Source organism: Leuciscus leuciscus (assembly GCF_965113295.1).
Source record: "Leuciscus leuciscus genome assembly, chromosome: 1".
NCBI lineage: Eukaryota > Metazoa > Chordata > Actinopteri > Cypriniformes > Leuciscidae > Leuciscus > Leuciscus leuciscus.
In genome coordinates, this window is record NC_138725.1 from 35,852,265 (window position 1) to 36,122,457 (window position 270,193).

General features: G+C 38.8%; 9 protein-coding genes and 2 long non-coding RNA genes across 15 annotated transcripts in view; 5 read left to right on the top strand and 6 right to left on the bottom strand.

Moving 5' to 3' along the window:
• The first annotated feature begins 39,692 nt into the window (after window positions 1-39,692).
• Window positions 39,693-45,584, top strand: trir (telomerase RNA component interacting RNase). The gene is made up of 3 exons (XM_082164986.1): window positions 39,693-40,410; window positions 40,563-40,640; window positions 45,167-45,584. The coding sequence occupies exons 1-3, from the start codon at window positions 40,114-40,116 to the stop codon at window positions 45,272-45,274; spliced, it is 483 nt and encodes a 160-aa protein (XP_082021112.1). The 5' UTR covers window positions 39,693-40,113; the 3' UTR covers window positions 45,275-45,584.
• On the top strand, window positions 40,647-44,306 carry LOC309495390. Its single transcript, XR_014204651.1, has 2 exons — window positions 40,647-41,081; window positions 41,138-44,306. It is a non-coding gene; the product is annotated as an uncharacterized lncRNA (long non-coding RNA).
• A 1,034-nt stretch (window positions 45,585-46,618) lies between the features above and the next one.
• Window positions 46,619-65,458, bottom strand: ubn2b (ubinuclein 2b). Of its 3 annotated transcripts, none has more exons than XM_082164547.1 (15): window positions 64,899-65,458; window positions 63,683-63,794; window positions 63,448-63,552; window positions 63,088-63,219; window positions 61,176-61,273; window positions 60,211-60,664; window positions 58,374-58,444; window positions 58,030-58,266; window positions 56,103-56,213; window positions 55,635-55,778; window positions 55,476-55,526; window positions 52,457-53,576; window positions 51,718-51,913; window positions 47,281-47,349; window positions 46,619-47,174 (listed from the first exon to the last, which is right to left on the bottom strand). In XM_082164547.1, the coding sequence occupies exons 1-15, from the start codon at window positions 65,171-65,173 to the stop codon at window positions 47,128-47,130; spliced, it is 3,222 nt and encodes a 1,073-aa protein (XP_082020673.1). In that variant the 5' UTR covers window positions 65,174-65,458; the 3' UTR covers window positions 46,619-47,127. The 3 variants fall into 3 exon arrangements, with proteins under 3 accessions (XP_082020673.1, XP_082020672.1, XP_082020674.1); XM_082164546.1 differs by having other exon boundaries at window positions 51,700-51,913; XM_082164548.1 differs by lacking the exon at window positions 47,281-47,349.
• Window positions 65,459-67,791: 2,333 nt separating this feature from the next.
• Window positions 67,792-77,335, bottom strand: LOC309495153 (nuclear factor 7, ovary-like). Its single transcript, XM_082164761.1, has 6 exons — window positions 76,915-77,335; window positions 76,695-76,790; window positions 69,576-69,806; window positions 69,440-69,462; window positions 69,240-69,358; window positions 67,792-68,412 (listed from the first exon to the last, which is right to left on the bottom strand). Exons 1-6 carry the CDS (start codon window positions 77,311-77,313, stop codon window positions 67,850-67,852), a joined length of 1,431 nt encoding a protein of 476 aa, XP_082020887.1. The 5' UTR covers window positions 77,314-77,335; the 3' UTR covers window positions 67,792-67,849.
• Window positions 77,336-81,147: 3,812 nt separating this feature from the next.
• Window positions 81,148-89,378, bottom strand: LOC309495163 (E3 ubiquitin-protein ligase TRIM39-like). Of its 3 annotated transcripts, none has more exons than XM_082164772.1 (6): window positions 88,833-89,378; window positions 88,592-88,687; window positions 83,389-83,619; window positions 83,300-83,322; window positions 83,100-83,218; window positions 81,148-81,981 (listed from the first exon to the last, which is right to left on the bottom strand). In XM_082164772.1, exons 1-6 carry the CDS (start codon window positions 89,247-89,249, stop codon window positions 81,479-81,481), a joined length of 1,389 nt encoding a protein of 462 aa, XP_082020898.1. In that variant the 5' UTR covers window positions 89,250-89,378; the 3' UTR covers window positions 81,148-81,478. The 3 variants fall into 3 exon arrangements, with proteins under 3 accessions (XP_082020898.1, XP_082020896.1, XP_082020897.1); XM_082164770.1 differs by lacking the exons at window positions 88,592-88,687; window positions 88,833-89,378 and adding exons at window positions 85,265-85,360; window positions 85,506-86,637 and having other exon boundaries at window positions 83,300-83,325; XM_082164771.1 differs by lacking the exons at window positions 88,592-88,687; window positions 88,833-89,378 and adding exons at window positions 85,265-85,360; window positions 85,506-86,636.
• A 2,900-nt stretch (window positions 89,379-92,278) lies between these two features.
• LOC309495354 (interferon-induced very large GTPase 1-like) lies at window positions 92,279-110,288 on the top strand. Its single transcript, XM_082165033.1, is given in 8 exon segments — window positions 92,279-92,682; window positions 93,123-93,182; window positions 98,030-98,605; window positions 98,696-99,295; window positions 100,521-101,458; window positions 101,462-101,464; window positions 101,467-102,663; window positions 104,914-110,288. Coding segments are annotated over 8 exon segments (8,223 nt in total). The 5' UTR covers window positions 92,279-92,594; the 3' UTR covers window positions 109,675-110,288.
• A 6,332-nt stretch (window positions 110,289-116,620) lies between these two features.
• On the bottom strand, window positions 116,621-121,175 carry LOC309495409. The gene is made up of 2 exons (XR_014204659.1): window positions 121,004-121,175; window positions 116,621-118,036 (listed from the first exon to the last, which is right to left on the bottom strand). It is a non-coding gene; the product is annotated as an uncharacterized lncRNA (long non-coding RNA).
• A 4,115-nt stretch (window positions 121,176-125,290) lies between these two features.
• On the top strand, window positions 125,291-166,140 carry LOC309495979 (uncharacterized protein). Its single transcript, XM_082165901.1, is given in 13 exon segments — window positions 125,291-125,717; window positions 126,229-126,288; window positions 129,771-130,346; window positions 130,437-131,036; window positions 133,001-136,641; window positions 149,446-154,224; window positions 158,308-158,457; window positions 160,092-160,269; window positions 160,272-161,109; window positions 161,964-162,266; window positions 162,268-162,331; window positions 162,333-164,646; window positions 164,649-166,140. Coding segments are annotated over 13 exon segments (14,541 nt in total). The 5' UTR covers window positions 125,291-125,653; the 3' UTR covers window positions 165,623-166,140.
• A 9,950-nt stretch (window positions 166,141-176,090) lies between these two features.
• Window positions 176,091-227,414, top strand: LOC309494981 (interferon-induced very large GTPase 1-like). The gene is made up of 3 exons (XM_082164488.1): window positions 176,091-176,382; window positions 177,104-177,188; window positions 218,718-227,414. The coding sequence occupies exons 2-3, from the start codon at window positions 177,132-177,134 to the stop codon at window positions 223,446-223,448; spliced, it is 4,788 nt and encodes a 1,595-aa protein (XP_082020614.1). The 5' UTR covers window positions 176,091-176,382; window positions 177,104-177,131; the 3' UTR covers window positions 223,449-227,414.
• LOC309495202 (nuclear factor 7, ovary-like) lies at window positions 224,969-243,111 on the bottom strand. The gene is made up of 6 exons (XM_082164842.1): window positions 242,643-243,111; window positions 242,383-242,478; window positions 241,720-241,950; window positions 241,614-241,636; window positions 230,150-230,268; window positions 224,969-229,974 (listed from the first exon to the last, which is right to left on the bottom strand). Exons 1-6 carry the CDS (start codon window positions 242,805-242,807, stop codon window positions 229,487-229,489), a joined length of 1,122 nt encoding a protein of 373 aa, XP_082020968.1. The 5' UTR covers window positions 242,808-243,111; the 3' UTR covers window positions 224,969-229,486.
• Window positions 243,112-256,612: 13,501 nt separating this feature from the next.
• rbfox3b (RNA binding fox-1 homolog 3b) overlaps window positions 256,613-270,193 on the bottom strand; it is a 207,159-nt gene continuing 193,578 nt past the window's right edge. Inside the window, exons 11-13 of the mRNA XM_082164859.1 lie at window positions 266,748-266,806; window positions 262,581-262,659; window positions 256,613-258,278 (exon numbers count right to left, since the gene is read on the bottom strand). Of these exons, the coding sequence (XP_082020985.1) occupies window positions 258,234-258,278; window positions 262,581-262,659; window positions 266,748-266,806 (183 nt within the window). The 3' untranslated portion in view covers window positions 256,613-258,233. The remainder of the gene's footprint in view (window positions 258,279-262,580; window positions 262,660-266,747; window positions 266,807-270,193) is intronic.

A 270,193-nucleotide genomic window follows, 5' to 3' on the forward strand; every position in this document is an offset into this window, starting at 1 on the left:
TGTACTCACCACTGAAGAGGATTTATGAGAGATCTATGCATCGCTGTTCTATGGAAAGAAGGCCAGCTGTGGATCGTTGAAACCTGTACTCCCCACTGTTGTTCTGTGAACATAGAGAAACTGCCTCCTGCCATTGAATACTGTCACCGCCGCCCCCTGTGGTAAGAAGATTCAGTGTTACGTCTTCTATTCACCAATGATTGTTCTGTGAACATAGAGAAACTGTCCTCTGCCATTGAATGCTGTTGCTGCTGGGGAGAAGGCTCAGCTGAGGACTGTTGAAACCTGCACTTACCATTTCTGTTCTGTGAACATAGAGAAACCGCCCCTTGCCATTGAATACGGTCACCGCCGCCCCCTGTGGTAAGAAAATTCAGTGTTACGTCTTCTAGTTACCAAAGATTGTTCTGTGAACATAGAGAAACTGTCCTCTGCCATTGAGTGCTGTTGCTGTTGGGGAGAAGGCTCAGCTGAGGACTGTTGAAACCTGTACCCACCTCTGTGGTTCTGTGAATATAGGGAAACCGTCCTCTGCCATTAAATACTGCCATCGCTGCTTCGTGGTAAGAAGATTCAGTTGCTGATTGTCAAGTCTTCTATTCACCGTGATTGTTCTGTGCACATAGAGAAATCGTCCCCTGTCATCGAACACTGTTGCTACTGGCCTGTGGAAGGAATGAGAGAGTTCCCTGCTGGCCCTCCGTGACGGAATATTGGAGTACTACTGATGATTCCCTGCCCGACCCTTCCCCCTATCCCAAGAGAGGTGACACTCAAATAATTGATGCTGTCCTGTGCGAAGAGTAACCCCTTCCTTTGTTGTCAATTCCCTACCAGCGCTTGCTCCAGTACTCACGTTCCGGCTGAAGAGGAGCTGCCGTGCGAAACTCTTTCCAGCGCCTGTGTCATTACTTGCCTCCAGCCGAAGAGGAACTGCTGTGCGAAACCCCTGCCAGTGTCCGTGCCACTACTTACCTCCAGCCGAAGAGGAACTGTTGTGCGAAACTCCTGCCAGCGCCTGTGTCATTACTTATCTCCAGCCGAAGAGGAGCTGCTGTGCGAACTCCCGCCAGTGCCTGTGCGTTACTTACCTCCCACCGAAGAGGAGTTGCTGTGTGAAACCCCTGCCAGTGCCTGTGCCATCACTTACCTCCAACCGAAGAGGAGTCATCGTGTGAATCCTTATCAGCGTCCGCCCCATTACTTATGTCTGGCTGAAGAGGGACCGTGGGGCGAAACCTTACCAGTGCCTGCTTCATTACTTACCTCTGGTCGAGAGGAACCGTCGGGTGAACCTCCCCCGCAACCTGGTGGAAGAGAGAGAGGTGGATCAGTCGGTGGATTTTAAGTTGAGATTGGACTTGTTTTAACTAAATAAATACAAGTTTTTGATAATTATCTTGTTTGGTCTGTCGTGTCTCTGGGTAACTCCTCGAGGTGGTACGCTCAGCAGGGGAGGGAGGGCCACCCCGGCCTGTGACATGTGTTTGGACGAACGACTGAAAACTCTGAAATCATCGTACATTATGGGATTTTTTTCATTATTGATCGTCTTTTCCGAGACCTGGACAATGACGGCGGCCGACCGGCTAAAGCTGGCCGTGACTGAACGCGCAATCGAGCGCCGCATGATCGGGGTCCAACAGACCGACCACGTCCGCAACGAGCAGTTGCGGGCCATGACCAGGGTGGACGACGCGGTGGACCTGGCCAACAAGGCCAAGAAGCGCTGGGCCGGGCACCTGATGCGGTGGACGGACGAAAGATGGACGCGCGAAGTCACCGTCTGGTTGCCGATCGATATCAAGTGGCCACGCGGACGCCCTGCAACACGATGGCGCGACTCGCTACGACAAGATCTGGGACACAATTGGATGAGGCTCGCCCAGGACCGACAGACCTGGGCAGATCGTTGTGGTCTGCGCTGACCACCTTTGGCCGGCGAAGACAGACCGATTCTGGATTCTGGGATTGATCGTACAGAGGTCAAAATTATCGTACAAATACGATAATTATCGTACATCTGGCAACACTGATGTGAAACATGATCATGTTAAGACTAAGAATATAATTTTAAGATTAAGCCATACACATATTATCAAAACTATAACATATTAATAACGAATTTACGCTTTTATGTTTGGGTATATAGGTAAGTGCAGAGTGAAGATTTTTCTCTATGGCTGTGGGTTAGTGTACAGAGTAGGCTAAGAGTAAGGGTAGCAAGTAACTTAAGCAATTAACTAACAAAACACTTGTAACTTCTGTTACAGCTATTGAGACATCAATTAAGCATGGCTGATACAAATGAAGGTTTTCAAATAAAATATTTTTTATTAAACAATGACAGACAACAAAAATGTGTGCTTGTGTGAGTGTGTGTGAACTAGAAAAACAAAAACCAGGGGCAGGTGATCCATGAAACAGACAGGACTGGTGATGGCCATAACAATCCTAGAGGTCCAGCATTGTTCTCACAAGCCGCTTCACTCAAGACAACAAAACATAATGAAAAGTTAGTATATCCCAAAAAATTAAATTAAATAAAAGTTGCTATAAAGGTGGTAGCGATTCATTACCGAACTCTTACTGTCACAGCTGACGAAGTCGCGCTAGCTAGCAGGCAGTGCTTGAAAATTGGTTGAAACAACCAACATAAAATATAAATAATTACGCTGTGCATGTACAAATGAAGACCAGTATAAGCATCGCAAAGGGCCTCTGATACAATATAGACAGTTGACAATTCAAAAGATTTCGATATTTCAGCAACTTAGCTCTGGAACAACTCGACGCGCAGCAATGTAAGTGAATGGTGTCCAATGCACAAATGACAGTGTTTGGAACTAATCCGATCTTCAAATCCCGGAAGTAGGCGGTTAAAAGCGCCGCCATTTTTTACAATGGAGGTCTATGGGAGTGTCGCAACTCTTTCTCTCTATGGCTCTGGCTGCCACCAATCACAACTCATTAATGGCTCCCATCATGCATTGCGGTATGAATAAATTATGATCTGAATTGTCTATGTCAGTGGTTCCCAAACCTGTCCTGAAGGACCCCCAACACTGCACGTTTTCTTTGTCTCACTAATCAAACACACCTGATTCAACTCATCAGCTCATTAACCCATGTGATAATGAGCTGATGAGTTGAATCAGGTGTGTTTGATTAGGGAGACAAAGAAAACGTGCAGTGTTGGGGGTCCTTCAGGACAGGTTTGGGAACCACTGGTCTATGTAATTTACTTTTCCTAATTGAATATTCTGCTCGTCACCATTGTTGAGATGCATTGACTGAATCTTGACGTCTGTGTGTGCCTAAAAGATTTTTTTTTAAAACAACTTTTAAGAAATCCTTTATAATATATCTAAAATTCTGGATATTTATGCAGAATCACAGTTATGCTGTAATCAACAACATAAATCAAAAACGTAAAGTTCAAATGATGATTATCATAATATAACCAACACCATCAGATCACTTTTTTTCTTTGTTCATCTGGCATTTATAACTCAGATACAGCAGCCAAACAAAATCTAAAGTTAAATATAGCTGCGAGCAGCGATTGCGGGCCCAAGCCGGTGGCACCGCCACCCTGGTGCCTTTAGTTACACAAAAGGCACCGGGGTGGCGGTGTCACCGGCTTGGGCCCGCAATCGCTGCTCGCAGCTATATATATATATATATATATATATATTCATTCCTACTTCCATAGGAATTCATTGAAAACGCTCGCTCTGCTCCGCACCATTATCAATGTCTGTGCCCACGAACATATTTTACTTTCGTTTTTAAGTTAGCGATTCAAAAGCCCCCAGCGGTGTCACACGTTGATTAACCAGTGGGGAAATATTCTCACCGTCACATACCTAGTATATTTTCATATAGATACAATAGGCCTACCTGATTTTGAACACAAGAGGGCAGTATAGAATTACATAATTTATTTTTGGGACTAAAAAAACATTCTGGATGTTTTTAAACTTAAACAATTATTAAATTGAAAAAAAAGAATAAAATGGGCTTAGTTCTGATATTTGTATAATTTTATATAGAAATAAATGGTGTATAATTACATTTTTAGAAGATAGGAGGTTTTTAGTGTTTCCTTTTTTGACATTCCTTTAATCCCTCGCCATTGCAAAACCGTTTGAGATATTTAATATCCGTTCACAATTTAGCATCTTTAATGTATTTTCATCATGTTGAAAAAGTTTGGTGTGAATAAAATGAACCACTTAGGAGGAGTAGCTAAAATAACAATATCCAGTCTGAAATATCCAAAAAATCTACATTCAAACCAAAATATCTGACTACCTGTTGGTCTGAGCTAATGACTGTAAATTAGAAAGTTGTCCGGCTTGATGAGACCAATATACGTACTGATTTTTATAACTGTGGGTAAAACTAACCCCCCCCACTGTTGTCAAAAGCATTTTGAAAGTGACACACTTCCTGCTACCAGTTGGTGGCGCTATAACTTTGACTCACAATAGTTACATCCATCTGATCGGCCTCTTACCACGAACACACTGCTGAAGTTTCATCAAGATCAGTTAATGGGTGCAGAAGTTATAACACTTCGTGTTTCTCTTTTCTCGCCATGAATCTGTTTCCTCGCCACGGCCAAACCGTTCGAGATATCAAAAATCCGTCCGCAATTTAGCATCCTCAATGTCTTGACTTTATGCTGGCCGAGTTTGGAGGCGATTGGCATGCGTTTCCAAACAACCCATAATAGCCGACTTCCTGTTGGGCTGGCGTAAAAAGTAAAAGTACGAAAGTTGTTCGGCCCGATGAGATCTATTTATGTACCGGGTTTCATATTATTACATGCAAGCGTGTCTGATTTATGGACCAAGTTTTCGGACCCCGTTCAAGGGGGCGCTGTTGAGCCCCCCTGCCACGCCCGGGTACCAGCTTCAGCCCGGCCCTGATGGCCGCGGGTTCTGACCTGTGTGCAAAGTTTCAAGAGTTTTCGAGTACGTTAAGGGTCTCAAAAGTGGCCGAAAGGTTGACAGAAAAATAAGCATAAATATAGCTGCGAGCAGCGATTGCGGGCCCAAGCCGGTGGCACTGCAACCCCGGTGCCTTTAGTTACCTAAAGGCACCGGGGTGGCGGTGCCGCCGGCTTTGGCCCTCCATCGCTGCTCGCAGCTATATTTATATATATATATATATATCACACACACACACACATATATATATATATATATATATACACACACACACACACACATATATATATATATATATATAAGACAGAAAATATTACTTGTCTCTGATTTTATGATACACTCAAAATATTCCACAACAAATCCTTTAAATTTAATGTAAAAATAAAAACGAAAGTAAGCCGTGTTGGTCTCACGTAACCCTCTCAGTAGAATCAAAATGTTTCAATATTTGCGATGTATTTGGATGCTAAACTATTCTTTATTATAGGCTTTGTACTTCACTCGTGTTCCAATATCGATGGAAAAAATCATCCTCTTCACACGCGCAAAAATGTGCTTGGAAACACCACAGCGGAGCTCTGCTTACTGTGAATGGTACAAATTGTACTACTGACTATTTAAACAGAGCAGTGTAATTCGTATATCTTATGTTGACTATTTTTATTATTATATTGTATTAGGGCTATAATGAAAAGGCTGCGATGTCAAGATTGCAATTCTGAATGTGTGTGTGTGTGTGTGTGACGCTGTTGCGGTTGAACAGTGGACACATAAAAACATAAATAAAATGTATTAGTTTATTCCTACTTCCATAGGAATACATTGAAAATGCTCGCTCTACTCCGCACCATTATCAATGTCTGTGCGGACGTCTGTATTTTACTTTCGCTTTTAAGTTAGCAATTTAAAAGCCCTCAGCGGTGTCACACGTCGATTAACCGGTGGGAAAATTGTATCACAGTCACATCCCTAATATATTTATATATAAATACAATAGGCCTACCTGAAAGAGAATTTTACTTGCCCGACCAGAGTATAGCCTGATTAGAACGTCAATAAAAAATAAAAAAAAACTTGGGAATCACTAAAACGAGAGATTATTCTAATTTCATTACATTCATTTTTAAGTTGCAATCAGCAGTTAATAATAAATGTATTACTGATCAATGGTAACAAGGTTGCCCTGCTGAGGCTCATGCAGCTTCTCCAGGAGAATTGTAAACAAATGAGCGCAGCACACAAAAAAGCAACCCAGTTAACAACATACTGACTATAAAAATTACAAATATGGAGTTTTTATATATTTTATAACATAGAGTTAAGCAACCTCACTTGACGAGTAGGCTACTATTTCCTGAATACAATCACGATTGAAACTGTGACATTGATTTCATACAACAGGTTAATAAACAGTTACAATTAAGTCACTTACATTTTAGATGCAATATTGACTGTTTTTGTTCTGTTTCAGCAGCAAAAATAGTTAAAGATCACAGCAGAACCGTCGCGCATCTCACAGCAACTTGTTTTCTCATTACTGAATGATTCAGCATTTAGAACGAATCGGTTGACTCAAAGATTCAATGATCAATCCATAAACATCTGTCTCAATCATGAATGACTCAGTCATTCGAACGAATCGTTTGAACGAATGAATCAATGACTCGCTCATTAAGATGGTCGCCTGGCGACACCTAATGGCGGTTTAGTGTTATGTTTAAAAGTATCATTCTTTCCAACGTGCACCATTATCAATGTCCGTGCGGACGTCCGTTTTTTACTTTCACTTTTATATTAGCGATTTAAAAGCACCCGCTCGTGTCACACGTCGATTAACCGATGGGAAAATATCCTCACAGTCATATACCTAATACATTTATATTTAAATACAATAGGCCTACCTAGTAAAAGGTTTTATATACTATTTTGATATCCTTTTGGACACAAGAGGGCAGTATAGCCCTATGTTTGCTTTTTTTGTTGAACCAAATAGCACTAAATAGCCTGTTTTTAACTTTTTCATACTCCTTGAATTGCAAAAACAGAATAAAATGGGTTTAGTTCTAATATTTGTATAATTGTATATAAAAATAAATGGTGTATAATTACATTTTTAGAAGTTATGAGATGTTTCCTGCTTCCTTTTTGACATTAATTGAATCCCTCGCCATAGCAAAACTGTTTGAGATATTCAATATCCGTTTACAATTTAGCATCATTAATATATTTTTATCATGTTGAAAAAGTTTGGTAGGAATAAAATAAACCTTTTAGGAGGAGTAACTAAAAACTCAGAGGCTGATTTAGCAAAAAAATCCATATTCAGACCAAAATATCTGACTTTCTGTTGGTTGCGGCTAATGAATGTAAATTAGAAAGTTGTCCGGCTTGATGAGTACAATATACAAACTATTTTTTTTTTACTGTAGTTAAAACTAACCCGCCCACTTTTGTCAAAAGCATGTTGAAAGTGACACACTTCCTGCTGCCAGTTGGTGGCGCTATAACTTTGACTCACAATAGTTACATCCATCTGATCGGCCTCTTACCACGAACACACTGCTGAAGTTTCATCAAGATCAGTTAATGTATGCAGAAGTTATTCCACTTCGTGTTTCTCTTTTCTCGCCATAAATTCGTTTCCTCGCCACGGCCAAACCGTTCGAGATATCAAAAATCCGTCCGCAATTTAGAATCCTCAATGTCTTGACTTCATGCACACCGAGTTTGGTGGGGATTGGATGAATTCTCTAGGAGGAGTACTTCGCATTCCACAGCAAGCGTTTTCCAAACAACCCATAATAGCCGACTTCCTGTTGGGCTGGCGTAAAACTTGACCGGGGGAAAGTTGTTCGGCCCGATGATATCTATATGTGTACCGAGTTTCAAATTAATTCATGCAAGCGTGTTTGATCTATGGACCAAGTTTTGGGACCCCGTTCAAGGGGGCGCTGTTGAGCCCCCCTGCCACGCCCGGGTACCAGCTTCAACCCGTCCCTGATAGCAGGGGGTTCCGACTTGTATGTAAAGTTTCAAGAGTTTTTGAGCACGTTAAGGACCCCAAAAGCCCCTGAAACCTTGATTAACAATATAAAAGCAATAGTCAAATCCCCCCTCCCCTCACACACACAGAGACACAGAGAGAGGGAGAGAAAATTCTTCAGAAAATCCACATTCAAACCAAAATATCTCTCTTCCTGTTGGTCTGAGATTATGACTTTAAATTAGAAAGTTGTCCGGCTTGATGAGAACAATATACATAACGATTTTTGTTAATGTAGGTAAAACTAATACCCCATTTTTGACTAAAGGTGGCGCTACTGAGCCCCTCACCACGCCCGTTTCTGAAACTTTGCACATGTCTACTGGCTAATAAATGTGATGTGTCTGTCGAGTTTCATGCAATTTCAAGTATGCTAAGAGTCTCAAAAGCATCAAAAAAGAATATTAAAGTTTGATGCGTTGCCACGGCAACAGTATCTAAGATATCAATAATCCTTTCACAGGTCTACATCATCCGTGTGTTTACATTATACACATAAAGTTTGAAGCAAATCTGGTAAAAATAAGAGGGTTATTTCAAAGCATTTTGAAAGTGACACACGTCCTGCTGCCAGTTGGTGGCGCTATAACTTTGACTCACAATAGTCACATCCATGTGATCGGCCTCTTACAACGAACACACTGCTGAAGTTTAATCAAGATCAGTTAATGTATGCAGAAGTTATAACACACTTCCTGTGTCCCTTATTCGCCATAAATTCGTTTCCTCGCCACGGCCAAACCGTTTGAGATATCAAAAATCCGTCCGCAATTTAGCATCCTCAATGTCTTGACTTCATGCACACCGAGTTTGGAGGCGAATGGATCAATTCCCTAGGAGGAGTAGATCAAATTCCACAGATTGCGGGCCCAAGCCGGTGGCACCGCCACCCTGGTGCCTTTAGTTACACTAAAGCCACCGGGGTGGCGGTGTCACCGGCTTGGGCCCTCCATCGCTGCTCGCAGCTATATTTATATATATATATATATATATATATAAATAAATGTAACAAAAAATATATACATTATATATATGTAACAATAAATAAATAAATAAATAAATATATATATATATATATATATATATATATATATATATATATATATATACTGTATATATGGTGTGCATCCACGGCGAGGAACGGGCAGAGAAGAGCGAACGTTTTTTAGTTCATTCCTACTTCCATAGGAATTAATTGAAAACGCTCGCTCTGCACCATTATCCATGTCAGTGCGGACAAACATATTTTACTTTCATTTTTAAGTTAGCAATTCAAAAGCCCCCAGCAGTGTCACACGTTGATTAACCGATGGTAAAATATTCCTCACCGTCACATACCGGTACCTAGTATATTTTATATAGATACAATAGGCCTACCTGACTTTGAACACAAGAGGGCAGTATAGCACTATGAATGACATATTTTAAAAAGAAAATTTGGACAAAAAAAACATTCTGGATGTTTTTAAACTTAAACAATTATTAAATAGAAAAAAAAAAGAATAAAATGGGTTTAGTTCTGATATTTGTATAATTTTATATAGAAATACATGGTGTATAATTACATTTTTAGAAGATAGGAGGTTTTTAGTGTTTCCTTTTTTGACATTACTTTAATCCCTCGCCATAGCAAAACCGTTTGAGATATTTATTATGCGTTTACAATTTAGCATCTTTAATGTATTTTCATCATGTTGAAAAAGTGTTGTGGGAATAAAATAAACCACTTAAGAGGACTGGGTAAAAATTCAGAGGCTGATTTTGCAAAGAAATCCACATTCAAACCAAAATATCTGACTTCCTGTTGGTCTGAGCTAATGACTGTAAATTAGAAAGTTGTCCGGCTTGATGAGACCAATATACGTACTGATTTTTATAACTGTGGGTAAAACTAACCCCCCCACTTTTGTCAAAAGCATTTTGAAAGTGACACACTTCCTGCTACCAATTGGTGGCGCTATAACTTTGACTCACAATAGTTACATCCATCTGATCGGCCTCTTACCACGAACACACTGCTGAAGTTTCATCAAGATCAGTTAATGTGTGCAGAAGTTATAACACTTCGTGTTTCTCTTTTCTCGCCATAAATTCGTTTCCTCGCCACGGCCAAACCGTTCGAGATATCAAAAATCCGTCCGCAATTTAGCATCCTCAATGTCTTGACTTCATGCTGACCGAGTTTTGTGGGGATTGGACGAATTCTCTAGGAGGAGTATTTCACATTCCACAGCAAGCGTTTTCCAAACAACCCATAATAGCCGACTTCCTGTTGGGCTGGCGCAAAACTTAGAGCACGAAAGTTGTTCGGCCCGATGAGATCTATATGTGTGCTGAGTTTCATATTAATTCATGCAAGCTAGTTTGATCTATGGACCAAGTTTTCGGACCCCATTCCAGGGGGCGCTGTTGAGCCCCCCTGCCACGCCCGGGTACCAGCTTCAACCCGTCCCTGATGGCAGGGGGTTCCGACTTGTATGTAAAGTTTCAAGAGTTTTTGAGCACGTTAAGGACCCCAAAAGCCCCTGAAACCTTGATTTAACAATATAAAAGCAATAGTCAAATCCCCCCTCCCCTCACACACACAGAGACACAGAGAGAGGTAGAGAAAATTCTTCAGAAAATCCACATTCAAACCAAAATATCTCTCTTCCTGTTGGTCGGAGATCGTTAATGTAAATTAGAAAGTTGTCCGTCTTGATGAGAACAATACACATACCAAGTTTTGTTGCTGTTGATAAAACTAACCCCCCCACTTATGACTAAAGGTGGCGCTACTGAGCCCCTCACCACGCCCGTTTCTGAAACTTTGCACATGTCTACGGGCTAATAAATGTGATGTGTCTGTCGAGTTTCATCCAATTTCAAGTATGTTAAGAGTCTCAAAAGCATCAAAAAAGAATATTAAAGTTTGAAGCGTTGCCATGGCAACAGTATTAAAGATATCAAAAATCCTTTCACAGGTCTACATCTGCCGTGTGTTTACATTATACACATAAACGTTGAAGCAAATCGGGTAAAAATAAGAGGGTGATTTCAAAGCATTTTGAAAGGGACACACTTCCTGCTGCCAGTTGGTGGCGCTATAACTTTGACTCACAATAGTCACATCCATGTGATCGGCCTCTTACAATGAACACACTGCTGAAGTTTAATCAAGATCAGTTAATGTATGCAGAAGTTATAACACACTTCCTGTTTCCATTATTCGCCATCAATTCGTGTCCTCGCCACGGCCAAACCGTTCGAGATATCAAAAATCTGTCCGCAATTTAGCATCCTCAATGTCTTGACTTCATGCTGACTGAGTTTGGAGGCGAATGGATGAATTCCCTAGGAGGAGTACATTAAATTCCACAGCATGCGTTTCCAAACAACCCATAATAGCCGACTTCCTGTTGGGCTGGCGTAAAAAGTAAAAGTACGAAAGTTGTTTGGCCCGATGAGATCTATATGTGTATTGAGTTTCATATTATTACAAGCAAGCATGTCTGATTTATGGACCAAACTTTCGGACCCCGTTCAAGGGGGCGCTGTTGAGCCCCCCTGCCACGCCCGGGTACCAGCTTCAGCCCGGCCCTGATGGCCGCGGGTTCTGACCTGTGTGCAAAATTTCAAGAGTTTTCGAGCATGTTAAAGGCCCCAAAAATGCCCGAAAGGTTGACAGAAAAATAAGAATAATAATAATAAATATAGCTGCGAGCAGCGATTGCGGGCCCAAGCCGGTGGCACCGCAACCCCGGTGCCTTTAGTTACCTAAAGGCACCGGGGTGGCGGTGCCACCGGCTTTGGCCCTCCATCGCTGCTCGCAGCTATATTTATATATATATATATATATATATATACACACACACACACACACACACACACATATATATATATATATATATATAAGACAGAAAATATTACTTGTCTTACCTTATTCTGATTTTATGATACACTCAAAATATTCCACAACAAATCCTTTAAATTTAATGTAAAAATAAAAACGAAAGTAAGCCGTGTTGGTCTCACGTAACCCTCTCAGTAGAATCAAAATGTTTCAATATTTGCGATGTATTTGGATGCTAAACTATTCGTTATTATAGGCTTTGTACTTCACTCGTGTTCCAATATCGATGGAAAAAATCATCCTCTTCACACGCGCAAAAATGTGCTTGGAAACATCACAGCGGAGCTCTGCTTACTGTGAATGGTACAAATTGTACTACTGACTATTTAAACAGAGCAGTGTAATTCGTATATCTTATGTTGACTATTTTTATTATTATATTGTATTAGGGCTATAATGAACAGGCTGCGATGTCAAGATTGCAATTCTGGAATGTGTGTGTGTGTGTGTGACACTGTTGCGGTTGAACAGTGGACACATAAAAACATAAATAAAATGTATTAGTTTATTCCTACTTCCATAGGAATACATTGAAAATGCTCGCTCTACTCCGCACCATTATCAATGTCTGTGCGGACGTCTGTATTTTACTTTCGCTTTTAAGTTAGCGATTTAAAAGCCCTCAGCGGTGTCACACGTCGATTAACTGGTGGGAAAATTGTATCACAGTCACATCCCTAATATATTTATATATAAATACAATAGGCCTACCTGAAAGAGAATTTTACTTGCCCGACCAGAGTATAGCCTGATTAGAACGTCAATAACAAAAAAAAGAATAACTTGGGAATCACTAAAACGAGAGATTATTCTAATTTCATTACATTCATTTTTAAGTTGCAATCAGCAGTTAATAATAAATGTATTACTGATCAATGGTAACAAGGTTGCCCTGCTGAGGCTCATGCAGCTTCTCCAGGAGAATTGTAAACAAATGAGCGCAGCACACAAAAAAGCAACCCAGTTAACAACATACTGACTATAAAAATTACAAATATGGAGTTTTTATATATTTTATAACATAGAGTTAAGCAACCTCACTTGACGAGTAGGCTACTATTTCCTGAATACAATCACGATTGAAACTGTGACATTGATTTCATACAACAGGTTAATAAACAGTTACAATTAAGTCACTTACATTTTAGATGCAATATTGACTGTTTTTGTTCTGTTTCAGCAGCAAAAATAGTTAAACAAAGATCACAGCAGAACCATCGCGCATCTCACAGCAACTTGTTTTCTCATTACTGAATGATTCAGCATTTTGAAACGAATCGGTTGACTCAAAGATTCAATGGTCAATCCATAAACATCTGTCTCAATCATGAATGACTCAGTCATTCAGAACGAATCGTTTGAACGAATGAATCAATGACTCGCTCATTAAGATGGTCGCCTGGCGACACCTAATGGCGGTTTAGTGTTATGTTTAAAAGTATCATTCTTTCCAACGTGCACCATTATCAATGTCCGTGCGGACGTCCGTTTTTTACTTTCACTTTTATATTAGCGATTTAAAAGCACCCGCTCGTGTCACACGTCGATTAACCGATGGGAAAATATCCTCACAGTCATATACCTAATACATTTATATTTAAATACAATAGGCCTACCTAGTAAAAGGTTTTATATACTATTTTGATATCCTTTTGGACACAAGAGGGCAGTATAGCCCTATGTTTGCTTTTTTTGTTGAACCAAATAGCACTAAATAGCCTGTTTTTAACTTTTTCATACTCCTTGAATTGCAAAAACAGAATAAAATGGGTTTATTTCTAATATTTGTATAATTGTATATAAAAATAAATGGTGTATAATTACATTTTTAGAAGTTATGAGATGTTTCCTGCTTCCTTTTTGACATTAATTGAATCCCTCGCCATAGCAAAACCGTTTGAGATATTCAATATCCGTTTACAATTTAGCATCATTAATATATTTTTATCATGTTGAAAAAGTTTGGTAGAAATAAAATAAACCTTTTAGGAGGAGTAACTAAAAACTCAGAGGCTGATTTAGCAAAAAAATCCATATTCAGACCAAAATATCTGACTTTCTGTTGGTTGCGGCTAATGAATGTAAATTAGAAAGTTGTCCGGCTTGATGAGTACAATATACAAACTATTTTTTTTTTACTGTAGTTAAAACTAACCCGCCCACTTTTGTCAAAAGCATGTTGAAAGTGACACACTTCCTGCTGCCAGTTGGTGGCGCTATAACTTTGACTCACAATAGTTACATCCATCTGATCGGCCTCTTACCACGAACACACTGCTGAAGTTTCATCAAGATCAGTTAATGTATGCAGAAGTTATTCCACTTCGTGTTTCTCTTTTCTCGCCATAAATTCGTTTCCTCGCCACGGCCAAACCGTTCGAGATATCAAAAATCCGTCCGCAATTTAGAATCCTCAATGTCTTGACTTCATGCACACCGAGTTTGGTGGGGATTGGATGAATTCTCTAGGAGGAGTACTTCGCATTCCACAGCAAGCGTTTTCCAAACAACCCATAATAGCCGACTTCCTGTTGGGCTGGCGCAAAACTTAGAGCACGAAAGTTGTTCGGCCCGATGATATCTATATGTGTACCGAGTTTCAAATTAATTCATGCAAGCGTGTTTGATCTGTGGACCAAGTTTTGGGACCCCGTTCAAGGGGGCGCTGTTGAGCCCCCCTGCCACGCCCGGGTACCAGCTTCAACCCGTCCCTGATGGCAGGGGGTTCCGACTTGTATGTAAAGTTTCAAGAGTTTTTGAGCACGTTAAGGACCCCAAAAGCCCCCTGAAACCTTGATTAACAATATAAAAGCAATAGTCAAATCCCCCCTCCCCTCACACACACAGAGACACAGAGAGAGGGAGAGAAAATTCTTCAGAAAATCCACATTCAAACCAAAATATCTCTCTTCCTGTTGGTCGGAGATCGTTAATGTAAATTAGAAAGTTGTCCGTCTTGATGAGAACAATACACATACCAAGTTTTGTTGCTGTTGATAAAACTAACCCCCCCACTTATGACTAAAGGTGGCGCTACTGAGCCCCTCACCACGCCCGTTTCTGAAACTTTGCACATGTCTACGGGCTAATAAATGTGATGTGTCTGTCGAGTTTCATCCAATTTCAAGTATGTTAAGAGTCTCAAAAGCATCAAAAAAGAATATTAAAGTTTGAAGCGTTGCCATGGCAACAGTATTAAAGATATCAAAAATCCTTTCACAGGTCTACATCTGCCGTGTGTTTACATTATACACATAAACGTTGAAGCAAATCGGGTAAAAATAAGAGGGTGATTTCAAAGCATTTTGAAAGGGACACACTTCCTGCTGCCAGTTGGTGGCGCTATAACTTTGACTCACAATAGTCACATCCATGTGATCGGCCTCTTACAATGAACACACTGCTGAAGTTTAATCAAGATCAGTTAATGTATGCAGAAGTTATAACACACTTCCTGTTTCCATTATTCGCCATCAATTCGTGTCCTCGCCACGGCCAAACCGTTCGAGATATCAAAAATCTGTCCGCAATTTAGCATCCTCAATGTCTTGACTTCATGCTGACTGAGTTTGGAGGCGAATGGATGAATTCCCTAGGAGGAGTACATTAAATTCCACAGCATGCGTTTCCAAACAACCCATAATAGCCGACTTCCTGTTGGGCTGGCGTAAAAAGTAAAAGTACGAAAGTTGTTTGGCCCGATGAGATCTATATGTGTATTGAGTTTCATATTATTACAAGCAAGCATGTCTGATTTATGGACCAAACTTTCGGACCCCGTTCAAGGGGGCGCTGTTGAGCCCCCCTGCCACGCCCGGGTACCAGCTTCAGCCCGGCCCTGATGGCCGCGGGTTCTGACCTGTGTGCAAAATTTCAAGAGTTTTCGAGCATGTTAAAGGCCCCAAAAATGCCCGAAAGGTTGACAGAAAAATAAGAATAATAATAATAAATATAGCTGCGAGCAGCGATTGCGGGCCCAAGCCGGTGGCACCGCAACCCCGGTGCCTTTAGTTACCTAAAGGCACCGGGGTGGCGGTGCCACCGGCTTTGGCCCTCCATCGCTGCTCGCAGCTATATTTATATATATATATATATATATATATATACACACACACACACACACACACACACATATATATATATATATATATATAAGACAGAAAATATTACTTGTCTTACCTTATTCTGATTTTATGATACACTCAAAATATTCCACAACAAATCCTTTAAATTTAATGTAAAAATAAAAACGAAAGTAAGCCGTGTTGGTCTCACGTAACCCTCTCAGTAGAATCAAAATGTTTCAATATTTGCGATGTATTTGGATGCTAAACTATTCGTTATTATAGGCTTTGTACTTCACTCGTGTTCCAATATCGATGGAAAAAATCATCCTCTTCACACGCGCAAAAATGTGCTTGGAAACATCACAGCGGAGCTCTGCTTACTGTGAATGGTACAAATTGTACTACTGACTATTTAACCCTTTCGCACGTACGATCACACCGGTGTGATCAGTCTAGGCTGGTCCCTGGAGCGTACGATCACACCGGTGTGATTAGAACGGTCAGTGCATGACGTGATCAACTGCTAAATTCAAATGTGCTTTCGCGCGTTGGCTGGCGCTGAGCCAGAGACAGGCGCGCTCAGAGCTGTCATATATCACAACTTTTCAGTGTTTTCAACCACATAATGTTTATTTTAGGTTCCAGACATATAAGTACTAAAAAAACAATACATTAGAGTTCGTAAAATACACACTGATGTCAAAGGAAGAGGCAATAATAATCCTTTCCATTATAATTAGTTTTATTCATATCAGATACACATTGTGTAAGTAACTTTAAAGTTTACTCTATTCTTCTCCCAGTTGACCTGCCACTTACTTGTATGTATTTCGGGAGAAGTGGATGAATTAACGTGTTGTAAATCCAACAGATCCGATTCTCTGAACTGCGCGTCTGCGGCACAAACTAAGATGGCGGCGCCCATCGCGAATACAGCTGAACTAACGCGATCGTTATAAATGTGTTTAAACAACAAAACACTTCCACTTGCATATATTTGACAACCGGAATATCAGATATTTCATGCCATATCTAAAAAATTTGTGAACATTTTGAATAAAAAAGGAAAAATGACATATAAGCAGATCATCATTCATTCAGCTCTGTTGTTGCTGCGGTGTGTCACGTGACAAGCAATGACGCGTCACCACGGAAACCATAAAGTGACACATTCTAAATAACGGTCGCCTTGAAAAACTCACGCTGGGGGGTCAGCCAGAATATTTTAAACTTACGTGTGAAAGGGTTAAACAGAGCAGTGTAATTCGTATATCTTATGTTGACTATTTTTATTATTATATTGTATTAGGGCTATAATGAACAGGCTGCGATGTCAAGATTGCAATTCTGGAATGTGTGTGTGTGTGTGTGACACTGTTGCGGTTGAACAGTGGACACATAAAAACATAAATAAAATGTATTAGTTTATTCCTACTTCCATAGGAATACATTGAAAATGCTCGCTCTACTCCGCACCATTATCAATGTCTGTGCGGACGTCTGTATTTTACTTTCGCTTTTAAGTTAGCGATTTAAAAGCCCTCAGCGGTGTCACACGTCGATTAACTGGTGGGAAAATTGTATCACAGTCACATCCCTAATATATTTATATATAAATACAATAGGCCTACCTGAAAGAGAATTTTACTTGCCCGACCAGAGTATAGCCTGATTAGAACGTCAATAACAAAAAAAATAATAACTTGGGAATCACTAAAACGAGAGATTATTCTAATTTCATTACATTCATTTTTAAGTTGCAATCAGCAGTTAATAATAAATGTATTACTGATCAATGGTAACAAGGTTGCCCTGCTGAGGCTCATGCAGCTTCTCCAGGAGAATTGTAAACAAATGAGCGCAGCACACAAAAAAGCAACCCAGTTAACAACATACTGACTATAAAAATTACAAATATGGAGTTTTTATATATTTTATAACATAGAGTTAAGCAACCTCACTTGACGAGTAGGCTACTATTTCCTGAATACAATCACGATTGAAACTGTGACATTGATTTCATACAACAGGTTAATAAACAGTTACAATTAAGTCACTTACATTTTAGATGCAATATTGACTGTTTTTGTTCTGTTTCAGCAGCAAAAATAGTTAAACAAAGATCACAGCAGAACCATCGCGCATCTCACAGCAACTTGTTTTCTCATTACTGAATGATTCAGCATTTTGAAACGAATCGGTTGACTCAAAGATTCAATGGTCAATCCATAAACATCTGTCTCAATCATGAATGACTCAGTCATTCAGAACGAATCGTTTGAACGAATGAATCAATGACTCGCTCATTAAGATGGTCGCCTGGCGACACCTAATGGCGGTTTAGTGTTATGTTTAAAAGTATCATTCTTTCCAACGTGCACCATTATCAATGTCCGTGCGGACGTCCGTTTTTTACTTTCACTTTTATATTAGCGATTTAAAAGCACCCGCTCGTGTCACACGTCGATTAACCGATGGGAAAATATCCTCACAGTCATATACCTAATACATTTATATTTAAATACAATAGGCCTACCTAGTAAAAGGTTTTATATACTATTTTGATATCCTTTTGGACACAAGAGGGCAGTATAGCCCTATGTTTGCTTTTTTTGTTGAACCAAATAGCACTAAATAGCCTGTTTTTAACTTTTTCATACTCCTTGAATTGCAAAAACAGAATAAAATGGGTTTATTTCTAATATTTGTATAATTGTATATAAAAATAAATGGTGTATAATTACATTTTTAGAAGTTATGAGATGTTTCCTGCTTCCTTTTTGACATTAATTGAATCCCTCGCCATAGCAAAACCGTTTGAGATATTCAATATCCGTTTACAATTTAGCATCATTAATATATTTTTATCATGTTGAAAAAGTTTGGTAGAAATAAAATAAACCTTTTAGGAGGAGTAACTAAAAACTCAGAGGCTGATTTAGCAAAAAAATCCATATTCAGACCAAAATATCTGACTTTCTGTTGGTTGCGGCTAATGAATGTAAATTAGAAAGTTGTCCGGCTTGATGAGTACAATATACAAACTATTTTTTTTTTACTGTAGTTAAAACTAACCCGCCCACTTTTGTCAAAAGCATGTTGAAAGTGACACACTTCCTGCTGCCAGTTGGTGGCGCTATAACTTTGACTCACAATAGTTACATCCATCTGATCGGCCTCTTACCACGAACACACTGCTGAAGTTTCATCAAGATCAGTTAATGTATGCAGAAGTTATTCCACTTCGTGTTTCTCTTTTCTCGCCATAAATTCGTTTCCTCGCCACGGCCAAACCGTTCGAGATATCAAAAATCCGTCCGCAATTTAGAATCCTCAATGTCTTGACTTCATGCACACCGAGTTTGGTGGGGATTGGATGAATTCTCTAGGAGGAGTACTTCGCATTCCACAGCAAGCGTTTTCCAAACAACCCATAATAGCCGACTTCCTGTTGGGCTGGCGCAAAACTTAGAGCACGAAAGTTGTTCGGCCCGATGATATCTATATGTGTACCGAGTTTCAAATTAATTCATGCAAGCGTGTTTGATCTGTGGACCAAGTTTTGGGACCCCGTTCAAGGGGGCGCTGTTGAGCCCCCCTGCCACGCCCGGGTACCAGCTTCAACCCGTCCCTGATGGCAGGGGGTTCCGACTTGTATGTAAAGTTTCAAGAGTTTTTGAGCACGTTAAGGACCCCAAAAGCCCCTGAAACCTTGATTAACAATATAAAAGCAATAGTCAAATCCCCCCTCCCCTCACACACACAGAGACACAGAGAGAGGGAGAGAAAATTCTTCAGAAAATCCACATTCAAACCAAAATATCTCTCTTCCTGTTGGTCGGAGATCGTTAATGTAAATTAGAAAGTTGTCCGTCTTGATGAGAACAATACACATACCAAGTTTTGTTGCTGTTGATAAAACTAACCCCCCCACTTATGACTAAAGGTGGCGCTACTGAGCCCCTCACCACGCCCGTTTCTGAAACTTTGCACATGTCTACGGGCTAATAAATGTGATGTGTCTGTCGAGTTTCATCCAATTTCAAGTATGTTAAGCATCAAAAAAGAATATTAAAGTTTGAAGCGTTGCCATGGCAACAGTATTAAAGATATCAAAAATCCTTTCACAGGTCTACATCTGCCGTGTGTTTACATTATACACATAAACTTTGAAGCAAATCGGGTAAAAATAAGAGGGTGATTTCAAAGCATTTTGAAAGGGACACACTTCCTGCTGCCAGTTGGTGGCGCTATAACTTTGACTCACAATAGTCACATCCATGTGATCGGCCTCTTACAACGAACACACTGCTGAAGTTTAATCAAGATCAGTTAATGTATGCTGAAGTTATAATACACTTCCTGTGTCCCTTATTCGCCATCAATTCGTGTCCTCGCCACGGCCAAACCGTTCAAGATATCAAAAATCCGTCCGCAATTTAGCATCTTCAATGTCTTGTCTTCATGCACACCAAGTTTGGAGGCGATTGGATGAATTCTCTAGAAGGAGTACATTAAATTCCACAGCATGCGTTTCCAATCAACCCATAATAGCCGACTTCCTGTTGGGCTGGCGTAAAAAGTAAAAGTAGGAAAGTTGTTCGGCCCGATGAGATCTATATATGTACCGAGTTTCATATTATTACATGCAAGCGTGTCTGATTTATGGACCAAGTTTTCGGACCCCGTTCAAGGGGGCGCTGTTGAGCCCCCCTGCCACGCCCGGGTACCAGCTTCAGCCCGGCCCTGATGGCCGCGGGTTCTGACCCGTGTGCAAAGTTTCAAGAGTTTTAGAGCACGTTAAGGGTCTCAAAAGTGCCCGAAAGGTTGACAGAAAAATAAGAATAAATATATATTGCGGGCCCAAGCCGGTGGCACCGCCACCCTGGTGCCTTTAGTTACACTAAAGGCACCGGGGTGGCGGTTCCACCGGCTTGGGCCCTCCATCGCTGCTCGCAGCTATATTTATATATATATATATATATATATATATATATATATATATATATATATATATACATACATATACATATATATATATATATATATATATATATATATATATATATATATAATAAAGACGGGAAATTTTACTTGTCTTACCTTATTCTGATTTTATGATACACTCAAAATATTCCACAACAAATCCTTTAAATTTAATGTAAAAATAAAAACGAAAGTAAGTGTTGGGCTCACGTAACCCTTTCATTAGAATCAAAACGTTTCAACAGTTGTGATGTATTTGGATGCTAAACTATTCTTTATTATAAGCTTTGTACTTCACTCGTGTTCCAATATCGACGGAAAAAATCATCCTCTTCACACGCGCAAAAATGTGCTTGGAAAAATCACAGTGGAGCAGTGCTTACTGTGAATGTACGAACTGTACTGATGACTATTTAAACAGAGCAGTGTGTACATGTTAGGTTTACTATTTTATTATTTTTTATTAAGGCTATAATGAACAGGCTGCGATGTCAAGTTTGCAATGCTTGAATGTGTGTGTGATTTAACAGTAGACACATAAAAACATAATTGGCACATAATTTTGTTCATACAGGACATCATTCAAACTGCAAAGTGTTTACTTATATTTATATATACTCGCAATAAAACACAACATTGTGCTTTTGTAAAATAAATTCAAGCAATCCACCCCCCGAAATGGCGTTCATTTTAAAATTAAACTAAAAGCTCTTGGCTAAACAGGCATTCATAACTGTGAGCGCCCACGGCGAGGAACGAGCAGAACAGAGCGAACGTTTTTTAGTTAATTCCTACTTCCATAGGAATTCATTGAAAATGCTCGCTCTACTCAGCACCATTATTAAAGTCTGTGCAGACATCTGTATTTTACTTTAAGTTAGCGATTTAAAAGCCCCCAGCGGTGTCACACGTCGATTAACCGACATCCCTAATATATTTATATATATACAATAGGCCTACCTGAAAGAGAATTTAGCCCGACCAGAGTAGCCTGAGTAGAACGTCAATGACAAAAAATAACTTGGGAATCACAAAAAACGAGAGATTATTCTAATTTTATTACATTCATTTTAAGTTGCAATCAACAGTTGATAATAAATGTATTACTGATCAATGGTAACAAGGTTGCGCTGCTGAGACTCGTGCAGCTTCTCCAGGAGAAACGTAAACAAATGAGCGCAGCACACAAAAAAGAAACCCAGTTAACAACATACTGACTATAAAAATTACAAATATGGAGTTTTTATATATTTTATAACCTATGATAGAGTTAAGCAACCTCACTTGACGAGTAGGCTACCGTTTCCTGAATACAATCACGATTGAAACTGTGACATTGATTTCATACAACAGGTTAATAAACAGTTATAATTAAGTCACTTACATTTTAGATGCAATATTGACTGTTTTTGTTCTGTTTCAGTAGCAAAAATAGTTAAACAAAGATCACAGCAGAACCGTCGCGCATCTCACGGCAACTTGTTTTCTCATTACTGAATGATTCAGCATTTTGAAGGAATCGGTTGACTCAAAGATTCAATGATCAATCCATGAACATCTGCCGAACGAATCGTTTGAACGAATGAATCAATGACTCGCTCATTAAGACGGTCGCCTGGCGACACCTAATGGCGGTTTAGTGTTATGTTTAAAAGTATCATTCTTTCCAACGTGTGTGCACCGTTATCAATGTCCGTGCGGACGTCCGAATTTTACTTTCACTTTTATATTAGCGATTTAAAAGCACCCGCTCGTGTCACACGTCGATTAATCGATGGGAAAATATCCTCACAGTCATATTCCTAATACATTTATATTTAAATACAATATAGGCCTACCTAGTAAAAAGTTTAATATACTATTTTTATATCCTTTTGGACACAAGAGGGCAGTATAGCCCTATGTTTGCTTTTTTGTTGAACCAAATAGCACTAAATAGCCTGTTTTTAACTTTTTTTATACTTCTTGAATTGCAAAAACAGAATAAAATGGGTTTAGTTCTAATATTTGTATAATTTTCTATAAAAATAAACGGTGTATAATTACATTTGTAGAAGATATGAGATGTTTTCTGATTCCTTTTTTGACATTACTTTAATCCCTCGCCATATCAAAACCGTTTGAGATATTTATTATCCGTTCACAATTTAGCATATTTAATGTATTTTCATCATGTTGAAAAAGTTTGGTGGGAATAAAATAAATAGTTTAAGAGGAGTGGCTAAACATTCAGAGGCTGATTTTGCAAAAAAATCCACATTCAGACCAAAATATCTGACTTCCTGATGGCCGGAGCTAATGAATGTAAATTAGAAAGTTGTCCGGCTAGATGAGTACAATATACAAACTATTTTTTTTTTACTCTAGTTAAAACTAACCCGCCCACTTTTGTCAAAAGCATGTTGAAAGTGACACACTTCCTGCTGCCAGTTGGTGGCGCTATAACTTTGACTCACAATAGTTACATCCATCTGATCGGCCTCTTACCACGAACACACTGCTGAAGTTTCATCAAGATCAGTTAATGTATGCAGAAGTTATTCCACTTCGTGTTTCTCTTTTCTCGCCATAAATTCGTTTCCTCGCCACGGCCAAACCGTTCGAGATATCAAAAATCCGTCCGCAATTTAGAATCCTCAATGTCTTGACTTCATGCACACCGAGTTTGGTGGGGATTGGATGAATTCTCTAGGAGGAGTACTTCGCATTCCACAGCAAGCGTTTTCCAAACAACCCATAATAGCCGACTTCCTGTTGGGCTGGCGTAAAACTTGACCCGGGGAAAGTTGTTCGGCCCGATGATATCTATATGTGTACCGAGTTTCAAATTAATTCATGCAAGCGTGTTTGATCTATGGACCAAGTTTTGGGACCCCGTTCAAGGGGGCGCTGTTGAGCCCCCCTGCCACGCCCGGGTACCAGCTTCAACCCGTCCCTGATAGCAGGGGGTTCCGACTTGTATGTAAAGTTTCAAGAGTTTTTGAGCACGTTAAGGACCCCAAAAGCCCCTGAAACCTTGATTAACAATATAAAAGCAATAGTCAAATCCCCCCTCCCCTCACACACACAGAGACACAGAGAGAGGGAGAGAAAATTCTTCAGAAAATCCACATTCAAACCAAAATATCTCTCTTCCTGTTGGTCTGAGATTATGACTTTAAATTAGAAAGTTGTCCGGCTTGATGAGAACAATATACATAACGATTTTTGTTAATGTAGGTAAAACTAATACCCCATTTTTGACTAAAGGTGGCGCTACTGAGCCCCTCACCACGCCCGTTTCTGAAACTTTGCACATGTCTACTGGCTAATAAATGTGATGTGTCTGTCGAGTTTCATGCAATTTCAAGTATGCTAAGAGTCTCAAAAGCATCAAAAAAGAATATTAAAGTTTGATGCGTTGCCACGGCAACAGTATCTAAGATATCAATAATCCTTTCACAGGTCTACATCATCCGTGTGTTTACATTATACACATAAAGTTTGAAGCAAATCTGGTAAAAATAAGAGGGTTATTTCAAAGCATTTTGAAAGTGACACACGTCCTGCTGCCAGTTGGTGGCGCTATAACTTTGACTCACAATAGTCACATCCATGTGATCGGCCTCTTACAACGAACACACTGCTGAAGTTTAATCAAGATCAGTTAATGTATGCAGAAGTTATAACACACTTCCTGTGTCCCTTATTCGCCATAAATTCGTTTCCTCGCCACGGCCAAACCGTTTGAGATATCAAAAATCCGTCCGCAATTTAGCATCCTCAATGTCTTGACTTCATGCACACCGAGTTTGGAGGCGAATGGATCAATTCCCTAGGAGGAGTAGATCAAATTCCACAGCATGCGTTTCCAAACAACCCATAATAGCCGACTTCCTGTTGGGCTGGCGTAAAACTTAGAGCACGAAAGTTGTTCGGCCCGATGAGATCTATATGTGTACCGAGTTTCATATTATTACATGCAAGTGTGTTTGATTTATGGACAAGTGTTCGGATCTCGTTCCAGGGGGCGCTGTCGAGCCCCCCTGCCACGCCCGGGTACCAGCTTCAGCCCGGCCCTGATGGCCGCAGGTTCGGACCCGTGTGCAAAGTTTCAAGAGTTTTCGAGCATGTTAAGGGCCCCAAAAGTGCCCGAAAGGTTGACAAAATAATAATAATAATAATAATAAATATATATATAAATATAGCTGCGAGCAGCGATTGCGGGCCCAAGCCGGTGGCACCGCCACCCTGGTGCCTTTAGTTACACTAAAGCCACCGGGGTGGCGGTGTCACCGGCTTGGGCCCTCCATCGCTGCTCGCAGCTATATTTATATATATATATATATATATATAAATAAATGTAACAAAAAATATATACATTATATATATGTAACAATAAATAAATAAATAAATAAATATATATATATATATATATATATATATATATACTGTATATATGGTGTGCATCCACGGCGAGGAACGGGCAGAGAAGAGCGAACGTTTTTTAGTTCATTCCTACTTCCATAGGAATTAATTGAAAACGCTCGCTCTGCACCATTATCCATGTCAGTGCGGACAAACATATTTTACTTTCATTTTTAAGTTAGCAATTCAAAAGCCCCCAGCAGTGTCACACGTTGATTAACCGATGGTAAAATATTCCTCACCGTCACATACCGGTACCTAGTATATTTTATATAGATACAATAGGCCTACCTGACTTTGAACACAAGAGGGCAGTATAGCACTATGAATGACATATTTTAAAAAGAAAATTTGGACAAAAAAAACATTCTGGATGTTTTTAAACTTAAACAATTATTAAATAGAAAAAAAAAAGAATAAAATGGGTTTAGTTCTGATATTTGTATAATTTTATATAGAAATACATGGTGTATAATTACATTTTTAGAAGATAGGAGGTTTTTAGTGTTTCCTTTTTTGACATTACTTTAATCCCTCGCCATAGCAAAACCGTTTGAGATATTTATTATGCGTTTACAATTTAGCATCTTTAATGTATTTTCATCATGTTGAAAAAGTGTTGTGGGAATAAAATAAACCACTTAAGAGGACTGGGTAAAAATTCAGAGGCTGATTTTGCAAAGAAATCCACATTCAAACCAAAATATCTGACTTCCTGTTGGTCTGAGCTAATGACTGTAAATTAGAAAGTTGTCCGGCTTGATGAGACCAATATACGTACTGATTTTTATAACTGTGGGTAAAACTAACCCCCCCACTTTTGTCAAAAGCATTTTGAAAGTGACACACTTCCTGCTACCAATTGGTGGCGCTATAACTTTGACTCACAATAGTTACATCCATCTGATCGGCCTCTTACCACGAACACACTGCTGAAGTTTCATCAAGATCAGTTAATGTGTGCAGAAGTTATAACACTTTGTGTTTCTCTTTTCTCGCCATAAATTCGTTTCCTCGCCACGGCCAAACCGTTCGAGATATCAAAAATCCGTCCGCAATTTAGCATCCTCAATGTCTTGACTTCATGCTGACCGAGTTTTGTGGGGATTGGACGAATTCTCTAGGAGGAGTATTTCACATTCCACAGCAAGCGTTTTCCAAACAACCCATAATAGCCGACTTCCTGTTGGGCTGGCGCAAAACTTAGAGCACGAAAGTTGTTCGGCCCGATGAGATCTATATGTGTGCTGAGTTTCATATTAATTCATGCAAGCTAGTTTGATCTATGGACCAAGTTTTCGGACCCCATTCCAGGGGGCGCTGTTGAGCCCCCCTGCCACGCCCGGGTACCAGCTTCAACCCGTCCCTGATGGCAGGGGGTTCCGACTTGTATGTAAAGTTTCAAGAGTTTTTGAGCACGTTAAGGACCCCAAAAGCCCCTGAAACCTTGATTTAACAATATAAAAGCAATAGTCAAATCCCCCCTCCCCTCACACACACAGAGACACAGAGAGAGGTAGAGAAAATTCTTCAGAAAATCCACATTCAAACCAAAATATCTCTCTTCCTGTTGGTCTGAGATTATGACTTTAAATTAGAAAGTTGTCCGGCTTGATGAGAACAATATACATAACGATTTTTGTTAATGTAGGTAAAACTAATACCTTGGGCCCTAATAATAAATAATCCTACCGAAAACAATAGGGCCTTCGCCCTTTCAGGGCTTGGGCCCTAATAAATAATCCTACCGAAAACAATAGGGCCTTCGCCCTTTCAGGGCTTGGGCCCTAATAATAAATAATCCTACCGAAAACAATAGGGCCTTCGCCCTTTCAGGGCTTGGGCCCTAATAATAAATAATTCTACCGAAAACAATAGGGCCTTCGCCCTTTCAGGGCTTGGGCCCTAATAATAATAATCCTACCGAAAACAATAGGGCCTTCGCCCTTTCAGGGCTTGGGCCCTAATAATCCTACCGAAAACAATAGGGCCTTCGCCCTTTCAGGGCTTGGGCCCTAATAATAATAAATAATCCTACTGAAAACAATAGGGCCTTCGCCCTTTCAGGGCTTGGGCCCTAATAATCCTACCGAAAACAATAGGGCCTTCGCCCTTTCAGGGCTTGGGCCCTAATAATCCTACCGGAAACAATAGGGCCTTCGCCCTTTCAGGGCTTGGGCCCTAATAATAATAATAATAATCCTAACGAAAACAATAGGGCCTTCGCCCCTTCAGGGCTTGGGCCCTAATAATAAATAATTCTACCGAAAACAATAGGGCCTTCGCCCTTTCAGGGCTTGGGCCCTAATAATCCTACCGAAAACAATAGGGCCTTCGCCCTTTCAGAGCTTGGGCCCTAATAATAATAATAAACAGAGCAATTCCAAGAGGGTCCTCACACCATCGGTGCTCGGGCCCTAATGACTAATGCTCTGACTAATGCTCCACATAAGTACTCGGCAGCTGGAGTTTTCTGTAATGATGTCAGTGATCACTGTACACTGTTAGACCTTACCAGTTTTTTTTTTTTTTTACAGTAAAATACTGGCAACACTGTTGCCAGTAATTTACTGTTAATTGTACAGTTCTTTACTGTAATCTACAGTATGTTACTGTAAAAATGCACAACATTAAAACGAGTTAGAGGCAGAAACTGACTGCCTTAAATTGATCAACACATCAAAATGTGTAATGCATTAATAATGTGAGCAAAGTACTACTGTGAACTTATTTCATTTGATACAACTAAAAAACTATTGTACATAAAAAGATTTCCACTGTCCATAACTACACAGTCACCGCCTGTTAAATAAAGCAACATGCAGCAAATCATCAATGTTTCTAGATCTTCTCCTGGACTGAAGCACAAGCTCTACTCTGCAGCACAACGGTGACCCAAAAAAAAATAAAAAATTTACCGTAAACTACAATAAAATTAATTTTGAAAATCTTCAACATCCATATAATTTTTTCTTACGTTAGTGTTTTGGTTCAATACTTTGTCCGCTCTTGTCTACGATTTAAAGTGGTTGTGTTCACCTGAGTTGGATTTTTTATTAAAGAGTTTCCTTGGACTTTTCCTGTTGTGCGCTTCATCCAGCACAGCCAGCCATGACACATAAATTCAGCCTGAGGCTTAGGCATTTAGCTTTTGCTTGTGAAAGGACCTTGATATTTGCCAAATAACTCCATTAGTTTCTTTTTTAGAGAGTTATATTGTAATGCTGCATTACTTTTAAAAGTGACTTTCCCCAACAAAAACATAACTTAGGGTTATAACATTTTTCACTGCACAATCCTAAATTATATATTTTTTTATCAGATCAGATCAGATCAGATCAGATCAGATCAGATCAGATCAGAAATGCTCAGAAATGCTCACAACAGCAAACCAAGACTTCACACTGGTTGTAATGTGAGCGTGGTTTTTATGTGTGTATGGAAACGAGATGCAGGTGCGTGAGTGATCAGTGATGGCAGGTGGATGCGGGATTAATCCCTATGGGAGATACAGTTCGTAAGGGAAAGTAAGTATTCGGGTGACGGCGCCCTCTGGCGGCCAGAGCGGGAGGTCATGTAGTCGGTGATCGTGACACATAGACCCTGGTTTTAATTTATGGCATGCTCTCGGTAAACTCGGTAAACAAAACGATACAGAAAATATGTTCTCAGAACTGTACACTGATTGTTTATGGACAGGTTATGGAGCCAGTTGCCGCATATTTCGGCTATGGGCAGCGGTCTGAAGTTAGAAGTTCCCCGCTGAACACGACACAAGTTCCCGGCACGAGATCCAGCGCCGTTACGGTGGAAACGGGACAACAGAGACTGGTCAATTACATTTCAATTACTTAATTTTTTTTCATTTTTATTTCTAATATTTGTTAAACGAGCTTAAATGTTGGCAATATGTATTAAAATGATATAAAATATACTATAGCCTACTGTAAAATATGATTACAAATAAAGGAATTATCATGCAAGCCAGTGGCTGTGGAGTATTTTAAAAAAGTTTTGAGGATTTAAGTTAGACATGTATGAAGTGAAGTAAAAAAAAGTAAAATAAAAAAGTAAAAAAAAAATAGTATTGTAGTAAAACTGAAACAACTATGCTGGGTTAATCAACCCAATTTAATGGGTAAAATTAACCCAAATGTGTTCTGGTCTATATTTACCCAGCTCTTGGGTTGAAAACAACCCAAAATTGTGTTGTTTTTAACCCATTGTTTTTTTAGAGTGTGGTCCAGAGTTGTGGTTCAATTAAACAATATCTTGAGAGTGGCTTTAGAATTGGATCCGTTGTTACTTCTGGGTTTTCTCTGTAAGCTCATTTCTAGCAATCATAAAAGACGTCTTTTTAGTCAGTTAACTTTTGCTGCCAGAAAGAATTTACTGATGTCCTGGATCAGTGATAAGCCTCCCTCCATTAAAGGTTGGCATTCAATAATTAGAGAGACAATTCCCCTGGAACCTTTGACACATATTATCCACTCCACAACTGACACTTTTAACCGCAAATGGACACCATACCTCGATGGCATCAATGCCTCCATCAGTGATATTATGTGGTATGGTATGACATAACATCCCAGAAGTGTCTAGACAGTATGTGTATTCTCCTCAGTTTTGTTAGTCTAATTGTACAGATTTGTAGAGAAATGTTCTGTTGCTGTTTCAAAATTTCTGTTTGAATATCCCGTTTGTTGTGTGTCAGGTAATTTGATTTGTTATTATTTTATAATTAGTTAAGTAAATTAAATAAAAAAACCACATTTACAAAATCAAAACTTCATCAAATGGGTTATAACATTAATACTAAAACTTACTATTCTATATATCTATCTAAAAAAGCAACAACAACAAAACACTTGCTAGGTGTACTGTGCTAGACCAATGGGACTGATCACAGCACTTCTGCATTTTGTTGACCTATTGTTTGTTTGATTGCGTCTATTGCTCTCCTCAGTCAGTCATGTAAGTCAGTTTGGATAAAGGCGTCTGCTAATGATTAAATGTAATAACATTCTTAATTCACATTAAAAATAGAAATTAACTTTGGGTTAACTGTTTGATCATTCTGACATGGCTTTTTGTTTTGGACGTAACTTTGTGTAATTATAGCCTAAAAAAATATGGGGGGAAATATTTGAACTAATCTTAAGATACAAGATTAGATTTTTTTTTTTTTTTTTAAACAAATAATACACCTGTCCACCGTAGCCTATTTCAGAGTAGTCTGCAGATGGTTAGCTCTGGTGATGAAGCTTTTGTTTTTACTCCAGATGGAAGTTTAAGTTTTGTTTTCTCCATTTCCTTTGTTCCACCCCTCAGCACAGAGGTTCAAGTTTAAAAAAAAATGTGTTATAGGGTGGGTCAAATACAAGGCCAGTATTGCAAAAACAGATACCAATCATTTTTACTCTAAGAAGCATGCACTTGAACTCACATGCCTCTAAACAAAACTGTTATCAATTATTTGTAAGAATAAATGGATAATTATTCCCACTTACCAGTATCATGAAAACCCCCTGTTTTAGCCTCACAGGAAAAATGGGAGTGTAGAGGAGGAGGAGAGAAAACAACCAGGGGGATTTTTCTGCCTATTTAATCATTTCTTATAAACCCTGTTTAGTCACATGTTTGTAAGACATAATATGCTAGTTATTATCCACAAGGAGCAATGTTGCATGTCTCTCTATCCCAGGTGAAAAGGAAATATATTTAAATTGCGCTTTTTTGGACATACTTAACTTAATATATTTAAATTGTACTATACAAAGTGCGTATTAAATTTATTATTTTGAAACAACTTCAAGTATATTAAGTGTATTTCAAGATATGCTTACAATAAATTTTAAGCTATTTGCAATATATTTTAATATATAAAATTGTGCTAAAATGGAACCACTTCAAGTACATTTAGTGCATTTTAGTGTATTTCTTTACAGTTCATTTAAAATATACTTTCATATTTCTTAAACTACAGTTAGAATATATTTAAAGCTTAATTTTAATTATGTGCTCATTAAAAATGTATTAGCATTACACAAGTTTATTATTAAGCTGTTTTATTCAAAATGGTGATAAATGTTAAGACATACACAGACTTTGAAATTAAGAACACTTTAATATACCATCTTGTTGTGTACATTGCAAAATAAATAAGAGTAAATTAAAAAGTACAGCATATATAATCTCTTGAACAAAATATATTATAACAAAGATCAGTGAACTGCTATGGCAGAGCTACGTTTATCATTTTTTTGTAGAACATTTCAGTTATACCTGTATTACTGAAAAGTACAGTATAAATAAGCATCACAATGCAATTTTCTGAATAATGTGAATAATGCATTATTTACAAACTTAGGCCAACAAATGGCTGAACCAAAGAAACAGAAGAGTTTGAATGTCACATCTTCATCTTCAAGAGGACGGTCACTTCTTTGAGTTCTTTGATTAACATTTTTGTATCCATGTTTGAATATAATAATTTGCATTGAAATGCATTAGAATTCTGTTGACTTCTCGGTTTACCTTTAAAAGCTTTGGCTCTATCCTCATCAAGCTGGACATGAGTGTCCATTTGTATCCTCTTGTCTGTCGTCACTATACAGCACTCTATGAGTAACATTGAACATTAGATTAGAAGAAGACATCAAAGAGTCACTGATATAGTTATTTGCAGCAATAAAGCAACCTGGGAGTATTAGAGGATATGTTGTATATTGATAATTGTGGTTTATTTAAACCTAGGGTATTTCCCATGAACGTGTCTATTGTGGTCATGCTAACATGCACTCTCTTCACCTCTGTTGCAAAGATTTAGGGAAATTAGAAGTTGTGCAAAATATTGTATGCTGGGACAACTAGGACAAGTGACTAGCAACTTTACTAAAAAAATATTAAATAACCAGATTTTTACATGGATGACTCAAAGGCAATACAAATTAGACACCTGAAGTGGACACGTTGCTAACATTTTCCTAACTGTCAATCATCTTTTAATAGGCCTGATTCAAAAATCTCTATAACAGAGGTGATATGAGATTAAACCATACTACTCTCTTCTCCGCTTGTCTCTGCACTCAGATTTCAGTTTTTCTTCTGTAACAGCTGGTCTGAAAATCAACAAATATTAATATATATAAAAAAGAGAGATTATATATACATATATATATACACACATATAAAGCAGGCAAATTATGATGAATCATTTGTTTTCTTTTTAAGAATGACAGTACGCTGAGTAAAATGTACTTGGTGGGTAATATAATAAAAACCCTTCACAGACTCAGCAGTTCCAAATGCATGCTCTCTTATAAGTAGCATTTTTAACAATGTATCTTTTTACTTATTTGTAATTAGAAATATATATTAAAAAGTAATCAAATGGCGCTTTTCCACTGCATGGTATGGTACGGCTCGGTTCGGTACGGCACGCTTTGGCGCTTTTCCACTGCATGGTACGGTACGGCTCGGTTCAGTACGGCTCACTTATGACGCATTTCCACTGCATGGTACGGAACGGTACGGCTCGCTTCGGCTCGCTTTCAATGGTACCACCTCTGTTGAGGTTCCAAGCGTACCGTACCGATACTAAAATGTGACGTGGAAACACTGCAGATCACTGATTGGTCAGACAGAATCATCACTACCAGCGTCATTGTATTTACAACAAACCCGGAATGAAAAATTCGCATTTAATATGATGATGTCATGGCAGACGGCAACTATAACGATCAGTCCCACCCACTTTGAAGCGGTACTAACTGCAGTGGAAAAGCAACCGAGCTAAAGCGAACCGAACCGTGCCGTACCGAGCCGAGTCGTACCACGCAGTGGAAAAGCGAAGCGAGCCGAACCGTTCCGTGCCGAGTCGAACCGTACCGAGCCGAACCGAGCCGTACCATGCAGTGGAAAAGCGCCAAAAAAGGCAATAAGGTTGTCAAGCTTGAACAAATATAACACTTCCCAGCATCCTTCATGTTTCCCACCTGCACACTATCGGCCATAACCTGATCACCTATCCTGCACGTCATCAATCACCATGGACACTTATGATCATCACAGATATTTGTCATTGTTTTGTTATCATCTGTGTGTTTAGTTCCTGCTTGTCTTCAGTTCAGTGTCTGGTATTGTTTGTGCATAGCACATTGTTGCGTGTTGTTTGCTCTTTTTTTGTAAGTTCTTGTTTAATAAACCTTGAGATTATCTTCATCTTTGTCTTCAGTGAATTTCGAGTGTTACAGAATACTGGACCTAAAACATAATATGGGCATTTCCCGCACCAATCTGAACTTAACCGATCGTCTACTAACCTATTTTCAGAACAGCCGCTCTATTGAGGAATATGTTAGGGAGTCTCTAGAGATCTCACACCAGCTCACCTGGACAGAAGACGTTCTAAAAAACGTGTTCGGGCTTGGACTGGACGATCCTCTTTACCAGCCAAATTCAGCTGCTAAACCTTGTTAATTCGCACAATACCTAGATCATGCGCTGTTGAACAGTTCTACCTTCACTGTGGGTGAGGCGGATAATGACGCAGCCACTCAACCACCATCACCAGCCATCTTCCTCGCCACACCGCGAGTCTGAGAATCTTCATGTCATGCCAGCCATCAGACCTGCCACCATATCGGGTTCTTCATGTCATACCCACCACGCCTGAGCCCTCGTCTCCGGCCAAGATGGCCGCCTTACCACCCAAGCATTTGGCGAAGATGGCCGCCGCCTGACCGCTTGAGCCCTCAGTCAAGATTGTCGCCACCAAGCCTGAAACAGTTCACGTCATGCCCGCCGAGCCAGAGACTGTTCACGTCATTCCTGCCTAGCCTGAGTCTGTCTCCGAGCCAGAATCGGTGTCTGAATTCCCACTAAGCCTCCCTCTCCGACCTCCTCCCATCTGCCATCTCTCAACCCTTCTTCCACCACTGCCTGTCAGCCTCTCAGCTGCTCTTACCACCTTCGGGGAGGTGGAGTCGCCATGGGTCTGCCAGCCTACAGCTCTAGCCTGGTCGGTGGCTCCTCCCTCTGTCGTTTCCACCCTGGCCGCCTGCACAGTCTGCTCCGCCCTGGACCCTCCTGTCTTCTGTCTGCCCTTCACCTGCTCTTCGTCCTCCTCCTGAGCCCCCTCCCTCCCTCCCTCCCTCCCTCCCTAGTTGGTCTATCTTCGGCGCTAGGTTGCGCCTTCCGGGAGGGGGAGGTACTGTCACACACCTCAACGGCACTACACTTCCCAGCATCCCTCATGTTTCCCTAGTTGGTCTATCTTCGGCGCTAGGTTGCGCCCTCCGGGAGGGGGAGGTACTGTCACACACCAATCACCATGGACACTTGTGATCATCACAGCTATCTGTCATTGTCTTATCTCTCTGTAACTTTAATTTTATGTTCATAACATGTTTTTTTTTTTTTTTTTTTTTTTTAGATCATTTACATCGTAATAATGAAGCCAAATTGTTCAGGAAATCAGAAATAAATACACAGCTTCATTTTGCAAAAATAATAATGTTAATGTAATGTTGTACATGTTTCCATGTCTCCAAATGTAATCATTTTGGGTGATTTTAACATTCATATAGATAATGTCAGTAATGCATTTACATGTGAATTTTTATCATGTTTGGATTGCTTTGGTTTGCAACAATTTAACACACTGCCCACTCATACTAAGGGGCATACTCTTGATCTTGTTTGTTGTTCTGGTATAACACCTTATAATTGTACTGTTTCTGATCTGTCAATATCAGATCACCTGCTGGTGTCTTTTTGTGCCAAGCTGCCAGTTTTTAAAGTAAACCCGTGTCGTCCGATCACATTTCGGAATATTAAGAACATTGATGTGCCTACTCTTGCTGATGAACTTGCCATCTTCTCCAGTAAATCAGATTTCTCTACTGTTGATGAACTGGTTGCATATTACAATGATGGACTAAACATGATTTTAGATGAATTTGCACCTGTGAAAACTCGAACTGTTTCATTTGTACATTCAGCTCCTTGGTTTACACCTGAACTGCGTGAACTTAAAACTAAAGGCCGTAGGTTAGAGCGGTTGTACGTCAGGTCTGGCCTTACTGTTCATAAAGAAATGTATGCTGAACATATTCAAAATTATAAGAATGCACTGTCCAAGGCTAAATCTGATTACTACTCCAACATAATTGGAGTTAGCAATGGGAATTCCAGGTCCCTTTTCTTGGTGGTAAAAAATATTCTGCAACCACCTGATTCTTTGCCATCTGATATGTATTCCACTGACTTATGTGATCACTTTTGGACTTTTTTTGCTTCTAAGGTTGAAAATGTACATCAGCAATTACGTACTGGTACTCTTCACAATGACTCCTGTCAGTCTATCACTCACACACCTCCCCACTCTGTTTTCTCTAACTTTACACTACCTACTACTTCAGAGATAGTGGGTCTGATAGGTAAATCTAAATCTTCGACTTGTCAGTTAGACCCTCTACCAACTCCTTTAGTGAAAGCTTGTTTACCAGCCCTGTCGCCATTGATTACTAAAATTGTTCATGCTTCACTTGTTTCTGGTTCTGTACCTCCATATCTCAAATCTGCTATTATTACTCCCATACTTAAGAAACCAGGGGGTGATCCATCTAATTTTGATAATTTTCGTCCAATTTCAAATTTACCATTTATCTCTAAGGTAGTGGAAAAGTGTATAGCAATTCAAATTCATGAACATCTTTCCAATAATAACTTGTATGAACAATTTCAATCTGGCTTTCGTCCCCACCATAGCACTGAGACTGCTCTTGTCAGAATAACCAATGATCTACTGTTAGCAGCTGACTCTGGGCTTCTAACCATACTTGTCCTTCTAGACTTGAGCGCTGCCTTTGATACTGTCTCACATAAGATACTTCTTGATAGGTTACCTTCCATTGGTATTACTGGCACTGCTCTGTCTTGGTTTAGGTCATATCTATCTGGACGCAGTCAGCGTATTCAATTAAAGGGTTTTCGATCAAGAACATCTACAGTCACCACTGGTGTTCCCCAGGGTTCTGTCTTGGGCCCGCTTCTTTTCATTATTTATATGCTCCCTCTTGGTTGTATTTTGAGGAAATATGGTGTTAATTTCCACTGTTATGCGGATGACACCCAACTTTACCTGTCTGCCAAACCCACTGGTTCTTTTCCACCACCATCTTTGTCCAGCTGTTTAGCTGAAATTAAAGATTGGCTTTCAGCTAACTTCTTGAAGGTAAATGGCAACAAAACTGAGGCTTTGCTTGTTGGCACTAGATCTGTTTTGTCTAAATCTAATTGTCTTTCCTTGTACATTGACAATACTGCAATCTGTCCTTCTTCACAGGTTAAAAGTTTGGGTGTCATCATGGATAGCACACTATCCTTTGGAGCTCAAATTAATAATATCACACGGATTGCATACTTCCACTTGCGTAATATTAACCGCCTCCGCCCCTTTCTTTCAAATAATAATACTGCCGTTCTCATTCACGCACTAGTCACTTCACGTATAGACTACTGTAATGCTCTTCTCACAGGTGTTCCCGCCAAATTGCTACATAAGCTTCAATTGGTTCAGAATTCTGCAGCTCGTATTCTATCTAGAACACCTTCTACTGAGCACATTTCTCCAGTTCTTCAGCAATTGCACTGGCTTCCAGTAAAGTATAGAGTTGAATTCAAGATCTTGCTACTCACTTATAAGGCACTTCATAATCTTGCACCCCAATACCTTACACAACTTCTCCATGTTTACACTCCTTCACGTACTCTCAGATCTTCATCTTCAAATTCTCTTGTGGTACCTCGGATTCGACTAACTACCATGGGTGCCAGATCTTTCAGTTATGCTGCCGCCCACCTATGGAACTCTCTTCCCCTTGATGTTCGTAATAGCGATTGCTTGTTGACTTTTAAAACGCGTCTTAAGACATATCTTTTTATACAAGCTTTTTTATAACATGTTGTATTGAGTCTTTTTAATGCACTTTATCTGTATGCGGCTTGTTTGTTGTGTGTATTGTCTTATGCAGTGACCTGTATATTGCTTGTGAGGTGACCTTGGGTGTTATGATAAGGCGCCATTAAATAAAATGCATTATTATTATTATTATTACATGTTATAATGACTAATTCAGTTTTTTTTGCAGATGCATTGGATGATGTATTATAGTTGTTTTAAGACAGACAAATGTCTCCACATAGATTTTAAACAGATTTATCAAAGACTTTAGACTTTGACTATATACCCAGTGCTGAAGTTTCTAGAAATCAGTGTTAGCAGTTAACGTCAGTATTCCACATGTAAGTCATATATTAGCAAATGCATAGCAGACCTATCCACCTAGGAAAACAACTAAACAGTGAGCTATTTATTTATGCAAACAGGTACTAAAACGTATACCACTTCTGATGGCAGAATTTTCATCTCTTCGAGTCTGCTTCGACTTTCGACTTGAAAAGCTTGGCTCTGATTGGTCAAATTGAATGTAGCTGCAATGAAAAAGACGTGCTGTTACACTTTGTGACAAAAATATGAAATATCAACATGATCATCTTCATGTACAAGTATTTAATGTAACGTATATGTATAGTCAGATTACTCTTTCAATAGGTTTGCTGTAGGTTTATATAGGTTATATAATAATAATTTGTTACATTTATTTAGCGCTTTTTCAGGGCACTCAAAGCGCTTTACATTGAAGGGGGATTTTCCTCAACCACCACCAATGTGCAGCATCCACTTAGATGATGCGACAGCAGCCATACTGCACCAGGACACCCACCACACACCAGCTGGTGGAGTGGAGACAGTGATGAAGCCAATCAGTATATGAGGATGATTGGGAGACCATGATGGACAGGGGCCAATGGGCAAATTTGGCCAGGATACCAGGGTTACACCCCTACTCAGGACCCCGGTTTAACGTCTCATCCGAAGGACGGTGCTCTTTGACAGTATAGTGTCCACATCACTATACTGGGGCGTTAGGACCCACACAGACCACAGGGTGAGCGCCCCCTACTGGCCTCACTAACACCTCTTCCAGCAGCAACCTGGTTTTCTCAGGAGATCTCCCATCCAGGAACTGACCAGGCTCAGCCCTGCTTAGCTTCAGTGGGCAACCATTCTTGGGCTACAGGGTGATATATATATATATTTTTTTTTTATTTTTTTTATTTTTATTTTTTTTTATTTTTTTTTATTTATATATATATATGTTTATATATTTCTTTATGTTCTATATATAATATATAAATATTATATAAGGCATCTGGCAAAATATTGGCCCAGTAATGGCTGTTTTCTGGAGTTTCTGGATAAGTTGTGGCTAAGTTCTGTGTTAAAGGTGGTGGCAGTTTGGCTCTTGTCTGGTTGTGGGTTGTGGGTGAGTTTTGGTCTGTTTTCTACATTGATCTGGTTGACTTTTGGCAGACAGCACTTGGGCCAACCTTGGGCCGTAATACCAAACAGTGTGTGGGCCAAAATCTCTGGCAAGGCTCAGCCAGATCTGGCCCAAAACCAATTTGCTATTTGGGACATTAGGGGAATGTTCGTGTTTGCTGGGGCTAAATATTTTCATGTTTAAAGACTCCATCAATCCTGTAAAAAAAAAAACGTATAAATGTGTAAAATATTATTTCTATTACATCATTACATTTTTTTCTACTCACTGTAGTATTGTATTCATAAAAAAAAAAATATATATATATATTTTCCTGTAAATTCTCGCTTATCGGGCTTATGCTACTCTGAATAATGCCTGAACTTCGTATTCTGAGCACTTCTTGCGTTGTTTTTGCCTCTTCACGATGACTTGCTTAATTTAGTCCCAATTTGTAAGTCGCTTTGGACAAAAGCGTCTGCTAAATGACTAAATGTAAATGTATTGTTAGATGTATAATTTATTTAAATTATATTTTTATTTTGATAAAATGTATTTTATCTTATTCATTATTTAAATGTTTTATTTGTTTTAATCCACATTTGTATATTATTATTTATTATTTTAATCAGAGTTATTTTAACCTTTATTTTTTTTCCGTTTTTCTATTAACAAATTTGTTTATGTATGCAAGACTTTGTAGTTTTGTCCAAGCGTAAATTCAAAAATTGATGAATAATGATCCTTATTCAGAATCAGAATTTTAAACATATATCTATTGCTGCCCCCTGTAACTGTTACAAATAATATTGTATTTTATATTTAGTGGACAATGAAACTGAAATACGTGAAAGACGCTGCAGTTACCGCTAAAATAAACACCAGAAGAAGAAGAAAAGACGCTGCAGTTCCTCTTCCGGCCTGCGGGGGGCGACGGTGTGTCACTCACACGAACGAACACTGACTGCAGATGAAATGCATCATGGCGGAGCGACTCTAAAATAAAACAAAACTGTGCGGAAAAACATCGGGATTAAACCCCGAAATCCTGCCGATTCATCCCACAATCCGCCCGATCTGCGATTATAATCACATACGGACTCGCGACTCGATAAATCGCGCTCTTTGCGTTTGTCGTTAAGGGTGTTTTTGCATATCGGGAGACGCCGCGATACTTTATTATCACAATATAAGTCAAACACGCTTATTATTATTATTATTTAACTTTCGTCTTTATTGCGTTTGCTACGTTTAAATTACGATTCATTCTTTATTAAGTCTTCACTTTAGTGCGGACATCAAAACAGCCCTGTAAAATCACAGGCGTGAAAGTAAAAGGTTGTTTATTATTTTACTAAACGACAAAACGATGGAGAAAAAGCAGCATAAATCAGACAAACATCATCGCCGACATCTTCATCACCATCATCATCATCATCAGTCCTCCAGCAGCAGCAGCGGGGAGTCCGGCGGCAGCAGCCCGGCCCACGGGGCGCCCAAAGCGGCCAACGCCTTCGCCAACGACGGCAGCTTCATGGAGATGTTCAAGAAGAAGATGGAGGAGGAGGAGAAGAGGAAGAGAGAGACTGAGGAGGAGGAGAAGACGAAGAGTCCTGCTCCGGCAGGGCAAGCGGCTCAGGACAAGCCTTGTAGCGTGAGCAGCATTGTAAGAGAGGCAGTGGAAGCGCTTTACATTAGTGTAACACACACACACCCTCACACACACACTCATACAGCTGTAGATTCTGGCTCTGTTCGGGTCCTGGTCGCTTCCTAAAGCCCGTGTAACGCTCTGAGTCTGTTCCCTTATTAACTCAGGTGGGCAAGCGGAGGGGAGGCGCGCGTTTGGCCCTCAAGACAGGGATGGTGGCCAAGAAACAGAAACTGGACTCCGAGGTGAGGAGAGACTATATATCCTATAAAATCATTGTTGTTTAGTTCAAACCTATTCGTTATGAAGCTATTTTATGAGGTTAATTCAGTATCTATCATAAGGTGCGTTCACGCCATGTCATAATGACTAGATTACGACTTGTAAATAGAGTTCTTTGTAGAACTCGTAAATTGCAATTTGTAAACTGGGAATTTGCTGAGAGCTCCGACTTGTACCACGTGACTGCTGCAGATTGTTGTTGATAGTGTTGCCGATAGTGTTGCCATGGAACGTCATGTGCTGTCGTCATCTCGTAATTACGACATTGCGTGAACGCAGCAATAACTTTCCCAGCTGTGTCCGAAATCGAAATATTTCCTACTATACAGTGTTTGAAAAATAGTACGCCAACTGAGTAGTGTGTCTGAATACATAGTAATCGAAAAGTCCCTGGATGAACTAACGTTACTTCTTCCGGCGAGATTCTTAAGTGTGAAAGTTTTTCACTGGTTTGTGGAAGTGGTGGATAGAATTTCTTACACACATAAAAAAAAAAAAATGCTTTAGTTAACTTAATTATGACATACTAAGTTATAATTGTGATTAAAAGGATCAAATGTATGACCTTGTGACATTGACATTAAGGTCATGTGCCAAACGGCATTTCTGCTCCCTTGAAGGGCCCTTCGGGAAGGGGACACCATTGTAGAAGTGTTTCGAAACGAAAGTGAAGAACTGATCTCTTCACGGAGGGCCCTTTCACAAGGCCGTTAGCGAAGGGAACATGCAATGGTCACTTCAAGGAAGTCATTTTATGATTATGGTCATGTGACCCAGCGAATACTCGTGTTTTTTTTTTTTTTTCTTGACAGTAAACAAGCCAGAATAAGAACACCTACCAATCCCACCCCACCCAGCTTAACCCTGCACTCTCTTTACAATGGGGTATATAACGGATAGATAAGTTAACAGAAAAACAGCCACAGGAATGATAAAACATGAATAAAAAAAAAATAACAAGAAGAGGGATAAAGTGAGTCCTGATCATTGCTTTGCACAATAGAATTGGAGATCTTCTCAGCAACTATAGTCAAGTCACCTTTATTTATATAGCGCTTTTTACAATACAGATTGTCTCAAAGCAGCTTCATAGTGATAACATGAAAATAATACAACAAAGTTTGTTTCTAGAAGCTTGAGATGTGTGCCGAGTTCACCCGAGCTGTGGATATTTCCAACATTATAATGTCCCGAAGTTGAATCAACCACTTGAATATATCCAGGGTGTGAGGTGGGAGCCAGTGTTGAGCTGTCAGTTTTGTTGCAGACGTTAAACCGGCCAGCCAGACAATTTTTTGCAGTTTAGAGAAATCAAACTCAATGATATTCAATGATTTTCGATAAGATAGCACATACCACAATCCAAAATGTTTGAACCTTTTCACATTCCCACATCATATGGACAAAGGATCTAAGTTGTTGGTCGGGACATTTATCGCAGAAGAGACTAGAGGAGGAGTCAATACGATGTCTTTAAATGGGGTCCAATAAGTTCTGTGACAGAATAATGAATCAGTTGGTGATTAGGATTCCTAGATGAAGTAAAAATGTTCTGCCATACTCTTCCCCAGTCCGTGACACCCTCCTCTTGTTCACAGTCTCTGTCCCATGCGTGCTGTAGCCTCTAAGGCCTTCCCATACATCCATGAAGTGACTAGAAGAGGACAACTCAAACTCAAAAATTCTCTGTTGTACAGCAAAGGCTATAGAGAAATCTTTGATAAAACCTTCCGTAGCTTCCCAGACAAATAAAGGGTCTTCAACCGAAATGAAAGGAATTCAGACAGCCTGGCTATGAAGTCCTCATCGAACTGGTTGTCCTGTAAAAGAGAGATATTAAAACGCCACCGCGGAGATCTTTCAACAAATGGAGGACATCCTAATTGTGTTCCGCAAGAATAGCTGCTGGTAGTATCATTGTCTGGTCAAAAGAGTTCAAAAGTTCCTTGGAGAGCAGAAGATAGTGCATTCTTGAGTGAGAGAGATGCCGTGTCGAGAAGAAGGTGTAGTTTCTAATCAAGGGGTTCCCAGATCCCCAAACATCGACCAAATTCAGCGCTTTTACTGAGGAATTAAGCTGAACTTGACTTCAGGAGTTTTCAGTTTCAGTTTTCAGCGCATTCATATCTCCTCCGATAATCAGAGTCTATCGTCTATCAATGAAACCAAGTTACATGTGGGAGAGAAACTAGCCTCAGATATTGTAGGGGCGTAGATTGATACAAATGCTATTTTCTTCCCCTTAATGTTTGTACACAAATATGCAAGCCTGCCAGATACTTTAGATGAGTTTCCTGAAACAGAGCGATATCAATCACTTTCCTGCGCAAGTAGATCATGAATTTGGCTCACTTATTCGGACTGTTAAGTCCTCTGATATTAAGCGATATAATTCTTAATTTATCCATAATCTAATGAAAAAGTGGTGCGAATTTTAATACGTTTTGCAAAACCAAAATAATTCTGCTTGACCTGTGACAACAGTAAAACATTGTATAGATAGATAGAAATAACATGAACAAATATCCCAAATATATTTCACACATTTTTGACATTTTATGCTTAAATATTTTTTTTATAGGTAAGAAATATTTAGTTAGGTATAAACAGTGTTAGGAATAAATAATGCAGGGTCCAAAGAAGTTTTTACGTTGAGAGCAGAGAAATACACTCTCACACAGATATATAACCCATATTTTAAAAACGGATTTTTTTTTTGGTGTAAAATGCACATTTATTTGCAACGGTTATGTTAACAGCTATTCAGCTGATGGACACTGTGCTGCGTTGTCATGGGAACATCCCAGGTGACGATAATAAGGAGATTACGTTGTCTTTCATTGTTCCCTTCGACAAGTGCGTTTTCAAACAGCAACATAAGGGCCCACAAGTGCTCTGCTCTCTCCTGAGTCATGACTTTTTATCATAATTTAGACTGTCATCGATAGACTTTGATCATAATTTAGACTTTTTTGTCAATTTTTTAAATGCCATTTAGCCTGTCATAATTGTGACTTTATATCTTAATCAAATCATTTTAACTATCATAATTGACTTTTTATGTCATAATTTTACTGTCATAATTGTGACTTTTTTTGTCATAATTGTGACTTTTTATATAATGTTTGACTTTTTGTTGTAATTTAGACTCATAATTTAGACTTTATATTGTAATTTTGACTCAACATTTTGACTTTTTGTTGTAATTTAACCTGTCATAATTTTTACTATCATAATTTGCTTTTTGTCATTATTTTAACTTTCACTGACTTTGTCATAATTTTAACTTTTTGTCAATTTTGACTAAAATGTTTTACTTTTTGTCATTTGAATTTGTAATTTTAAAGTCATAATTTAGACTCATGGTTTTGACTGTCAATTTTTATGTAAATGTAGACTGTCATAATTGACTGTCAATTTTTATTTGAGTCTAAATTAGGATGTCAAAATTATGATAAAGTAAAAATGCAGACTGTAGACTCAAAACGACAAAAGTCAAAATTATGACAGTCTAAATTGACACGTCAAAATTATGACACTCAATTTTGAATGTAGACTGTCATTAGACATGTTGTAATTTTGACTGTTTCTGTCACAATTTGGATTTATGTCATAATTTAGATAATTTATTTATCTAAAAAAAAAAAAAGTAGTCTCAGTTTTGACTGTCAATTTTGACTTATGCAAATGCATGTCATAATTTAGTTTTTTAATGTCATAATTGGATTTGTCTTATGGCTTATAATTTGGACTTTTTATGCCAAAATGTTGGCTTTTTATATTATAATTATGACTTTAAAGTCAATTTAGACTGTCATAATTTGAACATTTTTGTCGTAATTAACTTTTTTTTATTGTTTCAATTTAGACTTAGTATGTCGTAATTTTGATTATCATAATAATTCTGTTTTTGTATGGCATAATTTCGATTTAGTACGTCACATTTTTGACTTTTCATCTTGACAATTCATGTCGTAATTTTAGCTTTTTAATGTTATAATTTAGACCTTTCTGTAATAATTATCATTATTTTTTTCATAATTTTCATCTCATAGACCTGGTATGCATGCATTGAAATATATGTATCACTTTTTCAGTTTGTAGATTTAAATGATTTAAATATTTGTGAAGCATATGATTTAATTCCTACATGTTTATCTAGCAACAGTCGTGTCAATAACACAATAACAATAGTTTTAATAACTTTCTCTTTCTGTGGCTGCGTACAACGACCTAACTATCATAGTCGATTTATCTACTCGCGACTGTTTCCTGAAACCATATTGTCGCAAATGTGTCGTTCAGCTTTTAATGCATCCGTTTGAGATTTTTTGCTATAGATTACGGACATGGCATCTGAGGACTAAATATGATTTTTCTCAGTTATTTTTCTTTATTTCCATACCCAAACGTTTAAGTGGTAGTGTATGAATGGTGTGTGTAGAAGTTTTCATGTTCACTGATCTGTGTGTGTGTGTGTTTAACGCAGGCGGAGACTGGAAAAGGAGACGCCTGGACGAAATACATGGCAGAAGTGAAAAAGTATAAAGCGCATCAGTGTGGAGACGATGATAAAACCAGACCGCTGGTCAAATAGACTGGAGCTCTTCCTGTGGGCCGCACTGCCACATCATCACCCTCACACACACACACACACACACACACACTTATTCACGCTCTCTTCCTTCAAGTCTTTGTTTCCAGATTGAGTTTTACCTTGTGCGCTGCCGTATTTGACCGTCTGTTGGATTCTGGTTATTTTTATGATGTTATTTGCAGTGTATCTTCAGTCCACGGCATTAGAAAGCTCTCGTTCACCTTGTTGATATTTTGTACTCCACATGTTTGGTACTTGAATGTCAATTGATGAAGATTGATGATGAAATTAAAGTCACAGTACCGCAGAATCGCCCGTCTTCTGGCTCTGAATGACGTAACAAACACCTGATCTCATTGGTCATGTCATTAATTCATGCGTTTTACACACTTCACCACAGTTAGGATACCATGCTTTGTCTTTAACAAAAAAAATGACAAATCATTCTGTAATGAATCTCCACCTTTTATGATGATTGTTTTTTTTTTTCTTTTGCTAATTGGGCAGAATTGAACAGTCTTCTATGTTTTGGATGAAATTACTTGCCATGTGTTGTGTAATATAAACAACGTTGTCAAAAAAGTACTTATTTTTCTTTAAGCAGTTTCTGCATCAGAAAATCCAGATTTAAATAAAGGTAAAATGGTCATAGTCAAGAGTACTTGACTTTAAAACGTGTATTAGTCCACATTACCACTAATAACGCTTTCTGAATTCACAAGGGTAATTTGTTGACACAAAACCTTTAATATTATTGAATTAGATATTTAAAGTGATCTTAATCCTGTGTGAGAAGTAAACGTGCCTCAGTGTTTTTTTTGTCCTGCTTAAGATGAAACATTTTGAAAAGTTGTTTTTACTTCATGCATAAAAAAGGCTAGAAAAAGAGTCCGACAGTAACAGATTTTATGATCGCACGCCCTATTTCGTTTAAAACATTAAATAACCTAGAATGAATATTTTTTAGGCATGGATTAATACAGCAGAAAAAAAAAAAATGGAAATGATATTAAGTTTGCAAATTAAAGTTACCGCTCCTCATATTTCTATACATCCCTCTTAACTAGAATCATTTAAAGTTGATAAACTGTTTGTTGAACCTACTTTGTATTGCATTCAGTTCAAGTATGTATAAAACAATACAATTCAAAAGTTACATTTCAGACCAAAATCATATGCAAAATGCACTTGATCAATGCACAATCAAAACTCCTGGGAACTTCTGGTGCAGCTGCACAAAGGATAGTCTGGATTTAAACATGGTAAAATGTGTTTGAGCTGAAAAAATTTAAATAAATTCAGCCAATAATAAACATGCATCAGAAACATCAGACACACACACAGTTTTTACTAAGGCTTCTGCATTTTTATTTCGCACGTGTCCTGAAACGCAAGTAAACAAATCCTGAAAGTTCAAGTATATTACAATCGCCCGCCACCGTCATTTGGTTTTCAGTTTGTTTTGACTTTAAAGGGGCGTTTCGTTCATGAACAGCACCAGAGACACTGACCTACACGAGAGAGGGAGGAACACATTCACTCGCTCATCAATATTCAAACACTCAACACGTTAAAAAACTGCCCGCTAATGTACATGCAAACACACACACACACACACACACACACACACACACATACGTGTTTCCCTCCCCGTCCACAGTGATTAGGTCTGTCTGTGTAAACATTGATACATATGTACAACTGACGCATCATTATTCAAACTAATTCATTATTCATGATATTCAAATGCGTATAAAAACAGTTCCGTCTCATTGGACAGCCAGCAGATCATGCATAAAAATGGGCGGAGTCAGTCAGCACTGGATCAGCCAGCGGTCGGGAGCACTGTGATGTCATAAGGACTTCCTCTGCAAGTCTCCGCCCTGCGTTTGATTGACATCTGCACAGACAGAGAGAGGGGTCAGTGAAGTGAACACGGGCGGCGTGTCCCGACAGAAGACAGAAGAAGACTCATGCAGCCAGCGGGAGGCGTCGTCAGCGTTTACCTGAGAAAGCCAGCTGCAAGTGTGGCGGCAGAGCAGCCTGAGCCCCTGACATGAGACCCTTTAACACATCTGAGGAGAGACGGGACACACACACACACACAGACACGCATGAGACGGGATGGACAGAGAGATGAAACCAATGGAGGAAATCAGATTCATGAGGACGAAGAGCAGAAGATGAGCCACAAAAACACACCAGCAGCAACAGAAACTACTAAACACACACACGACTGCAGTGCTTACATCAACTAAACAGTCCGTTAATTCATTCATTATGATGTTTTCCCAACGAACACTGAAGTCTATGCAATATCTGCTTCACATAGTGCGCAAAATGTGTAAAATGATCAAGGTTAGAATGTAATGTGGTTTAAATGTGTTGAACATTCCAAAAGAACAAATCTGAGGTATTTGAAATTTAAGGTGATTCAAATGTTTTCAACATTCCAAAAGAACACAATTGACATATTTGAACGTTTAATGTGGTTTAAATGTCTTTAACATTCTATAAGAACACATCTGAGGTATTGTAAAGTTAAAGGTATAGTGGAGGATTTTCTTTTTCCGGGTGGATCATCAAGACTATTGGTCCTCCTAATTGTCAATCTAGGGCTGGGCGATATATCGCACGATATTGTTATGCGCATCTCGTCAGTAAAGCCGGTTCCTTGATTAGTAGTAAATCACCATCACCTGCTTTCAGATGGAGCGGCATTTACTACAAAGAGCCGTAGTTAACTGACAAGCTGAGCCATATCGCATCAATATCGCGGACGTATCGCCAGTGATAATTAATGCGATACGACTCAGCTTGTCAGTTAACTACGGCTCTTTGTACACAGCAAAAACTCCAGTGTTAAATTAACACTCCTGGGAGTGTATGAGTCCACACTCAAGAGTGTTGAAGTTAATGAGGTAATTAAGTGATTAATTTAGTGATGATTGAACATTACTGAAGACACCTGATGTTAACAAGCAGAATCACTGAAGGAGAAAATCACAAATTGTAAGCCATCGTTATGGCGATCAGTGTTTGCTTTAGTTGGACTCTTGACCCTTATATGTTCACTTTAGATTTTGTTTGGCTGTTGTATCTGAGTTATAACTGCCAGATGAACAAAGAAAAAAAAGTGATCTGATGGTGTTGGTTATAATATGACAATCATCATTTGAACTTGATCACTGAACTCATTAAGATCCTTCTTTCTGATTTCAATTTATGTTGTTGGTTACAGCATAACTGTGAATCTGCATAAATGGCCAGAATTTTTTTTATATAATATAAAGGATTACTTAAAAGTTGTTTTTTAAAAAAAATCTTACTTTTAGGCACACACAGCCGTCAAGATTCAGTCTATGCATCTCAACAATGGTGACGAGCAGAATATTCAATTAGGAAAAGTAAATTACATAGACAATTCAGATCATAATTTATTCATACCGCAATGCATGATGGGAGCCATTAATGAGTTGTGATTGGTGGCAGCCACTGCAACATGCTTTATTATTGTCACCATTGTTGAGATTCACAGGCTGATTATTGATGTCTGTGTTTCTAAATAAATTCATTTGAAAGTTTATTAATGTTTATTAAATATTTTGAATTATAAGTAAAGTACTGATAATCATATGCTGAAGAATCACAAAACTGCTGCTAACAAGTTAAACCAAACTATCTCAATAAGTTTCATTTTTCAGATCACAGCATGATTATGTCAAAACATAACCAACACTGTCAGATCACACTTTACTTTGTTCATTTAACTGTTATACATCAATAACAGCAGACAAACAGTAAACATATAAGGGTCAAGAGCCCAACTAAAGCAAACACCCATCACCATAATGCTAACTTACAATTTGTGATTTTCTCCTTCAGTGATTCTGCTTGTTAACATCAGGTGTCTTCAATAATGCTCAATAATCACTTAATTAATCACTTAATTATCTCATTAACTCTTGAGTGTTAATTTAACACTCATATTTTAACACTTTACACTCTTGAGTGTGGACTCATATACACTCCCAGGAGTGTTAATTTAACACCGCTCCATCTGAAAGCAGGTGATGAGGATTTACTCCTAATCAAGGAACCGGCTTTACTGATGAGATGCGCATAACAATATCGTGCGATATATCGCCCAGCCCTATGTCAATCATTCTGGTGATATGTTTGCGTAAGGCCGTCGTACGTGCTCATCCCTAGGTAGTTTTCGCTTTCTGCGCATGTGCACTTTCAGGTGTATATATGTGTGGTGAGCTACGGTTTCAGCCATCCATTGAAGCTCACCGTTCTCACCGAGTTTTTTCTAAATGTCTGAGGGTCGCAAGAGAAAAAGTGTCTACGAATTGTATGACAAGAAGAGAAAGGCCTCTGAAGAAAGAAACAAGACCAGTGTGTTTTTGGGAGAATATTTCACACGCTGGCGTGCGCTAAAAGCACAGGTTGGGCTTCCCACTGATGCCTCAGTCACGAAGTTTCTACTCGACAGGTAAAGTTTGGCATGCTATTTGGAGAAATCCATTTAAAATCACTTCTAGTAAAAGTTAATGTAAGCTATGATTAGCGATGCTAGCCGTCTCTCGTGCACAAGTTTAATAGGCGTTCCCTCTCGGGACTGGGAGCAGGTAGAGTGTTGAGCATGTGCATTTTTTCAAAAAGTGGAGAGGGCGGTTCTTTTCTAAATTCGGGAAAATCCTCCACTATACCTTTAAACGATGACATTGACTTGCTATTAGAAGCAGTTTTGAAAAAATATTGGAATACTGAATATAACTGTAAGATGCAAGTCAATGAGATTTTTCCCCCATAAAAATGAGCATTTTACTACTTAAATGTCAAAATTGTTCAGTGATGTGACTAGTTAATTTAATTATTACAGATTTGATCAATTAGTTATTGCAGCCATCACACACAAATACACACACATATATATATATGTGATGCGATCTGGGAAAACCCGTCGGATGTCGCGCTGGGACGTTTTCAGTAAATTCCAAAATAGTTTGAATGTCAGTTTTTTTGTCAAAAAATTTTTTTTCATTAAATTATTATTCTATAACATCTTTTCTCTTATCTCTGAAAATATCTTGGCAAAATTCCCTTGTTTAGTGCAGAACAACAGCGATAGTGTCAAGCTGAAAATACTCTCTCTAATGCATTCTATGCGACCATTTTCTCTAACGCGTCTAACGCACGCAGAGGTGAAAAAAACAAAACAATCGCCGTATATCCCATACACCCGTCCGTCTCTTAACACTACAAAGATAGTTTACCTATAAAATAAACCACATAACATGTACAGTGAATGTGTATTAGTGCGCATTTCGTGCCAATCCTGTTTTAAAAAAACAGTGCCAAGCGTCCCGACGGTGACAGTTATTAAACCTGTTTTTCTCAAAATTCCGTTCCAGAAAATCATAGCGATCGGCCGACTTCAGATAAACATAACTTTTGCTACCAAGCTATGATAAAAATAAAAACCGATTTGGAAAGGGCTTGATACCAGCTTCCATATGATATCAAAACCTGTAATAGGTAAAATTCCACCATGTGGTGGGTTTTCCCAGATCGCATCACATATGGTGTCCAGTAGAAAACCTAACAAATGATTGAAAGTCTGAATTCTGCAGATTTGACAGTATTTTAACTGCAGCAGTGTATATTAGACGTGACTGAAGCGCTAAGCTGAAGATTTGATTTTCTTCGCTTACATCTGACTCCACTGACTCATGAGCAGAATACTAGTGATTCATTACTGGGTCCATACTGGGTTGTTTTCCAGTTACTGGCATTGGGAAATAACGGTGTCTGCTTGATGGATTAAAAAAACATGTTTATTCTACTTGAATCACTTCTGGAATATTTATCACTGCCAGAATATTCCTGATACATGCTCACTTTAAATGATTTATATTTAATTTATTTTACAATATTTATTGTAATATTATTTATAAATCCATTTTATGTGTTTATTATTTAACACCATATCAGCAGCAAAAGACTATTTTAATGGCAAACTAGTCAATAAAAATTCAATAAATCTAGAACACATCTTAACAAATTTAACAATATTTTCTTACAAAAAATTTTAGTAAAAATTATATTTCAGTTTAATATATTTCATAGAAAATCTAGTTTTTCAGGAGAATAAAGAAAAGTCCAATAATTAAAATAAATAAATAAACAAACAAACACGTAATTCCCTACCTTTAAATTTTGTTATACGGTTTTAATCAGTAATAAATGCTCATTACGCAAGAGTGTATCAGAAACATTACAGCAGTGATAAACATGCTCAGGAATAAAAAAAAAAGCAAACAGTGTCAATTCTGTGAGATCTAATGAAGTATGTAAAATTCACCTCACTAAGAATTTTTAAATGATAATAATAATAATACAGTATTAAATATATTTACGTGTGAAGAGCGACTCACTCTGGGGAAGGTTGAACCCTGAGCTGCTGGGATTGGTCGAGACGCCGGAGGTCGCTGTGGAAACCACAGATGAAGGAAGATTCAGCAGGTTTGGAAACTGGAACGGGAGAGAGACGGGAACCAGTCCTCCCAACATCCCGAAACCCAGAGGCAGAGACGGGCCGGCCGAACTGAGAAGAGCGCTGGCGGACGACACCTACACACGGGGAAAACATCATTAATCATCATTAGGCCTCTTCACTGTGATAAAGCAACGCATCCCAATGGAGTCCCACTTTCTGCAGCAAGCGGAGCGAAAATAAGTGATAAAACCACTAGAAAACCAAAATCAGATCGCAAAGATGCCTAAAATACATAAATAAAACAAATAAATAATTATTATTTATAACTAATAAATAAACAAAACAATCGAAAAATAATTTAATTAAAAAATATTATTATTAAAATAATTATATTATATATCATTCATTTTAATTTATTGTAATTAATTAAAAATAATAATAATAATAATAATGATAATAATAATTATTATTATTTGGTCTAAATCAGATGCTAGTTATTTTTTTTTTTAAGTAAACTGACCATCATGCTATAATATATATATATATATACATGCCTTGAGTTTGAAAGTAGCAAGTAAAAAAAATATTTTTTAATGTTTAATTAAAATTAAATAAATAAAAAACAATGAATCAATACATTAACATTTAATAAAAAAGTGAAATTATGACGGAGAGACCTGTGAGAGCTGAGTCGCTGCGGCCGTAGACACCGATGTGATTGTCTTCACCCCCTGATTAGCTCCGCCCACTTGTCTGTGTCGCTGGCTGTGATTGGCCGTCCCCGTCACGGGCGAGGCGCTGGTCACCGGCTGCTTAGCAACAGCTGCGGTTGTCGTGGCGAGGCTGGAGATGTTGTTGCCCTGAGAGGAATTCTTCTGCCCCACGGGGGAGCTGTAACCGCCGGCGATGAACCCCGCATGGAAGCCTTGGCTCTTAGAGGCGTGCTGGTGCATGCTGGGTAACGTGGGCGGCCTGGAGACGGCCGGGCCGGTGGGAGTGAGCTTGATGATGTTTGAGCTAGGGTTGTGTGGCGATTTGGTGAGCGTGGCCTGCATGGGCGTGATGAAGCCCGGTTTGGGCGACTCGTGGGGCGCAAGTTTTTTAGTTTGCGGCGTCACGGTCACGTGGAAAGGCTGAACGGATTTAACGTTTATGAGCGACGGCGAGGAAGTGGTGAGAAGTGCGCGCGACTGCGGCGATGAGCTGTTATTGCTTGTTTTGATGAGACCCGTTGACATGGCGACCAATGATTTTGCCGGAATCTTTTGAGGAGCGTGAAGAGGCGATGATGTGGGAGGTGGGCGGGGCTTCGGCTGGGACACACCCAGTTTAGTGGGCTGATTCACTGTCGGTCGCTGAGCGGGAATAACCGAAGGCCTCTGAACCTGTGATAAAACACTCACTCCTTTAACGACCGGAGACGCAGACGAGGAGGAGAGGATGCTGGGAGAATGAAGCGGGAGGGTGTTGGCACTCTTTTTGGCCAGGTGTGGCGACGCCGTGTGCAGCGACTGGGCCGGTTTGGGAGTGTCGGTGGATGGCGGGCTGTCGGACTGGGCCAGGCCTTTAGCGGCGCTGCTGAGCATGGCTAGAGCGTGAGAGATGGAGTCCAGCGATGGGGCCGTCAGATCCTCGTCCAGAGAGTCCGACAGGCAGATGGGCTCCGGCGGGGACGGCCCGCGCGGGACGGTTGGGGAAGGGGTGGCGGGGTCCACGGAGAGGGCCGGGCGCTGGAGAACACCACTGTCCTGAGGCTTGGGTTTGGCTTTGGGGGTCGGTAACATCCGCTTCTTTACTCTGAAAAAAACAAAACAAATCAATGCAGTTTTTACGGTCAGACACTCAAACAGTGATGACATAAAACTGCTCCCATTTTACTTCAGTGTTAAATAAAATAAAATAAAAAAAACACAAAGATAAAAAATACATTATTATCAAAGTATACATCAAAGTTATACATGAATTTTGAACAATACCCAATCTTGTCTAAGGACAACTTTGATGAACTTTTTTTGAACCACTTCAAATGTTGCCTATTGTATTTTTTTTTTTTTTACTAAAAAATATATTTTCAATATTTGTATGTTTAATTAATGAAAAATTTAAATAATAAAATATTTTAATGCTTAAATGCAATAATTAAAATAATTTAATGTTGAAATAAAATACAAAATTAGCAATATTTTTTATGTTTTAAACTCCTGGAAAGTTTTCAGTTCACGAATTTTAAATATTTTTATGTTTAATTAAAAATTGAATAAAATTTAAATAATAATAAAATATTTGTATGTTTAAATGCAAAGAAATTTGTTTTAATGTTAAATTAAAATACATAATTAAAATAATAAATTAGCAATATTTTTTATGTTTAAATTAAAACTATTGAAAAATATATTTGTAAAGTTTAATTTAAATTTAATAAAAAAAATAAAAAATCTTCTGTCAGTGATGCAAGTGAATGGTTCAATATTAAGCCAGTTATCCATTTTATTACCAAGGATTAGTATTTTTTCTAAGTAAAATTACCATCATGCTAAATGCTAATGAAAAAAACAAAAAAACATTGTTTATTATTGACAGTATAGCCCAGGGGTTTTCAAAGTGTGGGAAAAGTGTCGTTGTTTCCGCTCCTGTTTTCGATAAGATCTTTATAAACTCCTGGAAAGTTTTCAGTCCGAGGATCCAGTAAGCGGATGCAGTCAAGCAGTCCTGATGCAGAGAAAGCACGGCTGATTTCATCAGAGATGGCAGAGAGAAGAGTGTATTTGGCTTCAAAGCACAATCTCTCTGCTATTCTGTGATTGTTTCGGAGCCGTTTCTCTGTGTGAAATACAGACTGAACAGCGGCTCGAAACACCCAACCGCTGCATGAGCATAATGATACACACACTACACCTCTCAGATGGATAAAGCAAACAAGTGTAGCGCTAGTAAAGTTTTGATGGATGACGATTGTAATCCAGGTAAAGACGAGTACAGTGACAAACAGGAGTCGAGCATTAGGCACGACAGACGAGAGTCTAGATTTACTCATTGTGCATCATGTAGCCATGAACGGGCATGATACTTTAACAGTATTGTTCTTTGCAATGATGAAAATATGAATATATGATGTAATATGTATTAATGACTATGTGGTGAGCTGTAATTTTTCCTCATTTTATTATTCAATTCTATTTTTTCAACCCTAACCACGGGTGACCGTTTCAACTTCCTAACATGAACTAATGAATCGCTTACAATAGATCTGTGAATGTGCACTAATATGAAGTATGGGAAAATGATTTAATGTGGACTGTAATGAATTAATCTAGATCCAGCTGTTAGTTAATGTTTCAAAATAACCAGATGCCTTAGAGAACGGCATTTTAAAGACATAAACGCCATGATAAATGTTATATTAACACTCCAATTAATACTTTAAAAAAGTACATGGCATTAAACTGGTTCATTGATGCATGTTATTACCCTAAAATGATTAAATATCAGTCCTAAATTGTGTCCCAGTCATAAAGTGTCAGATTACGAAAGCAAAATAAGTTGTGAATGCCACAATCATTTGCAGACGATCTGTGAACGTGCACTAAGAGAAGTAGGTCCAAAAAGGCTCCATGTTGTGAATGAAAATCCTAATGAATAAATCTAGATTCAGCATCTAGTTAGTGTTTAAAAATAAACCAGAGTGGAGAAACTCACGTGTTTCCAGTGAGATGATTGTGAGCTATTCGGCTCTCTTTAAACAGCATCCTGAGAAGCAGAGAGAAAGAGATGAATGTTTAGTGAATCAACATTGACATTCACCAGCACTGACACCAGCAGAGGTCCGAGAACTGGTGCTGTGGTGCCGAAACCCACCTGGCCTGCATCCATCCTTTGGGCCAAAGCGGTTTGACCTCCGTCTCCATGAAGACCTTCAGGTAATCCTCAGGTGAGAGTGAACTCTGAGCCTCCAGCGCGTAACAGCCCAGCTTCACCCGCACCAGATTACACAGCAGAGTCCTGTGCAAACACACACGCAAACACACACAGATATCAAGCAAAAACTAATATATTTTCAATATTTTTGTTTAATTAAAATTAAATATTTGTAATGCTTAAATGCAATTAAAATCATTTAATGTTGAATTAAAATACAAAATTAGCTATGTTTTTTATGTTTTAAACTGTTTCTTTAGGTTTACTTAAATTAAAATAATAATACAATATTTTAATGTTTAAATGCAAATAAAATAATTGAATGTTTAATTAAAATAATAAATTAGCAATAGTTTTATGCAGGTCTGTCTCATGCCGAACGCATTAGTGATCATCCATGACTTCCACCTGAGTTTGTCGTCCCACACGAACTTCTTCCTGGGTCCCATCACTCTTCGTCCTGGTTTCTCATCATCTTCCTCCTCTGAGCCGTTTCTGTCACCGTCTTCGGTCTGCTGCCTGCACACACACACACACACACACACACACACACACACACACACAACGGTAAACACACAGAAGTCTCTTCGTTTATTAGGACCCTATTAAAACCTTTTTTTTTTTACGTTTTGATTTTTATAGATTTTTTTTTTTTATTCCATTTCAATGGTTCAATTAAAATGTAGTAATCAAAAAGCACGTCTAATTAATTGAAATCATGAAACTTATACAATTTAACAACAATTTATTTAAAGTTTAACAAAGATTATGCGTTTAGGGCCGTATGAAATACAATTTATATTTATTTTCTCAAATTCCGTTTTATATTTACCAAATTCTGTGTTTTCTGTTTTAAGTTTTCTGGATTACATTTTAATGGTTTTAATTACATTTTAATAATCAAAAAGCATGTCTAATTAATTAAATTCATAAAACAACAATTTATTCAATTTTGTAAAAAAAATTAATAAATAATTCTATGAAACTGCGGCCCGAATAGAGTCAAACGAACAAACGCGTTGTGCAACGAAGACCAATGGCCAAGGTCTTGAATTTCGCTAAATACCGGTACATACAATTTCCTATCGTACACCCCAGAACACTTGGAATATACATTACGACAGGTGTCACATGGGATCATTTTGTGATACTTGTGTCTTTTTTTTTAAATAACTTGATGCTGGTCGCCATTCACTGCCATTATATGGACGAGAGAGAGTAGGAAATGTTTTTAAAAATTCTCCTTTTGTGGTCCATAAAGAAAGAAGAGCATACGGCTTAAGAACATGGTTGCATAAATTAAAGACTAGTCTTAAAAGTTAGTCATCACAATTTTTTCCTTTTAAACTGTTCATAACTGTTTTAAGTCAGTTACATATAAACGTAGTTTGGTCTAATTTGATACTAAAAAGTAAGACTGGTAAAAAAACGTTAGTTAAAGGGATAGTTCACCCAAAAATGAAAATCAGCCCATGATTTACTCATCCTGAAGCTATCCTACGCACAACGTAATGACGAACGCGGTTGCCCAGTCCTGTTTGTTTGAACCGCGAGAGGCATCAATTGCCGTCATTACGTTGTGCGTCAAGTTCAAGTGTTACTCTTTTGCTGTAAATCGATGCGTACGGCCTTCTGCCGGAAGCTGGTTATTTTAGTTGATAAAGTTTTAAATATGGATATTTTTCTTACATGAACGCATCGCTTCACTTCAGAAGGACTTTATTAACCCCCAGATCCGTGTGGAGCACTTTAATCATGAATAGATGCACTTTAATCATGAATAGATGCACTTTAATCATGAATAGATGCACTTTAATCATGAATAGATGCACTTTAATCATGAATAGATGCACTTTAATCATGAATAGATGCACTTTAATCATGAATAGATGCACTTTAATCATGAATAGATGCACTTTAATCATGAATAGATGCGCTTTAATCATGAATAGATGCGCTTTAATCATGGATGGATAGGCTTTGATGGACTTCCAAAAACATACACCCATTCACTGCCATTATAAAGCTTGGAAGAGCCAGGACATTTTTTAATATAACTCCGATTGTATTCGTCTGAAAGAATAAAGTCATATATAGGATGGCTTCAGGTTGAGTAAATCATGGGCTAATTTTCATTTTTGGGTGAACTATCCCTTTAATACAGTAGCCAACATTTGAAGTGGATCAAAACCTTTCATAAGTTATACATGAATTTTGAACAATACCCGTTCTTGTCTTAGGACAACTTTGATGAACTTTATTGATCCACTTGAAATGTTGACTACTGTATATATATAGCTTTTACTCCTTACTCAGTAGTAGTCCAGTTTCTTACTTGGCAACTTTGGCCATGCAGTCCATGTTGTATCGAGCGATCTGCTCCGGCATGACGCTGCACACGGCCAGCTTGAGTTTGAGCAGCGGCGTCCGCAGCCGGTCGTCCTGGATGTTCAGACTCAGCTTCTTCAGCCGCTTCAGCAGAGCCTCTTTATTACACGGCACGAACGCCTCCAGATGAGTGTAGACGGCGGCGCGCACAGACGCAGACTGTTCCTGCACCTGCAGCTCGATACTGCACACACACACACACACACACACACAGAGAGAGAGAGAGAGAGAGTGAGATGATCGAACCAACCAGAGATACTGGGAATGAAAACAACGGCCAAATGAACTCACTCCAGCAGGATGTTGTTCATGTCCAGCGTGAAAAACTTCTTCCTGCCCTCCATATCAAACTGACGAGACGCCTGAGAGGAAAACAAGCAGTTAACGACAGCTCAAATGTAATGGCTATCTTCATGGCGACAAATACTTTAAACAGGGTTCCCACACCTTGTTTAACTTCAAAATCAAGCACCTTTCAAGGACTTTCCAGGTCCAATATCCTGAAATTCAAGGACATAATGTGGGGACACATTTCAAGTGAGAGCAAGGTTACATCGTGTTAACTTGTAAGATACATTGTTACAGTTTTCATGTGTCAAACACAACTATGCAAAAAAGTTTCTTTTTTTTTTTTACATTGATTTTTGGCCATATGACAGAGATCTGATATTGTATTTGTCGTATTTCTGTTTTACATAAAACTCGATACATCCTATACTGTATTCAAAAATGATCTGGTATTAAATGATCTGGTATTAACCTCATACATTTTTTTTTAATAAAAACACCTTTCCTTTTCCTTTATATCCTCGCTTATCGGGCTTATGCTACTCTGAACATTGTGCCTGAACTTTGTATTTTGAGCACTTTCTTGCGTTGTTTTTTGCCTCTTCACGATGACTCGCTTAATTTAGTCCTAATTTGTAAGTCGCTTTGGACAAAAGCGTCTGCTAAATGACTAAATGTAATTTTTGCATGAAACGTTGAGGTACCATCGTAGTAGTTTCGTGCACGCGTGAACGTCATGACAACGTACAACACAAAGTACCTCACGTGAGAAACACTTAACGTAACTTAAGGTAAATGCGTGTAACTAACGTAAATCAAGCAAGCTAGTGTGCATTGGCCACGAAGTGTTGGCAAAATAACACATTAGCGGACCGGAGGGAATAATATGGAATTTTTTCCAGAAAACTTGCACAAAATAAATTCAAGCACTTTCAAGGACCTGTATCTATGCATGTTTATTTTCAGATATATATCTATTTTTCAGGTTCACAAACTTTCAAGGATTTCAAGGACCCGTGGGAAAAATATGAAAGGAAAAACAAAAGAAAATTTACTATTCATCTTACATAAAACTAAAGCTGCAGCTCATATATCACTTCACAATCCAATCCAATCATCTGTAAAGTCAACATGAAAGTAAAATTGAGGCTGTTTACTTTGACACACGTTTCTGGTCTCGTGCGTTTTATAATTATGTGCTATTAACAAAAACTTATAAAACATCACCATCCCATCAAATCCTTATGGATTAAATCAAGTCCAGTCCTACATTTTCCAGTTGGATATTCTGGTTCACTTGGAAATGCATCACATTATGAAAGTAAAATAAGTTGCGAATGACATACCATGTTTACTTCAAAAGATTGAAGACACCTCCCATAATAGACATCAGAACCAAACAGCATCTTCTGATTTGCTGACACTATTATACCCTGTTTTCCACAGATCTCCATCTTTCTAACCTTCCGCTCTTCCTGTTCTCCCTGTATTCTGTCTATTTTCTCTCTATCATGTTGATCTTCTCTTCCTCCTACACCTCTCTCTACCTCGTCTCCTTCACTCTACCTCGTCTCCTTCACTCACTCTCTTTCCACTGGAATCTGCCTGGAAAGAAAAGATGGCACACACACAAACACCCACACATACAATCACACCCACACACAAACAAACTCGAACACACACACAAATCACAATCACACACACACACACACACACATCCAAACAAACACAAACTTTTCAAACTGCTCGTGTTTCTAAAAGTGTCTCATGAGGATCATGAATCAGTGTTTATGCAACTAAACGCAGTGACTGAGGTGTGTATGTACAGGTCAGCACTCACCGCCCGCAGGTCCTCTATGCGCTTGATAAGCGGAGCAGGGAGGCTGCTGGGAAGCGGCGGCGGCGGCACCAACCCCGTCTTCTGCACTCGACCCGCGACTCCGGGCTTCTGGGAGCCGTTCTCGCTCTGCCCGGGACTCGCCGGCTGAGGAGAGTCCAGCAGCCCGAAGTCCAGGTCGCCCATCAGCTCCTGCAGCATGTCGTTCTCCGTGGCTCCGCCCAGCAGTGACATCATCGCCGGGTCAGAGGTCAGGTCGGCCATGGAGAGGTCGTTGCTGGGGGCGACGGCGGCAGCGTTGGGTTGCGCGCGGACGAGCTTGACGACCGACGTCGGGTGCTTATTGCGGATCTCCTCTTTCTCGCGGCTGAAGCGACGGATCATGGCCGCCAGAGACAGAGAGTCCTTCATCAGCTTCTTCCTCTTCTTCTTCTCCGGCCGATTCAGAGCCGACACACTGTCAGAAAGAGAGGAACAAAACTGGTGTCATACACACTAGGGTTCGAAAGATTGGGAAGAGTACGGAAATGTATGCTGTCAGTTATTAAATTGATCAAAAACACACATCTATAAATGTTACAGAAGATTTCCATTTCAAATAAATGCTGGTTTCCACAGAAATATGAAGCAGCTCAACTGTTTTAAACACTGATAATAATCAGAAATGTTTCTTGAGTGCCAAATCATCATATCAGAATGATTTCTACATTCAGGTTTGGAACCACAATTGTAGGTTTATGACATATTTACTACATATTTCTTTAACATTCATGAACAAACTCTAATACTCTCAAAGACCCAAAAGCGTCCCTTCAGCAGCAGCAAATGGACACACAAAAGGGCCGTTCGTTCGGAACGTTTTTGCGCTTTAAAAAAAGTAGTGAGACATGGCGCAACGGTCAAAGACGCTCATCTAGTACTTGTTTAGCTCATAGCGTACTGAAACACAAAAAAGCATCTGAACTCACCCTGTCTTGGGTACTTTGAATTTCCTGGGTTTCTTCTCCTCCAGGCCGCCGTCCTGCTTCTTTTTCCTTCTCTTTATCACCCGCTCCTCTCCATCCTTCTGTGAATCAGAGTCGAGAACATCCTCTTAGTCAATCACACCATCACAGACTCAGAGACCAGATCAGATCTCTGATAGAAATCCCTCAGTATATAAAAAATTGACCATTAATAAGAACAGCATTACTTGGTAAAAAAAAAAAGAACAAAAAAATATTTTCAAGTTATGGCTAACAATCAATAAATAGGCCTATATTACAATTACAAATTAATTTGTTAAAAAATTAAAAATAAACATAGTAAAAACTATTGTTATATGCACCCAGCAACTCACACTGAGATTGACCTTTTACTTGACCTTTTAAAGGGTCAAAGCTTTGCCATAATCAATAGTATCCCTTTATATTAGTGCTAGATGATCATCTAAATCTTAAAATAGGTCGGAACAACGAAATATTATATAAAGTGTCATTAACCGATTTTGTGGCATTAATGTGCACAAAAAAAAAAAAGTATAAATATATATATTATAGTCATTTTTGTGGCTAAAAGTGTGATTAGAACAAAGTAATTAACATTATATTGTTGCTACTTCGATATTAAAGCTAAAAAAAAGAAACATGCTGAACAGAGTGAGTGAACAATACTGTATTCGTTTCATCTTCAGCCTTCTGTGGTTTAATAATAATCAGGCTAGGACATGTTACAAATATGCAACACTACCATTCATATACTTATAAAACATATAATTCTGGCTGTGCTAAACCTGACACTTCCTCCACAGCATGTGCCATGATGATGATGAAGATGATGAAGATCACCTTGAAGTAGGGATGTCAATTTTCACAAATTCCCATGATCGATCGTCGTTTAAATTAACGATCAATTAATCGATTAATCGTTAGCCTTAATACTGCGATATGCGTCTACTGCAGTAGCTATGGCCAACAGCATGACAAGGGTCTGCAAATTATGATGCTCAAAACGCTATGTTCCTCACCAAATCAATTAGAATGGTTTTAAAAATAAATAAAGGGCTAGTAGGATTGTAAAATGTTTCGATGTGATTGATAATTAAATTAATTATTTAATAATCAAATATAACTACTAATACAACGTGTCACCAACGCCGCCTCATATGCGCTTAGTGTGACTGTTGTGGACGCGCTCTTCCTGGAACAACTGCACGCGCTGAATGAATCTGCTACCGTTAAACTGGAGCACTTTGCTAGCACGTTATTTATCTAAAAGAAACGCGTCCTATATGAGATTAATCAGATATATTCAAAATAAACATAATATTACAAATTATATCTGCACAAAATGACGCAAATTCATGCACAAGTGAACTTGAACTAAGTTACGTGCCATTCATTCAGAACTACTCATGTTGTGGACGCGCTCTTCCTGGAGCAACGCGACACGGCAACTAAACCCAAATAATTTACAACGTTTTATTACAATATTGTTCTCTTTATAATGTTATGTAATATTACAGTCCCAATAGTCATTATTAGTCGTGCATTGCCGTTTGAGCTGCGCGCGCTGAAGCTGACGCTTTACTACAGAGTTAATTCTTAACCAAATGCATCCAATATGAGATAAATCAGATATAGATAGGCCTACAGAAAATAAACAGTATTACAACTTACATTTGCACAAAACAAAAGGCTGCGAATGCACACGCAAACTTACAGTCATGATGAAGGTGTAAAATGGTCCCAAACATAACTCCGGCGCGCTCGCTTTACATGTTTCGCGGTTGAGCAGCACGCACACGCATAAAGACCTGCTTAATCGATGATCGATAAGTTGTATCGATTAAATGTATTATCGACAATTAATCGATCGTCGATTAATCGTTGACATCCCTACCTTGAAGTGATTGGAGTCTTTTCCTCCGCCCTCTCCCTCTGATTCAGACGCGGCCCTGAACTGAAGCGTGCCGGTGTTGATGTAGAAACCGCCGAGTTTAGTGGTCAGGGACGCAGGAACGAGTTCGTCGTACTGCAGAGACACAACAGACATCATATACGGTCGGCCTGCAGGTCATTAATGCTGCAGAGTGAAATATAGAGCCTTTACATTCATTCAGAAAAACTGAACACAAAGCTGTGTCTGAACTGACTCGGATACCCCATCATGTGCTGTTAATCATGTAACGAACGGTCACTGAGAGCATTTCGGGAGATAATCAGTGGTGGACTTCTGGGTGAAGCTCTCTCTGATACTCACAGCCTCGGAGTTGTCGATAAACGGATCGGTTTCATCATATCCGTAACCGATATCGATGAGATCCTGCATCCGGTCTCGCCGCTTCTTCTTAACAACAGTGTTTCCCTGAGATGATAATACACTATATTCATTTGACGTGTCGTGATTAAGATTACATGTTTTCTGGGTAAACACACACGCACACACATGTTGGTTGCAGGTGGATGTGTGCATTCGTCAATAAAAGAATACATACATATTTGCTCTCAAACTTCCTGGCGAGAGCCTCGACTTCTTGCCGTTCTTTGTCTTCGTCTGCAAACGGGTCGCTGGGATCCAGAGCAGGTTTGAGACCTTGAGGAACTTTCCTCACCTTGAGGAGCAAATTAAACCGGTCAGACACAACTAATCGACTCATTTACATGCAAACCGACACCAATCATACCAATAACCGATAATTCTTTATATTTGAAAGATGACAACCGATATATTGGCCGATAAATCTAAATACAAATTTTTATATAATTTTTGAGAGCCTGATTACAAAAAGAAAAGTCTCTCCATTAAAGGCCATGTCCCAAACACGCAATTATAATGTCATTATAATTTTATGTAGCCGATATGACAGACTTGAGCTGCACATGTTGCACTTTACTTGATTTTCCTTTTCTGAAGTGATTCCCATCATATTTCAAGCAACTCAAAAAAAACATCATGGCGAAGGTAAGCGTAAGTGTCTCAGCTGAAGGAAATAATCCATTATTTATCGGCTTTAATATATTGGCCAAATGTTCTTATCTGGCCAATGATAACATTAAAACATACCATGACCGATACCGATATGGTGGCCGATATATTGTGCATCCCTATACAATTATACAATTCAATAATCAGGTGTGATATACCCGTGTGCAGTATTTTTCTAGATTTTACAGTGTAGGCTAATACTTACTGACATAAAAGTAAAAACAACATCAAATATGTCAAGGTATTGTGAATAAACAAATATCACCCAAACTTTTTTCTACTCATACTACTCACTTCATAAAACTGAGGTTAAACCACTGGAGTCACATGGATGACTTTAATGATGACTTTACTAGCTTTCTAGGGCTTGGAAGTGGTAGTTGCGTAAACTGTCAATGGAGGGACAGAAGCTCTCAGATTTCATTAAAAAGAAAACTAAACCACCCATCATTAATCTCAATCCGGCTACTGGTGTAGTTATACTGTTACACTGAAATAACGATCCCTATATTTACATTTGACAGGTTGACAGAAACTTGGCTTCAACCTAAAACCTTTCAGTTACCAGTTCAGATATTTAATAACCACTAAACCACACACTAGTCACTTATGTGCTGCTGTGGTTAAGTCAAAAAGTAACTCTATAGTATCTAACGATGTATTTACTACAGGTTCGGTTCACCTGCTCGAGTCTGGGCTCGAACCCACACCCGTTCCCCGCAGACCTCACCTGCAGGCTCGAGTGGACCAGCTCGCCGTAGTTAAACTCCGCTGACTTCTGCTCACTCGGTTCTGACAGGCTCAGGTTCAGGCGGACGGTGCGTTTGGGTTCTCCGGGTTCCGTTGCCGGTTTCCCGGCACCGAACACCCCCGGGGCGGTGACACTGGGACTCGGTTCATTCTCTTCGTCCTCCCGTCGGCGTTTCTTTGGCTCGGTTGCCGGCGGTGTGGTGCTGAACGAGGCGAGGGTGACGAACGGCACTTTTCTCGGGTCAGCCATTGGACTCTCCGGTTCTGCTCGAGCCCGAACACACACGCGCGTGCACGCGCGCGCTCCTGACTGTTAGCTTGAGCTAAAATTAGCGCTCACACTATTAAACAACAGTTCAATGCTGACACGAAACGAAATGAAGTCCGTTTTAAATTATATAATATTTCCTCGCAGCATTCGAGTCGAATCCGTTTCATTTAGTCGATTGTAAAAGTAGTTTTTGTTTCTCTCTGTGAAATCTCGGCAGCATATGTAGCGGCCATTTTCAGTAGCAGTAAATACAGGATGAGGCAGCGGCCAGCGGGGTCACTGATCATGCGCAATGCGCGCGACGCTGGAATAGGACCAATCAGAAGTCTCAGCGCACTCTAAGACCCGCCCACTTCCAAGCCTCCAGCGGGAGAGGGTGGAGCCGCTTCCGTGCGCGCTGACCGCGGGAGATTCAGAACCGCACAAGTAGAGTGATTCATCCCAGAGAATCGAATCTTTTGCAGGACAGGTTCACAAAATGACTCGTTCAGAGACACAGTTCAGACTTTTTTTTGTATATTGTTTGTTATCATTACCTTATTTTCTCTGTCCCGTCACTGTCTTTCTTGTGTGTTGGTGGTTTGAAAAATATTCTATGTTAACAAAGTATTTTGTTATCGAATATGTAAAAATCCTGTAAGTTACACAATTAGCCAACAAGTGACTTAAATATTATAAGTCTTTTGAATAATATTGTACCTGATCCTACTGTCATAGTGTAATTATATATTTTAGTTGTCATGTTGTTTGTATATTACTATTATAATTATTTTAGAACTTTAAATTTATGCAATACTATAAATCCATTAAACTACAACACCGTTTTGCCTAAAGTATCAAACCAACTAAATTACACAGAATGTATGCACAAGGCTTGTTTTTCAGATTATTAATCTAGTATTTTTAAATACGATATTGAACCCCTTTAAAATACAACACCCAAAAAACTTTTATGTCTAAATGTAAGATTTATGTGTTTGAATTGCATATAAAATTTCCATCCATTTGAATTACATAATTTGAACATAAACAAATTAATAAACTGAATGTGATTCGTATTTGCCAGTCTAAAAAAACCGGTACAATTAATTAATAAATTGAACATGTTTTAAATACACAACCCAGCTAACAGACTTTTGTTATAAGAACGTTCTCCAAATATTCAGTGTTGGTTCTGGGAACGTGAAAAATGTCCAGTTTTCTTGACGTTAGAGGAACGTGTTTTATAATGTTCCTCAAACGTTCTTTCAACTTAATTTTGATTTAAAATTCAACATTATAGGAACGTTGATTTCTAACATTCCAAGAACATAAAAATATCCAGTTTCCTTAATGTTACTAGAATGCTATTTAAAGGTTAGTGTGATGTTCCTGAAACATTATTTCAATCTTCTTTCGAAAGAGTAATAAGAACACAAACTACAACTTTATTCAGAAACAGCTTTAGATGAACTGAAGATAAAAGACATTAACTCTCTCAAGATCTGATTAAACAACTCCACAAACAGCATTACCAGCTTCACTTATTACTAACCAGACTGACTTTATTTCTGTCACACGTCTACAGAAGTTCTTATTGAGAATTAACAGAGGTTTAGATGTTGATGTCTTATTGAAAAGTCTTACTTGTTTCGTTTGAGGTCACCATCATGGAGATCAGTGTTTGCTTTAGTTGGGCTCTCGACCCTTGACTTTCATTAGGTTTGTGCTTTATCAGCAATTGCAGGTATTAGAGGGATAGTTCACTTTGAAATTAAATTTTGGTATGTTTTAGCTTACCTCAAGGGCATCCAAGATGTAGGTGTCTTTTTTTCCGCAGTAGTTTCAATTTTGATATTTTTAGGTCAAACCGTTCTTGTCTGTCAGTCATATAATGCAGGTCTATGGTCACTGTCTCAAACACAAGCACAGAGTCCAAATTAAAACAATTCCCCATCGTCCAAATTAAACAATTCCCCATCGTAAGTACACATTGATGGCCTAAGACACGAAACGAGCGGTTTGTGTGAGAAAACGAACAGTATTTATATCGATTTTAGCTCTTATACACAGCCACGTCCAAGTGATCTGATGCTCGCGCATCCTGGTGTGTGACGTGTACACAGACTGGTGCATAGATATATACACTAGATGTCGCCTTGTCTACGGCAGTTCATTGGAACGAATGTCTTTAAGGCGACATCTAGTGTATATATCTATGCACCAGTCTGCGTACACGTCAGATCAGATCACTCGGACATGGCTGCGTATAAGTGGTAAAATCGATATAAATACTGTTCGTTTTCTCACACAAACCGCTCGTTTCGTGTCTTAGGCCATCAATGTGTACTTACGATGGGGAATTGTTTTAATTTGGACTCTGTGCATGCTCTTTGAGACAGTGACCATAGACCTGCATTATATGACTGACAGACAAGAACGGTTTGACCTAAAAATATCAAAATTGAAACTACTGCGGAAAAAAAGACACCTACATCTTGGATGCCCTTGAGGTAAGCTAAAACATACCAAAAATTAATTTCAAAGTGAACTATCCCTTTAATAGAGAACATTTCTGCATTGATAAAGCAGATCAATATATATTTATATATATAAACGTGTTGGGTTTTATTTTTCATCTTTCAGATTATCAAAGACTAAATATTTAAGATATGTTTAAGTTTTATATTTATTAATTAGCAGAATCAGAGAATCAGAAACAGAACAGTGGTTTTCTGTTTCTAATACAAGTTTAACTGATAAAATCCTTATACAGTCAATTTGATCAAGATTAAAGAAGAACGGATAGACTGTGTCAGTGACGGTGGTTGTGAATGTGTGTAGACGTGTGTTAGTTACAGGATCAGAGAATGACACCATTCCTCTGTCATAGTCCAGATCAACTCTCACACGATCAAGATCCTGTTCAACAGGAAAACCAAACCGCTTATCAAGTCCGTACTGCACACTCCAGACATCAGTGTTAAAGAAATCCCATCCCTTCCTCTGGTTTGATGCTGTAGTTACTCCAAGACTCCAGCATCGACTCTCTTTAACCTCCACATCCCAGCAGTGAGTTCCTGAGTTAAAACCCTCTGAACCCAGAACACACTCATGCCCGTCAAATCTCTCTGGATTATCAGGAAAAGGTTGTTTGTTCCTGCTGTCTCTCACTCTGGTCAGATCATCAGAGAGAATGAGATCTGGATGAGCAGTGTTTGGATCCAGAATCACAGGAGCTGATGAGACACAATCAACAGATGCTTTTGTTCTGTTGTTCATATAATGATCAAGAGTGAACCGTACACAGATTATTATGAATTATGAACACTATCGAACACAGAGATCTTTAAATCTGTCAATATTCCCCCATAAATCATTTCCAATTTGTGTGTGTGTGTAAACAAAACAGCAGAAGTTGTCCACACACTAGAAAAATGTATTCAGACCCAAAAATGGTTGAAACATCTGCTCTCTGGTCTGTTTTTGACTCTTTCTTAGCCAGTGTTTAAATGTTTTTTTTTTTTTTTTACACAAATTTCATGGCCTCTAGAATATTTTTGTATGATTATCTGAATATGCAATATATCAAAAGAAAGAACAGACCCTCTGCTTTTAAACAAACAAAAAACACAATTGTTTTATTCTAGCTTTGTGCATTCTTTTTTTATCAACACTTGAATGTGGGTAAGCAACATTTTGAGCAAAAAGCTGAGAAAATCATGTTTTTGTCAAAGACTACGTCTGGATCGGATTCAGAACGAAGATCAAAACACAGATGTATTAGATCGAGTCCAACAACACCCCTAATGCTTCACAGTCCTGCAGCTCGTCCGGTAACATTAGGCAGTGTTGATTTATATTTAATGTTGATGATCACGTTATTTTACAAATGAATCTGCTTATATATGATATTTTGCTTGTTCCTGCTTCTTATTTAAAGATACATTTTTGATAGACCCTTTTTTGATTCTGATTTTTTTTTTTTTTTTTTTTTTTTTTTTGAGCACAACATAATTTGATTTTCCAGTGTGTGTGTAAGAGCACAGATCTTCTCCAGACTCACTGTATTGGACGATGTCCTGCATCTTCTTCCAGACTCTGAACGGCAGGTTGCCCAAGTATCGTGACACATGAATCAAAGCTCCAGAAGCCATCTGTGGATCCGGCTGTGAGATCTGGACTCTGGAAGAACATTCATGAGTCAGAACTGCAGTGGCTTTGGATCAGAACCAGAGAGACCAGAGACACCAGCAGATCACTCACCTTTCCATTGAGACTGAAATCTCCTGCAGAACAAACACACCATTTATCATCAAGAATTCAATCAATCAATCAATCAATCAATCAATCAATCAATCAATCAATCAATCATCAATCAATCACTGATGTGAAATCAGACCTTCAGAAAGCAGACGTCATTGGCTGTCATCATCTCCTTCATGTCTTTGATTGTGTGTGAAAGATCTGAGATGTGTCTGTCCATCTCCTCCAGCTTCTCCTTCATCATCTGCTTCTTCTGCTCCTCTTCCTCCCTCAGTGCAGTGATTGTAGCTTCTTCTTCATCTCTGAGGAACTGATGAAGCTTCTCAAACTGCTGTTTAATCTGACGCTCTGTGCACTCAGCTTGAGACTGAAATCAAATCACATTCACTTCACATTCAGACACAACTTATTCTGGAGCAGCACGAAGAGTGAGTAGGAAAATGTGTAAACTTTCTGAAGTACTGTACTAGACTTATTTACTCAAATCACATGATTTTGGCAGATTGTTACGCTCCGATTCACTGGTTCAAAACAAAGGAGTCACAAAGGTTTCACAAGTTCCATTTAGCGAATAACACAATAAGTAAGGGATAATGTAGGGCGAGGTGGTTGTTATAGCGAATGCAACCCTGACAGGCTGATCAGCCTGAAGGGGTTGCATTCGCTATAACAACCGCCTCACTCTACATTATCTCGCTTATTACATGGCTACCTGTCACGGTTCATGGATTCATTGACTCGCCCTCGCTATGTGTGTGCGTGTTGTGTGAGTGGCCGCTGCTCATCAGCACGCTTATTATCACGGCTTATGAGCTGATCAGCGCCAGCTGTTTTGAATGAGGATGTCCTATTGTTTGTTACCTCGTCCTGTCTTTGTCAGATGGTTGTTGAGGCTCACCAAGGAACTACTCACCGTGTTTCTCCTGCATTCCAGTCCTGTTTCCATGCAGTGAATTTCCTGAGGTTTCCCGGAGGAATTACTACCTGTTCCTGCATCTACGTCTGCCCATGCGTCCCTGCGTTACCGAGCCTGAGTCCTCTTCTGCCTGCTTCCATTCTGACCTGCTCTACTATCTACTACTTTTGTGTCAATAAATTCAACTGTTCACTCGCAACTGAATCCTTTTGACTGTTTTCCTTCTGAGTTATGACAGCTACCTACACTTTTAGACCTTACCAGGTTTTTTTACAGTAAAATACTGGCAACACTGTTGCCAGTAATATACTGTTAATTGTACAGTTCTTTACTGTAATCTACAGTATGTTACTGTAAAAATTTACTAAATTAAAAATCGAGTAATCTAATTTCACTTGCAGAAACCGACTGCTTTAAATTGATCAACTGTCATTTAAATGTATTAACTAAAATGTATAATGCATTAATAATGTGAGCAAAGTATTACTGTGAACTTAATTCATTTGAGGCCACTAAAAAAACTATTGTACATAAAAAGATTTTAACTTGACCAGCAACTACACAGTCACCGCCTGTTAAAGGTACAATATGCAAGAATTTTTTTGCCGCTAGAGGGCGCTACATTCCAAACAACAACAACGGCGTAGCTTGATGACGATGTGAAGGAGCGTGGAATGATGGGAACTGTCGTTTTAGACTCCACCGTGGATGTAAATCAGTCAGAGGGGAATCGAAAAATCATGTTCATGGATGAGGCTAAGTTCTATTTTTATAAATGTTGCGTTTAATAACATGCTTTTTGTGGCGAGGGGGGCGTGGCTCAGCGCGGTCTGTGATGGGAGAGAGAAGAGACGAGCAAGTAGGTCAAGTGCAAATGACGAACCTGTGTCTTATTGCAGTATTATTGGCGTGGAGAGACCGCTTATAAGCCGCGCTGGAACGAGAGAGAGACTGGAGAGAAAACTGGACGCAGAGGAAGAAAACCGGTGGATCCGAGCTCTCATTTTTGAACTGTTTTGTGCCATCGCGGTTGCCACGGTGAATGCGCGTTGTGCGCGGCTTTTGTTTGTTTTGCTTTATTTTAATAAAGTACGAGTCCCAGTCACGCCGATCCCTGTCTTCTTCCTTCCTGACTCTTAAACCTCATCACACTTTTATTTCATTAAAATGAATTAACCGCAAGAAAAGTAAGGTTTAACATTGGTTATCATAGATGTTACTGTATTTGTTGAATTCATTGTTGTGATAACGCTGCGCAGTTTTACGTGTTCTAAACAATTGTTGTAAAAGTACATTCGAACATGCCCACATCATTTGCCAAAATACTGATTAATCTTTATGTATAACACATGCTATGTTTATTTACATGGCCATAAACACCAGACGTGATAAACAATGTTTAAACTAAACACAAATCTAAAGCAATAATACTTTCCTTACATAAACATAACTATTACCGAATGCTACATTTGGAAAATATAAAATTAAGCATGCTTTGTCGACAGAACCAGCTGCAATCGGTAAAGAATAATTGTGTACCATAACGACTGCAAGAAACAAGCTAAAGTTTGTAGTAGCTTGATAGACGCTAACGTTACAACTTCCGCATTTGTCCAGGACTCCACACAGTACGAGCGGAAACCGAGGGTAACGCGGATATGACGCAATTGACTGGCGACTCCCAGCTCACCCCTGCTCTAACGCCCCGTTTCCTTGGTTAAAATCGCAATTTTCTCACGATTTAAAAATAGTTGGAAACATTTGGGATATTGTAAGTAATCAACTTAACAAAATAATATATAACACTGGCCTTGAGATTTTGGGATATTTTAATGCAAAATTCTTACATATTGTACCTTTAAATAAAGCAACATGCAGAATATCATCAATGTTTGTAGATCTTCTCCTGGACTGAAGCACAGGCTCTACTCTTCAGCACAATGGTGACCCAAAAAACTAAATTTTACAGTAAACTACTGGCAACAGTGTTGCAGTATATACCTGTTTTATAACTTACAGTTTGTTACTGTTAATACATTTTGTGGGTGTGTCTTTTTTTAATCTTACACTGTTAACCCTTTCAACCCCACAGGAAAATCCACATTACAAAGAGTAAAAGTAACTACGTTTACAAGCTGTTAAAATTCGGGTTATGGTCGGGTTAAGGTCACTATTTGGGTTTCTGAAACATTCAGAATAACCCGTTTACATGCGTGAGTAGAGAGAGTTACTCCTGTATACATGGAATTTGTAATCAATTGGCAATATCCCGATGTAAACGGCGACGCACGGTTAGCGTCTGGACGTAAGGACAACGTTAAGACGCAATGTGCGTCATTTCCGATTCTTCTTCCTGTATCCAAAGGCAACAACAACAGCAGCAGCACGCGGATAATGAATAGTTCGGGGCAGATAGCGATCGCCTTTGTTTGCGCTTTCCTCCTCGCTCCAAAAGTGTGGTGCTGTGCTGCGTCTCGCCATGTTTACCTCTACTTCTTGTTTACTTCCGGTATACTGCACGCAGGTTTTTGTATGCGCCGTCTCTACTCAAAAGACCAAGATTCCTTGCGAATAGAACATGCGCAGAACACAAATGAATGTTCCTTTTGATGGGGATATGCCGATACGCGTTTACATGACCAAATATTCGGGTTAGAAAAGTGGTACCCCAGGGATAATATCCGGGTTTTTAAAAACCGGGATATGAGCATATCCGGGTTTTTGCCGGTGTTTACATGGCCGTGCGCTACCGGGTTATTGCTAATATCCCGGTTTTGAACGGGTTATTGGCTGCATGTAAACGTAGTCATTGACACAGTGTTGCAGTGAGATAATTAAGGGAATATGTAAGTGATTGTTGAGCATTTGTGATGAACACCTGCTGTTAACAAGCAGAATCACTGAAGGAAAGATAAACACATAAACAGAAAATAGAGAAACACAAGACCTACAACTGACTTCCAGCCATTACACATTATCACACTTATTAACCAGTATGACTTTATTTCTGTCATACATCTACAGAAGTTGTTATTGAGATGTTTCATTGAAAATGTTTGGTTTGAAGTTACCATTATAGAGATCAGTGTTTGCTTTAGTTGGGTTCTGGACTCTTGACTTTATAACATTGGTTTTTCTCTTGCTGCTTGAACTGTGTTTTTGTAGGTCACAGTTGTGCACACACACATGGTTAGTGAATGATTGCAGTTACATTGATTATGATGCCAAAATCATCATATAGCCTGTTCAATCACTAACCTCATTCAGAGTTTAATCCTGTTTCAAAAGTGTTACATTACCACCACTGTGAAACTACAACAATGAGTTACAATCACGATTTTTTTTAACACATCATGCACAACCAGTAACAAAACTACACTGTATTTTAGAAACACAGAGATATAAAAAATTAGCACGTGAATCTCAACAATGGTGGCAGTTTTTTATTTTTTTTATTCATGCAGCAATGCATGCTGGGAGTTTTATACTATCCTGGAACCCAGCATGCATTGTGCATTGTGACATGAAACTTTTTTATTGTCACCATTGTTGAGATTCATTATGCTGATTGTTGATGTTACAGCAGATGTTGTCAGATGTTGCTGATCAGTTACAGCAGCCAGAGAGAAACTAATGTTATAAAGTCAAGGGTCAAGAGCCCTAAAACAAATACTGATCTCCATCATGGTGACTACAAACTTTATTATTTTCAATAAAATATCAACAACTAAATATCTGTTAATTCTCAACAAGAACTTTTGTACATGTATGAAAGAAATAATCGTAAACTGGTTTCACACTTAGTGTGGCTGGAAGTCAGTTGTAGTTCTTGTGTTTCTGTTCTTGTTTCTCTGTCCTTCAGTGATTCTGCTTGTCAGGTGTTCATCAGTGTCTCAATTCACTCACTTCTTTTCATTCACTCTGTCAAGGGGACTATAGTGAACTAATGTAGGGAATAGTGAATGAGGGTATAGGGTGTGATTGGGAAAACAGCCGCTGAGTGTCGATTTTGAGCACTGTTAATTTACAGTATATTCCTGTAGGCTATTTTTGTTTTCTACAGTATATTACTGTTTTAATGGAAAATGGTATGATATTGTCAGAATTTGGCCTTTTTATACAGCAAGGGTTAACAGTGTACCAAATAAATCAATAATTTGACTCAAAATATGAATTTAAAAAGGAGTTTATTGATTTAAAAACAATTGTATTGCTTCCGCTAAAGAAAATAGTCCGTTCTGTCTCTACGGTTAGAATCCTGCATCCATAGCAACGCTCTGTTTTTCATGGCAACGGTGTGTTATACTTAGCAGCGCTCTGTTATCACAGCAAAAACTCCAGTGTTAAATGAACTCTCCTGGGAGTTTATATGGCTCCAGACTCAAGAGTGTTAGGGCGTTTTTCCACTGGGTTCGTTTGCTGCGGTCCGAACCCGAGTGCGCTAGTTCCCGGCGCCCCCCGCAGCGTTGGTCTGGTTTCACACTCAATTAGTTGTATCGAACCCAGGTGCGTTTGCAGTGATCTTACGTCATCGCAAACGCACACGGAAAACGCATGGAGAATACAACTCGTGTGAGGAAACAATGATATTCGACAGTGATACGCATGCGCGGGATACTATACTTCCTGAACAAGCGCGCACCCGAGTCCGTGTTGCTTGCACATTAACGCGAACCGCGCCACGGTTCGGGAACAACCGAGCTCAGACCACCTCCTCCAGGTAGTCTCGGGTTCGGTACTCTAGTGCGCACCCGGGTCCGATGACAGCGTTCACATTAGCGATTTTTCATGCGAACCGTGCCCCGGTCCGCACTAAACTGCCAGTGTGAAAGCGCCCTTAAAGTGTTAAAATATGAGTGTTAAATTAACACTCAAGAGTGTTAAAGTTAATGAGATAATTAAGTGATTAATTGAGTGATGATTGAACATTATTGAAGACACCTGATGTTAACAAGCAGAATCACTGAAGGAGAAAAAGCACAATTTTAAGTCACCATTATGGAGATCAGTGTTTGATTTAGTTGGGCTTGTGACCCTTACATGTTTAACTTCAGTTTTTGTTTTGCTGTTGTATCTGAGTTATAACTACCAGATGAACAAAGAGAATCACTAAATTCATTTAGAGTCTAATCTCTGTCTTAAATGTATATTGTTAATTACAGCATCACTTTGATTCTACAGCACAAAATCCAGAATTTTCTAAATAATCCAAAGGATTTTTTAAAAAGTTGTTCTGATAAAGATAAAAATCCTTATTTTAGGCACACACAGACATCAGGAATCAGTGTATGAATCTCAACAATGGTGACAAACAGAAAATTCAATTAGGGAAAGGAAATTACTAAAACAATTCAGATTATAATTTATTCATTACGCAATGCATGATGGGAGCCATGAATGATTGGTGGCACCCAGAATGCACTGCAACATGCTTTATTATTGTCACCATTGTTGAGATTCACAGGCTGATTATTGATGTCAGTGTGTCTAAATAAAGTAATTTTTAAAGTCTTTTGATCAGAACAACTTTTGAGGAACATATTGGATTATATTGAAAATGCTGAAAATTGTTTGTTATAGAATCTCAGTACTGCTGTAATCAACCAGGTAGACATAACTCTCAAAATAAGATTTGTGATTCAGGTCAAATTATGATTATGTCAAAACATAACCTGATCACCATTTCTCTTTGTTCATCTGGCAGTTATAACTCAGACACAACAGCCAAACAAAATCTAATGTTAGTAGTTTAAGGGTCAAGAGCCCAACTAAAACAAACACTAATCACCATAATGGTGTCTTAAAATTGTGCTTTTTCTCCTTTGGTGATTCTGCTTGTTAATATCAGGTGTCTTCAATAATGGTCAATAATCACTCAATGAATCACTTAATAAGCTCATTAACTTTAACACTCTTGAGTGTTAATTTAACACTCATATTTTAACACTTTAACACTCTTGAGTCTGGAGCCATATAAACTCCCAGGAGAGTTAATTTAACACTGGAGTTTTTGCTGTGATCAAGAAATAACAGACTGCATTCTACATTAGAATTCAACCAAGCCATGCAATAAAGTGAAATATTCTAGAGAATATTTGATTAAGGCAAACATCAAGGCATAACAGTCATCAATATTTTTTTCCAGAAAAGAATGATTTTTTACAGGCATATTGTAAACCTCTTACATGCATATTTTTGAAGTATTATTTCATAAACTTTATGGCTAACTTATGTAATTATGCAACTTAATTATTATATAGGCCTACTAAATAAATACCTGCATGACCATTTTTTTTTTTTTTTTTTTTTTTGAGTGTGTTTGAAAGAATCAGCCCTCACCTTGATGTGTTGAACCGTTTTCTCAAACTCTCCTTTAATGTTTTTGTTGTGTTTAATTTTCTCTTGTAAGGACTTCAGTGCTGTATTGAGCTCCTCCTGGAATTAAAGTGGAAATCTATGAGACACCAGAAATTTCTGTGATATGTTCATGCATGTAATGGTGAAAATGGTACAGAGAAATGTGTGTTTACCAGTTTTAATCCTCAGAAATAAGCCTTACCTTATATGATGGAACAACTTCACTGATGGGTCTGAATGTGTGATTGACGTGTTTCTGTGAATCTCTGCACACTAAACACACAGACTGTTTGTCCTCCAGACAGAAGAGTTTAAGTTTCTCACTGTGTAAAACGCAGATCTCCTCAGATCCTGATGAAAGCCTCTCATTTCTCTCGTTCAGGAACGACTCACACAAGTTCTTTAACACAAGATTAATTGAAGGCTCATGTCTTGACAATCTCCTGCAGACAGGACACTCCTGAGTTTCCTTGGTTCTCCAGAACAGTTGAAGACACTCTTTACAGAAACTGTGACTACATGACAGAAGAACAGGAGCCTTGAAGATTTCACAACACACTGGACAAGAAAGTTCTTCTGCAGAGACATTTACTGAAGCCATTTTCCCTGTTCGAGCTCCAGCAATTGGCCCTGTCCCAAATGGCACACTCCGGACTTGTGGACTTCCTCAGAGTCCACACTTTGGTGACGTCATGTAGTGCAGACCTATAGGGTCCTTGCCGTGAGTCCACGAGGGCGCATTGAGAGGTAGTTTTGGGACAGACTTGATCGGCATGCCGGAAATAACGGTCTGGTTGTTGTTGGACAGGATAAATCACATTTTTGCGCTCCGACGTCTTATCTGCATGTCCACTACACAGCCTAATTTTACAGTTCTATATTTTGATATTGTGCATATCACCTGGGCATTAGACAATAGATATATCATGCTTATTTAAATTATGTATACAGTTGTACATACTAATACATAATGTTCCATTTTAACTAAGATTACAATTTTAAAACATAATTTAAACATTTTTTTTCAATTTACAGGTTTCAATATTCATACTATGTTTACATATATGACTCAGTAAAGCCCTGCCATTCGGTTATTTATTTAATGAATCATAATACGATCATATTATTAAACGCGCTATTATTATGTTTGAGACATCAACCACTGCTCGATGACCATAATGTTTGTATAAACTGTAGGTAACAACTGGTAAAATGTACATTTAGGTCATAAAAACAGTAATATTTTCTTCTCAGCCATGTCAACAATTATCCGTGAGTGAAATCTCCTCCCATCTGTTGTCTGATTGGCCTTTCGCACAGATTCCTGGGTAGTTCAAGTGCGTGGAGCCTGCTTCTATGCGGGCTTCGTGGAAGACCGCTTCAAGGGTACAAAGGGGGCGCTGCTGAGATCACTTCAGAGCGGTAAAATGCTGAATGGGACAGTAAGAGGGTGGAGTTTCTGATCACATGGGTGTGTTGAAACAAGTCAGATGGCACACTTTCAGGATTTCTTCAGGTGTGAACAAAATGCATTCAAAACATACTTGAACTGAAACAAATATAATGCTATACAACCTTAGATCACACACAAAAGAACAATGGGAGAACATGAATATTTATAATAAACAGAATAAGGACACTTTATTTGTGAGTTTTATTTGTTGATTGTGTTTGAACCTCACAGAGATTATCCAGGGTCTGACATGAAGAAATCTTTGTCAAAACGATTTATTCACATGCTGAAGCCCCAGTAATACACACACGTCTGCTTATTGTGCTGTTTGTCAGTGTTTGGAGATACGAGCAGCACTTATATCGTCAAACCAGTTTATGTCTCTCCATCTGTTCTGCATCATCCTGAGTGTCAACAGAAATAAATGCAGAAATAAATCGAGCAACCTCCATCAGCACCTGAGGCAGTGGAGCGAGTGGATCCAGTGCCTCCGCCTCCGGCCTCTGATCACCTTGCTCCATCTCTGCCCGCCGGCCTGTCGGCTCCACCTTGGCTCCTCCCTTCTTTGGCTCCACCAGACACCCTTGGCATTTCGACTCTACCTGGGTTCCCTCGTCTCACCGGCTCCCCCTTGGTCAGTCGTCACACCACCTCTGCCACGGACTTGCGGATCTTCCGCTGCGCTCCGTTCCTCCACCCCTACAGCTGCAGCTGCTCCTCCTTCCCTGCGGGTATGCCTCGGTCCTCCATCACACCGGCATCGCCTCAGTCCTCGGGTAATCTGGCTCCACCTCAGAGGCTAGTCTCCATCGGTTCTCTGTCTACGCCCTGGGATCCAACGCCTAATATATAATATAGGGGCCTATCATTATAAATTAGCTTACACAAAAATTGTTGACACACACACAAGTACTATCCCCCTTTCCTTAACATACACATAAATTGTAAGAATATGACTGATTCTGATAAATAAACAGTAGGAGGAGTGCGTGCTACTAGCGCAGTATAACGTCTGACGGGACATAGTCATGTGCCTCAACAAGTAAAGTCCTAACATAATGATACATTTGCAAATCATTAGTTAATGATTACTTAAAGCAGACAACTGGAAGTTGAAGTACATTGCCTTGACCAACTGTTGTAATTAACACATTAATTTACACTTTTAGTTAATAAAATAATACATTATGACACATTTAATTAATAACAATTCATATATTACTTAATCTATTAATCATTTAGAATCTTTATTAGTTACTGATGCAGTAATCATTAATTAATTGTTTAGTTCTTCATGATGAGTCATACATTAACACATGATTATCTGTGCATTAGTTAAGTATGAATTAATGCTTATTAGTGCACCCGTATTGTAAAGTGTTGCCGTGTAATCTAATTAACTGCAACACTGCTTCAGTGTTACTTACTTTTAACACTCTGTAGAGAGCACCCCTATAGACACCGAGCACTGTTCATTTAAAGGGATACTTCACCTCTGGAAAGATGAATGTGTATTTAAAATGGGTCATTTATGTAGAAGAAATGTGAAATTATTTTTGAATTTGGAGCTTTCTAGACTGAGAAAAGCCAGAAAATGTATTTTTGGCTTATGTGGATGAAAGACAACAACTCCCAGAATGCACTTGCTTCGCTGCCCTAATAGGCCACTCCCAAACCACGCCTACTGGTAAGAGAGCGCAGCAGTTAAACAACAAGGCTTCGCTACTGAGTCTCCGTGACGACTCGAGTCTGCCTGGGATTTCGAGATAGCCCAAAATGTCCGGGAGTCGGCTTTTGCGTTCTACAGTCGCCATTCATTATGTTTACTGTGGCGAGCAGGACGAGACTGAGGGCCGTGGGAGAACGATGAGTGGCCGGTGGCGTGATTACCGATGAGCAGGATGCGCTGCAGTCAAAGACGCACCGCACCGTCTGTGAGACGCACCGGTCTCGTATCTCTCACGGAGGAGCGGGAATTTTCTTAGCAATGTTAAAATGCAACCGATCAACCGATCACTTGTTAGCGTTCATGTAAACACTACATTCAGATTCACCAATCGGAATTAATTTAGTTAGATTGAAACAAAAGGTGTGCATGTAAACAATGAATGGCGACTGCAGAAAGCAAAAGCCGAATCCCGGACATTTTGGACGATCTCGACGGCTGGACATGTCCGGGAAAAAGAGGATGATAACCCCTACTACTCAGCTTTCTCCACAGAGCAAGAGCCTGCTAGCTTAGCTTCCAAAGAAAGACGGCTGACACTATGTGTACAAACATGCGGGACAGCCCCTACTACTGGCTGTAGTCTTTAGCCTCTGGCCAAAAAATCCTCCGATGATGATGATGATTTTTTCCAGACAAAAAATACATAAATCTCTCGTCTCAGGGGGATATGAGGGTAGAAAGCACGGTAATTCGAAACTACTACAGGTTTTCTACTAATACAAAGCTTAATGCTAAATCCTGAAGCATCCCTTTAACTCCTGGGATTTTGCTGTCCATCCTTCACTCATCTGAAGTTGGTGTATTAAAGGTGCAGTGTGTAATTTTTAGCAGCATCTAGTGGTGAGGTTGCGAATTGCAACCAACAGAAGTTACGTGGCCGACAAGAAGTGATGTCGTCGTCTGAGACAGCAGAGAGTAGCCAGTTAAGCAACGAGGTTTCTTTACAAAGATAAATTAAGAAATTACGTTTACTTAATTATTCAGTAAAACAATATGTTATTGCTAATATTATTACTTGTTCATCATTGTGTCAGTGTTTTATTCGCTGACTTTAGCTTTAGCTTCTTTGCATGAAGAACAACATAGTGATGAAACATGTTCTGTAGTAGTTTGTCCTTTTAGAGTAGAAACTCTAAATGTAGTAATGTAGAAACATAGTGGCACAAAATGGCGACTTGACGTGTAAGGGGACCCGTGGTGTATGTAGACAGAAATGGCTCATTCTAAGGCAATAAAAACAGAGCGGTGTAAGGTAAGGTAATGTAAGGTCTTTATACACCACTGAAAACATATTTATGTATATGATATTGCATTTCTGTCAACAGATCCTCCTAAATAGTACACAATGCACCTTTAAGATAAACACTTAAATAAGACTATGCATGTAATCATGTTCCTGAATGATATCTGACCAACCTAAACATTATGACTAAATATCTTTATAACTGAATAAAAAAAGGACTACCATATGTGGAATTGCATGGTAACAATTTTTTTATTGTTGCAATTAGCTATCTCAACTCAATTGTGTTAGAATAACTTTCCTGGATTTAACTTGAGATAACTCAAAAAATATCCATGTTGTCACTTAACTGGTAAAATCCTTATACAGTTCATTTCATCAAGATTAAAGAAGAACGGATAGACTGTGTCAGTGAAGGTGGTTGTGAATGTGTGTACATGTGTGTTAGTTACAGGATCAGAGAATGACACCGTTCCTCTGTCATAGTCCAAGTCAACTCTCACACGCTCAAGATACTGTTCAACAGGAAAACCAAACCGCTCAACCAGTCCAATCTCATCGTACTGCACACTCCAGAAATCAGTGTTAAAGAAAACATGATCTCCCTTCCTCTGGTTTGATGCTGTAGTTACTCCAAGACACCAGAACTGACTCTCTTTAACCTCCACATCCCAGCAGTGTGTTCCTGAGTTAAAACCCTCTGAACCCAGAACACAGTCATACCCATCAAATCTCTCTGGATTATCAGGAACAGGTTGTAAGATCTCGCTGTATCTCACACTGGTCAGATCATCAGACAGAACGAGAAGTGGATGAGCTGTATTTGGATCCAGAATCACAGGAGCTGATGAGACACAATCAACAGCTGCTTTTATATGTTCATATAATGATCAAGAGTGAACCGAACACAAATTATTATGATTTATGAACAGTATTGATCAAAGACATCAGAGATATTTAAATCTATCAATCTTCCCTCATGCGTAATTTCCACTGTGTGTGTGTGTAACCAAAACAGCAGAAGTTATCCACACACTGGAAACATGTATTCAGACCCAAAAAATGGCTGAAACATCTGCTCTCTGGTCTGTTTTTAACACTTTCCTCACCAGTGTCATTTAAAAAAAGTTGCCAGCCACCGCCAGCGTTTTTGATAATTTTCACAAAAATGTCATGGCCCCCAGAATATTTTGTTGTAAGAATATCTGAGCATGCAATATCAAAAGAAAGAACAGACCCTCTGCTTTTAAACGAACAAAATGTTTATTTTATTTTATTCTAGCTTCATGCATTCTTCTTTAATCAAGGTAAGTAAAAATAAAATAAAAAAAGCAACATTTTGAGCAAAAAAGCAGAGAAAATCCTGTTTTTGTCAAATACGTCTGGATCCGAATCAGAACGATGATCAAAACATAGATGGAGTAGATCGAGTCCATCAACACCCCTGAAGCTTCACAGGCCTATATATTGTCCTGGGTCGACATTTCATTCAGTAACATTAGGCAGTTTCGATTTATATGCTGTTTAATGTTGATCACGTTATTTTTTTACATAGGCCTATGCATACATATGCTATCGCTTGTTTCTGCGTCGTCTTCTCCTGTGTTTTGATCAGGAGATACTCGTTCAGTAGATGTGTAATAGCGCCCCCTACCGTATAACAGTGAAAACATAAAAAACTGGAAAATTCCGTGTTTGGCGGGGAAGAGCTAATACACTTTGAACTTTTTCACACGCAAAAGTAAAAATGAAAGATATATTTTTGATAGACCCTTTTTTTGGTTCTAAATTTTTTTTTTTTCAGGGAGCGGACGACTTCAGCTGTTTTGTTTAGGCTACAATAACTTCCACGCACCTGAGAATACGGTTTTGTTTTTTGAGCACATACAACTTCTTTTGAATTTCTAGTGTGTGTGTGTGTGTGTGTGTGTGTGTAACAGCACAGATCTTCTGCAGACTCACTGTTTTGGACGATGTCCTGCATCTTCTTCCAGACTCTGAACGGCAGGTTGCCCAAGTATCGTGACACATGAATCAAAGCTCCAGAAGCCATCTGTGGATCCGGCTGAGAGATCTGGACTCTGGAAGAACATTCAGGAGTCAGAACTGCAGTGGCTTTAGATCAGAACCAGAGAGACCAGAGACACCAGCAGATCACTCACCTTTTCATTGAGACTGGAAACTCCTGCTGAACAAACACACCATTTATCATCAAGAACTCAATCAACCAATCAATGATGTGAAATCAGACCTTCAGAAAGCAGACGTCACTGGCTTTCATCATCTCCTCCATGTCTTTGATTGTGTGTGAAAGATCTGAGATGTGTCTGTTCATCTCCTCCAGCTTCTCCTTCATCATCTGCTTCTTCTGCTCCTCTTCCTCCCTCAGAGCAGTGATTGTAGCTTCTTCTTCATCTCTGAGGAACTGATGAAGCTTCTCAAACTGCTGTTTAATCTGACGCTCTGTGTGCTCAGCTTGAGACTGAAATCAAATCACAAGTACTAGTAATGTAGAAGATGTTCTCTGTCTGTTGGATAAAACTATCATTATACTATTATTGTCAATGTTGAAAACAGTTATTTACATTTATAGTTTAGGATTGTTTAATAAATGGAAAGTTCAAAAGAACAGCATTTATCTGAAATAGAAATCTGTTGTAACATTAAACAGTTCAAAAGTTTAAGGTCAGTAAGAATTTTTTTTTTTGGGGGGGGATACATAAAATAAATCAATACTTTTATTAATCAAGAATTAAATAAATTGATCAAAAGTTACAGTAATATTTATAATGTTACAAAAGATTCTATTTCAAATAAATGCTGTTATTTTGAACTTTCTATTCATCAAAGAATAGACTGGAGTAATGCTGCTGAAAATTCAGCTTTGATCACATGGAATACATTACATTTTAAAATATATTTAAATAGAAAACAGGTTATTTTAAATTGTCATAATAATTAACAATATTACTGTTTTTTGTTGTTGTATTTTTTATCAAATAAATGCAGCCTTAGTGAGCAGAAGAGACTTTAAAAACAATAAAAAATATTTTGCTCCAAAACTTTTGAACGGCAGTGGCATATAAATACATTTAGACCACTTAACTTCATGATTGCTATCAGGATGTGAAGAGACTTTCAACCAGCATATATATATTTTTTTTAATGGAAATCACCTACCCTACCTTTAATTTTATCCTGTGTTTATGATCATTACAATAAAGTGGTTTTTAATTTGCATAACAGGTGCGTTTCTATTACCCTTCAAATTGCACAAATTGAAAATATGCCCACAATGGAAATACGGCAGTTTCGCAAAAACTTCCATATATTTTTTTTTACGTTTGCATCAGGCAATTTGTAAACGTCAATCAGTGTTCCATTTGCTTGGGATCTTGGACCTTGTATATTCATATTCAAATTTATGATCTAGCCAAGTCAGAACTGTGACAAATGAAAACATTTGTTAAAACGATGGCAAGCTAGAATATAAGATAATTGGCTAATTTTAAGTTAGTCAAACTATACTATCACTAGTGTTATTTAAGCATAAAGATTTACTAATATCTTATTTAAAATTCATAATTATTTGTAGATGGATATTTCACAATAGTAAAGCAGCTGCTGAGATCTATCTTTGAAAGATGTGACATCACCTAATGATGCACAGACATCAATATTTAAAACACAACAATGGTGACACTCAAACTCTGAACATTATGATAAACAAACAATACAAACTGCTAAAGTGAAACAAAAATAAGTTCAGCAACACAGATAACTGGGAAAGTCATGCAATTATTAACCTGGAATATAATGTAATTTCACACAATTTTTAACAGTGTACATACAAGAGTCACTAATTCTTTTTTCCAGAATAGAAAGATTTTACTGGCATATTATAATAGAAACATCATACATGCATAATTCTAATGGACAAGTTCATAAATTCGATGAGCAAACATATGGTATAAATGACCTTATGTAACTTGCTATATAGGGCTACTAAATATACATGCATGCAACATTTGTATGTTTGAGTTCCAGTCAATAAAGGAACATGTAATTATGTCAGACAAATCAGTTCAGCTGTTCTAATCAAACGTCAAAAAAAAATCGATCCTCACCTTGATGTGTTGAACTGTTCTCTCAAACTCTCCTTTAATGTTTTCATTGTGTTTCAGCTTCTCTTGTAAGGACTTCAGTGCTGTATTGTGCTCCTCCTAGAATTTAAAGTGAAACTCTATGAGACACCAGCAATATCTGTGATCTGTTCATGTACCGTATGTAATAGATAAAATGAGCAAAATGGTACAGAGAAATTGTTTATGTTTATGACCAGTTTTTATCCTCAGAAATAAGCCTTACCTTATATGATGAAACCACTTCACTGATGGGTCTGAATGTGTGATTGACGTGTTTCTGTGATTTAATACACACTAAACACACAGGCTGTTTGTCCTCCAGACAGAAGAGTTTGAGTTTCTCACTGTGTAAACTGCAGATCTCCTCAGACTCTGATGAACGACTCTCATTTCTCTCCTTCAGGAACGACTCACACAAGTTCTTTAACACAAGATTATTTGAAGGCTCATGTCTTGACAATCTCCTGCAGACAGGACACTCCTGAGTTTCCTTGGTTCTCCAGAACTGTTGAAGACACTCTTTACAGAAACTGTGACTACATGACAGAAGAACAGGAGCCTTGAAGATTTCACAACACACTGGACAAGAAAGTTCTTCTGCAGAGACATTTCCTGAAGCCATTTTCCCTGTTTGTTTCATAAGTCACTTCCTGATATGTGTTGTAAGAGGGAGGAGTTTCTGATCACATGGGTGTGTTTATAACAAGTCAGATGGCACTTTCAGGATTTCTTCAGGTGTGAACAAAATGCATTCAAAACATACTTGAACTGAACCTCTCTCAAATATAATGCTATACAATCTTAGATCACACACAAAAGAACAAAGGGAGAACACGGATATTTATAATAAAAAAGATCTCTAATAAAAATAAAAAGTTTTATTTGTACAATTTATTTGTTGAGTGTGTTTGAAGCTCACAGAGTTTCTCCAGGGTCTGACATGAAGAAATCTTTGTCAAAACGATTTCTTCACATGCTGAAGCTCCAGTAATAAACACTCGTCTGCTTATCGTGCTGATTGTCAGTGTTTGGAGACGCGAGCAGCACTTATAGCGTCAAACCAGTTTATGTCTCTCCATCTGTTCTGCATCATCCTGTGTGTCAACAGAAATAAATGCAGAAATAAATCAAGCAACCTCCATCAGCGCCTGAGCCAGTGGATCCAGTGGCTCCGCCTCCGGCCTCTGATCACCTCGCTCCATCTCTGCCCGCCGGCCTGTCGGCTGCACCTGGGTTCCCTCGTCCCACCGGCTCCCTCTTGGTCAGTCGTCACACCACCCCTCCACGGACCTGCAGATCTTACTCTGCGCTCTGTTCCTCCACCCCTACGGCTGCAGCTGCTCCTCCTTCCCTTCAGGTACGCCCGCAGTGTTTGTGTCTGCTCCTGCCCCACACCCGCATTGTAAGGCCTACAGCTTGTAAAAATTGTGAAAAAATTTGACACATATTAGGGCTATAGGCCAACGCTAAACGTTCAGAACAGCAGATATAAAACATTGCGTTTAACTAAAATGAATGCTAGCACCACACATGACAAACAAATTCGTACAGTTTTTTTTATTATTACTTATAGCCTACAATATTATCAACTGTTAAAACAACTAGACTAGTGGATCCCAAAAACACATTTTACCCTAGTTTGTGCTTTGGGGTCAATATGACCCAAATCAGCTTTTCTTTAGTTAAAAAAATGGTTTCCTTCATCTCAGTGGAGTAAGAGTTTTGTGACTTTTTCAAAATGATCTATCTATACACACACACACACACACACACACACACACACACACACACACACACACACACACACACACACACACACACACACACACACACACACACACACACACACACACACACACACACACACACACACACACACACACACACACACACACACACAGTGTTTACTCTTCACTCATGTTGCTATCTGCTTATTGCTGTGTTTTTTTTTTTTGTTTTTTCTTATTCTTAAGTTGATAATTTTTTACATTTGGATTGTTGAAATAAATATGTAGCCTAATTGCAATCAAGTATTTTCTTTCAGTGGCAACTTATGTGGCATTATTGCAATAAAAAAGGCACTTAAAATGACTCAAATAAAAAACAAAATTCTAAACTTTGACAAAAATACTGATATAATGTATTTTAAAATGTTTAAATATATATATATATATATAATATATATATATTCATAACAAAAGCTGTTTAAGAGCAGCTTACCTCTAGAAAAATTAATGGATCTCTATGGGGCCTCTGCTGGAAGTATATGGTAATTACACTTTTTGGATACAACTATATTATCTGCATATCTGCAAAAAAATATCTGCATTTTTTTTCATAAAAATTATATATTTCATATCCATGCTAATTGTGGAAGAATTTTGCAGTAAATAGGTACAAAAGTCAAATCAAATCTCCAAAAACACAGCATTAATGTATAGATGAGAAGTAAACAAAAAAGAAAAATGATATATTATGTGTATTATTAAAAATGTAAAATTTTATTTCAAATTAAGACGTGTTGCCTTACAGTCTGAGGTCTTTACTGTAATATCTCCTGCTGCAATTCTACAGTCTCACCGCCAGAGGACAGTAGCCTATACACAGATTTGGCAGTAGCCTATACACTGAAAACATTTGTTAAAACGATGGCAAGCTAGAATATAAGATAATTGGCTAATTTTAAGTTAGTCAAACTATACTATCACTAGTGTTATTTAAGCATAAAGATTTACTAATATCTTATTTAAAATTCATAATTATTTGTAGATGGATATTTCACAATAGTAAAGCAGCTGCTGAGATCTATCTTTGAAAGATGTGACATCACCTAATGATGCACAGACATCAATATTTAAAACACAACAATGGTGACACTCAAACTCTGAACATTATGATAAACAAACAATACAAACTGCTAAAGTGAAACAAAAATAAGTTCAGCAACACAGATAACTGGGAAAGTCATGCAATTATTAACCTGGAATATAATGTAATTTCACACAATTTTTAACAGTGTACATACAAGAGTCACTAATTCTTTTTTCCAGAATAGAAAGATTTTACTGGCATATTATAATAGAAACATCATACATGCATAATTCTAATGGACAAGTTCATAAATTCGATGAGCAAACATATGGTATAAATGACCTTATGTAACTTGCTATATAGGGCTACTAAATATACATGCATGCAACATTTGTATGTTTGAGTTCCAGTCAATAAAGGAACATGTAATTATGTCAGACAAATCAGTTCAGCTGTTCTAATCAAACGTCAAAATGTCAAAAAAAAATCGATCCTCACCTTGATGTGTTGAACTGTTCTCTCAAACTCTCCTTTAATGTTTTCATTGTGTTTCAGCTTCTCTTGTAAGGACTTCAGTGCTGTATTGAGCTCCTCCTAGAATTTAAAGTGAAACTCTATGAGACACCAGCAATATCTGTGATCTGTTCATGTACCGTATGTAATAGATAAAATGAGCAAAATGGTACAGAGAAATTGTTTATGTTTATGACCAGTTTTTATCCTCAGAAATAAGCCTTACCTTATATGATGAAACCACTTCACTGATGGGTCTGAATGTGTGATTGACGTGTTTCTGTGATTTAATACACACTAAACACACAGGCTGTTTGTCCTCCAGACAGAAGAGTTTGAGTTTCTCACTGTGTAAACTGCAGATCTCCTCAGACCCTGATGAACGACTCTCATTTCTCTCCTTCAGGAACGACTCACACAAGTTCTTTAACACAAGATTATTTGAAGGCTCATGTCTTGACAATCTCCTGCAGACAGGACACTCCTGAGTTTCCTTGGTTCTCCAGAACTGTTGAAGACACTCTTTACAGAAACTGTGACTACATGACAGAAGAACAGGAGCCTTGAAGATTTCACAACACACTGGACAAGAAAGTTCTTCTGCAGAGACATTTCCTGAAGCCATTTTCCCTGTTTGTTTCATAAGTCACTTCCTGATATGTGTTGTAAGAGGGAGGAGTTTCTGATCACATGGGTGTGTTTATAACAAGTCAGATGGCACTTTCAGGATTTCTTCAGGTGTGAACAAAATGCATTCAAAACATACTTGAACTGAACCTCTCTCAAATATAATGCTATACAATCTTAGATCACACACAAAAGAACAAAGGGAGAACACGGATATTTATAATAAAAAAGATCTCTAATAAAAATAAAAAGTTTTATTTGTACAATTTATTTGTTGAGTGTGTTTGAAGCTCACAGAGTTTCTCCAGGGTCTGACATGAAGAAATCTTTGTCAAAACGATTTCTTCACATGCTGAAGCTCCAGTAATAAACACTCGTCTGCTTATCGTGCTGATTGTCAGTGTTTGGAGACGCGAGCAGCACTTATAGCGTCAAACCAGTTTATGTCTCTCCATCTGTTCTGCATCATCCTGTGTGTCAACAGAAATAAATGCAGAAATAAATCAAGCAACCTCCATCAGCGCCTGAGCCAGTGGATCCAGTGGCTCCGCCTCCGGCCTCTGATCACCTCGCTCCATCTCTGCCCGCCGGCCTGTCGGCTGCACCTGGGTTCCCTCGTCCCACCGGCTCCCTCTTGGTCAGTCGTCACACCACCCCTCCACGGACCTGCAGATCTTACTCTGCGCTCTGTTCCTCCACCCCTACGGCTGCAGCTGCTCCTCCTTCCCTTCAGGTACGCCCGCAGTGTTTGTGTCTGCTCCTGCCCCACACCCGCATTGTAAGGCCTACAGCTTGTAAAAATTGTGAAAAAATGTGACACATATTAGGGCTATAGGCCAACGCTAAACGTTCAGAACAGCAGATATAAAACATTGCGTTTAACTAAAATGAATGCTAGCACCACACATGACAAACAAATTCGTACAGTTTTTTTTATTATTACTTATAGCCTACAATATTATCAACTGTTAAAACAACTAGACTAGTGGATCCCAAAAACACATTTTACCCTAGTTTGTGCTTTGGGGTCAATATGACCCAAATCAGCTTTTCTTTAGTTAAAAAAATGGTTTCCTTCATCTCAGTGGAGTAAGAGTTTTGTGACTTTTTCAAAATGATCTATCTATACACACACACACACACACACACACACACACACACACACACACACACACACACACACACACACACACACACACACACACACACACACACACACACACACCACACACACACACACACACACACACACACACACACACACACACACACACACACACACACACACACACACACACACACACAGTGTTTACTCTTCACTCATGTTGCTATCTGCTTATTGCTGTGTTTTTTTTTGTTTTGTTTTTTCTTATTCTTAAGTTGATAATTTTTTACATTTGGATTGTTGAAATAAATATGTAGCCTAATTGCAATCAAGTATTTTCTTTCAGTGGCAACTTATGTGGCATTATTGCAATAAAAAAGGCACTTAAAATGACTCAAATAAAAAACAAAATTCTAAACTTTGACAAAAATACTGATATAATGTATTTTAAAATGTTTAAATATATATATATATATATAATATATATATATTCATAACAAAAGCTGTTTAAGAGCAGCTTACCTCTAGAAAAATTAATGGATCTCTATGGGGCCTCTGCTGGAAGTATATGGTAATTACACTTTTTGGATACAACTATATTATCTGCATATCTGCAAAAAAATATCTGCATTTTTTTTCATAAAAATTATATATTTCATATCCATGCTAATTGTGGAAGAATTTTGCAGTAAATAGGTACAAAAGTCAAATCAAATCTCCAAAAACACAGCATTAATGTATAGATGAGAAGTAAACAAAAAAGAAAAATGATATATTATGTGTATTATTAAAAATGTAAAATTTTATTTCAAATTAAGACGTGTTGCCTTACAGTCTGAGGTCTTTACTGTAATATCTCCTGCTGCAATTCTACAGTCTCACCGCCAGAGGACAGTAGCCTATACACAGATTTGGCTTACATGAAAAATTACACTATTTGATCATCTGCAATGTAAAAATGATTTTGTTTACATTGAAAACATGCAGGTAGAGGTGGGATTTAAATAAAATGGTATGTAAAAAAAAAAGAAAAAAGAAAAAAAAGATATATGGCACTCTCAAATGTGCTTTTCATGCTTTTGGCTGGTGTAACTTGAGTAATAATTACATAAGAATAATGAGGAGGGAAAGACTGATAAATGCACTGGGTTGATAATGTGTTACCATGACGTGTCATACAATTTTTTTTTTTTAAAGAGGTGCTTAACCAACAAAAGAAGATAAAAAATTAAATAAATAAATAAATAATGTAAATTGGAAAAAGGTTCTACACTCACTTTTAAAGAAATCCAACTTTATTGGTAAAAAAAAAAGTGCTCTTGATGTCTGATGAAGGCCTTGACAATGGCCGAAACGTCTCACATTTTTTAACCAATAAAGATTTCTTTAAGAGTGAGTGTTGCACCTTTTTCCAATTTACATGATAGTTCAGCAACATGATTATGGATGGAATTTATGAAAAGACACACAAAGCAGGTCTGTAATTGTTAAGGCTTTTAAAGTACTCTAGTATTGGAAAAATGTTTTTAAAAGTTGATAAAAGTACATAAAAGTGTTAAGTATAATGTGACTGGTTCCATATTAGAAATTGTTAATTAGTGAACAGAATGTGACAGAAAGTTCTCTAAACAAAGATTTTACTTCATCTGTATTGATGTTGAAAGTCTTTATGATCAGCTGCTGTTTTTTCCCCCAGTGTTTTTTCTTTTCTTTTTTTTTTCACATTGTCTCATTTTCACAGAATATTTAACTAGAACTTTTAACACCAGTTGTCAGACAAGAAAGGCAACAACAGGTTTTTATCTTTTCATCGAAGTGACTGACACGTCCCACAAACCTTTACATGCATTCTTGTTGGCAAAAAGAAAGTACAAGCATGATGAAGCCTCGACATACAGGTATCTTTTTTTCGTTATAAATATCCTATTTATGTTTGTTATACAAAATGTACCGTAAATGTGAGATGATGAGTTTACACTAAATGCTGAGTTTAGATAATATATGAGCTGCAGTAACATTAAGTTACACTTTCTTTAATCCAAAGTGACTTTAAGAATGAGAAGCTAAATGCTAAACCTGTAAGAGGTTTGCAGGCAAAGCTCTACTCTTTTACTCATTTAAATACTCAGTTCAGTGCAGTAAACAGAAATCTGTTTAACAAAAACATGCACAAAAATAGAGAACATGGATGGTGTTTTTCATATTCTGGTCAAATGAACAGAGACTGAAATATTTAACTGGAAGATAAACCCACAGATGTCAGGAGTCGGAGATACATCGACGTCTGAAAGAAAGAGACAGAGAACAGAGCAGAATATCAACATGTCCAGCAGAGACAGCATAGGTGAGGATCACAGAAAAAAACTGTTTTAAATGTAGTTGACCACACTGTAAAAAGAGTAAATGCTTAAATGTTTAAGTCGTTTCAACTTAACTTACTGAATTTTTTTTATTTTATATTGTATAACTTGTTCAAAATAGCTTATTTTGATGAGTTAAAGCAATGTAAAAACATATGTTGTCATAACTTATTGACATATATTTATTTTTTTCTGTGCATGCAGCTAAAAAGTTTAGATAACATCTGAGGAAATTTTAATCCAGATTCTCCACTGCATACTCACTTAGCAAAGTTTTTTTTTTTTTTTAAGTTCCTTAATGCAAGCACTGACTAATTGTATTTTCTAATCTGATTTCCCAAGAATAATAAAAAAAAAATGTTGTTTTCTGTTAGTGCTGCTGTGATTAAAGTCCAATTTAATGTAAGTCTTTTGTTTCATCCAGTGACTGTTGCCAACAAACTTGCTCTAAGAAGAAAACTGAGTAAAAGGAGTCCTCCTCAATGTAAGTCTGTATGCAGATCAGCCCCATCTGGATTCTGCAGGATTTTTTCTTATTCTGATTTTCAAATTTTTGCTGTGAAAATTTGCTGTGATGTACTAATGTAATTAGTGTTAGTGACAATAAGAGCTGACAGTACAATTGCTTGTAAACATTTTTAGTGCATAATTACTGAGATTGTGGTTCTAGGCCCCCATGTGCAAGACAGTGGTGACACCAGCATAGAAATACTCATAATTCTGCTTTAGTAAAATGTTTGACACATTAGTTTGCACATTGTCACAGAATCGGTTCGTAATCAGGGATACTGATTATATATTATACATTTGCAATGTTATAAATTATTTTACGTTTTTTTTTATCATTTAACAATTATATCATTGTCTATTACTGTAATATTATTTTTGCTTTTGTATGTTATAATAGTATTTTTAGTGATTGCATTCACTAGAAATATTTAAAAAGTTCATATCCTGTAAAATATATGCATGCTGAAAACAGGCATTATGGACTAGCAATCCCAGCTAACAGTTAACAATCTCATAACTTTGGCTAACATTATTGCAAGGTTCTCTCAAAATGATGAACAAACATTCTTCCAGTAACATTGAACATTTTGTTCAATGCTACCTGGCCTTTAAATGTTCTCAAAAGGTTGCACAAAAATGTTATTTATACAATTATTATTTATTTTTTATTTCCTCAATGTTGTGAGAAAATGTTCTTAGAACAACATTCTTGGAACATTCTTTAAATACTTAGAATGACAACTACCTTCAAGTGAATAAGGTTGTGTTTGCTGTTTTAAAAGAACATCCTTGTAATTTAGGGACGTTTCGTAGCCTGTCCCATAGTTATTGTTCCTGACTTTTCTCTTAAACACACGTTAAGGTTATGCATGTGTTAGAATTAAACTCTTTCAAAAGAATGTTCATGTTATCACCATATATTGTCATTTGATGAAAATTCTCATTATGTTGGTAGAAGACATTCTTCTTTGCACAGCGAAATTCCCTGTGTTTCATGAACCGCTCAGTGTTCATGTGTCCACACTACAGAGTGTTAAACTGAAGCAGTGCTGGAGTTTATTATATAATTAAGTGATGATTAATCATAAGTGATGATGAAACATTGAAGTAAAGAGGAACATACATTTGAAGTCACCATCAGTGTTTCTTGTAGTTGGGTTCTTGACCCATGATTGTTTTGTTAAAATACTATGTTCAGAAAACAGGTTTACTGTGTCAGAGAAAGTTTGGACAGAATAATGTGAAGTGGTCTGATTCTATAATCACATATGAAGTCTATTATTGAATTGTGTTTTGTTATTAATTTGTTTAAATATTGTGCTACTGACCATGTGAAATCAATATGACAAAGAGATATTTTGAAAAATTATGAAACATAATTGTGAGTAGGAAGTTATTAACTAGTGCTAGTCAGACACTTGAAGACATCAACAAAATAAGGAAAAAAGTAGTTTGCTTAAAAACTACTCAAGTAACTACGTTACAAAGTGCTTTAGTATTATTTTTCTATTTTTACCCAAAATGGGGAGATGAAAGCGATATAGAGCGTTAAACACTCACATGTCATCTGTTTCATTCATACTGGAAGCCCAGTACATATTGATTTATCCCGCACGCAGAAAGTCCTCATAGAAGTATTAAACTTATGCCGTTTCAGGAAATGCCTTATATGGATATAATAACATGCAGACAGAGACGTTTTGACTGATGAAACATGAAGACAAACACATGATAGCGATAATATATCTTTGTTCATCAAGCTATTTCTGGTATTTTCATAAGAATGATGCATGTCTTTAAAGGTATAGTTCACCCAAAAAGGAAAATTAGCCCATGATTTACTCACCCTCAAGTCATCCTAGGTGTACATGACATTCTTCTTTCAGACGAATACAATCAGTGTTATATAAAAAAATGTCCTGGCTCTTCCAAGCTTTATAATGGCAGTGAATGGCTGGAGAAAATTTGAAGCCCAAAAAAGTGCATCCATCCATGATAAAATTGCTCAACATTTACTCCAGGGGGTTAATACAGGCCTTCTGAAGTGAAGCCATGTGTTTGTGTAAGGAAAATACCTATATTTAAAACTTTCTAAACTATAATCATAGCTTCCGCCAGACGGCCGTACTTATCGATTTACGGTGGAAGACTAACCCCTGACCGGACGCACAGCGTAATGACGAACATGGAAGCTCAGAGGAAAGAGCTAAACAAAACACTGGTCGCAAATTAGCAATTTTGAAGAGAAATGTCGGATTTCTATATAATAGAAGAGGATCTTCAGTTTTTTGCACAGCCCTGCTTACGATACTGCTACATCCTACGTCAGCCGAATTGCGTAGTATGCGTACGGTTGTTGGGCGGAAGCTAGTTATTTTAGATTATAAAGTTATAAATATGGGTATTTTTCTTACAAAAACCCATGGCTTTGCTTCCGAAGGCCTTTATTAACCCACTGGAGCCATGTGGAGTACATTTCTTTCTTTTTTTTTCTTTTTTTTTTGCCATTCTCTCCCATTATAAAGCCTGGAAGGGCCAGGACATTTTTTTTTTATATAACTCTGATTGTATTCGTCTGAAAAAAGAATGTCATATACACCTAGGATGGCTTGAGGGTGAGTAAATCATGGGCTAATTTTCATTTTTGGGTGAACTACCCCTTTAATGCAATGCTTATCAACATAGCTTGTATCATAGAATTTAATACAATTATATATTCTCACTCTGTGTTAAGAAGCAACATGAAACCACATAAGTAATCTCAAACACGACTGACATGTATTGTGATTTTGGAGCAAAACATGATATTAAACTCATGAATTAGTATTTGATGTGAATTATTCAAATAGTGGTAGAAGAGGATATGGTGCTGGTCCTTCAAGAGTCACTCTCAATCTGTCTGTCTATAAAGCCTATAAAAAATCAGTCTTCATGTATTTCACAACACTTCAGCTTGTGATTCTTATTAAGAGAGGGTACATTTTTAGGATTCTTTACCTAACCTAAGTCTCTGAGACCCTGACACCTTGCACTTCTGGAGACTCCAGGTTGGTTGCAGTTCTGGAAAATGGTGGCGCTGGAGACTAAAGGGTTCCTGATGGTTTCACACTTAATTCTTCACCTTAATTCCTAATTCTTTTGCAGTTAACGTGTCTTTTCTTCTTCACCTGTATTTGTCTGACCCTGCTGACCTAATGAGTATTTCACTATCCAATGGTCATGCCTTAACTGCAATTTCTAGTTTTGCATTAGTATTGCATTCTTCTCATGGGCCTTTAATAATTTTTGACTTTTCAGTCTGAGTTAAATCTCTTTTTTAGCTTATTTTATCTGTAAAAGAAAACTGGCCTAATAATTCTACACACCTGAAAATAAGGCGTTTTTCATTTCCAGCCTTCATGAACAATTATATTTCACTTATAAATGATTAAATACAAAGTTAATTGTAGTTATTACGATTAATGTGGTTTGGAATTGGTCAAATGTGCCTGGAAAAAAAATATGATCAGAAAATCAACGTGCCTAATAATTCTGCACGCACTGTAGTTTGAAAAGTGTCTGTGAAATGTCAGCTAGCTTGCCTATTATAGGCAAAAGACTTCGGACTTCGGAGAAAAAAGAGACTGCAACCGGCCCATGCGAAAACAAGGATTAATATCGGAAGAATGAAATATCTTTATTGTTCTCCATAAAGACCTGCAATTGCTGAAAAAGCACAAACTTAATGAAAAGTCAAGGGTCAAGACCCCAACTAAAGCAAACACTGATCACCATGATGGTGACCCCAAACAAAACATTTTCAATAAGACATCAACATCTAAACCTCTGTTAATTCTCAATAAGATCTTCTGTAGACGTGTGACAGAAATAAAGTCAGTCTGGTTAGTAATAAGTGAAGCTGGCAATGCTGTTTGTGGAGTTGTTTAATCAGATCTAGAGAGAGTTAATGTCTTTTATCTTCAGTTCAAGGCTGTGTCTGAATAAAGTTGTAGATTGTGTTCTTATTACTCTTTCGAAAGATGAATGAAAGAATGTTTCAGGAACATCATACTAACCTTTAAATAACGTTCTAGTAACATTAAGGAACCTGGACATTTTTATGTTCTTGGAATGTTAGAAATCAACGTTCCTAGAATGTCAAAATTAAGTTGAAAGAACGTTTGAGGAACGTTTTGCCTTTTAAAACACGTTCCTCTAACGTCAAGAAAACTGGACCTTTTTTATGTTCCCAGAACCAACACTGAATATTTGGAGAACATTCTTATAACAAAAGTCTGTTAGCTGGGCAGATGCTAATTTGTGCTGCTCTTGGTAGAATGCGTTGGTCATTATGGAAATGATCCGGCTGTGTCTGTTTTTTCATTTGTGTGTCGTCAGTAGATCATGCGCAGAACTTTTTACTCCCATTGGAGCTTTGGAATTGCACTCTTACGCTAATTTGCCCTGTTTAGTAAATCTGTCCCTTGATGTCTTCTTTTATTTGCAGTTTATTTCTAAGGCTGTGGCTGGAAGTCAGTTTCTGTTCTTGTTGTTACTCTTTCCTTCAGTGATTCTGCTTTTTAACAGCAGATGTTCGGATGTTTGAAAGAATGTTTCAGGAACATTATACATTTTAAGTTCTATTAACATTAAGGAAACTGGACATTTTTATATTCTTGGAATGTTAGAAATCAATGTTGAGTTGTTAATAAGAATCAAGTTGAAAGAAGGTTTCAGGAACGTCATACTAACTTTAAAAAACATTTCAATTACATTAAGAAAACTATTTTAATTTTATAATGATAGATCATGGCATCGTTACATGTCACTTGTGTGTTTCAGTTAGCGATCTCAGGATTGTTCTGCTGGGGAAGAGCATTTCAGAAAACAGTCGAGTGGGAAACTTTCTGTTGGGACGAGCAGTGTTTGACAGTGAAGCTTCTACAGATAATGTTGAGAGAATCGGAGGAAGATTGAAGGACAGACATGTGACCATCATCAACAGTCCTCAGCTGCTCCAGAAACATCTGTCACTCCGTCACATCACAAATACAGTGAGAGAGTGTGTGTATCTGTCTGATCCAGGACCTCATGTGATCGTTCTGCTCCTCAAACATGAGCAGTGTTCAACAGAAGATCAAGAGTGTGTGGAGAAGGTGCTGGACTCTTTCTCTGAGCGGGTTTTTCAACACACCATGGTGCTCACGACACAAGAGCCAACTGAAAACAATGACATCCTACAGAAAATCATTCAGAAATGCTTCAATAGACACTTCAGTCTTCAGAAAAGCAGCTCTCCTGATGATCTTCTGCACACGTTTGAAAGCATTGTACAAATGAATGATGGACGTCACCTGATTTGTGCCGAACATGAAGCTTCACAGTTTTTCACAATGAAGCAACAAGCCACAGAAAGAGGTAAGTGTGATAATATTTGATCATTTGTAGTAAAAACCTAAGTATAGTATACGTTTTTGTTTCATTTTAATATTCTACTATCTGTTTCAGAGGGCGTGAAGCTGAATCTGGCTGTGTGTGGGAGCGACGGCACATTAAAATCCTCCATATCAGAGCTGATCCTGCAGCAGACAGACAGAAGATCAGACGTAGAGCTTCATGGTCGTGTGATCAGTCTGGTGGAGCTTCCACCTCTGTTCAACACTCGGCTTTCAGAGGAGGAAGTGATGCGTCAGACTCTCCGCTGTGTGTCTCTCTGTGATCCTGGAGTTCATGTTTTCCTATTCATTATTCCTGACGCTCCACTTACAGATGAAGACAAAGCAGAAATGGAGGAGATCCATAGGATTTTCAGCTCAAGAATCAAGAAACACATCATGGTTCTTATAATGCAGAATTCAGATCAAACGACTGCAGAACTAAATGAAGAAACAAAGTCTGTCATTGAGAGTTTTGGAGGACGACATCATTTATTTGGTCCCACCACACAAGTGTCCACATTGATGGAGAATGTTGAGCATATGGTGGAAGAAAACATAGGCGGGTTTTTCTCCACAGAGACATTTTTGGAGGCACATATTAAAAAAATGCTGAAATTTGAAGAAATGAAAAAGAAAATTCATTCACTAGAGACACATTTTCTGTCACAAGGTAATGACCTGATAATCAATTTGGGTCCTAAACTTTGGATCTAGAAAATTACTAAAAGTTTTGAATTCTAACATACATTTTTTTAACCATTTTATGTTTTTTATATGTTAATAGTTTTATACAGTAGAGGTGAAATTCCGAACTCCAATATTATTATAAAATTCAAACTACAAAACAAGATCAAGCTTCTGCGTTCCACAGGAAAAGCAGATTGTTTATTGATAACTGATCATTTTGGCCATTACAGATATATACTATAATTCTCTGGAGTGTTGAGGCTAAAAGTTTTTCTGTAATTTTGTAAACCTATCCACCTTATCATAAGAGTGGATGCATTTTCAATTTGAGTGATGTTTCCAGTGTCTTCCACTTACAGTTATTTTAGCAGTAAAAAACAGTCTATGCAGTTTGATATTGAAATCAATTGTTATCATATGCATTTTTTAATATTTTTACTAATAAACACACTGGTTTGAAGTGCAAATAGTTTTACCGTTTACTGCACTTTGTTATTCTTAGTTATTTAGCTATTGCAGCTAATGAATCATAAGTCTTGCACATTCACAGCTTTCATCCGTATTGCAAAATAAGGTGGACAAACTTTATAAATAAATAAAGTTAGTTTTTCTGTAAAGTTATAAACGCTCACTCCAGTGTTTCAAAATAAAAATCTATAAAATACTTATTAAAATTATATATGTATAATTGTATTAAATGTCATGCCTAAATTTCTAAATATGACAATTAAAATCTTTGCCATTTTGTCCTGCTCCATATTAAACACCCACCTCACAGTAATACATATTTGTTGTATTGCATATTTTGTCCGCTTTTATTATTTTCTATTTTGCAATAATAATAATATTAATAATATTATTCTTAATGTATCAGCACAACATTTTGGGCCTAATTGGGAAGCCTTACAAACAAGCACAACAAACCTGGTGTTTCTTATAAAAAAAAAAAAAAGTATGTTCATTTGTTTTAAAAATCACAATTTTAAAATTGCAGTTAGATATTTTCCCCCAAATCGTGCTGCCCTACAGTACAACATACCAAACAAACCACTTAACAATATGTCTGATATGATATACTTAACAAGTAGGCAGTAGACCGCTCACAAACAGGGTTATGAAAATGTGAAAGATCAATGTAAAAATGACAGAATCAAACTTTTGAAAGACTGTTTTTAGGCTTTAAGACTAATGCATTTCTTCTTTTACAGGTTCAAAAGAGAGTCGAGATGATCTGAGGATTGTGCTGCTGGGAAAAACTGGAGCTGGGAAGAGTGCAACAGGAAACACCATCTTAGGAAGGGATGCGTTTACAGCAGAAGAATCTTTTCAATCAGTTACAAGTGAGACTCAGAGAGAAACAGCGGAAATCAACGGCCGGCACGTTACTGTGATCGACACTCCAGGACTATTTGATACTGAACTTACCAATGAGGAGATCCAGAGAGAAATCACCAACTGCATCTCCATGATCCTGCCTGGACCGCATGTGTTTCTCTTACTGATTCCACTGGGACGATTCACTCCAGAAGAAGCAAAATCAGTGAAGATCATCCAAGAGACATTTGGTGAAAACTCTTTAATGTACACCATGGTGCTCTTCACAAGGGGAGATGGTCTGAAGAACAAAACCATTGAACAGTGTTTGGGAAAACCTGGATCTCCTTTAATGAATCTTATAGAAGCGTGTGGAAACAGATTCCATGTGTTCAATAATAATCAGACTGGAGAGCGAACACAGGTGTCTGATCTACTGGAGAAGATAGATGCCATGGTGAAAGCAAACGGAGGGAGTTTCTACTCGTGTAAGATGTTCAGACAGATGGAAAGAGAAAAACAAGAGCAAACAATGAAGTTCCTGATGGAGAAAGTGGAGCAACTAAACAAAGAAAGAGAAGAACTCTTGACCAAACATGAAGAAGAGAAAGAAAGAATGGTGATTATGATGGAGGAAGAAAGACAGAATCATGACAGAGAGATAAAGAGAAGAGAAGAAGAATTTAGAGAGAGAGAGAAACAATATAAAATAGAGATGAGAAGAGAACGAGAGGAATGGGAGAAACAGAAACATAGAGAGGAAAAGATGAGAATAGATGAAGAGGATGAGAAAAGAAAGAGAAGGAACAGAGAGTTTGGGATGAATTTAATCTGAGACTTAAACAAGGGAAAGAGAGAATGAAAAGAAAGAAAGAAGATATTCAATCTAAATATGAAGCAGAAGAAAACATGAAGCTCCTAATGGAGATAGTGGAACAAATGAACAGAGAAAAAGAAGAACTGATGATCAAACTAGAAGAAGAGAAACAGAGAATTAAGATGATGATGGAGGAAGAAAGACATAATCATGACAAAGACAGAAAGAGAAGAGAAGAGCAACTCAAAAAAGAAATAACAGAACAAGAGGCTCATCAGAGACAGATACGAGATGAGCTGAGAAGAGAACGAGAGGCATTTGAGCATGAAATTGAGCAAATGAAGCAGGAAAAGGAGAAAATAAAAGCAGAAAGAGAAAAACTTCAAATCAAATATGACGCAGAAATAGACAAACTGAAGAACAGAATAGAGAATGAAAGACAGAGTCATGACAAAGAGAGAAAGAGAAGAGAAGAAGAGTTTAATGAGAGGGAAGAACAATACAAAACTGAAATAAAAGAGAAAGAGGAGAAAGAGAGAGAGATCAGTGAAAAGCTGAAGCAAGAACGAGAGGAATGGGAGAGACAGAAACAAAAAGAAGAAGAGAAGAGAAGAGAAGAAGAGGATGAGAAAAGAAGACAGAATGAACAGAGAATTTGGGATGAATTTAATCAGAGACTGAATCAAGAGAGAGAGAGAATGGAAATAGAGAGACAAGATATTCAATCTAAACATGAAGCTAATGATAACAACATGAAGATCTTGATGGAGAAAGTGGAGCAAATGAACAAAGAAAAAGAAGAACTGATGAACAAATTAGAGGACGAGAAAAAGGCAATGAGGATGATGATGGAAGATGAAAGACTGAAACAAGAGAAAGAGAGAAAAAAAAGAGAAGAGGAGGAAAAGAAGAGATTGGAGAGAGAAAAAGAGATTTCTGATGACCGATATCAGAGACTCAAGAGTGAAACAGAGGGAATAGTCAGGGAGAAAGAGAGAATTGAAAGAGAAAAACAAGAACAACTACAAGATTTTGAGAAAAGACTGAAAGAAGAAAGAAACATGAGAGAAGACCAACAAAAGACTTTTGAAGAAACATTGAAACTCCTTGAAGAACAGCATGAAGATGAACTAAACAGAAGAAAACTGGAGTGGAAAGAGGAATATGAACAAGTGAAAGATGAGATGAAGACCTGTTCTGAAACTGATGATTCACTACAGGTGAGTGTTCAGAGAAACCTGGAGAGAACTGATTCATGTACATTGATAGCATTTTAACACTTTAAACTCCTCAATAGGAATAATGACTAATTGTTCCAGATAATAGTGGTGCTGTGTGGTGTTTTTTAAAACAATTTTGTTGATAGCATGAATCAATTGTAAACGGAGTCTAAAACGTTTTGTGATCAAATCACTGAGGCTACATATGAAGGCCATCAGAAATGCACATGATTACATTACATTTGTAGTGTAACCACTCATCTGTTCATTGTTTTGGGAAAGCAAGTGATTCAAACTTGTTTCCTGGTACAGAAATAGTCAGTGAAAAATTCCTACCAATAATGAACAGACTGACAGTATGTCTGGAACAAACAAACAAGCTGATTAATACAAGCAGCGAACAGCTAAAATGTAAGAAAGCCCAGATGAAACGTCTCGGTTACTAATGTAACCCTCGTTCCTTGAACGAAGATGTTACATCAATACTGACGTAGGCCATTCAGCGGTAGATCAGGGCTTTGGCAGGAGGGACATAACGTCTCTGTTTCCTCCTTCAGAGAGTGAGGGTTACATCAGTAACAGAGACGCTCCCTCCAGCCACTGAATTGTGTTACGAGTGTCGGAGACACAGATGCTCGCAAGCTGTAGCGTTTCCTTTTGGCAACTGCTCTCACACAGTCACACAGCAAAATAAAAAGTCAAGTAGGCCACTTAAGTCATCGCGTCCCGTCCAGAGACCACACGTGGATGTTCCAGAGGTCTGGACGAGGGTGCCATATGGTGCCCCATCCCTGAGAAAGCAGGTCCTTGCTCAGGGGAATCCCTGTGTTCGCATAACTGATCCCAAGAGTACGCTAGAATGAGGCAGTCATCCCTGAGGAGGGTACGGGCAGCCTCCGCAACTGGTAAAGCAAGGGGAGACAGGGACCGCTTAAAGCGGAGGATCTTGTACTGATATGCTCGACCCTCAAAAGAAAAACATAGGAACGAGCAGTGTCAAGGTAAGATCTGGACATGAAAATACGTTTCCTTCAGGTCGATCACTGCAAACCAATCCTGGGGTAAACGCAAGTGAGAATGCACTTCTGCATGAGCATCTTGAACGGGCCCAATTCAAGAGACGTAGATCCAAGATTGGCCGTAACCCACCGCCTTTCTTGGGTATGATGAAGTACGGGCTGTAATACCCATACTTCATCTCGGCTGGAGGGACAGGCTCTATAGAGCTGGTAAGTCCCGCCCCTTCCGCTAACCCCACTGGACCTCTAGGTTGAAAAATCGTCAATGCAAGTGAATGTGAGAAAATAATAATTTTCTGGTCCCGTTTGAATTTTGCCATGAATGTGAACATATGTTGTCTGTGAATTTTTAATATAATTTTTCGTGTGAAGAATGCTACAATTTAGCGGGTAGAAGTTTGATACGGTTAGACTTTGTGTGAGAGCACTTTGTGGACTACAACTCTTCGCTGCTTTCGACGGGAATCTGAAGAAAGAACAGCCCATTTGGTTTGAATGGTGACATTTGGGTACAAAACACACAGGCATCTCGATCTGTCTCCATAGATTATCGCAGCATTAGCACCGTGATTTGACAAGTGGAGGGAAAATGTGTTATGGGGTGACGTCACATAGGCGACATGTAGTCTTTCTCGTTATGTCTGTTCCACAACTGCTAGCCAAAGAATCATACAATATACTGTCAAACTCGTAACATGAACAATTATATAAAAAATTCACAGACAACATATGTTCACATTCATGGCACAATTCAAACGGGACCAGAAAATAATTATTTTCTCACATTCACTTGCATTGACGATTTTTCAACCTAGAGGTCCACTTGGGGTTTTACGGATGGGCGGGACTTACCAGCTCTAATGTGTTCTTCGCCAGGAGCGCCGCAATTTCCGCACACAGGACAGTGGTGTCTTTGTTTGCCACTGAGGTAAAAAGGACGCTGCTGAACCTGAGGGAATGTCACACCAGGTGGCAGCACTTTGCGGGCATAAATGTAACCTCCATGTAACCCTTGTTGGCCCCTCCATTGAGGGTAGTGAGAGTGGAGGAGGCTGCAGAGCGGTTTCAATGAAGCCAACAAACGACCGCAACCAGAAATAAAGTAACGCAATACGTCAGCATCAATGTAATGTTGAACGTGATTGACTGAATGGGAATTAAAGTTTTGTTTAAAAGAGTACTGGAAAACGCTGATAAATATGTATCATTGTTTTTTTTTTCTATTAAACAGAGAGAAAACAAAGGCATTAAACCAGCAGGAGTCAGCCCAGATCAACAGGATAAGACAGAAATAAAACAAATAGAGCATCTATTTCACAGACTTCATCTTGACAAGAACAAAAATAAATTTAAAAGAGAAGAAGTTCTTCAGTTAACTGCACATTCATTACAGACCTGTCCTGTGTCCTGTGCTCAGGAGGAACTGGTTCTGAGTTTCATACAAAAACTACTGATGATGAACTACAGAGTAAGATACAGTAATGTTGAAGATACCAATGAACAGGTTCAAACACAACAAATAGACAATGAATCAACTGAAGGCAACAGTGATATTTTCAAAAAAATATCTTTCTCTAATGAAGGAGCAAGTCAATCTGAGCAATTCCACCCGATGGATGTTCAGATGGCTGTGTTTCATTGTTCTGATGGTTTCCTGAAGCAGATGATGGTGACCAAACTGTCACAGTGTCAGTACGCTCTGCCTTTGCTTGTTCCTGATCCATTCACACAACAGATTGAGTTTCCTCTCTGGACATTTAAACAAATTACAAAGAGCTGGAAGATGAGAAACAACAACAATGAAATCATCAGTCAAACCCATTTTGTCTACAAGGCAGAAACTCCAATGGTGTCTTTCTTCAGGTTTTCCTCTGTGTCCTCATCGAAGTCTCATCTGATGAACAGTCTGATCAATGAGAAACACAACACGTTCTTCCACAGGAACTGTCCAGGCAGCAGCAGAACCAGAGTCCTGATGGATGGAGTGGTGGAGATCGCCTGGTTCTGCCCCTCTGGATCATATGATGATAAATTCGCTGACTGTGTTGCATTCTGTAATCTACACGGTGATGCAGGAGACCATGAGAAACAGCTGGAGATCCTCACTGAAATGGCCTCAGTCAATGTTGTTCTTCTACCACAAATTCCCAGGAACGACAAAAGCTCAACAATAATCCAAAACCTGTACAAGGACAGAAAGCCACTCATTTGTCTTTTCACTGAAGATGAATCTACTGTAACTGTGATGGACAAAGGGAAATTCAAAATTGGTTTGAAGGACAGAAATCTGTCAGATGTATCTGAGGAACTCAGACGAACTATAAATGATTGTCTCTCAGAATCATCTTCCACTTTTAAACTTGAAGATATGTCCAAACACTCAGACATCAGAGTAGATGAGGAAGATGATGATGACTGCAGGAGAGGAAGAGAAGCAGCACAGCAGATAATGAGTTTACTGGAGGATAAAGATCTGACAGAAATCAAAAAATCATTTCTGCCCTGTCAGGGAAAACTGTGGCATCAGTGGTGTCAGAAAAACAAAGAACTACATCGACCTCAAGCACATGAAACAGAAATGGACATCAGCCAAAAACAAGCCAACCTGAAGCGATTACGTGAGCAGCAGCATGCATTTAACATAAGTACTTTTATACAGTTCTTTATTAAAGAAATGCACTTGCATGCTCAGAGTAAAATATATTTCCTTAAATGGCTTGAAATTGTCCTGGATGAATATACCTCACCAGACATTTCTGCTCTTCATCACAAGTATCATGAAAAGTGGGCAGCAGTTTTAAAACTTAAATACAACAATGAAAAACCTGAAAAACTGAAAGCTGAACAGACAGAACTTGAGAGAATATCTGAGGATCTTCAAGCTGCAGCCTTTGGTCTGGAGCACATCATGAGGGAGATCGGACAGATCTATGAATCATGTTCATCTGTGAAGAAGAACAAGAAAGACCTGCAGTTTCACTTCTCTTCTCTCCCGAGTCTTGCAGCAGAGATGATGATCTCTGGATTTCCACTGGAGCTGATGGATGGAGATGCTGCTCATGTTCCTCTGGTCTGGATCTCTGCTGTTATAGATGCACTCATTCAGAAACTGGGAGACCAGAGAGTCTTTGTTCTGTCAGTTTTGGGGATTCAGAGCTCTGGGAAATCCACCATGCTGAACGCCATGTTTGGACTCCAGTTTGCCGTTGGTGCTGGCAGGTGCACCAGAGGAGCTTTCATGCAGCTGGTCAAAGTCTCAGACGAGATAAAACCAGAGCTGAACTTTGACTATATTCTGGTTGTTGATACTGAAGGTCTTCGTGCTCTAGAACTGGCTGGAAGATCAACAAGACATCATGACAATGAACTGGCCACATTCGTTGTTGGTCTTAGTAATCTGACCTTGATCAATATATTTGGAGAAAACCCATCTGAGATGCAGTCAATTCTTCAAATTGTTGTTCGGGTCTTTCTGAGGATGAAAATGGTTAGACTGAATCCCAGCTGTGTGTTTGTGAATCAGAATATTTCAGATGTCACAGGCGGACTTAAAAACATGGAGGGAAGGAGACGACTGCAGAAGAAACTGGATGACATGACAAAACTCGCTGCTAAAGAGAAAGACTATGACGCAGAATGTTTCAGTGATATCATTAGATTTGATATAGAGAATGATGTGAAGTATTTTGCTCAGCTCTGGGAAGGAAGCCCACCCATGTCACTACCAAACCCAGACTACTGCGAGAACATTCAAGAGTTAAAAGAATCTATTCAAACGTATGCATCAAAGTCACATGGAATGATGCTGACACACTTAAAAGACCGTATTAAAGATCTCTGGGAGGCTTTACTGAATAAACAATTCATAATCAACTTCCAAAAATCTCTGGAGATTTCAGCTAACAGAAAACTGGAGACCGAATACAGCAAATGGACCTGGAGTCTTCGCAGTGCCATGATGGAAACTGAGAACAAAGTTTACAACCAAATAGAAAATGAAGCAATCCATGAAGTTGAGGAAACTGATCTTCAAGAAGAACTGAAGAAGACAAGAGAAGAAGTGGAAAAATCAATGTCTGAATTCTTTGAAAAGGACACTGATGGTGATATACTGATTCACTGCAAAACATCATTTGAAATCAAAATCAAGGAGCTTCAGGAAAACATTGTGAAAGAAACAAAGAGGGAATTAAATGAGGTTCTTCAGCAGCGAGACCTGAAGAAAAAGATTGATGCTCAGAGGACACATCAAGAAAACACTCTCTATGAAAAGAGCAACGAACTTGCTTTAAAACTAAAAGACAAAGAAAATGATGAAGAAACAGTGAAGAAAGAGTTTGATTTGTTTTGGAAACAGAGTGTGAAGAAGATCATCTCAGACACTCCTCCAGTCAAAGACATTGACATAATGAGAGATGTGAGAGAGATCCTCAGTGACACCTATGGAAGTGTTTCTGTAGGCCAACATATGGAGAAAAGTGAGTGCAGAGATATTTTTTCTGTACCAAGTTATTCAGAGTATGTACAGCTAAAGAAATCCAGTGGATTTACAGGATCAGTCACAAAAACTAAGATATTCGGTTGCAATCTATCAAGAGAGGATGAAGCCCAAATAAGAGCATTAGTCACAGACGTTGCTCAGCATACAGACTCAATGATCATGTCATCTAACATTTCAAAGATGGGCTACAACATCAGATGTATTCAACACCTCACAGATTACATTAAGAAAAGAGTAACAGCACTTCAGGAAGGATCAGTAAGATATGATTTCAAGAATGATTTCTTCAGGGATTTGGTTCTTTCCATCTGTAAGAGAGCAAACAAGATGATCACTGACCAACACAAAATGTTCAGGGATGCCAATAGTCCTGTGAAATATGATGAGCAGAAGAGAGAAGAGTACTATAGTATTTTCCAGAAATATTGTCATGGAGCAACATCAGCTGCCATTTTTGTTGAGATCATCTGTCAGAAACTTAAAGAGCCCATTGAGCAGAGTGTCTACAAGAAGACTGCCAGAGATTTGGCTGGTGAAATGAGATCAAACTGTGAATCACTGAATGGAAACCGATCAAAACTGGAGAAACACATCCTGAAGACACTGGCAGAAGAGAAGGATTTTGAAAAATACATGAACTACATTCATAATCCCAGAGATCACTTCAAGAGTTTCATCAGAGATGAAGTCAGTCGGTACATCACTGATAAGTTCAGTGACAGTGTTTTACACAAGATGAAGGAGAACATTAAACTCCTACAGCAGAAGATCATGAAAGCAGCTCAAGAATCTACTGAACATGTTCAAGAGTACAGAGGAGATGTTGGTTTGTGGTTGAAGAGTTTCACACAGCAGCTCTCAGATGAGCTGATCTTCTCTGAAAAAGACTTCACTGGAGTGAAACATGACGATGTTGATGATTTCAGCCTCCTAGAAGATGTGATAAGAGACAAACTTTCTGCTATAATGTCTGACATCATCAGTAGATTTAACACAAAAACTTTTCCAGTAAAGCTGGACTATAAGTTCAGGCCAGATAAGCTTCTGATTGATCACTTCGGTCAGTGCTGTTGGGTTCAGTGTCCATTCTGTAAAGCCTCCTGCACCAACACCATAGAAAACCATGATGGAGATCACAATGTTCATTTCCATCGTGTTATTGGACTAAACGGGATGCATTACAAGAATACGACAAACCTGTCTACTAGCATCTGCACATCAGCGGTGGCAAGCAGTCGATCTTTTTATCCCAATGCCTCAGATGATAATGTCCTCTGGCGAGAATACAGAAGAGCAGGAGGAGTTTATGCAGACTGGAGCATCCCCTCTGATCTCTCTGAACTGCCCTACTGGAAGTGGTTTGTGTGCATATTCCAGAAACATCTGGAGAAATACTACAATAAAACATTTAAGGGGAAGGGGAAGATACCAGATGAATGGAGAAACTACTCAAAACAAGAAGCTATTGAGAGTTTGGATCAATATATCTAATGGAATAGATCAAAAATGAGAGTCGTACATCTATTCTGTGATTCTTCTCAGATCAAAATAAGAAAATATTTTTTATTACACATCTCAATACACTGGATTCAACAGACTGAAAGACAAGATTCAATTCCTCATACACACATCTGCTAAATAATTTGAACTTCAAAAAGAACATGCCTTTTTGTTAACAAAATTATTAAGCTCAAAATATCCAGAAAATACGGTGGCCGAGAGAGCTCAACGCGCTGCAACTGAAGAAAACACATGCAAATAGAAAAACACCTGCAAATTAAGAAAACATCTTCATCAGTTTCACAACACATGTGTGCTCCAAACACTCACAACACAACCAAATACAGAAACGCGCTGCAAAAGTTCACAACACAAACAAATCAGAAACGCGCTGCAAATAGGACAGAACACGGCGGAAATGTTTCCGGGGAAGCCAATAAGTGACGGACCCGACTGGGACGTGCTTACAGCTGTCTACTTTAATTTAATTTAATTTATTATTTTATTTTTGTTGCAAAACATACAGAGATTGCACGTTTATGACATACAACTTTGTATAGCCTACAATATACAAAATGTATTTATAATATGTTTAATGTCATAAGAATACTAATCAGAAAAGAATAAGCTGAAGACTAAAATAAATGAAAGAAAAAAAGATAGAGAAAAAGAACATGAGGGAAAGATATTAATATATACATCAGTTACATTGTACACATTCATGTTATGTTAAAATAAGTTTCATAAGAAATGATAGAATGAAGGGTCCAAATCATAGACAGTAGGCTATATAAGAGGTCCAAATATGAGACGGCGCTGCGTTGTCATGGGAACATCCCAGGTGAAAATAATGAGGAAATTACATTGGCTTTCGTTGCTCCCTTCATCAAGTCCGTTCCAAACGGCTACATAATGGCACACAAGTGCCCCGCTCCCTCCAAAGTGCCCACGTCAAGGGCTCTGCCGTCTGCCCTTTTAAGGGAGTAACGTTAGGGCATAGGTAATGCTCACGAGCAATAAAAAACGTCCCAACCGGGTCCGTCACTTATTGGGTTCCCCGGAAACATTTCCGTTGTGTTCTGTCCTATTTGCAGCGCGTTTCTGTATTTGGTTGTGTTGTGAGTATTTGGAGCACACATGTGTTGTGAAACTGATGAAGATGTTTTCTTAATTTGCAGGTGTTTTTCTATTTGCATGTGTTTTCTTCAGTTGCAGCGCGTTGAGCTCTCTCGGCCACCGTAAGAAAAGGATATTAATAATAAAATGTTAATGGTATATATGACACGGACATATATATAAGTGTGAATATGTAAATTTGTGCTGCCTGACACATCATCTCTCAGTTGAACTCTCAACTTTCATCAGTTCCCAAAACGAACAAACAAAGAAATGTATTAACACAGAAAAATGAGGCCCTGAAATGTCACTCTGTAATTTCAGGCCAATTAACTCATTATGACATTAACTGTCATGTTGTGTCATATGAGATGGACACATTACAAACAAAGTAAAATGTTAACAGTTCCTGATTCAGTGCTAAACCATGAAGAAAATGTTGTTCATGTTTCTGTTTCATTGCTTTCCAAAAAACTCTTGAGTAAAGCACATTTTAATTAGATTAATACAAATGAAAAACATGTAAAACAAATAAATAAAATAAACCTGACTGTTACCAGGGATTACAATTAACACTTGCCAAGCGAAAATGCTAAATTGAGCTCTCTTTCCTCTCGGCTTGCACTCGAACAGACAAATTCACACACAATTGTCAAAAATCTGTTTAATTTATACAGTTATGATTTTGCAAAAAAAATAACTAAGGGGATCTGTGGACAGGTAGGAAAATGTTACTTTCATTGTTTTACTGTATGTTGCTTTACTCCTTCAAAAAAAAAAAAAAAAAAAAAAAACCTTATGCAGTGTTATTTTACATTTTATTACTATGTTAAATGTATGTACCTGGAAACTACTGTCAAATCTACCTGAAAAGCACTGTTTATTTCATTTGTATCTTTGCTCTACTGTATTTATTTATGCTATTGCTTGTAATTTGAATATTTCTTATTTCATCACAGACTGTTTACTTGTCTTTAATAATGTTTTAAATTTACACTAGCTAGGCTAGTAACTGTTGTATTGAAATTGGAATAGAGTGAAATTGTGAATTTACACTGGTATCTGAAATTTTGGTGTCATAACTGCAAAAACAGTTACATGGTCGGTAAAAAATTTTTTATGGGCAGTAAATTATCAGCCATTTGGCAGGTGTGGCAAAAAGTTCGTTTTAGGCCCTGACTGTAACCAATACATTTAATGTCTCATCATTTTGCATATTGCATCATTTTAATTATATTAAAACAAAACTGGCAGAAATAACACATCTGTCCTCTTGTCTTATTGAAAATACTGCATGCAGGTCAACAGCTGAAAGACAAAATGTTTTAAACCCTGCCGAACACATTAAACGTTTTGTCAGTGAATGGACAGAATGAACACTAAAGAAAATACAATTCAGGAACCAGTGGTTCCCAAACCTGTCCTGGAGTACCCCCAACTAGAGTTCTCAACGGGACAAACCCGACGGGACCCGCGGGTTCAGGCCAGGTTCGGGTCGAAAATATAAGCAAATGACTCGGGTCAGGTCGGACCTCGGGCTTAATCTTTTCCGGTCAGTAAAAAAAAGAAAAAAAAGCACCGCATCAGCAGCAGCACCGCCACCGGCACCCGCCGCAAAGAAAACGCCGCACTTTGATGAATGGGAAAATGTATTCTGGGAGACCGAATCAGAAGAGGATGAGGTTGACAGTTACGTCCGCCAAAGGCCAACAATGACCGACGATCAGGACCTGCTGGGCTGGTGGAAGAGCAACAGCAGCGTGTATCCCAAACTGGCTCAGTTGGCACGGCAGGTGCTCTGTGTGCCGGCCAGCAGCAGCGAGAGGGTATTCGGTGTGGCTGGCCGTACCATTGAAGAGAGGAGAACACGCCTCAGTCCATCCACTGTGGACGCACTACTGTTCCTCCACGATGCCTTATAAGCATACGATTATGTTTGTAGGCTAGGCCTATTTTGTTTCAAAACTCTTCAAAAATTGTGTGGTGTGAAAAGTAGCCCGCCCGCTGGCTGGGTACATGTTTGAGTTCTTTTTATTTATTATTGTGTGAAGATTTCGTCCGCGATTTTCGGGCCGCAGGCCGGGTTCGGGCAGATCATTCATGTTGATGTGTCGGGTTACATAAGGTCCAGGCTTTAAAAGCCACGGGCCGGGTCGGGTCGGGTTGTAATTTTCAGGCCCGTTGAGAACTCTACCCCCAACACTGCACATTTTCTTTGTCTCCCTAATCAAACACACCTGATTCAACTCATCAGCTCATTAACCCATGTGATAATGAGCTGATGAGTTGAATCAGGTGTGTTTGATTAGGGAGACAAAGAAAACGTGCAGTGTTGGGGGTACTCCAGGACAGGTTTGGGAACCACTGTTCTAGGTTACAGTGGGCCATGAGTTCAGTCTGGATGTTAATGGATCTTACGGAGGGTGTGAGTTTGAGTTATTTTAAAGCCAAATACTCTTTGACTGCAGTGCTCAATGTGTGTGTGTGTGTGTGTGTGTGTTGATCTACTGAATATTAATGTATTAACTGTACATAGATTGGATTTAGTTTAAAGTATGTGTGTGTTTAGAACAACCATCATCCAACCTGTCAATCAAACATCACAGCCAATAAGGACAAAGATTACGTTTCATGACATTAATAACAGCTAATAAAAAGATTACGTCATTCAAATTATAATGACCAGTCTAAAAGACTGTCGACCATTTTTCCTGCTGGTGTGACCAAAATTTGATAAAAGTTGCGCTGGCGTGACCACAACATATCCCAGCATTTAATGGCAAACGAAATGAAACGGAACGAAACTGCACTATCATTTGTGCTTCACGGACTGTTCATTAGTTCGGACCAATAATAGATAGCGCCGCGAGATACTCGCCAGTTGCGGGCCGATCTCACTTGACACCATTACTACAATGCTGGGAGTGAAGAAATCCATTAAAACGCCACAAAACTTTTAACATCGCTGCGACATCCAGTGAGAAACGTTCAGATTTGGCGAGGAGTTCTCTGTTATAAACCAGAGATATCAGATCAAACAGAGCTGACGTGGAAACCAGGAGAAACATTGTGCCATAAATGAACAACTTATAGAAGGCTTTAAGTCCACAAATCAGCAACATTCACCATGGATGTAATGTAGTATACTAACTGTAACTATGGTATTGTGATATAAATAGTCAAACGCTTCCAGCACTTCAAAACTATAATATCATATTTAAATGTTATTTTTAATGTGATGACCAAAATTTTGTTCATCCTTCAAAGACTGTCCCCATTTATTAAACTACAAGTTTCAAGATGTAGGAAAACTCACACTTGAAAAAAAAAGAAAGATACAATTACCATTGTAACCAGTATGTGACTGCAGAGGAGCTCTTATTAGCTATTTTCACTCCCTAATATCTATGTTTTCACTTGTTTTGCTTTTGAATTAATATTAAGACATTATGAATGATAATAATTAAAGTTAATTTGATCTACAACTCAAATTAAGCTCAGTGCTACCAAATACTTTCTGTAGAACTTATTGGCTCCGGTGCAACTGCCCTCAAATATTAGTCTGGACTGGAGTCCTGTGAACTTAAAATAAGAAGGCTGTCAATGAAATAAGTGTATTTAGTTATTGTAATTTTTAAACTAAGTATAGTAACGCATATATAGCTGTGGTGGGCAAGCTGATAACATTTAAACCAGTGACCAAATCCTTAGCACTGAGCCTTGCTGGAGCAGTTCTAAATATCAATGAGAATGAACTCATTATAGAATGAACCGTGAAAGTAACAGAAGCTCTGAGAGTGCAAACATGATGTTGAACAAACATCACATTGTGACATTGATTCACTCTAAAAAATAAAGGAAACAAAAATATAAAAAGTAGTTTTACTGTTTGTATTATAGATGTTTCCTGTATTTTTTTTTAAATGATTAAAAACGCTGTTTTATTCATGCCAGGCCAGTAGTTGGCAATGTCACTTTGTAAAGAAACATTACGTGGCTATTGACTAAACAAGTAACACATTTATGTGCATGACATCACCGCTTTCACAAATGTGCGTATTTGTGGTTTACACGAAATGGTATAGTTTTCAAAAACTTGCACTTTGAATCCCATTTTCAAAAGTTTGTGGGACCGAATGATTGCATAAAAAGTTTTCCGCTTTGAGTCTGACCAGGGGTGTGAACCCACGTCACCAGTCACCAAGGTTATTTTGGTGGAATTTGAGACGGAGGACTGGCTGATGGACTTCTGTACGGAGGTATCGTCTCTCACCCTATCCCACCCCGTTTCTCGTTCTACATCGCTGTTTCTAGACAGCACTATGGATTGTATAGACTCTTTATATGTTTTATCTGAACCTTCATCACTGTTTCTAGACAGCACAAATCACTTTTTTTGACTCTGATTTTTCTGTTTGTTCAGAATCCTCATCTCTGTTTTTAGAAATGGGCTATATTCTACCATCGATCTCCTCAATTCTGCCTCCATCACCGCCCTTCTCAGCCAGTCCTCCAGCTGGAAGTTTGCAGCCCTTCGCCATCTCCTGTGATGTCGAGCCTCAGATCGAGATACCTCCATCAACACCTGAGCAAGTGGATCTTGTGGCTACGCCTCCGGCCTCTGATCACCTCGCTCCATCTCGGCCCGTCGACCTGTCGGCTCCACTTTGGCTCCTCCCACCTTCGGCTCCACTAGACACCCTAAGCCTTTTGACTCTACCAGGTTCCCTTGTCCCACCTGCTCCCCCTTGTTCAGTCGTCACACCACCTCTGCCACGGACTTGCGGTTCTTCTGCTATGCTCCGTTCCTCCACCCCTATGGCTGCAGCGTGCTTCTCCTTCCCTTCAGGTACGCCTCGGTCCTCCATCACACTGGCATTCCTCAGGGAGTCTGGCTGCACCTCAGATGCTCGTCATCGCAGCATCGCCTAGGCCTCCTGTGCCAGCGATGTCGCTTGGCTCTCCCTATGCGCCTTGGGATCCATCGGCTCCGCCTCCGTCGGTCGCCTCTACACCACCTTGGCTCCTCCCTCTCTGGACTTCGCCATGGGTTGTTGTCACTGTGCTCTAGGTCTGTGCCATTGTACTGAAGGGTTGGGGTCAGAATCCCTTGCCTCTTCACTATATCAATATATATCCTTTTGAGTTTTTACATTATTACTAATCAAGTTTCATAATCATTAACTATATTCACGATTGATTCATATATGGTTTTAATCCTATTTTGTTGTCAGCATTTCTGCTCCTATATTTTTAAGTGTATTATGGGGTCTGTGACTAATCTTCATTGCCCTGGACGAGGACCTTGAATAAACAGGCCCTTTGTATTGGGAAAACAGCTAATAACTATTAGAAGAGGGCAAGCCTGAAGGCCCATCAGATGGCTCTGTGTCTGTCTTCTGCTGACCAAGTAAAGGTTACAGGGGTCAGCTTCTACGTGACTTACATGATCTAGTTCACAGTTAGTTCACAGAATTGTATTTCTTTCATGTGTATTTCTCTAGAGCAGTGGTTCCCAAACTTTTAACAGGCATGTACCCCCTGAGACATTATAGATCTTCCGGAGTACCCCCAACACCACCAATTGTTAACAACAAGTTTTTTTTTAATTTTATTAATATTTATTTTTATCAATTTTGTCGAGAATAGTGAATAGAATCATAAACATATGATACAAATCTCATCAAAAGTCAACATATGATACAAATGTGCTGAATATAATGATTTTAAACAGATATGCACCCAATCTCACACACAAGAGGCCTACAACACATATCCAACATCTCATTAAAGCTATTGTTAACTTTTCACATACTGATAAGTATTGCTTTTCACATATGATAACATTGTATATTTTCTTAACTTCTCTGCTGTAAAATAATAATAAAAAAGAGAACACATTAACAATAGTAAACTAAATAGTAAACAGTAAACTAAATTGTAGTAAACCACACAGAATAGGCCTACCACCTCTCCATCCACATCACCAGTTTAATCAATGTGAGGGATGTGCCTGGATGTTCTTAAATAATGCAGCGATGTTAGGCCGAATTGGGGACAGTTTCAGTCTTAGATCATTTTCCACAAACAGTCTATACTGTACCTATACTTGGTCTTAATAAATAGAACCGACGCCTATTTTTAACGCGACATAAGCGTGTTGGAAGCGTTTCCAGGCAAAATAGAGTAGGAAAAGATGTATGTTATATGTTGACGGCAAAATAGGCTATTGAATATATTTCGTTCTGTATTGACAGGTGCAGTATTTGAAAATCGATAATATTTTTTTACATTACAAAATATTTGCATTTATGTCAAACCCTAGACACTTTCAAACATCAAAATGACATTTATTAATATGTATTCGTGTCAAAATGACATATAAACATATTCTCCTACTCTATTTTGCCTGGAAACGCTTCCAACACGCTTGCGTGTCGCGTGAAAAATAGGCGTCGGTTCTATTTCTTGCATGCACGCGTTTTCCGCGCGGCACGAGCCGCGCTTGAGACGCGTGTGTCACACAGGCAGTGTGCAAACTCTAACCTGTTAACATGGGACCCGAAATAAAAATGGACACGCCACGCAGCTGAGACGCTTGCGCCACGCAGCCAGTGTGTCGCCGGCCTTAGATCTTTTTTCGCGTACCCCCTGAAATCAGTCCACGTACCCCTGGGGGTACGCGTACCCCAGTTTGACAACCGTGGCTCTAGAGAATAAAGTGGACCGTATCTGTACTTCTTTCTGAGGAGTGAAGGTGTTATCAGTATGTTTTGGGTCTGACCTGATAACAATGAGCTCAGGCTCTCTACAACCTTGGTAGAACTGTTATTCTCTTCGTGCTTTTGTGTATGCGTTGCATGTTCTATGCAGGTCTCGTGGTATGTAGCAGCAGATCTCGGGACCCTTTTCGACAACCTCCGAGGTCATCATGGGATCGACAGGGACTCGGATGACAAATTATCTTGATTAATGTCAATGTACCCTTCTGTCTATCTATAAGTGTATCATTGTTTAGACTTCATGTTCTCTTAGCCAATCAGAAGTGAATGTTTATGTAATATATGTCCTTGGAAAAGGTATAATTGGTGTAAGATTTCTGTGTAAGGTAGAGTTAGCTTGCGACCTCCACGTGAGACTTTAACGCTGGCTCTACCAATTTAACTGCAAACTATTCTTCAGTAAATTTTTACTTATTTGATTGAACTTCACGACTCCTGGTCTTCTTTCATCATATCTGGTCCTGGGTCTGAATACTGTAACCCCTTACAGTACGTACACCATCATCGCCGACGGGATCTCGTTGTCATCCATCTGTTACGATTCCTCCGCTGCCTGCCATCACCATCCCTTCACCATCTCCTGTCACCATCCCCACACCATCTCCACGCCCTCCTCCTTCTCTCCTCGCCACAAGGTCGCGCCTTCTGGGAGGGGGTGTTCTGTCACATTTATGTTCAGTTAGTGTCCCCTTCATGGACTTTTAGTTTGAAAGTCTTCAGTCACATGTTTCCTTTGTTCTATTTCCCGCCACTCATCAGTCACCGTTGACACTAATACTCCACCACAGATGCTCATCATTTAGTTCGTTGTCTCTGTATATTTTGTTACTCTGTTTTCAGTCTTCAGTTGTCGGTCTATGTTCGTGTTTCCGTGTTAACCTTTGTTTCCCGCCCTGTAACACTTTCTATCAGTTCCTGAGTTTATTGTATTATTAAAAATCACTTCGTATTGGATCCTGTTTACCTTCGTCTTCATCCGTCTTCATCTTGTGAGACCCACTGAAAGGCCCGTCCTGCCGACCCAACGGCAGATTCCAATAGAACGGGTGACAGTTTACTGCACGTTCTATCTTTTCAGCGTGGCAAAGTAATTTAATTCCAATTCAACTTTTATCTGACTCCATTTTATCACAACCTCAAATTTAGGTTAGAATGCCAATTGATTATTGGTCATTTGTGTGATAGTTTAGCTACGCATTCGATTATACTATTTAACTCTTTATTAAAACTACACTCATTCATCTGGATTCCTATAACACTTTGAGTTTTGCGTGGGATGTGAGATGTGGGATTCATATGGGTATACAATTTCATAATCACAAACTCATCAGTCTTGGTCATTAGACAGAGACGTTTGAATAATATCCTAGAAGACCATACTACACTTTGCTCATTCTAGAATATACTGTATTATTTAGTCCCCATAGATCTGAACACACTTAATTAAGGTAAGACTATACCAGAGGTCATGACTATTACCATCGAGTCAAGCTGACCAACTTAACTTCTTATAATGGTAACTTTGTTTAATCATGCCATGGGTTCCACACTTAGTTAGAATAATATTACAATAATCAGAAGTTGAGGCTCACCTCTATTTACAGTAGGTTGGTCTTAACAGAAAATCCATTATCAGCCTCTGGGTGAATGACGGATAAGATGTGAAAAAAAAATTAACTGCCAAAAAAATTCAAATTTTAGGACTTTCTATACTTATTAGAGTGTTGTGTATGTAATGCAATGACATGTACACATTTCAAGAATGTAATTAACCACTTTTTTTGGTGAATCAGATCTTTTTCCCCATGAAAATGTAATTCCTGGGTAACGTAATGAATTTTTAAATTAATTACATTTCTACCATTGTTGGCATATACAAATGTACTGATATCCATAATTGGAGCTCAACAAACAACTAGTGCTCGTAAAACTACATTTTAATCACAATTAATATAATCAATTTGGGATTTCATATAGACATGGGCTCAGTTTTGGCTGCTGATAACTCAAAATTCAGAACCAAATTTTAAAAAAAGCTGGAAAATGTTTTCAAATGTTTTCCAATAAAGTAAATAAGACTTGTTTTATCATTAACTCAACAAAAAACAGAATTGTGTAATCTAACACACAAATATGGGTTAAATGAATTGCCTGTGTCATTGTTAGCCGGAATGACATACTGTTAGACGGAAGGACATTCTGCAATATTTTTCAGGATTACCATAAAAACCATCCTCAGTATCATTTTTTCCTTTCCAACACTCAAACTTGAAACAAAGTAAGAGACACTGACAAGTTTTTAATGATTTAAAAAAGTTAAATTCATTGATAATGACCCATGCATGTGACTCATTGAATCATATGAAATCAAGATGAATGACAGCTAAAATATGGCAAAAAAACATACAATTATGTAAATAATGTTAATGTTAATAATATAACAATAATAACTTTGCCTAAAAGTTTACAAATGTTAATTAAAAACTAGATTGTTGTGCATGTGTCATTCTGGATAACGGATGACAAGTCCTGGCTAACAGGTTTTTTGTTATACAAGAATGACATGTTGTTATCCAGGAATGACAAAAACCAATATTTTTTCTTTATAATCAGGCACTAACTTACTTAGCTATCAACTTAGCTATCATCACTTAAGGTAACCTTTTAGATCAAATAGATAGTTTTTTTATATAAAATCATTATAAATGTTTTATTAGTGTTATCCAAAAGGTCACATGATATTGCTACAAAGTGCACCAGTGACCGAAATATCAAAATATCGAAATTTTAAGAGACGCTTCCTGACCTTTGCACATGTTCTAGTGCTCCTTCAGGGTCTTCTTTTTGATACAATATTATGTCACATGACATACCAAAATGCATTATGGTCCAAAATGGTCATTGATGTCTGTTATCCAGGACTGACATTAGAGAAATCACAATTTGGGGACAAAAGTCGTTCTGTCTTAAAAATGTAAATAAGCTTAGTATTTTCACTATATTTGTAGGAATCATTGAAAACATCAATACAATTATGCCCAAGTAGATTTTAAATACTTTTATTTATATTTTTACAATTTTTGTTGTATTTTTGTATTCAGATTTTAAGCCGGGACAGTTACCCGGAATGACATTTTGAGACTTTTGAGCTCAATAGTTCCTTAAAGATTAATTATTTATAATGAATTCTCACATGAGTAATTAAAGAGGGGGAAGTTGAGTCACTTAATGAAGTGTATTTAAAAATGTATACATTTTTATATTATGAATATGCTTGGGACACCAGAATTGACACGCCACGTCATTGACCCCTCTACAGTCTAAGTATACATGATTAATGCCAATGTGTTAGTCGGATCTCTAAAACTTTAGTCAGTGTGCCCCTCTGCACCACCTAAGCTGAATTTTAGTCCGTTACTAACCTGAATGTGGAATTGTGTTGTTATGAATGTTAATTTTGCAAGAGAGAGTTCAAATGTTAATTTCCAGAAACATCCTTTGTTTTCTCTGGGAGTAGTCATTTCTCAGTACATGCAGACGGCTCGGCATCTTCCAGTTCTTCCAGTCTTTCACCCACCTATGTCAAGCCACGAATATTAAGATCACCTGTCAAGAGAAGAAAACCAAAGATATGTGAACAAACTACAAACTAAGTTCTGTGCACCCTGACGCAGTATTTCAATCACTATTTAAAAAAAAAAAAAAAAAAAAAAAAAAAACGAGGCTAAATGTATAAAACACTGAAATTAAGAGATCAAATTCAGTACACACCTGATTGATGACGCATACTATATACATGCAAGCAGATCAGCCCAGAATATGAATGCAACGCGCTGCACATCAAGCGTCTTTTTTATAGTTTTCAATGGGAAAACAATGATGTGAAACTTTGGGTTTGGAAATCATAGAATGTAGAATGCATCATCAATAAGCTGTATACTGAATTTAGTCTTTTATTATTCGCTGCCTTAGTACATTAGTACTTAGTACAATCCTGGTAAAAATCACTGGCGGGCAATGGAGGAAGACTTTGTTTTGCCCTCCAGGTGACGTTTATAAGGGTGTGATCCCTGTGAGTCCCTTTCAAGAAAAATCTGTTCACTCTGTGGCCATATTTGCAATGCCTCCGGGCAGCTATTTCGGGCATGCAAGTCCTATCTTGAATGGGGAAATCCTGAAATCTGATAAACTGCTTGCCACTCAATTAAATAACATCAAATCAGCAACCAAATCTGACATGAACGGCCCCATAAATGTTTATTGTGCTCAAATAGCATTAACAGCAAGTATTACCACTAATGCTCAATCATCACTTCATTAATGACTTAATTATCATTTTGATGGTCCCTTATGGACGTTCTGTTGAGTAGCCTATAAGTAACTACGTTAACTTATTCCAACCCTAATCTACTAATACTTGTCTAACACTCTAATGTGAGTTAGTAGTGTCAAAATAAAGTGAAATCTAATTAACTGTAACACTGCTTCAGTGTTACTTTAACAACTCTGTAGAGTGGACCCCTATATAGACACTGAGCAGTGTTAATTTAACTGTATTTTGCTGTGCTTTCTTTACTCATCTGAAGTTGGTGTATTACGTGTGAAGTTAGGATATAAGTAATTCATTTCTTGAGAACATCCATTTACAATGCACGAACGCATATGTGAATTGGAATAAATTAAAATGCTTATAAAGAGAAATTATTATATTCACTGACTTGTGAAAATGACTTGACATTAAAGCATTAAGTGACAGTGATAACTGATAAAAATCTGTTTTCTCAAGTGCAAATTACATTTTAGCTCTTTATGTCCACAATTGTGTTCACTGCTGAATTGGTGTGGTATGGACATGCATGGGGGTACTTACACTGCCATCTGGTGGTGTCAGAAATAAAAAACACACTACGGTCAAAATTCAAAATGGCGGCGAACACAAGGGAAGATGCAAGTGGTAGCTCCATACACAAACGTCGACCAGGTAAGAAGTTCTGTTATATTTCATGGCTTATTCTGATTTAGATATTTATAAAAGCCTTGTATATTTGTCATGACATGCACATTTTTTTTTAAAAAGTGTAAAACTAGCAACTTTGTAGGTCGCTAAACATGATATCATGTAGGGGAGAGCGGGGCACAACCTAACGCTTTTTGACTTTCTCAGTTTGTGTAAATCTAGTTATGGTTCAGACTATTTATTTTTTCCCACATTAATTTCCCACATGTCTAGTACAATTATGTGGTTTTGTTTTATTAATACAGTATATACTTTTTTCTTGATATACCCCGAAAGAATGGAAGTGAAATGTGACAACATGCCCCATAGGTGGGGTACATTGTAACATGTGTGGGGCACATTGTAACATAACATATGACAGCTTAAAATGTTATCTGATCTAATAAAAAATATATACAAAACAAACTAAAATATTTTCTAAATAAAATACAATTAAAAAACTTTTTCATATAAAATAATGGCAATTTTTAATAATTAAATATAAACAAATTTTTTGAGTTTTGACTACGAACACATGAAAACACAGCTATACAACATAGTTCAAAACAAATAAATAATTAGTCATTGACTCACAGTCATTGACTCTCAGTCTTTATTCACCTTTTTCTCACGTTTTCCCAATAAAATTAATAAAAGTATAGAATATAATAGCATATTTCTAATAGGGGCACATTGTAACGCAGTGTTACAACATGCCCCCGCCTGCACAACTGGGATTTAAACCCTGCTGGTGTCTTCTGCTAGTTAGCGAAGCATTAAATAACTATCTCAACTGTTAAATAACATCTTGGAGATTAAAATAATATCAGATTTGTCTTATTTTAAATAAACACAAAAAATAGATATGAAAAATTAACTTAAGTAAGAAATTTACTTTTGTTATGGTTTAATAACTGTCTATGGATATCTTCCAAAAAAAAAAAATATTTTGGCGGAATTTTTTTTGCTGTATAGTGTTGATATGGCAACTAGTAAATACACAAAGTTTCGTCATCCAAGCATGTGCGGAAGTATTTAAAACAAGCGTGTTACAACTAGCCCCGCGTTAGGTTGTGCCCCGCGCTCCCCTACACATACGTGTACTTATGGACTGAACCTCCTCGAAACAGCTAATATGCTAGTAAACATGCACACACATAAAATGGGAAAAAGCAAGCTCTGATGCAGCTAAAAAGCTGTACATGGTCCCAATGAAATGAATAACAATTAAATCACTAAATACATACATACATACTTAAATTAGTTGGGTTGAAAATGTTAGTAAAAATGTAATATGCAAGTAAAAATGTGCACATGTAAATTAGCTTGCATATTATCCCATTGGAATAAATAAATAAATAATGCAAACCTACATACATAAATTAAATAAATTTGTATTTGATTTTATCATGTTTTTATTTCCAGAGCGTTTTTCTGTGCAAAGAGCATTGGAGCTACTTGGTTTAATTGATGGGGACAACTCAGATTTGGATGTGTCTGACAACGATGATCCCATCCTGGATGGCAATTACCAACCATCACCACAGGAGGAAAGCAGCAGTGAGGACAGCAGTGATGATGAGGACCCCATTCCTGAGCCCACTGACCACAGCAGAGGACGCAAACATGTAGATAATGGTTAGCCAAGACCTGTAGTTTGCGGAGACTCAGAGGAAGCGTGAGGCCAAGGAGAGGAGGAGGACACTCACTCTCACACACACTCACTCACTCACTCACTCACTCACACACACTCACACACACACACACACACACACACACACACACACACACACACACACACACACACACACACACACACACACACACACACACACACACACACACACACATGATGTTCTGTTGTTCCTGTAGTCCATGTTCCTTGGTTCCTCCATATTAAAAAACAGTCAGGAAAAAAACTGCTGTGTTCAAGCTGAAATAAAGAGTTTTTCATTCTATTACACAAAGGTGACTTTATTGTGTTTTATGGAAGTTCGGACCATGAGTCCACGTATGTGGCCATCATTTTTCTCTAAAAGTACATCATATCAAAAGATGATACTTAGTTTTTATTCTAATTAGGTTCCAATAAGCCCAAATAGCAAAGAGAAATAAAAAACGCATGTAAAAAAACAGCTTGGGCCTTAAGAGGTTAAATACTGGATTCAGAACAAAGAAATTTTTAAGAAATACAACACATATCATGCATTCTTTTTGCTGGTAAAGTCACATAAATATCCAGCAATGCAGTTTTTTTAAAATATTATTTTGATGATGTTCAGTGTTACCCAAATAGTAGGCCTACTATGTATCCAGAAATGTTGAATTCAATTATCCCAAAAAATTTTTTTATGTATTAAGATAAACACTTAAATAACACTATGTAGTCATGTTCTTGAATGCTATCTGTGAGCAAACTAAACATCAAGACATAATATCTTTATAACTGAGTAAAATAAGGACTTTATTTATTTTTTGGCTGTTTATTCACATTGTCTCATTTTCACAATAAAATTTAACTAGAACTTTTAGCTGCACCAGTTGTCAGACAAGGCAGGCAACAACAGGTTTCTATCTTGATATTGAAGTGACTCGTCCCACAAACCTTTTCCTGGATTCTTGTTTGCAAAAAGAAAATATAAGCATGATGAAGCCTCGACACACAGGTATCTTGTTTCGTTATAAATATCCTTTTTATGTTTGTTTTGGTAAATGTACCGTAAACGTATGGACTAGTTTACACAAATGAAGAGTTTAGTTTATGTATTTAATTAATATATGAGCTGCAGTAACATTGAGTTACACTTTCTTTAATCCAAAGTGACTTTAAGAATGAGAAGCTAAATGCTAAACCTGTAACCCACAGCAGGTTTGCAGGCAAAGCTCTACTATTTACTAATTTAAATACTCAATTCAATGCTGTTAACAGAAATCTGTTTAACAAAATCATGCACAATAATAGAGAACATGGATGGTGTTTTTCATATTCTGGTCAAATGAACAGAGACTGAAATCTTTAACTGGAAGATAAACCCACAGATGTCAGGAGTCGGAGATGATTAAATGAAAAGAGATCATGTCTGAAAGAAATAGACAGAGAACAGAGCAGAATATCAACATGTCCAGCAGAGACGGCATAGGTGAGAATCACAGAGAAGCCTGTTTTAAATGTAGTTGACCACACTGTAAAAAGAGTAAATGCCTTACAATTTTAAGTGCAATCAACTTGGATGTATAAGACATTTCAACTCAAATTACTGACTTAAAAAAAAGTCAGAAATAGTTGAAAATTGCTTAACTTATTTTGATGAGTTAAAGCAATGTAAAAACATATGTTGTCATAACTTATTGATCATATATGTTTTTTTATAAGAAAATTTTGACTTGGAGAGGTTAGAAATTTTTTACAGTGTGTGCATGCAGCTAAAAAGTTTGGATAACATCTGAGGAAATGTTAATACAGATTCTCCACTGCATACTCTCTTGGCAAAGTTCATTTTTTATTATTTTCTTAATGCAAGCTGACTAATTGTATTTTCTAATCTTATTTCCCAAGAATAAAAAAAATAAAAATAAAAAAAAGTTGTTTTCTGTTAGTATGTGCTGCTGTGATTAAAGTCCAATTTAATGCAAGTCTTTTGTTTCATCCAGTGACTGTTGCCAACAAACTTGCTCTAAAAAGAAAATGGAGTAAAATGGAACCTCCTTCATGTAAGTCTGTATACAGATCAGCCCCATCTGGATTTTTCTTCTTCTGATGATCTTTGCAGTGAAAATTAATTATTTTCCATTTTTCCCATTTAACAATTATATCATTGTCTATTACTGTAATTTTATTTTTATTTTTGCTTTTTCATGTTATAATAGTATTAACAGTGATTGTATTCACTAGAAATATTTAAAAAGTGCTCCTGTAAAATAACATTTACATTTAATCTACTATTGTGAAAACATGCATTATATGGACTAGCAATATTCCCAGCTAACCGTTAACGATCTCATAACTCTGGCTAACGTTCTGGAAAGGTTCTCTCAAAGCTATGAACAAACAATCTTCCAGTAACATTCATTTAACATTTGCTCAATGTTATTTTGGGCCCTATTTTAACGATCTGAAACGCAAGTGTCAAGCGCAAAGCGCAAGTAACTTTGTGGGCGGGTCTTGGGCGCTGTTGCTATTTTCCCGGCGGGATAAATGCCTCTTGCGCCCGGCGCAAATCTAAAAGGGGTTGGTATGAAGTAGCTTCATTATTCATAGGTGTGGTTTGGGCGTAACATGAAATAAACCAATCAGAGCGACATCTCACATTCCCTTTAAGAGCAGGCGCGCTTGTTCTAAAGCGGATTCCTATTATAACGGCGGATTTGTCAGGCGCGCGCCAGGAGCGGTTCACAGCCGAGGAGACCGACGTTCTCGTCAGGGACATTGGGGATGGAGAAACCCACCCAAATTAACTTCGGTTAAACAGGCGTATGATAATTTGGGTAGATGTGTAAGCTAGATGTATGCTTTTATAATAAATTGTCTATCTATCTATCTATCTATCTATCTATCTATCTATCTATCTATCTATCTATCTATCTATCTATCTATCTATCGTAATAATGTATGATTTGCAAAAATGAAAACTGCTGCTTCTGTGTAGATGAGAGAATCAAAGTGCGCGTTGTGCACACGCTACATTGATTATGGCCAAGCATGCGCCCTTAAAATAGCATATGAATAACATGCGCAACGCGCCACTGACTTTAAACAATTTTTTCCTGGTTAGTGGCACAATTGTTTTCTAAACCTGCAAAATAGCATGAAGGAACGTTTGCGCCGGAACACGCCTTCTCTTTGCGCTGCACCGCCCCCGGGAGCGCAAGTGTATTTTCTAACTTACCGACGTGCTTCTGTGGAGGGAAAAGTCTGCTTTGCGCGGGTGCAAAATAGGAATGATACATGCGTCGGTGTACAAAGTCAATTGCGCTGGGTGCCCCTGGTCTTTAATGTTCTCAAAAGATTAGTACCACAATGTTATTTATACAGTTTTTTTTTTTTTTTATGTCCTCATAATGCTGGGAGAAAACGTTTATTAGATAATTAAGTGATGATTGAGCATTAGGTAATGTCACAGAGAAACACACATTTGAAGTCCGGTCGATCGCTGCAAACCAATCTTGGGGACGGATGAATTTGTAAATGTGTTTCTGAATGAGCGTTTTGAATGGGAGCTTGTACAGGGATCATAATGGCCCCAAAACTGGCCGTAATCCATCGTAACCCACCGCCTTTCTTGGGTACAATGAAGTAGGGGCTGTAGAACCCTGACTTCATATCAGCTGGAGGGGTCGGCTCGATTGCGTCCTTCGCCAGTAAGACTTCGGTCTCTGCCCTTAAGATAGGAGCACCAGTGGCCATCACTGTGGTGAACCGGCTGCCCCTGAACTTGGAAGGGCGCCGGGCGAACTGAATCGCATAGCTGAGTTTGATGGTTCGAATGAGTCAGTGGGACGATCAGGGGGAGTGCTAGCCAGGCTCTGAGAGACCGTACCAGGGGGACCAAAGGATCCACAGATAAACCCACGGAGGGGAAGCGAGGTGGAGGACAGGGACCTGACCCGAGAGGCACTGCGGCGGCTTGGATTGGGGTCTAGGTGTGCAGTGCAACACCCACCTGGCTCCACGGGTGGACAGAGGATGCATGGGAAGGCTTGGCTGCATTCTCGAACCGCATGCTGCGGTCCGCTGGCGATTGCAGAAGGGGATGAGTGGCGAGGTTTCATAACGCGCACACTGTCGACCTCGCCTTCGTGTGGAGAGTGCATCATGCACTGTCATTCTCACCCTCTTGCCAAGAGGGGAACGAGAGCTGCGAGGCGTGGCAAGCTGCCATTCTGGTCCTCTTCATCATTCAAGGCTCAACATCACAGTAGAGCTGGCTGTGGCGGAGTCTGAGGGGCAGCCCACGAGTGCTCTTGAAGCACAAAGGGGCAAGCTCTTGTTTGCCTCAGCCTGCTTCTGAACTGCGGAGAACTGCTGGGTCCAGTCCTGTAAAGTGTCGCCGAAAAGGCCACATTGTGAGATGAGAGCACCGAGAAGGCACACTGGGCGATATCTCCCACCTCTGAAAGGTTTAGCCAGGGGGCACTTCTGGACCAGGGTGGACATAGTCTGGCCGAGGGCCAAAACTTTGACTTAATCTCAGTCAACATGCGCAGCTCAAACCCGGCTCAGAACTTCCCTCCTGCATTATGAGTGTTTTGGCCTTCCATAGTTTCAGGGTGGCCATCACATGCAGAGTAGAGGCGGCCTGTGCGTAGCACTGCCAACCCACCACCTAGGGTAGTGAGAGAGAAAAAAATGTATGCAGATTTAGGGCATGTTTGGCTTGCCTGTTTGCTCCATACTGCCAAAGTTCTTCACACACATCCAGGAAAACAGCACAGGGGCGGGCAAGGCGATTTACGCGTCGCGCTGCGCCCCCCAGAGCAGCCCGGGAAAGCATGGCTTTTTTTTTTTTTTTTTTTTAATCCAGCAATTTTTTCTCAAAAATGGATGCTTTGTCTTAAAAAAAAAAAAAAGGCAAGTCAGTCACTAATAAATACATTGGCATTCAGAAAAGTGTCGAACCTATAAAAAGTAGAACCATTGTCCACTTTACATAAAACAAATCACGACATGACCTTGTGTGAGTGAGAGAGTGAGTGAGTGGCGTTCACACCACAAGCGAATAGAGCGTCTGGCGCAAGTGATTTTCATGTTAAGTCAATGTAAATACGCTTTTACGCGCATCTGGAGGTCCTGCGGCGCGAAGGCGTTTAGCATGGCGCGTACGCGTAAATGAGGCAAATTGAGCGTCTGGCGCGATACGCACGAGTGATTTGAGGGTGAGAGAGAGAGAGAGAGAGAGAGAGAATTCTGATTAATCCAGAGGATGTATCACGTTTAGGCTAAAAATAGATTCGGCGCTTATCGCAGTTTGGAAAGAAACTATCTTGCAGTACATTTTAAACAAGGAAATATAGCGATTTGGCATGAAAAGTTGATGGAGCAGTGAATAGGTTCAGTACACCGCAAAATTACATGACAAACTTTTATTTATTTTTTTGGCGTTTATCGCGTTTTGGAAAAGAGCTCTTTACTTTATTTTTCATCTATGATGATAGATCATGGCATCATAACATTACATATCACTTGTGTGTTTCAGTTAGCGATCTCAGGATTATTCTGCTGGGGAAGAGCATGTCAGAAAACAGTCGAGTGGGAAACTTTCTGTTGGGACGAGCAGTGTTTGACAGTGAAGCTCCTCCAGATGTTGTCGAGAGAATCGGAGGAAGATTGAAGGACAGACATGTGACCATCATCAACAGTCCTCAGCTGCTCCAGAAACATCTGTCACTCCGTCACATCACAAAAACAGTGAGAGAGTGTGTGTATCTGTCTGATCCAGGACCTCATGTGATCGTTCTGCTCCTCAAACATGAGCAGTGTTCAACAGAAGATCAAGAGTGTGTGGAGAAGGTGCTGGACTCTTTCTCTGAGCGGGTTTTTCAACACACCATGGTGCTCACGACACAAGAGCCAACTGAAAACAATGACATCCTACAGAAAATCATTCAGAAATGCTTCAATAGACACTTCAGTCTTCAGAAAAGCAGCTCTCCTGATGATCTTCTGCACACGTTTGAAAGCATTGTACAAATGAATGATGGACGTCACCTGATTTGTGCCGAACATGAAGCTTCACAGTTTTTCACAATGAAGCAACAAGCCACAGAAAGAGGTAAGTGTGATAATATTTGATCATTTGTAGTAAAAACCTAAGTATAGTATACGTTTTTGTTTCATTTTAATATTCTACTATCTGTTTCAGAGGGCGTGAAGCTGAATCTGGTTGTGTGTGGGAGCGACGGCACATTAAAATCCTCCATATCAGAGCTGATCCTGCAGCAGACAGACAGAAGATCAGACGTAGAGCTTCATGGTCGTGTGATCAGTCTGGTGGAGCTTCCAGCTCTGTTCAACACTCGGCTTTCAGAGGAGGAAGTGATGCGTCAGACTCTCCGCTGTGTGTCTCTCTGTGATCCTGGAGTTCATGTTTTCCTATTCATTATTCCTGACGCTCCACTTACAGATGAAGACAAAGCAGAAATGGAGGAGATCCAGAGGATTTTCAGCTCAAGAATCAAGAAACACATCATGGTTCTTATAATGCAGAATTCAGATCAAACGACTGCAGAACTAAATGAAGAAACAAAGTCTGTCATTGAGAGTTTTGGAGGACGACATCATTTATTTGGTCCCACCACACAAGTGACCACATTGATGGAGAATGTTGAGCATATGGTGGAAGAAAACATAGGCGGGTTTTTCTCCACAGAGACATTTTTGGAGGCACAGATAAAAAAAATGCTGAAATTTGAAGAAATGAAGAAGAAAATTCATTCACTAGAGACACATTTTCTGTCACAAGGTAATGACCTGATAATCAGTTTGGGTCTTAAACTTTGGAGCTAAAAAAATTACTAAAAGTTTTGAATTCTAACATTTAAAAAACAATTTGTGTTTTTTGTATGTTTTTAGTTTTTTTATACAGTAGAGGTGAAATTCCGAACTCCAACATTAAAGATCCAACTCCTGCATTCCACAGGAAAAGCAGATTATTAGAATTGTTAATTGATAACTGATCATTTTTGGCCATTACAGATAACTATATACTATAATTCTATGGAGTGTTGAGGCTAAAAGTTTTTCTGTAATTTTATAAACTGTATCCACTTTTTCGAGTGGATGCATTTTCAATTTCAGTGAGGTTTCCAGTGTCATCCACTTACAGTTATTTTAGCTGTAAAAAACAGCTTGTTATGCAGTTTGATATTGAAAACAAGTAATTGTTAGCACTTTTTTTTTTTTTTTTTTTTTTTTTTTTTTACATTTATTACTCATAAACACACTGCTTCCAAGTGCAAATAGTTTTACTGTTTACTGCACTTTGTTATTCTTAGCTATTTAGCTATTGCAGCTAATGAATCATAAGTCTTGGACATTCACATCTGTATTGCAAAATAAAGTGGATAAACTTTATAAATAAATATTTACAGTTTTGCAGTAAAGTTATAAACACTCACTTCATTGTTTAAAAATACAATTCTATAAAATACTTATTAAAAATGATATATGAATAATTTTATTAAATGTCACGCCTAAATTTCTAAATATGATAATTCAAATATTTGTCATTTTTCCTGCTCCATATTAAACACCCACCTCACAGTGATACATATTTGTTGTATTGCATATTTTGTCTGGTGTTTTTATTTTTATTTTTTTTTATTTTTTTAGGACAGGTAAAATTATCACATACATGGTTGAACTGAATACAATACCCTAGACTGAGGTATACACTATTCTGGTCTACACAAGTATTTTGCAAATGAAGCAGAAAGACAGTTTCTCAAAATTTTGTTGAAACTTTAATTAGATCTTCAGGAACAAGATTAATCGTGACGTGCATTTGAAAAAGCAAAATTTGAAAAAGCAAACATCAACCCAAACTTGCAAAGCATTCGTAAACCTCTTGTCCAACAAATGAGAACATTTAATAACATGTTTTTACTACAAACCCACTTCATAACATCAGTCAAGTGTTTTAAATAACTTCCTTTTGTGAGCTGATGTGGCTTCTTGTCATATAATATAAATTATTTTATACAATAGGGGTGGGATGAGACATTCAGCTCACGAGATGAGACACGAGTTTGGGTTCACGAGAATGAGACAAGACAAGATTTTTGCACCGCATTTTAAAAAAAAATCCTCAATGACAAAATTCATTCATCTGAAGGTGCTGATGTTTTAACTGATGTTTTAACTAATCAAACTCAACTGACTGGCTTCTCTCCTGTATGCTGTCACATGAGTCGTTTCAGACCTTACTGTACATGAATAATGAGCTTCCAGAACTTCTGATTGAGGCTGTGAGTGACCTCCTAATTGAACATAGAAATAAGAATAAAAAATGATTTATATCTATAGTTATAGGCTGCTTGCAAAGGTAACCATACAGTCTTACATAAATCAAGTTTTCCAAAAAAAAAAAAATATATATATATATATATATATATATATATATATATATATATATATATATTATAATTATTATTTTCTAATTATTATATTGCTATATTTATTCTTAAATATTTTACAAAATTTGAACCAGAAAAAATTCAATTCGATTTTTTTTCTCCAAATCGTGTAGCCCTACAGTACAATATACCAAACAAACCACTTAGCAATACGTCTGATATGACAAACAAGTAGACGGCAGACCTCTCACAAACAGGGTTATGAAAATATGAAAAGATCACTGTACACATTACAGAAACTTGTGAAAGACTGTTTTTAGGCTTTAAGACTAATGCATTTCTTCTTTTACAGGTTCAAAAGAGAGTCGAGATGATCTGAGGATTGTGCTGCTGGGAAAAACTGGAGTTGGGAAGAGTGCAACAGGAAACACCATCTTAGGAAGGGATGCGTTTACAGCAGAAGAATCTTTTCAATCAGTTACAAGTGAGACTCAGAGAGAAACAGCGGAAATCAACGGCCGGCACGTTACTGTGATCGACACTCCAGGACTATTTGATACTGAACTTACCAATGAGGAGATCCAGAGAGAAATCACCAACTGCATCTCCATGGTACTGCCTGGACCGCATGTGTTTCTCTTACTGATTCCACTGGGACGATTCACTCCAGAAGAAGCAAAATCAGTGAAGATCATCCAAGAGACATTTGGTGAAAACTCTTTAATGTACACCATGGTGCTCTTCACAAGGGGAGATGGTCTGAAGAACAAAACCATTGAACAGTGTTTGGGAAAACCAGGATCTCCTTTGATGAATCTTATAGAAGCGTGTGGAAACAGATTCCATGTGTTCAATAATAATCAGACTGGAGAGCGAACACAGGTGTCTGATCTACTGGAGAAGATAGATGCCATGGTGAAAGCAAACGGAGGGAGTTTCTACTCGTGTAAGATGTTCAGACAGATAGAAAGAGAAAAACAAGAGCAAACAATGAAGTTCCTGATGGAGAAAGAGGAGCAACTAAAAGAAAGAGAAGAACTCTTGACCAAACACGAAGAAGAGAAAGAAAGAATGGTGATTATGATGGAGAAAGAGAGACAGAATCATGACAGAGAGATAAAGAGAAGAGAAGAAGAATTTAGAGAGAGAGATAAACAATATAAAATAGAGATGAGAAGAGAACGAGAGGAATGGGAGAAACAGAAACATAGAGAAGAAAAGATGATAGAAAAGAAAAGAAAAGAAATAGATGAAGAGGATGAGAAAAGAAAAGAGAAGGAACAGAGAGTTTGGGATGAATTTAATCTGAGACTTAAACAAGGGAAAGAGAGAATGAAAAGAAAGAAAGAAGATATTCAATCTAAATATGAAGCAGAAGAAAACATGAAGCTCCTAATGGAGATAGTGGAACAAATGAACAGAGAAAAAGAAGAACTGATGATCAAACTAGAAGAAGAGAAACAGAGAATTAAGATGATGATGGAGGAAGAAAGACATAATCATGACAAAGACAGAAAGAGAAGAGAAGAGCAACTCAAAAAAGAAATAACAGAACAAGAGGCACATCAGAGACAGATACGAGATGAGCTGAGAAGAGAACGAGAGGCATTTGAGCATGAAATTGAGCAAATGAAGCAAAAAAAGGAGAAAATAAAAGCAGAAAGAGAAAAACTTCAAATCAAATATGATGCAGAAATAGACAAACTGAAGAACAGAATAGAGAATGAAAGACAGAGTCATGACAAAGAGAGAAAGAGAAGAGAAGAAGAGTTTAATGAGAGGGAAGAACAATACAAAACTGAAATAAAAGAGAAAGAGGAGAAAGAGAGAGAGATCAGTGAAAAGCTGAAGCAAGAACGAGAGGAATGGGAGAGACAGAAACAAAAAGAAGAAGAGAAGAGAAGAGAAGAAGAGGATGAGAAAAGAAGACAGAATGAACAGAGAATTTGGGATGAATTTAATCAGAGACTGAATCAAGAGAGAGAGAGAATGGAAATAGAGAGACAAGATATTCAATCTAAACATGAAGCTAATGATAACAACATGAAGATCTTGATGGAGAAAGTGGAGCAAATGAACAAAGAAAAAGAAGAACTGATGAACAAATTAGAAGACGAGAAAAAGACAATGAGGATGATGATGGAAGATGAAAGACTGAAACAAGAGAAAGAGAGAAAACAAAGAGAGGAGGAAAATAAGAGATTGGAGAGAGAAAAACAGATTTCTGATGACCGATATCAGAGACTCATGAGTGAAATAGAGGGAATAGTAAGAGAGAAAGAGAGAATTGAAAGAGAGAGAGAAGATATTCAATCTAAACATAAAGCAAATGAAAACAACATGAATAAATTGATGGAGAAAGTGGAGCAAATGAACAGAGAAAAAGAAGAACTGATGAACAAATTAGAAGACGAGAAAAAGACAATTAAGATGATGATGGAAGATGAAAGACTGAAACAAGAGAAAGAGAGAAAACAAAGAGAGGAGGAAAATAAGAGATTGGAGAGAGAAAAACAGATTTCTGACGACCGATATCAGAGACTCATGAGTGAAATAGAGGGAATAGTACGAGAGAAAGAGAGAATTGAAAGAGAGAGAGAAGATATTCAATCTAAACATAAAGCAAATGAAAACAACATGAAGATCTTGATGGAGAAAGTGGAGCAAATGAACAGAGAAAAAGAAGAACTGATGAACAAATTAGAAGATGAGAAAAAGACAATTAAGATGATGATGGAAGATGAAAGACTGAAACAAGAGAAAGAGAGAAAACAAAGAGAGGAGGAAAATAAGAGATTGGAGAGAGAAAAACTGATTTCTGATGACCGATATCAGAGACTCATGAGTGAAATAGAGGGAATAGTAAGAGAGAAAGAGAGAATTGAAAGAGAGAGAGAAGATATTCAATCTAAACATAAAGCAAATGAAAACAACATGAAGATCTTGATGGAGAAAGTGGAGCAAATGAACAGAGAAAAAGAAGAACTGATGAACAAATTAGAAGACGAGAAAAAGACAATTAAGATGATGATGGAAGATGAAAGACTGAAACAAGAGAAAGAGAGAAAACAAAGAGAGGAGGAAAATAAGAGATTGGAGAGAGAAAAACAGATTTCTGATGACCGATATCAGAGACTCATGAGTGAAATAGAGGGAATAGTAAGAGAGAAAGAGAGAATTGAAAGAGAGAGAGAAGATATTCAATCTAAACATAAAGCAAATGAAAACAACATGAAGATCTTGATGGAGAAAGTGGAGCAAATGAACAGAGAAAAAGAAGAACTGATGAACAAATCAGAAGACGAGAAAAAGACAATTAAGATGATGATGGAAGATGAAAGACTGAAACAAGAGAAAGAGAGAAAACAAAGAGAGGAGGAAAATAAGAGATTGGAGAGAGAAAAACAGATTTCTGATGACCAATATCAGAGACTCATGAGTGAAATAGAGGGAATAGTAAGAGAGAAAGAGAGACTTGAAAGAGAGAGAGAAGATATTCAATCCAAACATAAAGCAAATGAAAACAACATTAAGATCTTGATGGAGAAAGTGGAGCAAATGAACAGAGAAAAAGAAGAACTGATGAACAAATTAGAAGACGAGAAAAAGACAATTAAGATGATGATGGGAGATGAAAGACTGAAACAAGAGAAAGAGAGAAAACAAAGAGAGGAGGAAAGTAAGAGACTGGAGAGAGAAAAACAGATTTCTGATGACCGATATCAGAGACTCAAGAGTGAAACAGAGGGAATAGTCAGAGAGAAAGAGAGACTTGAAAGAGAGAAACAAGAACAACTACAAGATTTTGAGAAAAGACTGAAAGAAGAAAGAAACATGAGAGAAGACCAACAAAAGTCTTTTGAAGAAACATTGAAACTCCTTGAAGAACAGCATGAAGATGAACTAAACAGAAGAAAACTGGAGTGGAAAGAGGAATATGAACAAGTGAAAGATGAGATGAAGACCTGTTCTGAAACTGATGATTCACTACAGGTGAGTGTTCAGAGAAACCTGGAGAGAACTGATTCATGTACATTGATAGCATTTTAACACCTTAAACACCTCAATAGGAATAATGGCTATTTGTTCCAGATAATAGTGGTGCTGTGTGGTGTTTTTTAAAACAATTTTGTTGAGAGAATGAATCAGTTGTAAACAGAGTCTAAAACGTTTTGTGATCAAATCACTGAGGCTACATATGAAGGCCATCAGAAATGGACATGATTGCATTACATTTGTAGTGTAACCACTCATCTGTTCATTGTTTTGGAAAAGCAAGTGATTCAAACTTGTTTCCTGGTACAGAAATAGTCAGTGAAAAATTCCTACCTCGAATGCACAGACTGACAGTATGTATGCAAGCTGATTAATACAAGCAGTGAATAGCTAAAATGTAAGAAAGCCCAGATGAAACGTCTCGGTTACTAATGTAACCCTCGTTCCTTGAACAACGATGTTACGTCAATACTGACGAAGGCCATTCAGCGGTAGTTCAGGGCTTTGGCAGGAGGGACGTAAAGTCTCTGTTTCCTCCTTCAGAGAATGAGGGTTACATCAGTAACAGAGACGCTCCCTCCAGCCACTGAACTGTGTTACGAGTATCGGAGACACAGATGCTCGCAAGCTGCAGCGTGCCCATTTGGCAACTGCTCTCACACAGTCATAACCTACCCAGCGCCAAATTTAACAAAAGAAAAGTGTGTGCACTGACTTGTACCTGAGCTTTAAAGGGGACTAAAACTTTAAAGTAGGCCACTTAAGTCCTTGCGTCCTGTCCAGAGACCACACGTGGATATTCCAGAGGTCTGGATGTGGCCAGTAAGGCGTAGCCATCAAGACCTGCTCTTCATTCTCCCTGACTTTGCACAGCAGTCTGTGCGAGCAGGCTCCCTAGGAGAAATGCATACTTGCGTAGGCCCTTGGGCCAGCTGTGTGCCAGTGCATCTGTGCCGAGGGTCACCTTGGTCAGAGAATAGAACAATTAGCAGTGGGAGGACTCCTGGGAGGCAAACAGGTCTACCTGTGCATCCCCGAATCGATTCCAGATCATCTGGACCACCTGGGGGTGGAGTCTCCATTCTCTCTGGAATATGAGCTGTCGTCAGAGCGCGTAGTGAGAGAACCGCATGATTAAGCTCCCTGGGCTGTGAATGGTGCACAGTGACTTAAGTCTTTACTTACTCCAGAGGAGGAGATGGCATGCGAGTTGTGACATGCAACATGAGTGTACCTAGCCTTGGTTATTGATGTACAAAACAGTCACAGTGTTGTTTGTGCGGACCAATAGGTCGATACCGCTGCAGGGCGAACATCACTGCCAGCAAGTCCACGCAATTGGTATGCCAGTGCTGGCGAGGTCCTGTCCAGGAACCCGAAGCTGCAAGCCTGTTGCACACAGCACCCCAGCCCATTCTGAAGGCATCTGTTGTAACAACAACATGCCTGTTCACTTGTTCTAAGGGCACTCCGGCCAGTAGAAAGACAAGGTCTGACCAGGGGCTGAATGCACCAGGCACCAAGTCCCTGTGTTTGCATAACTGATCCCAAGAGTATGCTAGAATGAGGCAGTCTTCCCTGAGCAGGGTAAGGACAATCTCCGCGACTGTAATAAAGCAAGGGGAGACAGGGACAGCTCAAAGGGGAGGATCTTGTACTGATATGCTGGACCCTCAAAAGAAAAACTTAGGAATGGGCAGTGTTGAGGTAAGATCTGGACATGAAAATATGTTCCCTTTAGGTCGATCGCTACAAACCAATCCTTGGGGCGAACACACGCGAGGATGCGCTTCTGCATGAGCATCTTGAATCTTGCTGGAGGGACAGGTTCTATTGTGTTCTTCGCCAGGAGCGCCTCAATTTCTGCACACAGGTCAGGGTGTCTTTGTTTGCCACTGGTGCCATCCCCCCAGGTGGCAGCACTTTGCGGGCATAAATGCACCGCAACCAGTAGTACCTGGGGCGGCATTCTTTCATGTCACATGGGAGGCGGCACGAGCAGTAAAAAAAAAACAGAAATCCTCTGTGTCACGAAGCGGTTTCCTATTATCTATCATTTCACTGTGTGGGGTATTGGCAAATTGACCCCTGCTTGCTGAGAAGGTGCCGTGCACAGAAGCTGTGTGAGAAGGGGGTGCTGGGGACAGTTTACCTTTGGATCTCTTCCAAATGGAACGGACAAGGGGGGAACAACGGGGGATTCACTCTATAGAGCAGGGGTCTCCAACACATCCTTCGCGAACTACCAGTAGCCCATGGCCTGATTGGAGGTAGCTCGCCAAGGGGCCGTTCACATATCGTGTCTTTTGCATGCTCGAGTTATTTATTTCAAATGTAGGCGTGTGTAAAGCGCGCTCATAATTGAAGCGACGCGCAAATTTTTTCCAGGGGCAGTGAGATGAATTTTTGTTTGGGTGCACCCAAACACTACGGGTGTTTTTCTCTTCTCTGTAAATAAATCTTGTAGCAGAGCTACAGCAAGCGTTTTTTGGTGGTGGAAATCCATTAGCTACAAAAACTTGTGCATGGTTGAATAGTATGGGGTGAGATTTCGGTCACAATTCTGCGCGCGCAAGATCACATTTTGAGCGTGCAAAAGGGCATTTCGCACGCGCGTGAACTGAGTTTTGCGGAGAAATGTTCGTCTCGCAGATAAGAAAATATTGCGAGCGAACGAAAATCAATTTTGCATTTAAAATAAGTATTTGGATGTGCGCGGACGTTCTCTTTCGCGTGTGCAAAGTTTCACTTTCTTGCTCCTTTCATACCAGCCGTGAGCGCTCTCTAAGCACAGACGGCTCGCTTGCTCAACACAACCCAGCGTTACAATATGCCATAATTCCAGCCAATCAGAGACGAGACTGCTAAATTCTAATTGGCTGGCTTGAAAACCAATCACAAGACTCCGTGCATCACCGACTGCAGAAGAGAACTAGTGCAGTTGAGTAAAGTTGGCAGTAAATTCACAGATTCGATTGTTGAATAACCATCAGGACAGCAGTGATGGGTGAACTAAATTTGGCAACAATACAGTGAATTACAGTTAAGTTATTAAATATTTTTCATAAAAATCATAAAAATTATACATTTACAATTGTATATACAACTTAAAATATATTTTCCCCAAAATAAGTGTTGTAGTATAACCTTCAGGACAGCAGTGATGTGTGAACTGAATTTGGCAACAATATAGTGAATTACAGTAAAGTTATTGAATAGTTTTCATAAAAATCATAACATTTATACATTTACAACTGTATAAAATTTAAAATATATATTTTTCCAAAATAAGTGTTGTAGTAGGCTATAACCTTCAGGACAGCAGTGATGGGTGAACTAAATTTGGCAACAATACAGTGAATTACAGTTAAGTTATTAAATATTTTTCATAAAAATCATAAAAATTATACATTTACAATTGTATATACAACTTAAAATATATTTTCCCCAAAATAAGTGTTGTAGTATAACCTTCAGGACAGCAGTGATGTGTGAACTGAATTTGGCAACAATATAGTGAATTACAGTAAAGTTATTGAATAGTTTTCATAAAAATCATAACATTTATACATTTACAACTGTATAAAATTTAAAATATATATTTTTCCAAAATAAGTGTTGTAGTAGGCTATAACCTTCAGGACAGCAGTGATGTGTGAACTAAATTAGGCAACAATACAGTGAATTACAGTGAAGTTATTGAATATTTTCATAAAAATCATTTAAAAAATCATAAATTTACAATTGTATATACAACTTAATTTTTTTTAATTTTTTTCAAAATAAGTGTTGTAGTATAACCATCAGGACATCAGTGATGTGTGAACTGAATTTGGCAACAATACAGTGAATTACAGTAAAGTTATTGAATATTTATCATAAAAATCATAAAAATTATATATTTACAATAGTATATACAATTTAAAATATATATTTTACCAAAATAAGTGTTGTTGTATAACCTTCAGGACAGCAGTGATGTGTGAACTGAATTTGGCAACAATACAGTAAATTACAGTGAAGTTATTGAATATTTTTCATAAAAATCATAAAACTTCTACATTTACAATAGTATATACAATTTAAAATCTGTATTTTTCCCAAAATAAGTCTTGTAGTATAACCACCATCAGGACAGCAGTGATGTGTGAACTGAATTTGCCAACAATACAGTGAATTACAGTGAAATTACAGTAAATAATAATCATAAAAAATATGCAAAACGATATTTATACAAAATAAGTGTTGTAGTATAACCATCAGGACAGCAGTGATGTGTGAACTGAATTTGATGACACTATAGTGTGTGACAGTGAAGTTATTGACTGTTTTCGTAGTAACGCTTTTCGGGTTTTGCACTTTTCAGACGGTCCCTTCGGATCTGTCTCGCTGCCGCCTGCGCATAGAGATCAATGTATTTTGTCCACTGCGAGGGAAAGCTCGTTTGGAGGAAAATTAGGTTGTAGCTGCTTGTCTACATTACTACGATTAAAAAGAGGTGTTATTTGTGCAGTAACAACGTTTAGCTCACGAGTTATTGACCCGGGAAGTTCGAATCTGTGAATTTACTGCCAACTTTACTCAACTGCACTAGTTCTCTTCCGCAGTCGGTGATGCAGGGAGTCTTGTGATTGGTTTTCAAGCCAGCCAATCAGAATTTAGCAGTCTCGTCTCTGATTGGCTGGAATTATGGCATATTGTTAACGCTGGGTTGTGTTGAGCAAGCGAGCCGTCTGCGCTTAGAGAGCGCTCACGGCTGGTATGAAAGGAGCAAGAAAGTGAAACTTTGCATACGCGAAAGAGAACGTCCGCGCACATCCAAATACTTATTTTAAATGCAAAATTGATTTTCGTTCGCTCGCAATGTTTTCTTATCTGCGAGACGAACATTTCTCCGCAAAACTCAGTTCACGCGCGTGCGAAATGGCCTTTTGCACGCTCAAAATGTGATATTGCGCGCGCAGAATTGTGACCGAAATCTCACCCCATAGAATAGCAACGACAGACGCCACAGGAAAATCGGACTGAATTTTACTATTAATAATAAAAGATAAGCTAATGTGCAATGTAAATGTCAGTAATTTATCTTTTTTGAAATGCATATTGATGCTAATTTTATTTGTTATTTGCTGGTTTTTGACATAAAACTTGGTGAATTGACTTCATTGTGTACTATTAGTGTGAAAAGGATTTTGTTCTATATGTGCACTAGTTCAGGTGGGTGCGTGTTCGCATTGGTGTGTCAGTCAGGACACCTGAGGCAGGATTCAGTTCCCAGAACTGAATGAAATTATTCAGAAATGACAGCACAGTCAGACCACAGGGCATTTATTGCTCAAAAGTCTCATATGGTGGACATTTATATAGATGTGGTCTGTGAATAACAAAGATAACAATGAGAAGACAGTAATAACAATAACTTTCCACAATTGGCAAAAAACAATCATATTCTCAAAGTAAATGTACTGAAAAAACATTACTGTAGTACTATGCAGTGCCACTAGATGGCGCATGAAGCGCACGGAAGGAAAGTAGGCTAAAGGTCATTCTAATTTCACTCAGCATGGTAAATGTGACGATCGACAAGTAATTAACAATCCACTAATATACAATATCAAATACTATAAGTTTACAACCTACAAACATCACTTAAAACCACTGAATGAAGAATTAAACTTAGTAAGGCAGCAATACAGAAAATAAACTTGTACATGGGAATTACTATACTCTGCTCGTGCGAGTGAACAAGCAAGCGACAATAGACCAATAAGTCATAAATTACTTGTCTAACATAAATATAGAGTCACCTAGTAAATACAGCAAATTGAACTTACATATTTTCAATGACTCACGAAAGGGAATGTCCACTTTATGGAAAATGATTGCTACTGTTTCCTCAGCCTCAGAAAACGTAACTCTCATCTGTCTTCAGCAGGCATAAACTAACTGACGTCACGCAGTAAAGAGCACGCTTATTGGCTGTCTTCTTAACACTGCCACCCCCAAATATGCTGAGCATATTTGTTCATTTACAGGCTTAATCAGTTTGTGGGGGTTAAGTCTTTGACAGGTAAATCCTCGTCTGAGAAAGAAGGAAGGGGAATCAAACGAGCAACAGTTCGGGTGTAGATCTTATCATTCAGACATATCATTATCTCAGCTGCTCTGATACAGCCATCTGAACCAGGAAAGGTTTTCATAACTTTGCCCACTAACCACAATGCACGTGGGACCTGTGGGTCTACAACCATAACTACATTTCCATTGGAGATGTTCCTGACCTCAGAATGCCACTTGTTACGAGACTGTAGTGTAGGTAGGTAGTAGCGGACGAAGCTTGACCAAAACTGATCAGCCAGTACCTGACTTTGCCTCCACCTCCGCCGCCCCATGAGTTAGGATAGACCACTGGTGGCAAGGAACTATCTGGCCGCCCCATGAGCAGGTAGTTAGGTGTAACAGGATCAATGTCAGCTATGTTACTTGAGGTGTATCCTAGTGGCTTGCTGTTTAGAATGCCTTCAACTTCAATGAGGACTGTCAGGAGAACCTCTTCGGTCACAACCTGGGAGCCAATGGTAGTGCGTGGGGCATTTTTCACTGACCGAATCTCTCTTTCCCAGGCCCCACCAAAGTGTGGAGCATTTGGTGGGTTGAAGCGGAAGAATATTTTCCTTTTGGCCAGCTGTTGTTGTAGGTGAGGGCTGAGAGAAGAAAAGGCTTCTTGCAGCTCTCTTACTCCTCCATGGAAATTGGTGCCCTGGTCTGAGATTAACTCAAATGGTGTGCCCCGCCGGGCTACAAACCTCCTTAAGGCCATCAAGAATGAGTCTGTATCTATAGAAGTGAGAAGATCCAAATGTATACTTCTTGTAGTTAGGCACTTAAAGATTACTCCCCACCTCTTCTCACAGCGTTGGCCGATTTTAATTTGAAATGGGCCGAAACAGTCCATGCCAGTCCTGTAGAATGGTGGTTTATGTAGTCTCAAGCGGGCCGGCGGTAGATCTGCCATTTTGGGAACAACTGGCTTGCTCTTCCACTTTTGACACTCTTTGCATAGATGCTGCTGCTTGCGTATGGCTTCACGTCCTCTCAATACCCAAAAGTTTCTCCTCATTTCTGCAAAAACTCTCTCGGGTCCTGGGTGGCAGAGTTTGCTGTCGTAATCCTGGATTAGTAATTTAGTACTGAAATGATGAGGATGTAGAACTACGGGGTGGATTACTGATGATTCCAGTCCTTCAGCCCTTCGCAAGTGGCCACCAACTCTGACGAGCTGGCTGGACTCGTCGAATTCTGGTGCAAGGGTAAGTAACCGACTGGTTGACTGTACAGGCTTCCCAGCTTTGAGTGATCTGTACTCATCAGGAAAACTGTCACTCTGGGATTTCTGGAGGATGAGTAATTCTGCAGCTTGATATTCAGCCGCTGACGGCTGTTCGGTTGCTTTAAGGTTCTGGACTGTTGCCTCTACTAGCTCCTTCTAGGAACTGTAGGTGACAGGATCAGGAATGCTCGGGAGAATAATTTCTGTTGAAATGCCACAAAAAATTCCCTTACGGTGCTCTACTTTATCCTCCGGAGGTTGGATACTAGGAGTTAGTGGCCATGCTGACTCAGGTTCAAGGAGGAATGCTGGTCCTTGACTCCATCTGTTGGTCACTGACAGGTCTTTGAGGGTTTTACCTCGGGTCAGGTCATCTGCTGGATTCCTATCAGAGTCCACGTACCTCCACGTACACCCTGCAGTAAGGTCCTGGATCTCCGCTATCCTTGTTCCGACAAATACTTTAAATCTGTAAGATTCTGATTTGATCCAGGCGAGTACCGTTGTGGAATCTGTCCACATTAACACTCTGCTGATTCCCACAGTGAGTTCAGTCTCAAGCAGTTTGGCTAGCTGAGCACCATTCAGGGCTGCGCATAACTCCAATCGAGGTATGGTATGTCTCCGCTTAGGAGCAACTTTAGATCTGGCCATGATGAAGGCAAGCTGGACTTGACCTCTATCATTTTCTGTGCGCAGATACGAGACAGACCCATAAGCCTGCTCAGAGGCATCACAGAAGATATGTATCTGTCTGGTAACCTGGAACTGGTCAGTGTCTAAAGATACAAAACAGCGAGGCAGTGAAATGCTGGCTAAGGTAGGGAGTTGTTCTTCCCATTCATTCCAGGATTTCAAGAGGTCATCCGGTAGGTTGGGGTCATCCCATTCCCTCTGCTTATCCCACAACTTTTGTACCAAAACTTTAGCTTGTGTGGTAAATGGGATGATGAAACCAAGGTGGTCGTACTGAGTTGCGCGTATTCTGTAGATGTGTCGAAGGGTACGTGGTCCAGACTTCACTGGTCGGGTTTTATACCCAAGGGTGGCTAATTGGCAGTACCACTTTAAACCCAGTGTGGATTCCTGAATGTCAGTCCGGTCTTGTGACAACCACAATTCTGTGCTGTTGGATCGTGCGTCTGCTGGCAGGTGCTCAACCACACTTGGATCATTACTTGCCCACTGACGAAGATCGAAACCACCACTGGCCAGAAGTTGGCGGAGTTTATCCACTAGTTGTTTTGCTTCCTCAGGTGACGGTAAGCTCTGCAAGCAGTTGTCCACATAGAAGTTTTTCTCTACCGTGGCTCTGACATCATCATTGGGCTTGCTGTGGTCCATGATGTGCCGTTGAAGGGCGTAAATGGCACAGCACGGACTACAGGTGGTGCCAAAGGGTAACACCTGCCACTCGTAAACATCAGGAGGTTTGGTTCTGTCGAGGTCCCACCACACAAAGCGGAGGAGATGTTTGTCTTCAGGAAGAAGGCGGACCTGATGAAACATCCCTTTGATGTCACCACTTATTGCCACTCTGTGCTCACGAAAGCGTAACGGTACGCCCAATAAGGATGGGCCTAACGCTGGTCCAGGCAGTAGGTAGTCATTCAAGCTGTGGCCTCTAAACTGGAAGGAACAGTTGAAAACCACATGATTCTTTCCATTATGTTGAACCATATGGTGAGGAATGAACCATGACTCTCATCGTTGACTTCTTCAGGGGAAAGTTTGCGTGCATAGCCAGAGACTTCAAGTTTCCTTATTTCTTCCTTGTATGCAGCAGCTTTAATGGAGTCCCTTTCCAGACGCTTTTCTGTACTCCTTAGGTTTTGCAGTACAGCCTCTTTAGAAGCCTGAAGAAGAGCCATGTCTCTCTTGCGTAGGAGTGGGGTAGCATATCGGCTAACTCCATCAACCAATACTCTTGTGGTATGAGTCTGAAGAAGGGTAAGCGCTTCTTGATCTTGTTTTGACCTTGTGACCAGCCCGGATCTAATGGGGAGGACGTCGGCCTGCCAGAGTCTTTCGACATTCTGAAAAAGCTCCACCATTGAAGGATTAATAGTGATATGCAGACACTGCTGAGACTTCAATTTCTCTTCAAGAACTCGTGCTGGACCTGGCCCCCGGTGGACCAAGGCGGACTGGTTCTATAGGGGTTATTAAGTGAGGATGGTCTGCTCCAATCAACAGCAGTGGGCTGGCTTTATGTATGGGCTGAAGTGGTAGACCTCACAAGTGGCTGTATTTCTGTTGAAGGGCTGCAACAGGATAGGAATGTTCTGCTAGGCTCAATGGGTCGGCTGTAAAGGCTCTCTCGATGAGATAGCTCTTATTAGGTTGAGAGGGTGTTGAGATCCTGAAGGAAACTGCTGTACCATGAAACACTGTGATGTCCTGCCTTATAGTCCTCAAGGCTCAGTCCTCTGACTGCCCTGTGAGACCTAGTCTTTGAGCTGCAGACGACAGAAGGATTGTGCGCTCTGAACCATCATCAAGCACGGCATATGTGTCTAAACTCTGACCCTTGTGTTGCAGGATGACTCTAATGACCTTGAGAAGGACTCGATTGGACCCTTCAGGCCTGTCCATGTACAGTGGTGTATTGGTAGAGCTGACAAGGCAGGTGCCTTCCTTCATTGGCCTATTCACATCGTGGAGAATTTGCAAGTGCTTTCCATTGCACAAACGACATGGCTTCTTCAGAGTGCACTGCGCAGCTCGATGGGAACGTCCACACTTCCAACATCTATTATTCGATTTTATCCAGTCAGTCACTTGGTCTTTGGAAAGAGCTTGGAAGGACGTACACTGGCTCAGGTAGTGGTCTTTGCCATCACAGTAAGGGCAGAAGGCATTGCTTTTATTTATGCTTTTAGCTGGCTGTGGTAGCACCGATAATGATGGTTGATCTGCACCATGGAGTATTGTGGTTGGTTGATATTTCAACTTGGAATCCCTGCGGGTGTCTGTTCTTTGTTTGACTCTGTGAGCTTTGTCTCCACCAATGCTTTCATGGTCTTGACACCATGACTCAAACTTGAGCCACTTAGCAAAGTCAAGGAGTGTGTACACAACACCTGGTTCATAACTCATGTGCCTTCTAAAGGATGACCGCAACTCTGGAGGTAGTTTAGTCAGGAGTCAAGCCACATGTGATCCACACCGTAATTCAACTTCTCCTTCTGTGCCCAGTGTATTCAGGAGACCTACCAGTGCCTGGATTTGTAGAGCAAAGCGTTCAAACCCTGCAGTATCTCCAGAATGGACGTCCGGGGAGTCCATTACAGCAGCTATTCTATTTAGTGCAAGTTGGTGAGGTCGCCCATACCTCTCAGTAAGTGCTGCCATAGTGTCTGGATATGGAGTAAGGGAGTTCAAGAATGAATCTGCTATCAAACGGGCTTCCATTAACTTCAAGTGGTCAACTAGAACCTGGTACTTAAAGAGTTCAGTTGCGTCCTCTGGCAACAGATTACCCAGGCTAACTTAAGGCGGGTGAATTCACCTGGATCTCGATGGGAGAAATACGGTATAGTTGGCTGAGGACCTCTGTAGATTGTCTCCTGTCTATTCACATTCATCTGCCACCTCGGTGGGTTTGCGGGTAACCAGTTGGGCTGGACGGAATAATGCGCAGAGGGTATGGAGGGAGTAGGGGCTGATCTATCCATCTCTGGCTGCAGTCGACCCAGGTAATGTCTGTAGGGGTCATGCGTACTGGAGGGAACCTGGGCTGCTACTCTACCAGTATAAAGGGTGTCATCGTACTGATGTTGAACTGGAGGAGGAGCATGTTGGGCATTACTGTCTGTACTATAAGGGTTTGTACTCTTTGGAGTTGAAATTCTGCATGGTGCCGGTACTGGATGAGCACAGGGTGCTGGTTTAGGCACAGGTGTTTCTGACTCCCTGTAAATAGTTCTAGGTGAGGGCACTGGATAGGTTTGGGATAGATACTGTTGTTTAGCAGTGGGAGATGACCTTTGACTTGACTGGCTCCTCATGAACATGTCTTGCATACCTTGTTGGATTTCTGTCAGTCGTCTGATCTCCTCCCTCATTGATAATTGAGATTGACGAAGCTCTCTATTCTCTTTTTCAAGGTCATGCACTGTCTTGTGAAGTTCCAGAGGTAAGGAATGGCTATAGTCATCTTGTGCACTCCACTGGTCTTTAAGAAACCATGGCTCTGTTTGTGGACTCTTTACCTCTAAAGAATCAGGTGTTCCACTTTCAGCTCCTTCTTCTAATCTGTAATCTAGGGATGTTTGCAGACGAGCAATTGGGGTATCGTCCCATTGTTTATCTTCTCGCCCTTGTGTCTGCTGTGCTATCTGTCTGAAAGGTACAGTTACTTGAGTGTTCGCTGGATACTGAACTTCGAAGTCTTGGAGGTATGCTGGCTGGCGAACTAAACGTCTAGGCCGTGCACCTTGGATCTGATATTCCATACTCTGGGGTTCTGACATCCTAGGTCCAGTGTAAACACTCATTATCTGGCTCGAAGAAGCCGCCACCAGGCGCCGCCATTTGCGCCATTTAGAATTTCAGCCGCCGCCAGCCAATAATTTCGTAAGCCAAATTGAGCCGCCATCTGATAAAGTTTGGCTGAGCCGGCTAGAATTATTTGACTGACTAGAATTAGAATGACTCACGAAAGGGAATGTCCACTTTATGGAAAACAATTGCTACTGTTTCTTTTCATCCTCAGAAAACTTAACTCTCATCTGTCTTCAGCAGGCATAAACTAACTGACGTCACGCAGTAAAGAGCACGCTTATTGGCTGTCTTCTTAACAATTAGTACTTTTTGAACAAGATTCTGTGATAACCGTGATCATTTTGGTCACTATAATCATGAAATGAAAATTCCATGGCATTTCATCTCTAGTTATGATCAACTATGATCAACTAAAATCAACTTTAATTATGTGTTTTTACAGTATAATATGCAAATATAAAATAAAAAAAATGTAATCTCTGATTCTGTTCTTTTCTCTGACATTTAATGGTGACATATGTAGGCCTACAAAAACTATTTTAGGTCTAAAACAGTTTGAATAGTTGTTAAAAGAGAGTTATGATACATTATTTAAGAGCTTTAAGTAGCTCTCGGCCACTCTCATTTTTAAAAACTCTATAAGCTCGAAGGGGGTCTCGCCCAGGGTATAATTCAATGTAGAACCGCCACTGACCGCAACTGCACGCTTCACCTGTGGAATCTCCATGTAACCCTTGTTGGCTCCTCCATTGAGGGTAGTGAGAGCGGAGGAGGGTGGAGAGCAGCTTCAATTAAGCCAAAAAACAACGAAACCAGAAACATAGTAACAGAATACATCAGTATATTAATGTGATGTTGAACGTGACTGACTAAATGGGAATTACATATAATTACTTATAATTAAAAGAGTACTGGAAAACGCTGATAAATATGTATCATTGTTTTTTTCTTCTTCTATCCAACAGAGAGAAAACAAAGACATTAAACCAGGAGGAGTCAGCCCAGATCAACACATACAACAGGATAAGACCGAAAGAAAACAAATAGAGCATCTATTTCACAGACTTCATCTTGACAAGAACAAAAATACATTTAAAAGAGAAGAAGTTCTTCAGTTAACTGCACATTCATTACAGACCTGTCCTGTGTCCTGTGCTGAGGAGGAACTGGTTCTGAGTTTCATACAAAAACTTCTGACGATGAACTACAGAGTAAGATACACTAATGTTAAAGATACCAATGAACAGGTTCACACACAACAAATAGACAATGAATCAACTGAAGGCAACAGTGATATTTTCAAAAAAACATCTTTCTCTAATGAAGAAGAAAGTCAATCTGAGCAAATCCACCCGATGGATGTTCAGATGGCTGTGTTTCATTGTGCTGATGGTTTCCTGAAGCAGATGATGGTGACCAAACTGTCCCAGTGTCAGTACGCTCTGCCTTTGCTTGTTCCTGATCCATTCACACAACAGATTGAGTTTCCTCTCTGGACATTCAGACAAATCAACAAGAGATGGAAGATGAGAAACAACAACAATGAAATCATCAGTCAAACCCATCTTGTCTACAAGGCAGAAACCCCAATGGTGTCTTTCTTCAGGTTTGGCTCTGTGTCCTCATCGAAGTCTCATCTGATGAACAGTCTGATCAATGAGAAACACAACACGTTCTTCCACAGGAACTGCTCAGGCAGCAGCAGAACCAGAGTCCTGATGGATGGAGTGGTGGAGATCGCCTGGTTCTGCCCCTCTGGGAAAAACACAGATAAATTCGCTGACTGTGTTGCGTTCTGTAATCTACATGGTGATGCAGGAGACCATGAGAAACAGCTGCAGATCCTCACTGAAATGGCCTCAGTCAATGTTGTTCTTCTACCTCAACTTCCCAGGAATGACGAAAGCTCAACAATAATCCAAAACCTGTACAAGGACAGAAAGCCACTCATTTGTCTTTTCACTGAAGATGAATCTACTGTAACTGTGATGGACAAAGGGAAATTCAAAATTGGTTTGAAGGACAGACATCTGTCAGATGTATCTGAGGAACTCAGACAAACTATAAATGATTGTCTCTCAGAATCATCTTCCACTTTTAAACTTGAAGATGTGTCCAAACACTCAGACATCAGAGTAGATGAGGAAGATGACGATGACTGCAAGAGAGGAAGAGAAGCAGCACAGCAGATGATGAGTTTACTGGAGAAGAAAGATCTGACAGAAATCAAAAAATCATTTCTGCCCTGTCAGGGAAAACTGTGGCATCAGTGGAGTCAGAAGAACAAAGAACTACATCGACCTCGAGGAGATGAGACAGAAATGGACATCAGCCAAAAACAAGCCAACCTGAAGCGATTACGTGAGCAGCAGCATGCATTTAACATAAGTACTTTTATACAGTTCTTTATTAAAGAAATACACTTGCATGCTCAGAGTAAGATCTATTTCCTTAAATGGCTTGAAATCGTGCTGGATGAATATACCTCTCCAGATATTTCTGCTCTTCATCACAAGTATGATGAAAAGTGGTCAGCAGTTTTAAAACTGAAAGAGAACAATGAAAAACCTGAACAATTCAAAGCTGAACAAACAGAACTTGAGAGAATATCTGAGGATCTTCAAGCTGCGGCCTTTGGTTTGGAGAACATCATGAGGGAGATCGGACAGATCTATGAATCATGTACATCTGTGAAGAAGAACAAGAAAGACCTGCAGTTTCACTTCTCTTCTCTCCCGAGTCTTGCAGCAGAGATGATGATCTCTGGATTCCCACTGGAGCTGATGGATGGAGATGCTGCCCATGTTCCTCTGGTCTGGATCTCTGCTGTTATAGATGCACTCATTCAGAAACTGGGAGACCAGAGAGTCTTTGTTCTGTCAGTTTTAGGGATTCAGAGCTCTGGGAAATCCACCATGCTGAACGCTATGTTTGGACTCCAGTTTGCCGTCAGTGCTGGCAGGTGCACCAGAGGAGCTTTCATGCAGCTGGTCAAAGTCTCAGACGAGATAAAACCACAGATGAACTTTGACTATATTCTGGTTGTTGATACTGAAGGTCTTCGTGCTCTAGAACTGGCTGGAAGATCAAAAAGACATCATGACAATGAATTGGCCACATTTGTTGTTGGTTTTAGTAATCTGACCATGATCAATATATTTGGAGAAAACCCAGCTGACATGCAGTCAATTCTTCAGATTGTTGTTCAGGCCTTTATGAGGATGAAGAAGGTCGGACTGAATCCAAGCTGTGTGTTTGTGAATCAGAACTTTTCAGATGTCACAGGCAGACTTAAAAACATGGAGGGAAGGAGACGACTGCAGGAAAAACTGGATGAGATGACAAAACTCGCTGCTAAAGAGGAAGACTATGATGCAGAATGTTTCAGTGATGTCATTAGATTTGATGTTCAGAATGATGTGAAGTATTTTGCTCAGCTCTGGGAAGGAAGCCCACCCATGGCACCACCAAACCCAAACTACTGCGAGAACATTCAAGAGCTAAAAGAATCTATTCAAACGTATGCATCAAAGTCACATGGAATGATGCTGACACACTTAAAAGATCGTATTAAAGATCTCTGGGAGGCTTTACTGAATACACAATTCATAATCAACTTCAGAAAATCTCTGGAGATTTCAGCCTACAGAAAACTGGAGACCGAATACAGCAAATGGACCTGGAGTCTTCGCAGTGCCATGAAGGAAACTGAGAACAAAGTTTACAACCAAATAGAAAATGAAGCAATCCATAAGGTTGAGGAAACTGATCTTCAAGAAGAACTGAAGAAAACAAGTGAAGAAGTGGAAAAATCAATGTCTGAATTCTTTGAAAAGGACACGGATGCTGATATACTGATTCAGTGGAAAACATCATTTGAAATCAAAATCAAGGAGCTTCAGGAAAACATTGTGAAAGAAACAAAGAGGGAATTAAATGAGGTTCTTCAGCAACGAGACCTGAAGAAAAAGATTGATGCTCAGAGGACACATCAAGAAAACACTCTCTATGAAAAGAGCAAAGAACTTGCCTTAAAACTGAAAGATAAAGCAAATGGTGAAGAAACAGTGAAGAAAGAGTTTGATTTGTTTTGGAAACAGAGTGTGAAGAAGATCATCTCAGACACTCCTCCAATCAAAGACATTGACATACTGAGAGATGTGAAAGAGATTCTCAGTGACACCTATGGAAGTGTTTCTGTAGGCCAACATAAGGAGAAAAGTGAGTACAGAGATATTTTTTCTGTACCAAGTTATTCAGAGTATGTACAGTTGAAGAAATCCAGGAAATGTACAGGATCAGTCACAAACACCCACAGATCAACTAAGATATTCGGTTGCAATCTATCAAGAGAGGATGAAGCCCAAATAAGAGCATTAGTCACAGACGTTGCTCGGCATGCATACTCAATGATCATGTCATCTAACATTTCAAAGATGGGCTACAACATCAGATGTATTCAACACCTCACAGATTACATTAAGAAAAGAGTAACAGCACTTCAGGAAGGACAAGTGAGATATGATTTCAAGAATTATTTCTTCAGGGATTTGGTTCTTTCCATCTGTAAGAGAGCAAACAAGATGATCACTGACCAACACAAAATGTTCAGGGATGCCAATAGTCCCGTGAAATATGATGAGAAGAAGAGAGAAGAGTACTATAGTATTTTCCAGAAATATTGTCATGAAGCAACATCAGCTGCCATTTTTGGTGAGATCATCTGTCAGAAACTTCAAGAGCCCATTGAGCAGAGTGTCTACAAGAAGACTGCCAGAGATTTGTCAGATGAAATGAGATCATACTGTGAATCACTGAATGGAAACAGATCAAAACTGGAGAAACACATCCTGAAGACACTGGCAGAAGAGAAGGATTTTGACAAATACATGAACTACATTCATAATCCCAGAGATCACTTCAAGAGTTTCATCAGAGATGAAGTCAGTCGGTACATCACTGATAAGTTCAGTGACAGTGTTTTACACAAGATGAAGGAGAACATTAAACTCCTACAGCAGAAGATCATCAAAGCAGCTCAAGAATCTACTGAACATGTTCAAGAGTACAGAGGAGATGTTGGTTTGTGGTTGAAGAGTTTCACACAGCAGCTCTCAGATGAGCTGATCTTCTCTGAAAAAGACTTCACTGGAGTGAAACATGACGATGTTGATGATTTCAGCCTCCTAGAAGATGTGATAAGAGACAAACTTTCTGCTATAATGTCTGACATCATCAGTAGATTTAACACAAAAACTTTTCCAGTAAAGCTGGACTACAAGTTTAGGCCAGATAAGCTTCTGATTGATCACTTCGGTCAGTGCTGTTGGGTTCAGTGTCCATTCTGTAAAGCCTCCTGCACCAACACCATAGAAAACCATGATGGAGATCACAATGTTCATTTCCATCGTGTTGTTGGACTAAACGGGATGCATTACAAGAATACGACAAACCTGTCTACTAGCATCTGCACATCAGCGGTGGCAAGCAGTCGATCTTTTTATCCCAATGCCTCAAATGATAATGTCCTCTGGCGAGAATACAGAAGAGCAGGAGGAGTTTATGCAGACTGGAGCATCCCCTCTGATCTCTCTGAACTGCCCTACTGGAAGTGGTTTGTGTGCATATTCCAGAAACATCTGGTGAAATACTACAATAAAACATTTAAGGGGAAGGGGAAGATACCAGATGAATGGAGAAACTACTCAAAACAAGAAGCTATTGAGAGTTTGGATCAATATATCTAATGGAATAGATCAAAAATGAGAGTAGTACATCTATTCTGCGATTCTTCAAAATAAGAAAATTATTTTTATTACACATCTCAATACACTGGATTCAACAGACTGAAAGACAAGATTCAATTCCTCATATACACATCTGTTAAATAATTTGAATTTCAAAAAGAACATGCCTTTTTGTGACAAAACTATAAAGCTTAAAATATCCAGAAAGGGGTATTAATGATAAAATGTTAATGGAATAGGCTTTATGACACAAACATATAAATAAGTGTGAATATGTAAATGTGAGCTGGTTTAATAGCTTAACATTGTTTACTCAGTATATATGATGAACTTTTCTGTAATGTGTCATCTTATGGGTATTTTTATATACTTTTAGTCTATCTAAAATACATGTTATGTATTTTTTTATTAACATTAAGAATTCATAAAATTCTCAAAAATACTATTATAGTGAAATTTACCCTCAACTTTCATCTGTTCCCAAAATGAATAAGCAAACAAAGGACCTGAAATTCCACTCAATTTCAGGCCAATTAACTCGGATGGAATAGATGGACACATTACTAACAAAGTAAAATGTTAACAGTTCACGGTTAGGAAGAAAATGTTGTTCATGTTCATGTTCATGATTCTGTTTCATTGTTTTTCAAAAAACTCTTGAGTAAAGCATTATTTAATTAGATTAATAAAAATGAAAAAACATGTAAAAAAACAAAAATAAAAAATTAACGGTGCTATAACCAGGGCCTAAACTTAACACTTGCCCAGCGCAAATACTTAATTGAGCTCTCTTTCATGTCTTCTTGTGCTTGAACAGACAAATTCATAAGAAATTATGTCAAAAATGCCCGTATAGGCAAATATCCTGGTAAACATAGTCGGTTGTCTTAAGTAAATGTAAACAGTCGAGAAAGAAAACACATGTGTATCAGTATATTTGATCCGTGCATCCACTCTTAATGTTTTAAATTTACATTAGTTTGGCTAGTAACTGTGGTATTGAAATTGTAATAGAGTGAAATTGTGAATTTTCACTGGTATCTGAAATTTTGGTGTCATAACTGTCCCTTTCATGGCCACCCGGTAAAAAATATTTCTGGACAGTAAATTTTCTTAAGTCAATATCGGCCATTTGGCAGGTGTGGCAAAAAAGTTTATTTTAGGCTCTGACTGTAACTAATACATTTAATGCTTCATCATTTTGTATAAGCAGTGAATTATATTAAAACAAAACTTGCAGAAATAGCACATCTGTCCTCTTGTCTTATTGAAAATACTGCATACAGGTCAACAGCTGAAAAAAATTAAATAAATTTAAACCCTGTCTAATACATTAAACGTTTTGTCAATGAATGGACAGAATGAACACACACACGCACACGCACACACACACACACACACACACACACACACACACACACACAAAAACTATTCAGGAACCAGATTCACCCCAGTTAGTGTGAAAATAGTGTTCTAGGTTACAGTGGGCCATGAGTTCAGTCTGGATGTTAATTGACCTTATGGAGGGTGTGAGTTTGAGTTATTTTAAGCCAAATGCTTTTTGACTGCAATGCTCACTGTGTGTGTGTTAATCTACTGAGCATTAACGTAATTAACTGTACATAGATCAGATTTAGTTTAAAGTATGTGTGTGTGTTTAGAACAACCCTCAGGACAACCATCATCCAACCTGTCAATCAAACATCACAGCCAATGAGGACAAAGATCACTGTTAATGACATTAATAACAGCTAATAAAAACATCTGAGCAGAAAACGGCAGTCCTCGACCTTCACTGATCAAATGACACATGACTATTTAGTTACAAACTAATGACAGATGAGAATAACTTTACTCTACTAGTCTTTTACAGTCTTTCAGACTGGTCAACGTCTCTGAGATATCTGAGAGTGAAACTAGACAAACAGTAACAACACTGTAATTTTATCCCTATTATGTCAAAAAAGACAAACATCTCTCTATTCACCATCCATGCAATTTTACAGATTAACAATTCTAATGCTTTATTGCAAGTGTTTTTCTTCTATTATACATTATACTCTACTATATATACTATGATGAATATAATTTTAGCCAACGAAAACTAACTTTAATGGTTAAAATGATGAAACGAAGGTGATTGTAATAATTCAGGAAATACCTGTAAAATAACAGTATTTTTTTCTGTATAGCATCTAATAAAAAATTTTGTAAACATTTATTACACTTTTTAAAAATTAGGATTTTTTTCCTTGTTTTTAAGCTTAACACATCAAGCTGCCATTACAGCCATAACACCACATTTAAGCTTAACACATCAACAAGAGCAACACTCTGGGACTGGCAACATCAACAGTCTCAAGCTCTTGGGAGAAGAAATCTTTCCCCCATCTCTCTCTCCAGCTCTGCTTAATACTGGATCCTCTTGCCACTGATGAGGAGCAGCTGGTAGGTCCCATCACCTAAATAAGGACAGGGAGGAGCACAGGAAATTGGACAGAACATACAATAAAAACTACAACTCCCAGCAGGCCGTTGGGTCCACTGGCAGCACACACACACACAGTACATCAATGAATGACACTTACACATTATTGTAAAACACAAATGCATATGTCGTGGGACGTAACACCCCCACCCATAAATTACAAATACCACTGTATTTTGTAAATGAGGCAAATACAGTAAAACTCACATTTCACCTCAGGCCTCACGGGTCAACTAGTTTAAATGATTGTAGAGGATAGCGGCATTGGAATTCGCCAAGGAAATGGGAGCACCCATAATACCAAGTAATTAGTTTGCACCCATGTACATGCACAAATCTTCAACAGAACCGCGTGAACAAACCATCTTCCCATCATAGAGCTGAGTCTAGGAAACATCCAATGACATTTCTGGAAAGATTTTGAAAGTGGGTTCTACCAATAGGAGGTTGGGACATTGCAAAAATAGAGCAGTGTGCCAGGACAACATCCTCATGCAACAATACTGCACCCACCCCAGTTGTTTTCACCTCCCCCTGAAAAAGGTAGAACAAAAGTTGGAAGTAATACGTACAGGAGTGCCATTTTTAGCATGTGCGAACAGTAAGCAGATAGCAGATCAATCTCAGAAAACTTCACAGCAGCCAATTGGTCCCTCCCAACCATTACGGGATGATGTCCAATCTGAAGCACAGCAGGCATGATAGAGATAACCAGCTTGGTTTGGTCAGGACTTTGCACTCAAAAGACTCAAAGGGATAAATGATTCTGAAAAATCAGCAGTCCAGCAGTTTCTTGGCTTGAGAACAAAGGGCAGGATCAGAAGGAACTGTAGTGGAGAACTTGGTAACCAAAGCTGCTGGACCACACAGGTCAAGGTTACCCACCATGGTCAGAGAAGAGAACACCTTATCACCTGAGGTCGTTCCTTAAAATTACCCTTCACAAGCAGTTCAGAGCTTGTCAGGACCTGAAACTAGGTCAGAAGTTAGCCATACACTCTGTAGGTACAGGCACACAGCTTTGTCCAAAACCTTGAACAAAGACTATTGTACCTGTATAGGATTCTTCAAAAAAATGTGAATATGTGTATGGAAAAAAAGTATGTCATGTTTGTGATCATGTAGGCTATAGCTTCTAATCAATAAATTAAATCAGACTTGTGATTTTAGGACATCAAATTGCTGCTTTATTTATTTAGAAACACAATAATTTTACTTTTCATTTTATTAGTCTAACAAATACATTGCTCCCTAAATAAATAAAACTTTCTGGGTGGGGCAGGACCATGGGAGGTTGTTGCTACCGGCAAGTGACTGTTGACTGGAATCGCACACCAGATGAGTCATTCTGTACTCACATTCAAAAGTTCAAGGCGGCAATCCAAAACAGTGAATGTAATAACCATACAGACAATAGTTCACCTAAAAATGAGGTGACACTATCGCTGGCATTCAGTGCACATACAGTACGTGAGTCAAAGGTGCATAATGAAGTGCATAGCTTATTAATTCTGCCTTTTGTGTTCCACAAATGAAAGTAAATATTATAAGTTTGTAACAAGGGTGAGCAAATTACAAAAATGTTGTTTTAGTTGAACCCTAAAATCTTCAGTGGTAATATTTTACAAACTAGTGCTGTTTTCTCTCTTTCAGATTCACCTGAAAACACAGATAAGTGTGTAATAGGAAACAGCCTCTATGGGCACTTGACTGACGGTTTTGAATCAAATTATCCAATAAAGGTGAACATTCACAGAAAATCTTTAGAGAAGTTTTAGTCTTGTTTTATATTAATGCCATTTTCTTCCATTATCTGTGTCACTGTATGTAGACATCACACATACTGAAGTTCTGTGAAGTCTTGTGCATGTGTATTTTCAGAAAGAAAGGCTTCAGGATTTTAAACAAAAGTAAAACAAACAAACCTGATATTATGGTTAAATGTGAGGTATGCAGCTTCTGTGATGCCAGTGGCAACTAGTGGAATTACAAAAACAAAGCATATTGTCTCAACAATTAAAAGTGAACGGTAAAAGTTCAGCCATATTAGACATATTTTAGAGGTGTCACCATGTGTTAAAAGTAAGCAGTTGAGTAGGCTAAGTAATGTTTGATCATAAATAAAATGTACAGCTGAAACCTGATGATCAAACATTATTTGATCCATCACAAACTTGTTTATTTGATTATGTGACCCAGCTGAAGGTCTACTTGCAATGAATCTAGACATGCACTTCTGTAACAGAGGAAGGGGGGAAGGGGAGCACAATAACTTGTTTGGGACAGATCTGAGAGGACAGCTCTTAAAGGGATAGTTCACTTTGAAATTCATTTTTGGTATGTTTTAGCTTACCTCAAGGGCATCCAAGATGTAGGCGTCTTTTTTTCCGCAGTAGTTTCAATTTTGATATTTTTAGGTCAAACCGTTCTTGTCTGTCAGTCATATAATGCAGGTCTATGGTCACGGTCTCAAAACACAAGCACAGAGTCCAAATTAAAACAATTCCCCGTCGTCCAAATTAAACAATTCCCCATCGTAAGTACACATTGATGGCCTAAGACACGAAACGAGCGGTTTGTGTGAGAAAACGAACAGTATTTATATCGTTTTTACCTCTTATACGCAGACATGTCCGAGTGATCTGAACTGACGTGTACGCAGACTGGTGCATAGATATATACACTAGATGTCGCCTTAAAGACATTCGTTCCAATGAACTGCCGTAGACAAGGCGACATCTAGTGTGTATATATCTATGCACCAGTCTGCGCACACGTCAGATCAGAGCACTTCGACATGGCTGCGTATAAGTGGTAAAAACGATATAAATACTGTTCGTTTTCTCACACAAACCGCTCGTTTCGTGTCTTAGGCCATCAATGTGTACTTACGATGGGGAATTGTTTAATTTGGACGACGGGGAATTGTTTTAATTTGGACTCTGTGCTTGTGTTTTGAGACCGTGACCATAGACCTGCATTATGACTGACAGACAAGAACGGTTTGACCTAAAAATATCAAAATTGAAACTACTGCGGAAAAAAAGACACCTACATCTTGGATGCCCTTGAGGTAAGCTAAAACATACCAAAAATTAATTTCAAAGTGAACTATCCCTTTAATGTTTTATTGTGCCTGGGAGGCTCAAAGGGGGAGATAAACACTTGAATGTCATATTAATTGTACTCAATGAACAATAAACTTGGTTTAATAGAATCTATTTTACTTTTTAATCTTACTTCACATTTAAGTTTAAAAGAACTTTTAAAAGTATAGACACAATCACGTGCCCTTTCTCATTATCAATACTGAATATGACGGCATGTGAATCAAACAAAATGAAATAAATCTATTATTACTGTGTCTATTAAACAGAGAGAGAACGTCAGTTCATGTCAGGAAAAGACTGAAAGTGAAAAAATACAGCACCTGTTTCACAGACTTCATCTTCACAGGAACAACCAATTGAGAGCTGCAGATGTTCTTCAGATAACTGAACATTCATTACAGTCCCATGAGTCCTGTGCTGAAGAGGAACTGATTCAGACTTTCATACAAAAATGGACTACAGAGCAAGATCCATTAATGTCAATAAGGCCAATGAACATGATAAAACGCAAAAAAGAGACACTGACACATCTGAAGACATTGGTGATATATTCCAAGCAGTGTCATTGTCTAACAGAAGAACAAGTCAACCTGATCGCATTCACCCGATGGATGTTCAGATGGCCGTGTTTCATTGTGCTGATGGTTTCCTGAAGCAGATGCTGGTGTCTAAACTGTCCCAGTGTCAATATGCTCTGCCTTTGCTTGTTCCTGATCCATTCACACAACAGACTGAGTTTCCTCTCTGGACATTCAGACAAATCAACAAGAGCTGGAAGATGAGAAACACCAACAATGAAACCTTAAGTCAAACCCAGACGATCTACAAGGCAGAAACTCCAATGGTGTCTTTCTTCAGGTTTGGCTCTGTGTCCTCATCGAAGTCTCATCTGATGAACAGTCTGATCAATGAGAAACACAACACGTTCTTCCACAGGAACTGCCCAGGCAGCAGCAGAACTAGAGTCCTGATGGATGGAGTGGTGGAGATCGCCTGGTTCTGCCCCTCTGGGAAAAACACGGATACATTCACTGACTGTGTTGCGTTCTGTAATCTACATGGTGATGCAGGAGATCATGAGAAACAGCTGGAGATCCTCACTGAAATGGCCTCAGTCAATGTTGTTCTTCTACCACAACTTCAGAAAAATGACGGAAGTGCAGAAAAGATCCAGAACCTGTTCAGAATCACAACGCCGCTTATTTGTCTTTTTACAGAGGATGAATCTAATTTAATGAAGATGAAGAAAGGGAAATTCAAGATTGGTTTGAAGGACAGAAATCAGTCAGATGTATCTTGTAAGGCCCGCTATATTGGCCCAATCTGCCGGTTCGCCAATACACGGGGAAGGTTGTCACGTGTTCTGTCCTCACTCATGCAAAGTATTGGTTGGTTAAATTTGCAATACATTAATCATGTACTCACTCGTTAATTCATCTGACTCCATAAATGAAAGGTTTTAATAATATCTGTGCCTCACTAAAAGTGAGCGAATGTTTGACTATTCCTTTTAACCATTAAATAAACAATGTCAAATCCAGTTGGAATAATCACATTGTAGCAATTTAATATTTCAGATATCAGAGATCAATTCCACAATCAATTCAAATATCTAGAACATGGTTATACATTGGTTACACCAAAGAATCTTACCCAGCTTGTACCTGAGATAGAGAGAGAGAAAGGGAGAGAGAGAGAGAGAGAGAGAGAGAGAGTGAGAGAAACCACCTATCCAATTCCACGTCCAGCCAAGAAGAGGAGACAGAGAGAACCAGAACACCTTCCTTTATCCTCTGACCAGGTGACAAGGGGGATGGGGTGAGACCCCCTCAAATGGCTTCTATCCCACAGAAGGGGGTTTGCCTTATCTGGCCTTATCTCTAAACCAGTTTTCTATGAACTTTTATAAACCTTATTTCCTTTTATTTTATCTATCTGGATATGAGATATCTGTACCACTCACTTTGAGACATTTCAAATGACACCAAAAGCATAACAGTCAATGATAAACATTCACATTAAACCATGTTCTTGTGTGAGTTCTTTGTTGTTAGTTCATGTGCTTCTGTGAGTTCAAATGTTAATTAGCCAGCCGGGCCCTTTTGTCCCATAAATCAGGCCTCAACCAGTATTTTCAGTCTTACAGTATCTGAAGAACTCAGAAGAGCTATAAATTATTGTCTCACAGAATCATCTTCCACTTTCAGACTTGAAGATCTGTCCAAACACTCAGACATCAGAGTAGATGAGGAAAATGACGATGACTGCAGGAGAGGAAGAGAAGCAGCACAGCAGATGATGAGTTTACTGGAGGATAAAGATCTGACAAAAATGAAAGAATCATTTCTGCCCTGTCAGGGAAAACTGTGGCATCAGTGGAGTCAGAAGAACAAAGAACTACATCGATCTCAAGGAGAAAATATAGAAATGGAAACAAGTAAAAAAAAAAAAAGAAATGAAGAAAATCCGTGAACGACAGCATGAATGTGACACCGGTGAGTTTATGACGTGCCTTTATAAAAAAAATTAACTATACTGAAACATTTTTTTTTCTCAAATGGCTCAGAATCCTCTTGGATGAACACACATCTGCTGAACTTTCTGCTCTTCATTACAAGTATGATGAAAAGTGGTCAGCAGTTTTAAAACTGAAAGAGAACAAAGAAAAACCTGAACAATTAAAGACTGAACAATCAGAACTTGAGGGAATATCTGAGGATCTTCAAGCTGCAGCCTTTGGTCTAGAGCACATCATGAGGGAGATCAGTCAGATCTATGAATCATGTTCATCTGTGACGAAAAACAAGAAAGATCTGCAGTTTGACTTTTCTTCTCTCCCGAGTCTTGCAGCAGAGATTATGATCTCTGGATTTCCACTGGAGCTGATGGATGGAGATGCTGCTCATGTTCCTCTGGTCTGGATCTCTGCTGTTATAGATGAACTCATCCAGAAACTGGGAGACCAGAGAGTCTTTGTTCTGTCAGTTTTAGGGCTTCAGAGCTCTGGGAAATCCACCATGCTGAACGCCATGTTTGGACTCCAGTTTGCCGTTGGTGCTGGCAGGTGCACCAGAGGAGCTTTCATGCAGATGGTCAGAGTGTCAGACGAGATAAAACCAGAGCTGAACTTTGACTATATTCTGGTTGTTGATACTGAAGGTCTTCGTGCTCTAGAACTGGCTGGAAGATCAACAAGACATCATGACAATGAACTGGCCACATTTGTTGTTGGTCTTGGAAATCTGACCTTGATCAACATCTTTGGAGAAAACCCATCTGAGATGCAGGACGTTCTTCAGATTGTTGTTCAGGCCTTCCTAAGGATGAAGAAGGTAAATCTGTCTCCCAGGTGTGTGTTTGTGCATCAGAATGTTTCAGATGTCACAGCTGGAGAGAAAAACATGGAGGGAAGGAGACGACTACAGGAGAAACTGGATGAGATGACAAAACTCGCTGCTAAAGAGGAAGTCTGTGACGCAGAATGTTTCAGTGATATCATTAGATTTGATGTTCAGAATGATGTGAAGTATTTTGCTCAGCTCTGGGAGGGAAGCCCACCCATGGCGCCACCAAACCCAAACTACTGTGAGAACATTCAAGAGCTAAAGAAAACCATTACTTCCCATGCCTCAAATTCACATGGGATGATGCTGACACACTTAAAAGATCGTATTAAAGATCTCTGGGAGGCTTTACTGAATGAACAGTTTGTCTTCAGCTTCAGAAATTCTCTGGAGATTTCAGCCTACAGAAAACTGGAGACCGAATACAGCAAGTGGACCTGGAGTCTTCGCAGTGCCATGAAGGAAACTGAGAACACACTACACAACCAAATAGAAAATGAAGCAATTCATGAAGTTGAGGAAACTGATCTTCAAAGAGAACTGAAGAAGACAAGTGAAAAAGTGAAAAAATCAATGTCTGAATTCTTTGAGAAAGACAAAGATAAAGATATACTGATTCAGTGGAAAACTTCATTTGAAATCAAAATCAATGAGCTTCAGGAAAACATTGTGAAAGAAACAAAGAGGAAATTAAATGGGATTCTTCTGCAACGAGACATGAAGAAAAAGATTGATGATCAGAGGAAACATCAAGAAAACACTCTCTATGAAAAAAGCAAAGAACTTGCCTTAAAACTTAAAGATAAAGCAAATGATGAAGAAACACTGAATAAAGAGTTTGATTTGTTTTGGGAAGAGTGTGTGAATAAGATCAAGTCAGCTACTCCTGAAATCAAAGACATTGACATAATGAGAGATGTGAGAGAGATCCTCAGTGACACCTATAAAAGTGTTTCTGTAGACCACTGGAAGGAGAGCAGAGATATTTTCTCTGTGCCCAGCGTTTTAGATTATGTAAGGGTAAAAAAATCAAGTGGATTTTTTACAAAAGTTAAAGATAAGCTTGGTTGGGGTGCTCTATCAAAAGAGGACGAAGGTCAAATAATATCATTAGTCACAGACGTTGCTCAGTATACAGACAAAGAGATTCAATCATTTAACATTTCAAAGATGGGCTACAACAAGAGCTGCATTCAACAACTCACAGGTTACATCAAGGCAAGCATAGTACAACATGAGGAAGGACCAGTGAAATATGTGTTCAAGAATGAATTCTTCAGGGATTTGGTTCTTTCCATCTGTAAGAGAGCAAACAAGAGGATCACTGACCAACACAGACTGTTCAGGGAAGCCAATAGTCCTGTAATATATGTTGAGAAGAAGAGAGAAGAGTACTTTAGTATTTTCCAGAAATACTGTCATGGATCAACATCGGCTGCCATTTTTGGTGAGATCATCTGTCAGAAACTTAAAGAGCCCATGAGCAGAGTGTCTACAAGAAGACTGCCAGAGATCTGGCTGATGAAATGAGATCAAACTGTGAATCACTGAAAGGAAACAGATCAAAACTGGAGAAACACATCCTTAAGACACTGGCAGAAGAGGAGGATTTTAACAAATATATGAACTACATCAAAAATCCCAGAGATCACTTCAAGAGTTTCATCAGAGATGAAGTCAGTCGGTACATCACTGATAAGTTCAGTGTCAGTGTTTTACCCGAGATGAAGAAGAACATTGAACTCCTGCAGCAGAAGATCATGAAAGCAGCTCAAGAATCTACTGAACATGTTGGTTTGTGGTTGAAGAGTTTCACACAGCAGCTCTCAGGTGTGCTGATCTTCTCTGAAAAAGACCTCAGTGGAGTGAAACATGATGATGTTGATGTGAAACTCCTAGAAGATGTGATAAGACAAGAACTTCCTGCTATAATATTGGACATCAGCAGTGGATTCACAAAGACTTGTTCAGTAAAGCTGGACTATAAAGAAAGACCAGATGAGCTTCTGTTTGATGACTTATGTCAGTGCTGTTGGGTTCAGTGTCCATTCTGTAAAGCCTCCTGCACCAACACCATAGAAAACCATCCTGGAGATCACAGTGTTCCTTTCCACAGAGTGGATGGAATTGATGGATGGCATTCCTGTACCACAAAGGATCTCTGTGCTAATTTTTGCACAACTTTAGTAACAAGTGATCAAAGCTTTGTTGTATCTGAAGGGAGTTTTCCATATAAAGAATACAGAAGAGCAGGAGGAGTTTATGCGGAGTGGAGCATCACCCCTGATCACTCTGAACTGCCCTCCTGGAAATGGTTTGTGTGCCAATTCCAGAAAGATCTGGAAAATTATTATAATAAACAATTCCAGGGTCGTGGTGAGATTCCAGATGAATGGAAAGAGCACAAACAAGAAGATGCTATTCAGAGTTTGGATAATTTATGCGTTGTATAAGGAATCTCAATAGCAACCTCTTATTATTTTCTTTGTTTTTGATATGAATTTAATTTTTAATCACTTAAATAATCATTAGTCATTTATGTAGTTGTCATTTGATTTATCGTTTAATCATTTATTATTCACATTATTATTTGATTTACATAATTGTATCATTTATTCATTTTATTCATATTATTATAATTTGATTTACATCATTTAATAATTGTATTATTAATTTCTATAATTTTATGTTTTTATATTACATATTTTCTTTTTCTTGCAATGGTTGCTATTATCGTTTAATTAAATTGTGTGCTTTCGAGGGATGTTTGTCTTCATGAATAAGAGATAAGAGAATGTCTCCATTGCAAGGTTTTTAACATCACAGGACGATGTTGTGAAGCATTAATTTTCCATTGCTGTTGCTTGGCTATAATAACTCTGGTTGGATTTGTACTAGACAGACATCAAAACAATAAAGTGTGAGCACTGAACATATGCAACTAAGATTATTCAATAAACCAACTTTGCTCCTTTTTCCCATCACTTTGTCTCCTGCTCCTGGCTTTCTCAGTCAAACTCTCAGGCTGATAGAAGATAATGAGTTGAAAGTGAAAGTGAAAGTGACACGTGACGGCCAAGTATGTTAACCCATACTTGGAATTTGACCTCTGCATTTAACCCATCCAAGTTAATGCACACACATTAGGAGCAGAGTAGTGAGTAGTTAACACACACACACTGCAAACGTGGATACACACACCCAGAGCAGCGGGCAGCCTTGTGTGGTGCCCGGGGAGCGATTAGGGGTTAGGTGCCTTGCTCACGGGCACCTCAGTCATTTCCCACCGGTTCTGGAATCGAATCAGCAACCTTTGGGTCACCAGATCAACTCCCTAACCACTAGGCCATGACTGCCCCAGTTGTGGGTGCAGGGCAGGACAAATCCAGCCCATGGATTCACCCTTGAATGTTATGCTGTGATAAATAGAATAATAAATGAAATAGGACAGAAACAAAAATGATATATATTATTGAAATTATTTCAAACTTAATATTGCATTTTTGTCGCATATGAATGCACTTAAGGCACTGATTTTGAGCTAGGGGTTCCATGAAAGTACATTTACTGTTATTAAATTGGGTCATAATGTACTCTTCTCTTCTATTTTGTTGTGTATCACAAGAGAGATCACACTCAGGTAATGCACATGTCTCTTTACTTAAGCATTGCATGCCCAAAAACAGACTTTCTCTTCACCTCTAAAATATAATAGTGTACCAGTCCCAAACATAATACAACAACTCCCCCTAGTGGGCATTTACCAATCAACAATATTAAGTGAATACAACATATATACTTCTAGTGTGTTCAAGTCATGTCAAAAAGAGTGATTTTCCACAACAAAATAAGCTAATTCCCTGCACAAAATATAATATAATTGTAATATAACAATAAGTCATATAACATTTTTGTTCTTCACTTTCTAGAAGTAGAGTTTAAAAATCTTGGTGTGGAAGGGAAGAAAAATGGCGTCGTATAGTAGACATATCTTTTGATGAGCTCCCGTGACATTAGTTCAAATATTCAGTTTATATTTTCACTCAGTGAAATCATTCTACTTCGTTCGATGGTTAGTGTTTTTGCCAGAAAGGGGAGGTTTTATATGGAGCGATAATTATTTAAATTGTCCAAATCATTATGCTTTTTTGGAACTGGTGTTACAGAAGCAGTTTTTAATGCAGCTGGTACAACACAGAGCGCATAGAGTTGTTTTACATTTACATTTATGCATTTGGCAGACGCTTTTATCCAAAGCGACTTACATTGCATTCAAGGTACACATTTTACATTTTGTCAGTTCTTAATAATGCTGAGTACAGCTGGACACAAAGAGTTAAAACAAGGTTTAAATAAGCTTGTTGGGGATCAGGCATGCAAGTGGTGGCTTTCATATGTGATACCTCCCTAAAAGGCAACTGAAAGAGTCAATTTGAGAATTTTTTTTTTAAAGATGTGCCAGATAAACTAGGCAAGCAGAATGTTGAAGAGGAAACAGGTGTAGCATGAATAAGGGTTTAGACATTGTCAATTTTAGAACTGAAAAAAATAAGTTGAAGTACACAACTGATTTGAAACAAGCATAGAGGTGCCAATGTTAACTTTGAGGAGTCTGTTTATAGTTTGAAAAGATGCCTGGGATTGCTTTGATTATTACAATGATCTGAGACAAATAAGCAGATATTGTAGACTCAATTGCAGCTCTGTATTCCCCCAAGCGGTCTTTCCAAACTTAATAAAATACATTCAAGCCAGAGTTATGCCACTTACGCTCCATTTAACAACAACCTGCCTTCTTAGAGCGCAGGCAGTCATTATACCAAGGGGCAGTATGAGCAAAAGTGTAATTGCAGGACTTCAAGGGAGCAAAAGAGTCCAAATTAGAGGTGAGAGTATTATTCAACTGTAGAATCTTGTCTTCAGGATTAATTGATTTCCATTTACGAAAATGAACAGTATGTGAAGATGATGTACTAAGAGGAGAAAGTTCCACATTAAAAAAGATTGCCAAATGGTCAGAAAGACCAATGTCAACAGGAGACATCTAAGACACAAATTAATCATTTGCAATCACAAGGTCTAAACTATGACCTTTGTTGTGTGTTGGGCCACTAATAAACTGTGTAAGATTAAAAGAATCCAGTAAAAATAAAAAGTAATTTGTCATCACACATTTTGGTTAATTTGTATATTGAAATCCCCCAAAATAAGGATTCTCGGTTTCACTTTATTTTGATGGTCCCTTTAACACATGCTGTTGTCTAGAAGTAACATTGCACCTACAAGTCTACTAACTCTCATTAGAGTATTAGTAGAGTAGTAGACTGGTAGGATTAGGGTTAGAATAAGTTGCAAAGTTACTTATAGTCAGTAGAGTGTCTATTGGAGGACCATCACAATAAAGAGTTATCAGATATTAAGCAGACAGTACACTAATACTCTAATGAGAGTTGGTTGACATGTAGTTGCAAAGTTACTTATTGTCAATAGAATGTTCAAAAGGGACCATCAAAATAAAGTGTTACCGGATTCTCTTGATTTTAAAACACAATATTGACAACAAGTGAGCAAACTCAGACAGAAACGCTTAATTTGCCTTTGGTGGTTGATAGACAGTAGCGATGATAGTTGCTTTAGAGGCAGAAATGCTGAACACAATTAAGGCATTCAAATGATGTAAACTGCGGTACACATACATTAGGGTGCCCATACGTCCTCTTTTTCCAGGTCATGTCCGGCTGGGATTTCGAGATCGCCCAAAATATCCGGGATTCAGCTTTTGCTTTCTCGTCGCCATTCATTTTGTTTACATGCACACCTTTTGATTCAATTGGACTGAATTCATTCCGATTGGTGAATCTGAATGTAAAGTTTACATGAACGCTAAACAAGTGATCGGTTGATGTGCGTTTTAGCATTGCTAAGAAAATTCCTGTGTTTTCGTCTCGATCGGGATCCGTGTGAAGCAGAATGCATGACCTGCAAAGCTGGTATGTACGTGTCAGTGTCAAATAATGTAATAATGTAAACATAATGAATGGTGACTGTAGAAAGCAAAAGCCGAATCCCGGGCATTTTGGGCGATCTCGAAATCCTGGCCAGACATGTCCTGGTTAAACAGGACGTATGGTCACCCTAACATACAGTGCTGATGTTAAATTGCAGTTTGTGAACCACAATAATCCCCCCACCTCTGCCAGTGAGTCATGGGAGATCAAACAGCCCGTAGCCCTCTGGAGTAATCTGGATAAAGAAAAGTCTGTCATTTTGTTTGTGCAATGTTTCGGTTAAAAACAATAGGTACAGTTTTTAATCTGAAATGATGTCCGCCTTGTTGTTTACTGAGCGTGTGTTGAATAGCACAACATTTACCGGGCACTGAGACAGTGCAGAAGGCAGCTCCGATCGAGCAAGAGAAGATAGATTACTGTGGACCACACCAGTATGAGACACTCTTTCAGTCTGACGCCGACGTAGTAACACAGATGTTAGAAGAAGAAGAAGAAGGAAGGCTGTAACGGTGTCCATAGCTCCAGCCTTTGTTTCAACAGGCCGGCATTTCGACAATGACCATAAGCTTCTTTTTGTAAGTGATAGTTCTGTTTTAAGTTCAAAAGCTGGTGTGTGGGGTACCTTAAAGTCATGCTCCGTGAGTCCAGGACCACAGCAGTCACATGGTAGTGTAAGTTCTCAGCAACGCCACAGGGTAAACTCCACCGATTAAGCTCCTGAGACCTCCAGAGAACACAGACAGATAAAAGCAGATATCCAAAGTGTGGGCAATAGTCCCGCCACATTGCAAGTGTGGAAAATTATTTGATAAATGAAAACAGCAGGGTTACAGAACCCGTGTTAACATTAAAACAAACAGACGGGCAGCCAAAACACGCCAGCGAACCCAATCAACCGGAAGTTATGTAGAATACTAAATAATGAGTGGTTACGTAATATATAGCCTATTCCGTACTCAAGCGCACGCATAAGGCTTGCCACAAAGAACCGGTAAAATTAATGATTGTGAATGTGTCAGATATAGCAAGGAGACATTTTTATTGTTTTTTTAAAAAACAATGTTTTCTGTGTCAGTGTCGGCTGCAAATATAAAGCTGACGATGCTGCATTAATACATTATGCAGTCCATTATACTGTCTTGGTATTTTCTGCTTTTATTTTGCTGTTGTTTTTCTTGTGACTTTTAGTAGCTTGTTTTGTGATGTTCAGAGCTGATTTATCGGAAATATATTTTTTATTGAAACCATTTGACGTTACGTCCCTATCACCCAATCACCTTCGAGTGTACTAAACTAAATGAGCCAATGAAGATTGGCGTGCAAGATTTGTATCTCACGCACCTGCCCGCAGCACGGGTATAAATAAGGAAGTGGATGCAATCCACATATGCCTTGCGCTTCAGAGCCGAGCAGTTATTTCACTTCCTGCTTCCAGTCTCCTAAGAGTGTGTGCTTACTATTCAAGTGTTCTTCAGGAAGAAGCCTTTATCCTGGTGTCGCTGTGATAGTGTGACAGTGGGTGTCGCGATCTCTACAGCTGACACTGAAAAACAACAGCTGTTTTCACAGCTTTGAGTTGCTGTATATACAGCCTGTTGCGTGATGGTTCAGTGAGAATGAGCACACTACAGGCTGCACTATTTCCTGCAGTTGTGCCACATGCATCCCCTGTCTGCTTCAGCACTAAAAATAGTTATTTCTGAAAGAGCTTACATGTTTCTGGGTGCAGTCGTTTACTGGCACTGGCTGACAGACACGAGCACTGTCTCATGTGTTTGGGCATTAAGCACGCTGAGGCTGCATTCATGGATGACTGATGTTTTCACTGCGGGAAGATTACCATCTCGGTGTTACGGTCTAGACTCCAGCAACCCCTCACCTTAACCCGATCTAGTTCCTCTTCTTGCCAAAAGAGGGCTACTTCGGCGAATAGCCTGAGATAATTGAGGATTACAGTGAGGGCTTCCCCGCCGGATGACGAAAGTCACTGCCTGCGCTCTGGGTCAGACGATGTCAACAATTGTTGTCCAGGAGCGCAATCTTAGGCTGAACCTGACTGATATGCGGTAGTATATGATATATGACAAATATCGGTTTTTGGACTCCCCTATTTCCCAGGGCGGCCTCTTCGGCGATGCAGTGGAGAACTTCACCCAACAGTTCTCCGCTGCACAGAAACATATGGATGCGATCAAGCACATCCTCCCCCGACGGCCAACTGCGGCTGTTGGTCGTCAAGGGCATCCCCCAGCATCCGCTTCCGACCCAAAGATGGAGGAGATGGCGACCGCTTTCTCAGAGACGGGGCACCAAAGGCACCCCCATCCAGACATCTGGAATCTCCACGTCTGGTCTCTAGACAGGAAGTGGAGGACTTAGGTGATCTACCCCAAGCCCCCTCTACGAGGAGTCTCTGTATTGAAGTGGAACCTGTTCATTAAATGGTGTTCTTCTCACCGGGAAGACCCCCGGAGATGCCCAATCAGAGTTTTGCTTTCCTTCCTGCAAGATGGGTTTGGAGCGAAGACTGTCTCCCTCCACACTGAAAGTGTATGTTGCCGCTATTGCTGCACATTACGATGCAGTTGATGGAATATCGCTCTGTAAGCATGGCCTGGTCATCAGGTTACGTCAGGTTAAATCCTCCTTGCTCTCACCCCATACACTCATGGGATCTCTCACTGGTGCTAACAGCACTTCAGAGTGCCCCTTTTGAACCACTACAGTCAGCAGAGTTGGAAATCCTGTCCAAGACAGTACTCCTACGCTGGCTTCTATCAAGAGGGTGGGGGACATGCACGCATTTTCGGTTGATGAATCGTGCCTTGAATGTGGCCCGGCTAACTCTCATGTGATCCTGAGATCCTGGGCAGGATATGTGCCCAAGGTTCCAACCACCCCCTTCAAGGACCAGGTGGTGAACCTGCAAGCGCTGCCCATAGAGGAGGCAGACCTAAGCAGGAAAGGAAAGCTACAGAAGCCACATCCTGCCTGTAGGGAGGTATCATGTGGAATAAACACATATGGGCTGGCCAGTTAGGGCAGTGCAACATATCGTCGCTGCCCGATGAAACTCACGTATGTCCAAAACGGTTACTTTTCAGGAAGTGAAAAAAAAAAACACTGTCATTTCAAAAGCAGTTGAACGTAGCGTTGTCATACTTGGTACGGCATCTCTGAACAACAAAATGCACTCAAAACATACTTGAACTGAAACTCTCTCAAATATAATGCTATACAACTTTAGATCACACACAAAAGACCAAAGGGTGAACACTAATTTTCATAATAAACAGAATAAAGACACTTTATTTGTGAGTGTTTTAATTACACACCTTATTTGTTGAGTGTGTGTTTGAAGCTCACAGAGTTTCTCCAGGGTCTGACATGAAGAAATCTTTGTCAAAATGATTTCTTCACATGCTGAAGCTCCAGTAATACACACACGTCTGCTTATTGTGCTGTTTGTCACTGTTTGGAGACGCGAGCAGCACTTATAGCGTCAAACCAGTTTCTGTCTCTCCATCTGTTCTGCATCATCCTGCGTGTCAACAGAAATAAGTGCATGAAATAGTCTGCAGTGAGCATATGCCTAAATCACTGTAGCAGGATCTGAAGTATCTCATTTCATAACATCGTTCTATGGAGGAATGTTAAGGGCGGGTTTTAGGGTAGCGCTGGCCCAAGAATGGAAACGCAACATGATTTTGGCCTTTGTGCTTGAGGTCCGAGGCTACTGGCCCCGCCCGGCACATTGTTAGCCCTGCCTCGCACTGGCCCGACAGTGGAAAAGCAGATATTGATTACAGGCATTCAGATAAATACCCAGCTAACAGGGAATGTTCAGAACTTTGGCCCGACTTTGAACCTTGACTTACTGTAAATTAATTCTCTTTTAACAATTATGGTAGTGGTTTACTAAAACACTTGTATGTTGTTGAGATTGAAAGGAAAACAGATTAGCTGACATTAAATGTTTATGACGTTTGAATGAGTGTCATAAAATGTAGTTACAGATGTTATGTTTGTAATTTTATAACTTACTCAAAGGTTGAGGTGTCATTGAACTGTTGTGCAACCTTGTGGTAGAAAGATCACTATAATGTATCAGTACTGTGATAAGGTGAAGAGAAATCATCTTTTAAAGAAATCCCACCATCTTTTGTGCCTAAACTGAGTTGAGACACATTCAGACATCTAAACTCATCATACAAACCTCAACAATCAATCAATCAATCAAACTTTATTTCTATAGCACTTTACAGCAGCCACCAGATGTCCAAAGTGCTTCACATCAAGTACAAATAAACAAACACCACATTTAACAACAAAGAAACAGAAATAAGAAGAAAACATGAAACATGAAGCATAAAAACAGTAAGCTATATATGGTTACTTAAAATCATCAGAAGAAAGAGTAGAATTGTCACACCACTACTGTGTATTAAAAGCCATTTTAAACAAATAAGTTTTAAGTTTTGTTTTAAAAAGTACGAGATCTGTTACAGTACGAATGTCCGGGGGGAGCTTATTCCAGAGTTTAGGGCCAGCAACAGCGAAGGCCCTATCGCCCCACTGTTTATACCTCGACTTCGGGACCTGTAAAGTCCGTTGATCAGAAGACCGCAACCGCCGATTTTGTCCACCAAGAGTTAAGAGCTTAGACAGGTAGTCAGGAGCAAGCCCATTTACAGCTTCAAAAATAAACAATAGAATCTTAAAATCAACCCTAAAACGCACCGGAAGCCAGTGTAACATAGCTAAAACTGGAGTGATATGTGCGCTTTTAGGTGTAAGTTGAAGACGAGAAAGAGATGTTTGACTCAGACCAACATAAAGAGCATTACAATAGTCAAGCCTAGAACTAATAACAATGGTTATAATCAACAAAATATTCAGATAAGAGCTACTAAAAAGTCACAACAAAACAACATAAAAAATATAAGCAAATATAAGACTTAAAGAAAATAATAGAACAATTCAGCAGCATAATTTATTCATGCTGTTTGAAGAGCGACCATACCTGAGAGGACAAAGGACCTCTCTGGAAATTACCATTTGAACTCACCATTTGAGAGGCAAAGTCTCACCTCAGAACACATCTCTCCCCCTCTTCCTCACTCCCCCTCTCACATGCTGAGACCACATGTCTCAAAATGTATAGTTTAATGTGAATGATTATCACACAGTATTTGTCATGTTTGGTATCATATGTCTCAGTGCGACTAGTACAAATGTCTCATTTCCAAACAAGTAAAACACAAGGTAATAAGGTTTTTAAGAGTTTAAAGATAACTGACATACAATGGAAGGTGATCTCCTGGCAAATGGTCACACACCCCCAAAAGGTGCAACCTCTGAATGCAAATTTATTTTGTTAGTACATGTTTCCATATGAAAGAGGTTTATCTATATAATGAAATGCAGCTGGTGATTCGGGGCCTTTCTGAACTTCAGATTAGCCTGTGAGGCTGAGAGTGAGACCTCTCAGCCTCATGTATTTCTTATTGTTGGGTTTGCATCTTTTCTCTATTCCAGAGCATTTGATGTTTTGTATCGATTATCTTTGAATTGATTATGAAATTGGCATGATACATTTACCTGACATAATAAATTGTTACATTTGATTATTCTAACTGACTTTGACATTATTTTCATTAAAGAGTTAAAAGGAATAGTCAAACATTCGTTCACATTTAATGATGCACAGATATCATTTAAAACCTTTTCATTAATGGAGTCAGATGAAATAATGAGAGAATACATATTCAAATGTATTGCATTTAATCAAAAAATACTTTGCCTCGAGAAAAGACAGTAACACGTAGAGACCTTCCACGCTGGTCGGATGCCGGTTTGGGCCGATCGAGCACGAGCTTACAATGCCACAGTGCATGCTGGGAGTTTTTTTACTAAGCTATGCATTGTGGCATTTTTGTTGATTTTAACCATTGTTAAGATTCATATGCTGATAGTTGATGTCTGTGTGTCTGAATGATACAGTAGTTCAAAATCGTTTATGCTCTACATGTTTTTTGATAACTGATTGCTGCAACATTGCTGGATCTCAAGCTGCAGAATCCCAGGGTTGGTAATGCAAAATATAAACGTATTAATCACACAGCATCTAAACCGCTGTTAATTCTCAATAAAAACTTTTGTACTATGGCAGAAATAAAGTCAAACTGGTTAGTAATAAGTGAAGCTGGTAATGCTTTTTGTGGAATCATTTTTAAATCATTTTATTTATTTTAAGCCTATTCCCAGACTAAAATGTATGTTTGAGCTGTTTTAACTGAAAGCAACTCGCACTGACTTATCTTAAAATATATCAGTGCCGTTTTTTTGTCTAAAGATGCACACCAGTAATGTTTTTATTCTAAGGCACATTTAAAAAAAGCTTTTTTCACAGCAATTTTTAACAGTGTTCAACACTGCTTTAGTTTAACACTCTGTAGTGTGGACACATGTGAACACTGAGGGATGTTACTTTAACAGGATTTTGCTGTGCACCATGTGATTTACTGGAAAGAAACAGTAGATAAGCCTATCAAATATCAGCCTGATTATATCATTCATTACTATCATATTACTGCATTAACATATTTGTATTTACTTTTATATAGACATTTTAAAATCTCTTGTTCTTAAATGTATTGTAATTATAGTTTCATTGCTTAGTATTACAAAGGTATCTTTAAGTCCCTGTGATTTTATTTTCCAGGGCTGCAAAGCATCAACTCCCTCCAGGTGCAATAAAGTATATATTATCTTATCTTTTGGATCCAAACCATCTTTATAGTTTCCCCAATGTCATGTGGTTTATTGGAAAAAGGTCATATCTGGTCTATATCATCCTGAAGGTTCCATGATCGGTTCACTTGTATCTGCATATTGTGAGTTCACATATTCAAGGATGAGGGTTTTATAACAAAATATTTATTACTCAAAGAAACATAGGCTACTTTTACTTTCTATTATATATGTTTTTTGTTTTTTTTAGAAACTTCAAGAAGTTCTGCGTATGCAGATGTTGTATTTTATTACTTAATAGGAATTTTTTTTTTTTTTTTTTTTTCCAATCATTTAAATCGTGGATTTATGGAGGAATTATATGAACATTTTAGTCAATTAGTCAGATTTGTCAGGTGTTCTTGGAAAACAGGGAAGGACTGCAATAATAGTCCATTCAGTGGAGACAGGTGAGGATCTAGAATAACAAGTTGCTCTATTCGATGTTAGGAAATTGTAAAAATTTGAAAAGCCTCTTGCTTTAATCAGACTGTTCTGTTCTACCTAAAAACTGATACAAAAATCATTATCATAACCATATCATTCTGCTGAAGAGTAGAGCCTGTGCTTCAGTTGAGGATGAGCAGAGAAACATTGATATTATGCTGCATGTTGCTTTATTTTAGAGGCAGTAACTGTGTAATTTCTGATAAAGTGATGTCTATTAGTTCATGTATACTATTGCTAACTAACGGTTAGTTTTGAATTGAGTGAAAGTAACTCATGTGAATACACATTAGTATAACACAGTAAATACATTGTAAATGTACACAGTAAATACATACATTTTTTCAATATATGAAAAGCGGCAAATCCTTATTTATTATTCAATATATTGTAATATATGAATCTTATTCTGTATATTTTTCAATAATTTAAGCAATTTAACAGAAGGCCCTGTTTGCTATAGCAGCTTCAAATTGTGTAATCATTCAATCATATTGAATCAAGTAATCATAACTAATCATTACTAATTACTTGTAGCTTGTGCTAGTTTTGCCATTAAAAACTGGAATACAGTGAATGACCACAAGAGTTTCGTCATTACCAGCTTCTATAACACATATAAACTCCCTGATACATCTAACACTGTACATACATACATGTAAATTACATTTGCTTTCAATCCAGGTGATAATTCTCACAAGATCAACCTACAATGAATGAAGAGAGCATGGACAACACCGCCACAACAGAGAGTAGAGAGAATCATGTGGTAAGTGTTGATTGAATAGTAAAATTACTTTAGGAAGTAAGAAAGAGCCTTAATAACATTTGTAAAGACATTTGTTAACATTTATTCAACGAGCACGTTTTACCTCAAACTAGCTTATAGCACGTCTTTCATTCACACCAGCATATATAGGGGAGACTGGGTCTAGGTTTCACACTTGCTTAAACTTCACTCCAGTATCTATTTCTCAGGATGGGTTTATTTTGAAAGTCAATTTCTGTATAAGTTCTAAACTTTTCTAAACTACAAAAAAAAACGCTTGGACATTTCTACTGAAATTGTAAAAGAAAATTATTCAGTTCCTGTTAAAAATGCCTGTCTCAGTGAGTCTCCTAGTAAACACAGTCGGTTATAACTTAAGTGTGCGTAAACAGTTGAGAAAGAAAAGGCATGTGTACAGTATACAGTATCAGTATATTGGATCCATGCATTAGGTCTTAGGACAGCGTCCTAATAATCCTGCTGCTGTCTGTATTTTTAACTCGTTCCCTGCCACTGACGGACTTTTCAGATGGAGTTTTCTCCAGTCTCCAGTTCAAAACACAGGCGCATCTTCTATTACGCATCTTCTGAAAGAATCAGAAAAAAGCGATAAAAGCATAGCTTATGCACATGTAAAATAACACAATCCTCAAACATTAAACAGCATATAAATCAAAACTTCCTAATGTTACTGAATGAAATGTCGTCCCCGGATAAGCTGTAGGACTGTGAAGCTTTAGGGGTGTTGTTGGACTCGATCTACTCCATCTGTGTTTTGATCATCGTTCTGACTCTGATCTGAATCTAGTCTTTTGTTAAAAATGATTTTTTATGAAACTTACTCATATTCAAGTGTTGATATTAACAGAATGCATAAAAGAATGCTAGAAGTATGTATGCTTTTTGCACACACCCCCGCCCCACTTTTCCAGCATTTTTCAAATATTGCCAGTGGGTGGAGTCAGGCTCTGACCACGGGTTGGGTTACCCTTTAACAATATGATTATGTTTATGATTAAAGTGTGATTAAAGGTATGATTAAAGTTTAATGTCCACCTCCTCCTTGTCTGAACTTGAACTTTAGTAGTAAGTAACAGACACCTCCTGTCAAAAAATGATTGATTGACAGGTGCCCCGCCCCTTCCGGTGACAGGTCCCGCCCCTTCCGGTGACAGGTGTCCCGCCCCTTTTGACTTTTGATTGACAGTTTGACAGCTAGTTTTGACTTTTGATTGACAGGTTGACAGTTAGTTTTGACTTTTGATTGACAGTTTGACAGCTAGTTTTGACTTTTGATTGACAGTTTGACAGCTTTTGATCATGTTTTGACAGCTAGTTTTGACTTTTTATGTCTTTTGATGTCTTTTGAACATGACAGAAGGTTTTGAAGTCTTTTGATATTGACAGAAAGTGTTATAACAATATGTCATGGTATCTGACAGCTAGTTTGATGCCTTTTGAACATGACAGTTAGTGTTTTTGAAGCCTTTTGATCGTTTGAAGACACTGTGATTAAATAATACGTCATGGCTATATGACAGCTAGTTTTAATTGTTTGAAGCCTATTGAAGCCTTTTGAATATGACAGTTAGTGTCTGTGTGTGTGTGTTTTTGAAGTTGGTATCACACACACACGATCCTCCCTACATATTCCTGAGCGTATCCGGGCTGTACTGTGAAACTGATAAGAAAAAACTGTGGAAGTTTATCTCACACAAATGTTGAAAAACCATTCAGTTCTTTTAAAAGAATATAAATGAAATGTTTATAAAGATCTTACTAAAATCTCACTCAAAAAGTTTAAATAAAATGGAGTCATAAAAACAATTGAAATCAGTTAAATGTTTATAGAGTTAAAAAACAAACAAAAAACAAAAAAACAAAAAACATACAGGTTATGAAACAATCAGTTAAATGTTTAGAGAGCTGAAGAAAAAACATATAGAAACAATGCAATAAATGAAACGGGTTCACGAAAAAAAAAAATCATCTCACATGTTTAGATAACTAAAGCGCCTCTCCAGCACAGCCCCGGCCTGAGTGGTGCGCGCGCCCTCCGCATTCTGACATCCCCCTCCTTCTGCTCCTCCACATTCCAGAGCACAGTGATAGTGAGAAACAGAGATTTTATAAAATAATGTATATTTCACACAAATAATATAATATACAATAATATAAAATAGCATCTTACTGAAACCTATTCTTTCAGTTTTAGATAAACAAAAGAATAAAAAATCATCTTACATAAAACATTCTGTTCTTTAAAAGAATATAAATGATTATAAATAAATAATATAAAATAAAGATCTTACTAAAACCTCACACAAAAAGTTGAAATAAATGTACAACTATCCAGTTTAAATAAAATGGATTCACAAAAAAATTGCAATGAGTTAAATGTTTATAGAGTTGAAGAAAAAAACAACAACATAGGCCTACATGTTATGAAACAATCAGTTAAATGTTTAGAGAGTTGAAGAAAAAACATACAGCTCATGAAACAACGCAATAAATGAAACGGGTTCACAAAAATAAAAAATCATCTTACAGTACATGTTTAGATAACTAAAGGGCCTCTTGACACCAGCGTTTGACCTGCGGAGCACCAGACAAAGTGTGTGTGTGTGTGTGAGAGAGTCACACAAATTCAGTGATCAGGATATCAGGTGCTGAGTTTATAAGAAGTATAATCTTAAAAGTTTAAAAGATATCTTTTAAAAATAAAAGATTGTTTTAGTCTGAAGTTTAAAGTTCTTAACTTTCTTTCTTAAAAAAAATATTTAAAGTTTGAATACATACACATCTTCTATTTATCTTTTAGAAGATTACTGTAATGATTTTGTTTAAATTGAACCTAAGGTATAATTGTTATTAAACAATGTCTGTTCAAAAACTTTAGATGGATGAAAAACTGTACTTAGTCGTCTTAAATCTCATTTATATGAAAAGATTCAATCATCATTTTTTGTCCGTGTGGAGTTTCAATTTTGATGGCTTTCCATAGCCATGATGATTTTTGTACCGTAACTGCATATTCGATCATGTACACCTAAACACGACCATCACAGAAAACTATAAAATAAATAAATAATTTAATATCATTTCTAAGCTGTATTGCACGCGCGCACACACACGGTTCTAAAAAATTAACTAATCTCTATGTGCATCATGTCACAGCGTATGTAATGTTAGTCTACTAACGCCTTTCCAGAGCCAAAGTTTTGTTCACACTAAATTCATTTAAAAGCATAATCTTAAAAGTTTCAATATGATCTTTTAAAAATAAAAGGTTGTTTTAGTTTGAAGTTTAAAGTTCTTAACTTTCTTTCTTAAAAAAAATCTTTAAAGTTTGAATACATTCATATCTTCTATTTATCTTTTAGAAGATTACTGTAATGATTTTGTTTAACGGTGACCCTAAAGTATAATTGTAATAATGTGAGACAATGTCTGTTCAAAAACTTTCGATGGTTGAAAAACTGAAACTGAAAAACTCGGGGGACAATGTCACAGTAAATCTAGTCTGCGTTCCAGAGCATACTACATCCAGAGTTTATACCAGGGGTCGGCAACCCAAAATGTTTAAAGAGCCATATTGGACCCGAAAAAAAAAAAAAAATCTGTCTGGAGCCGCAAAAAATTAAAAGCCTTATATAAGCCTTATAATGAAGGCAACACATGCTGTAAGTGTCTTTATACTACAGGGCCGTTGAATGCTTGAATCTGATTGGTTGACGAACGTTCTAAGGTGTGCATTATTTTCAGGGAAACGCACGGCTAAAGTAGTTCCAGGCAGGTCTTGACCGCATTACAGTTCCATATCACTTCGCGTAGTCAACTGTAATAACGGAAAATCGGATACAAATCATAACAAGAAAAAGCATTTCGCCCCATGCGCTTGATCTGCAATTTTCAATGTCTAGCTTCACAATCAATAGAAACATGCAGTTTAATTTGAATAAATAAACTATAAAGTCCTATCTATAATCAATAGAAAATTAAACTGAATATAGGCTAAATAAATGGATAGTCCTGCAGCACGGATTTTTATTGCAGATAATTTAACAAATAAATAATTATTGATAGGCCTACTTGTTAAAAGGGCTTTGGGTTTCATTTATTTGGCTAGTCTACTGTCATCTGTCAATAATAGAAAGAAAAAAAGAATTAACGAATTCATTAAAACGAATTGAATTAATTAATAAATAATAATATTGACGCACATGCTTTTCTGTCTCATTATTGCAACATCTCTCTCTAATAACTGCATTAATAACTGCATAAAGCCGGGAACACACTTTAAGGCCGGTTATGAATGTAATTTGATACTTATATGATTGATCATGCCCAAACGCGTGTTCAGCGCGTTCAGTCTGTTCAAAGTCGGTGTTTAAAATCTGCTGCAGTCGATGAAAACAGTCAGAGAATGTGTCAGCTAGTCGTGTGTCCCCAGCATTAGTCTGCTATCAGTGGCTCAAACCTCCGTTACTAACTCTACCTAACCCTAACCCTAACCCTAACCCAGCATTAGTCTGCTATCAGCGGCTCAAACCTCCGTTACTAACTCTGAAATGACGTTTTGGAATTAGCAACGGAGGCATGGGATTAGATGCGTAAGAAATTAGTCCTACATACAAGAGCGTTTTAATGACAAAAACTTTACAAACGTCTTGAAATACATAATCTGAACAATGTTTCGAGGTGTGGTAACTGTAGTATAAGCGGAATAATTGACTTCAGGCCGTTGAATTATTAGAAAAATAATGCACACCCGAGGTGTAACGGCCACTCCGCTTCGCGTCGTGACCGCATTACCACCTCGGGTGTGCATTATTTTTCTAATAATTCAACGGCCTGTCGTCAATTATTCCTTACATATTAGCTTTATTAGCCCCCTAGTATCAAAATGATAAGTAGCCTACAAATACATAATGAGCATTCATGATTAAATGTTTATTTTCCCTGCAGCGCATCCTGGAGAGAATGACGCACCACGTGACTACTCTGCTGTACGATGGTGCTTTAAGTTTAACTTCTATTATAATTTGAATGTATTACGTTTTATTTATTTGTGTATTATTTTTACAACGTGGAAAAACTTTAAACCTTTCACACGTAAGTTTAAAATATTTTTAAAAGTTTTTCAAGGCGACCGTTATTTAGAATGTGTCACTTTATGGTTTCCAAGGTGACGCGTCATTTCGTGTCACGTGACACACCGCAGCAACAACAGAGCTGAATGAATGATGATCTGCTTTTATGTCATTTTTCCTTTTTTATTCAAAATTTTCACAAATTTGTTAGATATGGCATGAAATATCTGATATTCCGATTGTCAAATATATGCAAGTGGAAGTATTTTGTTGTTTAAACACCATAACGATCGCGTTAGTTGAGCTGTATGCGCGATGGCCGCAGACGCAGTTCAGAGAATCGGATCTGTTGGATTTACAACACGTGAATTCATCCACTTCTCCCGAAATACATCAAAGTAAGTGGCTGGTAAACTGGGAGAAGAATAGAGTAAACTTTAAAGTTACTTACACAATGTGTATCTGATATGAATAAAACGTGTCGAATTATAATGGAAAGGATTATTGCCTCTTCCTTTAACATCAGTGTGTATTTTACAAACTCTAAATGTATTGTTTTTTTAGTACTTAACGTTATATGTCTGAAACCTAAAATAAACATTATGTGGTTGAAAACACTGAAAAGTTGTGATATATATGACAGCTCTGAGCGCGCCTGTCTCTGGCTCAGCGCCAGCCAACGCGCGAGAGCACATTTGAATTTAGCAGTTGATCACGTCATGCACTGACTGTTCTGATCACACCGATGCGATCGTAGGTGCGAAAGGGTTAAGAATGTTTGTCATGTTTTTCCTCCTACAGAAATTATATTAAAACAAAAAATATTTTTTCCATTTTCATATTTTTGAAAAAGCTCCAGGGAGCCACTAGGGCGGCGCTTAAGAGCCGCATGCGGCTCTAGAGCCGCGGGTTGCCGACCCCTGGTCTAGGGTATAGTTGACCAGACTTTCAACTATTTCACCAACGTCAGTTTTTGCATTTTTTGACACCAGTGACACGCAGAGATCTGTTACAAAAGTCCATATAGCGAGTATCTCTGTGATTTCGAATTCGTCACAACATTCACGCAGCACATCCAGAACTTTTTTGAGGATTACGCCGTTCGGCTCTTTGCCGTTAAAAAACATGGGCGTTACATCAGTCCATGACTTTGTCAGGCCTCTTACGACATCCATTTCATTTTTGAGATGTGTCACACGTTTGGTATCCTGTGCACAATCGTTTTTAATACCACACGCAGCATCGATGATCCTGTGCATCAAGCCAACCATCTGACCTCTAAAATGATCTTTAAACATAGAGTCTAGCGTAGCTCTTAAAGGACACTCTTTGCCCGTGGCGCACTTACACGCCGGATGATACTTGTTCTCCATCCGTTTTTGCGTCGCCATTTTTTCAATTTTTCGAATAGTCCGCTATTCGATGATGAAAGATGCTTTTCGTTCCTGGAATGTTCCTGGAATCTCCTGAGTGAGTCCTTGCAGCACAGTCGTCCAGGGTTTGTGCGTTAATGCTCGGAAGTTTGTGTTTTTGGGTCAGAAGCGTGAGTCGTAGAAGCGTAGTTTGCGTCAGGTTCAGGCAAACAGGAATGCTGAAGCGGCTTTTGATCAATGAGATGATGCAGTAGCACAGCAGTCCGTGGCTAGTAGAGCTAGAGTAGAGCTAGAGCATGCGATGTCCTGAAATATTTATCAGGACAGCGATTGGGGTCCGCCCCCTCGCCCCACTGGAGGGGTTGAATAGGGTGTCGTCATCAGGAAAGCCATAAATAACTTGTTCCTGCATAAACAACAAGTCCTACATGCCACCAGAGAGAAGTTTATTATTTTTACTCAATCCAGTTACAAAAACTGATTTTTTTAAATCTGAAAAACGTTTAAAACATATGCATGGGTGAATTGTTCACCATAAGTTCTGTAACAAACATTTAGAAAGTAGTTAGGATTCACATGCTTTAAGTTAATGTGCTTTAACCCTCTGGGGACCAAAAACGCGCCCGCGCGTTTTGCTCGTTTTTTTTTTTTAGCAATGAAAATAAACACTAAATGCTCTGTTAATTTTGATCTTTCATTTTCGTGTAATACATCAATCGATCCTGTTCAGTTTCTATTTTTTTTCTGTATACTCACAATAAAAATAAAGTGTTTTGCTTTTTGACAAATAAAGAAAAATTAACATGATGCGATTTCTGCCTTCTCTCTGTCAGTAAACTCCCGTTTGAAACGCGTTCGAAAATTATCTATAACTCCGCGAAAATTCAGTCAAACAGGCAAACAGACCCACGGGCATAAAGCTTGAGATCGCAACTTTTAAATGAAGTCATTTATATAAAAAACAAATATTCTTAGTTTCTGTAATCTGTATACAAAGAGAGCGACTCCAGTCGACCTCATTACGAGATGATTCACAGTAATGTGACCACTCCCCGGAGAGCGCGTGCTTTTCAAATGCAAATTCCGAGAACCATTTCAGATCTGTGAAACGCCCACATCAGCTGTAAACAAAGCGCGTCGCGAGTGAGACATTATAGCCTTTATGGAGAAAAGTTTCCACAGTGCTGATGAGGAGAAATATCTCCTGATATGAGCAGCAGATCGCGCTGAGGAGTGAGGTAGGCTGTTTTCTTTTCTCAAGTGTGGAATAACGTTATGGAATAACGTTAGTGTAGGCCTATGTAAACCGCAAAAAGATGAATCGCATTTCTATAATATGACTCGCGTTTCTGTGAGATGAATGAAGGGTACATATTTGTAAAGAGTGTTTAGCCTAAATATGAATCGCGCGTCTGTGTGTGAAAGAATAAACTGCTTTGCTATAGCCTACTGAGATGAGTAAAATCGACTGGAATATGTTGAAATAAAATGTATTTGTATAAGCAACGTAAATTAACATTTATATGCCCTGATATTTCAATAAAACAACGTTAGTCAGGCGTTAGTCACACTATTTTTGTCAAAAATAAAGTCATAGACTAAGATGTTAGATGTTCCATTGTTGGCTATATTCAAACTAATGAATACATATGATAAAATGTAGGCCTATAATCTTTTTTTTCTTTCTTTTTTTTTTTACTAAGAAAGAGTACACTTGAAATATTGTTGAAATTGTAATTATTGTTGTAATTGTAACATTTTTAATAAAATAGCTAAACATATTTACAAGATAGATGTAAGCGAAATCTTAAATGGTCCATATAAGTATTCTTCTAAATACATTGTCCTTGCATTGTGGCTCAGTCAGTGTCACACCTGAATGAATAGCTATTCAGAGTCATTATGCAGAGTGGGTGGGACATCCCAGGTGTAAACTACTCCTTCACGCCCCCCTCGCATATTGGCTTTCCAAGCAAAACCTGTTTTACACCATTTAAATCAATGTATTTTTTTTTGTGAACGATAAAGCAAGACTATTTTCACATAATTTTGAAGCCAGTACTCAAAGGTACAACATCAATTAGACAAAAGTCTTGTGGACACATATTTAATATGTGTTTTGTGGTCTTAATTCAGCCACTTTCATTTTTATTTTTTCCAATAACCACGCATAAACATTATTCTCTTAAAAATACAAACATCTACATACACATTGCTCGCATATTTTGGTAGCCCTGTTTGTGCTATATAGAGTGATTTTACACCTTTGCCATTAACATGTTTATAAATAACTGAAAAAAGCACAAATTTCAAGGCATGTCAGAACATCTCAAGGGCTCCAAAAACACCTTGGTCCCCAGAGGGTTAAGAATCATTTTGCGCATGCTTTTAGTTAATTTGACCAACTATGAAGATGTTAAAGTTCATAGACCTTTAGCGTTTTGAGTTAAAATTAAAACGTGATATTGCATTAAACGCATCATTACTGAATTCACGGGTGTTCCTAACATAGACTATTATTGTCCTAACATAGACTATTGTTTAATAACTTCAATAGTTATCAAGCACCAGCTGATTGAAGTTTTTCTTCAAACAAAAGTAATTTTCTGATAAATCATAGTACACCTACATGTGTGTTTTGTTGTATGCACAGATTTTGAGGGTCCTTGTCTTTGTTTCGCGGTATTTTTAAAAACATAGAACCAGAGAACAGAGAACCTTGTGTGGTATTCTATATCCGCATAAAGGGTTAAAATATAAAATATACATTTTAGCGCTATTTAAAAACTAGGACGGTATAATAATAATATAATGTAAATGTCTCACGTGAAGATGATGGTTTCAACCATCATTTTATCAAATCAAACCAATTCATGTGAATACTGTCGTATATGAACAAAGAGAAGACCTAGAGTTCGCTAACATTAGCTAACTGTAGGAAACCGATATCCGTGGGAAAGTGTAAAGAAAACGCCATACAAAACATTACAATCACACCCAGCAATGCGATAAGTGTTACGCTGATGTTAAAAATTGTTAAACAATTTCAAAACAGGTTGTTTCAGAAGAAATGCAAACAAAATCTTTTAAACAAAGTCTTGTTTCAGAGTCGGTATGCTCCGGTGAAAACTTTGATGAGGCCAAGAATAATAGCACTGTTAAACATGCGCTTCAATAACAATGTTCAATATAAACAAGAATCCGACTCTAATGCGACTGAGCTTGTTTCACATATAACTGTTGATTGTTAGATATAATAGTTAGATGATTTTTCTAACCATTGAAATTTATGATATGTTAAAACATTCAGCATTATGCCGAATAAAAAGAAGATCATAAAAAGAAGAACAATTATTAAGACATAAACACAACGTCTGTTTTCTGGATCGGGCCTAAAAGACAGATGCCTAAAACTCAAAGTATTGGTGGGGACAGAATAAAAAATGAATCAACCCTCCTTTCGCGTAAAAATACCACGTATCAACTGTGATTCATTAGCTTAACTGTTGTTTAGTGACACAGACACACAAAATAGCAGTGTAATAATAACAAAATAAGTGTAATAGTTAGACGAGTTTGAAGTGTAATACTCATCTTTGATGTCGATGTTTCGTAGAAAGATGTTCTAAAAGAAATATGATTTGTTTAGTCTTAAACACTCTCATACTAGAAGGACCATCTTTTAATTCTCTTTATGCAATTTTTGTTCATGTTTTTCATACATTCCTATATGAACATGTTTGACCACGCTCTGAGACTATATACTTTTTGCAAACTGTACAAAAACAAGATCAATTACAGAAATTCAAAAGCTAAAACTGATCACTATAGTGGCTTTTCTGTATTTGTTTTAAATGGCTCATTTACTTTTAACCCAGTTGACCTCTAGAATTTACTTTTGTGCAATTTTACCAAAGTGTGGAACTTTGTTTAACAGCCTCAAGCTTTGATGAATATGCCTCTCTCAGTGCCATAGTCAGATGTGATTCTGTTGTAATAGTTTAAGTGTAAAACAGCATGCACTTTGTGTGATTCGTAGATAGAGGGAAAGTTTCTTCTTAAAATTTCACTTAAATTCTTAATGGTCATTTATTTATATAAACACTGAATGTTGACGGCTCTCAAAGAAACGTCTTCACCTAAAACACACACACACACACACACACAGTCCAACATACAAAATGTGAAACAGTGTCGTCTGAACAAGATGACTAAATCTAGCGGAGTAACAAAACCATCATTTGGATACTTTTTATTATAAACGGAGCTTTTCAATCCTCTTTTCTTAGGGATTTGGTCTTTTGAATCTTAAAGATAAAGAATAAGATGATGTTTTAAAGTTAGTCCATAGGGTGTGAAACTTTGCATCACTATGGTGTGTAAAAATACACCCAAAGATTTAAGCACAACTATTTACACACATACTATGTAGGAGAATATCTAACTGTATATTGTAGATTGTGAACATTGCAGTTTATTTGGGGTCAGAGAACATCCTTAGCTCATACATCTCTTTAATTTTGTGCTGGATGTTAGTTAAAAGATGAAGGTATTAGTTAATAACAAACAAATAAAAAACTTAAAATCAACATGAAGCCATAATATTAATAAATAAAATATGGTATAATTACAGTTTGAAAATGACTTCCATAATATTTTATTTTAGTAAAGGTATGCCCAACACAAAGTTGTGCGTTGTGAGTGAGACCTCGCAAAGATTACGCCAATATTAGATTTCTCGAACATTGCACTATGCCTGAAACTCAGTAATCAACATGCATTTATGTAGGACTGTCAAAAACTGTAGGACTGTCAAAAATCATCTGTTATCATGGTTTAGTTGTATTTTAAAACACTGTTTTTTCTTAAAAATGTTGTGTCAGACGTATTTGGTAGCACGATTATCTTGTTTAATCGTGTATTCAGTCCATCAGGTTGATATTTGTAGAAGTACTGTACATTTATAAAACAAAAAAGAACAAGTTAATGGCCTTGTGTCAGAACACAACAGGTATGAAGATATGTCTGGTTTTTACTTTTTATTCTAACTTTAAAGCTAGATTATCCTTTGAAAAGTTTAATACAGTATTTGATTTTTACACACGAAGTGTTTTCGCCAACTGACCTAAACCGTTGACCCCTGAAGTTATGACTTTTGAAGGCCTAGATTCACTCGGTTGAAAAATGGTATTTTGTCATTTAAATATCTGAAAAAATAGACTGTGCTTAATATCTGCTAACTCTTTATTGTGATGCTCCCCAACAAATATTCTACTGACTATAAGTAACTCAACTATATCTCAACTTATTCTAACCCTAACCCTACCAGTCCACTAATCCTCTACTAACACTAATGAGAGTTTACTTTACACACTCTCACAAGCGAGTTAGTGGACATGCAGGTGCAACACTACTATAGTCAACAGCACGTTCAAAAGGACCATCAAAATAGTGCTACCAAATGATGACTTAAAAACGTTTTAAGTATTACATTAAAAAGGCGTAATTGACAAAGATTGCAATTCTGAATTAAGTAATAATTATGACAAAAAGTCGAAATTATGACTTAAAAAGTTGAAATTAAAATGATGACTATGCGTCATAATTATGAGATGAAAAGTTTAAATGATGACATACTAAATTTAAATTATGATAGATAAAGTAAAATATTCCATAGTGAAATTTTCTGAATTTAGTATAATTGTATTTGTGAAAATGATTCAGTACTGAAACAGCATTTATGAGTTTTTACATATCTTCTGCTTGTTTCTGCAGTTTGTGTAGGCCTCCAAGACTATGAATAACTAAAAATGATTATTGATGAACTTGAATAACTTGAATTTTGTTGGCAATATAAAAAAATTGCCTTCCCATAACGGGAGTCGAACCCGGGCAGCCTGGGTGAAAACCAGGAATCCTAACCGCTAGACATTATGGGAGGCGTTGATACTGCCCCGGTACATTTGAAAGGCTGCACTGCACGGTACAATATAATGCAGGATCATAGTTATGCAGAGCCACAGGAGAAGGAATCCTCGTCACCAAAAAGCAAAAATGTAATTTATCGGGATGTAAATAAATATCGGGATAGCTTTTCACAGGTGGAAAGAGCTAATGAAGGAGAAAGACTTTGCTGGATGGCGCCTTGCATGGCTGACACCGCCGTCGGTGTGTGAATGGTTGAATGTGAGGCTATGTAAAGCACTTTGGTGGCCATAGGTCTGTGAAAGCGCTATATAAATGCAGTCCATTTACCATTTACTTTGAAAGGGATGCTGAAGTTGCCTGCTTTCTTCTCGACAGGTAAGTCAAAGTTACGGTCTAAATGACAAGCTTTTTTCATTGCTTGGTTGTGTAAATCATTATATCATTATATCATTATATAGGCAGCATAACAGTAGAACAAGTACAATTAAACTCGATGAAGTGCTATTGGAAGACATGTTGTCATAGCTTCTTGGCACATAACGGCTACCGCAGTTGCAACACGCATTTGAAAAAGCGAGGCGCTAGAGAGCACTATTCGTTTAAATGCAAAATAGAATTTCACCGCAAGATGGGAGAAATTCCTACACAGCGTACCTTTAAGGATAGGGTCTTTAACAAAAAAGCCTCCAAAATATAAAATACTCTATCAAATCTAAAAAATTAAAAGTCGCTTGTTTAAAGCAAACAGAAATCGCTTGAGAAGTGTAAAACAATAAAACCATAACCTCTAATTTGATATTAAATGCTGAACCGAAAAACAGAGTCATAAAGGAATAAAGTAACTATAATATCGGGAATCATCAGATGCTGAAGACGGAAGGTAATGTAAATAATTTTTTTATTTTGTATTTTATTTTTTTTAAGTGAATCGAAAGTGCTTTTTACGAACGCCCGCTCAACACGCGACGTCACATCTCCGCGCTGCTGTTTTGGCGCGCTTTATGGAAGTTTGAATCGTTGGAGTCACACACACAAGTGCAGCGATGGAGCGCGTGAACACGAGCAGTGTGAGAGGATTCCTGAGATCTTGCGACGATCTGACTGAGAAGATTCGCTGTTTAATACAGAAGAAACTCATCAAGAAGTACTTGAGCAGGTGATATTATGCGCTTACAATTTATGTGTGGATTAAAGAATAGACATTAGTAGAATAGACAAAATAGGCATTTAATGAAGATATATTTTATATCATTGTAGAATGTATTTCTGAGCACCAGACGCTCGCTCTCACTAGCATATGGACACACAATCCCATGCATGCCAAACTATCTAAAATGGTGCCTTCGAATGGCACTAACGTTTTTAATCATTATCAACATATTTTTTGATAAAAATAACTATAAAAGAGTTCCAAATGACACTTATTTTTGAGCCCCACAATTTTAAGTACTCCAAAGTTCTAACTAACAGGGGGCAGAGTTAAAAAGGAACTTTGTCTAGCCTTAATTTACTGAAGGCTATGGATGTTAGGTACATATGTTTATTAAATTAATTCACTATATGTACACATTCATTATTAATCTTATGCCTAATATGATAAAAATGGCTGTTATTTGTTTCTTCTCCTCTCACATTAAATCACATGTATTATATAGGCTTATTTTAAGTTAAAAATGGTGAAATTAGAAAAAAGTTGATTAGTTTGCCTTGATTATTTTTGTCGTTGTTTAACATTTCTCAAAACATTTCTGTCAAATATGAAATGTTTAGTTTAGCTACTTGCACCTTATCTCGCACTTTATGACCGTTATCAGCTGGAACTCGCTCTCAGCGGCTCCTGTGAGCATACTATTGTCCTAACATAGACTATTATTGTTATTGTCCTAACATAGACTATTGTTTTAACCTGCTGTGCGTCTGTTCACTGTACATGTGGCTTTGGTTGCCATATTTATGAGCTAATCTGGCCTTTGAAAAAGTGAATGTTTGAACTCTGGTGTATGCTAAATGAAAACAGGTGAACTGGTGTATGAATGTGTCTGCAGGTGTATCTAACCCTAACAACTAATGACCAACTTTATTTTTGCTATTGTACATACATTTTATTCTTCTAATTGTTTGTCTTTGGTTAACACAGCTGGAGAAGAACAACAGGGAGGTTGGAAGACACAGTAGAGGAACTACAGAATAAATATGGAGAGAAAACAGCATTAAAAAGGATCAAGTCCATTGTGAAAAAAATCAGAAAAAAGAATATCAAATGTAGGAAAAGATTTATAATTTACTTTGTTAGTAGTCAATATGTTTCTCAATCTTCAATAAGCTTTACATGGTTTTGGTTGTGTATTTAATTGTTAATTTTTTAACAGATGGTGCACATTCTGGAAACATGACAAATCAACAGCCTAACAACCTTCCACAACGAGAGCATAATAATAATTCTACATCATTGACCAGAGGAATGGTGGGTCAATAATTGCTCCAATCATAGTAGACAAGACTGGTGAAGTTAACATCAGTGTGGTGAGTGTCTGATAATTTAAGAAACAGTTGCTTAGTTAAGAAATGATTTGTGTATGTTATATATATAGATATAGATATAGATAGATAGATAGATAGATAGATAGATAGATAGATAGATAGATAGATAGATAGATAGATAGATAGATATAGATATTTATGTATGTGTATTTTTTTTCATTTTTTTTTTCAGGTGTCTCACTCTACCTCGGTAAACGAACATGGTAAGGTCTCTTGTTGTAGAACACTGTGCATTCATAAGCGTGATGCTCCTGTTAATAATATGACTATCCAACTTTGTCCTGATTTTTAGAAATTCTTCAGAATGTAAGGAATGAGAGGACTTTGGAGGGAAGTGCACCACAGTCGGTCTCTCTAAACAAGATATACACTGAACTGTTTATCATCAATGATGAGACTGACCCCATCAATAGAAAACATGAGATCTGGCAGATCGAGACGACACATCAGCTCAGAGACTCATAAACTACAAGGAAATCCTTCAGCCACCCACAGATGAAAATATAATTGTGTGGTGATTTTCCAAATGATACAACTTAGTCTAAATAAGAGCAATGTAGAGTCCTCGGATGTCTTAAAAACAACAAAACATTGTGACAGACTTTGACAACATGTTGTATGGACAAAAATACTGTTTGAAATAGTTTTGTATAAATAAGATCTAAGACGACTAAGTACAGTTTTTCAACCATCTAAAGTTTTTGAACAGACGCTGTTTAGTAACAATTATAATTTAGGTCACCGTTAGACAAAATCATTACATAAATCTTCTAAGAAGATGAATAGAAGATATGATTTTAATAAAACTTTTATTGACATATATAAATATCTAATTTAAACAATCTTTCATTTTAAAAATATCTAATTTAAACTTTTAAGGTTATGCTTTTAAATGAATTTAGTATAAACTCTGGATGTAGTATGCTCTGGAACGCAGACTAGATTTACTGTGACATTATCTCCCCGAGTTTTTCAGTTTCAGTTTTTCAACCATCGAAAGTTTTTGAACAGACATTGTCTCACATTATAACAATTATACTTTAGGGTCACCGTTAAACAAAATCATTACAGTAATCTTCTAAAAGATAAATAGAAGATATGAATGTATTCAAACTTTAAAGATTTTTTTTTAAGAAAGAAAGTTAAGAACTTTAAACTTCAAACTAAAACAACCTTTTATTTTGAAAAGATCATATTGAAACTTTTACGATTATGCTTTGAAATAAATTTAGTACGAACAAAACTTTGGCTCTGGAAAGGCGTTAGTAGACTAACATTACATACGCTGTGACATGATGCACATAGAGATTAGTTAATTTTTTAGAACCGTGTGTGTGCACGCGTGCAATACAGCTTAGAAATGATATTAAATTATTTATTTATTTTATAGTTTTCTGTGATGGTCGTGTTTAGGTGTACATGATCGAATATGCAGTTACGGTACAAAAATCATCATGGCTATGGAAAGCCATCAAAATTGAAACTCCACACGGACAAAAAATGATGATTGAATCTTTTCATATAAATGAGATTTAAGACGACTAAGTACAGTTTTTCATCCATCTAAAGTTTTTGAACAGACATTGTTTAATAACAATTATACCTTAGGTTCAATTTAAACAAAATCATTACAGTAATCTTCTAAAAGATAAATAGAAGATGTGTATGTATTCAAACTTTAAATATTTTTTTTAAGAAAGAAAGTTAAGAACTTTAAACTTCAGACTAAAACAATCTTTTATTTTTAAAAGATATCTTTTAAACTTTTAAGATTATACTTCTTATAAACTCAGCACCTGATATCCTGATCACTGAATTTGTGTGACTCTCTCACACACACACACACACTTTGTCTGGTGCTCCGCAGGTCAAACGCTGGTGTCAAGAGGCCCTTTAGTTATCTAAACATGTACTGTAAGATGATTTTTTATTTTTGTGAACCCGTTTCATTTATTGCGTTGTTTCATGAGCTGTATGTTTTTTCTTCAACTCTCTAAACATTTAACTGATTGTTTCATAACATGTAGGCCTATGTTGTTGTTTTTTTCTTCAACTCTATAAACATTTAACTCATTGCAATTTTTTTGTGAATCCATTTTATTTAAACTGGATAGTTGTACATTTATTTCAACTTTTTGTGTGAGGTTTTAGTAAGATCTTTATTTTATATTATTTATTTATAATCATTTATATTCTTTTAAAGAACAGAATGTTTTATGTAAGATGATTTTTTATTCTTTTGTTTATCTAAAACTGAAAGAATTGGTTTCAGTAAGATGCTATTTTATATTATTGTATATTATATTATTTGTGTGAAATATACATTATTTTATAAAATCTCTGTTTCTCACTATCACTGTGCTCTGGAATGTGGAGGAGCAGAAGGAGGGGGATGTCAGAATGCGGAGGGCGCGCGCACCACTCAGGCCGGGGCTGTGCTGGAGAGGCGCTTTAGTTATCTAAACATGTGAGATGATTTTTTTTTTTCGTGAACCCGTTTCATTTATTGCATTGTTTCTATATGTTTTTTCTTCAGCTCTCTAAACATTTAACTGATTGTTTCATAACCTGTATGTTTTTTGTTTTTTTGTTTTTTGTTTGTTTTTTAACTCTATAAACATTTAACTGATTTCAATTGTTTTTATGACTCCATTTTATTTAAACTTTTTGAGTGAGATTTTAGTAAGATCTTTATAAACATTTCATTTATATTCTTTTAAAAGAACTGAATGGTTTTTCAACATTTGTGTGAGATAAACTTCCACAGTTTTTTCTTATCAGTTTCACAGTACAGCCCGGATACGCTCAGGAATATGTAGGGAGGATCGTGTGTGTGTGATACCAACTTCAAAAACACACACACACAGACACTGACAGGGGGGACCTGTCACCGGAAGGGGCGGGGCACCTGTCAATCAATCATTTTTTGACAGGAGGTGTCTGTTACTTACTACTAACTTTGATACAGTTAGGTTTGATCACTTAAATGAATATTATTTTATGTTTAATGAAACAGCCATGAGTGTTGAATTACTACTCATACAAGTCACTTTACTTGAAATAGAATTGTGGGGAAACGCAGCTCTGTTTTACTTAGTCAAAAAACTTTGAGTGTGTTGAAAGTTATGTTACTCTGTGTGTTCGCTCAGTGACTGGTATGAGACTCTTGTTGCACACCTCAATACACCAGATGGATTTTAGAATATCATTATAAAAGCTGGATGACTTGTGCTGCTAAATGGCATGCAATTAATTTTAAATATTATTTGGAGAAAATGCTGTATTACTGTTACTGTGGCTATGTTAGCCACTTGAAAAAATAGCATTGTCTCTGAGGTGTGGTACAAACATGTTACTCATGGTAAATCAAGAAAACAAGGGATTCAAACAATAATACTAACCGTGTTGAGCTACATAACAATGATTAGTTCTCTTACGAGAGGTCTCTCGTACTGCGTAAGATATCTTACGCTAGGGGAAAATCCTTTTCCGCGAGATATTGAAGCCAAAAATTATCCTTAATTTTGTAATAATGCAAAACGCGTTGCAGCAGCAATGCAGACATAGGCGAGACAGCTCGCGCGCCTATTGGCTGCTCTGCGGCAACTGCAGCAGCCTATCGAGTGAGGCCTGGCGTGACGTCAGACCCAATCAGGGCACTTCGCGCCCGCTGCGTCACGTCCCGCCGAAATGGGCGTGGTCTAGGCCTATAAATATCGCTCGCAGGCAGCTATTATCAGATTTTTCATCCTTCAAGCGAAACACACGCATCGCTGGAGCTGGATTAGAAGCCGCGCCGTCGAGAGAGAGCACCTTCAGCGGGACGAGTCACTGAAGTCGCTGGCCGCGCCGCCTTCCTGCCTTCCTGCTGCGCTTTCCGGCGCTTATATCCTTCTCTTTTATTACACTGTGTTTCTGTGTGTGTGTGTCGCCGCCGCGACACACATTTCTAAAAGAGCTAGCGTCTTTTTAAAGATGCCTTCCTGCGGCTCGTGCAGAGCCACACTCAGCGACGGGGACCGCCACGTGATCTGGGTTTCCTGCCTGGGTGAGGAACATGCAGCTCTCGCGCTCGCTGACGGCGGATGCCCTCACTGCGAGCTGATGGCAATGGCGACTCTGAGGACTCGCCTAGCCGTCTTCACCGAGACTGCTCCCCCGCCCGCCGCGGCGTCGCGCCGTAAAAAGCGCCGTGCCCAGCGGGCCCCGGAACCCTCCCTCAGCCGCCAAAGCTCGCCGGTTCGCCCGCTTGCTTCCCCGGCTTCTTCTGTTTCGCTTCCTGACGGACAGCGGCCGCCGTCTGCTGCCGCTTCCGTTGATATCGCGGATGAGGAAGCCCTGCTGGGAGAGGATGATTCCTGCTCTATCCTGGCGTCAGGCAGTGAGGATTGGGCGGGCTCTGAGGACCCCGCACCCCCTGCCCGCACGTCGTCAGGCAAAAGAGCTTCCATTGAGACGGAACTCATGCGAGTACTCGCACAGGCCGCGGCGAGCCTCGGCCTCGAGTGGTCTTCGCCTGAGCAGCCCGCTCACAACCGGCTGGATGGATTTTTCCTGCCTGGGGAGCGCGCTTCGCCTGCGTCCAGACCGGCGCCCTTTCTTCCTGAGTTACACGAAGAAGTCGCCAAGTCCTGGAGCGCCCCCTATTCTGCTAGAGTGCGTCCTGCTGTTTCTTTGGCATTCTCTGCTGTTGACGATGCCAAGAACAAAGGATACCTCTCGCTGCCGCCGGTTGAAGAGGCGATAGCGGCCCACTTATGCCCGCCCTCCGCTGGACGGCGCGCTAAGCCGGCCCTACCCTCTAAAGCTTGCCGCACGACGTCAAGCCTGCTCCGCCGCGCTTTCTCCGCCGCCGGGCAAGCTGCGTCAGCGTTGCACACCATGGCAATGCTCCAGATCTTCCAGGCCGATCTCCTCCGTAAGTTGGATGAGGAAGGACCTGACGCGATCTGCGTGCCGGACTTAAGGAGTGCCACGGACCTCGCTCTTCGTGCTACTAAGTCCGCAGCACAAGCCATTGGACGGACTATGGCTTCTCTCACCGTGTCTGAGAGACATCTCTGGCTGACGCTCTCGGAAATGGCCGAGTCTGAACGCACCGCGTTCCTCGACGCCCCGCTTTCCGCCACAGGCCTCTTTGGATCCTCCGTCAAGGATTTCGCGGAGAGATTCGCAGAGGTACAGAAAGCGTCTCAGGCAATGAAGCACTTCCTCCCGAAGCGCTCCAGCTCTGCAGCAGGCCGTGCGAAACCGTCTGCTCAGAGCTCACAGCCACAGCCACCGTCCACTGCATCCACTTCACAGCGCCGCCAGGCCAGAAGCGCGAGACCGCGCTCCCGCTCATCCGGTCGCCGCCCCGCAGGATCACGGTGAAGCCCGAGGCCCCGAAGTCGTCCTAGCACAGCTAGGAAAACGACGGTGTTCCAGTCCCGCTGCAGCCGGACTCACACCAAAGCTATTCGCTCGTCCAGTTCCAGAAAATGTGACTGTTCCAGTGTTTTCTGCAGCCAACAAGTCGGTTCTGTCACCCGCTTGCCTGCACACAAATGCCGTTTTCACGGCTACCCAGATAAATCCCCAAAAGAGTGTATTTTCTGGTGTCCCGGCCACGGCCGATGGTGTTTCATGTGTAGTAAGAATGCCCACTGCCCAGTGCCCATCCCTACACACAAGCACAGCCTGTCACACAGGGCTCGCGCACATAAATCCGACTCAGATCGGTTGCGCTTCAAACATGGTGAACGTGCCCACTACCCAGTGCCCACTAACACCACGTTATGCATGTCTCACGGTTTCTGTAAAAACGAAACCAACGTGCACTCGCTTCACGCAAGCGAACGATGCTTTCGGTGTAATAAATGTGCCCGCTGTCCCGCGCCCACATCCACACATAGACATGACAGTTCCCACGGGAACCGCCCAGCCCTCCCCCTCGCGGTTAAACACCGCAGAGGAGTCGAGCGCGGGCAATCTGCCCGCTGTCATCAGCGCGCCCCATGCCTCAAATGTCACGAGCGACACGCTTGTGTTACAGCACACCGAAGCTTCTCCATCGCTGAGCGAGCGGAGCGCGCTTCGTATTCAACCCCTAGCTATCCATGCAGACGCATGGGCAAAGCTACCCGGGGTTTCGAAGTGGGTGCTGAACATTATAGAAAGAGGCTATTCGCTGCAGTTTCGCCGACGCCCTCGCCGCTATGTGGCGCGCGTCGAGACCACGGTAAAAACAGAAGTAGCACATCTACTTCGAGCCGAAGTGACGAAACTATTGAGCAAAGGGGCCATAGAGCCTCTCTCTCAAGATCAGAGCGAAGGAGGGCTATACAGCAGATACTTCCTGGTACCGAAAAAAGACGGGGGTCTCAGACCCATACTAGATCTAAGGCAACTGAACAAAGTGCTTGTGAAGCGACAGTTCAGGATGCTCACGACCAGGCAAATCCTTGTGCAGATTCGCCAAGGAGATTGGTTTGTGTCAATAGATCTGAAAGACGCGTATTTTCAAATACAGATAGCGTCACGTCACAGGCGATATTTGAGATTCGCCTTCGAGGGCCAGGCATATCAGTACACAGTCCTGCCGTTCGGTTTGTCCCTAGCACCCCGTACATTTACGAAGTGCATGGATGCGGCGCTCGCACCCCTCAGAATGAGAGGCATGCGAGTGCTGAACTATTTGGACGATTGGCTGATTCTAGCGCAATCTCGCGCAGTGCTCATAGAACACACGACCATTTTACTCGATCACCTCGAGGATTTGGGTCTGAGTGTCAATTGGGCGAAGAGCTCCCTGTCACCCAGTCAGAAAATATCTTTCCGGGGCACAGAACTGGACTCACTATCCATGATAGCGCGACTATCACAACAGCGCGCGGTAGACATTCGACGCACAGCGAACTCTTTTCGCTGCGGCGCGTTTGTCCCGCTCAAGAGATTTCAGAAGATGCTAGGTCTCATGGCCTCAGCATCGTCAGTGCTCCAGCTGGGTCTGCTCCGCATGCGCCCGCTGCAGTTTTGGCTGAAAGCGCGAGTCCCACGCGAAGCGTGGGCACCCGGTTTGCTTCGCCTCAGGGTCAATCAGAAATGCGTTACAGCTCTGAAACCCTGGAAAGCGAACGACTGGTACCAATCAGGTGTAAACCTGGGGACTTCCTCGAGGGTGAAAGTGGTGTCCACGGACGCGTCCACCTCGGGATGGGGAGCGCTGCTCGAGGGCAGACCGTTCTTCGGCCAGTGGTCAGAACGGGAGAAGCTCCTGCACATAAACTGCCTCGAAATGCTGGCAGTAGACAACGCGCTGACGCGTTTTTGTCCCCAAATAAAAGGTCACCACGTCTTGGTCCGTTCGGACAACATGTCTGTGGTATCCTACATAAATCGCCAGGGCGGCATCAGATCCGAGAAACTGTACAGGCTGGCAGAACGCCTCCTGGTATGGGCTCAGTGCAACCTGCGCTCGCTCAGAGCAGCGCACGTGCCAGGGATCTTGAATATAGGACCGGACAGACTGTCCAGGAACAATGTTCCGGCAGGCGAGTGGTCTCTACACCCACAGACAGTCCAACTGCTGTGGAAGAAATTCGGCAGAGCGGAAGTGGACCTGTTTGCGTCTCAAGAAAACGCGGTGCAGTGATGCAGTTAGCAAGTACTGCCCCGTGGCCAGTACCAATGAGGAGAGATCTCCTCTCACAGGCCCGCGGCTCGATCTGGCATCCTCACCCGGAACTATGGTCCCTTCATGTCTGGGCCATCAACGGGTACATGTTGGACTCCCTAAAGGAGTATTAAACACGATCACGCAGGCTAGAGCTCCGTCTACAAGACGACTCTATTCTTCGAAATGGTCAGTGTTTTCGGGCTGGTGCACAGCCCGTGGTGTGTCACCCACAAACTGTGATGTGACGGAGGTGCTTTCCTTCCTACAAGAGCTGTTGGATGGGGGCAGGGCCCCCTCCACGCTCAAAGTTTATGTGGCGGCTATAGCAGCGTTCTCAGAAACAACGCTTGGTCAGTCAATAGGAAGGAACGATTTAGTCATCCGCTTCCTTAGAGGAGCTAAGAGACTGAATCCTCCCAGACCTCCCTCAGTCCCCGTATGGGACCTTTCTACGGTTCTGGAAGCCATGAAAGGTGCGCCATTTGAGCCTTTACAGTCAATCGATTTGAAACACCTGTCTTTCAAGACGGTGTTTTTGCTGGCTCTCGCTTCAGTGAAGCGCATAGGGGATCTGCACGCGCTCTCTGTGAGCGCGGCGTGCATGGAGTTTGGGCCCAATGACTCAAAAGTTATACTCAAACCTAAGCACGGTTATGTTCCAAAATCCCTCAACACACCGTTTAGGGCGCAGGTTATCTCCCTGTCAGCCCTACCGGTCCCTGATGAGGAAAGAGACGCGAGCCTCCTTTGCCCAGTCAGGGCATTACGAGCTTATGTGTCTCGCTCGTCTGTTTTCAGACAGATGGAGCAGCTCTTTGTTTCGTTTAGCGGACGTTCTAAGGGACTAGCCGCGTCGAAACAGAGCCTATCCAGATGGATAGTTGATGCTATAGCGCTGGCATACGCCTCCAAGGGCATGCAGTGCCCTTTGGGTGTCAGAGCACACTCCACGAGAGGCATGGCCTCTTCGTGGGCCTGGTCAAGTGGGATTGCCTTGCAAGATATTTGTATGGCGGCAGGCTGGGCCTCCCCGTCTACATTTATAAGGTTTTATAACCTAGAGGTTCCCGCCCTGCAGGCCAGGCTGCTGTCGGTCTAAACTACCAGTATTATCTGACCTGATGCGATCAGCTCAGAATGCTGCGTCTGCTGAGCACAGCTCAATGTTCGACAGTATAAAACTGGGCAAACTGTGTAAGACCCACATTTTCCCCATCAGTTCAGGCCGTACCCCGCCCTGTCTGTATGATGAAATTCGCGTCCCATCGACGCTACTTTATGTGGAAAAGTGAGGCTGCACCCCTCCCTCTTCCCGGACTCCCTGTGAGTTCCCTGAGTGATTGTGCACTATATGTACCCCGGGCTTTCGCCCTTGGGTCTTTGGTGTCAGATCTCAGCATGCACGGCGTTTTACATTGGGTCCCCTAGCGTAAGATATCTTACGCAGTACGAGAGACCTCTCGTAAGAGAACGTACTCGGTTACTAACGTAACCTCGGTTTCTCTCTAGAAGAGGGAACGAGTACTGCGTATCTTGCCGTGCATGCACACGCTCTGGTTGCTTCGATGATGAAAAACCAGATAATAGCTGCCTGCGAGCGATATTTATAGGCCTAGACCACGCCCATTTCGGCGGGACGTGACGCAGCGGGCGCGAAGTGCCCTGATTGGGTCTGACGTCACGCCAGGCCTCGCTCGATAGGCTGCTGCAGTTGCCGCAGAGCAGCCAATAGGCGCGCGAGCTGTCTCGCCTATGTCTGCATTGCTGCTGCAACGCGTTTTGCATTATTACAAAATTAAGGATAATTTTTGGCTTCAATATCTCGCGGAAAAGGATTTTCCCCTAGCGTAAGATATCTTACGCAGTACTCGTTCCCTCTTCTAGAGAGAACCGAGGTTACGTTAGTAACCGAGTACGTTTTCTGTCGATTCAATTATCCAAACAGCTGCTCACCTGTCTAATAAAACACATACTATTTTAAACAAAGAGAAAATAACTTGTGTTGCTTTAACAAAGATTTATTATATTTAATTGTTAGATTTACCTGAAAAACATAAAGCACTGTTTATTTCATTTGTATCTTTGTTTTATTTTATTTATCTATGCTTGTAATTTGCTTATTATTTTCTATGCAGATTCACTCCCCTACAAAATATAACCCCAATCATTCTAGAATGATTAATTCTTTGCATATAGAGCATCTGGGAAAATTGATCAAATCTCAACAACAAAAAAATATATATAAATAAATAAATAAATTATCGCAATGTCAGTTTTTTTTCCCCAGTTTCATGCAGCCCTAGTGTATTGGTACCATCAATAAATTAAATCAGAGTTTGCAACCATACAATCAATAGAAATAAGAGGGAATATATTCAGGCCTTTTGGTATAAAAAATATAAGAAACATTTCCCTTATTTGTCCTTTTATAAAACAGTGTTTCCACATATCCATTCCCCTCAGCACTACCCCCTTACCAGACAGCCCCAATTTTTTGCAAGTGAGGCATACATGACATACCCAAAATAAAAAGGTTGCTGCTCATAAGTAATTCTGAATAGACACATAACCAGCATATTTTTAGAAAGCCAACCCTTGAGAGTTTACAGTTCAAGACTCAGAATTAATCAGACTGCTATTAATATTGAGATATATAAGCTAAAACGTAAAACCAACAAATATTACGAATATTTTTATTAAATGTATACAAATATTATGTGAATGTAGGATTACAACTTATAACCACAACTAAAGTGTAGCCACAATTGTGGTCATGCTTCATTTCAAATCACATATGTACACTGAGGAGTGTTAATTTAACACTGGGGATTTTGCTGTGTATGTAGATTCATGATGTCTAAACCATCCAAATGTTCAAACAAACTCTTTATTAAACGTCACTGGAGTTGTAAAGTTGTAGAGTTGTAAAAACACAGGAAGTAACTCTGGCAAATACACACCGACTACAGTCACATATGACACATATCTGACACAGCTTCATGCCTGTGTGTCTGTATGCCTGTTTGACTGAGTATTCGCTGAGTTATTGTTCATTTTCGGACGCGTTTCAGAATGGACTTCACTGGCAGAGAGAAGGCAGAACTCGCTTCGTGTTTATTTTTCTTTATTTGGCAAAAAGCACAACACTTTGTTTTTATTGTGAGTATACACAAAAATAATAAACATTTAACAGAATCGATTGATGTATGAAACTCCTATGGAAAATCAAAGTCAACAGAGTATTTATGAGTTTCTTTTACACTGATAAAAAAAAAGCGAGCTGGTATCGCCGGCGATACCGCCGACCTCAGGGGGCGCTCCAACCATGAGAATTATTTATAACGTTTTAGCAAGTCAGTATGACCCCTTGGGATATATCCTTCCATACACCACTAGGGCTACTGGTCCAACAACTTTGGTCCAAGCAGCGCAGGTCATACAGTAGTTACCAGCTTCAGTGGATCAAACCAGATCTGTTACAGACCTTCAGTGTTCAGCGATGCCTCAGAGAGTTCAGATGGAGCAGTCACTTACCTGTGCACTGAAGATCAGCTTGGTTACATCCATCTGTCATTTGTACTAGCACGTTCTAGAGTCTGTCCTGTCAATGGAGCTATGTGCTGCTGTAATTAGTGCACAGTTGACAAACCTGTTGAAGAAAGAGTTAACTAGAAAGACTCCACCACTGTACTGTCTTGGTTTCAGTCAGAGTCCTGCCATTGCAAAGTTTTCGTCTGTACCAGAGTGGCTTAAATCCACAGGCTTACCAACCTCACTGCCTGGTAATATGTGGATTCAGTTCAAAATACGGTGGACGACCTTACAAGAGTAAGCGGCTATTATGTTGAGAGCCTATTATGTAAGAGCCTTGCTTGATTTCAGTCATTGTAAATCTTCAGGAAAACTCTCTCTATATTTTCCACATACCTTCTGGAGTATACATTTCTCTGCTGCTTGGTAAGTGTTTACTATAGGTTCTCCTGGGTCCCCAGCTGCCCAAAGCTGCACCTGTGCAGTGGCCTTTAGAAATTCTGACCGTGTCCTGTGCTCACTGCCAGTTTGTACTGTATGTCTACAGCTACTACTACACAGAATGAAGATTTTTTTAAGCTCAGACTTGTCAATCTCAGAGCACTCTGTTGGGTTTGCTGGCCAGCTTTCTGGTGGAAGGAGCAGGAATGGGGTCCCTTGGCTCCATCTGTTGGGCTTAGCAAGGTCTTTCAGAGTCTTACCTCACCCTTGCTCCAGAATATGACACGGCTACCAATTTAATCCGGGTGGGTGGTAGCCTGATGCATGCTAAAACCTTAGATCCTGCCCTTAAACATCCCATCGTTCTAGATTCTCAACATCCAGCTGTTAAGTTACTCCTCCAAGATTATGATAAAAGACTCTGCCATCCAGGCCCTGATTGGGTGTTTGCAGAAATAAGAAGATAGTTCTGGGTTCTTAGAGGAAGAGCAGCCATCTACCGCTTACAGCATGCTTGTACAAAATGCCAATGTCTGAGAGCCAAACCTACCATTCCCAAAATGGCAGACCTTCCTTTAGCACGCTTGTATCTTTACAAGTCAGCCTTTCATTTGTAAAAAAAACTGGGATGGATTGCTTCGGTCTCTTCCTTGTAAAGATTGGTTGACGAGTAGAAAAGAGGTGCGGAATCCTCTACAAGTGTCTTACAACAAGAGCTTTACACTTAGACCTTTAGCACAGTTTGGACACTGATTCCTTTCGGATGTCACTTCAGAGGTTTATTGCATGCAGAGGCTCCCCTGTAGAATTACTGTCAGACCAAGGAACCAATTTCCGAGGTGGGGAACAGGAGCTCTGGGAAGCATTCCAATCTATGTCACCTGATCTTCAGCAACATCTTGCACCACGGAGATAGCATTCCATTTTAATCCTCCTGCAGCACCACATTTTAGGGGAGTGTGGGAGAGGGAGATAAGATTCATTAAAATGGCACTATCTGCTACTATTGGAGCCCAAACAGTATTGGAAGAAGTACTCAGGACTGTGTTGGATGAAGTAGAGAACATTCTTGATTCAAAACCCCTTGAGGTAAGTGCCTTCTAATGTGGCTGATCCTGATCCAGTAACAACCAACCTTCTTCTCATGGGGCGGCTAGATAACTCCCTGCCTGCAGTCATATACCCTAAAGATGAAGGTCTAAGTCATCACCGGTGGAGACACTCCCAGGTTTATTCGCCATTACCTTCCGAACCTGCAGGTCAGACAGAAATGGCACCATACATTCCCTAATATAACCACGGTAGTCATGATAGTGGATCCCCAACAGCCCAAAGCACTTTGGCCTGTTAAAAGAGTTGTCCAAGTGCACCCCATTCAAGATTCGCAAGTGAGGTCAATGCGAATTTGTTTGTTCAAGGTAAGGTTCAAGGTAAAGTTCAAGGTAAGGTTTATACTAGACCTGTGACTCGACTTGTGGCCCTACCCCCCATCCAAGAAGATGATACGGAGGAGCCCAACACACCACCTGCAGCATCAGTAACTCACACGTAACCTTCTCAAGTGTCAAACTGAACACACAATTTGGGGGTGGCTGTACAAATGGTTTTCGTTTGTGGCCCCTTAAAGGGGTGACAGAATGCAAAACCAAGTTTACCTTGGCATAGTTGAATAACAGAAGCTCGGTGGGTAAAATGGAAATACACAGAATCTCAAAATCTCCTGTGTCACCTCCTTAATATGAAAATTTCAAAACTATAAACTGCAGCTGTAAAACGGTCAGATCTCAAATTCTCTAGCTCTTTGGCTGCTGTCAAATTTATTTTCTTGGGGGCTGTTTACACCTGGCCACTTCATGCGTTTTCTGTAATCGGATAGCTATCCGATCGTGAAAAGACCAGGTGTAAATGCTCTCTGAAACGCATTCGAGACGGATTTGAATCCGATCACCCAGACCACTTCAGGAGGAGGTCTGGGCCTCCTGTAATGGGCCTCCAAGTGTAAATGCATCTGGTTGTTGAAACCACATACAGTATGTACATTTAAAAAAAATAAACGTGGGAGAGCGTGTTATAGGCTATAGGCTATAATGTCATGTTATAACTAGATATGATGACTCTACTGCAAAATGCATCACTGCAGATGAGAAGCTGAGCATCTTTTCATCAAGCCAACGTGCAAACTATCGCAATTCAAAGTGAAAGTAAGTCGAAGACGCTTAACACTCAATCATCATCATTAAAAGTAAAGAAACGAAATGATCTTACCAGGGCTGTTGCTGCTCTCTCTTATTGCAGTCTTTGATTTTGAAATTTTAGCTGATGATCAATAAATGCAGCTCATATCTGTTGCTTTCGGTGATGTGAACTCCATTAAATCTGCATATAGTGCAGGAATTGAAGATCGGATTTAAATCCGTTTTGCAAAAACACATTTATGTGACCAGGTGTAAATGGAATCGTTTTGATAAATCAGATAGCTATCCGATCTGAGAAAACGCATTAAGTGGCCAGGTGTAAACAGCCCCTTGGATATTGTCTGCTCTGCTGATATGAAAAGCTCACTGTATATATTGTAAAAATAAATAGCATTTGTGACAGCAATGATATTTTGTGATATGTGATGATATATATATATATATATATATATATATATATATATATATATATATATATATATATATGTACGTACGTACGTACGTGTGTATTTCCATTGCAGGTTTGGTCTTAAATTTCATATAAAGTGGTATTAAAAAAGGTCTTAAAAATACTTAAATTTAACTTGTTCATATATGTAGACACCCTCTAACTATTGTTATCTAGCAGGTACAGACAGTTAGTGTGACGGTTTGGTTTAATTGAAATATTTATTCGATAGTAGTTTAAATAGTGAGTTCTGCCAATCTTCATTGGGCATGTTGCATCTTTGCTTTGGAGATTCCTCATTGTAAACCAACCAATCAGCGTGCAGCTCATCTAAATATTCATGAGCATACCATAAAAGGGAGAAAACAGCTCGTTTCATTCTGGGGCTACTTCTCAGAGTGGCATTAGGGCGTATAAAAGAGCCATTGGGGCATTTTCAGCCCAACCAATGTTACATACCCTATTTGGAGACCTTAAGGAACAGTGTGAAATACCCTATAAAATCATTCTATCACCACTTTAAGACGTGTTGCCCTTTTAAAATGATGCAGAAAAGTATTGTGTGGAGAAGAAATGTGAGCTGATCCAAGTTGGGGTGTTTTTACATGCCACACACACAAACATATTCCATGCTTCAGTAAAGTCATCAAAGGAAAAAACTGTGGTTGACTGAGTTCCTGGGTGCTGCATGGCAAGTGTTTCCTATCCAACAGTCCTTAAGAGATCAAATTCAAATTTCCAATTTTGATTTCATGGGACCTTAAATGTTTAATTCTCTCTATACCTAGATCAACTATATAAACTAACTTCACAACTTTTACTTGTACTGATATAGCAAGTTTTTTCTTTTAGTTATCCACTTTCATAGACAGCTCTTTTCTTCTTGCTGTGTAAATTTGTTTAAATTCTTAATATATCTTGTAATATTTTGCAGAAGAGAGAAGTGAATCGGAGTTTCACTGTTCTACAGCATGTGATTGGCTGTTCTCTACTGATGTCACACCTAAACTCAGGATCAAAGCCTGAGTTGACAGAGAAAGTTGATCAGTGTAATGGTACCAACAAAGCCTGATTGGATTGGTTTGGTTTTGTGAACTTGAAACTAATTCTGCAACCCTGAGTTTGTTCAACTACCAGCATACGGGCCCCAGGGGTCCATTCTTCGTATGTGGATTGCTCAATTAGCTGGATTTCAGTGTTGACAATTTGACATGATCCCATGTGAAAGTGAAAGTGAAAGTGAAGTGAAAGTGACACGTGACGGCCAAGTATGGTAACCCATACTTGGAATTTGACCTCTGCATTTAACCCATCCAAGTTAATGCACACACATTAGGAGCAGAGTAGTGAGTAGTTAACACACACACACTGCAAACGTGGATACACACACCCAGAGCAGCGGGCAGCCTTTGTGTGGCGCCCGGGGAGCGATTAGGAGTTAGGTGCCTTGCTCAAGGGCACCTCAGTCATTTTCCACCGGTTCTGGAATCGAACCAGCAACCTTTGGGTTACCAGTTCAACTCCCTAACCACTAGGCCATGACTGCCCCTTATGACTGCCCCCTTATGACTGCCATGATGTCAAGGTTCTGCGAAGCTCATTCTGCAGTTGCTGTCATAGCAACAGGTCTGTAAGCTCAAACCTGCTTGGGAGCAGACCTATTTCAACAAACAGGATTAGATTGCATCTTTTTAAGTGGAGGTGATACTTAAAGTCTGTTCCAGTCACTGCTACTTTCTTACAAGAGTACCCTAATGAACCAGGGACAGTATTAATTGAAAATATTAATATTTAAAAAATACATTTGCAAACAATATTATAATGTTGTATAGTCTATCATAATATAGACACAGCCAGTTTTACTCAATAAGAGATTTATCCATGAGGGAATAATTACCTAATATTTTTATTGGAGTCAGTTAGTCTGAGCCGTGCATTAATTTGAACAGACATTATGGGACTGGCTTGATGTAGCGCAGGAGATGCAGATAACTTACTAAAAAAAATGCTGTCTACTGTACCATTAGAAAAATGTTAATTAATGCTGTCAGGTAACAAATCTGCTTCACAGGGGGAAAAAATGAAGTGCTCATTTCAACATTGAAATAAAAATGTAAAGCCTGTACAAAAACTAGAAATCGTGAAATAATGGAAATAATTGGGAATCAAATCAGCATATTTAATTTATCTATTATAACTTTTATGTTGTTTTTGTCACTATTTCCTTATAAAGGTCCAACAATTCAAGTTCCCTTTCAGTCGGTCACATTCGACGCCACGGTGGACTGACCGACAAATAGGAATCTAGCTAGAGAGGCCAATCTACTTGAGTGTAACTAAACAAGCCACTGCACACTGGCATGGGATATTTGCATCTGATGCCAGGCTTCGCAGCATATATATAATGTATATAATGCACAGAAGGTCAAGTCAAGTATATTTGTATAGCGCTTTTCACAATACAGATTGTATCAAAGTAGCTTCACAGTATTAAATTAAAATAATACAACAAGGTTTTTTTCTAGTGGAATTTATTGATTGATAAAATTAAATTAAATATCCCCAAAATATCCCCAACTGAGCAAGCCAAAGGCAAAAGTGGCAAGGAACCGAAAAACTCCAAGTGACCTAATGGTGTCCTAAAACTCCATCAGGTGACCTAATGGAGAAAAAAAACCTTGGGAGAACCCAGGCTCAGTCGGGGGCCAGTTCTCCTCTGGCGTTTATGAACTAGAGGCCGGATTGTAGTTTGAACTGTAAGATAAAAAATATTATATGAATGCCTGGCTGAAGAGATGCGACTTTAATCTATTTTTAAACTGGGAGAGCGAGTCTGAGCAACGAACAGTATCAGGAAGACTATTCCAGAGTTTTGGAGCTAAATGTGAAAATGCTCTCCCTCCTTTGGTGGTTCTGGATATCCTAGGTATGACCAAAAGCCTTGAATTTAGAGATCTTAAAAGAGCGCGATGGATTAAAGGGCGATAGAAGATCCGTTAAATAGACTGGAGCTAAGCTGTTTAGGGCTTTATAAGTCAGTAGCAATACCTTGTAATTAATACAGAACTTTATAGGTAACCAATCCAGTGATGATAAAATCGGTGTTATATGATCATATTTTCTTGATCTAGTAAGAACTCTAGCGGCGGCATTTTGGACTAACTGTAGCTTGTTTATTGAGGATGCAGGACAACAGGCTAATAAAGCATTATAGTAATCTAGTCTCGAGGTCATGAATGCATGAACTAACTTTTCTGCATCAGAAACTGATAGCATATTACGTAGCTTAGCAATGTTTCTAAGGTGGAAAAAGGCTGTTTTTGTAACATATGAAATATGATTTTCAAAAGACAGGTTGCAATCGAGTATAACACCCAGGTCTTTTACTGTAGAGGATAAAGTAACAGGACATCCTACGATGTTAAAGTTGTATTGTGAGAGGTTTTGTGGGCGTTTTTTTGAACCGATGATTAGTACTTCTGTCTTGTCTGGATTTAATAAAAGAAAATTACGCGTCATCCAATCTTTTATATCTTTAACACACTCTGTCAATTTGGATAATTTAGCGTTTTCATCCGGCCGTGATGAAATATATATTTGAGTGTCATCAGCATAACAATGGAAACTAATTCCATGTTTCCTTATAATTTTTCCAAGTGGCATCATATATATTAAAAATAACAGAGGGCCTAACACAGATCCCTGCGGCACTCCATAGTTTACTGGAGTTATGATAGATTTTTCTCCATTTAAATAGACAAAATGGTAGCGGTCAGATAAGTATGATTTGAACCAGCTTAATGCTTGTCCTTGAACACCAGTATAATTTTTTAGTCGATCTAAGAGTATTGTGTAATCTATAGTATCGAACGCAGCACTAAGATCAAGTAAAACTAGTATTGAGATACAGCCTTGGTCAGAAGCTAAAAGTAAATCATTTGTGATTTTAACGAGCGCAGTTTCAGTGCTATGATGCGGTCTGAATCCAGACTGAAACTTTTCATAGATATCATTTTCTTGCAAGAAAGAGCCCAGTTGAGCGGACACCACTTTTTCTAATATTTTAGACATAAATGGAAGATTTGAAATGGGTCTATAATTTGCTAGGTTATTATGATCTAATTGTGGTTTCTTAATGAGTGGTTTTATAACTGCCAGTTTAAATGTTCTTGGAACATGACCTAAAGATAAAGACGAGTTAATAATATTGAGGAGAGGCTCTTCCACTACAGGTAACACTTCTTTCAGTAGTTTAGTTGGTATAGGATCTAATAAACATGTTGTTGTTTTAGATGAAGTGATAAGTTTATTTAACTCTTTTTGTTCTAATTTGATTCTTACTAGGACTGGTTGTTAAAAGATCCCTAACTTTCAGCATAACAATTGAATGGGGATGTCATCTTGGGTGGGGTGAAATTTGGCACAGAACTCATGGTGCCACCATTGCGACACATCTTCAGTTGTGTGCCCGACCTCATTGGGTGTTTCGGCCACTTATCACAAGACACCCTCTGCCGGGGTTGGCCCACCACGGGTTGATCAGACCCGGGTGTGTGTCGCACGGTGGTGGCAACATGCGATCATTTGGCAGCCCATGTTGCGTCCCTACGTTTCAGCCACAGCCAGTGACTGCTCCGTTCCGCTGCAGTGGCAAGTTCTTTGATTGTCCTCCGTTGGGACTGCCCTCTGATCCCTACTTCCTTCAAGAGCCTTGTGGTAGAGCTGGCTACAAAACCTCTGCATCCCACCTCCACTCTTCTGTTCGAATGCCTCGTCGATGGCATCCTCCCATGGGACAGTCATGTCAACGATAAAGACACGCCGGCAGGACTTGGACCAGAGGATAAGGTCTGGGCGCAGGTTGGTTGCTGCAATTTCGGGTGGGAAGGTGAGCCTCTGGTTAAGGTCTACCCGCATTTCCCAATCCCGGGCTGCGTTCAGTGGGCCAGAGTTTGGGAATGATGGCTTAGTCCACTGTTTCTCCCCTTCCCGCATGAAGGTTGTTCTCCGTGGGATGGTAGTCTGGGCATTTAGAGGCGTGGCGTTGGTGGTTACCCTCTTGTTCTCAAGTTCGGCAGCCAAGCACCTCAGCACTTGGTTGTGGCGCCAGGTGTACCTCCCTTGAGTTAGGCTGGTCTTGCAACCCACCAGGATGTATAGAGGATCTATAGTTGTAAAGCACTGTAATTGTTCATGCGGGGTGATAATTGAGGCTGAATTATAAGGCGCAATTGAAGATTGAACGTTTACAATTGTGGTTCTGATGCTTTCTATTTTCTCAGTGAAGAAGTTCATGAAATCATTACTACTGAACTGTAACAGGATATTTTGTTCGGGTGACGTCTGTTTATTTGTTAGTCTAGCCACAGTGTTAAATAAAAACCTTGGATTATTTTGATTTTTTTCGATTAGTTTGCGGAGATGCTCTGCCCTGGCCGCTTTTAGGGCCTTTTTATAACGTGACATACTGTCTTTCCATGCGATTCTAAAGACCTCTAAATTAGTTTGTTTCCATTTACGCTCTGAAATACGGCTTTCTCTCTTTAGAACATGCGTAGTATTGTTGTACCATGGTGCTTTAATTTTTTCTCTGACCTTTTTTAATTTAATGGGTGCTACAACATCCAATGTTCCAGAGAGAATGGTGCTCATAGTGCTAGTTAGTTCTTCTAGTTCATCTGTTTGTTTGGGTTCAGGCAGCAGCTGAGACAGATTAGATAAGCAATTTGAGAAATTATCTATGGTGGATGGAAGGATTGTTCTGCCTGGTTGATAACGCGGCGCCGCATGACATATTACAGCAGTACGTAATATGCAAGTTACCATGTAATGGTCAGTGACATCATCACTTTGTGGAATGATATCTATATCGGTTGGATCGGTTCCATGTGATATAATTAAATCGAGTGTATGATTAAGATGATGAGTTGGTCCGGTGACGTTTTGCTTGACCCCAAATTAATTTAATAAATCTGTAAACGCAGCCCCTAACGCATCATTTTGATTATCTACGTGTATGTTAAAATCTCCAACAATTAATACTTTATCGACATTGACTAATAGGTCTGAGAGAAAATCTGCAAACTCTTTTAGGAAATCAGCGTAATCATCGAGGCGGTCTATATACGGTAGCCAAGGCTAGAGATAATAGGGATGTTTTTCTAACATCTAAGAGCGTAACATTTAGTACAAGTACTTCAAACGAAATAAACTTATAACCCGTTTTCTGAGTAACATTGAGAATATCTCTATAGATTGTTGCAACACCGCCGCCACGACCAATCAGACGGGGCTCATGCTTATAACAGTATCCAGATGGAGTAGACTCATTTAGACCGAAATAATCATTTGGTTTAAGCCAGGTTTCAGTAAGGCAAAGTACATCGAAGCTATTATCTGTGACTATTTCATTTACAATAACTGCCTTAGGTGTGAGTGATCTAATGTTTAGAAGACCTAGCTTTAGAAATTGTTTTTGTTTACTAATAGCAACATTTTCTGTTTTAATAACAATTAGATTTTTCCTAGATCCTGCAGTAGATTTATTATTTGATCTCACTAAACGAGGAATAGACATGGTTTCTATGCAGTGTTCTACACTAGTATTTATATCAGTTAAATTGGTGCAGCAGAGACTATGATATCAGACTGATCTCATGAAATGGCGTATGTATGACACGCCAATTCGTATTTCCATTTTTGGCGTGCTATCAACACGCATAATCGCTTTTCAGCGTGTTTATCAACGCCGTTGACTAAACGTTACATTACTCTCTATATAAATATATATGACTTACCCCAACCCCGTCCCTAAACCTACCCGTCACTGGGGTTAATACCATTTATGAGTCTTCCCCTACCATCCTAGTAAAAAAATATCGCTCCCCAGATGACGATATACATTTTGCTTCGTTTCGCTCGGACATTTAACGGCGTAGACATACACGCGGAATCACTCGGACATTTAACGGCGTAGACATACACGCGGAAGATGACAGCATGGACATACACGCGGATAGCTCAAAATGCGTATAGATAACACGCCACTTGACTTGAAAGTGGCGTGTATGTTTACGCAAAGTCATGATGTCATGTTGATGATATGGACTTTTGGTTACTAGTCAAACGGTATTTAACATTTTGGAGATGTTATCCGACAGAAGATCTGCTCCGAATCTGCTTGGGTGTAAGCCATCAGCACGGAAAAGCCTAGGACGCTCCCAAAACAGATTCCAATTATTTACAAAGAGCAGTTTCTGCTCACATGTGCATCACATCTTCAGTTTTTCGCTTCGGTGCCGAACGGTTCATCTGTTCCTGCTCTGCGAATCTTCTGAGACAGTGTGTCTACGAGCCAGTTCTTCGGGAAGGAGCTTTCTGGATTCGGTGTTGGTGACACGGCATTTGCAGCGATGGTCATGCTCTCTCAAGGGAATCTAACAGCTGTTTTCACAGCTTATTGGATTGAGTGCACACGGAGTGCTGAGAGTGCTGCACTAATTCCCTGCTCGTATTGCTGCACCTTCAATGAGTGTGAGTGCACATGACAGGCTGCACTAAATCCCTGTCCATGTTGCCGCGGCACCAGAGAGAACAAATTCCATAAAAGAGTTATACGGGTGTGATACTGCGTCTTTTTAAATATGTCATTCCACCCATGTGTTTCTGGATGCGGTTGTCACCTGCCACCAGGTGATGGTCATGGTCACTGCCTCATGTGTCTGGTGGTAATAAGCACGCTAAGGTGGCTTTTGTGGATGAGTCATGTACCCACTGTGGGAAGATGACCATCCTGGTGTTGTGGCAGAGACTCGACTACCTCAGACGAGGTGGAGTCCCTCTCTCTATTCCTCGATCTAGCTCCTCTTCTGGTGGCCATCAGAAGAGGTCTACTTAAACGAATAGCGGGGGTGACCTGAGGATTATGGTGAGGGCACACCCTCTAGCAGACTGCAGCCAGTGGAGTTTCCGGAGGAACGCACTGGACTTTCTAAACGAGGTGTACCAGCCTTATGCTTCGGGGCTCCACCCGATGACCAGATGTTGATCGCTGCATCGGAGAGTGAGCCTGGATTTCCCGAGGATGAAGATTCAGCTGCGTGTCCACCTTCAGGAACGGTGGCATTGTCCGGGTCTGATCCAGAGATGATGGCTATGCTTTCCCAAGGCCGCCGAGAGCATTGGGCTCGAGTGGAACCTTCCACCGTGTCCCGAACCCTTGAGGCCGGACGATTATTTTCTCGGGGTGGCTCGCATTGATTCTCAGCGTCCCGCCCTGGTTCCATTATTTCCATGAGGAGGTTACTAGGTCATGAACAGCACTGTATAGTGCCAGAAATCTGCTTGTTACCTCTTCCCCCCTCACTACCCTTGGTTGGCCAAGGAGCCAGTCGCAGACAGGCCGCCTAGCCCGTTCAGGCCCCCGCTAAGCCAGGCGGCAAGCAGAAGAGCAAGCGGCCCTGAGACGGGAGACCCAGAGATGGAGGAGGGCCGGGTGGAGAATGTTTTGTTTCATTTTGTTTCTGTTCCCAAATTCTCAATAAAAGAGCAGTTTCTTCTCTGTGCCCTCTTGGGACCCAGAGATAGAGTAGTGGGTGGCCAAAAACCTCACCACTCTCATCCTTCTCTTCTATCCCCAGTGAGCAGCATTGGGCAGTTCGAGGACACAACCAAGACTTCTCACGCACCTTCTGCCAAACCATGGAACCAAGTAAGTATTGCACTGCACCATGTTCGGAACGCCATGGTCGAAGGACGCGATCGATCTGGTCCCTCCAGCCAATATGAAGACGGTTGTTCCTTGTTCCCCTGAGAGAACATTGTTCCCCTGAGAGAACATCTCGACGACTGGCTTATACTGGCCTGTACTGGCCAAGTCACGAGAGCAGTTGTGCGAACACAGGGACATGGCTCTCAGCCACCTAAGCCAGCTGGGTCTTCAGGTCAACAGGGAAAAGAGCAAACTCTCCCCTGTGCAGTGGATCTCTTTTCTCGGTATGGAGCTGGACTCGGTCGATCAGATAGCATGCCTCACAGAGGAACGTGTTTGGTCAGTGTTGAACTTCCTGAATTCGTTCAAAGGAAGGACAGCAGCTCCACTGAAATTATTTCAGAGGTTCCTGAGGCACAAGACAGCCGCAGTAATGAAGTTTGCTTCATATGAGGCCGTTTCAGCACTGGCTTCACGGCCGAGTCCCAGGATGGGCAAGGCAACGTGGCACACACCTGGTGACAATCACCCAGGTCTGTCACCAAACCTTCAGGAGTGCCCCTAGAACAGGTGTCTAGGCATGTTGTTGTCTCCACAGTTGCATCTTCCACCAACTGGGGAAGAGGCAACATGCATGCAGTGTCTGGGAGAACGTGCATGCAGTGTCTGGGATCTGGACTGGTTCCCAACTGCACTGGCACATCAACTGCCTCGAGTTGCTGGCAGTAAGTCTTGCTCTGGGCCACCTTAAAAAGCCGCTACAGGGCAAAGACGTTCTGGTCGGTACGGACCTATACTGCGACCATTGCATAAAAGGATAAATCCTCCTCGCTCACGTCATACCATCTAGGGATTTGTTTCTGGTGCTCAGAGCACTACAGAATGCCACGTTTGAGCTTTCGCAGAGTTAAAAGTCCTATCGATAAAGACATTTCTCCTGGTTGCATTGTCCTCCATTAAGAGGGTAGGGGATCTGCAAGCATTTCAGTGGACGAATCATGCCTGGTATTTGGGCCGGCTGACTCTCACGTGATCCTGAGACCTCGACTCATATACACTCACCTAAAGGATTATTAGGAACACCATACTAATACTGTGTTTGACCCCCTTTCGCCTTCAGAACTGCCTTAATTCTATGTGGCATTGATTCAACAAGGTGCTGAAAGCATTCTTTAGAAATTTTGGCCCATATTGATAGGATAGCATCTTGCAGTTGATGGAGATTTGTGGGATGCACATCCAGGGCACGAAGCTCCCGTTCCACCACATCCCAAAGATGCTCTATTGGGTTGAGATCTGGTAACTGTGGGGGCCATTTTAGTACAGTGAACTCATTGTCAAGTTCAAGAAACCAATTTGAAATGATTCGAGCTTTGTGACATGGTGCATTATCCTGCTGGAAGTAGCCATCAGAGGATGGGTACATGGTGGTCATAAAGGGATGGACATGGTCAGAAACAATGCTCAGGTAGGCTGTGGCATTTAAACGATGCCCAATTGGCACTAAGGGGCCTAAAGTGTGCCAAGAAAACATCTTCCACACCATTACACCACCACCACCAGCCTGCACAGTGGTAACAAGGCATGATGGATCCATGTTCTCATTCTGTTTACGCAAAATTTTGACTCTACCATCTGAATGTTTCAACAGAAATCGAGACTCATCAGACCAGGCAACATTTTTCCAGTCTTCAACAGTCCAATTTTGGAGAGCTCGTGCAAATTGTAGCCTCTTTTTCCTATTTGTAGTGGAGATGAGTGGTACCCGGTGGGGTCTTCTGCTGCTGTAGCCCATCCGCCTCAAGGTTGTGCGTGTTGTGGCTTCACAAATGCTTTGCTGCATACCTCGGTTGTAACGAGTGGTTATTTCAGTCAAAGTTGCTCTTCTATCAGCTTGAATCAGTCGGCCCATTCTCCTCTGACCTCTAGCATGAACAAGGCATTTTCGCCCACAGGACTGCCGCATACTGGATGTTTTTCCATTTTCACACCATTCTTTGTAAACCCTAGAAATGGTTGTGCGTGAAAATCCCAGTAACTGAGCAGATTGTGAAATACTCAGACCGGCCCGTCTGGCACCAACAACCATGCCACGCTCAAAATTGCTTAAATCACCTTTCTTTCCCATTCTGACATTCAGTTTGGAGTTCAGGAGATTGTCTTGACCAGGACCATACCCCTAAATGCATTGAAGCAACTGCCATGTGATTGGTTGATTAGATAATTGCATTAATGAGAAATTGGTGTTCCTAATAATCCTTTAGGTGAGTGTATGTGCCCAAGGTTCCTACCACTCCCTTCAGGGTCCAGGTGCTGAACCTGCAAACACTGCCCCTGGAGGAGGCAAATCCAGCCCTAGCTTTGCTTTGTCCCGTCCATGCTTTGCGACTGTACGTGGACCGAACGCAGAGCTTTAGAACCTCAGACCAGCTCTTTGTCTGTTACGGAGGCTAGCAGAAGGGAAAGGCTGTCTCCAAGGAGAGGATGACCCACTGGATAGTGGATGCCATCGCCTTGGTTTATCAAACCCAACGTGTGCCCTGCCCGCTCGGGTTGAGAGCGCACTCTACCAGAAGTGTTGCATCCTCCTGATATCTATAGAACTGTGGGCTGGGCGACATCTAACACATCCGCTAGATTCTATAGCCTTCGTGTAGAGCCGGTGTCCTTCTGTTCTTACCTCAAACGGGTAGAAACGCAGAGAGGCCCTGGCTTAGTGTCGGCTTGCTGCGCCATAATATGCGCTTAGATGCAATGCACCTTCTGCTCATTATATACCCACGCTGCGAGTCGAAACTGTCTGCAATTGACCATGGAAAACATTTTAATCATTCTTATATATCAACTAAATAAATAAAGTTATAGTGTGATAAGACTAGAGGAGTGGAGTGGATAAGTCTTTTTGGAAAATGACCAACTATTTACAGTAGCTTACATTACAGTATTGCAGTAGCAGTCACTGTGGCCGTAGCACCTGGGGGTAAGAACAGACAAGGCGAGAAAAAAGGAGACGGAAGCATGAGGAGTAACGGGGTGAGAGGGAGGGGAGAGAGGAAAAATTAAATCTTGATCCGTTTCCCGGACACACTACCGCTCGGGCCTGAACACGCCGAGAGGCCCTCACTTGCGGTGCGATGGTACTGGACACTCTTCGGTGGACGGCTCGACACTCCTCTGCCTGTCACTAATGTTCAATCACAGGGGTGTCCAATCCTGCACCTGGAGGGCCACTGTCTTGCAGAGTTCTGCTCCAATCCCAATTAAACACACCTGAAGTAGCTAATCAAGGTCTTACTTGACATACGAGAAACGTTCAGTGTTTGGGACTGAGTTTGGACACCCTTGCTCAATAATAATTTAATTAATAACTTATCTCATTAACTTCAACACTGCTTCAGTGTTATTTTAACATTATGTAGAATGAACACTGAGGGGTGTAAAACATGTTATAGTATTTAAATGTAATATTTTCTAATGTTACCTGTCACTAAGGTTAACTATCCAGGGAGGGATTTGAAAGCCATTCATTTTAGTAAATTGTCAATCTCAAAAATTCACTATGTGAATGTATCCTTTGTCATCACTAAACTGTTTAAAATCTTTCTTTTACAGGCAAAAAAAGTTGAACTTGGAACAGAAGGAATGGGACTGAAACAAGTACAGCATATCTTTCACAGACTTCATCTTGAAGAAAATCATGACCATAATCTGAATGCTGCAGATGTTCTTCAGATAACTGAACATTCATTGCAGTCTCATGAGTCTTGTGCCGAGGAGGAGTTGATTCAGACTTTCATACAAAAATTACTGATGATGGACTACAGAGCAAGATACATTAATGTTAAAGAGAACAATGAACAGGATCACACACAACAAAGAGGCAATGACTCAAATGAGGATGAGGGTGATATTTTTGATGACATGTCTTTGCCTAATAAACAAACAAGTCAATCTGAGCGAATCCACCCAATGGATGTTCAGATGGCTGTGTTTCATTGTGGTGATGGTTTTCTGAAGCAGTTGATGGTGACTAAACTGTCCCAGTGTCAGTACACTCTCCCTCTGCTTGTTCCTGATCCATTCACACAACAGATTAAATTTCCTTTCTGGACATTCAAACAAATCAACAAGAGCTGGAAGACGAGAAACACCAAAAATGAAATCATCAGTCAAATCCAGCCGATTTACAAGGCAAAAACTCCAATGGTGTCTTTTTTCAGGTTTGGCTTTGTGTCTTCATCCAAGTCCCATCTGATGAACAGTCTGATCAATGAGAAACACAACACGTTCTTCCACAGGAACTGCCCAGGCAGCAGCAGAACAAGAGTCCTGATGGATGGAGTGGTGGAGATCGCATGGTTCTGCCCCTCTGGGAAAAAAACAGACAGATTCACTGACTGTGTTGCATTCTGTAATTTACACGGTGATGCAGGAGATCATGAGAAACAGCTGGAGATCCTCACTGAAATGGCCTCCGTCAATGTTGTTCTTCTACCACAACTTCACAGGAATGCCAGACATGCAGCAAAGATCCAAAACCTGTACAAGGACAGAAAGCCACTCATTTGTCTTTTTACTGAGGATGAATCTGCTGTGACTGAGAAGAAGAAAGGGAAATTCAAAATTGGTCTGAAGGACAGAAATCAGTCAGATGTATCTGAAGAACTCAGAAGAGCTATAAATGATTGTCTCACAGAATCATCTTCCACTTTCAGACTTGAAGATCTGTCCAAACACTCAGACATCAGAGTAGATGAGGAAGATGACGATGACTGCAGGAGAGGAAGAGAAGCAGCACAGCAGATGATGAGTTTACTGGAGGATAAAGATTTGACAGAAATCAAAGAATCATTTCTGCCTCATCAAGGGAAACTGTGGCATCAGTGGAGTCAGAAGAACAAAGAACTACATCGGCCTCAAGCAGATGAGAAAGAAATGGACATCAGTATAAAACAAACGGAATTGAAGAAAATCCGTGAACTGCAGCACGAATCTGAAATCAGTGAGTTCATGAAACTCTTTATTAAAAATCACTCACATGCTGCAAATAAGTTGTTTTTCCTTAAATGGCTGGGAATCCTCCTGGATGAATATACATCAGCTGACCTTTCTGATCTACATCAGAAGTATGATGAAAAGTGGTCAGCAGTTGTAAAACGGAAAGAGGATCACGCTAAACCTGAAAAACTGAAAGCTGAACAAACAGAACTTGAGAGAATATCAGAGGAACTTCAAGCTGCAGCTTTTGGTTTGGAGCACATCATGAGGGAGATCGGTCAGATCTATGAATCATGTTCATCTGTGAGGAAGAACAAGAAAGATCTGCAGTTTCACTTCTCTTCTCTCCCGAGTCTTGCAGCAGAGATTATGATCTCTGGATTCCCACTGGAGCTGATGGATGGAGATGCTGCTCATGTTCCTCTGGTCTGGATCTCTGCTGTTCTAGATGCACTCATCCAGAAACTGGGAGACCAGAGAGTATTTGTGCTGTCAGTTTTAGGGATTCAGAGCTCTGGGAAATCCACCATGCTGAACGCCATGTTTGGACTCCAGTTTGCCGTCAGCGCTGGCAGGTGCACCAGAGGAGCTTTCATGCAGCTGATCAAAGTCTCAGACGAGCTGAAAACACAGATGAACTTTGACTATATTCTGGCTGTTGATACTGAAGGTCTTCGTGCTCTAGAACTGGCTGGAAGATCAACAAGACATCATGACAATGAACTGGCCACATTTGTTGTTGGTCTTGGAAATCTGACCTTGATCAATATATTTGGAGAAAACCCAGCTGAGATGCAGGACATTCTTCAGATTGTTGTTCAGGCCTTTATGAGGATGAAGAAAGTCGGACTAAAACCCAGCTGCATGTTTGTGCATCAGAACGTTTCAGACGTCACAGCTGGAGAGAAAAACATGGAGGGAAGGAGACGACTGCAGAAGACACTGGATGAGATGACAAAACTCGCTGCTAAAGAGGAAGTCTGTGACGCAGAATGTTTCAGTGATGTCATTAGATTTGATGTTCAGAAAGATGTGAAGTATTTTGCTCAGCTCTGGGAAGGAAGCCCACCGATGGCACCACCAAACCCAAACTACTGCGAGAACATTCAAGAGCTAAAAGAATATATTCTTTCAAATACTGCAAAATCAAATGGAATGATTCTGACACATCTAAAAACTCATATTAAAGATCTCTGGGAGGCTTTAATGAATGAACGATTTGTCTTCAGCTTCAGAAATTCTCTGGAAATTGCAGCCTACAGAAAACTGGAGACTGAATACAGCAAGTGGACCTGGAGTCTTTGCAGTGCCATGATGGAAACTGAGAACAAACTACACAACCAAATAGAAAATGAAGCAATTCACGAGCTTGAGGAAACTGATCTTCAAAAAGAACTGAAGACGACAAGTGAAAAAGTGAAAAAATCAATGTCAGAATTCTTTGAGAAAGACAAAGATAAAGATATACTGATTCAGTGGAAAACTTCATTTGAAATCAAAATCAAGGACCTTGAGGAAAACATTATGAGAGAAACAAAAAATAAATTAAATGGGATTCTTCAGCAGCGAGACCTGAAGAAAAAGATTGATGCTCAGAGGACACATCATGAAAACACTCTCTTTGAAAAGAGCAAAGAACTTGCCTTAAAACTAAAAGATAAAGCAAATAATGAAGAAACACTGACGAAAGAGTTTGATTTGTTTTGGAAAAAGTGTGTGAATAAGATCATCTCAGAAACTCCTCCAGTCAAAGACATTGATATAATGAGAGATGTGAGAGAGATCCTCAGTGACACCTATAAAAGTGTTTCTGTCAACCACTGGAAGGAGAGCAATGAGTGCAGGGACATCTTCTCTGCTTCCAGCTATGCAGACTATATACAGTTAAAGAAAACCAGTGGATTTACAGTAACTTTCTACAGAGTAGCAAACGACATGTTTGGTTATGCTCTACCTAAAGAGGATGACACCCAAGTGAAAACATTTGTCACAGATGTTGATCAGCAAACAGAAAAAATTATTCAGTCATATAACATTCCAAAGATGGGCTACAACAAGAGCTGCATTCAGGAGCTCATAGGTTATATCAAGAGAAGAGTAACAGAACATCAGGAAGGACCAGGTCAGTATGTGTTCAAGAATGAATTCTTCAGGGATTTGGTTCTTTCCATCTGTAAGAGAGCAAACAAGATGATCACTGACCAACACAAAATGTTCAGGGATGCCAATAGTCCAGTAATATATGTGGAGAAGAAGAGAGAAGAGAACTATAATATTTTCCAGAAATATTGCCATGGAGCAACATCAGCTGCCATTTTTGGTGAGATCATCTGTCAGAAACTTAAAGAGCCCATTGAGCAGAGTGTCTTCAAGAAGACTGCCAGAGATTTGGCTGGTGAAATGAGATCAAACTGTGAATCACTGAAAGGAAACAAATCAAACCTGGAGAAACACATCCTGAAGACACTGGCAGAAGAGAAGGATTTTGTCAAATACATGAACTACATTCATAATCCCAGAGATCACTTCAAGAGTTTCATCAGAGATGAAGTCAGTCGGTACATCACTGATAAGTTCATTGACAGTGTTTTACCCAAGATGAAGGAGAACATTAAACTCCTACAGCAGAAGATCATGAAAGCAGCTCAAGAATCTACTGAACATGTTCAAGAGTACAGTGGAGATGTTGGATTATGGTTGAAGAGTTTCACACAGCAGCTCTCAGATGAGCTGATCTTCTCTGAAAAAGACCTCAGTGGAGTAAATCATGATGATGTTGATGATTTCAACCTCCTAGAAGATGTGATAAGAAAAGAACTTACTGTTACAATATCTGATATCAACAAAGAATTCAACACAGATACACTTGACAAAAATATAGACTGTAAGTTCAGACCAGATGAGCTTCTGATTTATCACTTCTGTCAGTGCTGTTGGGTTCAGTGTCCGTTCTGTGGAGCCACCTGCACCAACACCATAGAAAACCATCCTGGAGATCACAGTGTTCCTTTCCACAGAGTGACAGGTCTCAAAGGCTGCCATTTCTATAATGTGCATCTCAGTGCTGATTTTTGCACAACTTTGGTGGCAAGTAATAACAGATTTAATGCATCAAATGTGTGGGTTTCACATAAACAATACAGAAGAGCAGGAGGAGTTTATGCAGACTGGAGCATCTCCCCTGACCTCTCTCCGCTGCCTTACTGGAAGTGGTTTGTGTGCCGATTCCAGAAAGACCTCGAAAATTACTACAATAAAACATTTGTGGGAAGTGGAAACATCCCAAATGAATGGAGAACATACACAAAACAGGATGCAATTGAGAGTTTGGATGAAGGCTTTTAATAGAGCAGATAAATAATACAATTAATTTTAGGCTATTTATTCACAGAATCTAACACTGTTGGACCCAAGTCTGCACCAAGCTACTGCAATTGCTTTATAGTTATTTGCGTAAATACAGAAATTGTGTGTAGTGTATGTGATCCATTTGAAATAGCCTACTTAATCTATGAATCAAGTGAAATCCCATCAATCCTGTTTAGCATCTACATGCAATGTGCTTACCTTGACTATTATCAAATTCCCACCCTTAGGTGACTTATGGGAGATTTTTTTATTATTATTATTTCAGAGGGGAATGTGTCTGTGTAGGGGGAAGGGTCATTTATAGACACTGTTTTTCTTTTTTTATTATTATCTCACCTAAATGTTTGCTCTGTCAGTGTATTTGTTTTTACAATATAATTTTGTTACACAGTAGCTTACACACAGCACAAGTTTTAAACATAAATGAGTAATGTATTTGAATACTCACCAAGATGGACATTTTGACATTATCTGTGCATGTAATGGAGGAAAGAACAGTGTATGCAGGGGGTGTGGCTTCAATAGCCCTGCCGTAATAGTGTTGCTGTCCGCATGTGATTGAGGAATGTGCAAGGAAGAAATTCAACTTAAAATTCATTACATCTGGTTGTTTTAACCAAGAATATGCTGAACGATATTTTTTTCCAACTAGATTTAGGTTCCCTGTTGTAGGCTAACCTGCAATTTAGAAAATTTCCAGTTTATTCCCATTGAAAGATTCCAGAATGGAAAATTCCCAGAATTGTGCAACCCAATTACAAATATATCCCAAAAGATTAATGGCTGTAATGAAAGCAAAAGGTGGCTCTACAAAGTATTAAATCAGGGGACTGATGACTTTTCCAACCCTGTTATTCTAGTTTTTCAGTTTAAAAAAAAAAGTATTTCAATTAATTTTCATAACTGTTGATGAAGGCAAAATTTGTGTATAAAGCTGGAATTTGTTTTTATTTTTTATTTTGGAATAGGTTTTGATTTCAGGCTGTATGAAAAATAAAATAACTATTTTAAAGGGGTATGATGATTTTCTATTAGCACTGTATATCTGAAGTCTTTGGTAATATTGACATGGCTGTTGAAATGGGTACCGCAGTCCAAATTCTAAATATTGTAGAGAGCCATCTCTCCCGGCCCCTCCTCCTCAGACTCCACGCTCATCAGGGTTGCCAGATTGAACACGCAACAGGAACTAGCGCAATTGACAGTGGAAGTCAGAGCCTTACACTGCAAGTTGATGAGTTAATTTATCCTGGTTCTAATATGCCTCTAGTTATAGAGTTTTTTAGATGGATACCGAGACATTTTAGGTTGGAAAGAATCTGTAATCTTTGACCCAGTTCGTTTGCAATACACTGTTTCCACCAACTGGCAACCCAAGGTGACGAAATATTATTGGGTAAACCGGCACGGACTAAAACAAAAACAGACATTCTGACACGGAAAGCACATTTCAAAGTAGAATAACATTGTTTTTCAGAGAAAAACAAACAAACAAGTATTTGAACTTAGCATGTTTCCTAACTCTCTGCAAACAAAGTATTTTTATGCTTTAGTACAGTCCAAAAAATTACATACAGCACCTTCAAATTCCACTCTAGAAATAAACAATGAATATATGAACAGCAAATTCTCTCACACCACAGAAATATCAAATAAAGTTCATTTTAAAACAACCATTTACAATTCTGAAATATAGTCAACATAAAAGGCCATTTTAACAGCTTTTCGAGACATTATTATACACGCGATGGAAAGAGACAGTTCTGGTGCTTCAGTTCTGTGTATATACACTTAAGTCTCAAATTTAAAGTTAATGACAGAATTAGAGAATATTTTAACCATCCACTTGCTTCTGAACAAAATAACAAAAGCAGAGACATGCTTTTGAAGCATTTCCTTCAACTGGAAAACAGTGAATATTTCTGTGCAATAAAAACATTAGTGCTTCATTTGAGACTACCATGGTAAAGGGATACGATGAACCCCACCACCACATTTAATTTCTCTCTTGACTATAGGTGTCACTAAATCCCATTTACTTTAGACTGGTATTCAATTTCACACATTTATTTACACATTTGCACCAGATGTGAGCATCAGAAACAAGTACTCATCTCAAATACTCACCTATTATAAAAAATTTTACAAATAAAGAAACTGATAAAGGAAGTGAACACTGCAGGCTCATCACCAATGGGGGTTTTGTGTGGCGTTTTTGTGTGTGTGTGTGTGTGTGTGCGCATTTTTTGAATTTATGCGCATCTTGCTGTTTCCATCCACCTATTATTATTCACATTTTGGGACATTGCATAAAAAAACCCGCTGGATGGAAACAGCAAGATGCGCATAAATTCAAAAAATGCGCACACACACAAAAAAAAAAACAGTAAGCTTTTAATTGAGTCGGATAATTTTTTTATCTGATAAGAAAACATGCGCATAAACTACGATGGAAATTAATTTACAGAATAAATTCCTCGATGAGCATCAAAAAGATAATGGTGACTGGCCCAACCAGCGGACCAAAATGCCTGAGCAAAGTCTGTCGTCAAAGTGGTTATGTTTGCACGAGCTCTGCAATTCGACACTCTAGTAAAGTCACGTCACATTTATTTATACAGCACTTTATACAATAGATTGCTTAAAATCAAGCAGCTTTACAGTATTAAACATGAAAAACTGTGTCAGTGTTGTTTCACCAGAATTACAACTTCATTTTCTACTATAAAGCAGTATGTTCATGTTTTCACTCGCGGGTATCTGACCGCGATGGACTGAACAAGAGAAATTAATTGGAGAAGATTTCTACATCAAAGAAGGCGGAGCCTCAGAGCCACACCCACCTATTACATCATCGCCACAGACCAATGGGAGCACAAAGGTGTTCACCAGCCGTAGCAAACTTTTCCTGAAAGTGTTTCGAACTCCCAAAACGAACGTCAAACGAAGTTCATTTTGGCCTGATTTTGTTCGAAATTACGTCACATAATTTTCGCTACGATTTTGCTTGAAGTATATCAGGGCCTTTACATGAGTGCATTCCCAAACAGCAGACATCCGCCTCCGAAAGCAAGATAACAGGACCGCGTTTAGGCACAAGTAATTTATTACATACGAAAATTATTATATACAGTGGCTTCTCCTACTTTTCTTGGTGATATTTAGCGCCAGTTTATCAGAAAGTGACGGTTTTGTTTTCTTCGACTCACTGGATGGAAATGGTGCTTTATTTACAAATGTTTGGGATATTTCAATTTTTTTTGCGCATAAGTTAAATTCGCAACTTTAGATGGAAACGGCTATTAAAGTATTCTAGTGGACTCCAACACAGGAAACGACTCTGTTGCTGTGTCTAAAATCACTCACTTTTGATCCTACTTGTAGCTTACTTTAGAAATAAATAAGTCATAGTAACTTTAGTTTGGATTTATACCGTACATACCTCCGTGCCAAAACCTGTAGTTTAATTGATGTCATATTAATGCAAAAAAAATTATGATTTTCCATGATTAACCTAATTTGAATACATAATCATTAAACTAATTATAAACCATTAAAAACTCGTATCAAGAATAAACACATCAGTGTACATTTTTGCATTTATTTTGTATGCATTGTATTTCTTTGTAGTATCTTTAACTCTCCTCTTCAAGCAGCTTTTTAAGACAATGATCATGGCGTTTAGCACCATCACCCAATCATTATAATGAGATGAATTCATAAAATAGTAGACCAAACTTCTTTATTTAATTCTGATATAATATTCGACCATGGCTGTTTCTCGTGACATTTTCCCCTGTAAAAATAGGCATCGCAACAGCTAGGAAACGATGTTGATCGCTACTCAGTTTTTTAAATGTAATGTACTCGCTAAACGGGTCTAAATCGAACAGTCAAGCTAAAAGTGTGTTCTTTTAATAAGGGGTATTTAAGGCTCAGTATAATTTTTTTTTTTTTTTTTTTTTAAGTGTAATAACTACTACAATATTAAGGTATTCCTTATTCTGCTTTGATGTAAAGTAAATCCAGTCAATTCTATAGGAGTTCAAATAAAACACCCCCTACCCAATGAGATTCATCAGCCTTTAGATCACAGGAACACTAATCTCTACAACGGTGTATTTAAAAAAAAAATTATATTAAATTATATTTAAAACACATTATCTTTTAACAGAAAAATCATATTTAATGCATTCATTACACAAAACGGAACTTAAAACAAATATCTTTATAAATGACTATTAAAAACATCCCCAAAACAGCACCTCTTGCATAGACCTGCCTCATTAACTATTCAAATACAACAGCCAATTGCAAGTCTCCAGCAGGCAGACATTTCATTATTTACATTTTTGTGTTAGTAGTTGTGTTTATTAAAATGACATACAGTACCGTAAGTTTATGTCACATGTAATTCCTTTGCACACCTGCGCATTGCACACAATATCAAAATCTAATTTTTGGCGGTGATATGCAACAACGTTTATCAAGCAAAACGCCACACACATAAGAAAGTGGTTTAAAGAGTCGGTTGACAAAAGGAGGATGTATTGTTTTTAGTATGTTTTTGTTGGTGGAATTGAAGAGCTTTTGTGACTCTGGTTAAAAAAATGTCCAAAAAATGTGCTTGGTTCAGACACATTGGATGGGTTTATAATGAGAAGAGCTCGCGTTCGCTCTAGACAGTGTTAGCTACTCAATTGCTGACTCTCATGACACATAGTAACACAGCTAAAAGTATTACTAATATGTTGGACCTTTTATTGAAATAGCCGACATTTACCTGAGACATGCCTTCACAAGCACTGTAAGAGCTGTGATTGAGATGGTTGTGTTGGGGAGGCGTGACGCAAAAAAGGAGCGTTAGCAAAATATGCTGTATTTTTGTATTTCCGCTAGGTGCCATTAGCATCGCAGAAACCATTAAATGGCATCAGCTTAGGACACTATCTGAACAAATAAGAAACACAATGCCAGTTGTCAATTTAAATGTATGCCGGACACATTTAAAAAAAATTTGAGAATTAATAATAGTAAGTATAATATAGTAAATACAAGTAGCCTATTATAAATAATATGAGAATAATAAATAAATATAAGTATTCATTAAAAAAATAAGTTGAAATAATGCAAATTGATGACTCTAACATACGCACAGACTGTCGATTAACAACCTCGGATAGTTACGGTAGAGGTCTGTCTTTAACGGTTTAAACGTTTTCGTAAAAAATAAATTTCCCTATGGAGAAAATGAAATGCTATGAAAATAGTTTCAGTTATGACTGTTTTTTCATTTGATTTAGTCTAGTTAGTTTTGTATCAAATATAATGTGATTTTCATTGATGGAGATCTGGCAGCAGCAGCACATTTCTTCTCTTAGGCGAGCGATTCGCGGACAGCTTTCCCTGCGCATATGCCAGAAAACCAATGAGAACGCGGGACAACGATGACGATACATATCAACAGAGTGTAGGCGCCAAAACTGCTGTGGATCCGCTTACCCAACAGTTACATGTGTATTACCAAAATTCTATCATGTAAGTTTTATGGTACACCTCAAACAAGGGAATTTACAGACATTTATAGTGTTAATATTAATTAGCAAGTCCAAGAATGGCTTTGGTATGCAGAGCATTCGCAGCTTATATGGACTGCACGCCCCAATGCGAATTGGTTTTGGTGTATTTAATTCATTCATCTCAGTTGTTGTAGGCAGGACTCATGTTTTGTTTTATCCTGCTTTATTTAGAACAAAATATCTGGTCATATTCTGTCAGAAAAAGTTACTTGATATTAACTTCTTGTTTATTGATCTGTTGTATAAAAGCAATATGACATTGTCAGTGTTGCTGTAGTGCAGGATATCAGTCATGTGATCCCCTGCGGCATCACAGCCGTACTGATATTCAGATCAACAGCACTCTCACTCATGTAATATAGATTAAATACTGGAAACATGATGACTGTAAAAGATAAAAGCAGGTCGATCCAAACCTACAGCCAGAGGTGACGTTTACTGACTATCTGACGATAAGATCCTCAGAGGGAAAAAACTATAAAAGAACGGATAGACTGTGTCATTAAAGGTGGTGGTGATTGAGTGTAGATATGTGTTAGATACAGGATCAGAAAATGACACCATTCCTCTGTCATAGTCCAGATCAACTCTCACACGATCAAGCTTCTGTTTAACAAGATAACCAGACTCTTCAACCAGTCCGTACTGCACACTCCAGACATCAGTGTTAAAGAAATCACCTCCCTTCCTCTGGTTTGATGCTGTAGTTATTCCAAGTCTCCAACGTGAACTCTTTTTAACCTCCACATCCCAGCAGTGTGTTCCTGAGTTAAAACCCTCTGAACCCAGAACACAAGGAAAGAGGTCAAATCTCTCTGGATTATCAGGAAGTAGTTGTTTGTTCCCACCCTGTTTCACTCTAGTCAGATCGTCAGACAGGATGAGATCTGGATGAGCTGTGTTTGGATCCAGAATCACAGGAGCTGATGAGACAATCAAAAAGGTGTTTTATTATGATGTTCATATAATGATCAAGTGTGAACCGTACAGATTATTATGAATTATGAAATCTATTGATAAAACATCAGAGATCTTTAAATCTCCCCCCATGTGTGATTTCTCAGTGTGTGTAACAGCACAGATCTTCTCCAGACTCACTGTTTTGGACGATGTCCTGCATCTTCTTCCACACTCTGAACGGCAGGTTTCCCAAGTGATGTGGGACATGAATCAAAGATCCAGAAGCCATCTGTGGATCCGGCTCTGAACTCTGGTCTCTGGAAGAACATTCAGGAATCAGGGGCCGGATTCACAAAACATTTTATCTTATCAATAAGAGTTCTAAATGAAAGTAAAAGTATTCACAAAGCTGCTGAGACCAACTTTTACTAAAGAATAGAAAGAACTCTTAAGCTAAGAGGTAAGGGCAGGGTTGACCTCATTACTATGGATGATGTCAGCATACTTACTAAATATGCGCACAGTGATAGACTGATGGGGGAGGAGTCTGTCAGTGATATAAATATTGTAGAACGAGGTATCATGTTGCCATATTCAAATTAAGATTTAAAAATAAAAATGTTGCCAAATTCAAATAAAGGTTTTAAAATGTAGGCTAAGTGTCACAAATTAAACTAGTATATGTTCAGCTATTTGTCAGCCTCTGACATGTCTGCATCTTGAGAGATTGCAGAATTCAAGCGACAAATTATGTTTTATAAACAAAGTTCGGGAGGAGCACGTTCAAACAGTCTATCTTATCAGCTTGAGAGGAGGTATATATACATAGATATTTATTCTATTTAACTCTAAATTTCAATTTCAATTATTTATATTGTTTCACAAAAATGGGAAAAAAAAACTAATTCCAGTCCAATTCTAGTTAAAACCAATAATACATCTTGCAAAAATGACATTAATCTGCATTTTATGATTACTGCCACTAGAGGGCCCTAAAGTTCCCTTTCATAGGTTCACTCAACTCTGCGTCACTGACACTGTGGGAACACCCACAGTGTGACAATTGTCTGAAGCCCCTATACCATCACACTAATTCACTGGTGCTTACACCGCCTCTAATGAATGGGTCATGTATGCCTCATAGGAGTGTACTCGTGTGATCTCACTTCAGATTTGTATTCTTTCAGGAAGCGTTGTATCTTTTGCCTGTCAGATAGCTTTTCTTGTGTTCTCAGCTGTCCATTTTAAGCCAGGGACCCACTTAACGACTATAAGGCCGATTATGAATGTAATTTGATACTTACGACTGATCATGCCCAAATGCACCGAGTCAGAGACAGTTGCGTCCAGTCGGTGTGTAAAATCTGCTCCAGTCGTTAAAAAGTCTCAAAGTATGTTCAGTTCAGTCTTATAATTTTTCAGCTAGTCGTTAAATGTGTCCCTGGCATTAGGTGTCACCACTCCTCTACAGAGGTGTAAAGTCCAGGTTCAGAAAGTAAAAAGTGTTTTAGCCACGAGATCTAAATAATTAGTGAAATCAGCTGGCTGAGTTCATGGGTGGAATAAACATACCGCAGGACTTTTACTTTCTGACCCCTGGACTTCACACCTCTGCTCCTCTGAAGCAGACCCGACGAGTTTCTGAAAATGTGTTGATTCGTGTGGCAGATTCATCACAGGAGACAACATGACATGTGCATGCAATGCCTCTTCAGCACGCTTGAGAGGCGCTAAAACGGCCTGTCACCATTGTGTTGGTTTGCGTTTGAAAGTGTTGCGCTCTAAGCTCACTTTCTTTCTGAGGAAAGAAGGGCATTAGTTCAACCCCCGTTGTCCCAGTTCTGCGGTTGCTGAGGCGCAGCACAAGCTGTGTGCTTGGGGTGGTGATGAGCCATGTAGGGTCAACTCCCACATTAGTAGGAAAATCGTGCATGGTCGCTGGTCAGGCAGGAGCGGCCCTCCATACGATGGCAGTGCTCTAGACCTACTAAAGGCGGTTTTCTACTGTGTGGTACGACTCGGCATGACACGGCTCGGGTTGCTTTACTTTTCCACTGCAGTTTAGCACTGCTTCAAAGTGGGTGGGATTATAGACTGATCATTATATTTGCATCGCCACCTCATCTACTAATCACGATACAGCCATTTCTTTTTTCAAGTTGAGTTCGACGGTCCTTTCAGGCAAGTCATTTAAAAACGTTGCGCAAACAAATGATACTGCTGTGGTGATGAAGATTCTCTCTGACTAATCAGTGATCTGCAGTGTTTGCACGTCACATTTTAGTATTAGCTGCCCTTTGTCGCCGGTTCTGTTCATAACTTTTATGGACAGAATTTCTAGGCGCAGCCAGGGGCCGGAGGGGGTCAGGTTTGGGGACCACACAATTTCATCTCTGCTCTTTGCGGATGATGTTGTCGTGTTGGCCCCATCAGACCAGGACCTTCAGCATGCACTGGGACGGTTTGCAGCCGAGTGTGAAGCGGCTGGGATGAGAATCAGCACCTCCAAATCCGAGGCCATGGTTCTCAGTCGGAAAAGGGTGGTTTGCCCGCTTCAGGTTGGTGGAGAGTTCCTGCCTCAAGTGGAGGAGTTCAAGTATCTTGGGGTCTTGTTCACGAGTGAGGGAAGGATGGAACGGGAGATTGACAGACGGATCGGTGCAGCTTCTGCAGTAATGCGGTCGCTGTACCGGTCTGTCGTGGTGAAGAAGGAGCTGAGCCGTAAGGCGAAGCTCTCGATTTACCGGTCAATCTACGTTCCTACTCTCACCTATGGTCATGAGCTGTGGGTTATGACCGAAAGGACAAGATCCCGGATACAGGCGGCCGAAATGAGCTTTCTCCGCAGGGTGGCTGGGCGATCCCTTAGAGATAGGGTGAGAAGCTCAGTCACTCGGGAGGAGCTCAGAGTAGAGCCGCTGCTCCTCCACATCGAGAGGGGCCAGCTGAGGTGGCTCGGGCAATCTTTTCCGGATGCCTCCTGGACGCCTTCCCGGGAAGGTGTTCCGGGCATGTCCCATCGGGAAGAGACCCCGGGGAAGACCTAGGACACGCTGGAGGGACTATGTCTCCCGGCTGGCCTGGGAACGCCTCGGGGTCCCCCCGGAAGAGCTGGAGGAAGTGTCTAGGGAGAGGGAAGTCTGGGTATCCCTGCTTAGACTGCTGCCCCCGCGACCCGGCCCCGGATAAGCGGAAGAAGATGGATGGATGGATGGATAGATTTTAGTATCAGTACGGCTCACTTGGAACCTAATCCGAGGTGGTACTAAAAAAGAACCAGGTACTAGGTACTGTACATAAAGGGGAAATCCCCCAAAAGTGAGCCTTACCATGTAGTGGAAAAGCACCATAAGAGAATGTGCTTAAGGAGCTGAATGAGGGAGTTAAGGATCTCAGGTTGGCTACTGACTTGGCACTTAGAGCTACCAAGCCTACTGCCTGAGCAATAGGTCGTTCCATGATGAGAATGGTGGCAGTGGAACACCATTTTTAGCTGACTCTTACTGATATTAAAGAGAGGGATAAAACCTTCCTTTTAGATGTTCCACTGTTACAAGAAGGCCTGTTTGGGGAAGCTGTCACTACTTTGGTGGATAAGTTTTGGCTGCTAAACAGCAATGTGGCATTTTGCCAGCTTATTCCACACAGGGCCAGAGAGTCCGGACAACCGACACAAAGAGCTTGTTCGCACTCAAGTTCTCTACAACGCCCTTATGAGGGGCAGCAGAGTGAACCGTTGCCTATAGAGCCCCCTCGTATAGATTGGGGCCCTAGATCTCACCCAGTGGGTCGCTCGCGACAGCACAATCAGATAAATATGAGTTCGACAGCTAAGACCTTGCACAACCCATTTATGATGGCATCCAAAGCCCCCGCTGTTGCGGTTGGCTTGCCCGATCGGATTGCTCACTGTTTTAGAGGGGTCTCCTGCCACTAAGATGTTTTGGTGCCCCTCAGTCTGTTGAAAATCACCAGAGGGGCAATCCACATGTCCTTTCTGTTTGTGCAGACAACACTGACTCTCTGCAATGGGAGAGTCAGTGGTCCCCGCAGTGCCTTGGTACCCGCAAATTGAGACGAACAAGGCCAGAGGGCCAGTCCTGTAGGGTTTTGTCCAGGCGAAGGACGGTTACTCCCCAGGCAGATTATTTGGCGGTGTGGCAGGGTATCTCGCACTGTGTACTGCAAACTGTTCAGCATGGTTACACTATCCAATTGCGAAAAGGGCCACCTCCTTTTGGCGGGGTTCTTCTCATAACTGTGCTCTTTGAGGTGATCTTGACGTTGGGTCAAGAGATTTTATCGCTTCTGAACGAAGGGGCTTATAGAAGTGCCCTCCTCCTGGATGGAGTCAGGGCTCTACAGCCAAAATTTTCTGGTCCCAAAAAATAATGGTGGTTTGCATCCAATTTTGGACTAGCGTCTTCTGAATCTCTCGCTGGAGATTGGTTCATGACTATCGATCTGAAGGATGCATATTTTCAGATTCAGATTGTGAAGAGGCACAGGAAGTTCCTCAGGTTCACCTTTGGGGGCAAAGCTTACCAATATTGGGTTCTTCCATTCTGACTGACTGCTCCTCAAACTTTTTCAAAGTGTATGGACACGGCTCTGGCCCTGTTGTGGCTCCAGGGCAACCAGATTCTGAATTTGATGAGCCTTGGACTACGAGTGAACCTACAGTAGAGATTTTTGCTGCCAAGTCATCAGAAAACTTTTCTTAGATTCTTGCCCCATGCAGATCTGGTTGGTCTGTTAGTGGGCCCTCCGTGGACGATTCCCCTCCAAAGCTAGCTTTTTCTGTATTGACCGAAAAAACCCAGTGGCGCTATTTCACGCGCTTAAACGCCATTGTCCTTTTCCAGTGAAATAGCGTTATTCAATCAGGCTTCAGTGTGTCTCTGTGAAAGGAGTTTCTTAGAGTCTGGCGCAATGTCGAGTGAACCGAAATCGAAAGGGAACACGGAAAAAGAATCTTTAAAGGAAGAATTCACCACACGGTAATTTCTGAAAAATAGATAATTCTAGTGATGCTCCGATCAGCATTTTTGGGGCCGATCACCGATTACCGATCACCAAAATCATGATCTGCCGATTGCCGATCACTGCCGATCACAGAATGGAAATATGCTGGAGTCAAGAAAATCTTGAAGAACCACCAATATTTATTTAATTGTAGTTAGAAAACAAGATAACATAAGGCTACTGTAGGCCACCTTTTCCAAATAAGGCACAGTATAATTTTTCAAAACAAAGAGGGGTCAGGCAGACTACAATGGATGTAGTTGAGGAACTAACTACATCAGATCCAAAAAATAAAATAATGACAATGACATTTGAGGTTATTAAAACAGTAAGTCCCGCCCCTCGACTGCCAAAAATAAAAGTGTTCGAGCGAGCAAAATCAGCAGGCGAGAGGAGATCAAGCGCGAGAGTGTGGGGAATGATCATGCGCGCGCGCGAGGGCAGAGATGTCATGCGCCCGCGCAGGGTTTGAATGAGCTCGCGAGTTCCCGTTTCCTCGCGCGTAGATCTGTTATCCTCTCGCGAATGTCATTTACCGCGCGCGCCAGCATCAGTTGTGCGCTCGTTTATAATTGCCATTGAATTGCCGTCATAGGAGAACTCATTTTGCCAATGTTAAGCAAGCTCTGCTCTGCTGTTGTGTTGCCGCGCATGCGGAAAAGTTGCGCGAGTTATTTACGTCACGTGATCGGCTTTTTTGATCGGCGCTTTTGGGGGTTGCCGATCAAGCTATTTTTTGCCAATATCGGCCGATCATGATCGGCGTCCGATCAATCGGAGCATCACTAGATAATTCAGCACACATAATCTGAATTATCAGTAGAAGTCTATTTCAGGAGCTCCGTTTTTTTTAGTGAAGGATTTGTCTCATATTATTAAGTGCTGCTTAAGATTGCCGCCTACAGGCTGAATTGTAAAGTGTATAATAGTTTTTGTTAAAGTCCCCCTTGTGGTGAAAATTAAGTTTTTAATGTTGTTTATATATCTAAGTGGTGTTTTTATTATGCTTTATGACAAACCTTGTGCAAATTCATAATTCAACACCATTGCTGAGTATTTTCTCCTTAAAACTGCAGTGAACCAAAGACAGTCTCAAAAACACGGTTTGAAATCGCAGGTGATTCTGACGTCACAAACTACCTTGTAACCAATCAGATCAACGTGTGATTGTCAACGAGTGGATCTCTGAGCTGCAGTGAGTGAGTGGAGGCTGGGCTCATTTGCATATACATAGAACCGTGTTTAATAAATGAGGCAAGGGAGTAGAGTTACATTCAAGCTATTTTAAGGCATGAAGAAATAAAACTTTTAAATATGCCATTTGTGATCAAAGATGAGTTTTAAGGGATACAATTATTGACTACAAGGGGACTTTAACAATTTACAAGGATACTTTGTTGCACATACTGTTCATATTGATATATATTGGTGGAGGATTAATATACGTTTAAACATTTTTGAAAATTTTTGGTTATGCAGATGTTATGTTTGAATATATATATATATATATATATATATATATATATATATATAAATAAACTAATTTAGTTTAGTATTGTACAAAATTATTTTTTTTTGTCGACTAAAATGTGGCAATTTAAAGAACAATTGACTAAAATAAATGAATATGACATGACAATATTGAATAAATTAACAGGATACATTTGTCAACAGACAAAAAGCATGAAAAATCTGTGGCAAAAAAATAGAGATGCACCGAATGATTGGCTGGTGACCGGAATTGGCAGATTTTCACGTGATCGGCCATGACCGGCGACCGACCGGTCAGTCTGACATATGCCGATTTTATGCCGGTCAAATGCACTCGGGCGCCGCATGATTAACATCGCGCAACATCAGCATCACACGTGCACACGGAACGCACATTTAGGAACCTCGTGAATTACGGGCGTTTCACACTGCAAATGTCAGTGGCGCGTGAGCAGTGCAGACTTTTTTCGTTGTGCATGTTAATCCACAAGTGCATTCACACCGGCAGCAGGAGCAGCACGTTAGCGTCAAGCAGGAGCGCCGCGTGAGCAGCAGTGAAGCAGGGGTTTCGGCATGGGTATATTTTTGCTACGCTGCTCACGCTCAATTAAAGTGAAAGCACACTTTTGATGGACAAAATAAAAATTTATTCACACAAAAAGTGCTCAAAATGCACAGAATAAGTATGCAGACCTGCCAACCTTGCAATTTTTTTTTGCGTATCGACGACGACGGGGGGGGGGGGGGGGGGGGGTATTGTATGGGCGGTTTGGACGACGACACACATGCGTTATATAATTGCATTGCATATAATGTGTGCTGGTCAACTAGTCTAAAATTAAGAAACCCCTAGAACACAGTAAAAAAATTAAAAAAAAAGCTTAAAAAAGAGAAAACATAGGAACATTGTGTACAATTAAGATAGGCTAATTTATTTATTTTCCAATATCCAAATATGATACTAAATACCACAGGGAAAAGGGCTTCTATCTGTGACGTGCTGTCTTTGCATTTAAACAGGACACGCATTAACTGAATAAATGTTAGCCAATACAAACATATTTATAGAAAACAGTTGACAATGAATAGACAGGAGTCCAATAATAGCATAACGAATCACTTATTCTAAAAATAATATAAAGTAACGTTATAAGTTCCGAATCCGACATATAATGAGGGCTGTGTTAAACGTCCGTCATTTAACGAATTTTAAAAGCAGGGATGGATAATACAAAATGCTTTTTGACAGAAAAAACAAAACAAGTAAGAACAAAATTTTAATTTAGCCCGTCAATTTTAATTTTACAATGATCTTCTCTCTCTGTGTGCGCGCGTCCGTGTTTGTGAGAGAGCTCGCTAACCCGCTTGCTATTTGGGGAATGAACCCAGCGCTATGATTGGTCGAACTTTTCTTCTTTTGCTGTAGCTTGATTTGAGGACAGCGCGTGCACTGTGCACAGAGGCGTTATCAGGTTTTTGCGTAGTTTAGAGTGACAAATCGTACTTTGAAGTCAAAATGCGTATCCGCTACGCAAAATGCGTACAGGTTGGCAGGTCTGAGTATGTCTAGTGTGTTTTAACAAGAACTGAAGCAGGGGTGCCCAATCCTGCTCCTGCCGATCGACTATCCTGCACAGTTCATCTCCAACCCTAATCAAACACACCTGAAGCAACCAATTAAGGTCTTCAGGATCACTTGAAATTTAAAACCAGGTGTGTTTGATTAGGGTTGGAGATGAACTGTGCAGGACAGTCGATCGGCAGGAGCAGGATTGGGCACCCCTGAACTGGGGTATGTCATAAAAGAAAACGAAGACTCAAAAATATTTGTAGAAGATTTACCCATTTAAACTTGTTTTCATTATTCAGTTTTGGTTAAAAAATAAGTAAAGTAAACTAGCCAGAAAATATAGAAATATCTTTATACTGCAAGGCTATATATATATATATATATATATATATATATATATATATGGTACTATACGGTTATCCGGACCACACGATGGCCTACCCCTAACCCCGCCCCTAAACCTACCCGTCACTGGGGTTAAGACCAATCATACGATGGCCTACCCCTAACCCCGCCCCTAAACCTACCCGTCACTGGGGTTAAGACCAATCAGGGATGACTATACGGGACTAAAAGACACACGTGTGGTCCGGATAACCGTATAGTTCCACATATATATATATATATATATATCAGGTCAAACCAAGCGGCAACCTCCCCGTCTTTCTCTTGAAACCAACACGGAAGTGAGTTAAACTGCAATTCATTGACTGGCCGCTTGCGCTGGCTGCAGAAGTGAGTCAAATCTGTATCTCCCCCATGTTAAAACTACCAACTTTACAGCAGAAAAAAACATATTTACAGCCTGGATCTCTATGTGGCTTTGGTCTATACAGCTAATTTTGCCCTTCATGACAACTGTGAGGGGGGTGAATTTTTTTATAACTCATCCGTTTAGTTGATTAATATTTAAAGTTCTGCATAATTAAGGGTGTGTCCGCTTTTGAGTGACAGGTGGATTCCCACTGATGTCAATGCTAGCCGTTTGTCTGCTGTTAGCTGCGTGCCTGCGTCACTTCACCTCAGAAAATTTTAGCTGCTGAACTTGCCATCTCTGCAGTGTTTGTGCTTTTCTAGGGATTATTTCATACAATTTAATACACCCATTACTTCGCCCACGGCTTAGGATTCCGTCGTTGTCGTCGAGTATCGTTCGAGAGAACAACCAGCGCTGTATTTCAGTTGTTTTCCTCTGTGAACATGCACTAATGGATGTCTGACAATTTCGTTGATTTTTTGATTTTTCAGATTTAAAAACGTCTATAGATATAAAGGCTTGTTCGTTCTGCTCTCACGGAACAGATGGATTATAATATGCTTATGTTCCGTCAGATGAAATCCTGCAGGTGTCGTTGCTTTCTCCGTCCATGTAATAAATGCACATCCTTGAATGAGTGCAGATTTCTAGCGCATTTAACGTACTTGAACTTCATAGGTAATATATCTATGGTTTAACCCATTTGAGAGGCGGCCAAATCAGAATTTAAAATGGATGAATAAGCTCTCTACGAACTTGACGAGCGATGCCGCGCTGACGGACCATAGACTATAAAAAAGTGTACTGACATGTAGGGGTGGGCGGTATGACCAAAATTCTGTTTCACGGTATGACTAATTTTATTTCACGGTAACGATATATTTCACAATATAGTAATTTATACATGTAGTTATTCTCTGACAAAAATTTTTTACAAAAAAGGCTTTGAATAATTTTTCTTTTATTTGGTAAATTATTTCTTTGGTAAACTATTTTTAATAGCTAAATATAGTAAACAAAACACTCTCATCAACTTTTAGATGAACTGCCCCGAACTGATTGATATTAAATACAACTTGTAGGTGCAATTAAGAGTGTTGCTGAATAATTTTTCTATCTCATGTTATTGCTCTACTTCATCAATCAGTTTATAATATCTGAATATTTTGCATTGAACTATTCTATTCATAATAAATTAGTTACTTCCTTTTAATTTGGGAGGATATTAGTACATACTAGTTATGTTTAAATGTTTTCCCGGTAAATTTTTTTTTGCCATGTCTGCTTATTATACTGCGTTTTAAAGGGTTTGTTTAGCTCTTTTTGTGATATCTGGCAACCCGTCACCTGGAGCTTTAATCAAGAGAGGTTCAGAAGTGTCAAGTTCATAAGTGACTAGGAGAACAGCAGTATGAAAACCGAACAGCAGCTACTGTTAGTGTTGACTAAATGTTAGTGTGTAAATTATACACACCTTGTAACTGCGTCATTATTTTACATAGCTCGGTGAACACAGACACACCGCGCAGGGCTGTGCGTGTGCACGCGCGCGTCTTTTGCATCAGTAAAATGCGATCGGTTAATTTGAGTGACAAGTTGTAATCACGCATTGAATCAAAGGAAGATTTTATCAGCTGGTTCAGTGGCCAATTGTTTGGAGATAGAAATATATAACTCGCGCTGCATATTTAGTAATTTTGCCTCAGATACAGGATTATACATTCGCTTTAACAAGCAGGTTGTTCATTACCACAGCAACCGCTCGCGTGTCATGCTGAATGTGATTTTTGTGTTTAAAAAGTAACTATACATAAGAAACGGAAAGATGCGGATAACTATACATTATTTAAGATTATTTCTATTCGTTACGATATTGATATATGAACTGTTGTTGTCAAGGAAGCTTCATGATTTCCCCGTTGCGATCGTGCCCTCCTCTAAACTGTAGCCTACGGCCGGGTGCTCTAGTCTAGACTGCTGCGCCTTTTCCCCCGAAAATATCACATTAACAACAACCCTTTAGAAAACGTAATTCCCTTGTGGATGCTCTTGATTTGCTTTCTCCATGTTTCTTTGACAAATCTCAGTGTCTCAGTCTCTCGCACGCTGCATGTGAGTTAACCACGCCCACTTATTTACATGTCGCGGTATACACGGAATAAAAAAATCTGTTACGGGTGACATTTTCTACCGCGGTAACGATATATACCGTCATACCGCCCAGCCCTACTGACATGTAACTGTTATGCACATAAATCACTGTCACACACACTCTCTCATATTAAGTTACTGCATAATACATTTTCAACTAGCAGAATAGTACAGAATCACGATACACAGTCTCACTTGTAGCCATGTCTTTTAACTATTATAATATTTCGAAGGGCAAAAACAGGAACTTTTAATTGGCTTTACATCATCAACTGTCACTTTAGCGCGAGGCTCTGTGCAGTCGCAGACTTGGTACTGTTAGTAGCATATAGCATTACCTCCCTGAGCTAACTCTGGTAGCCAGGCTACTCACGCCCCGCCTCTTTGCCCATTTTCTGTTATCCAGGAGTGACGCGAGGCCAAGATGGCGACGGCCGACTCCACCCACTTTAGGCTTCAAAAATGGTCTTCAGAAACCTACGGGTGACGTCACGGACACTACGTCCATATTTTTTTACAGTCTATGGGTCAAACTCAATGAAAAATCGGAATCGGCCTAGAAAATTGTAATCGGTGCATCTCTACAAAAAAAAGCATTTGTAAGGTGCGAGTAGGGTGTGTGTGTTTCTGTTTCAGTTCAGAACCAGAGACAGGAGCAGATCACTCACCTTTCCATCGGGACTGGAAACTTCTGCAGAACACAAACAATTTATCATCAAAAACTCAATCAATCATCAATCAATCAATCAATCCATCAATGATCTGAAATAAGACCTTTAAAAAGCAGATATCATTAGCTGTCATCATCTCCTCCATGTCTTGGATTGTGTGTGAAAGATCTGAGATGTGTCTGTCCATCTCCTCCAGCTTCTCCGTCATCATTTGGTTCTTCTGCTCCTCTTCCTCCCTCAGTGCATTGATTGTAGCTTCTTCTTCATCTCTGAGAAAACGATGAAGCTTCTTAAACTCCTGTTTAATCTGCCGCTCCGTGCGCTCAGCTTGAGACTGAAATCAAATCACAATCACTTAAATCGTCTGAATCAACACACATCACATCCGCCACACCACCAGCCAAACGTCTGGCCACAATTAATTTATTTTTCGCATGATTTTTTTTTATCTAAAGGGTTTGAATGCCTTTACAAACCATAGAGATGTTTGAGAGACCATCCAGAGTGAGCAGAGCTGTTATCAAGGCAAAAGGGGGTGACTTAAAAGATTAACTATATGATTTTGACTTTTTTTTTGCTCACTACATCATTCCCATCCTTCCATTTCTATTATTTCATAGTCAATGACTTTACTATTAATCTTAAATGTGGATATGCAAAATAAAGAAAGAGTAGGTGTGTTCAAACTCTTACTAGTAGTAGTACATCAGTGATAATCTTTGTGTTGGGAATGTTGATTATTTGACCCTTGATTCTGTTTCCTCACCTTGATGTGCTGAACAGTTTCCACACACTTTTCTTTAATGTCTTCGCTGTGTTTCAGCTTCATCCGTGAGGATTTCAGTGCCGAACTGAGCTCCTTCTAGAAGTCAACAAAAACAATATAGGCCTATAGAGAATACACTGATATGTTCATATATGTTGAGTAAAATTATAGAAAATTAAGAGAGAGAAACTGAGTGCATGAGTGTGATTATATCTGACTATTTATTGTTCTTTACATATGAATCGAGACGTTTGTCCTACCTTGTATGACGGAACCACTTCACTGATGGGTCTGAATGTGTGATTGTCGTGTTTCTGTGAATCTCTGCACATTAAACATGCAGGCTGTTTGTCCTCCAGACAGAAGAAATCGAGTTTCTCACTGTGTAAAGCACAAGAAAGTTCTTCCACAGATCGTGAATCCATTTTCTTTATTTGAGCTCCAGCAATCTAACCTTTATTTCACTTCCTGGATACGGTTTAAAAAATGAACAGCCAAGATAATCACAAAGATCTGCTGTCTGTTCAGAAACAACCTTTTTTTTTTTTTCTTGAGAACCTTCTTGTTCTTCTTTGTTCTTCGTGATCGCTGATTGCTATTTTCTTTTTTGTCGAGACACCGAGACAGTCACGGTGACAGAAAGGAGTGAAATAGGACAGTCACGTCCGGTGTTACAATATATTCGGCCCCTGAGATATTTGGTTCCGCTGGTGGCGCATGTGTAAATAATATCCATTAATTTCCCCTGTTGTGTGCGTGTCAACGAACTGAAAATATTATTGCAATCGCAACTTGTTTAATGCAACTTTTTTTCTCGCAATTCCTACTTATTTTCTCAGAATTGTGAGATTTAAACTCGCAATTGCGTATTATAAAGTCCAAGGAAGTCAGCTCACAATTCTGACATTTTCTCACAACTGCGAATTTATATCTTTCAATTCTGACTTTATAACTCGCAATATTGCAGTTCTGAGGGGGAAAAGTTAGAGTTGGGAGACATAAACTCGCAATTCTGAGAAGAAGAAAAAAAGTATATTAAGAATGTGTCATCGGAACAAAGCATTCATCAAAAGTTTATGCACTTTTTTTTATTTTTTTATTATGTATTGCAATGTTATTTATAATGACTACAGTATTAAGGATACTTTTCTTCCGTAGTATAGCATTTAGTTAATTGTGCATTTGCTAGATAGTCCCACATGTAGGCTCAAACCTCTTATCAACACCAAACTACAAATGTTTTCCTTTTTGTCTCAAATTATATCTATGATGATGATGTAGTATTATAATTATATTATCAAGTCACAATAGCAAATGCACAATTAACTAAATGCTAAATGGACAAGAAATAAAGGATAAAACAGAATAACCGTGTCACTTATTTTATTAGGCAGTTATTGTACATTTATTATTTAGTCATACTGTTGTCGACACTCTGATCTGCAGTACTATCACCGAGTGACTATAGGTAGCACAAGTAACAATTCAAATTAATTTTAAAGCCACACAAAAAAGGCCAAACACATCAAAGAGTGCAATTAAATTGTAGCCTAGACTAGCACCGTAGGTTATTCTCTCATTTATGATTAACATTAAAACTTTATTATCTTTTCGAAATAAATATTCCATTAAATAACTTGCGATTTCAGGAGAGTGCATTCATATTTCCTTCTCCATTCCTTTGGGTGTTGCCTCAAGGACACGCCCACAACTGGGTAAATTCATGAATATTCATGTATGCGCCACCCAGTGGTACCAAATATACCACATGGAACCGAATATATTGTAACACCACGGGTTGAGTTTACATTACCTAATCATTCAGTAACAAAGTACCATATGTCAGCATTATCTGGACAAACTTAATTTCTTCTGATGACAATAAATCAGATATTATGATTTATTTTGATGTTCAACATCTTTTTTTTTTATACAGTCTATGGTTTAAACAATCTACCTCAAGTTTTGAGACAGTTGCACAATTTCACCACTAGATGTCAGTAAAGCCGTACTGAAATCTCCACTAGCTGCGCACAACACCTGTGCTGCGGCACAATTCGCCTACCCATACAATGCCCTAAAAGTATGTAGCCTTCTGGTTTTCTGCAGAAAAAGTAGGCTACATGCTTTTAAGTGTGTATCAGAAGAGTAGACTAGCTTTACTACTTCGTCTTTAACGGACAGCTGTCGCTTAGTTAACGTTACGTGCATCCTGTCACCATTTAAACTGTCATTCATCTTGTCACAGTTAAAGTCCTCCACATTCAATTTAGTTTAATTTCCAACCGTTTCGGAGAGAAATATAGTAGCCTTGCACATTGATCTGCCAGTCGTTGGTCTTTTATGCGGAGACTCTCCTCATATGTTTACAATGATGCATTTAATGACCAAACGTATCTTTATTAAAGTTCAGTGCTGTTGCAGATTAAATGTAGCCTAATGTTGATAACCACGAATAAATATATTTTCGTCAGCTTAGATACTGATAGCCTAATTAATCACTCAAACCCGTTTATCTAAACCTCTATCGCCGGACTCGCACATCCGCCATGTTTGTAGTTTTTTAAAACAAGTTTTACTCGTGTTTGTAGTTCTAGTCGAATCGCGCAATGGGTTGTAGGCAATATTAGCCGTTAGAGTGTGCAGGTGCTGTGTTGAAGAGCTATATACTGTCTATGGTGAAGAGATGAGTCCCACCATAAGTGGGAAAACTCCCATCAAGTAGCCTAATATATTTATTTGTATAGCGCTTTTCACAGTTGGCCTATACACACAGAAAGACAGACTTGTATAGTAATTGAATTGTATATGTAAGCTAATTAAAAAACACTAAGAATGAGAAATGTTTAATTTCACAATCTATAGCTTTGGTTACATACTACTTATATGTTTCATATAGTATCATATGAAACATATAAGTTAAAAGACATTAATGGTAATTATAACGTAGTTCAAAACATTTTTATATAATAAAGTGAATTTGTCTGATTTGTAACCAGGCACTAAAGCCATAAAACGTAGTTTGAACCAATCAGATTGCTTGGGTCCTATGGTAAGACCTACAAGTGATCTGCACTTTGGAAAAAAGTAGACCATCCGGGTATCTTTGGAGTGCTCATTTCAACATACTACGATTTGAGACACACTAATTATAATTTTGAATAATATTTAGGATGGATAGTATGCGAATTGGACACAGCATTGGACATACAGTACAGTAAATTAAATGTTGTCCTGTAGCAGACTCTAGCTTGTGTTCTCAGTCGCATTTGGCATTTAGTCTTTACATTAGTTATGTTCTGTTGCATAAAATATTTTTTTTTGACACAAAACATTTAAAGCATTTTATGAAGGGGAGACTATTGTCAGAAGTGCTTAAATCATATTCTCAGTAGCTATAATCAAAAATCCATATAAAATCCATACTGTGACAACATGCCCTATAGGGTCGACATGTGTTCAGTGAGTTTGGGAATCAAGATGTCCATTAGCTTTTTTACACTTGTCTGCCTTTCAAAAATACACAATCCTTGGAAATATGGAAATAGAAAGTGGGACAACTAACCACGGTTTTAACAGCATCATTTATTTACATCACATATACATATTTATGTAGCCTACATATGCTCTCTCAGCTATCACTAAACACGTGACTATGCAGCTGAATATCACTGGAGATTCAAAGGTCCACTCTAATATTTTATTTGACGTCAATTTTCGAGGCCTTTTATTCTTTAAATGCTGGAAATCATTGAACGGCGTAAGGCCTGACTGTGGAGATGTTTTACAGTTCCTGCACCCTCTGTTTATTGTCCATTATAGGTCTATACGTCTCAGTGTAACGGCATGTGTGTATCCGCAGGGCCTGATTCATTGAGATCGATGCCGTTTCCGCCTCTCTTAGGTAAATGGTTGCCTAGGAGACGGACAGGTGCATTCCATCTTACCCAGTCCTGAGGGGGAAGCGGGAAGACGAATGCTCTCCTCTACTTCCATCACCCTGGAAACACTGGAACTCTGCGGAATGTCCAGCTCGGCTCAGAGTTCTATCAGTGAAGATTCCAATTCAAACACACATGTATAATCTAAAAATTCTGTTAAATTTACAGTAAAAAAAAAACACAAAAAAACAGGCAGCTGTGGTTGCCAGAAATTTACCGTAAAAAATACAGTAGCAACATTTTAGATTTTACAGACTTAAGTTAAATTTACAGTAAAAAAAAAAACGTATTTCATAATCCGATATAATGTTATTTACCGATCAATTTACGTTTTTTCACTGTAAATTTTACAATGACTTTTTCACTTCCAAAAACCTTTTACTGTAAATTAAATTACGAAAACTTTCTATTAACCAATTAACAGTTTTTCACCGTAGCCTTTTTACAGTTTTTTACCGTTAAAATCACAATAATTTTTTACAGTGTACTGCACAATATATTACATCGTTCATTATATCTTTTTTACTCTAATACAACTAAAAAGTTATTCTAATGTTAATATTATAATATTGTATGCAATTGTTTAAAAATCAGTTGTCCCTGTATTTTTATATATAACATTATATAAATAAATAAACAAATAAATATATATATATATATATATATATATATAAACTGTAGACAAACTTACTAAACAATTAATCATTTTATGTAAAGAACTCCCTAGGGACCTCTTCCTAAAATATAACATATAACTATATTTTCAATTAGTTCGATTCAATAAGTATTGAATTATAAAGACATGTTTCCAGAATTCGCTGCTCTATACATATGAGAAATTATAAAAAAATGAAATGACTTAGTATTTATAGACAATATACTGACAACATAAACTCCACCAAATGCTGAAGTAGACAAGTTTATTTATGTAATAATAACAATGATGGTCATATCAATGGTTTAGTAATAAATATGATGTCATAATAATGATGATAATAATGTCAGAATAACAAACAGGATTTTTTCATCTGAGGCTTGTAGCGATAGTAGAAGAGAAAGAAAACACAAACTGATAGCGTCACAGATCTGTAGGGCTTCAAAGAGATACATTTATCTTTCAGTGTTTCACCTTTAAACCTTTTTTTTTTTTTTCAAAGATAGTTTATCATTTGAATGCTTACAAAAATGAGAAAGAGATAGATTTTATAAATCCTTACAAATAAACCTTATCGTTTTAGAACAAAATACAAGATTTTGCTGGGGTGGAGCGGAGGGATAGAGGAGAGAGGGCTGATATTTACAGCACAGCAGAGATAGAAAAACAACCGTTTACCACGGTAAAACCAGACAGATGCTCTCTCGTTCACTTCTCTCTCACACACAGTTATTCTCTTTCTTCCTTCACCCTGGGTCAGACCTTCTCATATAATACACGTATGAGGTGCAGTGAGATATAAATATGATGAGTGTAGCTGCTTCAGAATTATAATATATGATCTATGAAAAGTTTGTGAGCTTTCCAGTTTAACCAGTTTAAGCAAATCCGGATGGAATCTTTATTTTTCATGCTGATTCTGAGGGGAATCTGTGGAATTCTGCGGAATTAATTTAAATATGGTAAAATGTGAAAGTATCATCAAAAGAATAAAACAGTTTAAAAAAAACAAAAATAATACAATAATAAAATATTTTCGTTACTTGAAATAAAATAAATGTTAACAAAGTAAAACATTAAAAATATATATAAAACTAAATAAAACCTATAGATACATAAAAAAAACAAAAAAAAACAATGACTAATAAAATGACAAAAACACAATAAAATTACAAAAACTTTTACTAAAATTAAAAAAAAAAGTGTAAAAATAAAAACATTGATTAAAACTATAATACCAAAAAAATAAATAAACCACTTAAAAAAAAAACTAATAATAAATACTTGCATACCTGCATGTCATGTGATCATTGACCAACAACGGAAAGCCATGAATGTGATTGTGTTGTTGAATTATTGAAATATTAACTCAAGTATATTTTAGGTCAAAGGGGTGCGACTTGGGAAATCCCTGATCTAAACTGTTTATTAATCAGTAAATGTAAACGCCTTAAACAGTTCTTTTACCAGATAAAAGTCATAAAAACAAATCACAACACATTAATCTGATTTCACTTTGCATATAAAGTATTCTGCTTGCCTATTCAATGCGCGAATGTCTAAGTTGTGCAGAAATGTAAATGCACCTATAAACAAATTTCTAAAAACTCACAAAAAATGCTTAACTAAAAGTGCTGAATAAAGGGGCTAAATAACGTCATTTACACGTCAACGATGTATTAAAGATGGAAAAGTTTTTCCTTCGTGTTTTTCGCATACAGACGACAACGTTGTCAAAACGATCCGGATCTGTGAAAACGACAAAAAACACTGTATTAATGATGCCAGTCCAGTAGATGGCGATGTCACTTTGTAAAGAAACACTACGCGCCTATAGACTGAACACGTAATTCGCATACGCGTGACGTCACCGTTTTTGTAGTTTACACTGAGACGATAACAGTATCGTTTTCCAAAACTTGTACTTTGAAACCTGTTTTCAATAGTTTGCATTTTTAGTCCCTAAAACGCAGTTGTCGTGTAAACGAACGGCCAAAACGCATAAAAAGTTTTCAGTTTTTAGCCGAAAACGGTGTCGAGTAAACAGCCCCTTAATTAAACTCTAAACATGCCAGAGAGTTTCTGACGGCATTTAGAGCTGCAAATATACGTAGTTCAATATAAAAACAATACAAGTCATTGTGAATAGATATAAATGTGTCAGAGTAAAAGCTGAATAATTAAAGTATAGTTTGATTATGACTGGATTAAAATAGAAAAAAATGCACGCACACACACACGCACACACGCACACACGCACGCACGCACGCACGCACACACACACACACACACACACACACACACACACACACACACACACACACACACACACACACACACACACACACACACACACACACACACACACACACACACACACACACACACACACACACACACACACACACACACACACACACACACACACACACACACACTTCCCCTGCTCTCGACCCCCGTCACCCCCATAATAAACATGTGATAGGTATGTACAAGTACAGCTACTGTTACACTCTTGACATATAGGAATACATTCTTCAAAACATGTGGAAAGGGAAAATTTGCTTTAAAAATTCCAGCCATTTCCCCAAATAAAACTCTCTGTTCGTTACACCCCCCTCACACACACACACACGCAGGTGTATCAAACCCCAGAAACACTTCACACAGCTGACAAAACTTACCAGAGAACAGGTTAACAGTCACTGTTTGTGTAAAACATAATTCAAAGGAAGCATTTAATGAAGGAGTAGATAAACGAGTGGATATATTTGTCATTATAGCACTATGATAATTCAATGAATAATACTTTTCTTTTTCTTCTCTCTCTTGTTTTTCTAAGGTAAATACTAGATGCATCCGTGGTTGGGTTCATTTTGGCTGGAAGTTTGTCCCCTGGTTTAAGAGTAAACATCGTAATCTCACGCTTCAGTCCGGTGAGTTTCAGAGACCGGGAATCACTGATCAACGGGATGCAAACCATGGGAACGTTTGTTCGGGGCGGAGCCTCACTTTAAGCTTTTGTGTTCATTGTTTTGCATAAATTGTTGCATAAATATTACTAATGAGTTACATAGAAATTAATTCTGCTCATGTTTAATAAATGTGGCTCTAACGTGTTAAATATGGAAACTACAAACCTGACTTCACTGACATCGAGATAAATGCGAATAAAAGGCATAAAATAATTGCAAATAAAGGCAAATTAAATGCATCGTGATCTAAAGTTCCTACATTACTACATTACTAAAACATTTTCAGTGTAAAATAAGGTAAATAGTCTTTAAAATGAAACATGAATGACAGAACGAATATAAATGTAAAACCATTCTTATGTAAATTGTTGCATTGAATTATGAATCATAATTTGAGATTTTGCTCCGCCCCTTCTTAACTAACACCTCCACACCCCCCCCACAACCCACCCCACCCTCACCTCATTGATCAGTAGTTGACATCTTTAGTTTTAGTGCTAACCATGAACACCACAGGAAGTTGGTCAGCAGCATGGCCAATCAGGAGAGTTATGACATCAGCCACAGAAAGTGAACGAGAGGCTCCGCCCACATGGGACGAATCGAATCCTGGCCTGATGAAGTCTCTCCACAGGAAACGGTTGAACGGATGACCAATGAGGACGTGAGCTGGGGCACATGACACAGGAAGTAGTGCCGCCCATGTGACGAGAGTGACATCCTTTCTGGGAAGTGTTGCAAAGCGACCAATCACAGAGAGCACGACGACTCCACCCACAGGAAACACATTTGTCATGCAGCCTTCAGCTTGTTTTGACTCCTCCCCCATGGTCTCTGATTGGTGGATGATGTTGTGGGCGGGGCCCTGCACAGTCGCATCAGTGTCAGTTTACTGTCCGTCTCCGTTCCATCTATGAACGCTAACATATAGAAAAATAAAATGTTTCTGGATGTGTTTTTTTCTTCTTTCTAAACTGTTTTATATTCTTGTCCTTTATGTTGTCCACTGGCACACGACACACTTTTCTTCGTTCTTTCCTCTGGTTTTCCTTTTCTCATGATGGTCCTTGCTGTCCTGAAGTGCTCAGTTCAGATCTCTCACTCTTTCTGTTTTTTTTCTTTCACTGTATTTACTGAAAAAGCAGAAGCAGATGAATGAGCATTAATGCAGTGATTCTTGTTGTATAATATCATATCAGCTTTAGGGTGAAATTTACAGCAGCCCCAAAAAGTGTTTGGACCAAGTCCTGAAAAGTGAAGCCAAAGCATTTCGATCGCCCCCCTGGTGGCTGGATGCAGTATAGGCCACAAACCCCACCCTCTCCATGTAACCAAACTAAAAAAATCAAATTACACTGGTGCTATTTGCGTGTCAGTCAAATATGACAGAATTTTTTTTATTTCAATGAAATCAGTGTAGTTTGATAATGTTTTTTATTTAATATTTTGTATTTTTAGGGGATTTTATGGTACTAAATTATTTTTACGCCCAAATTTATAATCCATTTATTCACCTTTTTGAGCATAGACCTGACAATTTATTTTCAAACATAAACTGTGGTAAATCGTGAATGCACAGACTTAAGTTTGGTCTTTTTTCAAAGATAACACTTGTCAGATTATTGCTGAAGTGAAAAAAGTGAACGTAAAAAAAATGACAGAATTTTATGTTTATTGTTATTTCTAAAATGCACAAAATACTATTTAAATTTTTTATGAAATATATATTTTACTCTAAAACTGCAAGAAAAATCAAAGCCATAAATCTAAACAGAGTTCCAAATTTGAGCCTGATATCTAAAAAAAAATAGCTTTCAGTCAGATTTTTGCTGCAGTACCAAACGCTTCCACTAGATGAAATTTGTCTCCCATTCATTTCCAATGCGCTCATTTTTGACAGCGAACAATACAAGTGTGACTATTTTTTTTTGTGTGTTCCAGTAGCAAGTGCCAAAACCTTTAACAAGTTTCGTTCCATTCCAATGAAGTAAATGCGCTTTGGTTGTTCATTTACACGACAACTGCATTTTGGGGGCTGAAAATACAAACTTTTGAAAACAGGTTGCAAAGTGCAAGTTTTGATAGGTTGAAAACGATACCGTTACCGTCTCCTTGTAAACTACATAAACGTGAATTTGTGAAAACAGTGATGTCATGCAAATTACGTGTTTAGTCTATAGTAGTTTCTTTGTATAGAGTGTATCGCCATCTACTGGCCTGGCATGAATACAGCATTTTTTTGTCGTTTTGACAACGTTGCCGTCTGTATGAAAGATGCAAAAGAAAAACGTTTACGTATTTAGTACATCGTTGTGGTGTAAATGTACCCTGTGGGCGGGACTTTGATACCGCGGCTCTACATCAGGATCACTACTTAGCAGACACAGGCTAAAAATGGTGTAATGGGCAATTACATTTTCTGGGATATTTGGCTTAATTTTTCTACAGTGGAAGGAAGTGGAAACATGTCATCCATCTTTTTTACAGTCTATGGTTTGGACACCCTTTATAGGGAGGGGGGAGTTGGTGACGATTCTCGGGGCCCCCGGCTTTCGGGGAGTTCACCACCTGTGACAACCTCCATTTTTATGGAGAAGATAATAAATTAATAATAACTTTCAGAAATTTAGATGTATAACTGAATTTCAATCTTTTCTTTCTTTTCTCACACACACACACACACACACTGCAAAACAAAATGCAATATAAAATAATAGTAATAATAATAATTTTTAAGCACTGTTTTTTGTATAATTTTTTTAAAATCCAATTTATACATGTATATTGAAACGCTTAAGTAGAGAATCACATATATGTACACACTTTTTTGCTTATTATACAAAACATTTGTGAGGTTGATGAACAAGGTACATCACAAGAGAACCTTTCCTTTAGTATGTATACTTGTATAACAAAATGTCAAAGCAAGTGTAATTACATTTTTTAAAGAATGACTAAAGCAGTTTTGAAAGCACAGCATTTCCTAAACATGGTTTAAAAGTCATTGCAATGTGTCCGAATACGTTTTGGAGCAGCTGTATTTTATTCACTATATTGTAAACTCGACAATTATACAAATCCTTATATATATATATATATATGTGTATGTATGTATGTATGTATGTATGTATGCATATATATATATATACACACACAGTATAAGGATTTGTATAATTCGCGAGCTGACAATTGTCGAGTCAAAGCCAATTCGTTTGACATTTTCATAATGTTTACAGGACACAACTAAACATGATTTATGATTTTTAAATATAATAAATATACATTATATATTGAAGAGACCCCAGGTCATGTAAGCTCTTTATTTTATGTAGACATATTCATGAATTATAATGAACTTGTATAGCCTATATAAACATCAAATATCATTTTCATGGGCAAAAAGACCACGTCATATACAGTGTTGAATATATCAAACCAAAGTACTTTTGACAAAACTCTCAGACAAAAACAAACACAGGAAAAATAAATGACAGAGTTTAAAGTATTAACATTTCAAATCCACTATATATATGTGTGTGTTGAACCGCTCAGGAAGATATAAGTACATATACATATATTTACAAACTTTTTTGCTTCTTTTTTTAAACTGTAAGTGTCTTTTATTTATTTTTGCTGAAACAGCAGGTAAACACGCTGGTCTGAATGAGTCGAGACCTGAAGACTTCATAGATGTGAGTAATATTCATATCAGTCCTTGTGCTGATATGTTGACTAGCTGCAGAATAACTATATGGTGTATTAAAAGAGCTCATATGAGCCCTCATGTACAGTAATTAATAATACAGTATATCAAAACAATAAGCAAATACATGTCGTGTATAGTTAAACCCATCTGCTGGTTCTTTGTACATCAATGTGAGTCGACACAGTGGAAATAATAAACAACAATTCACATCTTTCACATCTACAGAGGCTCTTTCTGGTTGAACATCAGCAGCATTAACAGGTCAAAGCAGAATAAAAGTGCAGGAAATACAGAGAGGGAACCTAAATATACTGTCATTCAGGGCTAAATCAGGATTGTAAACTATTCTTTTACACTTGAATGCAATTTCCCTTCAGGGAAGATGCCATTTTTTTATATATTTAGACTAAAGTGGTTCTCTTTTAAAAAGTAGTTTTATAGGAGAAAAAGGTTCGAGTCTTGCTCTTTGGTTGGTCATAAACCGACCCAGCCCTTGACGTCTGAAAATATGCGAAACGAAAATTGACAAGAGCTCTTTCAAAACAGCAAGCTAAACCACTGAAGATCATGAAAACCATCCCAAAAAATGGCAGATGTAAACGGGTTCAAGCAGACAGCTTCTGTTTACACCTCTGCTCCGGCTTTATGAAGTTATTAATGAATGTGACTTTAAGAGATGGAAAAAAGCTGCAGCAAATTTGGAAATAAAAAAGAAGAAGAATTGAAATCAGATGTTCTTAACACTTTTAAAAATCAAGGTTCTTTATTGGCATCAATGGTTCTATAAAGAATCCTTAATATCCATGGAATCTTTCCATTCCACAAACGATTCTTTATAAAAAAAAAAAAGATTTTTTTTTTGTTTTTGGGGGGGGGGGGTGACGAGTGGAGCAGGGGCTTGGTTTGAGAATTAAGTTGAGATTACATAATAATTTTAAGTGAAATATTTCAAGTTGAGAGCAATTATAATGTACACGTACAAAATAAAAAATCTGCCAGTTCTGACAACTTAAAACTTTGAATTTCTTAAGTTATTTTTTATGTTTTTTTATTTAACTGATTGCCTCTGTATTTATTTATTATTATTTTTTTGCCAACTTATTTGTGTTTACAGTGTAGAAAGGAAAAATTTTAATCAGATGTTCTTAATTCTGGCCTGCCTGCATTGTGCCAAGTTTAAAGTTTGGTGGAGGGGGGATTATGGCGTGGGGTTGTTTTTAACACTCTTAAAAATCAAGGTTCTTTATTGGCATCGATGATTCCATAAAGAATCTTTAACATCCATGGAATCTTCCCATTCCACAAAAGATTCTTAATAGTGGAAAAAGCTTCTCTAGATTGTTAAAATGTTCTTCACGCTAAGAGAAAACAAAATGGTTCTTCTAAGAACTGATCACTGAAAGATTCTTTGTGGAACCAAAAATGGTTCTTCTAGGGGTTTTCGCACTGGAGGACTGTTTTCATAGTTCCTATAACTATTTGATTTTTGGCGTGTTCACACTACTGGAACTTGGAATGATTTTAGTTATAGGATAATTTTTTGGGAAACTAAATTAGCTCCAACTTCAGAGCAAGGTCTAATCCAGAACAATAGGAACTACAGTGACGTAAGTGTACTCTGATTTGGCACCTGCCATTTAAAAGAAAGCCACGTAAACACACAGTTTCTACTTACTCCACGAACATGGAAAACAGTGTATGATGAACTGACACCAAAGTCCTAGTTCTTCTCAACCTTTATGCTACGGAGTTGTTGATGTTTTTAAATGCCGCACTTGCGAATGCAAGCAGGAAAATGGCCATAGAGGAAAATATAGTTCTGGCGGCTAGTTATTATAACTACCTGGTGTGAAAAAGCCCCTTTTGACATCACTGCGAAAACTCCCTTTTAGAACCTTTATTTTTTAGAGTGGAAGATTCAGCTGATATGCTTGTGTGTAAACATTGTTAACAATGTGCACTCAAAGTTCAGTTTCATTAGGATAGAGCCCTAATTATATGAATCAAATCACATCTTTCACAGCACATGTAAGATATGTTTGTCTGAATTCAGTCTGACGCATCATATCATTTGAGCTCAGAACTGTAATGTTGAGAGTTTCTTCTAAATGTCACACTACTCAAGGTCTCGTGTAAAGTGTGCTTTGCGCTCGCTCTGATCTCATTCACACTTAATCATTGATTCATTCAGAGTCAAGGTCTTTCATGTTTTCTCTGTCTCTTTATACCTTCCTATGACTCTTTATGCCTCGCTGTATACACTCTAAAAACTGCTGGGTTGTGTTAACCCAATTTTGGGTCAAATATGGTCTCACCCAACGTTGGGTTAAAAATTAAATGTAAAAATGGACAAACCCAGCCGTTGGTTTACATTTTTAATGTAACCAATGCAATTTGTCCATTTTTAAATTGCATTTTTGTCCATTTTTGATTTTGTCCAAAATGCAATTTGTCCATTTTTAAATGGCATTTTTTAACCCAACGTTGGGTGAGACCATATTTGACCCAAAATTGGGTTAACACAACCCAGCAGTTTTTAGAGTGTATATATCAGTGTGTTTTCTTAAAACGATTAATTTCTCCTTATGTCAGAATTGCCCTAAAATATCTCTTTAGTATGGAAGCCCATTTCTGACATATAAGAAAATAATTATGATATGAAAAGTCAAAATTATGACATAAAAAAATGTGAAATTATGACATGCAAAGTCAAAATTGACATAAGTCATAATTATGAGGAAAAAAAGCCAAAATTGGCATAAAAAAGTCATTATTATGACAAGTCGAAATTGACATATTAAGTCATAGTTATGACTTAAAAAGTTCAAATTATGAGATAAAAAGTTCAAATTATGAGATAAAAAGTTCAAATTATGACACAAAAAGTCAAAATTATGACTGTCGAAACAAAATGTCAGTTGTGGCTAAAGTCAAAATGATGGCATAGGCTAAATTGAAATTATGACGTAAATTTCATTATTTGTTTTTTGGGGTCAAAATTGACATTATGTCAGTTATAAAATGATAATTATCAGATAAAAGTTCAAATTATGTCACAAAAAGTCAAAATTATGACTGTCGAAACAAAATGTAAATTGGGACAAAAGTCAAAATGATGGCACAGGCTAAATCGAAATTATGACGTAAATTTTATTATTTGTTTTTTTTTTTAGGTCAAAATTAATATTAAGTCAAAGTTATTAAATGATAATTATGAGATAAAAAGTTGAAATGATGACACAAAAAGTCAAAATGATGACTGTCGAAACAATGTAAATTGTGACAAAAGTCAAAATGATGGCATAAATCGAAATTATTAAGTAAATTTCATTATTTGTATTTTTAGGTTGAAATTGACAGACGAAGTCAAAAATTATGACTTCATAATTTCGACTTTTTGTCTCATAACTGACTTTATGTCATAATTTCATATTTTATGTCACAATTGACTTGTCAATTTCAACAGTATGTCATAATTTTGACTTTTTGTGTCATAATTTCAACTTTTTTAACTCATAATATCACTTCTTAAGTAATAATTACAACTTAATGTCATCATTTTGACCATTTCTCCTTGTGTTCCCGTACATCTTTATTTGTCTACTTAAACCTCTCTATGTCTACTTGCATAATTTCTCAAATCTAATTATTATAATTTTTTCTCAGAATATCTCCTTAAACCTCCCATGTCCCCTTATATAAGTCTAACTATTTATCATTTTTTAAATTTCTCTGCATATCCGAAATATGTCTCAATAAATCTCATTGTTTTCTTAAATCTAAATATTTCTCCATGTTTTTTTTTGTTTTGTTTGTTTTTAAATCTCCTTTCTGTCTACATATTGTCTCTCTGTTAACCTCTAAAATTACTTTATGCAATATTTGCATACATCAAATGACGGTTTAATCTTTAACATATTAACGTCCATGTTCACACACGCGCACACACACACATACACATCCTTTCAGCATTAGCGAGTGTGAGTTAAACCTGTCCACTGTGTACAGAGGTAAATCTGTTAGTGCAAACATGAGAGGGACGGATCCTCTCATCTCAGGAACAACATGCATAGAAACCCTTCAAACAAAAGCTTCTTCAGACCACACAGACCTGTAGACTAGAGTAATGCTGGCGAGATCTGGAGAGAGACAGTGAATCTGAATGTCTGCTGGGATGGTTGTGTGTTCAAGAGAGTCCTGAGATATTTCTGTCTCACGTCTGAATTCACACTAGAAGCTTATATACACAATAAACCCAATAAAATGATCAATGATGAAACACAAACTCAAGCCAAACATCTAAAAACAGCTTCCGTTCTTCCCGTTTTAACAACCAAACACAAATGCCAAAACATTTCCATGTCTGAAAGAAAAAGTAAATCCACATTTATGAGCTGCTCTTCCGATTTTCCCATTGATTTCCACAAGGTCCACAGAGTCAGGCGGGCTTGAGAGAATGTCGTCTTGGATGAGGTCATCGGCTGACCTGGAAGCGTTTTAGTAAATGGGACTCCGTGTGGCAGAGCGAGTGTAGTGGTTTTGAGTGTTAGTTTGTGTGATCAGTGCTTTAGTCTCTAGTAGGGTGTGAAGCGGCTGTAGCCTCCTCTGTACAGGCTCGCCTGCAACATCAAAGATGACAGAGCACCAATCAGAGTCAAGCTGGTGGCCACGGCAACGGCGGAATCCAGCTCCCTCAAAATCCCTTCCTTTAGAATATAGGGTTCCATGAGGAAAAGTCCCATTCATTTTCTCTATAGGGGAATTGACTGGGGCCTTTGTATACCTTATGTAATGCCTTAGAGTAGTAAAATATACTCGTAGGGTGCTACTATGAACTTTTAAGGCTAAATAAGGTACGCAAAGTTGTCCCTTTATGGGAACCTCCCCAGTGAAAAGCTGCTGTACCCCTAAAGTTGCGAGTTTTACAAATTGTTCTGAGTGTACCCATGATTCTGCAAAGGAAATCTCCACCTTTCACATTTCCAGGGTTCTCAGAAGTCGTCATATTGTGTAAACTTCTATAGTTTTAAACGGTAAAAACAACAAATGTAATTTTTGTGTTCCTATTTTTTCTAATATCAAAGGAAAAGAAATAATCCATCATGGATTTTCTATGACTTTCCACAGAGAAGAAAATATGAAAGATTGAGTTCGTTGGTCAGAATCATGCCAAAATAACTCTTTAGTATGGAATGAAATCCCATTTCTGCTACATAAGAAAGTAATTATGACATCAAAAGTCAAAATTATGACATCAAAAGTCATAACAACGACAACAATTCAAAATTATGACATACTAAGACAAAATTTACGTCATAATTATGAGAAAAAAGCCAAAATTGACATAAAAGGTCATAATTATGACAAGTTGAAATTGACATATTACGTCGTAATTATGTCTTAAAAAGTGATAATTATTAGATAAAAAGTTTGAAATTGACACTGTCGAAACTGACTTAAAAAGTCAACTATGACATACACCGAAATTATGACAATATTGACAAGTCAATTATGAGATTTTTTTTTACATACTGTTGAAATTATGACGTCATCTCATTATCACTTATCTCATAATTCCGACAGTATGTCAATTTCGACTTTTTGCGTTATAATGACAAGTCGAAATTGACATTATTAAGTCACAGTTATGATTTAAAAAGAAGTACAATTATGACACTGTCGAAAACAAAATATATTTCTAGGTTGAAATTAAATTAAATCAAAATGATGACTTTTTATATCATAATTATGACTGTCATAATTTCGTTTTTTTTTATGTCACGACTGACTTGTCAACTTCAGCAGTATGACATAATTTTGACTGTTTCATAATTTCAACTTTTTATCTCATAATTATGATTTAAATCATCATTTTGACTGTTTAATCTCATAATGTTGACTTAATATGTAATAATTGTAATTTATTAAATTATCATTTTGACTTTGTCATAATTATCTCATGATTTCTCATAATTTTGAAGCATTTCATAATTTTGACTTTTTATGTTTATGTTTATGATCAGGACATAAGTTTTTTTCTTATGTGGCATTAATGGACTTTCATACTTTAGTACATGATTTTCAAATACTTTTTTTGCTCCAAATCAAAGTTTGTGGTTCATGACTTATGACTTTTTAATGAAGACTTTAAAAAAAAAATCCCTATGGGGAAAATGAATGGGAAAAATACTTCCAGGAACGAAGGCCACTGAAAAGTGGGCGGTGTGTGTGTGTGTGTGTGTGTGTGTGTGTGTGTGTGTGTGTGTGCGTGCGTGGTGTGTGTGTGTGTGTTTACTATTGCTGATGCAGACAGAATAGAAAAACAACACAATTCTGATTTTGAACTCTGAGAACTCAGATTTGGACAACTTCACGTTAATAATCGTGAGATCAAGGGGTCGTGCGGCCCATGAAGGAATCATTGTGTTTCTTTTGCTATCTCATTACAGAGTCACTAACTAGCAATTTCACAACCGCTCCATCTGCCCGTATTGTGCAGAAATGGCATCGTCGCCTTTGAAAGCATTATAGACCTCGAACTACGATACATCAAATTAATGTCGATGCTGTTCAAAGGCAAGTACAATTATTCTCTTTAAAGTTGAGCACGTAGAAAGCTCACAGGCGTCGGGGCGAGCGATGGTCTTCGAACACACCCCGTGATACCGGACCGTACGCGCAATTTACTCCAGACCTTCAAAGGATAATTCTCCCTAATTTAAGGGGAACCCGCTCGCTGGTTTGGGTGGAAGCCTTCTGCAATTTCATGACGCTGGGAAAACCAGCAAAGAGAATTTAATGCAACCTCAGAGGAACTAATTATTAAAGGAATTTTAAAAGCAAAAAGCTCTCCCATCTTGCGCCGACGCGTTAATCAGTTATGATGAAAGAGCCAAAAAACCAAAGTGCTCTTTCTCTGACAGATCGAGGGATCGTTTGATTGCTCTGTGAATCTGGAGTTCTCATGTTCTTCTGCATCAGCACACACACACACACACACACACACACACACACACACACACACACATACTGAAATGGACAAGTTGGGTCTGTTCCAAAACCTAGTGAGCTCCCTAACTAGACAGCATTCTAAGACATCATAGAGAACTCAAAAGCTTCCAAGAGACTTTTTTAAAATCTAAATATTCTTAAACCAAGATCAGTATCAACTTAGTATTATATATACTATTATAGTATTTATTGACATTCTGAATTAGCATTTATTTTCATTTATTTAATTTAAGTATTGGTAATTTTATTATGTGCTTTTGTTGTAAATATTTCTATTTAGCTCTAATTTATTTTTATTTATTTTAGTTTGAATTTGAGTAATACTTCAACTTATTACAGTTAGTAGCCAAGGCAACATTTCCAATTTTCTTTCTTTTTTCCCCTTTTTTTTCTCCATCTTTTATTTTATTTTATTTTTTCATCTTTATTTCAATGACCAAAAATGATTTTTAATAGTTTAGTTAACAATAAGTTTATTTTTTCCATCTAATTTCATTTATATTCTATTTTATTTCAGCTTTATTTCAATTTGCCAAAACATTTTAATAGTTAACAATAAGGTTAAGCTTTTTATCTAATTTCACTTAAATTTCATTTTATTGATATTTTATTTTATTTCAGCTGCATTTCAATGACCTATTTACCATATTAAAAATAAAAGTTAACAAAAAGAACTGATGAAGATGCATTTACTAGAGATGCATTCTGACATAAAATAATTTTTTTTTTTTTTTGAAACTGATCAAAATTAAGTGATACAAATATATTCCAGTGGAGAAAGAAAAAAACACTTAATTCAAAGGGAAAAAAGGGGTATTTTCTGAGGCCATTGGCCGATAATTGTTCTCATTTTAAACATAATCTCACTTGATTTAAATCATTTTTATTTCATGTCATTTTGCATTTTGAGTAAATGTATCTTGATTCAAGAATGTTTAGATATTTGAAATGGAAAACGAGTCAAAAAACACTTAGGAACAAAATAAACGTTGTGTACAATCCTAGAATGCATTGCAACAAAAATATCCATTAAAATTGGTGGAAGAACAGAGAGAAATGGACTATAATTATCATTAAATATATCAACAATCAATAAAAAGGTCAATATAATATAAAAAAAAAGACAATTTTAACACTTTTTAAGGTGCTGATTCGAATTAAAAGTGTAAAACTGTGCACCGTCTAGCGGTTTTCAATGCTAACAAGCCGTCTTTGTGCGCACTAGACAGGCAGCTCACTGTGTTTTGGAACAGAGCCGCTGACGGGGCTTTTCTGCTCCGTGATGGGCTCATTTTTCTCTCTGTTGAGGAAGAAACAAGGAAGGAATTTTGCAGGGAAGCAGGAATTAAGGAAAAGCGTACAGGCACAGACTTAATTTAGTAAATGAAGAGAGTTTCAAACAAAGCGTCTTAATTAATGAAAGCTTTTAGCTAGCAGCTGCACCGGGGAACTGTTCACTGCTTCTTTTCTTTCGTATTTAGTTTTCATTTATTTCGCTGACGTCCTCGTCGTTGAGAAATTGCATGCATGCTGGAGTGCCAAATACTTTTCTGATAGAGAGAGGTGGTTGAAAATGAACCATCCGTGCTTTAGTCGTGTCTGTCCCACGGCACACTGCTGCATGCGTTACGTTCTCGTTAATTTGGGGGGAAATCGAGAGCAAACAACGAGCTCTCCTCACTCTGACGGCCCATTAGTGCCTTCATCTTTGATGTTAGCTGCAAACGCTAGCTAAAAACAGACATTAACCGACTGACTTCCTCGTGTCATGGAACAAAGCCTCTCACAGAAACACACGCTGAACACTCCCGGCTCTAATGCGAGGGAAAGTAAGGGTCCGTAATCATGGGAAACAGTTCTTTAGATAACTTTGAGTGCAGGATAAGTTTGAGTGTGTGTGTTTGTCTTACCATGGTCCCCACGCTGTATGTGGCCGCCGGGCCGATGGTGTGGTGATAGGGGTCAGTAGTTGCATAGACTCTCCCATAACTGCACAAACATGAATCAAGAGATGCTTTAACGTGTAGAAACACTCATGCACAACATCAAACAGCAATATCTGAGTGAAACGTGTTTTCTACGCCATTTTTTTTCCAGTGTACCCTAAACTTATTGTTTTAACAAAAGCAAATACGAAATGCAAATCTCCCATTTTTGGTAATTATAGCTCGCTTTGAACAGTTTATCACTTTTTAATTGTAGTCTTTTGAAAAGGAATCTGAAATAATAAACTAAGTGCAATTTAGTGTTGTCAAAAATATAGATTTTTCGATACATATTGATGCTGAAATATCATAAACGCTTCTAATATTCATTTTCCGCAGAATAGATACATGATAACAGCTGCTCTTTCTCTCTCTCTCAGCTCTACATGAGTTACACACAAACCCACCTCCACTCACTCACTCACTTCATTTGCTCTGGATGTTGCTGTCACAGGGCTTGAATTTCAAGTGTGGGATTGCGCATCATTTTTAAGTGTTCGCACATAAAGCCCCTTCTCAGCACTAAATGTAGCTCTTTTTTGCTGCTTATTGCACTTAAACAGTCAAATACACACAAAAGAATGTCACAATGCTGGTCTGGGTGAGTATTCATGTAAACGGACAGTTGTTTTAAGTGAACATAAACAGTTGAGAAAGAAAACGCATGTGTAACAGTATAATGGATCAGTGCATCAGGTCAAAGTGACAGCAGCCTAATATTCCTGCCGCCAAATTATGAGATAATATTAAAAATATCTATATGGCAGTTTTTCCCCATGGTATTGATGTCAAAATTGTGTCCAGTGAAAATGCTGAGTGGCTCGTAACTTTGAAAAACCACTAGCCACAGTGACTGGTGAGCAAAACAGTTAAAGGGGTGGTTCGAGATTTTTTACACCTCATTTTTAAGTCAGCCTGGTTGTTATTCATCAGTGGAGACATTTAAAAAAAAAAATTATCCAGTCCTTATATTTGGATAGTTAGCCGATGCTAGGCTAGCGCGAGTCAATGGTATATGTGTTAGCCAGCCATTAAAAACCGTTTTACCCACTCCACAGTGCACCAAACGCAAATCAATTATAACACTAGACTATCGATGTATATGTCCGTTGAGAGAATAATGTTAGAAATCAAACTTACCTTTCATCACATTGCATTAGTTATAATTTGTTCCCTGTAATCATAAGCCTTGTCTACAGCAGCAGCGGAGTGATATTGATTACCTAGGCAACCGAGTGAGCCAGTACACACATGACGCAAGTGTATTTACCTGCCGCTGGTACACTGATTACAGTGCGCTTCTGTTCTGTGTTTACTTTTTGCCGCATTACTAACCGGAGCAAAGTAAAATTCCGCAGCTTCTGAGAAACTAGTTCCTTTGGGATCATTGAGATGAAAGGTAAGTTTGATTTCTAACATTATTCTCTCAACGGACATATACATCGATAGTCTAGTGTTATAATTGATTTGCGTTTGGTGCACTGTGGAGTGGGTAAAACGGTTTTTAATGGCTGGCTAACATATACCATTGACTCGCGCTAGCCTAGCATCGGCTAACTATCCAAATATAAGGACTGGATAATTTTGAAAAAAAAATGTCTCCACTGATGAATAACAACCAGGCTGACTTAAAAATGAGGTCCGATGTCAAAAATCCCGAACCACCCCTTTAATGTCAAGCCCAGTATACAACATCAAAATGCATTCGTTTTCAAACTATGCACTACGGTAAAAATGTTTTGAGGTCATTACATAATATTGTGCATGAAAATAATTCTTTATTATTCAATAATCTGCCCCTGTAATCATGATTTTTGTGAGGAGGAATACAAGTTGTCTGTGTTTTACAGCCACTCATATGCATTTCAGCTGGAAACTGCAGTGAATTTTAACTTGTATAAGAGAAATAACTGTTGAAAATCCCTCATAAACAATTTTGGGTCACACTTTAGTTTACAGTTCAGTTCTCACTATTAACTAGTTGCTTATTAGCATGCATATTACTAGGATATTGGCTGTTTATTAGTATTAGTGCTTATAAAGCACATATTAATGCCTTATTCTGCATGACCATATTCTACATCCCTTAATCTAAACTTAACAAATACCTTACTAACTATTCATAAGCAGTAATTAGGTGTTTACTGAGGCAAAAGTCGCAGTGAAGAGTGAGAACTGGACCCTAAACTAAAGTGTGACCTAATTTTGTGACTTTTTTTATATTTCTAAGAAAAACATTCAGGTAGAAGACGAGAGAATGAAACTAATTAAGCATGAGAGCAAACGAAAGGCTGAGAAGAGGGAAAGAAAGACGGAGGTGTGTGAAGGCGAAGTGAACGGGATGCCGCCGCAGGCTTGGTGTTGTGTTGCTGGTTTGGAACTAATCCTCCACAGGAAGGACAACACGTGTCATTTCCTTTCATTTATATTATGCATATTCCACTCTCTGCTTCTTCTCCACACAGGGCTTGCAAATGAAGGTCTGCAGAGAGCAGATAAGAAAACACAAGCCCTCGGCCACGGGCAACAACTCAAACACAGGGAGAGAGAGAGAAAAGGGCAGCTTTACCGTAAGAGATATACATGCGCTTTAATGTGTGTGTGTGTGTGTGAAACTGGACGATGAGTGTGCTGACTCAGTCTGGATTGGCAAGAAACTTGCTTTGAAAGCACAACACTGACTTCACCACACCGCAAAACATAATTTCATTAATCGGTATAATCAGTATTATTGCTTTGTTTTCCTGTAAAAATATCCAAACTCTCTTTAAAGCAACATAAATTTGCTTGCGAAGCAAAAGTTAAATTAAAACTGTGCTTTGGTTTCAGAGAAATGTCTTGAATTATGTTTATTTCTCTTCCTCATTAGCAAATGGCTGCCTCACTCAGACTCGCCAGCTAAATAAAGCTGGGAAATGTATGATATTAGATGAGAAACAACTTACGGAAATTAAATGAAAATTAGAAATGTTGTTGTTATTGTTGGTTTTAACGAAATAAGTTTAAGTACTAAAATGACTAAAAGTAGTATAAAAGAAATAATAAAATCACAAATATATAATACAAATAAAAATTAAAGAAAATTACTCAACCTGAAATGAAAAGAAAGAGAATAATAAATAAATAAATAAATAAATACTCAAAACACTAATAAAATACTATAACAGTATAATTTTACATTAGGACATTTCTAAAACCAGAAAAAAAGAAAAAAAAAGAAAAAAAACTGATTATATGAATAAATACTCAAAACGCTAATAAAATACTATAATAGTATAATTTTACATTAGTAAATTACTAAAACTGAAATAAAAAATGTAACTATGAAAATAAATGTTAATTATATGAATAAATAGTAATAAATACTATATACATACTAATAAAAAAAAGAAAACTAAAAATGTAAACTAAATGCTTCTTATATTATAAATAGTAATATATACTCATAACAATAATAAAATACTATAATAGTACAATTTTACATTAAAAAAATGTAAACAAAAAACATAAACTAAATGCTGTTATTAATAAATAGTCAAATATACTCATAACAATAATAACATAATTGAATACTATAATAGTACAATGTTACACTAAAAAAATAAATTAAAAAAAAATAAACAATGTTATTTATATTAATAAATACTAATAATTATTAAAAACTATAATAAATACTATAATAGCATATAAATAATACTAAAATTATAACACTGCTTCACTCCCAGCACCAGTTCTATGTATAACTAACATTAAAAATGTTAATAAAATAAAAAGATATTAATAAAAAAAAGTAATAAAAAATAGACATTTAATAATTGAAAAATTACTAAATTTAACACTTTAATACTGTAAATGATTTTAAAAAAAATCCAATAACATGTTTGTAATATCATTATTTCCTGCCAGAATAACACTGATGTCTTTTAATGAATCCTCAGCAAAAGTCTCCATCTCATCTCTTTGCGGTCTATCTGAAACATCTGAGATTTCTCCTGCTCTTTGCTCTCAGCTGGATGGGTTCTCGTTGAGATTTCTACAAGATAACTGTGTTTCTGACCTAAATATCAGGAGTGTGTGCGTGTGAACTCGTACCTGTCGCTGTACGCTGTAGCCGTCGCAGGCTGAGTGTATCTGTACGCTGCGTATCCGCCCTGAAAACACACAAAACACTCATTTATGCATTTATCCATCCATGCAATACTCATTCTAGTTTTGCCTTCTAAGCAAAGGACGCAAGCAATGCTGCATTCGATTCTGCAGATGATGCAGTCTCACAACAAGAGGTACAAAACACACCGTTGTACCTTTTTACCCTTACCCCCTAAATGGAGTACCTTTTGAATAGGTACAGCCCCCAGAGACAGCTTTTGTACCTTTTTTTCTCTGAGAGTGTGCAGCACTGCATCTCAAAAGTGTGCATATGATGCCTTCAGATGCAAATCTCTATGTTTGGAAACAGATTCTGTTGATGTGGCGCTTGTATCATAATCAGCAGAGACTCTGAGGTGGAGTGGAGCTCATTTGTCTGTAGGCAGATCGCTAATAACACACATTAATCAGAGCGTCAGAACCAGAACAGCCACTGTTTTACACTCTCCGCCCGATACACACACATGGACGTCCAGCGCGCGCCACTGGGAGGCGCTACAGCACACGCTTTCGGGATGCTGAGAGTTTTGCATTGATAAACTGTGCCGCATTTAAAATCAGCACAGAAAGTTTGTGCTTTGAGTTATTGTGAATGTGAGACAGAACGGCGTGTGCATTTCTGGAATAAGCACACAGAGACCCTCCAACGCTACGGGAAGGCTCGAGTTAGACGGCTTGATTTCCCGTCACTTGCAAAACTATTCAAACTGGAGTAAGTTTGTGAGTTTGTGAGTGAAATCAGGTTAGAGGTTGAGCGGGGGATTGTGAGGTCACGTTCCCGCGGGGACAGGAAGTGAGGAGGAGTGGGCGTGGTGAACTTCCTGTGGGACTGAGCTGATTGGAGCCCCAGCCTGCGCACACACGGGGTAATAAATCAGACTGTCAGGTGTGTGTGTGTGTGTGTCTGCGTGTGTGACTGCAGCATCTTTGCCAAACTCTGAGTGTGTGTGGTGGTGACTGAAGTGGATCTAGAGTTCGGTGATCAGGTTTCACGGGTTAATCGACGCCAGAGCGCCAGGGCTGGAATCACACACTCTCATCCCTCCAGAAACAGAGTTACTCACGTAGATCTCGGCGCCGTAGAACCCGTCCTGATACACCACCCTGCGTTCAACAAACGAGACAACGAGAGCGTCTGATTATCACCAATGAGCATGAGAACTGCTGCGTCAGGAGCACGGGGGGGTGGTGCAGAATACAGTCACATGACTCGCAGAAATAAATCAGTTTGGTGCAGAGAGATGAAGTATGAGAGCGCATGCAGTGCAGAATAGGGGAACGTACAAATAGAGCCGTCAATCCTTTAATTGCATTAATTATATGGCATCCGGAGTAATTAATTTAATTAGTGTTGCACAGATCAATATTTGCCGTGAAAAGCCTCCAAATGAAGACGATTCTGTTGCGGATGAGTAAATAGTCACATTTATTTCTATTACGCTTTATGCAATACAGACAGTAATAAAAAAGAAAATAACGGAATATTAAGTTATTCAATTATGAAACGAATATAATTTCATCTGCACAGCAGCTCTACTGAAGACAATAGTGTCATTATTCAGCTCAATTCAGTTTAATTCGATTTAGTTCAGTTCAATAACAGTGTAAAATTCATCAATTATGAAACGAATATAATTTCATCTGCACAGCAGCTCTACAGAAGACAACAGTGTCATTATTCAGCTCAATTCAGTTTAATTCAATAACTGTAAAGTTATTCAATGAAACGAGTTTAATTCAGCTATAAGCAGCTCTACAGAAGACAATAGAGTCGTTATTCAGCTCAATTCAGTGTTGATTCAATTCAGTTTCAGAGTTGCTAAAGTTCATCAATTATGAAAGAAACTTGACTCAGCTCAATTTGATTTAGTTCAATAACAGTGTAAAGTTCATCAATTATGAAACGAATATAATTTCATCTGCACAGCAGCTCTACAGAAGACAATAGTGTCCTTATTCAGCTCAATTCAGTTTAATTCAATAACTGTAAAGTTCAATAACTCACGCTCCGTATGCCGGGATTGGCTGAGGAGGAGGAGCCGAACGGAAGGTGTTGTAAACGGCACGGCCTCTGCCCCTCAGATGAGCCCCTCTGTACGCCACCGTCGCTCCTGCCGCGGGATACGGGAAACCCGCCACTGCACACACACACACACACACCGAGAGCATTATGAGGACAAAAAGTACTGTACATGTGCTGCATGTGTCTCTCTGACACAACTAGACACTTAAAGACAAGCTGAGTGGTGTTTGCACATGCAAAACTCATGTAGTCTTGTTGCTAGGGTGTTGCTAGGGTATTCAGTTGCACCATAAAGTCTCTCTGATCTCTAGATATGGGCTTGTGTCCCTCCATCAATGTGATTTTTAACCAATTTATTGTCCGGCAAATCATTTAGCTTATTTTTACAAATTTTACTGGCAAACAAAAGCCTTTTTTTCTTTTTTTTTTTCTTTTTTTTTTACCAATTTATTGGCCAGTAAATGCATTTTATTTTATTATACTAATTTTATTGACCAAAAGCAAATAATTTTTTTCTCAATTTTTCTTCTTATTTTTATGCATTTAATTGCCCACTAAATGTATTTTTTGCGCTTTTTATTTGTATTAATTTTATCAATTTTATTGGCGACCAAAAGTATTTTGAACCATTTCTTTCTCATTTTTACCAATTGTATTGGCCAGCAATTTTTTTACTATTTTCCCACCCTTAATTTTACCCATTTTATTGACTACCAAAAGTATTTTTTTTCTTGTTTGCCATTTTTTCTATTATTTTTACAAACTTTAAAGGCCAAAAAAGTATTATTAACCATTTCCCCATCATTTTTACCCATTTTATTGGCCACCACATTCATCACTTTATAATTTTAATCATTTTTGCAAGTCTATGCATAGAAAACAGTTTGATCTCTGTTAGTTTGCTGCATTGATACTGTAAGTTTACAAAACTTTGACTTCAACATGGTTTGATTCTTCATAAATATGTCTGAGTTTACCAAGACTTGTCTGTGTACAAGGACTTTGTCCTGACACTGACATATCAATGAATCACACAATGAAAAGACAAAATCGATTTTTTTGTTTTGTTTTGTTTTTTTGCATCTGTTCAACAAGAATGTAAATATCTTAAATACATTTTAATTACTGGGACAGTTCCTCCGCTGCTGAAGGACTCATAACCCGCTTGATGGCTTTTAATGCTTCCAGTCGTGTGAAGGAGTTAGAGAGAGTAATCCACACGCTGTGAAGAGACGCAGATTAATCAGATCAACCGCGAGTGCTTCATTATCTGCGTAACGTGCCGAGCAACAACGAGAGAGCTCATCTACACTCATTAACACACTTCAGAGCGGATCTGACTGGAATTACAGGGACTATACAAGAG

Coding starts and splice junctions, on each gene's coding strand:
- LOC309494981 (XM_082164488.1), top strand. CDS start 177,132: ATGAATGAAGAGAGCATGGACAACACCGCCACAACAGAGAGTAGAGAG. Junction 177,189..218,717: donor AGAGTAGAGAGAATCATGTG/GTAAGTGTTGAT, acceptor TTTCTTTTACAG/GCAAAAAAAGTTGAACTTGG.
- ubn2b (XM_082164546.1), bottom strand. CDS start 65,173: ATGGCTGACCCGAGAAAAGTGCCGTTCGTCACCCTCGCCTCGTTCAGC. Junction 63,220..63,447: donor TTATCGACAACTCCGAGGCT/GTGAGTATCAGA, acceptor GTGTCTCTGCAG/TACGACGAACTCGTTCCTGC. Junction 60,665..61,175: donor TTCAAAGTACCCAAGACAGG/GTGAGTTCAGAT, acceptor TCTTTCTGACAG/TGTGTCGGCTCTGAATCGGC.
- LOC309495163 (XM_082164770.1), bottom strand. CDS start 85,922: ATGAAACAAACAGGGAAAATGGCTTCAGGAAATGTCTCTGCAGAAGAA. Junction 83,326..83,388: donor GTGACGTCTGCTTTCTGAAG/GTCTGATTTCAC, acceptor GTGTTTGTTCAG/CAGGAGTTTCCAGTCTCAAT. Junction 83,219..83,299: donor TTTCCAGTCTCAATGAAAAG/GTGAGTGATCTG, acceptor ATGTTCTTCCAG/AGTCCAGATCTCTCAGCCGG.
- LOC309495202 (XM_082164842.1), bottom strand. CDS start 242,807: ATGGATTCACGATCTGTGGAAGAACTTTCTTGTGCTTTACACAGTGAG. Junction 241,951..242,382: donor AAACTGTTCAGCACATCAAG/GTGAGGAAACAG, acceptor ATTTGATTTCAG/TCTCAAGCTGAGCGCACGGA. Junction 241,637..241,719: donor ATGATATCTGCTTTTTAAAG/GTCTTATTTCAG, acceptor TGTGTTCTGCAG/AAGTTTCCAGTCCCGATGGA.
- trir (XM_082164986.1), top strand. CDS start 40,114: ATGGAGAAAAAGCAGCATAAATCAGACAAACATCATCGCCGACATCTT. Junction 40,411..40,562: donor CTTGTAGCGTGAGCAGCATT/GTAAGAGAGGCA, acceptor TTATTAACTCAG/GTGGGCAAGCGGAGGGGAGG. Junction 40,641..45,166: donor AACAGAAACTGGACTCCGAG/GTGAGGAGAGAC, acceptor TGTTTAACGCAG/GCGGAGACTGGAAAAGGAGA.
- LOC309495153 (XM_082164761.1), bottom strand. CDS start 77,313: ATGGCTTCAGTAAATGTCTCTGCAGAAGAACTTTCTTGTCCAGTGTGT. Junction 69,359..69,439: donor ATTTCAGTCTCAATGGAAAG/GTGAGTGATCTG, acceptor ATGTTCTTCCAG/AGTCCAGATCTCACAGCCGG. Junction 68,413..69,239: donor GCAGGACATCGTCCAATACA/GTGAGTCTGGAG, acceptor GTGTCTCATCAG/CTCCTGTGATTCTGGATCCA.